Source organism: Delphinapterus leucas, chromosome 4 (assembly GCF_059928025.1).
Source record: "Delphinapterus leucas isolate spDelLeu-1000000601 "Yukka" chromosome 4, BTC_Dleu_Yukka2, whole genome shotgun sequence".
Taxonomy (NCBI): Eukaryota; Metazoa; Chordata; class Mammalia; order Artiodactyla; family Monodontidae; genus Delphinapterus; species Delphinapterus leucas.
In genome coordinates, this window is record NC_143132.1 from 97,520,095 (window position 1) to 97,808,452 (window position 288,358).

Consider the following 288,358-nt stretch of genomic DNA (forward strand, 5'->3'; position numbering starts at 1 on the left):
ATTTCAACCTGGTGGGGAGATTAGGAGACTGTTTCTAAATTTGTTCCTTTCTTGGGCACTCTTCTTCAGTCCTGGAAATAGTGGCTGTTCCCTACATCTGCTATTTCTATATTCTTTAACATTCTCTTAACCCTTCTTAGTACTGTATCTCTAGTTTCTAATTAATATTTTTTATAGTAATTTTTTTTCCTTATCACATCCTTGCTGTGGTTTCTGGTATACCCTCTCTGCAGTATCTTGATCCCTCAAATTTTGGCTTTCATGATAGTTCTGAATTCCAATTTACATCTTCCCCGTCCAGTGAGACTGATGACTGCCCTGTCTACCTTTTCTTCCTATTAGCAGAAATTTTCTTCTCATCTTTTGGCATTTCCCACTATGTCACGTATGAACCAATCCCTCAAGGGGAAAACTTATCTCACTGACATTCCTGGCTGCCATGACATTCTCCAATATCTTCAAATGAGTGATTTTTTTATATTACATGCAACTTTTCTAGTTGTTCTCAGACGAGAATAGGTTTGCTACCATGTAGACCATTTTAGCCAGTAAAAGAATGCCTATTCACACTTTTCTTGATCTTCCTTACTTTTCCTTACATTAGTCCACAGAAAACTCCATTAACTGAGGTGTTACATGCTTGTTTATTTTTCTTAAAACTTGACTCAGCCAATAAACCAGGAATTCATGAAATGATTAACAAAGAATACAAGACTCTATAAAGAGGTCCTGAGCTTTGTGTTGAAAAATATCATACAGAGAAAGATCAGTGAAGGCTGACTTCCTAAGGAATATTTGGGTACAAGTTCACATATTATTCTCTAAGCTTAGTTTGCTGAAAAAAAAGGAGATATGTTAGAATAGGTCATATATCAAGAGTCCTGTGATTCCACTTTTAAGAATTCATCCAAAAATATATTCCAATGGAATTCAACTGTGTTAGACACCTTTCTGTACTTAATATCATGCAAGCCTCACAATGAACTGATGAAATCATAAAAATTATGCTTATTCAAAAAAGCTATGGCCATTAAAAAGAAAACTGAAAGTCATATATATGTTAAGTAAAACATTTATTACAACTGAAATGTTCATCAATACGGAAATAACTAAGTAAATTAAATGTATCACTTCAATGCAGTCATTACAAGTTGTAATTGTGATGGCTATAAAGCAACATGGAGAACTGTTATGTTGAAATGGATAACAAATTGTTTCTGTGTTTTAGTTGCAACTATAAAAGCCATATATCCTTATGGAGAAAGCTTGGAAAGGTTAAAAAATTAAATAATTTGACATAACAATAGTAGAGTCTTTTAAAGTTTTAGTTTTGGTTGTAATATTACTTGTGCCATCATTACTTAAAAAAATTGGTCTGCGATGTCTGATGGGCAATAAAAAAGAATAAAACAATGGATTATACAATTTTTGGAGACTGTTCAAAGGGAAATAATTTGTTTTCTAGGAGGGATGGATTTTTACTCTTATTAAATTCTTATGGAAATCTGTTTGAACATTAAGGATTATTGGATAAAACAATGATGAATCTTCAACAGAGGTTTTTCCAAAAATGCCAACATTTTTTATATCAATTTTTGACTAATATTGACCTGTACTAAGAGGTAAGGCCTAATGGAATAGCATACTATGGCTAAATTAGTTCAACTGAAAGCTGAAACAATATGGCCCAAATTGCCTCTGCCTGGTTTTACCTGAAATAAATCTAGAATTTTAAAAAGGAAAGTAATGCTGGTTTGCATAGTCCTGAACAGGGCTTTGGAAAATAGTTTATACTTTTGGACCACACCCATACTTTCTATGTGTTTTCCAGTTTAACACAGTCTTTCCCACAACATATCCCTTCTCACTGAGCGGTCTCACTCATTTCTGTATTTGACTGGCTCTGAAAGCATATGATCTTACGCTTCCTGGTCTGAAAGACTTGGCTTCAAGTCCTTAGATTCACAGGTGTCTCTCAGGGAAGGCCTGGATAGGGATGGAGAGGAGGAAGGAGCACCCTAGCATAACTCCTCTAATTCAATAAGTGAAAAATTGCTTTTATTAATTTTACATTGGGTAGCTCTCAACTTAAAATCTGTTTGAACAAAGTGGTTGTTTTTGCTACTAAAAATATTTGAATCCTTTCCCTAGACTATTACATCTGATTACAGGAGAGTTGAAGACAAGGTCTTTTACTCCTAAAGAATGTGAATAAATATATCTCTGGGAGGTAATATGAGAGAAAACTGTCAATAAAGAGACCCAGTTTTGTTTCTGAAATATTAAAATAATAAATATTATTTGTAAGGATCCCTTTCCACATATGTCTATTTACTTTAAACCGTAACAATCATGAACAATATTAACAAGTGTCAAACTGAATTTGGCCCTTCAGAAAACTCACAATCAAATAGATAAGATGGGGCTAATGTAGCAGGAGTTTAAGAAATAAAAGACAATTAAAGGTTTTGTTGGTCAAAATGATTAGTATATAAAAATAACATTAAAAGGACTTAAAATCTCTTCTGCTCAGTAAGAATTTTAGTATCACAAAAAACTGTTAAAGATATTTTACAAACGTGTTTCATGTTTTGGGAAGTAGATTAACACCAGCAGTGAAAAACATAAATGAAAGAAGCTGATAGATTGCTCCACATAAACTTTAAAATCTACCATTCCAAGAGACCAAAATTAAAAGACAAATAAGAAATGAAGAAAACAACATTGACACATAGAAGGCAAAAAGGAAATTAAAAAAAAAAAGGGCAGAAATCATTAATATATAAAAGGTTAATATAAATCAATAGGAAAAGGTGAACTCTCCCTAACAGAAATTTGATCTAATGAAATGTGAAAAATTTAAAAAAATCAGATATACAAATGTCCAATAAATGTCAAATGTTTTTGAACCTAACTGATAATCAAAGAAATAAAAATAAAGTTATACTATTGCTTCTTTATCAGATTTACAAAGATTAAAATCAATACTAATGTGTAAGGGTGTGACGAAAGCAATGTACCATGCTTTGCTAGTAAGAGCACAAGCTGAGACATAGTTTCTGAGATTCAAGTGTCTACAAAAATCAGGATATGCATATACTTTTCCACCCAGCAATTCTACTTTCAAAGAAAAAGAATATATCATAAGGAGATAATCACAAGTGTCTATAATGATTTATGTATTTTTTAATACCAGAGGAAAAAAAAATAGAAACTAAATATCAAACTGTAGTAAATTATAATACATATGAATCAAGGATCACTATATGATAATTAACAATCACAGGCCAGGAGAATATTTATATACCTCTGCAAATATGACACACTAAGGGTGTGTATACTTACATATACACATATAATGATCACCCCATATATCTACTTAACCTGTTAATACATGTTTTTTTTTTAAATGCAAGTACATACTCAAATATGCTAAAAGTCCTTATCTTTTTTTTTTTTTGCGGTACGCGGGCCTCTCACTGTTGTGGCCTCTCCCGTTGCGGAGCACAGGCCCTGGATGTGCAGGCTCAGCGGCCATGGCTCACGGGCCCAGCCACTCCGCGGCATGTGGGATCTTCCCGGACCGGGGCACGAACCCGTGTCCCCTGCATCGGCAGGCGGACTCTCAACCACTGCGCCACCAGGAAAGCCCTCTTATCTTTGAATGATTTATTACAGTTGGCTTTGTTTTGTTGCTCTGCACTTGCCTGTTTCCTAAACTTCTCTGTAATGAGCATACTTTCAGGAAAAGAGCACAATAAATGTAAAAAATATATATTTTAAGTTAAGGCTAAAAGGTTCCTACCACCTTCCCTTTCTTTTTTTTATATACTCTTGCCATAGTGCACAATTATATGACTTCTAGTGTATTCACTTGAATTTCAGAATACTTGGCATGCTTTTATAAAAAGATGAATGATCTTTAAGATTTTGCTTGTTAAGCTGCTTTGTAAAGAGCTTAAAGCTGCTCAGTGATATAGAATGTTGGCATTCTCTTCAGTCCATTTCCTGTGGCCAAGGCTGTATCATTCAATGAGTTGGATGCTCCATACTTGAGAAAGCAGCAATGCATGTGAATGCTTCTGATCTCTGGAGGAATCTTCATATTCAAATGATAAGGATAGCATTCTAGAATACTCTCTGTGGAAGGTATGCAAGAGACCACCATTCTCCTGAAAACTAGACCCATGCTTATGCAATGAAGGTTTGATGAAAGGAGAGGATGGCACACTGTCTATACCAAGAACTTCCTGCCAGGGCTAAAGTAGAAACCCTTTAAGGACAACTAAATGTAACAAGCAGGTGAGGTCCTGGGCAAGGCAACAATTCCAGACGCAATGGCTCTTATTATCAAGCTTAAGTCTTGGTCTGCCAGGGCACAAATGAGCAGAAGAGTAAACTTCTTGATAAAATATTTGATGCTAACTTCACAGTTCTTAATTTTGTTATCTGTATAGTAAGGGGAAAAAAGTAATTATTTTATAAGACTATTGTGAGGATCAAATTATATAATACATTTAATATAACACAGTTTCTAGCTTAAAGTAAGCTCTTACTGTTATTATTAACTAAACATTATCTATTATTATTTATTTATACTTGAGAATTCAAGCCTGGTTCGTATAAAGCACACAATTGCTCTCTGGTTTAATTTGTATTGAACATGAATTCCATCTTATATGGATGGAATTATAAATTTATAGTAACATATGCCATATTGCTTGCTCTACACACAGAAAGCTCAAAAACAATTTTGCTTTTCCTCTTATAACACTATTTTATACAACCCTGTTGTATTTATGTACAATCTGAGATTTTTTTAAAAAATTGGCTGAATAATCCAACCAAAAGATAGACTTCATTGCTAGTGCTTGTTCACTGGTCTGCTACATATTGACATTAATATATAAAAAAATATAAGCATGCATTCCCAATTGTATTTTTTTTCTACTTTAAAAAGTAAATAAGAAAGCATGGTGCACATTTGGTGACCTCAAGTACTCAGAAAAGTATATATGAAAATATAATGTTATTTTTAGCAACTGAAAATCAGTGTTCATATGTAAAAAATTTGAAAGTCATTGGCTTTGAAGATGGTTCTGAAAGCCAAGTCAATATTTAGGATTTAAAATTGCAGTTTTATAAAATACTCACTGTATGATAGATTTCAGGCTGTTTCATGTGCCCAATGTCATTCAAGGTTGCAAATAAATTTGGCCTTTCAAAAGCAAGATGAATGACAAAAATTCTCTGACATATAGCAAGTCTTCCAGGTTAGGCATGACAAAAGTTCAATGACATCATTAAGGCTATCAATCCATCTGTAATGACATACTGCAGTCTCTTCAAGAATTAAATATGATGTTTGCAAGGGCAGTGTTGCATTTCTAGTTGTAGGACAAAACAATATAATAGAACTGCAAGCGCATAAAAGGTCTGGTAAATTAGCTACAAAAATAAGCTATTAATTTCTATCTTTAAACAAATTTGTGAATTTGGGCTCTGTATATCTGATCATTTTCCTAAAACATGCTTCACTTCTAAAGTCACATGATCCATTTAGTTTGTGGTTATTGGGTTTTAGTGATTGCTTATACTGCTTTCAGAAACTTAGCAAATACTGAACAGAGTTGGCCACAGGGCAGAGTAAAGAAGCAAAATCAGAAGTGTTTCAATTTTTACTCACAACTTTCTCTAAATCAAATATATTTGGCCCAATTTAGCATGCACATTTTTGTTTTTAAAGGATTGTGTGTTTGTTTTGTGAAAATTCAAAGTGCATACACATTTTACGTATCATAGTCATTTTCAAATCAATAGACTTGCTGGAGTGATGACCTAAGCTCCTTATTGCAATTAGCTTTTCCAGCAAATCAGTTGATTTCTCTTTAGGTCCCAAGCTTAATACAATTCTCTACAGGTTAAGATATGGCAGTAATCAACATCTCTGGAAAATTCATACATGCCTAAAATATAATTGGGAAACGTATTTAAACAATGTTCTGGGTCTTTACGATCTCATTTTGGGATTATAGAATTATAAATGAAGTATGTTAACCATATATGTATTCTGAAGAATTTTTATAATGCCAATAGCATACACTTGCATGTATGGTTTTAATTCTAGGATTTTCCTTAAAATAGTGCATCTGTGGTTCCACATCAAGACTTCAGCACCTTGTTCTACTCTTAGTCACTAAAGAACAAACAGACCCTCAAAACAAAAATCTTAACCTTTATGAGTCTCCTGAGGCCCAACCGAGTTCCCTCTTCTACTATTCATTATTGGTGGTAGAGGGAAAGAAAGGAGGAATGTGGAAATGTGTTAGATTACCAGAGAAGAGGAGAGGAGACCCATTCTTACGATCCAGTGACCTCATTCCTTACACCACCACTGTACAGGAAGGAAGAAACAATCACAGCTATAACGCAATATAATACTGAATTTCAGCCTCTGAGGATCAAAGTTCGAATCTGAGTTCTAACCCTTATGTGAGAAACTGTGCAATTCACTTCACATTTGTGAGCTGCATTTTATTCATTTGAAAAAGAATATGATGACAATTCATAAAAATGTTGAGAAGTATAACTATTATAACACCTATAAAAATGCTTTGCAAATTTTGAAACCCAATATAAATGCACTCTCACATACTACAAACAAATGCTTTATTTTTCTTTCATATTTCCACTAAAAGACTTCTTAAAAAGACTAATCATAGGGTTTCCCTGGTGGCGCAGTGGTTGAGAGTCTGCCTGCCGATGCAGGGGACACAGGTTCGTGCCCCGGTCTGGGAAGATCCCACATGCTGCAGAGAGGCTGGGCCCGTGAGCCATGGCCACTGAGCCTGCGTGTCCGGAGCCTGGGCTCCGCAACGAAAGAGAACACAACAGTGAGAGGCCCGCGTACCGAAAAAAAATATATATTAATCATAATTTCATCTAACAAGAGGAATTGTGGAAAAAACTTTTTTTTATTGAAGTATAATGGATTTACAATATTGGGTTGGTGTCAGGTGTACAATGTAGTGATTCTTAATTTTGCAAATTATATTTCATTATAGATTTTTATAAGATATTGGGTATAATTCCCTGTGCTATACAGTAAATCCTTGTTGCTTATCTGGTTAATGCATAGTAGTTTGTATCTGTTAATCCCATACTCCTAATTTGTCCCACCCTGCCCCTTTCCCCTTTGGTAACCATAAGTTTGTTTTCTATGTCTGTGAGTCTATTTCTCTTTTGTATATAAATTCATTTGTATTACTTTTTTAGATTCCACATATAAGTGATATCATATAGTATTTGTCTTTCTCTGCCTGACTTATCTCACTAAGCATAATATTCTCTAGGTCCATCCATGTTGCTGCAAATGGCCAATTAGATTTTGATAGGAAAAACTTACATTAAACAATGGCTACTTTAAATAAATGAAACCAGAGGCATTGAAAAAAACAAACACTATATTACAGCACATTCAGTCAATGCAGCTTACATTTCTAGAGATATATTTATTTTTTAAGAATTTTTCAAAAGGTGACAAAAATATTAAAACTAATGTTATGCTGACTTTAAGCTCACTAAAGTTGCAATAAATCAGCAACATTAAATAACAATTCTAAAATCATTACCTTCTTACTATAGTTCTTACCTGTTAATAATTAGATGTGTTTGAAATATTTGGGGATATTTATAAAGCAATTTTTAACTGAAATTTTCAACTGAAACTAATAATCACATACTAACTATAGTGATATGGTGAAGACTATGATGTTTGGACTGAATCTGAATATCAGATGCTTTGCTTACTTGGGGAATTCACTTATCCTCTCTATTCTTCAGTCTCCTCATCTGTACAATGAGGGTAATATTGATAGCAATAGTACCTGCCCCACTGGTTTACTGTGAAAATTAAATGAATTATTACTTGTAAAATGAATGGAACCATTTAGTCACACAGTAAGGGTAACCTATTATTATTATTATCATTATTTCTCATATGTTAGTTACAAATAAAATTTGTTCTCTTTTTTTTCTTTTTTCCAATTCATAGTAATGTAACCTTCCAAGTGCAGTTGCCTTTCATTCAAATTCTCTATGCAACTTATATATAACTCTTACCAAGTAACTGCAAAAAAATACCTCCACTGTGTGATATGTTGGAAGGCTGCAAGTTCGTAGAAAACACAGTCTTACTGAATTGTTAGCTCTTGTCCATGAAGTCAAAAAGTCATGACAAGTCTATAACACAGCTAACAAAGATTAGATAAGGAACTAAAACCGATTTGCTCTTTTGGTCTGTATTTCCCTTAAGCTATCAGCAACACAAATTAGTCATAGTTAATAATTATAATTACCAATTATATATTGCTTCACATAATTAACATTTGTATATTTGCATCATGTTCTCATATTCTGGGTTGCACTTAAACTTCACAAACCAGAGAAGTAGAGTAGGCCTTATTATTAACGACAGTACAATACAACTTTCTAAATTAAGGTAGCCATGGTTGAGAAACTTCTATCCCAGAAGAGTATTAAGAAATCACATGAGCCTCTGTCACCTAAAGTAAAATGAGAAATTCTCAATCTATCTTTTAGCTGGACTCTCAAGTCTTCTTTCATTCATGCATCATTACAGGACAATGGGAGGAACAGATGTCACATTAGTGCTAATAGTGTTTGTTTTACCCATAACGTTGATCTATCTTCTAACGTGTCAAGAAGACAAATTTTAAAAGTAGCTATTCATTTATTTATGAAGTACAGGTCTCCCTATGACCTAGAAAATTTCCCAGTCCAAGGTATGACAAGTGCTGATAATTTCTGCATTGCACACTCAGCTATTGATTTATATTTTAGGTATAAGGCAACGAATGGTCTAAGAGTTATAATTATTCTTTTTCCTAATAATTTTATTGAGATATCTTTGGCATATTCAAATTGTGTATATTTAATGTATACAATTTGATGTTTTGATGTATGCATACATTGTGTAAAGATCACCACAGTCAAGGTAAATAACTTATCCATCACTTCTATATAATTGCCATTGCGTGTGTGTGTGTGTGTGTGTGTGTGTGTGTGTGTGTGTGTGTCTGTGAAGAAGAGGTAATATATAAGGAACTCATACAACTCCATGGGAAAAAAAAATATATATATATATCAATTTAAAAATGGGCAAAGGAGCTAAATAGACATTTCTCAAAAGAAAACATAGAAATAACCAACAGGTATTGAATAGGTACCCAACATCAATAATCATCAGGGAAATGCAAACAAAAACCACAATGACATGTCACCTCACACTTATTAGAATAGCAAATATCAAAAACAAAACAAGTAACAAGTGTTGGTGAGGATGTGGAGAAAAGGCCACGCTTGAGCACTACTGGGAGGGATGTAAATTGGTGCAGCCATTATGGAAAACAGTACTGAGGTTCCTCAAAACATTAAAAATAGAACTATCAGGGCTTCCCTGGTGGCGCAGTGGTTGAGAGTCCGCCTGCCGACGTAGGGGACACAAGTTCGTGCCCCGGTCCAGGAAGATCCCACATGCCGCGGAGCGGCTGGGCCCGTGAGCCATGGCCGCTGACCCTGCGCGTCCGGAGCCTGTGCTCCAGGAGAGGCCACAGCAGTGAGAGGCCTGTGTACCGCAAAAAAAAAAAAAAAAAAAAAGCTATCAGAGGATCCAGCAATCCTACTTCTGGGTGTATATCTGAAGGAAATGAAATCTGAATCTTGAGATATCTGCACTTCTAAGTTCACTGCAGCATTATTCACAATAGGCAAGACAGGAAAGCCACCTAAATGTTCATCAATGGTCTAACAGATAAAGAAAATATGGCATATATACACAATGGAATACTATTCAGCCTTAAAAAAAATGAGGGAATCCTATCATTTGCAACACATGGATGAACCTGGAAGATATCATGCTAAATGAAATAAGCCAGGCACAAAAAGACAAACACTGCGTAATCTCACTTTTAGGCGGAATCTACAATAATGAAACCCATGGAAGCAGAGTAGAGTGGTGGTTGCCAGGGGAAGGGGGGGAGTGGGAAATGAGGCAATATTGGTCAAAGAGTACAAAGTCTCAGTTATATGAGATGAATGGTTTTTGGAGATCTAATGTATGGCATGGTGAGGATAGTCAACAATACTGTGTTGTATAGTCATTCCCTCACTTAGTAAGTATTTACTGGATGTCTTCTTTAGGCTGGGCCTGGAGGATCAAACCCAATATTTTTTTAAAAGATAAGCCTCATTCCCATACTAAGTAAGCTTACTGGCTAGTGTGGGAGATGCAATTCAACAAGTTGCTGTAAATAAACTAAATGCAAGATTGAAATTTAAGCTCACTATAATCCAAGCTTTCTGGCTCTAAAGCAGTTTCCGTCTTTTCTACTCCAAGCTGCCTATTCAGAAATCATTGCCTCACACACACAAAAAAATATTCACTGTTTCCCCCTCTATCTAAACTGGCATATCATTTTAATATAGCTAGAAATCATTACTCAGATGTGCAACATATATCTACCCAATCGCTGGATAGTCAGCTTTTACAGTTATGACAGTTGATATGTTTATGATCCCATTAAACGTTCTCTTATTCATCCCTCATTTAATTTTCAATCATAGAAGAAAAAGTTCACTAGCAAAAAACATTTTCTGTTCTCTCAGAATATTGATTTGAAGGAGAGGTTTTTGCAACACGTTTACATAACATGAAGGTTTTATTTAAACCTGAAGGAATGTGCATAAATCTTCTCAAACTTTACTTTCTGGCTAAGGAGTAAGAGTGGCTCTGGAGTCACAGTGGGTCCAGATTCTGGCTCTAATACTTATTCGCTGTATGACTGTTACCAACAGTGTTACTGTGTAACAAAAACTGCCAAAATTTTGTAGCTTAAAAACAGCAGTTATTTTGTTGTCTCGGTTTCAGTGGGTCACAAATTTGGGACAGGCTTGGCGAGGCAGTTCTGGCTCCACTCATGCAGCTATAGCCAGATAGTGGCTGGAACTAGAAGGGCAGAGGGGAACTGGAGCTTCTGGGACTAGCCAGGCCCACGTCTCTCTCTCTCCTTGTAATCTCAAGATTCCCCAGGTGGCCTCTCATTCGGGCTACTTTGGACTTCCTCAAAGCACGATGGCCTCGGACAACTGGACTGGCAGCCTGGCAGCTCAGGGCTCCATCACAAGTGTTCCAGTGATCAAGGTGGATGTTGTATCTTCTTTCCTGACCTAGCCTTGGAAGTCACTTAGTGTCACTTCTGCCACAATTCTACCGGTTTCATCAGAGTCCCAAACCCATCCAGATTCATGCAGAGGAATTAGACTGCCTCTCTTCATGTGGGAATGGCAAAGTTCGACAAGAACATGTGGAAAAGGGGACATTGCTGCGGCAGATTTTATTTTCCAAAGATGAGCTTGGTAAAGTTAACTAACTTTTCTGTGCCTCAGTTTCCTTATCTGTAAAATAGGTATAATATATGGCACTTCATAGCGTTCTTGAGGTTTAAAGGAGTTAATTCAGTTTAAGTGTTTAGAACAGTACCTAGCACAGAAAATGTCATTTCATAAATTTTATTTCTAATTTAAAATTGAAATTTTATTATTATTAATAACTTCATGTCTCAGCACAAGTATCACCTCTTCTGTGGAGCCTTTCTACTATTCACACTGATTTTTCATTCTCTCTTCAAGCTTCAAAGTTACCTCTTTTCTAATCTGCTTTTTCAGATTGTATTGTAATTCTGTGCTCATGGGCTGAGATCCTCTAGTGTACTGTGAACTTCGCAACAGCAGGAAACAAAATGGTTGCTCAGAAACACAGGGTTGTTTATCAGGGAATGACTCAGTCCAAATTACAGGCTCAAACAGCCGCAATGAAAATGTAGACTAAAAAGGATGGCGAAAACAAGGTAGGATAACACAAAATAAAGAAGGTGGGATATACATGGGTAATGAATGTCTGACTTCCACTTAGGTTTACCCTTCTATCAAAGCTTCAAAGATTACAATTGCCTTAATAAGGGGCTGCAGGAGATGGGGGATTTCCAGATGAGAAAACAGAGCAGTGAGCTGAAAGCTTTGGCCTCAAATTAACATCTAGAAAGTAGATTAAATTTGTTGTAATAGACTAGCTAAAATTTAACTAGCTTTCTTATCACTGTAATTTCACATTTAAAGTGTCCATAATTAAAAACATTTGCTGAAAGAAAACTGCATTTGAGAATGAACATAAGCTTTGAAGCTGTAAGTGATATAAATCTGCAGCATTCTATTACTTTTAGAAGAGAAATCAACATTAATGTCAAACTAATACAACAAAAATGTCTGTCCTTGGGAATCACATAGAAATCTACAAGATCTTGAGCAATGAGGAAGACTCCCAGCTCCTTTACCAACAAGAATGTACTTGTAAATCATAGAATAGTCATGCAAAATCATGCAGGACTTGGTCTCCTGCACCAAGAGTAATCATTTAAATTCAATAAAATAAGAAACTCATAGTACATTAAAATTTCAAAAAGCCATTTGTGAATAATACAGCCCTAGAATTTTCATTTGTTTTTTTTCCTCCAGAAATGTTCAAAAATGAATCTTGCGGTTGAACCCTAGGAATGTCAGACCTCAGAAACAACAGATGAAGAAAGTCTAATTAGCTGTGATGAACGTTGATTATAGAGCACGGATATAACAATGATTACAAAAGAAAAAAAAGAGGTGATACATCAGGCCCGCATATCAAGTGTGGTTGTGTAATTACAGAAATTTAATCACAGCAGGCAAATGTGATGCATTTGTATCTGTACCATTTTGTGGATTCATGAGCAGAACTGTCCTCGGAAAATACAAAAGGAATAAAAGCATTCCTATTTTATATGCTGTATCTTTAAACCATTTAATACATGGAGGTCTTTTTCTTCTTGTTCTTTTTCTACCTCCTCCCCAGTCCCCAGCGAAATCCTGTTTCTTTTTCAGCTAATACTCAGTACCATCACCTTATGTGGGTGTTCTTTTCAGAATGTCCCTAGCTCATTAGGGTTCATAGAGGATATACATATGCTCATAGGGAAAAATAGGCTCTGTTTTATCTGATATATTTGAATTTAAAGATATGGCACCTCATTTGAGTTTCTAAAGAAAACAGAATATAGCAGCTCTGCCTGAAGACGAAGCCAGGAACAGAACTAGCACTCTCAGGTTATGTGACATCAGCCACAGCTTTGCTGGCTCATGAATAAATCCCCAAACATAAGAAGTCACTTGGTCAGCTGAACTCCCACAGAAGATTCAGTAACCTGTTAGGAGGTCACAGGGTTTATCTGGAACAAGAGTCTGCCTTGCAGCTTGCTGTCTTTTGATTTCCTGATTAAGTGATGGATAAGAAGAAGTCACCCAGGCAGCACAGAACCAAAAAGAAAAACCTCACAGAAGCCTTAGCTGGTCCGCATTATTCCCAGCAAGAGATTCCTCCTGCCTTGCACTGATTACTCGTAAAGCCTTTTCCCCAAGCGAACCCTTTTTTTCCTTTTTCTTTCTTTCTTTTTTTTTTTTTTTTTGGCTAATGTTGTTCTATAATTAGGTGTTTCTGCTGGAATTAGGTGCAAACATGAAAAAGCTACTCTTGCAATACATTTGTAAAGGGTATCTGAGTTATCACTGGTGAAGTGGGATTAAACTATATAATTTATCATTATGACAGTGTATCTGTGTTTGCCCTGGATATTCCACTTAAGTATAATAAAATAGAGAAGTAGCATGAATCATTAGAAGGTTATACAGACACATACACACACACATCTTATACATTCGTATTTTGTGTAGTTTCTTTAACATCTATATATTATCACTTTTCTGGACTCAACCTGATACTATGCAAATTTATTCACCTATGTGATAATCTTGCTTAAGATATTCAGGAGTCCATTATCCTGCAGCTTTAACTGTGGAAAAGTTTCTCTTTGATGACAGAGCTGAACCAGGCAGAATAGAACCTACTCCCAACAGCCTCATGGGAAAACCTGGCTGGGGAGTGGGGCACTTGAAACTAAATGAGCCAAGTCAATAACTCAGAGATCACTGGATGGGCAAAAGGTAAAGAGAGATTGGGGTGAGAAGAAAGTTATCCAGAAGATGATGCCGAGGAAAGCTGGTGGTTATAGAAGACACTGGTCAGCTCAGGGGCCCAAAGAAAACTGGTTCACCAAAGACAACCAGATTATCAAGTATTATTCACAGGGGAGTAAACAATAAAGGTCCAGAAATAGCATTAAGAATGAATGAACTCTTTGTACATCAACTATACTTCAAAAAAAAAAAAAAAAAAAAGAGTGAACTCTGACAACAGTAAGCCAAAGTGAAAATCTTCAAGCCACCTGTTTTGGCTTCTTAAAATCACAGGTACCAGGATGGGCCCCAGAAAAAGGGCCTAATGGAACTAAAACCTCTGTGAATAATTTAACAGTCACAGCAAATGCGTATTTTGTTGGCTCATAAATTAACACAGGGACAAACAAGCTTTATACTTTAAGAGCTGACATAAATCGCTGTGCAGTAACATGGCAACTGAAATGTGTAGGAGTCTTCTCTAATAATCTACAATTACCCACTTTACTGGTATCCTCTGGATATTTGAATATGAGGATGAAAATGAAAACCTTCAGTTTTATCATAATGTCTTTCAGCATTCTTGAGCTATAGGAATATGGCATAGCTGAAAGAGAAATGGCATAAAACTTTCTAGGCCACCTTTAGAACCAGTCCATTAAATGTGAAGAACAGCCTTTCAATAACTTGAGAGGTTTTCTTGAACCACAGTTTCAGTGCCTTGACAGTCTGAGAGGGCTGAAGAGGACTGCTTGATGGGAAGGAATGCTCGCAGGCAGGCTGAACAAGAGGTCACCAGGAGGATGGATTGGGCAGAGTTCCTGTACTCTACTTAGAAGACAAGCAAGGGCAAAAATAACACCATGGCCATCGCCAAGGTAAGAGAAAGTGAGTCTCTGTTTTCTGAAAGAATCTGCTATTTAAAGAGTGAAGAAGTGAATGCTTGGATTGGGAAGCAAGGTCAAGCTAATAAAAGCCGTAAGTAGAAACTGTCACTCTGCTTAAAAAATAGCACCTAGATTTCAAGCCAAATTAAGGCTTTGGCCTTAATTCTAGTGTTACCACTGCCAAGCCTGAACTGTAAAGGAAGAAAGAAAAAATATCAGATTCCCCATGGCTCTCATCTAGCTAGCTTTAGTTCTCTTCCACATTTCCAGCATAATATGGTTTTAAGAATAAATGGTATTCAAAGCACTGTTTGCATAAGGATTCACACTTTTGTTATCGTAATCCTGGCAGGCTGTTATGATCCAGATATTCCACGAGGGAAAATGAAACTCAGTGAAGTTATGTGCCCACGGTCACCTAGCTGAAGAGAAGTTAGGATAAAAACTCAGTAGGTCTTCAGACGCTGAGTGTAATGACATTTTAAATGCACCCAGATTTTTGTGCTTTGTAAGTATATATCCTTTCAATGTTATCCCAACTGTTTGTTATGTTTTTTATCTTTATCAACATCTGTCTGATTTCTCTGACCCTGTGGTCCTTGGTTAATTGTCCCCCACTCAGTCTAAGGCACCAAACGCAACATCCTTCTCTGATTCTGTTACTTCAGGCCAAGGTTACAGTGAACTGTTAAGAGATTTTTCTCATTTGCCCAAAAGTACAGGGCAAAGGCAAAGACAATAGGGACCACAACAATGAAAACAAATTCTCAAAATGAGGAAGAGAAAATGTTAAACTGCCACAACAACAGGACTGCAGAAAAGTCAGGGTGGTGGAGTAGGGGGATAAGAGGTTAGAGCCTAGTGCTGAAGACCAGAAAAAAATCTGGAATGCTCAAATTGGAAAGAAAACAATGAATTTCAGAGAAAGGAAGAAACGCATGCATATAATAAGAATTAATTTCCATTTACCGTACTCATATGTCCCTAAAGGAGCACCAAAGAGAAGCAGCAATTTGGCAAATGTATCTTTTGTGTTTAAGCATCAATTTTGATTTGTGATAGATACTTAGCTTTCAAATATTACATTTTCCATAACTAGAAACGATCAGGAAAATAAACTCTCTGTTTATGAACTAAACTCTATTTTGACTTTTAAAATAGAGTAGAATTTCAATGACTAAAAATCTGAGATAAAAGGAAAAAATAGACACTTTGCTTAGTTCATTTTCTATAAGGACCAGAGTCTCTCAAAAGCAGAATCAACTAGAATTTGGCACATCATAGATCCAAATTTAAATTATTTTTATAAAAAGGAACAAACGACCTAGACTAAACACTTACATACACACACACAGGCACACATACCAATAGCGTAGCAGATTCAAGGATGGGAGAATAGACTTGCTTTTCTGAAGCTTGGGAAGTGAGAAGTACCTCTCACCTTTCCCCTGCAGCCTCATCTCCCAAATGACGGAGCTGTTATTGATTATGATCTACTGTCTGGTGCCCGAAAGCTAAAATCCAAGTAATTACTGCTGGTGGTTGAGGAGTTCTGTTTGGGTGAAGGGAGGGAGCTAGACTGAGATCATTATCCAGCAACTTACAATTCTTTCAACTGCTGGTCAACCTATACGTCTTTGAAACTAAGCATCTAAAACATTTTAATTGCAGAGAAACTCTTGGTATAAAAATCAGCTCCTGGTAGGCAGGTAAATTAGTTCACTTTCTCAGACACACTCTTAGTATCCTTCCCTTCAATCTCCTCCACCTGCCTCCTCCTGATTCTATGAATTCCCTTCCTGCTGGCGACAGTGATAGCCATAAAACTTGACTCATGAAAATATTAATGAACTTTCTATTTTCCCTTCCCCTTTCAGTTTGTTGATACAACAAAGAGCTGGCTCTCTCCTGCCTTTAGAAAGAGAAACCAAGGGATTTCCCAGTTCACCTTTTATGGGCCCTCCTGAAACATCTGCCACGTGGGAACGTTGACTCATTCACAAAATTTATCACCAGGAAATCGAAACATTTGCTGAATCCCCCAACGTAAGATATGCCTAAACATATAATCGTGAACTCCCCAGGCTTGGGGACTACTTGGTTGAGGAATTGATTTTTTAGGATCCCTACTCTGGAATTCCTCCCCAAAGTCACCAATTTCATTATTGACACACACTCCTGTTCACTGTGCATTATTCTTGTATTGTAACAAATTGCTCATGGCTTTAGAAAGTCAGAAATAATATTGCTTCTTCCTCTGGCTACTTTTTCATTTTTTTTCCACTTCCTCCTTCAGCCCTCATTCTCTATATGCATTAGATGTCTTTACATCTCCAGAAACTTCCTCGTCAAATTCTCTTTAAGCTGACTGCTGTTTCCATAATTTTCTAAAAAAAGTGCATGCTTAAGTCACCACGAGCCTTCTTGTTGTGAGCCCAATGGCCTTTTCTCCACTGTAATTTGCCTTGAGCCATACCAAGTAAAAAAGGAAGTTTCTGAGTTGATGCCAGGTTCTCCCTGTGATACAAATACTGTCTCTTTGTCTCCATCTTTTCAACCTGTCATTTCCATTTTATTCTTGGTTTCCAGACTAATTGCACTTAAAAGGCATTTGCATATTCTCATTCTCTTGCTCTGATACTATCAATAACTCACCCTCTATTACTGCATCAGACCTAAACTCCTTTGTTGCCTCACATGGTCCTCCATCAGTTTGTGGACAGAAGTTATTTGTTGAGAGCCAAATTTAAGCAAGATTAACCTGGCACCTTGTACGCTGCAGCCATTCCCTGTGAAGAATGAGAATATATAGGATGCAAGAAGGGAAGTAATATTCCTTATTTGATTTCAGTTGTATTTATATTTAATCTCAAATTTCAGGTTATAATATATTAGAACTTTAGTCCTTAGAAAATAAATTGCTTGAAGGGAAAAAAAGTCTTGTGATAGCTGAAGGGTTCATAATCTCATTCTGATAAAAATTATTTATTATAGTTTTCCTCAATCACCTTATTTTTAGAAATGCATTGATGGCTATGTGTGATCAGATGCAAAGCTCCAAACTACTCACACATAAGTCTACAGTTATCACATATAACATAGGGAAATCGTTATCATTATGAACTCAATTTATTTGTTAATACTTCATTAGTTTCATGTTAATATTTCTTTCTTGAAGTCTAACCCACAGAGAATTTCATTACCACTACCATGCAGGTGTCAAATCCCTTTCTAAAACAAAACAAAGGAAAATCTTTTATAAAAGCGGATCTTTAGTTTTACAAACAAAGGAAACTGTGAAAAAGAAGATTAAATCTTCATCATTTTAGCTCACAAAGAAAATGCATAGGGAAATAGCATTGCTCACCATTTAAACTGCCTAATTAGTCTTGGGAGTTTTTTAAGTCTGTCCAGGGTAAAGGAATTCTACATCCAGTTATAATAATGCTAAATTCCTAAATAATAGATTTAAGTAAATCCTTCATTGAAAGAAATAAATCACTTATGTGCCGAGGAAGCTCTATTAAGATACCATGTGAAAGGTCTATTCGAGCCCTGAAGTGAAATACATACATTTTTAAAAGGATAAACATAGGGGAAAGGTCTGTCATGCTCTACAATGAATATATCCACCCAAATGTTCAAGAGCTCCCTGATTTATTCTCAAGTAACAACCTTGACTCTTTAAACATTGTTTATGATGGTCAAATGAGAACATACACAGTTTCAATACAAGATATCTGCTAGTAGACTTTCTTTTGAGAGTCAAACATTCTTAAAGCATCATTTACTTTCACAAACAGCATATGCTCACCACGTGGCACCATTCTTGTTAACACTAAAGTAGCAATTTGAGCTGAACAGCTTGGGAGCTCTGTTTATAATAATAATAGTATGTGATGTCAAGTCCTCAGAGTCTCAGATGTCAAAGGTGATCATGAACATAAATGCAAATTCCCAAAATCTGCTCTGCTGGGAAAATGATTCTTAGCAAGCCCAAAGAATTCAGCAGAAATACAAATGCTTGGTCTCCAGCTTCTTATAAGCCCAGGAATTGTCTTTCCAACTTCACTGCATCACCTTCATCTGGTTCTAATGTACACACATGTCTAGTGAATTAGTTCCCCTTGGAGGAAAATTCTGTTGTCTCAAGAGCTTGAGATTTTCAATGAAGTGCCAATGATTTTATACAAATTGTTGAAAGATTTATATTACAACTGTTCTCTTCCTTTCATATGGGCCGACTGTCTACTTTTTGAGCACCTTCAAACCTTCTAGCATTTCAGAATAATGTTTAAAACATGGCATTATTAAGAAACTTTAAGATTGCAGCTGTGAAAACAGACCTATGTCATTATAATCAGTGAGAAAGTCCCTTAAGTGATATTTCAGAATATAAAAGGAGCCAGTGGAGAGAACTGGCAGCGTAACAGCTAAGGAGAGAAAAGGGGGAAAGAAAGAGGAGAAAAAATCCATCAAGCAAAGAGAGGGGGTGTTTCTATTCTTGACAGCCCATTTTAAAAAATATAACTAATTCAGTATTTGAGTAGAAGACTTCTTTTATGAAGGAGGAGGTACAGTTACCTACTGCATTGGCTTGCATAATCATTGGATATATTACATCTATTAAAAGACTTACTCCTTTCCATTCTAGATGGTTATTTACCTATCTGTTTTTCTTGTAGACTGTGAGCTCTTCAAGTACCATAGCTATATTGTATGTATCCTACAAGCTAGGACCTACTACATTGCAGATATTCAAAATTTGAGGTTAAATAAATGGTAGAGACTAGAAATAGTATAGCAAACACATTTTTGGTCAGACTAAGATACAGAAATAGGAAAATATTGGGGGAAGGAAAAATTATGCCATATTAGCATTGCATTAATGAAAAGAAATGCCCCAAATACATTAACATGCTATAGTAAGATGGCCACAAAGAATAAAAAAATTATTCAACACTCATCTGGGGAGTCCTCACCTCTTAGTACAGGCAGTAGTCCCACAGTGAGTGTTTTTCCTCCTGGCACTGAACTCCTAACTTTGCAGGAACAGAGATGGAAGACTATAGTATATTACTCGTGTGATACGGTTTTGTAGCATGGTGTCCTGATAAGTGAAGATGAAACACTCAGAGGTCCTCCTGAAAGAATAATTCAGATAAATCCAAACTAGATAAGAGGGAAGAAATTCCAAAAAGGGGCTCCAGTGGACTGATGGATTGGGGAAAGTGGTATCCTGTTTCAGCTTGGCCCTAGGCACTGCCTCTCAAGTCTCTTACACTGTCTTTTCTTGTAGAATTTGCCAGTCCTCTTAGTGTCTGTAAGGAATCTTCATCTCTCTACTCAAGGTCTATAAACAGTGTCTGCAACTCTTAACATTCTTCCATCCTAAAACAAAATGCCCTCCCTTTAGTCTGTTTCCATTAAAACACTGTCATTTTCTTTCCTATCCTCTTAATGCAAACTCCTTTATCTCTACTTCCACACCAACCTGTGGCTCCTCTATCCACTGGACTCTAGCTTCCAACTCCATCCCTCTACAGAAGCGGCTCTCGCTAAGACTGCCAGTGACTTCCCAATTGCCAAATCTATGGATGGCTTTAGCCCTCATTGTATTGAAGGTTTTGGTATTGTTGATCCCTCCTTCGATCGCTATCCAAAAGAGCTGGCAATAATAGGCTAGTTATGAGGACTACTTTTTTTTTTTTGCGGTACGCAGGCCTCTCACTGTTGTGGCCTCTCCCTTTGCGGAGCACAGGCTCTGGATGCACAGGCTCAGCGGCCATGGCTCATGGGCCAAGCCGCTCCGTGGCATGTGGGATCTTCCCAGACCGGGGCACAAACCCGTGTCCCTTGCATCGGCAGGCGGACTCTCAACCACTGCGCCACCAGGGAAGCCCGAGGACTACTTTTTGCACATAGTACGGGCTCTTTAAAAATGTTTGCTAATGTTATTATATTAATATTTTTCTCAGTTGCCTTTATGAGTCCTCCTTCTGTGTCTCCTTTAAAATGAAGGTGTCCCTTACTCAGTGCCCTGATCATCCACACACTGTTGCTGAGTAATCTTACCAGTCTTTTGTTTTCAACAACTATCGTGTTATGACTCTCACATCTAGATCTCCAGCCCAGTGCTCTACTAAATCTTTATATGTATACATCTAACTTTCTGAGGGAGATCTCCATCTCAATTGGCAATATGTCCTTGAGGGGTAAAATCACCCCTAGTTGAAAATCGGTGGTTAACTTCGATATGGTTATTTGTGTCTTTCCTCGGGTAACTGTAAACTTCTTGAGAGCCAGCCCAATGTCTCATGCATCTCTGGGTCCCTCAGACACAGCACAAGGCCTCAGACATACTGAAGCCACGAATCCAACTCTACAATTCTCAATTTAGAAGATCTTACTTTAATGGGAGATCCTATTTATATCTCTACCCCACAGAAGTCCCTGTATAGAATGTTACATTTAGTCCTAATTTCTTTTGAAAGAAAGCATCTGGAATATTTCAATAATGAGAAAAATACATGCTAAGTGGATGGTGACAAAAACTTTGAGATAAGAGCATACTGTTAAATTTAGAAATCAGATGAAACTTTACTTCAGAAAAGGTTTGAATAATAATATACTCTATTAAAAGAATGATTTGCTGGTTATTTTTAAAATAACCCAAGGAAACAGGAACTTCTAAAAATTTCACAGCAGCCTAAGACACGAAAAACAATAAAGTACTGGGGCTGCTACATCTGAAGCCATCACATCTATGGCTCCAAGTCAATTTGTAATGGTAAATGTGCCACAGAAACAAATTTGTCATGGGAATTTTCACAGCAATAAATATCACAGTCTGGTGGCAGTAGATGGAGTTATGGATCACACCCTCACAAGTCTTAGGCCTAGTTTGGGAAATGTGACGTGTGTAATGCACATTAGCTGAGACCTTCAAATCTTTTGATGCTTCAAAAACCACACCACGTTGGCTGAACTGCAGAATATATTTGCTGCCACACAATAATTTGTCGCCTCAAGTCACACCCCAGCTGATTGTGAGAGACAAATTAGCTGATATCAGATCTTTAAGCCAATGTGATACAGTGGGAATGGAGATCAATATTAAAATAATTTTGATCCACAAATCATAATGTTCTCCATTGCTTAAAGGCAGGAAACTACTTAAATGGAATATGATTTACTAAGAATATCATCAATTAAAAGATAAAGTATTAGAACCTCTATGTTCCAAAAAGTCTTATATTATTGGCCTCTAACTTAAAAGCTTTATAATTGTGGCTATTATCTGACAACTTTCTTGTGCTTCTTTCTCTTCTCTTCCCTCATCCTTCACCAACCATCTCCCCCTCGAGAAAAAAATATGACCACCTTGCCTCTTCTTTCTTTCACAAACTTTTTTCTTCTTCCTTTGAATTCTTAATTTAATAAATATCTATATTCTAGACAGCAGGTCACATATCTCAAGGGAGTCCTAAAACAGTCAATAATACCCTTGCCTTTAAAAAATTAATAATCTATCATTAGAAAACACAGGTACAAAATGATCATAAAACCAGGTAGAATTTGAAAGTACTATAAAAGGGAAAAATTAAGTGCCATGGAGATTTCAAAATAAAGAGATATGACATTTGATAGGAGGATACCAGGATTCTTACAGAGGGAGGAATTTTAGATGAGGTGATATATTACAACTAGAAATTGGGTTAGGATAGGTTCAGAAAAACACCAAGTCAACCATTTTTTAACTTATGTGAAAGCATAAAACACAGTGCTTGACTCATGGTAGGCATTCAACAAACATTTATTTTCTTCCCTCTTATAGGGGTGTCATTGGCTGAATTGTGTTCCTCCCAAATTCATGTGTTGAAGTCTTAACCCACAATGCCTCAGAATGTGACTGTGTTTGGAGATAGGGTATTTAAAGAGGTAATTAAGGTAAGATGAGTTCATATAGATGGGTCCTAATTCAATATGACAGGTGCCCTTATAAGAAGAGATTAGGACACAGACACACAGAAGGGAAAGACCATGTGAAGACACAGGGAGAAGATGGCCATTTACAAGCCAGGAGAGAGGCCCTCATAAGAAACCAGCTCTGCCGAGAGCTTGATCTTGGACTTCTACCCTTCAGAACTGTGAGGAATTAAATTTCTGTTATTTAAGCCATCCAATCTTTGTTGCTCTGTTATGGCAGCCTTAGAAAACTAATATAAGGTGTCAGTGAATATAGGACTAAGATGATACCTCAGATCTCTATCGTTAAGGAGGTGAAGTTTGAGGACTTGATTTTTTAGCCAACAGAAAGTCAGACAAGTTTTGTGAGCTGAGACGGTCCCAAAGACCTGAGGTTAGATGAAAAGGTTTGGCTTTTTTTGTGTTTGGTGTGTGACAGTGGGGGGGACAAATTAGGAAGATCAGTTTGGAGAGTGTTGGGTCATTGGATCAGCTCAAGTACAAAATAATTGGGACTTGAACTGGCTCACTGAAAGTGGGAATGGGAAGTGAAGTAAAGTGTATTTAACTCAGCAACTGATTTTCTAAAGGAGAGCCAGGGAATGAGAAAGCTCAATGGTACCAAGTGTTTAGCATGGTAGAGATATTAATAATAAGGATGTTAGTAGAATTTTAATAAGCTAAAAACATGACTCTCCTGTACATACAGAATAAATATGGTAAATATTTTATTCAACTTTTTCATTAATGAAAAAACCAGTGATATATACATACACAACATACCGCAAACATGGGCAATCATGAATGCTGATAATAATTTGTTAATAAATGACAAACTGGTTAATATATTATAAAGGGCAATAAAATTATTTGGGTCATCTTTTCAATAGTGCAATAATCAAATGTGTATTTATGGGACAAAATACCCTTGCTGTGGAGAAAAATCATTTGCATGACTAGCGGTTTTCTACAACCTCTACACTTTCAGAGTTGTAAAATAACCCAGTCAACAGAAAGACAATAAAACATGCACATTCCTATAGAATTAGATAATCCCCGGAGGGTCCCCTAGGTATGCCCAGTACTCCAATGAGAGTACAGATACCTGTACTCTCCTTTGCCCATTCCCAAGTCTTGTGGTATTTTTTCTGGCAATAAATACAGGAGAAGCTATTTTTCATTTTAGGTACACTAAATATGTAGTGCCAAAGAAACAGGGGAGAAAGTCCAATGCGCAAGTTGAAGGGCTGAGGCTGCCCATCAGTAGGGGAACAGCTTTGAATACCTTTGTCAACTCTGCTCGATCTTTACACATACCTCATCAGTGAGCTCATCAAATTGACGCTCAATCATAGGCTGGAATTAGAGTCAACTACCCAGGACTCTGCCCTTTCCCTCTTCCTTGCTTCTCAATAACCTACTTCACTGCCACCCCTGTGTCTAACAGTCTTAAAAATTTTGGTTCTGAGTTCTTGACCTGGCTTTACTTTTCTGGCCCTTTGATATCTGGTAATTATGTTTCCCTTCTGGTATCTGAATCTCAGCTTTTCTCTTCTGCAAGACTGGCCCCTTGGATTGAGATTTTAGCTGATACTTCCGGTTGGAAATGCTTGCTCCGGTCTAGATCTATACAAGGGAGAGCCCAAGTCTCAACTTAATCATTTGGTGGGTGCTCAGGTGAACTGCCCAAAAAGAGAGGGGCCAGAGAAGTAGATTTGAGTCACTGGCACAGAGATGAGACTTGCCATATAAAAGTCAAGATTTTCAATTTTCTCTTTGACCTTTAGCCTCTTCTGTGGCTCAATGACAGAAGCTCCTTTTCTTTACTGTATATGTGCTGGGTAATTGCCATGTGATTTGAAAATAGCTCTGGTAACCTCTAGGTAAAACAAAGTGTTCATTCATTCACTTGTTCATTCATTCATTCATTCGTTTGTCAAAAAGTACTAAATGCCTCATTTGTGCTAAGCACTGTACTAGGTACCAGAAGATACATAGATAAACAAAATATATCCTTGTCCTCTAAAAACTTAACCACTGAGGGCTACAAAGCAATGATTTTTTTTTTTTTTTTTTTTTTTTTTTACCTTTTCAAGTGCATTCCGGGGTAGAGTAATAGTAGAGCAGGCACACTGGTGTGCTCCTCTATCCCTCCACTGGCCCCTCCTCCGATGAAGAAACAACTACAAATAAGGTAAAAATAGGGAAATAAATATATAGATATTAATATAGATACAGATAGATGGACATCTCATATACAAGGGATATATGTATAGTGTGTTGCCTTGGGTTGTTGTACATTTTGGGATAAGCCGACAAAAGATTTTAGAAAAAAATTTCTCTTTCAACTCATCATAGTAAAAAAATGACAATAACAAAATAATATCAACACTGAAACAAACAAATAAAAATATGCTCTGTAACCATGTCTGATGTGGAAGGTTTTGGAGAATGGACTCTAAAGAGGAAGAAAACCCCAAAAGGGTCATATTTATTCTGAACAATGCTCTTCTGCCTCTTTTGCTTCTAGGTAACTTTTAACCCCTACACAATTACTTATTGTTATGGATGTACCAACATAAACTCCCATATTTTCGGATTTTTATTTTAAAATTATCTCCAAGTGATGGAGTTGCACTATGCCACTCTATCCTTTGGCATACACAAAGAACTAGCAGGTCATTTTGAAAAATATACATATACATATAGTAGGAGGAGGCATTTTCAAAATTTACCAAGGTCATTCATAAATGCACCAAATGTAAATGGTCTCCCATTTATCAAAAGCCCTGGGGAAATCAGGAGATAAGCGAAATGATAGATGAAGAGATGAAACTCTAGGCTAATGGGCTGTATATCAATACATCAGTGTCACATTTATGAAAGGTTTTGGAAAATGATTCCTATTCTTTGCTTATTTTAAAAATTTTAAATCTCAGGAAGGTAGCTGTAGGAGGACTAAAAACTGAATTTAAAAGAGACCCATCAGAAGCATTTCTCCTACGATTTTTCTCATGATAATTTGCATTTCCCTATACTAATTTCAGCAGAATTTATCATTATCTCCACTTTTGTATTTGTGTTGCCTCTCTCTTTCTTTTTGTGAAATAATCAGTTCATAAATTATCTCACCCAGGGATTTTTTTTCTTACTTCTTCCCCCTGAAAAATTATTGGGACTTTATATAAGAACAACAAAAAAAGATTAACATGCTAAAAAAAGATTTAAAAATGAAAGAATCTTTCAATTTAGTTAGTTATAAATAATTTTTATTGACCAAAAAAGTCATTAAAATGAATTCACGGTGACTTAAGAGTTAAACCTGGCAAAGAGAAAACTTATTTTCTAGAGCACGTTATTTAAGGTTAAATCAGACATAGGTCCATGGGAAACAAATGATGCTCAGAAACAAACTTTCTCTGCTCCCAAAAGTGACAAAGAATTGAGATGACAATCCAAATACTGGATAAAAGGAGACATGTTAAATTACAGATGTAAAGTAAAACCATTAACGAGTTTTAGGAATGACAAGTGTGTCTTCCCTGGGCAAGTGGGGTTTTCTGTCTCATGGACAAATGTGTATTTTGACACCTCCAATTGATAATTGAGAAAGGTGCCTGTGATGAGGCAGGTTTCCTCCAAGTCAGGCTAGATGTTGGGGATCAACGTGGCTCTCAGGGCTTCTGAGTGATTGAAAGAGAAGCACTGATAGGTGACCACAGATGCAGGGGATCAGTCTCAGAGGAGAGGTTCAGGGGAAGAGATCTCCTCCAGTCCTAGGACAGAGTCAGTGCCTTGATAGTTGTTTCCATCAGAAGCCACACAGGAAATGATCTTGCTGGTGCGTTCACCAGGCCAGTAATAATTGTCCCTCTTAGGGCTTGAGCTGGGAAGCATGACCAACCAAGGTCAGCCAAAAAACAAAAACAAAAAAAAGCACAGGACCCTGCGACTCAAAGGGAAAGGATAGCAGAAAATGCTTAGAATAAATCACTTAGAATTGAAAATGTTAGACTTTTAAGTTCAGAATAATACTTCAGAATCTGAAATCCTGGACAAACTCCTCAAATATATATTCTGTAAGAATTTAGTTGCTGATATGCATACTGGCTGTTAAAATATTGATGTATTGAATATTTTCAGGCTAGTTGGAAAGTAGTCTCTGTCCTGAGACCACTGAGTGTCCCTACCCTCTGGGTGGCCTCCCCAGTCCCCAGGACCTAGCAGACTTCTCCCAGCCCAGCTAGTAAATTATTAAAGCAGGGGCCCTTGAGGACCCTGGTGGCTCTGGCATCTGCTCTGAATCTGTAAATTTCCTGTGTCATACAGCTTACTAAATAAATTTTAATTTTACCTTTACATAAATCCAACACTTAAAATGAATTGTATCGGTTTTCCCATTCCCTCTTCACTGCAACCACCCTTCCTTTCATACTAGTTTTCCATACACTTCACAAAAAAGAAAGCTCCCCCAACCTATCACCTGTATCTATACTGTTAACAAAAGGGAATATTAATATCACTATTCGTTACTGAATTCAAAGCTTCAATTATTGTTTCCAATGCCAGCAGCCCTTTCTGAGAGTGACACAGCATGAAATAAAGGAAATACAAGATGTGACTATAAAGTGCTGAAACTGATTTTCCCATGTGGCTTGTGGGATTTCCCTGATTACTTCTCAGTCATGCCTTGTATTAGTCAATAGGTAAAACTAGCCTTCTGAGCACGAAGATTTCTTACACGGCACAAATAAAATATGCATTCTTCTCACGTTCACAGGGGTCTTTACATAGGAAAATTTAGTGCTTATAGAGAACTCCAGAGACTAATTAGTCTTTTTTGCACTGTTAATCTATTCTTTTAAAATATTTTGCTCTGAGAGCATTACACAGAATTTTACCTGGCATAATAGAATACTATCAACGTCCCTAATGGTCAGCAAACCAATTAAGGACCAAAATAGTAAAACCATACTCAGTACACAATTTTTATGGAAATAGAATTTTCAAAGGATGACAAACAAATTATGCTAAGTGGTTTGGTCTTGTCACCACCAGTCACTCATATAACTCCTCAGACAGTGGCCAGAAAGGTACGTAAGAAGGCAAAAGTGGCAACAAAAGAATTTTGCATGGATACTTCAATTTACCCTGGAGTTTTATTTATTGGGATGAACCTTTCCATATTCTTCTGCAGAGTTTAGAAATTAATTGCACGATGTTTTGGGGTGTGTTTGAAAGGAGGCTGAGTGCTTCCTGAAAATTTATTACTGAACTTTGATAATGGTACAGCCAAAGAAAGACAAGACAGTAGCATTTGTTTCCAGAGTTTCATTTTCCTATCTGAACAAAAACCCAGTATCCTAAGAAGGTGAAATGTACCATTTTTATTTTTATGCTGTGGAGCCAACCTCCTCAAAATAACTTCTTCTAAAATCAATTGTCTATTTATAGTCGAAATCAGAGAGAATCAAGGAAAGGACGTGCAGACAGCTGCTTAATCCTGGTGTGTTTATATAGATATATGATATCTCCACATGGAGATAACTAGGTAATCTTCACTAATATCATGTTGGATATCTTTCTACTATTTCTGCTCTATAGAGCAAAGAAAATAATATATGGCTATAATACTGCATGCATGTTGTTTTACCAATATGGGATTACATTGCACATTCTCTTTTATGAACTACTTAATTTTATTAACGTAATAATGTTCCCCATGAATACTTTCCAGGTTATGACCATTCTATAATGTTTTAATAATAAAGAAGTGCCATGATTTATACAGAAAGCTTCCTATTAATGGAGTTTAGTCTATTTCTATTTTTTCACTATTTATAATACTCCTATTAACATCCTTCTAGCTAAACATTTGTGCCTATTCATGCTTATGATAGGACTCCTTAATGCTGCTGAGAACAATCAGACACAACTGAGGCTAACTTGTCATTTGTATGCTGGTCTGAAAGTTCTGTCTGCAAAGGAAATACTGCGAGCATACTCTGCACTTAACACTATAATAATGACTTCAGTGTTCTCTCCTCAGAGATTTATTTCAAAGTGTCTGCCATGTGTACCTTGCATTAGAAATGAATATCACAATATTTTGCATTTCAAAAAAAGTGTTTTGTCTTTTAAAATTTAAATTTAAACTAATTCTTTAGACCAGAGACAGTTGTGTTCTTTGTAAAATTTGAATCATAGATAGAGCATCACAAATCACCAGGGAATGGTAAATTATTCAATAATGTTTGTTTGAATAAATGATAAGAAATCTTGGGGAAAATCCATTTAGAGCCTCATCTCACACCATTTACCAAAACAGATTTCGGTGGATTAGAATTAAATATGTTTTAAAACAAACTATTAAAAGACTGGAATTGGATATTCATCGAATCTCTGAAGAGAGGGAGAGTTTTTACAATCAGCAGTTAGAAAAATCACAAAGAAAATCATCAATGAATTTATACTCAGGAAATTGTTTTTTAAATTTTGCATGTTATAAAAACATAGGTCAAATAAAATATAGTGTTTGAAAATAGGATAAAATAACAGAATACCATCTTCACTAATAAGAACATAATTGTTTATAAGAAAATCACTAAATAGATTAAAAAAAGAAATTCTATAGAGGCAATTCACAAAAGTTGGCAATTCCCAACATTTTAGAAAACACCATCACCAGAAACCAAACAAAGCAAGTTAATACAATAATGATACATCGTGCTTTAACCTATAAAACATGACAATTTACAAAAGAAGATAAGATACAATAAAGGGGTGTTTGCTCTTCCAGATATTAGTACACACGGTTATCTAAACTTCTGTAAAGAAATATGTTAATATTAATCAGATGTTATAGGAAATGCATATGCCTTCATTTATTGAAAAAATAATAACATAAATAGCCAATAATATTGTGTACATTTGAATACATTCATGTTGAATGAAGTGTCAAAAATGATGAAGCCATATATATGCAAGTACACAAATATAAAATCACATTAAGTGAAAACAAATAACTGTTTCCATAGTTGGCTAACACAGTGTACCTGGCATGAGAATTCATGCAATAAATATTTGTTAAATGAGTGAAATACAAATATATTTTAGTAATGCTAAATATAATAATATTCCATGAATATTTTCCAGGTATGACTATTTTATAATGTTTTAATAATTGTTCTATGGTGCTTTAATTAAAAAAAAATGTCTGGAAAGAAATGTATCAAAATGCCAAAGCATTTGTATTAGTATGGTGGTATCATGGGTGATTATTTTTCATGTCCCTCTATTACTTTTTATTTTTAATTAAATTAATTTTAAAAGCAAAATTATAATTCAACAAACATATATTTTAGACTTTGTCCTATAACAGCTTAAACACTTCCAAGTTGTTTTATTTAACAATGTGGTTTGTTCTAATCCTGAGAATGCTCCTTGTAGAAGCACAGAAAAAGTTGCTGAAAAACATATTTTTTCTACTTCTTCAGTAAATGAATCTCATATCTTATTTGGGAGACAGAAAAAAAAAAGGATTTCTGGAAAGAACTCTTGGAAGAGGTAATGTTTGAGAGATGGCTAGCATTTCCAAATTTCCACAATATATATCATTTTTGCATTAGCTTTACTTATATATAATTACCTGGAATACTTAAGCATGTAGGCTTAAGAACAGCCACATCAAAGCCCAGAGAAGCAAACAGATCAATGTTCTGGGATTATTGACAGATTTTCCAGCATTTATAATTTGTGCAGGCTTTTTGGTGGAAATGCAGATTGAATTTAACAAGCATATGAGAACCCACTGGGAGCATTTGAGTGGGAGAACTGTATGACCTCAAATCGACACATTGGACAGTGCCCTCACCACCTCTCTGAGATTTTCTCCCACTGCCTTTAAAACACAATTGATTTGTGTCTGTACTCCCTTGGTACTCTTCTTTCTGCCATGTAACAGCTGGTTAATATGAACTGATGTGTCAGTGTCTCCCTTTTCACATAACCAGCATGTTTTAACAAAGGTCTTCTGGGATAATACCTAACTCAAGAAGGACAAAGGGATTTTATGTGTCAGCTCCAGTGGACTGATTGTGGCTTCCTACACATTGTGGTGAGACAGGATCTGATACCATTTCTAGTCTCAGCCGTAAAAATTACCATGAATAGTAAGTTTGCCATTGGCATAGGGTAGGGTCAGTGACGGCACATGTATAGTGTTCACCACTCCAGACTTATCCTAAAAGCAAGATAGTTACTTTACACAATGGATGGGAAACAATTTGCCATATACAATTCTCACCATGCATGTGACTGACAGTGGGCCAGTAACACACAACAGCCACCAAACAAATATGAATTGCATATATGCATGTAGAAGATGCAAAAACAACCAAGTCCCAAATATTTAGAATCCTTCACAATGGGTCAGTGGTCCCTAAACACCCATCCCTGGACTGGTGCTGATTGGTAACCAAGTTTTGTGCTCATTTGCACCAAAATGAAAAACAAAAAGGAAAAGTATGATTTTTTTTTAATAAAGTTTAACTTTCCCACAATTTAAAGAGGTTTTTAATTCTCAGATTGTGTCCTTTTTTAGGTACTATAATGATCTTCTATACGAAATGATGGTAATCATTTAAATAGATTTTTTCCCCTAGTACCTTCGCTATGTTAATTTCCTCATTTAAAAAAAAAAAAAAGTGGAGACTGCAAAATCTAAAAGGCCTTGTCTAGTTAACAAAGTATTTTACATGGTCTATCAGAGTTTGCTTCTTTACTGAATGTCAGATTTTCAACTATGAACACATGGAAGAAAAAATCTCTCTGCCATCTCCTCCTTACTAGAAAAAAGTACTCAATATAATTTCCCTCTTTTTGAGAACTCAGAGGCCATCACTATGCTCATTATTTATTGTTCTCTACTGTAACAAGAAGGAGCTTCTTAAGTGTATCTTAAATGAACCCAGGCCATCCCATGACTTGAATACATCTATAGAATTTTTCTTCTAATATTTCTTTACCCTTTACTTCTGGTTTCCTACCTATGAGTGCTCCCTCTCAGAGTTGGCAGCAGTTCATTTGCTCTGGCTGCCTGCTCAGACAGCAGCAATCCCGGTAAAAACTGGGCAACGTATCTGATGGATGGAAGCAGAGTTCATAACTTTTAGTGTCTGACCTTTGAAACATCTAATTTGGCTTGGAAAAAAACTGTGATAATTTTATGGTTCCAAGGTGTGTTCTGGAGAGGCATATGGCCAATTTAATTACTGGAGACAAGATGATTCAACACCTATTCCCCCCGTGTTGTTTTTGTCTTCTATAGATGCCCGAAAGCTTTCATGCAGCTGGTGGTGGCCAGGTGACAAAATGGCAGCTTATGGGATGTAAACAGAAGTCTGCATAGGATTTCTGGGGATACTTCCTAATATAAGCACTGACCCATCCTGCTTTATGCATCATCTTTGAGAATGGAAATGTAGATGTGATGCCTGGAGGTGCAGAAGCCATCTTGAAACCATGGATGAAAAGTATGAAAGAAAAGTGAACATTCTACAGATGCTGAAGTGGGAAAGTTAAAAAAGCCTGGGTACTTGGAGGCATTCTTGAGTCACTGTACCAGTCTTGTGTGCCTTTCCTTAGACGACTTGCAATGGGAGGCAAACTACTAATTGTGTAAGCAACTCTTAGATCTTTAAACTTGAACATATTTTACACCATACCTGAGTATGTTCTACATGATTTCTCTAGAGGTAGATTCCACTGAATTTGATTTATCCTTGAAATATTCCCCAAGCAGATTTTGGAATTATAAAATACAGTCAAGGTCACTGAAAAATTGATGAGAAGAGTTTCACATGAGCAGAGTGAAAATGTATATCCAACGTACATTAGTAAATCATACCTTAATTTTCATTTGAAGGACAAGAAGTGTCTCTATAAGCAACTATTTCCAGGACAATAGCCAAGAGAGCCTTTTATTACTACAAAATTATTCATTCCTGTGCTTGTACTGTTTCAAAACTCAAACTAATAAAGACAATTTTCAGATGCCAAATTGTGGAAAAATTTAGAATATTTCTGCTGCATCTTAAATAAGTCATATACTATGGGGAAAAAACGTTGTCAAAGAGTGTTAGAAAACTGGAAGCACTTGTTCAGAAGTCAAGAGCGTGAGGAATTTAAGCAAGTTGCAGAGAGCTTCACAATGGATTTAATAACTAGAATGTTTATCACTGATTTTCCCCCTTTCATTTCAATAATGTTAACACTTTTTGTGAAATGCTTTTAGACACTGAAGAGCTCATTTGGGGAATTAAAAAAACAAAGTTCATGTAAATGAAACAAAACATAAATGTTTGCATCAGCTTCTTGTCATTTTGCATTTTACTACCTGATCACTCACGGAGAGCATAAAAAGCAGAATGCTGAAGTCCATGTATTTAGACTGCACAAATATTTGAAACTTTATAATAAAACCTCCCCATTTTAGCAATGAAAGCCTGAGCAGGAGCATCCTTGTCTGGTTGGAGGAATTTCCTCACCCCTCAAAGGTAGGCTTCCTGCATTGGGAAAAAAGATTGGCTTTGTTTTTCATAAATAATATTAACAAATGGTACTCATTCAAAAGTCAGTGTCTGAATACAAAAAGAGGGTAATTGCCTCAATTTGTCTGTCATTTAACAAAAATATCTTTAAAGTACCATTATAAATATAAAATAACCATATTATCTGTAAAAATTAGAAAATAGAGGAAAGAAAATCATTGATAAACCTACCAGCCTCAAGAAACATAATTGCTATTAGCATTTTTTTGTATTTTCTTTGAGAAAATTTTCCTTTGATTCTTTTGTCATTTACAAAATCATTCTGTACATATAATTTTGTATCTCACATTTTATTGACTTCTTCTAAGGATTTCCATATTGTAGTTTTATAATTATTATTTTAATGACTGTAATTCACATTTAATTCAGTATAATTTTCTTATTTATTTGAGTATTTGAGTATTTGTTTCCAGTACCATAACATGTTTTTAAAAAATGGTTAACTAAAAAATAAAAGTCATATATCATGTTCTCTAATGTAGACTTTTAAATTTGGATATATTTTCCAAAGTGTTATTATGAGGTCAAGGATAGGAACACTTTAGTGGTTCTTTACGTGTACTGTCAAATTGTTTCTAAAATGCTTGTAACAATGATGCTCCAACAGAAATATGTGGAACATATTTATTAAGAACTTCTGCTGGCAAAGGAAATATGACATTTTGTACCCAAGCTGGTGGGAACCATTCAGATATCTCTCTACAATAGCATTTCTTTTGCATAGAGCATTCCTAGAAACACTCATCTCCATTGCTGCTTCCTATAAAAGGTTGGGGGGTCAAATATAGGAAAGTATATTTTCACTAACCTCTTAGAGATTTGCTTTACACAATAGTATATTCAAAGTTCTGTGATATCCGGTCAGAAAGAAAACGGTTTAACTTTGTTTCTCAAACACACCTCACACTGAAGGCCCCCACCTTTTTATAGCACCTGCTCTCATTCTGATTTACGAACATGCTCTACCAAACACACCTTAAGAAAAGATGATGCGAAACCTACACAAGCCTCTTAGATAGCCTCATCCACCAGAGGGCAGACAGGAGAAGCAAGAATAACTACCATCCTGCAGCCTGCAGATCAAAAACCACATTCACAGAAAGATAGACAAGATGAAAAGGCAGAGGGCTATGAACAAGATGAAGGAACAAGATAAAACCCCAGAAAAACAACTAAATGAAGTGGAGGTAGGCAACCTTCCAGAAAAAGAATTCAGAATAATGATAGGGAACATGATCCAGGACCTCGGAAAAAAAATGGAGGCAAAGATCGAGAAGATGCAAGAAATGTTTAACAAAGACCTAGAAGAATTCAAGAACAAACAAACAGAGATGAACAATACAATAACTGAAATGAAAACCACACTAGAAGGAATCAATAGCAGAATAACTGAGGCAGAAATATGGACAAGTGACCTGGAAGACAGAATGGTGGAATTCACTGCTGCGGAACAGAATAAAGAAAAAAGAATGAAAAGAAATGAAGACAGCCTAAGAGACTTCTGGGACAACATTAAATGCAACAACATGTGCATTGTAGGGGTCCCAGAAGAAGAAGAGAGAGAGAAAGGACCCAAGAAAATATTTGAAGAGATTATAGTCAAAAATTCCCTAACATGGAAAAGAAATAGCTACCCAAGTCCAGGAAGCTCAGCGAGTCCCATACAGAATAAACCCAAGGAGAAACGTGCCAAGACACATAGTAATCAAATTGGCAAAAATTAAAGACAAAGAAAAATTATTGAAAGCAGCAAGGGAAAAATGACAAATAACATACAAGGGAACTCCCATAAGGTTGACAGCTGATTTCTCAGCAGAAACTCTACAAGCCAGAAGGGAGTGGCATGATATACTTAAAGTGATGAAAAGGAAGAACCTACAAACAAGATTACTCTATCTGGCAAGGATCTCATTCAGATTCCATGGAGAAATCAAAAGCTTTACAGACAAGCAAAAGCTAAGAGAATTCAGCACCACGAAACCAGCTTTACAACAAATGCTAAAGGAACTTCTCTAAGTGGGAAACACAAGAGAAGAAAAGGAACTACAAAACAAACCCAAAACAATTATGAAAATGGTAACAGGAACATACATATCGATAATTACCTTCAATGTGAATGGATTAAATGCTCCAACCAAAAGACAAAGGCTTGCTGAATGGATACAAAAACAAGACCCATATATATGCTGTCTAGAGGAGACCCACTTCAAACCTAGGGACACATACAGACTGAAAGTGAGGAGATGGAAAAATATATTCCATGCAAATGGATATCAAAAGAAAGCTGGAGTAGAAATTCTCATATCTGATAAAATAGACTTTAAAATAAAGAATGTTACAAGAGACAAGGAAGGACACTACATAATGACCAAGGGATCAATCCAAGAAGAAGACATAACAATTATAGATATATATGCACCCAACATAGGAGCACCTCAACACATAAGGCAACTGCTAACAGCTATAAAAGAGGAAATCGACAGTAACACAAAAATAGTGGGGGACTTTAACACCTCACTTACACCAATGGACAGATCATCCAAAATGAAAATAAATAAGGAAACAGAAGTTTTAAATGACACAATAGACCAATATATTTAATTGATATTTATAGGATATTCCATCCAAAAACAGCAGATTACACTTTCTTCTCAAGTGCGCACGGAATATTCTCCAGGATAGATGACATTCTGGGTCACAAATCAAGCCTCAGTATACTTAAGATAACTGAAATCATATCAAGCATCTTTACTGACCACAACGCTATGAGATTAGAAATGAATTACAAGTAAAAAAATGTAAAAAACACAAACACATGGAGGCTAAACAATATGTTACTAAATAACCAAGAGATCACTGAGGAAATCAAAGAGGAAATCAAAAAATACCCAGAGACAAATGACAATGAAAACACAATGATCCAAAACCTATGGGATGCTGCAAAAGCAGTTCTAAGAGGGAAGTTTATAGCAATACAAGCCTACCTCAAGAACCAAGAAAAATCTCAAATAAACAATCTAACCTTACACCTAAAGGAACTAGAGAAAGAAGAACAAACAAAACCCAAAGTTAGCAGAAGGAAAGAAATCATAAAGATCAGAGCAGAAATAAATGAAATAGAAACAAAGAAAACAATAGCAAAGATAAATAAAACAAAAAGCTGGTTCTTTGAGAAGATAAACAAAATTGATAACCCATTACCCAGACTCATCAAAAAAAAAAAAGGGAGAGAACTCGAATCAATAAAATTAGAAATGAAAAAGGAGAAGTTACAAAAGACACCGCAGAAATACAAAGCATCCTAAGAGACTACTACAAGCAACTCTAGGCCAATAAAATGGACAACCTGGAAGAAATGGACAAATTTTAGAAAGGTATAACCTTCCAAGACTGAACCAGGACGAAATAGAAAATATGAACAGACCAATCACAAGTAACGAAATTGAAACTGTGATTAAAAGTCTTCCAACAAACAAAAGCCCAGGACCAGATGGCTTTACAGCTGAATTCTATCAAACATTTAGAGAAGAGCTAACATGCATCCTTCTAAAACTCTTCCAAAAAATTGCAGAGGAAGGAACACTCCCAAACTCATTCTACAAGGCCACCATCACCCTGATACCAAAACCAGACAAAGATATTACAAAAAAAGAAAATTACAGACCAATATCACTGAAGACTATAGATGAAAAATCTGCGTCAAAATACTAGCAAACAGAATCCAACAACACATTAAAAGGATCATACACCATGATCAAGTGGGATTTATCCCAGGGATGCAAGGGTTCTTCACTGTACAAAAATCAATCAATGTGATACACCATAGTAACAAACTGAAGAATAAAAACCATATGATCATCTCAGTAGATGCAGAAAAAGCTTTTGACAAAATTCAACACTGATTTATGATAAAAACTCTCCAGAAAGTGGGCATAGAGGGAACCTACCTCAACATCATAAAGGCCATATATGAGAAACCCACAGCAAACTTCATTCTCAATGGTGATAAACTGAAAGCATTTCCTCTAAGATCAGGAACAAGACAAGGATGTCCACTCTCATCACTATTATTCAACATAGTTTTGGAAGTCCTAGCCACAGCAATCAGAGAAGAAAAATAAAAGGAATACAAATTGGAAAAGAAGAAGTAAAAGTGACACTGTTTGCAGATGACATGATACTATACATAGAGAATCCTAAAAATGCCACCAGAAAACTACTAGAGCTAATTAATGAATTTGATAATATTGTAGGATACAAAATTAATGCACAGAAATCTCTTGCATTCCTATACACTAATGATGAAAAATCTGAAATAGAAATTAGGAAACACTGCCATTTACCATTGCAACAAAAAGAATAAAATACCTAAGAATAAACCTACCTAGGGAGACAAAAGACCTGTATGCAGAAAACTATAAGACACTGATGAAAGAAATTAAAGATGATAGCAACAGATGGAGAGATATACCATGTTCTTGGATTGGAAGAATCAACATTGTGAAAATGACTCTACTACCCAAAGCAATCTACAGATTCAATGCAACCCCTATCAAATTACCAATGGCATTATATATGGAATAGAACAAAAAATCTTAAAATTTGTATGGAGACACAAAAGACCCCAAATAGTCAAAGCAGTCTTGAGGGAAAAAAATGGAGTGGGAGGAATCAGACTCCCTGACTTCAGACTATACTACAAAGCTACAGTAATCAAGACAATATGGTACTGGCACAAAAACAGAAACATAGATCAATGGAACAAGATAGAAAGCCCAGAGATAAACCCACACACCTATGGTCAACTAATGTATGACAAAGGAGGCAAGGATATACAATGGAGAAAAGACAGTCTCTTCAATAAGTGGTGCTGGGAAAACTGGGCAGCTCCATGTAAAAGAATGAAATTAGAACACTCCCTAACACCATACACAAAAATAAACTCAAAATGGATTCGAGGCCTAAATGTAAGACCGGACGCTATAAAACTCTTAGAGGAAAACATAGGAAGAACACTCTTTGACATAAATCACAGCAAGATCTTTTTTGATCCACCTCCTAGAGAAATGGAAATAAAAACAAAAATAAACAAATGGGACCTAATGAAACTTCAAAGCTTTTGCACAGCAAAGGAAACCATAAACAAGGTGAAAAGACAACCCTCAGAATGGGAGAAAATATTTGCAAACAAATCAACAGACGAAGGATTAATCTCCAAAATATATAAACAGGTCATGCAGCTCAATATTAAAGAAACAAACAACCCAATCCAAAAATGGGCAGAAGACCTAAATAGACATTTCTCCAAAGAAGACATACAGATGGCCAAGAGGCTCATGAAAAGCTGCTCAATATCACTAATTATTAGAGAAATGCAAATCAAAACTACAATGAGGTATCACCTCACACCAGTTAGAATGAGCATCATCAGAAAATCTACAAGCAACAAATGCTGGAGAGGGTGTGGAGAAAAAGGAACCCTCTTGCACTGTTGGTGGGAATGTAAATTGATACAGCCACTATGGAGAACAGTTGGAGGTTCCTTAAAAAACCAAAAATAGAATTACCATACGACCCAGCAATCCCACTACTGGGTATATACCCAGAGAAAAACATAATTCAAAAAGATACATGCACCCCAATGTTCATTGCAGCACTATTTACAATAGCCAGGTCATGGAAGCAACCTAAATGCCCATTGACAGACGAATGGATAAAGAAGATGTGGTACATATATACAATGTAATATTACTCAGACAAAGAAAGGAACGAAATTGGGTTATTTGTTGAGACGTGGATGGATCTAGAGAGTGTCATACAGAGTGAAGTAAGTCAGAAGGAGAAAAACAAATATTGTATATTAATGCATGTATGAGGAACCTAGAAAAATGGTACAGATGAACCGGTTTGCAGGGCAGAAGTTGAGACACAGATGTAGAGAACAAATGTATGGACACCAAGGGGGGAAAGCCGCGGTGGGGTGGGGGGGCTGGTGTGATGAATTGGGTGATTGGGATTGACATGTATACACTGATGTGTACAAAATGGATGACTAATAAGAACCTGCTGTATAAAAAAGTAAATATATTAAATTAAATTAAAAAAAAAGTAAAGATGATGCACACATTGTATACAGCTGTCTAACAGACACACAAGAATCCCCCCCAAATCTGAATCTATTTTAGAAAATTCCTCCTGCTAAATGATGGCAGGACTAACTGAAAATAGCTTTAAGAAACCTAGACATTAGTAGATCTGGATATGCCCAAACTTAGTCTGTGTGACCTCAAGATTTCAGGTCCCTTTAGGTATTTGGGGAGGGCTAGAAAAAGAAGTTTTCTCTAGTCAGCAGAGTATGTGCTCTCAAAAGGAATTCTTTGTTTCCTGTTCTATCTTTTTCCTCTGGTTTATTGAAACTACTCCCGATTTATATGATTCTTCTACTTCAAGGAAGCTGCTGCTGTGTCAAGAATAAGAGCATAACTATAGGAAAAAGAGAAGCCCTAGGGTAACAGCAACTTTAATAGAATATTCCACGTGAGCCACTTGGCACATGGCAGGATCACTGTGAACGGTACCACTTGTCATTAACAATAGCATCTATACTTGTCCCTGGTTAATAAAAAGACTAAACAATTTCCCTAAAAACTAAATTGGCATTTTCTAAGAATTTTCTTTTCATTTGCTATTGCCCCATTAACAACAGATAAGTACCATTTTCAGGTAGTAATTTAAAATCGCTGTTAACAACGCTGCCTCAGATACTTAATAAAAGTTTGGCAACTGACTGAACCACAGGGACAGACATAAACAGATCAAGCCCTAGGACGTTAAGGGTAGAAAAGAGAAAATGTCAACAGAAACAGAGCTGAAGCAACAAAACTGAGCAAAAAACAGAACTGAATAAAACAATGTAAACTGAATAAACAAATTACATCATCCATGAGGTGGATAACTTGTTCTATGAGATAACCTGAATCTCTGATATGTGAAACAGCATTCAAATATAAAATGAAGACTTACTGGACTATCAGAGAGACACAGTCAAAAAATATTATTTTGCAATGTAGATCTGAAAACCTGTCAGTAAAATTTTCAGCCTTATCTTGTCCCATCCTAATAAATGATCTAATTGATAAAGAAATAAGGAACACAGTCCATATAATTTTAATAGTAATGTTTGTAATCTGTTTAAAAAATGTGGACTTTGAAGCCAAAAAGACCTGGATTCTCACTACTCATAAACTTTTAGGCTTTGAGGGAGACACTTATTTTCTCTAACATATTTTTCATATATAAAATATTCCTTACCTCAAAGGGTTGTGAGGATTAACTGGGATCATGCATTGGAAGTACTTAACACAGTGCCTGGCACATAGTAAATACTTAGTAAATATTAACTATTATTACAGCATTGTAAAAATTATTTGGGAATACAAATGACAAAATATAGGACTAATTTTGAGTTGAGAACCCAACTAAAGTAGTAGCAATGAAAAGAGCTACTGAACTCCATTTGGGGCTGAGGTCCAGAGAGACTGAGTGGTTTTCTAAACTGGTAGAAACCAAGAATTTTAATTTCTAATTTTGAGACTTCTAGCATGACTCTGCACTTCTGTGCCTCTGGGAGTTGCAACTGTGCTAGAGCTGACTTCTAATGACAGGAATAGTTTCTCAACGGTTTCTTAAGCCGTACTTAAGAGGGCAAGGCTGGATCACCAATGCGTAATAAGATCTTTAATGAAATCAGTCCTCCAGGATTAAAGGGTTATTTCCCAATTTTCTTACACCAGACTTAAATTGAGAAGGGACTACCACTCAATATCAAAGGAAAAGTTGGTATAATGAATTAATACAGGAAGTACCCAGAGAAACGGTAGTGTCTTGTTGAAAAGACTTCTTAAATTTTTCTATTTTATTACCGAAACTTGACAGTTAAAATACAAAATCTGAAGCAGATTTCAGTCTATATTAGAAACTTTTCCTTATGGGTATTTCCCATCTTGTTTACAAAAAATAAAGGAAGTCAGGAGCCAAGGCCATATTTTTAAAGATCTGAATCATTAAACATAATTTTTCAAATAAGATACAGTATCAGATCTCCTTTCCTCCACATGAATTTTGGGATAAAGAAAGTAAACTAAGGATAAAACAACCTTTTTCAAGGGTAATAGTAATAAGGGAGAGGGACCAATGAAAAGCTGGCTTTACCCAGAACCAACAAAGTTCTGGGATGAGCATTATAAAGAGTCTGTGTCCTTTCCAGAGAAGTTGCAGTTGATGATACATTTCTGCCAGTAATATAATGATGGGCCCCTAGCTACTGTTTGTTCTGGATGCAAAAAATGGATGAAAAGAGCCAAGCAGTGATATAAGAGGAGCCGTATGCATCATAATCAAGCACATTCATCCATCATACTCAGATATGTGAGAGGAGACATGGGGCCAGGAGTGCAGGAATAGGGAACCAATGAATGGAACCTTCTCAATCTTATCCTTTTTGCCCACAAATCCAATAAATAAACATCTTTTAAAAACACCTGCTATTCAAGTATATTTAATGGAGTTAAACCATATGTGTGGGCTGGGAAAACTGTAACAGACTGTAATCTTGAAATTACCCACATAAGTCATTCTGCATCACTTGTTCTTAATGGGAATTCCCAAGATGTCATTAAACATGAGTTTCATAAATGAGACTCAAAGGTGGAGAGTGATAAATCAGATAATGCAGTATCCAAAGAAGGAATGGTCTACTTGGGCAACAGCAGAGGGGAATGAAAAAAAGAGAATCTCTAAAGTTAAAAGACTACAATCAGTCAATTGGCCTCAAACTACTGAATCTGTATGTTTGTGACAAGTTGACAGGGGACTTTTCCTGTTGCCCTGGAATTGGTGACTAGCCCCCAAACTAAGACCAGTTGGAAAGAACTGCCAACAATTAGGTCTTCTTAAGAGGTTCTCACATTAGCTTTTCTACCCAGTGGCCCCCAACCTTGATAAGCAGAAGGCTTATGATTGCTGAGAAACCTCGAGAAAAATACATCCTGGCTGTATGACCAATGCCTTCCCAAGACTGTGGCCTGCCTGTTGAGGAAAACCCAGCTACAGGGTTCACCAGTTAAGAGGAAGTAGGACCAGCAAGTGTTACAGAGAGTCAAAGATGTCAAGCAGGAGCCAGAAACTCCATCAAGCAACCAGGCTTTGGGGAATTCCCACAGCAACCTGCCCCAAGAACACACATGTGCGCCCCCTGAGAAAGCCAGGCAAGGGCCTCTTGCATACAGTTCCTACTTTTCCCACCACTCCCTACCATGTCAATCCCCTCAATGTGGCAGGAACCCCAAGTCTGGCTTTCTCATGGGAATTCTTGCCTTCTCCCCCAAAACTCAAGTGCTTGTCTCAATGCCAGAAGAGTTAAAACCCAAAAGAAGATTGAGATCTTGTCTTCTTTTTTAAAGCAGCTCCCTGAAATCTAGGGTCAAACCTAGAAGAGAAGAGATGGGATTAGAATTTTTAAAAAATATTAGTTGAGGGCTTCCCTGGTGGCGCAGTGTTTGAGAGTCTGCCTGCCGATGCAGGGGACACGGGATCGTGCCCCGGTCCGGGAAGATCCCACATGCCGCAGAGCGGCTGGGCCTGTGAGCCATGGCCGCTGAGCCTGCGCTTACGGAGCCTGTGTTCTGCAACGAGAGAGGCTGCAACAGTGAGAGGCCCGTGTACAGCAAAAAAAAAAAAAAAAAAAATATTAGTTGAGTTTCCAATAACTGAACATGACTAGAAAATATAGAATTTCACTGAGATAATACTATAGCTAACATTTCTCCAACATTGAACGTATTAGGCACTGTGATTTAAACAGAGTAATCCAATGAATCCTCAAAACAATCTTTTAACTGACTATTGTAATTGTAAGAGAGCTAAATTTGCCACCCCAAAATGTGTCTCTGGCATGAGGATTATTTTAGGCTGGTTGCTTTTAAGAAACAAAAAGTTCAGGAAGAGCATTTACCTCCTCCTCCCCCTTAACAGCATTAAAGGATTTAGATAAGGAACCGATCCCAGGAAGGGAGCCATCACCAGAGCCAACCATAGGGAATCAGAGCATGGTGTCGTAGATGGAGCAGAACTCAGCAAGGCCTGTTTGACCAAGTCCCCTCTGTGTCCCATTGTCTCTGCATCATAGCAAACATGTGTTGACCAAACATGTGTTGTTCCCATCTTCCTGTAAATTGTTTTCTTCCCCTTTGAAGTCCCAAACCCCTATCCCTTCTCCTTTCAGGTAACATATAAGCCTCAACTGCCTAACTTCTCCTTGGGTCTCATTTTTCTTATGGACCCCCTGTATGTATGTAATTAAAATACTGATTTTCTCCTGTTAATCTGTCTCATGTCAATTTAATCCTTAGACCAGCCAGAAGAACACAGAAGGGTAGAGGAAAATATTTTCCTTCTCTAGCACTATTATCACTCCCACTTTACAGATGTGGAAACAGATGCATTAAAAGTCAAGTAACTTCCCTGTAGTAACACAACTAGCATATGTTGGAACCAGGCAGTTCAGGTTCTCTCTATTAATCACCACAGTCTTCTACCTCTCCAAATTAAGAGGTTACAAAAGGAGACACAAACATGTGCTTGAAGGAGAAGATTGGAAACAAAAAACATTCCATATTACTATCCTACTGAGCTCAGCTGTTCAATAAACTGGTTACATGTTTATAGGAGAGGCTTAATAAATATTTAATAAAATTTGTTAATTATGAAGGGGCTAGGGAGCATCTACTCATACCATTTTCAGATATTCTTGTATTTCCAAATATAAAACATTATCACTCGCTTTATCCTTTGTACTGTATTAATTGAAAATAATATAAAGTTAAACACAGACACATTGCCTATTTAAAGCTCAGTAATTTTCTTAAAAGATATTTAGTTCATTGACATATATATAAACTACCAAATGTAAAATGGATGGTTTGTGGGAAGCAGCTGCATAGCACAGGGAGATCAGCTTGGTGCTTTGTGTCCACCTAGGGGGTGGGATAGGGAGGGTGGGAGGAAGGCTTAAGAGGGAGGAGATATGGGGATATATGTGTACATATAGCTGATTCACTTTGTTATGCAGCAGAAACTAACACACCATTGTAAAGCAATTATACTCCAATAAAAATACTAAAAAAAAGATAGTTCATCTAATTTTCTAATGAGAACCTTATATTTATTACTAATTGACACCTGAATACTTGGGAAGAAATGGTCCAGTTTCTTTCTAAGAATGGGAAGAAATTTGGTTAAAAGGTACACATTCCCAGCATCTCTTACATTTAAAAGCAGTTACAATGATTTCATCTCTAGCTCTTTGATAATAATGGGCTACTTCTCCCAAAAGGTCTCTCAAACCTCTGATTTGCAGAATTTTGTCTGAGCTTAAACGACTCAGTAAAAATATACTCTTCAGAAAGAATAATCTCGTCCACCTCATTGATTATTATAGATAATCTACTGCATTTAGCTAAAATGAGGAAAGTTTTAATTGCTTGATCTTTCCTGTAATGTCTACCTGTGAGCCTCTATTTGTGGGCTGTAGTTAGTCTCTTAGTGTAGATGTTTATTTGTTTGCTCATAATCTAAAAATAAATAGATATAAAACCTAAGCCTTCTCTGTGTCATGTTGTTTCCTCTCCTTGTTAACTGGGGAGTCTGTACTTCCTTCGGTCTTGCTCTTGTTTCAAATGTGTTATGAAAGGCTGGTTCCCTGTCCTTGCTGACCTGCTCTAACTGGAACTCATTTTGTGTCCCGGCCCCTCTGACCGCCCTGCAGGCTTCTGCTGTTTCCTTCCTCTGTCCTTGCTGATCTGCCCTTGTTCTATTCAGCAGATAATTGCTTCTTGCATTTCAGATCTTAAAAACAGCCCGATGCTCTGGTTTTCTTATCTTTCTTTGCATCAGCATGGTTATCTCTATGCTTTGCCTTTAATACTGTCATATTTTTTACTTTTAAAGAAATTCCCAGAACTGTTGCACGCCACTTTTCCTCTGAGAGTCAGTGTCCCTGGGATAGTCTCCTCAAATACACTAAGCTCAGTTGTGTGTCTGTTTTACCCCTCTCTGAATTGTGATCCTTCCTTAGTTTCCCCTTCCTTAGTGCTCTGCCATTGCCCCCCTACAAGTGACTGAACAACTCACTCAGAACCGTAATTACTCGACTTGCCATGTATTGAATTACTGGTGTGCTTGTAGCCTCTTTCACTGAAAGTCATTGGTGTAACTTCAAACAAATATTATTCCCATTGCGATGAATCTAAGAAAATACAACTAGAGCTATATAATCCAGAACATTCTCTCCCAGTGGCTGTATTTTCTAAAATCTGGTTACTTTCAGAAACGTTCTTTTATACGAGTCTCTTTTCTTTATCTCAGTTCAGCTAATCATTTTATTTTATTTACATATTTATAAGCAGCTTTAGGTAAACACAGCACTTTCAGAGCAGTAAAGAGAACTGAAATCAAAACATGGTCTTTGTCCCAAGAGCTTACAATCTATTTTCGAATTTCTGGTATTTTTCAGAACTGCCCTAAATGAGTCTTTTAGGAGAAAGCTTGACTATACAATAGTAATTGCAATATCTGCAGAACCCAGACAACTCAGAAATAAGTGTATTTTATCCCAGACATAGCTATCAGGGTTGTGAATATGTAAATAGGTTCTGTCCTTTCACACCTGAATGAATGGATTATACCCTGCAGAAAACTGCTTGCTTTTGAGAGATTTAATTAAGACAGGAATGCAAGAGTTTTCTTGGGACAAACAGGATTACAGCATTTCAAAAATCTATGAATATGTTGCACCCATCCAACTTAACATTAGTTGGGTAGATTTTCTTGCTGTACTTCTGGGTGACTTTAGAATACAGCATTGAGCAAAAATCATAATAGTTATGGAAGTCTTTGGTGGAGGGGAATGGTGGTGTGCAAACCCAGGAATCTTGGAACAAACAAGCACGTGGAAAACCAGGATTACATATCCAGCGTTTATTGCGAGAAACTTCACTAAAACTACTCAGAGCTAAAAATATCTTCAAAGATGATTGCCAATAAACATATGCATTAAAATTAAGAGAGATAAGAACTGTAAGCTCCCCGACGGCAGGGAATATTTTCTATCTCGGTGGGGACTATGTTTTGGTCACCATTAGGCATGTGGTCATCCTGCCTACCACGTGGTTCTTGCATAATCTGTGACTTAACAGCCTGCACCACTGCCTGCCCTAGGTGCTGCCCAACCCCCCTGGTATTCCCTAGCAGAAAACTCCTGCTACCCTCAGGTACTGCAATTACATCTTCGACTTCACTGCAAGACTATTAATTCTTGGACGGAGTCTTTGATTCCTGGATCCCCAGGGCTTTACACAGAGCCTGACACAAAATAGGTTTTTCAATAAATGCTGGTTGATTGAATAAATGAATTAAGGGATGGATAGACAGATGGAATTAATTGAACCGAACTAATCATAAATGGTAATTTTATGTTCTAAGCTTAATCACTGTTCACTCTCTCTCAGGAAATCTATTCATGTTCCTCATTTCTTTTCTCCCTAAACACACAGGCATCAATTGAATGATTTTAAAGGGTGCCGCACTGATTAGATATCCTACTTTTGCTCCCAAAATAGAAATTTTAAAAGTCCTTCAGTGTCTGCGTCGCCAAATATTTTATTGCACAGTGTGAGCTACTGCCATGCCACTCAAGATTAAAAATAAATAAACGGGTAACTTTGCTATTTGATTCTATTGTAAGTATCCAGATAGCCTTAAAGTCTTTTTTCTCCCCTATGAACATTTCTTCTATCAAAAGAAAATCATCTTTCAAAAAAACACTCTGGAATAACTTACAGAACCTCAGAGATTAAAAGCAGACTCATTTAATTCCATTTTGCATATAGACAATGTTATTTCTGTTTGTATTAATAGTAAGTTTATTAATAACATATTTTTATGCCCCCATGCCGGGTATTGTGTCAGATGCATGAGCTATATGAGGACAAGAACAAAGGAAGGGGGCTTCCCTGGTGGCACAGTGGTTGAGAGTTCGCCTGCCGATGCAGGGAACGTGGGTTCGTGCCCCGGTCTGGGAAGATCCCACATGCCGCGGAGCGGCTGGGCCCGTGAGCCATGGCCGCTGAGCGTGCGCGTCCGGAGCCTGTGCTCCGCAACGGGAGAGGCCACAACAGTGAGAGGCCCGCGTACCGCAAAAAAAAAAAAAAAAAAAAGAACAAAGGAAGGGTTAGTCTCTAACTTCATGGATCACACAAATCCAGTGATCCTGGATGGCTAGATGATGTTCTTAAGGTTTCCAGGTCAGGGGCACCAATGCATCCATCCCTCTACTCCCTGTGCCTTGCTGTTCACTGGTGTTTGGTGTACTGTTTCATCAGCCCTACGTTGTCTGCGTAAGCTACCACCTTCAATCTCTTGCCGTCTGCCAAACACCAAAGTCTTACATAAAAGTGAAAATTAAGCTCTCACTTAACAAATAATTATTGAATAACTGAAGGTAAAATGCAGAGTGCTAGAGGCATAAGGCAGTTTTTCATCAGTCTTTTAATGTCTTCCTGTCAAGCTGCAGGATGGAAAGCGGGGGTGGCTGGGAGATCGGGAAACAGGTGCTTGTCAAGAAGAACACAGTTGAAGTCAGAAAACAGAATCAACTATTAAAAACAATTAAATCAGAATTTTTTATGTTACAAGGAAAATCATTCATGCTTTTCCTTCCCGTAAAAGAAACATCACAGTGAATATAAATTTATGGTAAGACAGAGATAGATGGTAAAAGACATGTTTTCCTTTTTTTTCCCTTGAGGCATACACATGAATTTAACTGTACAAAGTAAGTGGTGTCAAGAAAGTAGCAAGTGAGTTTTGTTTGCAAAATTTCAATTTGCAAATGGAATCAATTATCGGAATACAGAGGGATTTATTGGCTAATCCTCTAGATAACTGAATCATAGTTTAATTTCAAATATATATATTCATTTTCTCACCAAGAATAACTCTCTTCTCCTTGAATATAGGGCACATTGTCCTTTTTGGTCATTAAAGAAGTAAAATGTACAGATGTGTTCTTGGTGTTTTGAAAAAGGCAATTCACCAAAAGTCTTGAAGAAATAAAGCAGTGACCTGTAGTAAAGTGTCATATTTTAACACAAGACCCAGTTGCCATAATGGGGAAATGTATTTTGCTTTAAACCATAGATTATCATGGGTTCATTCTCATCGAATGACATAAAACGTGATCCACAACTCTCCTCGGCCCTCCTATGGGAAATTCAGCTGAAATGAAATCAGTTACTGACTTCCTCTTATTCAATTTCTAAAATTCAAGAAAAGGTTAGATTTGAGGGGTCTGCTTTAGCTTTAAACACAGTGTATGTGAAATGTGAGGGGATAAAAAGAGTTTCATTTGAAACTTCCAAACTGGAAGATGAAGGGCCTCACACATTTAGTGACGGTACAGCAGCTTTCACTGTAAGGTTCCTGATTTGAATTCTGGCTAAATCAGCAGTGATCAGAATTGCTACCAAGCAGTGAATCAATAACAACATCTAAGGAAAATAATCATCTCTCACACTGCTGAATTGTTGGCACAATGGGCAACCTATGTGGCAAGGAGAGAGCCAACATGGGACTGAGGAATGAATTAATCTTTCAGAGATTTTTTTGTTTCTTTCTATAACACTTAGTGATGGGAGGACAGTAATAGTATTAGGATGCTGCCCATCCATAAGGCTTAGTTAAATCTAATATTTCTATTTCTAGAACTGAATTCAACCACTCAAGTGCAATCGTTTATCTAATTCTCATGTTGTAAAACACTTGGAGAGAGGTCATTCTACAGGTCAGCTAAACAGGAAACTTAAGACATGCACCCGTACTAAAGTATGGAAAGTAATCAAGACAATAAAAATATATAACATCTAAAAAGAAACCTCTATTAAAGTTTGGAGTGGGAAAACTTACTTCCAACCGTGGTTCTTAAATACATTCAACAAAGAGAAAAAGTCTGGGTTGGGTCTTCAGAAACTTAGAGAAAGGCACTGTTTGTGGATGGAAGAAATGGATGATTAAAGGAGGTATTATAGGCAAGGTTAGTACGTGGCTTCTATGGGTTTATGGGGCAGGACAAAAACTGTAAATGTTGAAATTTCCTCATCCCCTAACACTTGTCTTTATCCCCCTTCAGCTTCTTCCAACCCCCCCCAACCTCTAAGTAGGATTGCCCAACTAGAAGATATTAAGTTAACTCAATAGGAAAAAAAAAAAGAGAGAGAGAGAGAGAGAGAAAAGATGAAGGAAAATGAAGAGTAAAAATCCAGGAAAATTAGAAGGAGGGAAACACTTTTCTCAGAAGCTTTGAAAAGGGAGCAGAGCCCTGCGAAGACAGTGGGTAAGAGGCATTTATTCCCACAACAATCACCTGATGTTTTACTTTCTTTTACAGAGTACGATGCGGAGACTCCAAGAAGTGAGTAACATTGTTAAGATTGAAGGGGGTCAGAATACACCACGTTAAAATGCATCACTTAGGCAGAGGGATTATTTTGCGCTGAAAGCAATTGAGAAACAGCAGACTCAAAACAAATCTCTCCGCTCTACCCTCCCCTTATTTGCCTACACTAGACTTTTATGCCCTTAGTATCCAGAGATGGCACTAACGGGTATCATAACAAACTTTACAGACAACTCTTCTCTCCCATTAGTTTCCCTGTATATTTACCTTCTCACAGTTTGCCATCCCTAAAAACCTAAACCTCTTTTCCTTGTCTTGTCACTTTTCTAAAAATGTATTGTTCTTTGTTAAAATGATATATAATCCCCAGATTCCAGCCACTCCTTTTGGGTTGTCACTGTTTTTCTATGAAGGCCTCCACACGTATATTATGTAATAAACCATTTATCCTGCTTGTCTGTCTTTTGACAGTTTAATTTGCAGTTCCCCAGATACTGAACATAAGAGGGTAGAAGAGAAAGTATTTTCCCTCCTGTACAAGGTCATGCAGCTGGTAAGTGCCCAGAATCAAGCACAGGTTGAACTGATTCTAAGCCCATGACCTACTCTACACCAAATGCCTTCCCTTTGCATGGGCAGGAAAGTATGTGGTATGTACTGTGGCTGAAGCATGGGGTAAAGAGGAGAGCACGAGTATGTCCAAGAAGGGTCAATAGCAGAGGGTCAGAATATCTTAGTAGGAATTAAAGAAAGAAGTGTTTCCAGTTGTAAATGAAGTAACTAATCTTCCCCCAGCATCCTTAGAAGGGAAGAAAATTAGATCCTAAAAGTTAGCAACAGGAAATAGTGTGCAAAGTGGTGATTTAAGTCACATGATGGAGAAACCAAAGGAAGATTCGTGGGATTATAATGGCATATAAACCTTCTGAGTTCAAGCTGCAAAGTTGTGAATAAATGGTCCCTGGTTTTCCATCCTAGGCTCCAGTGTTGCTGGTTCTCAGATGCAGACTCTTTCTCCACATGTCCTGGCACCACTCTGCTGTCTGCAGAGGTCCCAAGATGATCAGTCTGGGGCCTGCTTTTCTAGTTATAAAACAGGAGGATAGCACCTGCCCAGTGTTGAAGCAGCAAGTACGGTAGACACATTAGTGCCTAAATGAAGCCTTTTCTTTTCTCTCATGTAATCAGAAGAGCCAGCGAAGGAGATGGAGGGGGAAGAAAGCACTGAAAAAGAGACAACTCAAGAGACCCAATACTTCAGCTGTCTGAAGCACTTTGTAAAAGGCATAAATACACCTAGAATATTTTTTCTAATATTTATAGGGTATTTTAAAACATATCTCTTAGGAATCAAGAAAGTAGCCTTTGCAGTAAAGCTGTCTCATTTCCATCTCAACAATTATTGTCTAAGAAGGAGAAAGAGAGAAGAAAACATTCAGACATGTTTTAATTGTGTTTATTTCTTCTGTCTTTACGTGTCATCTTCAAGCTCACCTCTTGTGATTTAATGACTTAACTTTGCTTATGGCAAAGGCTTGATGTACCTTTTATTTAAGCTGAGAATTCAGTGCTTAAAAAGAGACCTAAGCAAAACATTTTACAGACTATTCCTGAGAGAGCTCAGAATTAAACTGTTAAATGTTCTACTATAATGAAATTTTGTATAATCAGCAGAGAAGTAACTGTTGGCCATTTATCAGTTTTTCTAGTTGCATTTTTTTATGCATGGGAAGCATAATTAGAAGCCTCCACAGGTGGAAAGTCTTATATAATAACAGTACATTTTATCAGAACGGTGCTCTTTAATTTGCAAATTTTAGAGCATTTTACAGTGATGATCTATTAGCAATAATAACTAGCATATCTTTAAATATTTAACATAGAACTGTGCGTAGAAGAGTGTACCCATGATCTCAACTATTGGTAAATATGTGCAAATAGGTCAACATTTAGATCTTATATGTTAGATGGTATCCAAGGATGGAAAAATGTACACTGGATAAAGTGATTCGAATTTACATTTTCAGAGTGCTTGTTTTACAAAGACATTTACATGTCATCCATCCTTTAATTCTCATTACAACTCTCTCTCTATTTTAGAGATAAGGCAGCTCAGACCAGGAAGACAAGAGCTTTACCTGAGGTCCTCTATCTGGTGACTGTCACCCACACCCTTCTGAGTCCAGTGTCCATCCTCCTTATGCCATGGCTACCTGTTGGGCTTCCCCATGGAACTGCTGGGTGATGGAGCCAGTCACCTCAGCTTTCTGAATCAGCTTCCTCCTCTGTGAAATGAGGCAGTGGTTCCAGATAACTAATTCACCTTCTCCCATAGCTGTAAAAACTCTACAAAGTTGTCTAAATTCTACTCTAATCAGGAGGAAAAAAGCCTAAGTTGCAACGTAAGCAAAATGTGTGCTCTGTGGGAGAAAAGAATTATGACTTTTATAAACAGTCATGTCGCTTTATAGAATGTTGAGGTCCCTGAAGACAGCTGGTGGAGGCTTTTTCTTCTCCTCTACCTTCTCCCTTTAGCTTTTTATTCATAAGACATAGAAAAAAACTTGCCTCCGTCTGGCAGTGTTTGGGGGTGTCCTATTTGTACATTGGTGTAGTAGTATTTAAACCAAGTCGTGAACTACTTATGTCATATGAAAACAATTTAGGAAGATATATCAGCTTTCAAAAATGAAACAACACAATAAAAAATATCAGAGTATATCTTATTAATAAAAATTAGCCAAATTTGGAAGAAATGAGTAAAACACTTGGGCACTGTGCTTTTCAACATCATATGAGGATATTATTTAAGAGGTCTGGCCAAGAATTAGAGGAATAAACTTTGTTTGACTCTACTACTGATGAAGGGTCCCAGATCCAGTGAAAGTACACATTAACTTGTAGATGTTTATATAATAGTTACATAAATGATTTCTGTCCAGTAGAAAAGATAACCCTAAAAGTTATGATTGATTGTACGCACATTAGCCAGTTTTGTATCTAACAGCCATCTTAACGTCTTTTATTAAATTGCTTATAAATACTCAGCTCCTCAAATAATCGTTTAGCTAATCTCAACATCGTATTGGTTTCCTCATTAATTAATAAGCTGAATGAAATCTTTTACATGTGTTCATTTTATTTTGGTATGAAAATCATATCTTTAAAAATATAATACTTTGACAAGCCTATCGTCAAATAAGGATAAATATTGTTTTATAAAATCTTTGGTTTCGGGCTTCCCTGGTGGCGCAGTGGTTGAGAGTCCGCCTGCCGATGCAGGGGACGCGGGTTCGTGCCCCGGTCCGGGAGGATCCCACATGCCGCAGAGTGGCTGGGCCCGTGAGCCATGGCCGCTGAGCCTGCGCGTCCGGAGCCTGTGCTCCGCAACGGGAGAGGCCGCAACAGTGAGGGGCCCGCGTATCACAAATAAATAAATAAATAAATAAATAAATAAAAACCTTTGGTTTCAACTGTAGTATATAGATGAATATAAGCAGTCACACTGTAAATTGTATTTCTTATTGTGAATCTTGGTCAAACGAGTTTGAAAGCCTCTGAATTAGTATTTTATTCCATGACCTCTTGAAATCACCTCTATTTCTCCAATTCAAATGATCCTGCTTTATTGTTTCTCCTTATTTTTAAATTTAAGCTTCAAACAACCAATATTTTTTCATGTTTCTCTAAGAATTACCTGCAAGAAGTCCAAATCCTGGGAGTAATTTTTTTAAAGTCACTAAAGTGTCAGACGACTGATAGCAAAATCTCTTCCTGGGGTGGACAGTGCCCTGTGGTGTGAATTGGTGGTGAGGCCTGCAGCAGTAGCCGACTGTCAATTGCTCAAATCAAGCACTGCTTCTTGGCCAGCTGATGTGCAGGGAGAGACTTGGAAAATGTCAGAAAAAGGGTAATAGCACAGAGATTACAAACCCAAAGTAAATAAAGTGGTGGCATGAGTCATTTACTGACTTAGCACAAAATATCATGTGGCATTTTACAATAACAGCAAGATTACTACATGGGAATTCAATTCATAAATAACTAGAATCCCAGTAATAAAAACAGGAAATCAGGGCACAACAGGGCTGTATTAAAGCCACAGCAAGTGGCCTGGCTCAGGATTTTCTCATTCAGACTTGGGTTCCATCTGCCTGTTGGCATCATGTTAACTTTGGCTTCTACAGAAAGACCTCCTTGTGGCTTTTCCACTGGGAACACAGTTTCTCTTCTTTGATTCTCAACCAAACCAAGGGGGATGCAAAAGTTTGGTGAAATTTTGATTGAAAACTCTGTAACTTTTTCAGTTATACTTCTCTTTGAGAATCTACAATGATAGAAATTACACTGTTCTCCTAGGGGAGAAAAAATATACTGCAGTGAATTGCAACTGGTAATATGGTGGATGCTTTAGAATTTGCTCTGATATGTCATAAAATATCATTGTTTTGTGTACAGTCATCTAACATTTCAGTTCAAATTTGTCATTGCTGCTGTGGTTCAAGAAAAAGTCCCTATTCACATTTTTTTCGTGCAGTAGCGCAGAATGCCTATACTTGCAACCGGACAGATTCTAAACCTGAAATTTTGGCAGTGGGTAAACTGGACAGATAGTATTTGTAAAATTCTTTAGCACCATGATTCATTCATGTTATCAGAAAGCAGTAAATAGCCACAATTATTGAGAAAGCAAGCTTGATATATTACATAAAATACCTCTCTGATAACAGGAACTATGTATTACTTTCAGTATTATAGCAGAGATGATATTTAAGTACATCTGTACTCTAGGTTTTTTTTTTTTTTTAACCAATAACTGTCATATGACCTTTCATTGATCAAGTCAACCTTCTCATTTCAATCTCCTCAATTCACAAATGAAACAAATAGTTCAATTTCCATACTGAGGCAAACAATAATAAAAAATAAGTGAAATAATATAACTGAATGTGTTTACAGGTTATAATATGCTGGAAAATATGAAACTTTTTTTTTTTTTTAGAAACGTTTTAACACGTATCTTAAGAAACATTTTATGTGCATATTCAATGTTTCAGTTAATGTGTTTATGACTTATAATGTTAAACTTCAAGATTGTAAGCGATGTCCATCAAAAAGTTATTAGCTTGGGGCTTCCCTGGTGGCGCAGTGGTTGAGAGTCCGCCTGCCAATGCAGGGGACACGGGTTCGTGCCCCGGTCCGGGAGGATCCCACATGCCGCGGAGTGGCTGGGCCCGTGAGCCATGGCCGCTGAGCCTGTGCATCCGGAGCCTGTGCTCCGCAATGGGAGAGGCCACAGCGGTGAGGGGCCCACGTACCGCAAAAAAAATTATTAGCTTGACGGTACAAAGTTTAAGCAAAATTCCTGATTTCAGCTATTTAGGAGTTACAGGTCAAGGGCAGATTTAATAAAATGTACATCTAATCAAGTCAAAAACCCTGCATGTGATTCCCCAAACTCAAACATTCTTAAAGGGAGAAAACAAATAAACCTAGTGACAAAATGGAGTCTCTCCTGAAAACTGGGAGTTTTTGCCATTTTCACAGGTCAGAAAAACGTGAGATTATATGAGATGGCTGAAGAACATTTGAGTGCACAGAATTTAACATAATATCTTTCATTATATAAAAAGAAAACCCTGAGAAATTACACATTATATCCAATTTATTACCTAATGGCTTGGAGAAGAGACAGGGACAGTTAGCACTCTGACAAGCCACTCCTTAACTATGGAAACAACCAATATAATGGGATTAATGCTCTCAGGTGGCAAGCAATGGCTTGGAACTTTATAACCCACGGAAACAACCAATTTTCTACTTCTCTGAAGACAGAGCTTCCATTAGGTCAACAAAGCATGACTTCTACAGCCGCCCTGCAACTACACTCTGACCAGATGGCATCTGCCACAGAAGGATGTACGTATGACAGGATGCTTTAATATAGAAACAAAGATATTCCACAGTGCCTAGAAAATATGGAATGTGGCAGAGTAGCTCAGTGCCTGCTCCCTAGGTTTGCCATAGATTTATCAGGGTTTCTAGAGCAGTGAATAAACACACTCCACCAAGCTTTGAAACAAGCAACACTGATCTGTTACTGCATTTCAAAAAACAAGAAGACATATACACTACCTCTGTAGATGATGGTTTGTTCTAGACTAGGTTGAAGTGTTAAGAAGAAAAAGGGATTTTTGACAAAATCTTTAAGAAATTATGTTGTAAATATTCCTTTGAAAGTGTTTGTGGTGCTTAAAAGAACAATTTTGACTTGGCTATGGCTCCTTGAAAAAAAATCAGATTTTATTTCTTAACGCAGGAGAGACCCTCTCTCAGAATATACATATATATATGAATAGATATATATTCATTCTTGCTCTTTGTACAGATAAGTGCCAAAACTACATTTCTTTAAAGGTACCTCATAATAATTAATAATATTTACACAAGTGCAGATAAACCTCACAACAAACAACTCTATGAAGTGAGTACTACCACCCATCTGTTTTAAATACCTCGAAAGTAAAAATTCCAAAAAGTGTAATGGTCTTCCTTATGATTACTTAGCTTATAACTACTGGAACCAACATTCCAGTTCAAATTTCATTCAAAAGCAAATAAGCTTTCATTTAGAAAAGACTTTTGAATAAATTAATCTGAATTACTGAAGATGCACTATATTTAGCTGGGATGATATTTCAGGGATACATAGTGATGTATAAACCTGCTAATTTTCAAATATCTTTACCCTACCTCAAAGACAGAATATGCATGTTTCCCTGGAAGAAATATTTGAAAACAGCAAACCAAGTCTAATTATTAACACCAGTGAGGCAAAGAGTTCCTACAGTTTTTCAAGGATGTGTCAGTGGCCAGAGTGCCCAAAAGAAAACCTTAATTTAATGACAATCAATTTCTTCCAGCTTCTTCATTTCGGAAGGTATGAGAAAGGTCTTTCTTGTTTCATTGTTCCCTTTCTACAATAACCAGAAAGGATATCCATTATTTTTGCCGGACAGGCTGTCACTGCCCCTGGTAAGTAAATATGTTTTTAGAAGGCTTCATCTGAAAGGAAGTAAAATATATGTCATTTTCCTAATCAGCTGTCAGGCATCTTTTATTCTAACATGTTTTCAGAGAGGAAAATAGAATTGCCATTTTTGAAAAGTGATGGAAACTTTGCATATTTTCTGAGAAAATTATTCAAGAAAAGATGGTCTTCAAACATGTGGCCATTGGGACAAAGTATTTTTCCTCTTCCAAAGAAGAATGAAGGGAAATGAAAAGACTTAAAGGGAGTGCCTAATTTTACTCTGAGGTGTGATAAAAATGGTAAGCGGTAAATCATCAAGTATCTGTGATTTGGTGAATAAATAAGAGAGGACCAAGGGGTCTTGTTAGTAACAACTGCACGGGTAATTATCATAAATGTATGGTTCTAGGTCTGAGCAAAGTTTCATTCACAAAAGGCAGCCTTGAGCCAGACTGTTGAGAGCTGTTTATGCCTGGGTAACTTGAAGAATAAACAGACACATAAAAACAAACAGTCCACTCTATGTCTCTTGACCAGACCCTAAATTTTGCTCTATATTTACATGTTCAAGAATGAAATGTGAATGTGTTCCTAAAAGAATACAGAAACTCAGAGACCACCCAAGCAAACAGAATAAACACAGAAACTCAATGAATTGTTTCTTTTGATCAATCTTATTAACAGTGAGCAAAATGAGAGCTGACAAGAAAAATATTGACAAATGGTATATCGTGTACCTAACACCCTTAGTGCTTTATCATATATTTAACAGGAAAATAAAAGAGAATTTTGGGCCCATTCTGATCAATCTAACACACATACACACACAAAAACAAAGGCAAAGACAAGAAGGAAAATGGTAAGTATGAATTTATAAGCAATTTTGCCATTATCTGGTTCCTATTCATATTTTGTTTGCCTGTAAAACAAAACTCAAAGTTTTATTGTGATCCTGGTTTCTTTTCATTCTTGCTGTAACTTAAACCACTTTAATAGGAGAGAGAATTTTTGTACTGATCAATGACATGATTATGCTGTGAAACTGCAGAATGTTTGCTCCCTCTCTGATCTGAATTCTTTCATGGCCTTAAAGTGGCTGACAACTTCTCAGGAAAGTGGCTGATAACTTCTCAGGAAAGTGGGCTAAGGACAAGTGCAATTATTTTAGTTTGACATATTTATTTCTAAAACCAGAAATATAATTTTTCTCCTTGCTATGTCAGGTTGGTTTTCCTGGACTTACCCAATTTAGTCGTTGATTCTGTTCTATTCCTGAGAGTCACAGCTGTCAAAACTACTCTTAAAATTGTCAATCTTTGGTCAAGATTAAAAAATCTCAAGATTAATGAAAAGAGCTAAACTATATTTTTAAATGGAAAGAGGAAATGATGAATGTTCTGGGTCGTGTTGTCAATATATTTAAAGGACATTATATTCTTAATGGAATCCAACAAGAAAAGGACAATGCCAAAATGCCTGACAACTAGACTAAAAACTTTCTTAGACAAACACTTTCTACACTCCAAAGAGCTCATACTACACATACACACTCAAACACATAAATCCTCTGATGCATTAACTCCTTAACAGAGATTAAAAGAAAAAGTAGGGTGATATACTTTGATGAATAAAACTTGCAGCAACATTAATGAGAATTCTTTTTAAAAATAAAGACTTTGGCTTTATTGACATTTTACACAGTTTGGTTTGTTAACTGGCTGTAAAAATCAAATAAAGACTAAAGGAAAAGGAACTGACAACCCTAGTGCAGATTTGAAAAACTATATTGCTATTTTCAGGATACCAGTGATCATTTTAATTGTCCAACTTAGCATACTGGTCCATGGTATAGCTCACAACTGGAACATAAATAACCAGTGGTTTATGATTTCATGTTTCCAATCATGTTAGCATGCTGACATTTCCGAAGACACTTCCAATTGCATGATTCTCCTGTGAAGACAACAATGAACTTCCTAGCTGAACACAAAGTATAACAAGCACTAAGGGAAAGCCACATCACAGTAGATTCTGCCCCTAGCCTTGTATGTTCAAAATGAACAAATAAGTACCTTTTTATTTTAATCAGTATGTTCAGAGGGAAGGCTAGTTTTGAGTTTCATTCCCATTTTCAAAGCTTATACCAAGTAGCACTAATGGCAAATTGATGAGTCTGTGTAATGTAGACTGCCTGTAATTATTTTTTAATCAGTAGATAACATGTAACAGCAGTTTCTAACCCAATAATAGAGCTTCAGTTGGTTGAGGAAGTCTTCACAGACAAGCTCACTAAAAGAGAGCACTTAGCAACAGCAAATCAAACGCAGCCCTTCAATGAAGCTGTTAGACACACAACATCAGCCTCTGTTGCCATACCGAGGGCTTGTTAAAAATCGATTCATTCCAGAGATCAAAGCTGAAAAATCGTTCCGCAGCCTGCTTCATATCAATAGACAATTTTGTGCAGTACATCACACACACAAAAATAAGGTCTAGTAGCAGTGGAGAGCATCAGAAATCTGGCTTCCAAAACAATATTTAAAATGGATTTCTGTCCTATGATAAAGGATGAGGTTAAATAGAACACAGTGTCAAACAGAAACGCTGAAGCTTTTAACATAATAAAAACAATCAATGAAGTTTCTTTTCTAGTTTCAATATGAAATAAAGGGGGGGGGGCGCGCTTATTTTTCAGACTAGGGATATAACCCAGACCTTGATATAGTACTTTTTAAGAAATTTTCTTACCAAGAAATATTTTGCTTCCAACCTGTGGACATGTTTATATATGGGACTGTGTGTATGTATATGTACACACACACACATACAATATCAATAAATTAAGCACTGACATTAAGAAACATATGGCTGGGCTTCCCTGGTGGCGCAGTGGTTGAGAGTCCACCTGCCGATGCAGGGGACACGGGTTCGTGTCCCGGTCCGGGAAGATCCCACATGCCACAGAGCAGCTGGGCCCGTGAGCCATGGCCGCTGAGCCTGCGCGTCCAGAGCCTGTGCTCCGCAACGGGAGAGGCCACAACGGTGAGAGGCCTGCGTACAGCAAAAAAAAAAAAAAAAAAAGAAACATATGGCTGATACGTTTCATTCCTTTTTTCCTTTTAATGGAACAAAGTTCAAATTGTTGGAGCTGCTTAGACATAGCCACAAAATAGACAAATTATTTTCCACAATGCAGTAAGGAGAAATAATATATCAGGTGTCCAAGACTGTTATCTTAATTCTGTATGGTAAAAATAGGTGTCTTATACAGTTATGTGGAAAAGATTCCCTGGTTATTATTGTAAAGGTCTCAACTAAAATTAAACTGCACCTTAGCTATTCCAATAAGAATTGAGCAATCAGTCATAATTACAGCCAAAATAAATGAATTGGAAAATAGCTGATTTACAGAGGTCATACATAGTCTGAGTTTTAATTTGAAATTAATAACAGCATGACTTGTGCTGGTAACAATTTCTTATTAAAAATTAATAAAGGCAGTGCCTGGGAGTAAATGTCTCCTATTTCATGGCTTTATTCTCCTGATCTTTGGAAGGGGTTTGAAGAGAATGGGAGACGTGGATTTGGCCCTCTGTGGCCCCTCCCCTGTTACAAGATAAGGGGAACTGTAGTAGATAATGGATTGGTAAACTGTAGAGAAATCCCAAGGTTAGGAGCATTGGTTTGCTTTATTTGGTTATCTTTTCCTCCCAGGAGATCCCATCTACATTCTACAGTCCTCATTATCTCAAAGCCTGGATAGAAATGGTTATGATCTTTGGGAATACTTCAGGAGAGTCTACCCACTTTGGAGAACCTATGTTCCCCTCTAAACTGAGGGACACCTGAGCTCATCCCCTGCACCCCTGCAAGGCATTATCTTTGCATTAAACTGCGTCTCCTTATAGAGCACTGTCCATGCCTTGAACTGTTATGGCTGGTGCATAACAATGCATCATTACCTTTTGTTTACTATATTTTCCAAAATAAGAAGGAATCCCAACCATAATTAACTCTTCCTTCTAAAGTTCCACATTTCGCATGCCTTATGGTTAGATACTCAAAACATGATTCTTGGAATTCTGTGCCACATTTTAATCATAGATTGGATGTATCACAGAAACCGATCTCTAATAAATATTTTTCAAACCCCTGATTAGTTTATATACATATCATAGGAACCACTCTTTGATGAATAGTGTTCAAACCCCTGATTAGTTTAAAAGTAATTAGCATCCATTCTATAAAATATTAACCGGGGGCTTCCCTGGTGGCGCAGTGGTTGAGAGTCCGCCTGCCAAAGCAGGGGACATGGGTTCGTGACCCGGTCCGGGAGGATCCCACATGCCGCGGAGCGGCTGTGCCCGTGAGCCACGGCCGCTGAGCCTGCGCGTCCGGAGCCTGTGCTCCGCAACGGGAGAGGCCACAACAGTGAGAGGCCCGTGTACAGAAAAAAAAAAAAAATTATAGTGGCTGCTGCTGGGTTACCATAGTAGATTATGAATATATGTTCCTTCTGCTTTTAGCTTTTCACTATATTAGAGGTATAAGAGAAGACTGCCCTTCCTTTCTGACTTTTTAGTATTAAAAAGACTAGGGTATGATGCCCCCAACTCTGTATTTCCTTATGGGAATATGTCAGCTTTCCTTAACTTCCCAAATGTAGAGGAAATTTAGTCAGAAGAAGTGTGGGAAATCTATGCTTTACTAATATCTCTTCTTTCCTATTATTGTGCATCAACCTCTATTTCTTTTTCAAGAATCGTGTCAATCAGAAAAAGATACAATCCGCTGAGAAAAATGCTGTCCTGTAGAAAATTGAATGAAGCCTTCATTAAAATGTTCACAGTGACAGATAATGCATGTTTTAACGTTTCTTCACCATTTATTTTTAGATTAAGAAAATTCAAATGTAAGAAAGCAACCATGGAATGAAAGAGAAGGACAAGAAATATAAAAACAAAGCAGAGCTGTAGCCTTGCTCACAATGTCTGCTTCCTCTAGGTATGTTCAGAAATTATAATTCAAGTGTCCATTAAAAACACTTGTATTGCATGGAAAGTCTCTTTGCATCATTGAGAAAAATTATCCAAAACTTGGAAATAAGGCAAGAGGATGACTGTGGGTTCTTTCAATGTCGTACTGGAGCACTAACAGGGCTAACAAAGGTTATTTAATTTTCCAGGGCAGAGTTTCTCAACTGGAAAACCACTGAGACTCTGGGCTGGGTGATCCTTCATTGGGGGTGTGAGCGGAGGCAGGGAAGGTTTCCCGTGCATTGTAGGATGTTTAGCAGCATCCCTGGAGTCTACCCACTCGATGCCAATAGCACCCTCCAGGTTGCCAAGACCAAAAATGTCTCCAGACTTTGCCAAATATGCCCAGGGGGGACAAAATCACCTGGATTCCTAATAAGTACTGCTCTTGGGAAATGTACCCTTGTTTGATTTACTATTTACTATCGTGTCCAGAGTCAGTCAAATTACTTTTAACTTGTAGTTTTGGGGCTGTTAGAGACACAAACGGTTTCTCTCTGGTGGAAAAGATATACTCAAAGGTTATGATTTTATTGTCTGTTGGTATTTTCTCTAATTTAGCAAACTTATTTCTTCACACCTTTCCCAACTAACTATATAATCTCAGTTCTTCAAAGGCTCTTTAAACCAACTCTACCATCTTAAGGGTTCTCTCATTGATGGGTTAAATAAACTATGATGTATCCTTACTTGATATTTGAATGAGAGTCATGTTTTTCAGGTTTTGAAAACCACTTTGACAGCCCTTTCTACCTTTTAAAGAAATAATGTATGTCATCTTTCCCCCTAATAAACCATTTCCAGAAATCACAGTTACCTGTGGACTCCTGAGTGCTCCACAATCAACCATAAAAGTTGTTTTCATTTAATTAATGATAGAATTGTATGTTTTTAGGTGGAGAGATAATCTAGCTAAATTCCATTTAATTAATATCCTGAAAAGATTATTTAATTACAGTTACTTTCCCTATTAAAAATAACAACACAAAAACATCATCCAGCGCTTCCCTGGTGGCGCAGTGGTTGGGAGTCCGCCTGCCGATGCAGGGGACACGGGTTCGTGCCCTGGTCTGGGAGGATCCCACATGCCGCGGAGCGACTGGGCCCGTGAGCCATGGCCGCTGAGCCTGCGCGTCTGGAGCCTGTGCTCCACAACGGGAGAGGCCACAACGGTGAGAGGCCCGCGTACCACAAAAAAAAAAAAAAAAAAATCATCCAGTAGATCAAACAATCTTTGTTTCAATTAGGAAAATAATCAGGAAACTTACACAATTATATAATTTGAACGCATAACCACCATTAACCCCATACCACCGACCAACACAGACACACAAATTCATGCAGACATGCATGTGTGTGGTACCGAACTAAGGGTCCTCGGCTAATTCCATCCTAAGATAGTCTTAAACAGCCAGGAGGGGGCCAACGAGAAGTTATTAGATTCAACAATGAGACTTTGTAAATCCCACAGTTTTAAAACTCGAAGTGAAGAAAAGGATTGCTCTTTATGGTAATGTGGGACTACTGTATCTAAGGCTTCCAACACTTACTAATATGCTTAATAAGAACAGTCCTCTGGCTAAGGTGAAGTGTCTGCCTAGGAATTTATAGCACAGTTTAGCTTTTATTTTTCCTGTATTTATTTCCCAGTTACCATTTATTTATGATAAATGATATTGTTTTTCCATTTTCCTTGTAATAAATTTTAAATCAAAAATAAAAGAAGTATTTATAAATAATAATATAAGTGGTAAAAGGATATGACAAAACTTATGAATGTGTTAACTAAACAATTACGTTTGGAAAACACTCTGCTAGAGGAAACTGATATTTGAAATGGAATTTGCTTTATAATTGCTTGACCTCAAGCTTTCTTTTTAATGAATGGTAAAAAAGCCAGTCGCCTCTAGGAGGCAAGTCTTAAAGGCAATGTGGAAAGACCAATAGATTGAGGGTCAGAAGAACCTTCATTCATGTTCTGGGCGTGTCTTTAGCTGGTTGTGAAATCTTGAATGGGTAAGCCCCCCGAAATACAATTTTATCATGTCTGAAGTTCAGAATACATGATTTCTAAGGCTCCTTTAGACTTTAAAGTCTTCTTCACTCCTATTTTGCATAATAAAGTTTAGCACTGATTGATTTTTAATTATTTCTTGCCTGCTAGTTTTGTCTTTCTAGCAATACTGTAATATTATTGAGAAGAGGGATCACATCAAATCTTTTTTTGTAACTTATGGAGTATTTTATGCAATACTGGCCAAAGATTAACACTCAGTGTGTGGTCATTGCTTGGTAATTGGCCAGCTGTTAGCTTTCAGCAGAAATCTAATGAGTGCTTTTATTAAAAATAAAGTGGCATACACAGAAATATTTTAAAACTTGGAAAACTGTTTTAGCTCACTCTTTTGTGGACAGTTTATTGTGTAAGGAGATGGTAATGAATTAAAACTGTTCTAAAATATATAAGCTTGGGAATTCCCTGGCGGTTCAGTGGTTAGGACTCGGCGCTTTCATTGCCGTGGGTGCATGTTCGATCCCTGGTCAGGGAACTAAGATCCTGCACTCGTGGTGCAACCAAAAAGAAGACAAAGGAAGTATATAAGCTTAAATTACTAATCAAAACCTATCAAATCCATAAGAGAACTGAAAAATGATGCATTTGGTGAGTTTTTAACCTAGAAGAAATTGTCTAAGTGACTGAAGTACTCTAGAGCTGTGCTGTCCAATACAGTATCCACTAACCACATGAAGCTCTATAAATTATTTAGTTCTTCAATTGTGCTAGCCATATATCCAGTGTCCTTTGGCTATTGGTTACCATATTAGACCTCTAATACGGTAGGTCACTTCCATCACTGCAGAAAAATCTACTGGACAGCACTTCTCTAGGCCATCCAAGAGAAGTTCTTTAACTGAGAAAACAGTTCAAAAGAAACTGAGTTTCTCCAACTCATTTGACAACAAATGAAAAGTCTAAGCACAGAATTTGCTTTAAGTATCAGAACTCAACAAAATGGGGACGTGTTCTTTATTAATTTTGCATATTTTAGATTAAACTATCTTAAGTGGAACAAAGTAATACCATTTATAAATAAAAAATGTACAAATATGAAATTCAATTAAGGAAATACAGAATAAGTCTTTATTGGAAACGACTTTCATATTTCTCTAAGGAAGCCTACCAAAATCCATGGCCAGGAGGTATGTAATATATACTTGGCAGAACTTGCCTTTCTAGCTTAAATTTTTATGCTAAGGATCCAGGTCTTCAGAATTCTGATTGAGAAAATAAAAAGCAATTTTGAACTGGTTCCTCTGGCCTAAGAGATAACAATACGTATCAACACCACCATGCCCACTATCCATCCCCCCAGTAAAATTAAAGAGTAGAAGACAAACAAACAAACAAAAATGAACAAATACAAGCTCAACAAATAAATTATCAGCAAAGATACAATGCACGCAACCAAGTATTTAACAATATATATTTTATCTACCTCAGTTTCTTTACTGCTCTTCATCCCACCAGATGGGTTATTTGAAATAACTCCAATCTCCTACATAGAAAAGTGGAATTCTGGCAGATCACTAACTAAAGATTTTTGGCCCTATAGGCAAGCAGCTGTGAGTGGGGCTGGGTGTGTGAAAAATATGTGGTTAGAGAAAGGGCGGGTAGATGCCAAAGCACAAATGAGGCCCCCACTAAATCCATACTCTGTCCTTGCATCTCCATCCCTCTCTCTTAGCCCTTAAGCAGCTATTCCAAAGCCATGGACAACTAACAACCATAGCTGGACAGGTCAGGGAAGAGGAGGTATGTCCTTAAGAAGGAAGAAGCTTCATATTTGCACAATGTTTTAAAAATCATCAGCAGAGGTGTCAAATCATTATCTGTCAACCTGGTTCCTGTCCTTTAGAAAGTTCTGAAAAATCCTATTGGACCAGAACAGTTATGAATTATATCTGTTTCTTAGTTGTTTCTGTCTGTAATAAAACAAGGTTGCCTTGAAGTTTTTGTTCTCTGAAAGGCCTGCATAAACATAAATGGTTTTCTCTCTAGACCGTAGGTATTCTCACAGCCTCTGAAACCAAGTATGGGTCGCCTTCCTGTTCTGCACCAGGTCTCACCCATGCTTGATTTCTTAGGCCAGGAGAGCATCTCTGGCAGATCTTACAGAGGTCTGATGTCAGAAGAATCAGCAGAAGGAGGAAGATGAATAACGCAAGAGAAGATACCGTAGAATCACTGTATAAATAACATTTTACAAAAGAGTCACTAAAAATGGCTCAGAAGAAGATATTTCTGGTGCAATTTTGCATTCAGATTATCTGTACTGTCTCCAAGATAATTTGTAGTGACAGATAAACATGCAACAACTCTTGAAATTTATTTTGTATATATTTCTTTACTGCCTATTTTCTATCATTTGGGAAATTCAACTGCATAGTCTCATCCATTGTACTTTACACCAATCATTGTAGACTTAAATGTCTAACTCTCTCAGTCATCAAATTGTGTTTACAAAGTACGCACTTCCATACAGTTCTTCTAATGTTGAGTATACTTGTATGAGGTACCCAAAGAAAAAGATATAAAAACACAATTTAAGATATATTGCCAATACATAAATCCACTGAATTTCTTCATAATACCTAAAGCTTCATCTAACAAATCTGATGTAGAAAATGTAGAACTGTCAGAAAAAGCATACTATATAATTTCAAGAAATTCTGTTAATTTAGGATGTTACAAATGTGTATCACAATCTTTCAATCTAAAAAGGAAAATAGAAACTAAGTGACAGAGAAAAACCAAGCTGACATGGCACTTACCTCTAAATTAGCAAAATGCAATTATGGTCCACATAAGATAATCAAATAAAAATAAATCATAGATTTATTTTATTATTCACAGTAGAGCTGAAAAATACTGGAGAAATAAATCTAGATTCCAATTCCAAGCCCAGTCATTTAGAAACCACAAAGCAGGAGTTATTGGCCTTCATTATAATATGAGTTTAGCAATGGGGCAGGAGAGGTTGCTGAAATCGGTAGCCTGTGTCTGTCCAAGGTATCCAAGCACCATGCTTCCATGTACCCTCCAAGAAGAATGACAGGCTAAGAACATTTCATGCCTGATCCTGACAGTGGCCCAGAAACCAACCTGCTCTATTCCCTCCCTGCTCCTATGCAGTTCCATTTTTACCTGACTCCCTGCTCAGCTTCATCTCATTGTGTCAACACTGGCACCAAGATTTAAACTTGCTGTTTGCATTTTGTATCTTTGCTTTGATCTTCAGTGCTCTCTGAAGACTCTGTCTTACACTAGCCTCTTTGACTTTTTACCTTTCTGGCTTCCTGAGACAGAAAGACCCATCCTGTCTGGCTCTCCCCTCTCTACCATAAACACCATGATCACCATCCAGCACCCCCCAACACGCACACATGAGCTCGGATCCTGGTATAGATACTATGCCTCTTGAGTATACCAGCCTTGAGAGACAGACAAAGAGAGAGAGCACCATTGTTAACAGTTTCTAGTTCTTTACAAGGTCATTGGACTTCTCAAAGTACTATGCTTTAATTCGCAAGTGGCATTTTACCAACATAAACTTCTTTGTAGAAAGTTTTAAGTCAAGGTAGCACTTGCAAAAAGGGCACATGTCACATAATAATTCCATGGGACCATCACTAATACATGATGTGGGGTGGAAGAGTGGTGCTACAAAAGACGAAAAGAGACTTACCAAGTGGACAATTAAAATAGAAAGGGTCTTCCAAGAGGAGGGAGAAAGGTGTATAAAGGTGAGATATGAAAGACTCAGGATCTCCTAGAAGTTTATTATCACCAGAGAACAAGTAAGAGAGAGAGGCCTCGGGTGAATTGCAGAAAACTGATGAAAGATTAGGCTTGCAAGGACCATGCTGTGAATGGCCCTGAACGCAATGCCAAAGAACCTGGATGTTTTACCAGTAAGTGGTGCGATACTAGAGACTACTTAGAAAGCTGTTGCAATGTTCAGGTGAAAAATGAGGAGGCCCTAAATTTAGACTTGTGGTAGAGAAGGGGAAAAGAACATCGAACATCAGTAGAGCTTGAAGACTGGGTATTGGGGTGGACAGATATGATGACACCTGGGATTCCAGTCTACCTGAATATGTAGATTGTGATGCCATTTATTGAGAGTAAACAAGAAAACATAAAGAGATTTAAAGAAGGTAGATAATGAGCTTTATTTTAAATATGATAAATTTGAAATAATAGATTTGACAACCCTGGATTTTAAAACCAAAAGAATAGTCAAAACAACCCAAGGACAGCATGTAGAAACAGAGTAATGACTAGAGGACAGAAAAACAAGTACTTCCAATTTAAGGAGAACTTAAAGGGAAAAAAAAATCAAGACAAAGAACATGCCAACTTTTGGTAGGCCATAGGAAGTCATATTATCATACTAGAAATATTTTAACACTTAAATATATAAAGTTTTTTATATTATTTTATCAAATCTGTTTTTAACTGTATTTGATATTGTCATAGAAGATATTTACTTTTTCGTTATTTTGAAAGCTTCGTTTATAGCAAGATTGCAATCATTCTCAACCATATACACATGGGTTCATAAGTAAAATAAATGATGTAATATCGTTTTATATTGATTTCCATGTTATATAATTACTTTGAGAACCTCTAGTAATCATTTACTTTACACTAGGGCTTGCTGTAAAAATTGCTTTTCCCATATTTACTCAATAAGATTCTTCTCCTCCATGAAATCAATTAGGGAAATAAAATAAATTTGTAAAGCTAATTTATGCATACACGTCACAGAAAAAGAAGGTTCTTCCTTGTTCTTGTTTACTCATTATCTTTATTTCAGGATACCACACTGTCCATAATCAGACTTGGGTTTCAGTATAATTCCTGATAAATATAACAACCAAGCAGACATCCTCCCTTGCCTGGGGCTCCATCCTCCCCAGTTGATCGCTATTCACTCTACTGCACAGTTTACATGCAGGCAAGTCTCACCAGTCTGCACTGTGCTTTGGAGCACAACATTATTTCCAAGAATGTCTGATACAACCTTTTTTAAGAACAGGTGGCCACTACACAGAAGAACAGAGCTTTAATATAACCCCCCAAGACGCACATAAAAGATACCACAGGGGGCTGTCAGTATGTGAAGAGTAGTCAGTCATATAATCTTTATTAAAAACAGCACACACCTCACCTCAAAGAACTGGGAATCCTTAAACAAAAAAGGCCTTTTGCTGCAGTTTACTTTACATTTAGCTTCAAGATCAAAGGGGTAATTTTATTTTACTTTACTTTTAATCCTCAGCCTTAACATGGAGTATTTTCCTGAGATGGAATTTTTCATCTCAATGCTGATTTTTCTATCCTCAAGACTTAGGTTGAAGCAAACAGTCTCTATATACAGAGATGGCTTCATTGAACTAGTTTTTCTGGATCCTCTGGTATAAATCAACTTTTATAACTCTACCTCCAAAGACTTCATGTCATCTTAAATCTCTGAATGCCTGAATGTATTCTTTACTCCACCCGTAATTACTTTTTAAGGGAAAAAAAAAAAAAAGAAATATTACCTACTTGATGGCTTCACCCAGTCTGAGACATTAATCTTTCACTTCAGGTACAGTATCATGTTACAATCCCCATTCACAATCAAGTCTTGATTTGGGATGACAGGGTTGAGCCATCAAGATACTGTTTCTAATCAGCCACTTTTGAAGGTCAACAAATGAACAGTCTGATTATCTCAGTCCTTTGTGAATAGGTCAGAAACAAACACTCCGTTCACTATGGAAAATATTAGTGAGAAAGGAGCTTTGCTAGTAGCAAGCAAAACTGCAGTGGCATCAATACACAAGCACATTTCTATCCATCCCAGATTACTCTACAGCCTTGTAAATTCCCCAGCTGGCTAACAGTTCTCTCCTATATAATACAGTCCAACTGGACAAATCGTTTGCATACTATTTGCAAATATGTTTTTTTTCCATTTCTGGGGGTAATATATTTCAGGATTATTAAAAGAAGTTAGCATAGTCCCTCACTCCTTTGAAAAGCCTCACCAACTTTTAAACGATATACTTTCAACTCTAGCTATAAGTGAGTGAAGAATAATCTTCACAGAGTACAAATTACAAAGCTCTAGTTATGAATTTTGTTCTTTTAAACAGAGGACATAAAAATGCATTTGGTATATGAAAATTCTTTGAAAATTATTTTAGCTCTAGCCATTCCACTATGAGTTTCAATTACTCTAGCTCAAAATAATGTACTCTCATTGATGCTATTTTGCCCTCTAGTAATATATTAAAAAATTAGGAGCCCCGTCAGAAAATCAGGACACTTTCTCTTCTATCCAATCTAACAGGAAGGTTAATAATTTTTCCACCTTGAGGCACTGTCAATTTATCAGCTCTGGCTGGAGGCTCCTGTCCAAGCCCAACATTTCTATCCTATATCCCCAAACCTCATTATTTTAAACCATTCCTCCAAATGTCTAACCCTTAAAGCAGTGAGTGGTCCTAAATCCTGGCTGCACATTAGACTCTCCTGGGAAACTTTTACAAAATATGGATACCTAGAAATTCTGATGTAATTAGGCTGGGATAGGACTTGAGCATCAACATTTTTATAAGCTCCCCAGATGATCTAAGGTGCAGCCGGGTTGAGAGCTACTGCCCTAAAGCAATTTCCTAGTAGTCCTATCATCCATTTTCACAGCCTACTTCTCAAAACTATAGATTTAACCACTTTCCCTTCACAAACACATAGAACCAGAGATCAAAGGACTCTGATTTTCAATACGTTTCTGTACAATCTCACAACATTTTCTGTATACAAATAGAAGAGTATTTCTATATTCAAAGAACATATTTGAAAGAAAATGGTAAAGAAAAAAAAAAAACCAATAGCAAGAAGAAACAAATGCCCATACATATGCCCTCAAGTATTCAAGTAATCTGCTTTTCCCAATTAAATTTCCACAATCCTTCCTCCCATGCCTACTATTTCTCACCATTAGTCATCACTGATTAAGAAAAAAAACAAAGGCCCACCCTGTCTGGGTAAAGATAAGAAGTGGAGATTGTGTGCTTTGGAGATGGGTGGTAAATGGTTATAGTAGTATTTCCTAACGAACCTTACTATCTTATATCCACATCCTTTGCAGACAGGCTTTACACTCTGTCCATTGAGAAGTGGACACTATTTTTCCACCCCTTGCGATTTGCTTTCACCAAGAGAATGTGATGGAAGTGCCACTGTGTGACTGCTCAGGCTAAGCCTTAAGAGAACAGCAGCTACTGTTTTTGCCCTCTTGGAATGTTTCCATTGAAGAAACCTAGTCTAGCTGATCAGATAATGAGACAACATAAAGGAGAGCCAGGGTGCCACAGCCAATAGCCAGCATCAACTTCCAGGCCCGTGAACGAAATCCTTTTGGACTCCTCGACCTCAGCTGAGTTGTCAAATTTCTCCAGCTGCAAGGGTGAGCCCAGGCAGGATCCTCGGCAGGACCAGCAAAAGAACCCACCAACTGAGTTGTGCCCAAACTGCAGAATCATGAGCAGATAAATGGTTACAGTTTTAAGCTAGTAAGTTGTGGGGTGATGTGTTATGTAACAAGCAATAACTAATAAGGAAATTTATTTAATATTCAAAAGAACTGACAATTACTGTGCTTGCTTTCATATATGTATACTGTATGCAATTTATAAGTAACACATTTTTGAAGTTGCATCTTCATAAAGTGTTTTGCAGTTCAATCTCTCTCCATTACATTTCATAAAAATCATACATTTGCTTCTTATTTTCTTCCATGATTACTTGTAGGAAAAAAAAAAAAACCTGCTATAGCCATCTCTAAAAAAGTCAGGAAACAAATTAGCCCAAAGTTCCTCTATAATTACTAAATTACATAATTCACTTCATTTCTCCCTAGAGAACAGGAATAAAAAGAAAATTTCCAGGAGAGATTAAAACAAAATTGTTCTGTTGCTGAACCTAAGGATATGTCCAAGCTTGGTTACCTCTGATAGCTTTTACAAACCATTTCACTAAATATTCCACGTAATGGACAGCTTTGAGAAACCTTTCTACAAAAATAGTGGTAGCTGGAACATTTTGCAAATATTCCATCGGGATCTTCCTTCAGTAGAGATCTAGGTTCTGGCTGAAGGGAAATGTGGCTTCGTGGCCTTTTTTTTTTTTTTTTTCTATTTTTGGTTTTCTATTGCTCTGTAGTAATTTGTGGAGTAACTAGCTGTATTAGTTTCCTACTACTGCTATAATAAATTACACTTAAACAATACAAATGTATTTTGCAGTTCTAGAGGGTAGAAATCTGAAATCTGTTTCTCTGAGCTAAGGTTAAGGTTTTGGATTCGAGGAGAGAATCCTTTCCTTTGCAGCTTGTAGAGCGGCACTCCTTGCTTTCCTTGGCTCACGGCCCCTTCCTCCACCTTCAAAGCCAGGAGCACAGCGTCTTCACATCTCTCTTTGCTTTCATCATCACGTCACTTCTCCTCTCTGTAGTCTCACATCTCCCTCTGCTTCCCTCTTGTATGGACACTTGTGATCACACCACTGAGCTCACCTAGATAATCCAGAATGCTTTTCCTATCTCCAGACCTCTAATTTAATCACATCTGCAAAGTCCCTTCTGCCATATAATGTAACATATTCACAGGGTCAGGGGATTAGGATGTGGATTTAGGGAGCATTATTTAGTTTATCACACTGCCTCTGGTTTTGTACTGTTTGGTCCTGAGGTCAGGATACTTCAAGTAACTTTTGTGTTGAACTAGCTCAGTTGAGGCAAAGTAAAGAAAACCCTTAGTTTACTCATCCTACAGAGTACAGAATAAACATCCGCTTAAAGCAAGCAACAATTAAATCATCAATTAAACTTAGCTAAAGCCAAAATCTGACTGGTTACAAAGAACAGCAGGGCTTCCCTGGTGGCGCAGTGGTTGAGAGTCCGCCTGCCGATGCGGGGAACACGGGTTCGTGCTCCGGTCTGGGAAGATCCCACATGCTGTGAAGTGGCTGGGACCGTGAGCCACTGAGCCTGCGCGTCCGGAGCCTGTGCTCCGCAACGGGAGAGGCCACAACAGGGAGAGGCCCGCGTACCGCAAAAAAAAAAAGAAAAAAAAAAGAGCAAAACTGGTCATTGAGATGGAGCTGTTCTTTTTTTCAGCAATTTATTCTACTTCAGAATATGATTGTCACCATTTGTTTGCCAAGTTCAATAAAAACTGCACCTGGAATGGTTGCTTCAGGGAATGCTGGGTAAATATCGCTTTTTGTTTCAATTTGAACACAAACGCAGTTCAGTGGCATCCCATTTAACTATCATTTTTAATGTATTATTACTTAACCTAACACACTTTCATTTTATCAGCAGCATAAAAACAACCTCGCACCATAATTTTTCCACTGACAATGTGGCCTACTTGAAGGCATCATAAACTTATAAGCACAGATTCATAATGCATACATTATTTAAAAAGAGACCCTTAATATATTTTATCTTCAAAATAAAGTAATATATTTCAGTTGAAAATTATGTTAGCAGAGAGAATGATTCAAGCATGTATGCTGAAGTGTTTCGACCATATAACTAGATTATATTTACATGTATGAAATCTCATTGACTCAGAAAATTAGTAATAATCTCCGCCAAAGGGAATATTTCATAAGGTAAATCAGATAAAGAAAACAAAGCATTGAATGCAAATTCTTTTGAGAATGATAGGGAATCAGATGTGCATTAAAACATCCTATTATAGAATACGATACGATAAATTTAAGAACATAATCTAAAGTAACCACATTCAAAAGCAACAGTGTGCAAATTAACTGTTTTCATTTTATGGTAGCTCTCAGACTGCTTATTTTTCAAGTTATAAAAATAAATGATTTTTATTTATTTTGGTGGCGCAGTGGTTGAGAGTCTGCAACCCCGATGCAGGGGACACGGGTTCGTGCCCTGGTCCAGGAAGATCCCACATGCCACGGAGCGGCTAGGCCCGTGAGCCATGGCCGCTGAGCCTGCGTGTCCGGAGCCTGTGCTCTGCAATGGAAGAGGCCACAACAGTGAGAGACCCGCGTACCGCAAAAAAAAATAATAATAAAAAAATAAATGATACATATTTCTAGTGGTTTTAGGAGTACATAATTTGGAAAAGTTAATATCCAAAGTCAAAATACTGTTAACCGAAGGTTGGAACTGATAAATGAATTAATAGCAGTTACTATATAATGCATTTAGCATTTTAAAAGCAAATATTGAACAGTTTCCTCTTACTAGTGAGAGAAGAAACTCTCGTAATCTTTATCCCATTCCTTCCCTAAATCTCACTAAAATGAAACAAAGGAATCAAGTATAAACACAGAAGTGCATAGACAACAGGATGTAGGATGTCAGCGGACAAGAGATGGCAGCAAATTTTGGAAGAAAGAAAGTGGGTGGAGGTGAGGTTATCCAGTTAGCTAAACAGACTTCACTCCCTGGGAAGAGGAAATGGATTTACCAGCAGGATGAAACCAAGCTCAGATGCACAATCCCTGCTAGGCTTAGGAATTAGTTATCAGGGACCTTGGAAGTTCAGGGTTCAGGGGAGGACCGAAAGAAGGAGGATTGTTTTATTAAGTTCATAAGAGCATATGCAGAGTCTCAGAGCCCAGGGTCCACTCAGACTGCTAATTAATTACTTTTTCCACACCCTCATAGAAGACAGGAAGTATACTTCCTGGAAAGATTCAGGGACTCCATCTGTGCCTGGGGGTGAAGTACTACACTGAAAACAAGGGTTAGATATACTTGTCCATACTGAATGAAAGTGAAGAATTCTGTTCTGGGGAAACTAAGTGGCCCAAGCAAAAAGACCTCTAGATTCTGACTGACATTTGGATGCCCTCAAAAAAAAAAAAAAAAAAATCCAGTCCTTTTCCATTTATTCAAAGATGGCTGCCTTCACAGACATACATACACATTTCTCATCAGCCTTTTCTGTACCGTTTGGTACTGAGGTCAGGATCCGAAACAACATAAAACCTTGTAGAAAACAAACAGTGCAAGAAGAAGAAACTAAATAAGTGTGTATGGGTGAGTGTGAATGTATCTGTGTATCTTTAGACATAAAAGAAGAAAAGATATTTCAGATACTGTACATATAAAATTTGATTAGGAAACTATAAACGAAGTATTTAGAAAACAAGAAAGAATGCTTAGAAATTAAAATGATTGACAAAAAATTCCAATATAAAGGTTGAAGAGAGTGTAAAAATAAAACAAACCGATGGAAAACAGGAGACCAAAAACTTATATACAGTAGAGATTCAATCCAGGAGACCAGCACCTGATTAATTAGGGTTTCAGAAAGAGAAAACAGAGGATCAGAAATGACTCCCCCAAAACAGAGTACAATTATCACATACTGAAGGCATGCATTTTTGGATTAAAGGAGTCAGACAAATGCAGAGCACAAATGAACGAAAAAGACTTACGTTGAGATACAGTACTGTGAAATTTCAGAACATCGGGTACAAAGAAAACATTGGAAAACCTTTTAAAAATAACCAGTCAGATACAACAGAGGCTATCATGCTTATCAAACTGGAAGGTAGACAAGAATAGAATGGGGCATTGCCTTTAAAATTCTGAGGGGCAATTTTTTTAACCTAGAATCCTATAACTAGCCATATGATCAATTGCATGTAGGGTTATAAGAAGACTTTTTGAGACACTGAAAGTTTGGAATTTACCCTTCAATCAGTCTTTCTCAAGAAGCTACTAGAAAGTATTATCCATAAGAAACAGGCAGCCAAGGAGATTCAGAAAACAGGGGACCCAATGCAAGGGAGAGGCAGAAGAAATTCCCAAAGCAATGACAGAGAAGTCCTAAGCAACAACTGTGCTACAACCATAAGGGAAACCAACCCCACTGAAGCAACTGGCTGGATGACACTAAAAGATCTGTCTCTAAAGAAAAAAATCAGGACTGTTAGATTCCTTTCTGTGCCTGATCTTATTGAAGGGAGCCTATAAGTTCTCTTAGAATGTTTGCATTGAATTAGTGTTAGTTACAGAGACAAATAAACAAATGAGAAAAATGAAGCAATTTCTGGCTCCACAGAAAACTCAGAAAAAAAAAATTGTAATCATAATGGTACACTAAATGGCTTATCTATGATCAATATTTATATAGTTATATAAATACAGAATATTGGTTGAATAAAACACATGAGGTAAGGTTGAGAGAATGAAGGAGAGAAAAAAATGGATATAGCAAGGGGTAGAGATAGACAAAAAGTAAGAAAGCTCAATCCTCATTTTCTATAGTAGGGAGACAAACGATTGGAATAGAAATGTCAGAAGATAGAAATATTGCCATATTATTTAGAAATATAGAATTACCTATGAGAAAAAATATCTACGAAAGTGTTGAAATTAGGTCCAGTCTAGGGAATAGAGACTGAGGAATGGGAATGGTGGGTCAGTAGGGAGCTTTGTTTTAAAAAATAAAGATAGGTCTTTTGGGCTTCCCTGGTGGCGCAGTGATTGAGAGTCCGCCTGCCGATTCAGGGGACACGGGTTCGTGCCCCGGTCCAGGAAGATCCCACATGCCGTGGAGCGGCTGGGCCCGTGAGCCATGGCTGCTGAGCCTGCGCGTCCGGAGCCTGTGCTCCACAACGGGAGAGGCCACAACAGTGAGAGGCCCGCGTACAGCAAAAAAATAAAAAATAAAAAAAATAAACATAGGTCTTTTATTACTCTTTGACTTTTAAAACGATGAATACGTACAACTTTCACAAAATACAAACACAATTTTATAGAAAGTTAACATCTAGTAAAATCCTATAATCCATTAGTGGCCAGCTCTTTAATGCTTGTGTTCAAGGAAGTAATCCAAACTTGTTTTGACATTGCACACCAAATGTCACTAGATTCATTTTGTTTTCTAGCATTTCTAAGACTGCAATTGCAATCTGCAGCGGCTTCAAGATGGCTCTAAGATAATTCCAAAGCTTTCAGCATAAATTGACCCTCTTAAACAATTGCGCATAATTTTCTCAGGCTCAAGCTGACCAAATGGCAATCAAAGTAAACCACAAACACTGCCTTATTGCTCAGTGAGCATGAGAGAAAACAAAGCAAAATACAACCATCACTCATACCCTTGAAGGGAATGGTTTCCCATTGGGATAATTATGTGTTGTCAAAATATATGAATGCAAATGAAGAAACAAATGTGTGTGTTTATTATGTGCCAGGCACTGTGTTGGATAAACAGGAAATAGAAAGATGCATAAGATGCAGACACTTCTTTGGGGGAGTCTGTAATCTAGGAAAATAAAACATTGGAAGCTCTCCTAACTGAGCTCCATGTATGTGCCTTAAACTAACTCTCACTAGCCATTTTCTCCTTGAAACGCGACTGATGTCCATGGCATGCTGTACACTCAAGCTAGCAACTACTCTTTCACCATTTGCTTCTTCACCCACCAGTTGAATTGTTTGCCTATGTAGGAAAGGAACAAACTTCCTCTACCCTCTTAGGTTTAGTAGTTGGGCCTTTAAAACAAACTGACAAAAGACTGATGAACAAGAGAAAAACAGAATTTATCAATGTGTACATTGCATATACATATGCGAGAATTCAGTAATGAGTTACTCAGGTGGTTAGAACTTGGGCTTATATAGCTTCTTAACAAAGAGCAAAACTTTTGTAGGGAAGTGACAAAAAAAAAGAAGAAAAAGGGATTTAGATTTTAAGGGTGGTCAATTGTAGGAAGGTAAATGTATGGGGAAACTAGTGGTAGATAAGGGCTAGTTAGTAAGGTTTGTTTGTGTAGACTTTCTTGGTGCCATCTTGTCTCCAGTGATAAGGCTGTTACCCCCTTCTTAGTATGGAATATGGGGAGGGGACACCTTCACAAGGCGAATTTATGTTCTTCTTTTAGAACATATTTGTAATTATATAAATTTGATTAAATATTGTAAAAATCAATAAAATTTGAGTGTTAAATTAGAGCTAGTTGAAAGTTTTGAGAAGACTTGCTAAAAGTGAATAGTTGAAAAAACACTGTTGAATTAGGTATGAAAAAAATCATAAAAACCTAGAATTATTTTTCACAGATAACTGAAAGTATCTACGTTTTCACGTTTTTTTTCAAGAAAATGAAACTGGATACAGAGAGGATATGAAATGGATGTGGTTTATACTAAAAATATAACACAAAAGAGGGCCCATATTCAAAGAAAAGTCTTAATTCTTCATTACTAGAAGTATATTTACATGTCTTATGTTAAAATAAATGCTATAGGTTATATATATCATTGACTTTGGATTCCATACTCTAAACAACATGTCCAGTACCCAGGCCCACTACTGGTCCTAATCTTATTGAATAAATGAGCTTCCTCTGTTTGCAGAAATCACTTGGACCCCTGGGGGATGTGTTTATAATGGATTCCCTTGGAGTGTACGCTGCTAGATAAGCGGTTCTCATCACATTCTTTCCCCTAACGTCCCCAGCTGTGTTCAGCAAAACTAATTGATAATGTGCATTTCCAAGGTGGCTGGCTATGCTTAGAAAAAACAAAAAACAAAAATCAAAAACAACTGGTCCAATGCTAAAGACTTTACATAAGATCTCACCCTTCTGACAGCTATTTTCTAAACCACTGAGCCAACTATTAACATAGAAAAAAGTAAATTCTAATACAGAAAAAAAATGGATGCAGATCCTCAAGAAAAGAAAAATAAATAGAATATTAACACATCAGTTTGGAAAGGGCTTTAGATGTCATATGACCTATAGAATTCATTAAGAACAGAGACACATCCAAAGCTGAAGAGGAAAGGGGGACAGTTCTAAGGGCCCATGGCAGTATGAACTATTTTTTGACGGCAGTGGAAAATGTGTCATCTCAAAACCTTATGAAAGGCTTTGATTTCAGCTATCATGAGGAGAGGTTTTCAAGCTAGAGTACATTCCACGTGACAACTCGGTTTTCCTTGAAATTATTTGAAAATGAAAATTAAAAGATATATTATGGTAGATAGCTTATATTTTACTTTCTTTGAGTTTTATTTAATTGTGTTTAATTAAATTAGAATATGTTGACTCAGGTAACTCATTAATTATAATTAAGGAATGTCACAATTTATTCCTGCAACAGAAAATAAAGATCCTCCGATTTTATAGAATATATCTCACAAAACTTGGTTATAATTCATATTTTCAATTAATTTTTATTATAAAATCAAAAGCATTGTCCCACATGCTTAAATGCATAATATTTACATTGGCTTAAAATACTGGATAAAATATGGGTTGAACTTGAAGGGTTATGACAATTGTCATATAAGAGTATATTTGGTCTCATGAGAGACCAAATATTCTCCCTATTCACAGACCACATGTGTCTTAAGCCCAGGCTTAAAAATTCAAAGCCAACCATTTATTTCCCAACTTGTCTTCTCTCCTCCTTTGTCCCTGCCCTCTACTAAAAGAAGCAATGAGAACTCAAGCCAGGCTCCCCAAATCAGTCTCCTGCCTACATCTTTAGAAAGAGCAAAGATGTTTTCTCAGAGTTTTCATATATTATTGTAAGTGCTAGTAGCCCCACTACCTAAATATGCATTCCAGCAAATTCTACCTCCTAATGTTACCTGATTTTGTCATGCATGTCATTATCATAAACCAGTTTTGTTCTATGTACAGTTGCATCTATGTCTCTCACTCAAAAGAGAATCTCCAATTACTACAACCTGTTACTAGCTTTGAGAAGAAGAAACAAGATGTCATAAGGACAAGTTTTTGAGTCCTGGAGCATGTCACTAAGAATTTAGCAGTCCTTTTTTTACCAAGAGACGTAAAAGCAAACAAAAAACAAATCTAGGGCTTCCCTGGTGGCACAGTGGTTGAGAGTCCGCCTGCCAATGCAGGAGACATGGGTTCGTGACCCGGTCCGGGAAGATCCCACATGCTGCGGAGGGGCTGGGCCCGTGAGCCATGGCTGCTGAGACTGTGCGTCCGGAGCCTGTGCTCCGCAACGGGAGAGGCCACAACAGTGAGAGGCCCGCGTACCGGTAAAAAAAAAACAAAAACAAAACAGAGTCATATATTACAATGTTCATCGCGCCTCTATTTACAATAGCCAGGACATGGAAGCAACCTAAGTGTATATCAACAGATGAATGGATAAAGAAGATGTGACACATATATACAATGGAATATTACTCAGCCATAATAAGAAACCAAATTGAGTTATTTGTAGTGAGGTGGATGGGCCTAGAGTCTGTCATACAGAGTGAAGTAAGTCAGAAAGAGAAAAACAAATACTATGCTAACACATATACATGGAATCTAAGAAAAAAAAAAGTTTCTGAACAACCTAGGGGCAGGACAGGAATAAAGACACTGACGTAGAGGATGGACTTGAGGACATGGGGGGTCTGAAGGGTAAGCGGGGATGAAGTGAGAGAGTGACATGGAGATATATACACTACCAAATGTAAAATAGTGAGTGGGAAGCAGCTGCATTGCACTGCTTTTCTCCACACCCTCTCCAGCATTTATTGTTTGTAGATTTTTTGATGATGGCCACTCTGACCAGTGCGAGGTGATATCTCATTGTAGTTTTGATTTGCATTTCTCTAATGATTAGTAATGTTGAGCATCCTTTCGTGTGTTTATTGGCAATCTGTATATCTTCTTTGGAGAAATGTCTATTTAGGTCTTCTGCCCATTTTTGGATTGGGTTGTTTGCTTTTTTGGTATTCAGCTGCATGAACTGCTTGTAAATTTTGGAGATTAATCCTGTGTCAATTGCTTTGCTTGCAAATATTTTCTCCCATTCTGAGTGTTGTCTTTACGTCTTCTTTACGTTTTCCTTTGCTGTGCAAAAGCTTTAAGTTTCATTAGGTCCCATTTGTTTATTTTTGTTTTTATTTCCATTTCTCTAGGAGGTGGGTAAAAAGGACCTTGTTGTGATTTATATCATGGAGTGTTCTGCCTATGTTTTCCTCTGAGAGTTTTATAGTGCTTGGCCTTACATTTAGGTCTTTAATCCACTTTGAGTTCATTTTTGTGAATGGTGTTAGGGACTGTTCTAATTTTACAAGTAGTCGTCCAGTTTTCCTACCACCACTTATTGAAGAGGCTGTCTTTTTTCCATTGTATATTTTTGCCTCCTTTGTCAAAGATAAGGTGACCATATGTGCCTAGGTTTATCTCTGGGCTTTCTATCCTGTTCCATTAGTCTATGTTTCTGTTTTTGTGCCAGTACCATACTGTCTTGATTACTGGAGCTTTGTAGTATAGTCTGAAGTCAGGGAGCCTGATTCCTCCAGCTCTGTTTTTCTTTCTCAAGATTGCTTTGGCTATTCGGGGTCTTTTGTGTTTCCATACAAATTGTGAAATTTTTTGTTCCAGTTCTGTGAAAAATGCCATTGGTAGTTTGATAGAGATTGCATTGAATCTGTAGATTGCTTTGAGTAGTATAGTCATTTTCACAATGTTGATTCTTCCAATCCAAGAACATGGTATATCTCTCCATCTGTGTGCATATCTTTAATTTCTTTCATCAGTGTCTTATACTTTTCTGCATACAGGTCTTTTGTGTCCTTACGTAGGTTTGCTCATAGGTATTTTATTCTTTTTGTTGCAATGGTAAATGGGAGTATATCCTTAATTTCTCCTTCAGATTTTTCATCATTAGTGTATAGGATTTCAAGAGATTTCTGTGCATTAATTTTGTATCCTGCTACTTTCCCAAATTCATTGATTAGCTCTACTTTACCAAATTCATTGATTAGGTAACATCTTTAGGATTCTCTATGAATAGTATCATGTCATCGGCAAACAGTAACAGCATTACTTCTTTTCCAATTTGGATTCCTTTTATTTCTTTTTCTTCTCTGATCGCTGTGGCTAAAACTTCTAAAACTATCTTGAATAATAGTGGTGATAGTGGACAACCTTGTCTTATTCCTAACCTTAGAGGAAATGGTGTCAGTTTTTCACCATTGAGAATGATGTTGGCTGTGGGTTTGTTATATATGGCCTTTATTATGTTGAGGTAAATTCCCTCTATGCCTACTTTCTGGAGGGTTTTTACCATAAATAGCTGATGAATTTTGTCAAAAGCTTTTTCTGCATCTATTGAGATGTTGATATAGTTTTTCTTCTTCAGTTTGTTAATACCGTGTACCACATTGATTGATTTGCATATATTGAAGAATCCTTGCATTCCGGGGGTAAACCCCACTTGATCATGGTGTATTATCCTTTTCATGTGCTGTTGGATTCTGTTTCCTAGTATTTTGTTGAGGATTTTTGCATCTATGTTCATCAGTGATATTGGCCTGTAGTTTTCTTTCTTTGTGACATCTCTGTCTGGTTTTGGAATCAGGGTTGTTGTGGCCTCGTAGAATGAGTTTGGGAGTGTTCCTCCCTCTGCTATATTTTGTAAGAGTTTGAGAAGGATAGGTTTAGCTCTTCTCTAAATGTTTGATAGAATTCACCTGTGAAGCCATCTGGTCCTGGGCTTTGGTCTGTTGGAAGGTTTTTAATCACAGTCTCAATTTCAGTGCTTGTGATTGGTCTGTTTATATTTTCTATTTCTTCCTGGTTCAGTCTCACAAGGTTGTTCTTTTCTAAGAATTTGTCCATTTCTTCCAGGTTGTCCATTTTATTGGCATACAGTTGCTTGTAGTAATCTCTCATGAACCTTTGTATTTCTGCAATGTCAGCTGTTATTTCTCCTTTTTAATTGCTAATTCTATTGATTTGAGTCTTCTCCCTTTTTTTCTTGATGAGTCTAATGGTTTGTCAGTTTTGTTTATCTTCTCAAAGAACCAGCTTTTAGTTTTATTGACCTTTGCTATTGTTTCCTTCATTTCTTTTTCATTTATTTCTGATCTGATCTTTATGACTTCTTTCCTTCTGCTAACTTCGGGGGTTTTTTGCTCTTCTTTCTCTAACTGCTTCAGGTGTACGGTTAGGTTGTTTATTTGAAATGTTTCCGGTTTCATGAGGTGGGATTGTATTGCTATAAACTTCCCTCTTAGAACTGCTTTTGCTGCATCCCATAGGTTTTGGGTCGTCATGTTTTCATCGTCATTTGTTCCTAGGAATTTTTTGATTTCCTCTTTGATTTCTTCAGTGATCTCTTGGTTATTTAGTAGTGTGTTGTTTAGCCTCCATGTGTTCATATTTTTTACAGACTTTTTCCTGTAATTGATATCTAGTCTCAGAGCATTGTGGTCGGAAAAGATACTTGATGCAATTTCAATTTTCTGAAATTTACCAAGGCTTGATTTGTGACCCAAGATATCATCTATCCTGGAGAATGTTCCAGGAGCACTTGAGAAGAAAGTGCATTCTGCTGTTTTTGGATGGAATGCCGTATAAACATCAATTAAGTCCATCTTGTTTAATGTATCATTTAAAGCTTGTGTTTCCTTACTTATTTTCATTTTCAATGATCTGTCCATTGGTGAAAGTGGGGTGTTAAAGTCCCCTACTATGATTGTGTTACTGTCGATTTCCCCTTTTATGGCTGCTAGCATTTGCCTTATGTATTGAGGTGCTCCTATGTTGGGTGCACAAATATTTACAGTTGTTATATCTTCTTCTTGGATTGATCCCTTGATCATTATGTAGTGTCCTTCTTTGTCTCTTGTAACAATCTTTATCTTAATGTGTATTTTGTCTGATATGAGAGTTGCTACTCCAGCTTTCTTTTGATTTCCAGTTGCATGGAATATCTTTTTCCATCCCCTCACTTTCAGTCTGAATGTGTCCCTAGACCTGAAGTCAGTGTCTTGTAGACAGTATATATATGGGTCTTATTTTTGTATCCATTCAGCCAGTCTGTCTTTTGGTTGGAGCATTTAATCCATTTACATTTAAGGTAATTATCGATATGTATGTTCCTATTACCAGTTTCTGAATTGTTTTCGGTTTGTTATTGTAGGTCTTTTCCTTCTCTTCAGTTTCCTGCCTAGAGAAGTTCCTTTAGCAGTTGTTGTAAAGCTGGTTTTGTGGTGCTGAATTCTCTTAGCTTTTGCTTGTCTGTAAAGGTTTTAATTTCTCCATCAAATCTGAATGAGATCCTTGCTGGGTAGAGTAATCTTGGTCGTAGGTTTTTCCCTTTCATCACTTTAAATATGTCCTGCCAGTCCCTTCTGGCTTGCAGAGTTTCTGCTGAAAGATCACCTGTTAACCTTATGGGGATTCTCTTGTATGTTATTTGTTGCTTTTCCCTTGCTGCTTTTAATATTTTTTCTTGGTATTTAATTTTTGGTAGCTTGATTAATATGTGTCTTGACGTGTTTCTCCTTAGATTTATTCTGTATGGGACTCTCTGCGCTTCCTGGATTTGATTGACTATTTCCTTTCCCATATTAGGGAGGTTTTCAAGTATAATCTCTTCAAATGTTTTCTCAGTCCCTTTCTTTTTCTCTTCTTCTGGGATCCCTAATTAGAATGTTGGTGCATTTAATGTTGTCCCAGAGGTCTCTAAGACTGTCCTCAATTCTTTTCATTCTATTTTCTTTATTCTGCTCTGCAGTCGTTATTTCCACTATTTTATCTTCCAGGTCACTTATCCATTCTTCTGCCTCAGTTATTCTGCTATTGATTCCTTCTGGAGAATTTTTAATTTCATTTATTGTGTCGTTCATCATTGTTTGTTGGCTCTTTAGTTCTTCTAGGTCCTTGTTAAACGTTTCTTGTATTTTCTCCATTCTATTTCTAAGATTTTGGATCATCTTTACTATCATTACTCTGGATTCTTTTTCAGGTAGACTGCCTATTTCCTCTTCATTTGTTTGGTCTGGTGGGTTTTTATCTTGTGCCTTCATCTGCTGTGTGTTCCTCTGTCTTCTCATTTTGCTTAACTTACTGTTTTTGGGGTCTCCTTTTCACAGGCTGCAGGTTAGTAGTTCCTGTTGTTTTTGGTGTCTGTCCCCAGTGGCTAAGGTTGGTTCAGTGGGTTGTGTAGGCTTCCTGTTGGAGGGGACTGGTGCCTGTTTTCTGGTGGATGAGGCTGGATCTTTTCTTTCTGGTGGGCAGGACCGCACCTGGTGCTGTGTTTTGGGGTGTGTGTAACCTTCTTATGATTTTATGCAGCCTCTCTGCTAATGGGTGGGGTGTGCTCCTGTCTTGCTCATTGTTTGGTATAGGGTGTGCAGCACTGTAGCTTGCTTGTTGTTGAGTGGAGCTGGGTCTTAGCATTGAGATGGAGATCTCTGGGAGAGGTTTTGCCATTTGCTATTACATGTAGCTGGGAGGTCTCTTGTGGACCAGTTTCCTGAACTTGGCTCTCCCACCTTAGAGGTACAGGGCGGACAGCCGGCCGGAGCACCAAGACCCTGTCAGCCACATGGCTCAGAAGAAAAGGGAGAAAAAGAGAAAGAAGGAAGGAAGGAAGGAAGGAAGGAAGGAAGGAAGGAAGGAAGGAAAGGAAGGAAGGAAGGAAGAAAGAATAAAATAGTTATTAAAATTTTAAAAAATTATTAAAAATAAAAGTCATAAAAATAAAAAAAAGGAAGAAAGAAGAGAGCAACCAAACCAAAAAAGAAATCCACCAATGATAACAAGCACTAAAACTATACGAAAAAAAAAAAAAACAAAGAAAAAAACAGACAGAACCCTAGGGCAAATGGTAAAATCAAAGCTCTACTGACAAAACCACACAAAGAAGCATACACATACACACTCACAAAAAGAGAAAAAGTAAAAAAGAAAAAAAATATATATATATACAAAAAAAAGGAAGAGAGCAACCAAATCAACAAACAAATCTACCAATGATAATAAACTCTAAATACTAAACTAAGATAAGCATAAAACCAGAAACAAATTAGATGCAGAAAGTAAACCCCAAGTCTACAGTTGCTCCCAAAGTTCACCACCTCAATTTTGGGATGATTAGTTTTCTATTCAGGTATTCCAATGATGCAGGGTACATCAAGTTGATTGTGGATTTTGAATCCTCTGCTCCTGAGGCTGCTGGGAGAAATTTCCCTTTCTCTCTTTGTTCACACATTTCCTGGGTTTCAGCCTTGGATTTGACCCCGCCTCTGCATGTAGGTTGCCTGAGGGTGTCTGTTCTTTGCTCTGACAGGATGGGGTTAAAGTAGCAGCTTTTTAGGGGGCTCTGGTTCACTCAGGCCGGCGGGAGGGAGGGGTACGGAATTCGGGGCGAGCCTGCGGTGGCAGGGGCCGGCGTGACATTGCAACATCCTAAGTCACGTCATGTGTTCTCCCGGGGAAGTTGTCCCTGGATCACAAGACCTTGGCAGTGGCAGGTTGCACAGGCTCCCAGGAGGGGAGGTATGGATAATGACCTGTGCTTGCACACAGGTTTCTTGCTTCTTGCAGCAGCAGCCTTAGCATTTCATGCCCATGTCTGGTGTCCGTGCTGATAGCCATGGCTCGTGCCCGTCTCTGGAGCTCGTTTAGGTGGTACTCTGAATTCCCTCTCCTTGCACACCCCGGAACAATGGTCTCTTGCCTCTTAGGCAGTTCCAGACCTTTTTCTGGACTCCCTCCTGTCTAGCTGTGGTGCACTAGCCCCCTTCATGCTGTGTTCATGCTGCCAACCCCAGTCCTCTACCTGGGACCTGACCTCCAAAGCCAGAGCCTCAGCTCCCAGCCCCCACCCGCCCCAGTGGGTGAGCAGACAAGCTTCTCAGGCTGGTGAGTGTTGGTCAGCACCCATCCTCTGTGCAAGAATCTCTCCGCTTTGCCCTCTGCACCCCTGTTGCTGCGCTCTCCTCCATGGCTCCAAAGCTTCCCCCCTGCCCAACCCCCATCTCAGCCAGTGAGGGGGTTTCCTAGTGTGTGGAAACTTTTCCTCCTTCACAGCTCCCTCCAAGAGGCGCAGGTCCTGTCCCTATTCTTTTGTCTCTGTTTTTTCTTTTTTCTTTTGCCCTACCCAGGTACATGGGGAATTTCTTGCATTTTGGGAAGTCCGAGGTCTTCTGCCAGTGTTCAGCAGGTGTTCTGTAGGAGTTGTTCCACATGTAGATGTATTTGTGGGGAGGAAGTTGATCTCCATCTCTTACTCCTCCACCATCTTGAAGGTTTCCCATTAGTTTGTTTTCAATAGATAAAATTTATCTTCTTCATCAACATAACAATTAAAAACTGTCAAAGTTTCTATGTCAAAAATTAAATTATTATTATATAATAATCCAAAATTATTAAATAATGGTCCAAAATATTATGATATTACCAAACATGAGCAATTCATTTTAGTGGAATCATATTCACTTAAATAAGGGACAAAAAAGTTGTTTTCTAAGAAAGAAAAAGAATCACTTTTCTGACATTTACAATAATGTTTTAGTAAATGTTTTCTTTAAACTATAAAATACTTAACAAAGTATTCAATTATTACTAGCAGTTTCTCTCAAAATGAATCTCTCCTTATATTTGAAAGACTTTGCTTTACATCTAGAATCAGTTTGCATTTGAATCTTCCATCCTAGTAAAATTCAAAATGAATTTGTTCATTGAAGGTTCAAGGTACAGCAATTTGTTTTCCAGATTTTATATAGGTTTTGTCATGATTAATTTGCTTCAGCCTTTCTGTTTTGCTTCGTTCTGCTGATTTGGCTTCATTTTCCAATCCCTAGCCCTCAGAATGCTCTCCATTCTGTCCTTTGTGGATTGATCTACAGAAATATGCTACCTAGCAACTGCTCGGGTTTTCTACCTGCCATTGCACAAGTCATTGAAGCAAAACATGTATACGTTGGAAATTTGATAGAAAAAAAAATCTTTTTATTTTTCCTTCTCTCATCCATAAAAGAAAAGAGGTATTCACCCAGAAGTACTCCAAAGTGCCTGTATCAAGTAGAGACACAGAAATAGCCTTCATTAAAGGAGAGTGATAAAAATCTTTTTGATGGAATTATCCATCATCTGTTGTGTCAGTGGCCTAGAGAGCAAGAAGCAGTGTGTACAGTCATGGTCACGAAGAGGACTTGGAGGTCTGTCCAAAGCCAAATAAACTCATGTTAATTTATCAGCAAAGTCTTTGGTTATTCCTTAGTAACTCCATATTCTTCAACCTTTGCTTTTCATTCAGTGAAATGAAATACTACCCTATGATAACATTTTCCAGTTGGAGTTGAGCATAAAAGCCAAATATCATAAGAAATTTCACATTTTTGAAAGTTGCTACTGCCTAAAAATGTTTCCATCTCTTTGAATTATTTACGAAAATTATTTCCTTACCTGGGAAGATATGACATTTTCAGCTTTTCTGTTAAGAGCACGATTCAACCACCTCTTTTATGAAGCTTTAAGAAAAATGAATATGCAGATACAGTTCTGCTCTCACAAAAAACGTAAGGAGAAAAATCTACTTCAAATTATATGCATAATATGCTTATTCTGGGTACACTTCTTTTTTAGAGAAAAAAGTAATTCATTAGTCTATTAGCATATGGACCAAGCTACTAGAAATAAGTGACAAAATTTGCACTATGGAAGCAGACAATATAGCTTAGTGTCCAAAGATGGGCTTTACATCCATATAGGCCTGAATTAGAATTCCATTTCTGCCTCACACTAGCATGGTAAATTCTAACATTCGTAAGCCTCAGTTTTCCCGTTGTGAACTAGGAATAACAATGTATACTTCATCAAGTTATTACAAAGACTAAATGATACCACTTTATCCATTCAACTTTCATTCATCTAATATGGATTATGACATATGCCAGACAATGTTCTAGACACTAGGGACACAGCAATGAACAAAAGATATAGACCACCGAGGAGGTGACATTTGTGCTGAGATTATGAAAGATAAAAAGGAACCATCCAGCAAAGAGCCTTCTAGGGTGAGAGACCAGTGTCTTAGAAGGAGTTTGACAAAATGGACTAATTGCAAGGAGGCCAGAGTGGCTGGCAGACTGTAGAGTGAAGAAGACAAGTCTTGGGAGACAGGCACGGCAAACCCTATAGGACCCGTTTCTCACTTGGTCATAATTTACTAGGACCTGTAAGTTTACTGGCACACGATGAGTCTAATACCATCTGTTTTATTTAGCTCAATCATATTTTCTCTCTCTAGAGCTAAGACTACTTGACTCTTAGCATCAATTCTACCTAAATCTGTAGGATCAATCTTGAAATCAAATAAGAAATGTGAAAAGGTTACAGAACACAGAACATCATGGTGAGTGACACTTTATTGGGCTACAGATTCCAACCATGGGTATCAGTATTCCACTCAAATGTCCAGATGGGACAAGTCATATCCCATAAGTGCATGTCTCATGAGCAAACCAGACTAGTCACACTGTTGCTAGATAGATATACCCTCACCACAAGCAACAAAGCTACACATGCCCAGTGGGAGAGAAGCAAGGTCAGGGAAGGGGGTATCTAAAAGTTTAAACATTTTCCTAAAAGGTACCCAGTCATCCAAAAGAGATTATTAAAATTGAGAGCATCAGTGATGCTCTAAGTGGGCAAATGTAAAGTTTGTTTCCTAGCCATGAAGGAGTTCAGAGTATACAACCCCAAAATAGACTGATCTGGCATAAGGATTATTTTGAGCAGAAGGCAGAAGGCAATTTAGAAAAAGCAGACACAAGATGAGGTCTCTGCCCACCTCTCCATCTGCCTGAAAGCAGAACATAAATATATAAATTCCCCGAGTGAAGGTGTTCCCCCAACCCCTACCTCCTATACCGCAGAAAACCACCTGATTACTGCAGACAAGATGGCATCAAGAAAGAGTCTACACAAATAAACCTTGTTTACTGGCCCTTATCTGCAATTAGTTTCCCTATATATTTTCCTTTACACAATTTGCCACCCCTAGAAACTCAAAGAGCTTTTCTATTGTCTTGCCACTTCTCTACAGATACGCTATTCTTTTATCAAGATGCTATATAAGCCCAAGTTCTAACTGCCCTTCTGAGTTACTCACCACCGAGATCTCTGTCTATGCATGATGCATATGTTTATAAACTCTGTGTTTCCTTTGTTAATCTGTCTTTTGTCAGTCTAATTTTCAGGGTCCCAGCCAATGAATCTAAAATGAATGGACGAAAAAAGTCAAGTTTTTCCTCCCCTGCACCCATCTACCTTATGTTTAGTAGGCTGAGAGCTCATTAGTTCTTGCAACGCAAGAGGGAGGAGATATGGGGGTATATGTATATGTATGGCTGACTCACTTTGTTATAAAGCAGAAACTAACACACCACTGTAAAGCAATTATACTCCAATAAAGATGTTAAAAAAATAAATTTAAAAAAATAAATAGATATAGGACACTTCAGTTTATCTATTTCTTCTTGAATAATTTTTCTCCTCACCATGGATGATATTTCTTTGCTCGCCTAGTATTTTATTACTATATGATCTTTTTTTAAAAAATAAATTTATTGATTGATTTTATTAAAAAAAAACAGAAACAATTCTAAGTCTGCTAATAATTTCTTTCTAATACATACATAAGACTTCAAGTCATTTCAATCTGTGTATATTATATAACAAAATGAAAATATCATGTGGTGTTTAAACAGAATTCTCTGCTGAGAATCCAAAAACAAAAAAGGCAGAGCATATTAACAAGGTATTGCAAGAGGATCATTTGCATTAAGAGTTTTCAATCAAATTTTAATTTCAGTTGCTTATTTGTAACAAAATGCCTCAAGATCACTTAGGTTTAAAAACAACAAAAAGAACTGATGATTTAATTGTAAATGTTTCAGACATGTAAACTTAATTTATAAAAATGGGGAAAAAGACTTCTTAAAGAATAAAATATTTATTTTAGTTGATTTCCCTAACCAATCAAATACATCCTTTCCTCTCTCATCTATAATGTTGATATTATAATGGTTTCAGTTATTATTTTTCATTTTCATAGCTTTTTTCGTCTGAAGTAATCCTTTCCTGGGAGAGAGAAGATAACCTAATAGATTTTTCTATCTTTAATTTCGTGCGTTCTGTGAATTTTTAATGCTAATGCTTTAAAGAATTCCCCTTATTTAAATAAGATATTTGATAAAAAAGTATTCCAGATAATCTTTCTACTAAACCTTTAACAGCAAAGCTTAAAAAAAAAAGTTATTACCATATGCTCTTTAATGCCTAAAGCAAAGATCTAGTATGGAATTGAGAATCATAATGAGGTCAATCTCAATTCCATCAATGTTATGTTCTATTAAAATCAAATCCAATCACATTCCTCATTTCAACCCAGCATGGCCTGGCTTTGAGGTATGTTCAGAAATGCACTTAAATTAGAAGAGAAACATTAACATTTTATCATATGAATACCACTAATGGCTCAGAAGATTAGCAGTCACACTTTCTAGAGACTTTCTCTACTAAAACTGTATTTTTCATAATATTCCTATATGTCTAACTACAACTGTGGGAGGTGTGGTTCCAACTAACAAAGTTCAGGAACTCTTGGTTAAAAAAAAAGAAAAGAAAGAAAAACTGCTGTCAATGAAAACCTCTTAACCAGAAATCCAGTTTCATTTGCCATTTTCACCAGAAAATGATTCTTCATTTACATCATCCCCAATTGAGTGAGATAAAGTGTTATAGTTCTCAGGTGAGCAACGGATCATCCTCCATAGATTATTTATGAGTTATAACTGAATTTGTTATTTTTAGGAGGGCTCTTTTGGGGGAGTATGGGAGTAGGGGTTTAAATTTTCTCTGCTGCCTAATAGGAAATGATAGCACAAATTCATTACGATTCCACTACTCTCTCTCTACTTTGTCTGTATAGACATACAGCCCACGAGCTCAAAACATCAAGTTACTACAACCTGTCAACTTGAGTCTGAAGAAGGCTGGTCTCACCAAAAACAGTTTCAGAGTTAACCCTATTCCATACACCAACAATGCATACATCACTGAGAACAAGGAAATATGATAGACAGTCCTTAAGTTATGGCAGGAATGTATTCCTTAATACTTTATTTCCATTGAATGAATTCAACTTTTTGAATGCCTAAATTATAAGCAACATGGTTCTAGATATGTCAGATATAGAACCATGGCCTAATGGAGATTTTAATATACACCTGAAGACCAGAAATGCAAGGAATCAAAGACACTTTAAACTGTAAATTTTCTTAAAGGTCATGAAGAAGGAGTCATTTTACGTTTGTAGGAACTGTAAAGCCAGGAGAGTTTAAGTGCCTTTGTACAAACCACAAAGCTAATTAATATTCTACTGGGTCTAGAGTCCAGAAGCCTGACTCTCAGTCATTGCTCATCTTGAATATGAACAAAGAGAAAATCTGCAGAGAGGGGATGCTGGGACACAAAGTATGCAGACATCAATGCTATGAAAAAAGGTGTGGAAAAGACTCAGGGAAGGGCCGTCTTTTCTCTCTGAATTTCAATGACTGCTGAAATCACCTGTTCCTGGAGTCTTAATCCCTAGTAATTTAAGACAGATCAGATGTGCATTATTCCAAAATTTATTGAAATAGGGATTCCACTCGTGCACATGAAGGAAACCAAAATATTTCATGCCAAAACATTCCTCTTTGACACAAAAATTATTTTGAGCTGAAGGCAATTAAGAGGCAGCATGTAGTAAAAGCTCTCTCTACCTCCCCTGTTCTGCCTAAAGGTAGGATATAAATTCTCCTTTTATTCAAAACAGACTCTTATCAACCTAGAGATGGCAGCAGAGGAATCTGTAAACAATCCAAACTCCATTAGTTCTCTCCCTTATATTTACCTTCCCACAGTTTATCACCGTGGGAGCCTAAAACCTCGTTCCTTTGTCCTGTCGTTTCTCCACAAATTTATTGTTCTTTGTTGAAGATGGTATATAAACCAGAATTCTAAGTCACCACTTTGAGCTACTCTTCATAAAGTTTTTTCTCTTGTGTGATGTGTGCTGCTTGCCTTAAACTGTTTTCCTTTGTTAACCTGTGTCTTTTTTTCAAGGGTCACAGCTGAAAACCTAAGAAAGATGGGGAGAGGTAAAGTTCGGCCTCCCCTACACATATAAATTCTTCAAAAGCTTGAAAAGACCTTTACCATCCTTGAGCTCTGTAGATCTGTGAGCTAAAAAGCTAAGCACTGAACCGGACCCCCCTGGAACGCATGATACTGCAGTTTTAGTTGAAGCTAGGGGTTCTCTGTGCATCAATTCTGGGACCCTTTTAGGAAGTCTTCTCAGAGGAGTCATAGCATCTGGTGGTCACACACTGGCCATGAAGCTCCATATCTGCTTTATGAAAACAAGTGAAAGTGTGGAAAGAGTAGGCAGTAGGAATAAGGGAAGCAAGAGAGTCAGAATTAGGGAACTCTAAAGAAGGGAGCAATTTCAGGTGGGTATCCCTACATTTTGACATCAGCAGCAAATTTTTAAAAACATATTTTAAACCTCTGGTTCCTTGCTATAAAGGTTATTCTGTAATGCTAAATATATATATAGCATATTGTGCCTAGCCCATTTAAATTTTTCTAAGACTATCATTTTTAAGAGCTCTAGAGAGTAAATTAGGTTTCTTTATTTTTATTAGTATACAAGTGCTATACTAAATCTGTTGCAGGAAGGGGGACGCCTTCCAGGGCCCAAGAGCGGGCTCTTGTCTACCTCTCAGAAATGAATTGTCCGAGGAGACACACGTACTGATAAAGAAAAGACTTCATTGGGAAGGGGCGCCCCGGCAGACAGAAGCAGGGTAAGGGAACCCAGGAGAACTGCTCTGCCACGTGGCTTGCAGTCTCAGGTTTTATGGTAATGGCGTTAGTTTCCAGGTCCTCTCTGGCTAATCATCTTGCGTGATCTATATTTGGTCTGACTCAGGGTCCTTCCTCATGGCGTGCACATCTCTCAGCCAAGATGGATTCCAGCGAGAAGGATTCTGGGAGGTTGGTTGTCTCCTCCCTCTTTAGGCCCCTCCCGAATTCTCCTGGTTAGTTTTCGGAGGCAACACCGTATTCCTCATCAGGGCTCTAACAACTCTGTTGTCAACCAGTTCTTTATTCTAAATCCAAGTACTGTATATGTGAATATACTCTTAAATATTTGGTCAGTAATTATGAAAAATAGTTCAAATATGCGTAAATTCTCTGCCTTTACAAGTGGGGATAATTAGGATGAGAGCTATGGACGCTCATTTTAAAAAACTAAGGAAAAGTAACGTAAGAGGTTTTCTTCCCTAACTTTCCACCCCCATGAAGTCTTGAAAATACATATATTTCCCAGAGAGAGACAGAGATGGAGAGACAGAGAGACAGAGAAAGAGGGAGAGAAGGAAGGAGAAGAGAGGAGGTGGGGGGAGACCCATAGAGCCTGGGACAAAGGGTCAGCAACTCTGAGTGATTCGATCAGAGCCCATTAAATGCTGGGAGGGTGACTGGAAGAGCTGTAACTTTATAACTGAAACAGAGCACAGCGCATTCAAGAGTAGTTTCTTAAGATAGAAGCTATTAAAATATTTACTATGGCAACTGAAAGATTAAAGAATATTTAATATCACACTCTTCATAATAATGAAAAATGGAAAATAACCCAAATATAAAAATAATAAAATAAAATATTTACTAAGGGAAAGGGATTGGTAGCTGGAAATTCTTATAGTAAAAAATCCTTACTAATTTTAAGACCTACAAATTGCATCAGTATTATGTATATTCAGTGTGCTGCCTTAATTGCTTTATTTGAATACTCATAAAATATTTATATAAAAGCATTCAGTGGATTACTCTTTACCTCTATCCCCCAATCCTCTTTTTTCCCATTAGATCTCAAATAGCTCCAACTCTAAGTTGGCTGCTTGAGAGGCTTTCAGAAACCTAATCATTATGATAAATATACCTCGCATATTTTCTGTTTTTTGTAATTTATCATTATGGCCTTTGTTAAATTGTTTCTGAAATCCAACTATTCTATTAAATGTTCCCTGATGTATTAAAAAACTTATTTTCCCACTCCAATTAAGAAACTTCCATTTCTCACCCCTCACTTGCCTTTACCTGAAAGACACTCAACTGTTTCACTCTTACCAAGCAGGACTTTTGTAACTTGTGTTGTTAATATTTCTGCAGTTTCATATATAGCCTGTATATATTTTTGAAAGTCATTGTATTTTTGTCTTATTCAGGGTAGTCTTTGTTAACCTAATCATATTGACAATGTTCAAGTTAACACCACCAAATTTATGGTACTTAAAAACACATTTTAACACCAATTACTAGTTTTCTATCCATTAATGTGACAAGGCTAAAAATTCAATGTTCTATATTATTTTCCTCCTCTTCTGGATGCTCACAAATTTCAATGCTTCCAAAATTTCATACCTTGCCATTATCCATGACCTCTAACCTAGATTTTTACAATCCAAGAAAAATGTTTATAGGGCAAGATGAAGAAAGCATATAACCTTTAATGCTAAATTTTTAATAAACTATGCATAAGATGGATCAGGTAAAATTAGTTTAGAAATAAATATGCTCATCTGCTGAAGGATGAAGATTTACTCAAAGACATGTAAGCAACTTATGGTAGTGAGAATATAAATGAAAGAAAAAGAAAGGAAAAGGAAGAAATGATAACAACCACCTATCTTCTAAATCTCCAAATGCATGTTCCACACCAAAAAAAAAGACATAGAAAGACACACACATACACACCTACTCCAGATCACACACTTCTATATCCTTTTCATATTAATGAAATTCCCCTTGAATTAATTTTATGACATAGTGTGTTAGGGATGGGAGATGGAATGGTACCCTTCAATACAGTAAACCGCTCTTTGCTGGAATTGTAAGTAACCCCTAAGTCTTCAGAGAGCCACAAAGCTTTGCAAATTTCATCGATTTCTTTGATTGATGTAAATTGCAAGTGACTCTGTATTGTGTCAGGCAGCTCTCAGATGGTTCCAGCTGACTCTGCAGTGAGCCACTACATGGTCCAAAACACTATAAGGAACATGTCACATCTTTAACCTCAAGCAATAGAGCTCAATCTGCATTGTTTTAAATTAAACACCCCCTAAGTAATTGTACTCAAGATTTGAAAAGTTTTTGCTTCCTTAACCAGCAAGAGCATGTACTAATAGCATTGCCTTTTATAATTTTGAGAATAAAAACCATTTGGGAGACCTGAGAAGAAAGGTAGCCTTCAAGGTGGAGGCCTCAAAGCAAGGAATGAAAACATGAAAGCTGTTATGGTCCGCTTTTGACATCTCAGAATACAGAATAACGGTCTCAGCTCCTGTCCTCATTCCTCCTGTGATCAGAGCTCCATTTGCAGTTAATGGCAACTCCTTCTACAGGAGGCCTTTCTGAACAGTGTGGATTCTGTGTGGATTCTGAACAGAATCATAGAACTGAAAAGCATCACTGAATGTAGTCTCTTGGTTGCTCACCACTTGCAGGTTCATGGACAAAGGAGAAAAGAGAAGCAATATAATCGGCAGGTATTCCAAGAAGCAAGCAGGCCCAAGAACGTACCCATATGACACAAGGCAATGAAGATACAACCTTCATGCCATGAGGTTCAATCCTGGCTACCTTGCTTTACTAGCTACTACAAGAATTTGAGAGGGTTTCTTAGTCTCTCTGAATCTGACTTCTGACATTTCTTTTCTTTTTTTTACCTGAGAAAGTACGAGGATAATTCCTACATTGCATGGCCATTGTGATTATCACATGAGATAAAGAAGTCTGTAAGACACCTAGGACAGGATCAGGCACCTAGAAAGTGTTTAGTAAAGGGTAACTGTACGATGACAGTAGCAGTGATGATGATGAAGAGGGTGCTGACGTGTGCTGGCCACTGTTATTCAGACTATTCACAGTCTGTTATGCTGTTACTGGCCCTGGAGCTTTCACAGACCCCGTTTGCTTCCTCTTATCAGCTTCACCAAAATCTTAGCATTTCATTTTGAGAAATTAGCCAAAACAGTAATGCCTCCAGGGAGACTGCACTAAACCCATCTGATTTGGACAACCTGCTTCTACTACCCACATCAAGTAGAGCAAAGGGTAGATAGCTTGGTGAAAGCCACCTGGAGAAGCTGAGTTCTAAAATGGGATTTAAAGATGCTTGGGTTTCCACATATTCCAGACACTGTGCTAAGGGATGAGGGTAGATTTATAAATAAGGCATAGTTACAGGCCATAGAAATGTTCCCAGTCTAGACTTAAAGCTACACCAAAATTGTGGTAAGAGCTGTAAAAGAAGTATGTATAAAATTCTGTGAGAACACAGGAGGGAGAAATTAATTTTTTTCACATCTTTATTGGAGTATAAATGCTTTACAATGTTGTGTTAGTTTCTGCTGTACAACAAAGTGAATCAGCTATATGTATACATATATCCCCATATCCCCTCCCTCTTGAGCCTCCCTCCCACCCACCCTATCCCACCCCTCTAGGTGGTCACAGAGCACTGAGCTGATCTCCCTGTGCTATGCAGCTGCTTCCCACTAGCTATCTATTTTACATTTGGGAATATGTATATGTCAGTGCTACTCTCTCACTTCAACCCAGCTTCCCCTTTCCCCCGGTGCCCTCAAGTCCATTCTCTACATCTGCATCTTTATTCCTGCCCTGCCACTAGGTTCATCAGTACTGTTTTTCTAGATTCCATATATATGCGTTAGCATACAGTATTTGATTTTCTCTTTCTGACTTACTTCATTCTGTATGACAGATTCTAGGTCCATCCACCTCACTACAGATAGCTCAAATTCGTTTCTTTTTATGGCTGAGTAATATTCCATTGTATATATGTACCACATCTTCTTTACCCATTCATCTGTTGATGGACATTTAGGTTGCTTCCATGTCCTGACTACTGTAAATAGAGCTGCAGTGAACATTGTGGTATATGACTCTTTTTGAATTATGTTTTTCTCTGGGTATATACCCAGTAGTGGGATTGCTGGGTCGTATGGTAGTTCTAGTTTTAATTTTTTAAGGAACTTCCATACTGTTCTTCATAGTGGCTGTATCAATTTGCATTCCCACCAACAGTGCAGGAGGGTTCCCTTGGGAGAAATTAATTAAATCATGGGAAGACAGAAGGAGAAGTGATATGGAACACTTCAGTTATAAAATAACATCTGAGTTGGACCTCAAAAGGTGAGTACAAAAAGTTCCCTAAAAGGATCTTACCACACCACTCTGTCATATTTACACAAGCACACTATCTCTAAGGAGTACTGGGGACACAGACAGCTCCCACTGAAATGGCAATACATTACTCCACTTATGAGCAAATAAAGGACAAAGAAGTAGATGGGAGCAGCTTACATGTAGCTTTTCATTTGTTCCAAGGGTGATTTTTAATCAAAGCAAGCCTGGACGATGTGAGCACGGAAGCAATTTGGGGTGCTAATACCAGCTCAGGTGGTGGTCAGACTATGTTTGTTTCTCAGTGCTGGGATTGCTTGGTGGTTAAATGAACTGACGATTGCAAATCGCTTTGAAAATACGCAATGCTGAACCAATGCCATGAATTACTGTTGTTCAATTTACTCAGGAGACAAACTTGTCTCCAAACAGGTTTCTGAAAGATGGACTATGTTTAAAGACATTTAGGAGCTTTCTTTTTCACAACAAAGATGAATATTTTAGCTAGATTTATTCTAAAACCATCATAATGCCTAAGGATAATCTTTTTAAAATGCCATTATAACGGAATAAATCTGAAATTGCTCATAAATGCCACTTACAGGGAACTTTAGGGAAAAAAATGCATTAAACTAAAACAGTTGTGCCATCTCATTTAAAAATAAATTATAAGAAAAAGAAATCCTCCCATGGGAATGGTAAGCTGTGATAGCTGAGAGAAAATAAGAAGAAACAAATTAAAGCTATCTAACCTATATAAACATATAGAGAGGGCTCTTTGTAAAAAATGATGGAGGAAACTGCTAGAAGAAACTCACATTTGATAATAATCAATTATTACTTTACTTCAAATGGTTTTCAGCAATGTTTGTAAGTGTCCACCAACTGTATCCAACATTTATAAAAGGCTAAATGGAAATGTGCTTAGTCCTATAACAATGGTAATAACACTGGTATGTCTTACATTGTTATGCTTTCTAGTTAATACAGTAAATTTAACTAATTCAATACAAAAATGTATTGTGAGATTGATAGGACAGGTGTAACCTCTTTTTTTAATTTTAATTTTTAAAATTTTTAAACAAGCAATTGAGGTGAAGAGAGATTATATATGACTAGAAAGGTTAGAATCCCAGAGCAGATAGGTGTCAGAATCTAGGCAACAAGTTATTCTAATTTCTAGGCTACTGACCTAATGGCACTATTTTCAAACACTAAGAAAATCTTGTAAAAATCTTTATCTAAATAGCAAAGTTTTATGACAAACTTTAAAAGAAGTAACAAAATAGATCATTTTTTTGATGTTATAATAGACTTAATATTTATAGTATTTAACTTTTTAATTAATAAAAACTTTTAAGAAAAATATTATTTATGTAATAAAATAGAGAGGTAACACTGAATTAGACAAGCCTTTCCCAAACTGTGTTCCTTGGAACATTCATTCCATAAGATGCCAGTGAGCACTGTGAAAAAGCTTTTATGATAAAATATATTTGAGAAATGCTGCTTAGTAAGTCTCTTCTTTCTGACTCTCAATCCATATTACTATGCAAAAAACTCTGAGAACATCTATAAACAGAAACCTACGGCCTCCAAAATTCACATATTCTATCTCTGTGCTTCTTAAACTGGAATACACACTCACCTGAGTTAAAGGTAGACTACCATGTGACATAAATATCCAAAACTACAAAATAAGTATGGTACACACCTCTGGTGTGACAATCTTAATTGTTATTTTGCTAAAGAATAAAGGATGTAGAACATAATTTTTAAATTAAAACAAATAAAAGGCTATTACTTCAAAGCACTTTTGCTCGTGAAAGGCTGCTCTACCTACAAGCAGAAGCCACTTCCTTCTGTCGTGAAGATGACTTCCATGGAAATTTTTGAGAAGGAATGGAATCTGAAATCTGGGGAGAACTGGCACGTCCAGCATTGAAAAGAAGTTATATGCCTTCTTAGGTTTGGATTTATCAGTTATAAGTAAAAAGGAAGAGAACATGTCTAAAGTAACACACTGTGTTAAAGAAAGCTTGTTTGCCCACTCTACCTTCTGCAGAAACCACATGTTTCACTGTCACTGTAAATGCAAACTGTAGTCCCAGTTACCCATATTTAAACAAGTTCAGGTATGAATCTTTCCCATCTGTTTTAGGGTAAGCATTCAATTCTGTCAACTAGTAACTTGCTTAGAGCGGGTTGGAGATGAATTAGCAACCACATTGGAAAGAAGTTTCCATAATTCCTAAGAAAGCTGCTCAGTAATCTAAATATTGAGAGACGTGGATCCCTTTGTTTCTCGAACACATAACTTTGTATTAGAAATTACAGAGGGAGCTGTAATTTGTGTGAATATGTCCCGTATGTCTCCAGTTTGAAAATTTTGAGTCTGGAATTTTTCTGAACCAATAACATGTAGAAAGGAAATGCAATTATAATGCTGTACACTGAAGTCCAGAGATCTATACTCTGATTCCTGCTTTGCCTTAAACTAGCTATCATTTAATTTGCTCAGTTTCTTTAGCTAGACTGTGACAGTATTTGTTGAGATGATCATACACTTCATTTCTGATGTCTGGCAACACACACACGCGCACACACACACACACTCACACACACGCATCAAATCTAACATCAAAATGGAAAGCACAGTAAAGACGCTTACCTAAGACTTGGATTTTTCCAAAATATGGCGCAAAATATTAAGTGGTGTCTCACATATAGTAGGCATTCAACAACCAACCAGGGAGCTTCACTGGTGGCACAGTGGATAAGACTCCATGCTCCCAATGCAGGGGGCCTGGGTTCGATCCCTGGTCAGGGAACTAGATCCCACATGCATGCTGCAACTAACAGTTCACATGCCACAACTAAAGAGCCTGCAATCTGCAACTAAGGAGCCCACCTGCCGCAATTAAGGAGCCCACCTGCTGTAACTAAGACCCGGTGCAACCAAATAAATAAATAAATATTTTTTAAAAAACAAAGAAACAAAAAATAACAACCAACCAGTAGTTGAACTGATATGGTCCTAATAAACTTGGAAAAATAATTAATTTAGGAGTGAAGTCTGGCATAAATATGCCAAATTGCATCCATAATTAGTTTCTTTTATAAAATAACTGACATGATAGGATAGAATAAAAAAATTAATAACTTCAGAATTTCAATATTATATTCATTCAAAATCCAATGGATCAGTACGTTATTGTGAGAGTTTAGGCCAGTTTCTTGGGAGTTCAGGCAACTGCAAAATTAGAGGGCACAGTCTCCAAATCTGCCCTCACTTCTGACACTAACTGGAAGTTCGGGGTATTCCAAAACCACCCTCAGTCTCATTATTTCTCTAGAAGGACCCTCAGAACTCCCTGAAAGCTACTATACTCACAGTTACAGTTTATTACAGGGAAGGATACAGATGAACACCAGCCAAGAGAGGAAGCAGATAGGGTGGAGTCCAGGGAAGTACCAAACATGGGGCTCTCACTGTCTTCTCTACATGTTACTCTCCGGGCAGTGATACATGACAATATACATAGAGTTGCCAACAAAGGAGGCTCACCCAAGTCTCAGTGTTCAGAGATTTTATTGGGGCTCCATTATGTAGTATGATTAATTGATTATTCACATGGCTGTTTTCCATCTCCATGTTGACTGGTACCATGACACTCAAACCCCCATCCTTAATCACCTGTCATTCTCATATCACAATTATGACCAAAATATTAAGTCACAGATATAAAAGTACTTCAAAATATCATAATTACACTACAAACAAAAGTTAGTGTTGGCTTTTTTCCTATAGGTTTCTTTTAAAAAAATCAGGCAAGTCTTACCAAAAAAAAAAAAAAGAGGCAGCATTCTATAATATAATTCAATCATTTTTTTTTTTTTTGCGGTACGCGGGCCTCTCACTGTTGTGGCCTCTCCCGTTGTGGAGCACAGGCTCCGGACACACAGGCCCAGCGGCCATGGCTCACGGGCCCAGCCGCTCCACGGCATGTGGGATCTTCCCGGACCGGGGCACGAACCCGTGTCCCCTGCATCGGCAGGCGGACTCTCAACCACTGCGCCACCAGGGAAGCCCAATCATGATTTAAAATACATAAATTATTTTAATTATTAATGATAAGTTGACAATTTTACAACGAAATATTAATTAATAACTAAAATATTAATGACACATAATATGATGGTGCAAATTAATAAAAGCAATTTTTATATCTAGCACAGTATCTTGATGGTGCGAAGAAAAAATAATGTTACTATATAGGACATAATAATTTCAGAGTCTATCACCCCATCTCTTTAATGTTCTCCAAGAGGCTACCTTTGACTGTATATACTCTATTTACTAGTATTCTGTAGAAACTGCTAACTTTTAGGAATGAGGAGGTTGATCTTATCTGAGAAGAGGTAATAGAGAAAACATAGTGAAAACAATTATTTTAACAACTTCACCCATTTCAAGAAATTTCAATTTAAAAATTTAGCTGGGAAGAATAATAGGATGGCACATTACTTTGAGCATATGACTAAAGGGAATATAAAATTGTTATAACTTAGAATTTTCAAATCATGCATAAATTTCCCTGCTTAATAGCATTCTATCAAACCTAGCAACTTTGCATTGTCATTCATTCCCTTAACCTGCATAGAAATCCAGTAGATGCCACAGAGATATAAAAGCTTACAATAAAACCTCTAAATGCTGGAAAGCCATAGGATGATCTATAAACACATGCATGGTAGAGTAGTAGAGCTACATGCATGTTTGCTTGGGTAAGAAATGTAAAAGAAAGAACAGTGGGATGGATCAGAGGACACTCAATGGGCTGGTAATGCTATCATTGTACCTTTAGATGTGTGGAGTCTGAAGTAGCATACAGAAAGAGGAGGGCTTTAGAGGTGGGGCTTTTTGAAGTCTTTATCTACTCATTGGTCCCAGTCATGAAGGTAACAGTGATCCAGATGCTCACCTTCCCTTGTTCAAAAAATGAATATAAGACCTTACTTCAGTTCTATAGCTTGAATCTTGAACCAAAAAACACGAAGACCAAAGAATTTTCTTCTTAATAACAATGATTTGGAACCTTAGGTCTCCTGTAAGTCCAACTGTTCCTAAGACTAGGTTTTCTGTCGCTCCTTCAATTTTCTGGGCAACCCCCATAACCTTTCAATAGATCCCAGCAACATTCTCACTTTTACTTAAGTAAGTTAGAAGTGGTTTCTGATGCTTTCAAAGAGCCCTGACTGAAACAGTTCCTATATCCAAGAATGGTACTGACATCTTTGGTCAAGGACCTGTCAAGGTGACCAACGCAAATTTTTCATTTACTTGATATTCACCTCAGTTCTGTAAGAGATCTGAAAAGTGCATGAAGACATGGTTTCTACTAGCCAGTATGCTTTAAATATAGCCAGAGAGACAGAAATCACACATGGGAAATGATTACAGAACTATGAATAACTAAATTACTAAAATTAAAAAAAAAACCAATTTTCTGCGTAATACCAGTTTTGGAAAGGAAGGAAATGAAATATAACTGAATCTTGGGCACCTTCTGGAAGATCAAGATTGAGTACTGTGAAAGGAAAATCAAAATGGAGTTGGTATTGCTAAGAGCTCTCTTCAACGGAGCCAAGAGGCCGATAAGGAAGTGTGACTTACGCACCATCTCAGCCTAAATGGAATCCAACCTATTGACCTGATGAAGTAATCCAGAACACCCACCAGAAATTCAAGATACTTATCAGGCCCTTACCCTAAAATAACTCATGATTCCTTAAGGGCAAATATTTTCTGACTAGCATCAAAGTTAATCACAATTCTCACCAGGCAACTTTTAACAGCCTAGTGGGTTTCTGTCTTTATAAGCCTGACTCTGTCCCTTCCTCAAAACACTCCTTCAGGTTACCGGAACGTGGGTCTCTCGAATTGCAATTCTTAAAACCCCAAATAAACCATTTTCTTACTTGCAGCCTCCTGCATTATTAGTTTGGTTGACGGTACAAGCTAGAACCTAAATAAATGGCCCTTATTATTAGGAGTATAAGTACACTAGTCTCTCAGTATTTACAGGGGATTGGTTCCAATTCCCCTACAGATGCCAAAATCTGTGGATGCTCAAGTCTTATATAAAATGGCATAGTATCTGCATATAATCTGTGTACATCCTCCAGTCTACTTTAAATCATCTTGATTACTTATAATACCTGATACAAATGTAAATGCTATGTAAATAGTTGCCAGTGTGCAGCAAATTCAAGTTTTGCTTTTTCAAAATGTCTGGAATTTTTTTTCCATATATTTTTGATTTGTGGTTGGTTGAACCCACGGATGCAGAAACTGGATACAGAAGGCTGACTGTAAATTAATTTCAATGAAGAAAAATATCTAGTGCACACACTTAAAGAAGACAGTAAAATCCATACTGTCAAGAAATGGCTTTGGAGGAGTATAATGAAGAGTCAAGTCTCCACTGATAAAATGCACATTAGGAATGCAGCTGGCAGTGTTTGGGTTCCCTCAAAAAGGTACACATAAACAATCTTACCTCTGCTCACCACCAGACACACCTTGTTCAAAAGCTCTGTCCAGTCTTCAGAAAAGAAATGAGCCAGATGCTAGCTGGAAAGGCAACAGGACAGACACCCAGGGGTGAGAAGGTAGAAAAGAACACCTACAAGAGAAGAGCAAAAGTAATGGTCCTGTTAAGTGTAAGGAAGAAAAGAGTTAGAGGAGATAATTCAACAGCTTAGAAAGGTAGTATTTCAAGATGTCAGAAGTGACAGATTTGCCACTGATGCAAAAAACAAAGTAAAAAAATAATGACAAATGACAACAACGAATGTTTATGAATACCATTGTCTTGGCTTTTGAAAGTAGTCAATCTCTTTAATTTGCAGTGAGGATTTTTACTTATTTGTTTTAAGGGTTCCACTGGACATAAATTTCCATGACTTGGGGTTTTATGAGTGGCTTGACTGAGGGATGGGTCACTCCCTGGGGTATCTGTCTACAAAGGTAAAGAACAGGACAGGCCAATCGAGGGAGACTGAGAAATTTTTACTTAACAGATTTTCTTTCAGGTTCAATACTGTTTGTGGTTCAAAAGACATACATTGATGAGCAGGGTGACTATATAATCTATTATCCTATTCCACACTCTTTTGAGAGTTATAGGGGGTGTTAATAATTGTGTTAGAACAAGGCACAGACCACAGAGATATATAGTCACCGTATTGCAAGCCTCTGAGGGAAGGAGCGGGGAGTAAGGTTCCCAAAAAGGATTCCCCAAAGAGTAATAGTAGTTTGAGCAGGTATTTGTTTAGCTGAGTATCATGTAGTCCTGGAGCCAGAGTACACTGCTCAGGACAGCTTCCAGAGAGGAAAGATTCCTTCTCTGCAGCCCCTGCCTTTCAGCTTGCCCTGTCAAAATATACTGAACACATATTTCAAGAGCATTAATTTAACAGGGCATTAAAAAAAATTTAGTTTGAATTTACAGTATCAAAGATATATATTGAAAAGTAAGAAGAGATTCTAGAAAGGCAAGACACTGTTTTTTCTAAATTTCCCATCTGCACAACAAAGCTTTCCTTCTCTTCACAAATATTTCTCCTTGAAACCCTTCCCCAACTTTTGTCCTCCTCGAGATATTTTCAGAGTTGCCATGCCTTCATTTCATTATGGCCTGTAAATCCTGAAACTTCTGAAGAAAGCCCCTTATATATTCACAGCTGCACCAAGCAAGGAAGAGACTCCTGGAGCCCAGAGTACATTAACCAAAAAAGCATCTGATCCGCATCTGGCTCAATCAGTGAGCCTGGTAGATGTGGGGAGTGAGCGCTGAATCGTCCAATTTGATTACAGTTAGCTGCTGGCACCAGGTCATTTCCACACGACAACTGGAGTTGTCCTTTCTATATTTAGACAGAGATAACGAGGTCATGTGTGCAGACACGTAATTTGCCCCATAGACAGAGACTTGAAAGGTCAATATGACAGCAAAATAAATCTCTGAGGAGGAGGTTGAAAACTTCACTTGGGGGCTTCCCTGGTGGCACAGTGGTTGAGAGTCCGCCTGCCTGCCGATGCAGGGGAAACGGGCTCGTGCCCCAGTCTGGGAAGATCCCACATGCCGCAGAGCGGCTGGGCGCGTGAGCCATGGCCGCTGAGCCTGCGCGTCCGGAGCCTGTGCTTCACAACGGGAGAGGCCACAACAGTGAGAGGCCCGCGTACCGCAAAAAAAAAAAACTTCACTTGGCTCTAAAGCAAGGAAGCGATCACCTTGCAGTAATGGATCAGGAAGTGATGGGTTTTAACTTTTCTCATCTCTCCCCTGTGAAGAGGGAGGCAAATGAGTAATAATGGGAGGGCTCCAGATTATGGGGTGGTGATCACCTGAGCGGTAAGCAAACAGACTTGCTCCTGAGCCAGAAGAAAGCACGTGGCAAGGAGATCTAATACCAGGAGCCTGCGATTTCACTAACCAACAGTTCTGTAGAAAATACAAGTCAGGAGTGGCAGAGGTCGGGTTGCTGGCTTGTGCCCTCCCTCGGTGACAGCTCCAGGCAGTTTTACCATCCAGCTGCTCTGTTTTTCAAAACTAAAGTAATCGGAATTGAACTACAGAGCTCTACTAAAACCCTAGCAATTAACAGTGCGATTTCCCAAATTGCACTGTAATGGGAAAGTGTCCATCAATCAACCCAGTGAAATAACATATTTTCTCACCAGATGTGAGATTTAATATCTTCATAACTCTCCGGATTTACCACTTATGAATTGTCAGCCTTGCCTGGAGCTCTGAGAATTAATGGACTACATCCCTGCTATGCAAGGATAGTTTACAGCTGTAAAATATCCCCACCTTCATTTTAGATATATTTACAAAAATGATCTTCTTTAAGATGTAATCAGAAAACATGCTAGATGGGAAATCTTTATTTCTATTTACTATGTTATATATTATCATTGTCTAGATAAATATAGTTTCCAGAGTCTCAGCACCACATGCTCTTGTAACAGGAATAACCACTTTATCACGGGCAGTGAACAATAAATTACAGTGCAAAGATGCAATGGCTTTAAGTTTTCAACTTTACGGTATCCTTTATGGATTTTTGGATAGAGACCCAAAATACTCTAAGTTTCTAATTCTGTATGTCTATACAGGTCCTGCTGTTCCTCCTGGACTAAGAAGGGAGATTAAAGCATCCACATATGTTCATCTTGTCACTGTGGTTATCAGGTACTTCAGTTCTCATTTTAGCTTTCACTCCCATCTCAAACATGTGAGCCACAGCCAGGATGAAGCTGCCTCCTGAAAGCAGCTCAGGCAGATTCTTGTGATGCCAGAACCTCCAACTTTCCAGGTTTGGAAAATTATTCTTGCTTCCACCCACAAGGGAAAATATTGAAACAGTGAAGGTCACTCCACAGGCCTTGCCTGGACTGAATTCATTTAAGAAATTATTTTTCTTCCACTGTGTTGTTCCAGGGTCTGTGCAGTAACATGTGCAGGGTGCCAAGGGGGTCCAGAGGAGGAGAGGCTGCAGGAGATCTGAGCATGGGGCTTGTAGTGGAAGTTAGGGACAGTTTCCCAGAGGAGACAATGTCTCAGCTCATCTTCCCATCACGAAGCCTATATGTTGTCAGACACTGGACTCGTCGAAATGATTATAGTTATTTTAGGGAAAAAAAGTCATGGGATTTCTGGCATTCTAAGGAAACTCAGAGACCATCGATTTCATTTACTAATTTCATAGATACATAAAATGATTCACTGAAAATTGTCAATCACACCATTGCATCAGCTGATAAAACTCACTTGGTATAATGTGTTACCCTAAATAATCTGTCATTCATTCTCAGCTCATAACATTTAACTCTCCTTGACCATATTAGTTGGCTTTAGAAGTTAACACACCTTTTTTGATTTTTTTGGAAGAAGGAAACATTATAGGACATGAAGAGATCATTTTGTCCAAAGAATAAAATTATTTGATATATCTCTGCATGATTTATTCTATCAGAGATTAAGATCACAAAGCAATAATTACATATTAAGAAACAGTTCAAAACCCCCAAAAAACAGACTGATGAACTACAACCGAGATTGATAAAATCAATTCAGATGATTATAAGAATCCCTAACAATAGAGAAATTACTATTTAATAAATAGTATTGGGCCATTGTGATACTGGTATAGAAAAAAAATTCTCTTAGAGTCATTTCTCATACCACACAGTGTATTAGTTTCAGGTGAGTCAGAGTTTAACATTTTTTTGATAACTAGGGAAAAAAAAACAACAGTTCCTCTCCAGCTATGGAAAAGAGATAAACCCCTGATACTGAAAAAATGGAATCTATTAGAATCTCGTCAGAGGCAAGATGGATGAGCACAGATATGTAAAACTAAAGCATCTGAACTATAAACCCATGCACATATGGTCACCTTATTTTTGATAAAGGAGGCAAGGACATACAATGGAGAAAAGATAGTCTCTTCAATAAGTGGTGCTGGGAAAACTGGACAGCTACATGTAAAAGAATGAAATTAGAACACTCCCTAACACCATACACAAAAATAAACTCAAAATGGATTAAAGACCTAAATGTAAAGCCGGAAACTATCAAACTCTTAGAGGAAAACGTAGGCAGAACACTCTATGGCATAAATCACAGCAAGATCCTTTTTGATCCACCTCCTAGAGAAATGGAAATAAAAACAAAAATAAACAAATGGGACCTAATGAAACTTCAAAGCTTTTGCACAGCAAAGGAAACCGTAAGCAAGAGGAGAAGACAACCCTCAGAATGGGAGAAAATATTTGCATATGAAGCAACTGACAAAGGATTAATCTTCAAAATTTACAAGCAGCTCATGCAGCTCAATATCAAAAAAAACAAACAACCCAATCCAAAAATGGGCAGAAGACCTAAATAGACATTTCTCCAAAGAACATATACAAATTGCCAACAAACACATGAAAGGATGCTCAACATCACTAATCATTAGAGAAATGCAAATCAAAACTACAATAAGATATCATCTCACACCAGTCAGAATGGCCATCATCAAAAAATCTACAAACAATGAATGCTGGAGAGGGTGTGGAGAAAAGGGAACCCTCTTGCACTGTTGGTGGGAATGTAAATTGATACAGCCACTATGGAGAACATTATGGAGGTTCCTTAAAAAGTTAAAAATAGAACTACCATACGACCCAGCAATCCCACTACTGGGCATATACCCTGAGAAAACCATAATTCAAAAAGAGTCATGTACCACAATGTTCATTGCAGCTCTATTTACAATAGCCAGGACATGGAAGCAACCTAAGTGTCCATCGACAGATGAATGGATAAAGAAGATGTGGCACATATATACAATGCAATATTACTCAGCCATAAAATGAAATGAAATTGAGTTATTTACACTGAGGTGGATGGACCTAGAGTCTGTCATAGAGAGTGAAGTCAGAAAGAGAAAAAAAAATACCGTATGCTAACACATATATATGGAACCTAAAAAAAAAAAAAAAAAAATGGTTCTGAAGAACCTAGGGGCAGGACAGGAATAAAGATACAGACGTAGAGAATGGACTTGAGGACATGGGGAGGGGGAAGGGTAAGCTGGGATGAAGTGAGAGAGTGGCATTGACATATATATACTACCAAATGTAAAACAGATAGCTAGTGGGAAGCACAGGGAGATGAGCTCAGTGCTTTGTGACCACCTAGAGGAGTGGGATAGGGAGGGTGGGAGGGAGATGCAAGAGGGGGGGATATGGGGATATATGTATATATATAGCTGATTCACTTTGTTATAAAGCAGAAACTAACACACCATTGTAAAGCAATTATACTCCAACAAAGATGTTAAAGAAAGCAACATAATGAGACCATGCAATAAATATATCTGATGAAAACATACTATCATACACACACACATCTGTGTGTGTATAAAGGACTGACCTGTTATACAAATCAGTACCCAGACAGCGCCTCACAAATAAAGGAGATACACAAAATTTCACATGAATAATGAGATAGAGGACCCTCATACGGGGGGAAAACACAGCCTTACAAACAATTAAAAATGATAACTAAAATAACACTAAGGTATCTTTGCATACCTACTGACATGGCAAATAAAATTAAAAAATGACAAAGCTTAATGTGGGACTTCAGGGAATTAGAATGTATACCTCAGGGTCACCAACTGGAGTCCGGTCAATGGGCTGCATCAGACCAGAAACATTTTTTTCCTCACAGTTTTCAAAAATACTTCCAATGTTTTGCCAATGCTTACAAGTTGTGAAATCTCCTCTAAAACCTGGATTTCTAGAATCTCCATATATTTTTGAAGTTCTATACCAACGTCAGAATTATCTTCTCACAAGGCAACATCCAGGCAATGTTGAGTAGAGGATGCTGCCCCTTCTAGATGGGGGCTGTGCCCTTCAGGTTGTTTCTGTCCTCAACACCCTCTGTGGTCAAATACCTGGCCAGCTGCACTCACTTATTTTACCAGTTTGGAAAACTGAGAAAAGCTCACGTATTCAGAATTTGAGTTTGGAATTTAGGATCTATAGGTGGCTGAAGTCATTAAAAATGTGTTTGTTCTCTCTAAACAGCTATTTGGAAATATTTAACAAGAGTGAAAAATCTATTAACATCTTTTGATATAATAATTGCACTTTGGGAATAATAATTGCACTTTCTTTCTTCAAAGAAACCTGCATGTATCTCTTAAACCCCCATCCTTCTTCCTACTCCAGCCAAAAGGAACAACACATGCTCACTCAAAAATAGCAAGAAGCAGGGGAAAAACATCTACATGTCCCACAGTTTATGAATAGCTAGATAAACTAAAGCACAGAAGAGACTTCCACGCAGTTATTACAAATGAAAGTAGACGGTGTTCCTAGATTGATGAGAATGTGAAAAAGTGATTAACGAGAAAAGTGTCAGGTCATGCCAACTACTTAAAGGTCTGGGGCTTTATACTGACAGAGGTGAGACAAATGAGGAATGATGGTGACCGAGTTCAATACGTATGAAATATATTTCACACAAAGGTGTTTACAATCATAATAAAAATCTCTAAAAGGAGGTACCTGTGCCTTTCCTTACATTCTTTAGAAGATTGACCCGTACGACTAGGAAAGTGGTTATGACCACTTGCTTCTTGAAGATCTTTCAGACCACACAGCCCCTTTCTTAGTTCATTCACTGTTTCAACACCCTGAGGATCAAGAACTTCCTCCATGCATCAAATCTAAAGCTGTCGAGTTCCTTGAAAGCGTACTTTCTCTTAAAATTTGAAAGGGTGGAACAACTGATCTACACTTATATAAAAATATTACTTATGTTTAAAGCCAGTAGTCAAATTCTAACATTCTACGCCCCTAAAAGTCAGTGAGTCAGGAATGTCTATTGATTAAAGTCATAGGCTTGGGAATAAGTCAGAACTGGATTTAAATCCTACCTCGAAACCCAAGCCATTTATCCTTTCTGGTTCTCAGCCATCCTGTCAATTAACAGGGTGGGTAGTGATTTTGGTCACATTAGGAACGCTGGGAGTGTGAATGTGCTAATAAATGGGAAGGGCTTAGTTTAGTGTCTAGCCTACACAACAAGTATAGCACTATCTACTATCTTTATTAAAATCATTCAAGCTTTAGCCTTGTTTTCCCTTAACATTCTGATATAAGTCTCAGTTTCCTCTCTGTAATATCTTTCTCTTCTTAGAACCCTCTCGGGATTTTTCTGCCTTCTTCTTTCAAAGTCTGACTTTCGCTATGTGGTGGCAAAGCATTCTGCAGTATCAGCTTCCAACAGGTTTGGCACCCTAAAAAGTGAGGCAAAGACTCCATAATAATAGTTGTTATGATCAAGGCAGGAAAGAATTTGCTCTAACCTTCAGCGATCTGTCCTATAGTCACCATAAACGACTCGAAAGTCTACCAAAAAAAAAAAAAATCTAGACACTGAAAACTATGTAAGAAAAAGAGCTTCTCAGTAGGGGCTCATTATCATCCCATTAACAAATCAAGTAAGCTATAATTTTGCCCACATACATTGCATACCTTCTAAACCTTTTGAAAGAAAATCTGATGCAAGTACTAAAAGATAGAAGCATGAAACTGTCCCACTAAATTCCCTTTTATTTATTTACCATTTATCATTCAAAGCCTATTTTTAAGGAAACTGACAGCATAACATTTTTTCTTTAATGTTTCAAGAAGTAACATGTATTACTTTGCATTTGATCTTTAAAAAAAATTAATGAATCCGTTTTTCTTCTGTTTTAAGAAAAACTGAATGATTGCACAGACTCCAGTGGAAGTTAAAGTGACAAGAATATACTTGTGACATTTCCCATCACTAAAAAGAGTGAGGAGACCCAAGGCTCTTTGGAGGTAAATATGCTTCTGACTCATGTTCAGTTGGAGGTATCAGAGATTTTCTTTCAAATGGAAAGGTACATCCACTTAAATTTTTAAATGATAAGAAGAAGAACAAAAAGAGAGGGGATTCTGATTATTTTTAGTCTTCAGTTGTATTTTATTTATTTTTTATTCCAGTTTTATTGAGATATAATTGACATACAGCACTGTATAAGTTTAAGGTGAACAGCATAATGATTTGATTTATATACATCATGAAATGATTATGATTAGTGATAGTTTAGTGAACATCCATCATCTCATATAGGTATAAAATTAAAGAAATAGAAAAGAAATAGAAAAAAAACTTTTCCTTGAGATGAAAACTCTTAGGATTTACCCTCAACAACTTTCATATATAACATTCAGCAGTGTTCATTATATTTAACACATACATTACATCCCTAGTACTTATTTATCTTATAACTGGAAGTTTGTGCCTTTGATTTTTTCAATTGTGCTTTTTTGTTTTTTTTGTTTTTTTTTGTTTTTTTGCGGTACGCGGGCCTCTCACTGTTGTGGCCTCTCCTGTTGCGGAGCACAGGTTCCGCGGCATGTGGGATCTCCCCGGACCAGGGCATGAACCCGTGTCCCCTGCATCGGCAGGCGGACTCTCAACCACTGCGCCACCAGGGAAGCCCCTCAATTGTGTTTTTAATAGTTTACACTCCATAGAGATTTTAGTAGAAAAATTTTTAGAAGGTTAATATGAGTTTTGTTACATTTGGGAGTGGGAGTAGGGGTAAGTATGCCCTCCTAAGTATTAGTAGTATTCACATCCAAATACAGCCTTAGAGGAAGTAAAATTATACTTATTCCTACTAAGAATAAGAAACATGATAGGATGATTTTAAACTACATGAAACCAGCTCCATTTGATTCATAAACCAACAATACATTTGTTCTATGACTGTGGAAAATAAGTGACAGATTTATTTTTGTCTATTGAAAAAAATAATAAAGGAGGGAGAATGAGTGCCATCTTGTGGAGAGACCTACAGCTACCACACCCAAGTTATCTGTGTCCTAAGCTTTTCCTTCTTTTGTTTTTTCCATACAAAGCTTCCATCCACCCTGCTCTTTTCTTAGTATAAAATAAACACTTTATTTTTCCAGCGGAAAGGGTACTGTGGGTTGGATCATGCTTGGAAAAAGCAACACTGCAGTCCAGACAATATTAAGAAAGAAGTCCCGGTTGGGATTCTGGGGCATTCAGAGGGATGTACAGACATTTTACAACCTTGTATACGATTGCCTAAGGAGCAATATTCATTTAAAAAAGGGCAGGTCCTAAAGGTGACTAAACAACTCATGTATGTGGTGATCTGGGTCCCTCTAGAATTTCATCTGTTCTGTTGAGGCAGCTTACTATATTCAGCATTTCCAAATTTCATAATTAATCGTTCATCATACCAATGAATTCAAAGTTCCATTTGTTTATTTTGTATTGGATATATTTAACTTGACACCTTCATTAGAAAAGAGTTTACTTTCAGTATATTTTAAAAGATCAACTGCTAAATAATACAGGAATAATAATAATCACTCCGTGAATTATACTGGTAGCAGTACTAGTGATAGTAATTATAGCAGCTATGATTTATTGAATACAGCATGACAAGAACTTTAGATATGATATAGAACTTCCTTAACAACCCTGCAAGGTATATGTCACATTATTAAGCAAACTGGTCAAGATCACAGGGCCAGTAGTAGCAAAGTTGGAATCTGAATCAAAACTCACAACTTCCCTCAACACCAAATTTACTCTCAGGTCTGAAAGTAACAGCACTCACAAACAACCATCTTGAAAAACAGAAGCCTTCCAAAATATGGCCTTAAATCCCATTTTAATTATTCTGGCTATATACCATTTTCCCAACATCTCAGCCAGGACTAGAATTATGAAAATCACTGTATGCTCCACTGAAAAACAGTTTCATTAGCATAGAATGCAATCCAGCTATTCATCGGTGGAGGGACAAAAGTTACCCTCGATTGTGAAAGCTTCTTAACTAGAGATTGCTTGTCAGTTGACTATCTCTATTCAACATTAGATAGCTCATTAACTATGAACCAGGAAGCGACTCAATATTAACATCTGCCTCAAAGCAGAATTTTCGCAGGTTTCAAGTTCTGTATCTGACCATAATACTTTTTTTTGGAATGGAAACATTTTCTCTTTAAATAAAAACAAACTAAAAACTCAATAACATAAATTGAAAATAATTCTAATTATTAAAAAATAATTCTAATTCTTTCACTTTTGCCAGAAGTGGATGTGAAGACTTGGTTTTGTTGATGTTGTTGTCATTGTGTCTTTTTTGTTTGTTTTGGTCCCAATTATCTACCTTAGCAATTTTTAATAATAAATCACATATGTAGGTAATTAGCATAGAAAATTATTAAAATTACAAATATTATTCATAGCAGCAGTATATCTTCTGATGTTTCTTTACGTCAAAGTAAGATAGCGAGATTTCATCTGAAAAAATAAAATCTGTATATTCCAGGGAAATGTTTGTCTAAAACCAAACATAATTTTCCATCCTTTTGGGCTTCCTCTATTTGTCTCAGGTATGGATTTCAATAAAGGCAAATTAGATAATACATTTTTGATTCATCCTCCTTTTATTTTTATTGTTTAGTGTCTGACCGTTTAAATAATTCAGGGATCCCTTTGGGCTGCATTTTCCTCACCTGATTGATAGCGATCTTTAAAATTTTAGAGCAATGGTTTTCAACTTGTGGGTTTCAGACCACTGTAGATATGCTGAGTGATTACAAAGAGTTTGGGAATTCTTATGGGTAAATTTTTGTGTAGCTTGAATTAGGTCATACACTCTCATATATATACATAGAAATACATTCTTTATCAAATGTATCTGTTGCTTTTGATGAATTCAGTGGACGTTCATTTATAGTTTATTGGTCTCATCACTGTCATTTTTCTGTATATTCTTAGTTACACGGATGAAGCATGCAACCATCATAGATGGGGTCAGGTTGGGAAACACTGTCCAGAGGTGACAGAGCTGCTTTTTCCCTGGTGGTCATCATCTCAATGTCACTCAGAACAAAGAGGTGCATGGAGCTGTCCAGGTGTAGCTTGATAAAGAGCACAGACAATGAAGAGGAATGTCATGTATCAAAAACTAGCGGTGGCCCTTGCCTGATTCATTACTTTTCTATTTCTCCTTCTAAGATGATCTGAAGGTCCACCCAGATCAAATGTCACAACTATAGCTAACTGAATGTGGTAGTCATTATGTATAAAAATGCCCAATATTTTTTCTATTGCTTTCACACAATGCCCAAAACTAACCTTTGGAAACTTTTCCTAAGGAAGAAAAGAAAAACTTCTCCATTACCCTCAGCCTCCTCCTCTTCACCCTTTTTTTTGAAACCATGGACTTTGGGTTGTTTTTTGCCCATTATTCAGGGAATGATCAGTGAGGAAGTGCAGGAGGGACCAGAGCAGCCGCTGCTCTTTGGTGTGGGTCAGGAAGGCAGAGCTGTGCAGCCCGGCATCCTTAGCACCGAGGTGCAGAGACCACTGAGCCGTCCTGCTACAATGTGCAAGTTCAAAAAGAATAATTTCAATGTAAAAGTTCAGTTGGTTGCTCTGTAGTGAAATAAATTATTTCAGCTGTTACATTTTTGAAGTTACTCTATCAGAATTTTAAATCCTTTTCCATACAACCCCTAAGGGCGTGTGAGCTGAACCAAGCTTCCTTTCTATTTTATGATTTCTAGGCTGACGGGAGTTCACAGCAAAAATAACTTCCGAACATCAGTCAGGCTCTGTCCATCTGCTCTTTTATTCAACATGCTTCCTTTTCATTGTGATAATATACTCTTTTTTACATTTAAAACATGACATTCAATACAAATCATTCGTTAAGAAGAACTTCATATGAAATGCAAGCCTTATCAAATGCAGGAAAATTAATAGAAACCATGAAGGCAAAAATGAAAGAGCATAATATAGATTCAGTAGAATCATCTTTTACTGTACTAAAAGGGAATGCAATACAATTCCATGATGCATTTGAGTGCTTCTGTACTCTTATTTCAAACAAAAGTAACTTCAACCAATGTGAAAGGAGGAGGGGTATATTACCAAAAAGAATGATCTGGCATGAAAATGGAAAATACTTTAAAAAGTTCATAAATCTTCATAAGATTTTTCTAGGTGTTTCAAACAATTCCTTGGTTTGATTCTGGAAGGAATTCAAAAGCAAAGTGGTTACTTCTTGAAATGAAGTGTTTTATCAAACTGCAGGTTGCAACATTTTAGTGGGTTGTAAAACCAATTTAGTGACATTAGTTAATGAAATAGAAGAGACCAGATCAAAAAATATAGAACATTGCACATGGCAAAGATGGACCTTTTTTGTTGCTGTTAAGAATGTATATGTGCAAGCTAGCAATATAAAATGTATTAACTTACTGTGTACCAGACCAGACCAAAATGTTTGAAAATTTCGCTAGTTCACTAGTACATTTTACATCAACCTAATAGCATACAGCAAGGCAGGTTCTGGTGACAAAACAATACTTACAGCTTCTCTCTATATGCTCAGAGGATCATGGTTTGCAAAGTGCTTTAGAATTCTTCTATAGAAATATAATTACAAATCCTGCATAGTGTATATTACTTAATATAAAGGCAATGTGTACAATCCATCAGGGTATTTTTGGAAACAGTCAAGAATCATGACTCTTCACTTTTATTTTAGCTTATATACCTCTGGTTATTAAAAATATAAGTAAGTGTTGCCAACAGACTTAGTTAATATCATGTTTGACAATAAAAGGACAAAACACCATCTTTTGAGAGCCATAAGCACACTTCCAATATCTATACATTCTGAATACTAGCCAGGTGTTTCAGCTACATCCAAGAGTCTCTAACTATCTGTAGAAGGAGCCACTTAACAATCAACAGAACACCAGTGTTTTTCATCATGTATGGATTTTTAAGCACTCTGATGTTTGCCATAATTTCTGGTTTAATAACATTAATGATAATGTAATACGCAAAATATTAATAATGGTCGCATTTGTTGGGTAACCTAGTATATGACTAGACACTATAAATATATCTCATTTAATTTGCAGAATAACCCTATGAGGTAGATTTATGGCTTCCATTTTATGAGGAAAAAAACTCAGAAAAATTTAATAATTAGTGGAGTGTCCCAGGATTTAAACTCAAAAGCCAGTGTATCTTCTCATTGTCTCTCAGGATAAGGAGAAATAACAGAGAAGTTGTTCTTCTTCTTTACATTAATATTCCAGATTTCTTAGTGCTTTAGATGGAAGGATGGAAGGAAGGAAAGAAGGAAGGAAGGAAAGGAAGGAGGAAGAAGGCAAGAAGAAAAGGAATAAATGGATTCAAGTTTAAGTTTACAAAACTAAAGTGAAGTGTCAGAACCTGAGATTATGTACTTTTTGTAATAACTCATGAACACAATGAAAATGTACTTTTTAATCACTGTAGCTCTATTTCAAACGTGAATCTTGGTAAACGAGAAGTAGCTACACACATGCACGAGATAATAAAATGTTCATTCTTAGTTATCGCTCAGAAGAGAAAACAGGAAAAGGAGAGAGAGAAGGGAGAGAATGATTAAAGAGGAAGGGAAGAGGCGGGTCAAACAGCTGTCTCAACAGTGTTTAGAGGTGACTGAGGACCCCACCTGCTATTCCTTTGCCTGACATCCAGCGCTCACATGGCCTGACTACCTCAAGAGTAGGGTCATCTGATGGAAGCCGTGAAAGGTAGCCTGGTATAGAGGAGACTGCAGAGGCTGAAAGGTAAGAGAGACCTAGATTCACAATCTTGCTTTGCTCCTTCCTTGCCATGTGACTTCAGGAGAGTTAATTGAGTACAAATTAAAAGCAGTAATAATGTATGAGGAAGTGCCTATCACTGTTTGTGAGCATTCATTGTGTGCCAAACTTGTGGGTCTTATCAATTGAAAAGATTTAACAGCTTACTCCCCTCCAACAATATATTAACTTCTAATATCTAAAGATTAGTCAATTCCAACTTATTAAACAGTATTTTCTATACTTTTCTTAACCCTACCTTACTGTCATTGTATTTGTCAATCTAAGTACCACCCATATTACGGTATTATTAATATTTTTCTTTAAATCAATATTACTTTTACTGAAAGAATTATGTTTTTACTATAAATGGGAAGTCTAAAATAAAGGTGTAACCATTGAAATTAAAACTTATTCATCCACATTACTGCCTTAAATAATGAAGAGCCACACTTGGAGAAATTATATTTTAACAGACACAGAGAGAAAAGCCTTGAAGGCATTAGAAAAGCACAGTTTCAGCAAATAGTAGTGGAACAACTGGATGTAGACAGGCAAAAGAATGAAGTTGGACCCCTACCTCATACCATATGCAAAAATTAATTCAAAATGGATTAAAGACCTAAATGTAAGAGCTAAAACTATAAAATTCTTGGAGGAAAACAGGTGTAAATCTTCATGACCTTGGACTAGGCAATGGTTCTTCAGACCTGACACCAAAAGCATAAGCTACCAAAGAAAACATAAACAAATTGGAACTCATCATGGGTAAAAACTTTTGTGCATCAAAGGACACTTAGAAAGAAAGTGAAAGAAAACCCTACAGAATGGGAGAAACTATTTGCAAATCATGTATCTAATGAGGGTCTAATATCTGGAATATATAAAGAGCATTTACAACTCAACAGTAAAAAGACAAATAACCCAATTTTAAAACGGGCAAAGAATTTGAATAGACATTTCTCCAAATAAGAAACACAAGTGGGGACTTGCCTGGTGGTCCAGTGGTTAAGAATCCGCCTTCCAATGCAGGGGATGCAGGTTCCATCCCTGGTCAGGGAACTAAGATCTCACATGCCATGGGGCAACTAAGCCTGAGTGCTGCAACTACTGAGCACGCGAGCCACAACTAGAGAGCCCGCATGCCACAACTACAGAGCCCATGCACTCTGGAGCCCATGCACCACAACTAGAGAGACCACACGGCACAACTACTGAGCCCATGCACCACAACTAGAGAGAAGCCCACGCACTGCAGCAGAGGATCCTGCATGCCACAATGAAGATCCCAACAAAGATCCTGTGTGCCACAACTAAGACCCGACAGCCAAAAATAAATAAATAAATAGATAAATATTGTTTAAAGAAGAAATGCAAATGGCCAATAAACACATGAAAAGATGGTCAACATCATTAGTCAGTCATTAAGAAAGGTAAATCAAAACTACAATGAGATATCACCTCATATCACCTCATATTATGATGGCTATAATATTTTTTTAAAAGTGGAGATAACTTTTGATATGAATGTGGAGATTCAAGCATTTCATACATTGCTGATGGGAATGAAAAATGATGCAACTACTATGGAAAATCAGTTCCTTAAAAAGTTAAACATAGTTATCATATGACCCAGCAATTCTACAACTAGGCATCTTCCCAAGAGAAATAAATAAATATGTTCTCAAGAAACCTTGTACACATATTTTCGTAGCAGCATTATTCACAATAACCAATAAGTGGAAAAACCCAAGTGACCATCACTGATGAATGGATAAAATGTCCATTAACTAATGAATGAATAAACAAAATGTGGTATAGTCTTACAGTGGAATTATTCAGCCATTAAAAAGGCATGAAGTACTGATAAAAGCTAAAATATCGAGAAAACTTGAAAACTTTACCCTAACTGAAAGAAGCCAGGGGGGAGAAAAGGTCACATATTGTATGATTCCATTTATATGAATGTCCATACTAGGCAAATCGATAGAGACAGAAAGTAGATTAATAGTTGCCAGGAGCTGGAGGGAGGGGAGAATGGGGAGTGGATATGAATGGGTAGGAGTTTCTTTTGGGGGGGAATAAAAATATTCTGGAATTAGATGGTGATGATGGTTACACAACTGTGTGAATTTACGAAAAGGCACTGAATTGCATACTTTAAAATGGTGAATTTTATGGTATGTCAATTATATCTAAGTAAAGAAAAACAGAGCATAGTTTGGAAGGTTGGGGTGGGGACAGGAAGAGAATCTTGGAAAAGAAAGTAGTTTGAACACTGGGCTATGGTTTCACTCAGTCACTCAATAAACATTTATGAGCACCTATTATGTGCCAGGCATTTTGATAGTCACTGAAGACACTGAGAGGAGCCAAACTGGCAATTATCATGCAACTTTAGTGTTGCTGTAAACAGTCTGAAATTTTAAAAAGTCACGTTCACTGGACAACACAGATAATTTAAGGAACATGGTAAGAAGGTTCCAAAGATGAACAGTATCTCTACACTAATTTTGCTAGTGAGGTCAATAGGTAAAAATCATGTAAAAAATTTGTAGAGTGGAATTATGTCTTGCATATTTCTTTTTAAAAATTCATTATCATATTCTTATATCATCTGCACAATTAACAAAGAAATAAAACAAACCTGCACAACGTCCCTTCCTGGCAGTGCATTCACCTCACTGTGACTTGACTTGTTCCTTCGTCCATGTTGAAAGCCAACGCTCAGAAAGGGAAAGAATCAAGGTCTGAGGCTCTTTGACCTTTCTGCTCCATTCCATACATTTTGTAGAATGGCTACTGCTCTTTGGGCACTAAAGAGGTAACCTGAAGAAGTCCAGGGTGTAATATAGTATGTGTGTGCATATGCTAACACTCGAGTCTTTTTCCTCAGTTGTCGATTATGAATATTTGTTCCTGGCTTCCTCACATTGACGTTTTTCCTTTCCTTTTTTTACTCTTTATTTATTTATTTATTTATTTTTGCGGTACGCGGGCCTCTCACTGCTGTGGCCTCTCCCGTTGCGGAGCACAGGCTCCAGACGCGCAGGCTCAGCGGCCATGGCTCACGGGCCCAGCCGCTCCGTGGCACGTGGGATCCTCTGGACCGGGGCACGAACCCATGTCCCCTGCATCGGCAGGCGGACTCTCAACCACTGTGCCACCAGGGAAGCCCTCCTTTCCTTCTTAAAGTATATTTCTTAGGGAGTGAAGAAATGGACCATTTTCTTTACTGTTGCACGATGACAAGAACACCCTATTATACTGTCAGCATTTAGTTATGCACAGTAATGCAAAGAATCTGTTTTAGCTGCTCAGCAATTGCTCCTGATGATGAAGCTGAACGCTATTGTCCTACAGATAAAAATGTGCTTTCCCCTCAATCCACAGATTCTCCACCATAATGCGTCTATAAAATAGTTCATAAAGGATTATCAGGCAGAAGAGAAAGGCTTTAATGTAGATTTTTTACCAGATGGTTCTGGTTTCCAAAGCCATGTCCAAAGATACTCTAAATTATTACCATCATTGTCACCTTCTTGAGGGATCATCTATCTACCTGTAGATACTCATTCAATGTTAACTAACAATGAAGGAGACCCTTGAGGCTACATATGAGGAATAGTCAAACGGCTACATCATGCTAAGAGTAAAGCTAACAAGCACAGAAAAATAAAAGCCAAGGTTGAAACTTAGCTTAAACTGCCTGTGTAGTTAACACAACATTCTTGTGGTCTCTGTACCACTAAAAAGCCAGAACAAAATTTAAAAATTAATCCATATCAGATGTAAGCTACTGCCAGATGTGTAAGGCTGTTTGATTAATACAACTAATTTTGTTTTATTCCTCTTCTAAGATTCTTAGATTTCCCTATATCCATCAATTGGGATGGATATAATTGCACTTTTTTGCACTTGCAGTGTGGCAAAGCAAGAATAAAATAGATCTCTATCATTCTTTCTTTCTGGCAATGGTATTTACTGTTAAATCACAGGAGAAGAAAGAATATTAAAATAAGGATTGTAGAAGCAGCAGAATGTGTGTCACTGTAAGTCACAGGATCTGAAATCCAATGGTCAACTCTTAACACTGGTTTTGTTATGAGAACTTAGGCTACCTCCAATCTGGCCTTTTCTCATATATAGAATAGATGAAGTACAAGCATGCCCTCACAAACTTACTAAGACTATTTAATTAGATAAATTATTAGGTGAAAGCATGTTATAAAACAAAAAGAACAAATACATGCTAACTGGTCATAGTAAGTATACAATATAAATAAGGGAAAAAAATCCATCTTCATGTTTTATCCTTTTAATTGTTTGTGGTATGTTAGATGAGAGCAGGGATTTCTGCCTGATTTGTTCATAGCTATATCTGTAGCACCTAGAACATTTCCTGGCACAGAGTAGGAAATCAGTAACAGTTTGCTGATCTAATGAATGAATGAATATGTAATATGTATATTACTTTCCCTTTTGTCTTTTCCTAAAATATATATATCTGATAAAAGTATCATATATTTTTAATTTCTGCTCCATATACATCATAAAAGATTGTGTCATTTAATCTAATCAATTACCTGAAAGCAATAAAAGCACATTTTCAGTACAAAAAAGAGAAATTCAGTACCATGCATAAATCAGTACTGACTGAACGCATGTTACACAGCTACACTAACAAGAAAGGAGAATTTGAAATATTTCTAATGATTTTTCTTGATTTACATATTATTTGGACCTCAAAGCAGCAGGCAAGAAGTGACAAAACTTAGTAATATCTGGAATCTCTAAATCTACACTTCATCCCTCAAAAAATGGGCACCGCTTTTTTTTTTTTTTGACAGCTTATTGGAATCACAAGAGAAGTATAACCAGGGTCAGTAAACTTTTTAAAAATGATATCCTAGGAAAGGGGACTTCTGTGAACAATTTATAACAGCAGACATCTTTCTTGATAAAGGGAAGCAACTTTATTTTAAAATAAGATTTGAAAATATATTAGACATCCCCATGTATCAATCATGATTCAAAGGAGTTTTTTACATTACCACATTTAAAAATTTCATCAGATAGGCATTCTATTTCCATTTTATATAGGAGTTGACAGAGCAACTAACTTGCCCAAGACCCCATAACTAGAAAGCAGTAGAGGCACATTTGAATCCAGGACTCTGACTCTACCTCCCATACCCCTTCCTCTGCATCTCTCCTGCCTATTTATTCTTGGAGAACCAGCGCAAGTCACCAAGTAACCTCCAGCATGGAAAATCTCCCATGGCCGGGCAAGTTAGGAAGCTTGGATGGATATCATGAATTTTATTGGTCAGTGGGGATCCTGGCTGATTTTGGAGCCATAAACAGCTAGATGGGGAAAATACAGTGCATACACTTGCTCTAGGGACACAGATTAATGGACAGTAGCTGCAGGTGATCTTAAATGCAGTTACAATGCTTCTCAAATTGCCCCTGGCCCGGTACGGACTCATCCAGCTCCTAGGATATGGAACTGTCCAGTTATCAGGGAAAAAAGAATTACCAAAACAGCAGCAAGTAATTCTAAAATTAAGTGCTCTCAGAAATTGAGAGCAGCTTCAGGCCCTTCATCTGAGTAGCTGAATAACAAAGCTCAAGACTTTAAGCCAGGAATTTTGGGAGGGAAGTTAGGTGTGTATCCATGTATGTACAAGATATATACAAACACACTTCATTAGCCTACAGTTGAAGCAGAGAGAGAAATGGAGGGTCACAGGAGGTAGTAATGTAGAAAATTTGTAAAACGTTATCTGTAGGGCTTCCCTGGTGGCACAGTGGTTGAGAGTCCACCTGCCGATGCAGGGGACACGGGTTCGTGCCCCGGTCCGGGAAGATCCCACATGCCGTGGAGCGGCTGGGCCCGTGAGCCATGGACACTGAGCCTGCGCGTCTGGAGCCTGTGCTCCGCAACAGGAGAGGCCACAGCAGTGAGAGGCCCGCGTACCACAAAAAAAAAAAAAAAAAAGTTATCTGTAGAGAGGAGCAGCGATATATAGCCAGGAAGCAAGGAACCCTCTGTGCGCAACAAAAGGGACCCAGTGAATGAGGAGAAAAGGGGTGAGAAAGGCTTGTTGTGCCATTGTTTCTGATGGTGAATTTAACCCTCATTGCTGGGGCTGGGAGGGTAAGAAGAAGGACCCAAAAAAAGGATAACTTCAGCCTCCATATAACACCTTTGAGATCCAGAAGTAGTTAATAGTCACCTCTGCTCCATGGGCCTGTGGGAATATTCCTGGGTTTCCAAGAACTTCTTTGGCAGGCAGGCAGGCAGTCTGTACAAAATCCCCTACTGGCAGTCAGTTACTCCTTGGCTCAATCTACGAGGTCTTGAGCTCTCTCTGGCCCCCTCAGAGATGCTATTGTCTAAGGAGGTAGAAATATAGAGCAATAAAAAGAGCCTGAAAACTGGCCAGACTAGAGTTTAGATCCTGGCTCCTGCATTTAGATCTCACTTTTGCTGTATGACCCAAGCCACTTCCTTGAGCCTCAGAATCCTCCATGTTAGAATGCTGATGACACATGTACCTCTGGGGTCATGAATACTAAGAAGATAATGCCTGTCAAGTGTTTGACACTATATCTTCTCACGCAAGTTAGATGTTCCATACGTGACAACAAGAAAATCGTCTTCACCACCATTATTATGAACTATCAGTAGATTTCAGCCTTGGCTGCATTTTACGACTACATGGAGGAGAGGGTCTAAATAATACCAATGACTTGGCACCAACCCAGATTGCTTGGGTGGAAATCTGGAGCCCAGGCATGTTTTATTTTAAAGTCCCCCAGGTGACTCTAACATTCAGCTTTGGCTGAGAACTACTGATCCAACATGAGTCAATTCCTTGACTCGTTTCTACAGTGGCTCTTACTCCCTCTGGAACGACCCGCCTTTAAAGCTGACAAGGGCATCTTTCGGTACTCAGATGGATTTAAGATGAGTTTCTGAAATTTGAGCTTCAAGCTTCCTCACTTCCATAAGCCCCTTCTAAGGCCCTGGGTCTAATTTTGTATTCATAATTTTGTATTATTTTTATTAAATATGGTTTCCTTCATTGGATTAGTTTTGAGCTCCATGAAAGCCAAATCCCTAAAACTTTGTTCAACTTTTCTTGACATGAACAACGAGCAGAGGACCACAAATGCTTAGCTTGTGCCTGGATTGAATCTGCTGTTCAAACTTGGCATTGATTGTACTATTTGTTGGCCCTCTCTGAATATCTGAAGAGTTGGTGTTACCTTGAATTCCTACTGACTATCATTAAGTCCTTTGTCCCTTAAAATTGACTCTTCTAGTCTTTCTATTTTTAGCCTGTCAAAGAGCTGGCCCAGCTGGACAAACTACCTCAACCACCAGCTGAGAGATGACCTGAGTAGTCCATATTTGTACATTATATACGTACGAATATGAGAAAATCTGGAAGATATTTGTAGCAAGCTGACTATTATTTCTGGTCTCTTTCCAGAACTCAGAGTAAAAATTAACATTTCCTAAAAGTAACGCTACTCATTGACCTCCAGTCCAGTCTCTTATTTTCTTATCTAATAAAAATAACCATGTTTTTAAATTTTTATGAGAAATTTTCTTTCACTATCTACCCAGAATCAAAACAGCCCTATTTCTCTCAATCTTCCATTCCTCAAAAGCTTAATTATCTTGTTGTCCATTAGTGTTCTTGAAAGAAACTTTTACCTCAAATGAATTACATCAACTATTCACTTGATTCATAAATGCGATTTTGAAAGAGGCACTGTTCTTACTATTCTATTAGAATTTGGGGTTTGTCTCTCTACATAAAGTGGTATGTTTTTCAGCATGATCCTCCTAGAAGAAAAAAATAAAACCTCACGACCTAAAATATTCTGTTATTTCAAAGGCTGACAGTTCAATTCTCTGTCGAGAGATGTAGGGTCAAGCTGCACAAGTTAAAGTAGCAGATTTCAGCCCAGTGTAATTTGGTAAGGATGGAGGGGAAAAGGAGCAGCAAATCATTCCCTCCCGTAGGGACACACATGTCTACTGATGCCTTGAACTGTGTTTTTTTTCAAGGAGATAAATATCCATTGGATGAGGGTATCATTTTACATTAGAAACAAAAATTAATAAGTAGAAAGTAGGGAATTTAAGGAATGGGACCCCAAGTTGGGAAGGTAGAAGGTTTGGAAAGGTCAGGAAAGGTTTAGAAGCTGGCCTCAGGTGCCCTGGAGAAGACAGCATTGGGAAAGCCAGGCAGCATATCACATTAGATAGTGGTTTAGCACAGTGTAACTGCAAATGTTTTCGTATTTCTTCTCTTTGGAACAGAAACGAATTTTGAGGGAATTGTTAAGAAATAGGCAGTAATTTCAAGAGTACAAAACTTTAAAAATAGATGTTTTTAGGTAATTTCCAAAATGTCACTTTAGGCAGATGGCTGTTTTTGTTTTTTCGTGTTTTTTTTGTTTGTTTTTTACTAAATCATCATCCTGGGTTTAAACTATTGACATCATACTAATCCAGACAGCAAATATTCCTGTTACTTCATTAGGAATCTTTATCATTTAGCAATAAGGAAATCAGAGCTAAACCTTGAAAAATAAAATGAAAACATTTACCAATTCCAATGAATCATCTCTCCCACCACTTTTTTTTCTCAGTATATATATTTTTTAATTATTTCATATTTTTAGTATTTTTGTTTCATTTGTTATCTTCTTTGACCATCCCTTAGTTAAGAGTGTTGTTTTTCCTTGACTTAAAAGGTTTTCAATACCTGGGGAGCCACTAAATGTCACAGAGAGTATCTGTTCATCTATACCCAATAGAAATGTGGCTGCATCTTACAGGAAATGGCATTCTGAGTTTTGCTGAGTCTTGATGAAATTTTCTAAGTTATTTAATTTGCAAATAAATGTTTTCATCTACCTTGAAAGGCCTAATTGATACAGCTTCAGCATTAGCTCAGTGAAAATAGGACTATTTTTGCAAATTTTCCTTTTGTAGCTCTTTGCTGTTTACCACCAGGTAACAAAATTATGCGCTTACATGGGGAAGTAGCTTAAATATGGTGCCAGCTGTGGCATATGACTGCCTCGGGCAGTTAGAAGTGTCTCCACGGATACCCCTGCGAGAGAAAATCATCGCTCAATCTAACCGTAAAAGCTACAGAGAGACAAAAATCAATCATCCTTAAAGAATAAAGAAAAATATCAGGTATCATAAATATACAGTGGAAGCTATACGTTAATGATAGGTACATATTTATTTCCTAGACTTATAGTTTAGCATATCTCCAAAGAATATGCATTTAACATTTGTATATACATATGACGTGTATATACATACGATGCATGTAACGTGTATATACATATGTGTATATACCTAAGTGTTAAGCAATAACAAACATCCTAATACCCAGGCACAAAATAATTATTAAATAAAAAATAGAATTTTATATTTTAAATCCTTTTGCAGATGAGAATAACAAACTTGGAGGCAAAGCAAAGTTTGTGCTTAAATGCATATCATTACAGCACACTGTGTGTGAGTCTGCATTTTAATAAGATCACTGAAGACTCAGAAATGTTTTGCAAGTTGGCTCCAGTCTACAGATCGTTAAAATTTTTGGTCATATTTGCTTTACTCTATGTACCCGGGTACCGTTTCAACTTTTTAGGTGTTTGCCTCTGTTTTTCTCCAAAGGTTACAGATTTCGGAGTTTTGAAAATTAGAAAGATTTAAAGGTAAACTTTCATTACTATCACCTTGTAAATCATAACTCAGCTCCCAAAAAGTAATTTAGAACCTAAGTAAAAAGCACTAACTTGTTCCAAATCTGTACTTCCACAATATCTAATTTCAATGATACCCCATTCCCCATTTTCTTCTTTGCATTGGATAAAGTGATACACTCCTCAAGATATTTTCTGTAATTTAAGAATGTTAAAAATGCAAAAAAACAGAACCACTACATGCTCTTAATCTTGAGAAAAGCAATCATATTACATAATAAAATGTCATCCTTAGAAGACCAATGTCAAGGAGGAAGGGAAATACATGCATGCAAACATACATACATATTTACATGCATACACAATACACATATTTAGGGGTGGTAGAAATTTGGGCAGGTAATTTCTTTCCCTCTATCACAAAACCCAGGTTTGGTTTCCTGCTTATCAGCTATTAAATAAACAAGAAACATCAATAAAAACAACAGATGATTATTTTCAGCTAGAATTAACCTTCTTTCCTACTTCTCAGAGTTATCCAGAAAGGTGTGACAACCATGCTCGAGATACCACATCAGAATGATCTGTTCTCATGATGATAGACTAGGTCCTAGAACAGGAATTATATCAAGCATGATAAAATCTGCTCTCAAAAGCACTTCTAAAGGCAGGTCGTGCCCCGCCTTGTGATCTTCATATGAAGCTGAAAGAGGAAAATGAGTGGAGGATGCAGAGGTACAAGATCAATATGTGAGTTTTATTGCCCTAAAATATATATTTTATAAGTGACCTTTCATGGGCTCTGAAAGGGGTGCTCATTCCTTATTTATGGAGAAGAAAAGGCACATTAAATTGAAAATTCTCTTCCCTAAAGAAATAGTTTCTTGGTTTCAATAAGGTCACAACAAAACTAATAGTGAAAATATTCCCACTAAATTTACAAACTTAAAGGAAACTCATATAAAACTTAAGTGAACGTGTCCATAATTTTCAGCAATTAGAAATAGTTACTTCTTATTAAGAGCAATGGAAATGTATCAATCATACTTGAGGGAACTTTACTACTGTGGTTAGTATTGCTTACTCTTTATGATCAGCATTAGGCACTCTTGCAGGTTTCTCTCATTCCATACTTCCATTTCTATTAAATTCAGTTAATTGGTGATAACCTTTCTTCCGAAAGGTACACCAGATTTATTGTTTGGGTATTCCTCTGATCTACACTTCCAACCGACCTGCCTCTGCAATCACCCCTGCCGTTCTCAGTGCCTCACAGTTCATGGGAGAAAAACGTGGATGCAACAGAGCAGAAACACTTTCACCTTCTCATCACTAAACCTGCCAGTCTCTCTGCATCTGTATGCACATTCTTTGCATTCCTGGTCTGGAAGACACATCCTGGCCCTGCTCAGATGGAAGTCTGCTCTCTTCACTTGAGCCCCGGTTCTCCACCCAATACACCTCTTGGGGACATCACTCCGTCAATTACCCCCTTCTCTCCTGCATCTTCATTTGTTCTCTTTCAGCTGGAGTATTTCCATGAGCATACAAACTTCGCTAAGGTCTTTTTCTTAGAAAATCCATTTCTGGTCTCCTCATTCCTTCCTTCTCGACCACTGCCCTTCTCTGCTCACTTTCTCAGTAAAACTTATCAAAAGAGTGGTTCACTGGAGTTTGCATTTTATTGTCTCCCATTCACTCTTCCATAATAAGTTTCAGTCCCCTCTCCTCCACTGAACTGCTTTTACCAAGCCTACCAGTGACATTCTTTTTTTTTTTTTTTTTTTTTTTTTTTTTGAGGTACGCGGGCCTCTCACTGTTGTGGCCTCTCCCATTGCGGAGCACAGGCTCCAGACGCGCAGGCTCAGCGGCCATGGCTCAGGAGCCGAGCCGCTCCGCGGCATGCGGGATCTTTCCAGACCGGGGCACGAACCCGTGTCCCCTGCATTGGCAGGCGGACTCTCAACCACTGCGCCACCAGGGAAATCCTACCAGTGACATTCTTATTGGCAGCCCTCATTGTTCAGTAGGAGCTTATACCAATACCTTTGACTGTCTTCTCTTGATTGAAACTTTTTTTTTCTTATAGGTTTCTGTGACAGTGCCCTCTTCTGGTTTTCCATTGAGTTCAGTACGTAATGAAAAGTCATTCTGTGACACACCTACACCAAAGGGTGTGCATAGGTCTTTTCTGGACTCTTTTCTTCCAGAGCTCTACAAGACAGGCTCCCCCTGAGCCCTGTTCTTTCTTTTTTCATTCTCTCTCTGGACGTGATGCCAGCCATAGTATTAATTAATAGCTATCCATCGAAGACCCCTGGACTTACAGTTTTGACTCAAACTTCTTTCCTTCATCTCCAGACAAAGCCCAATAGCATCCCTGACCTCTCTATATGAAAATATTTGGTCTCTTTGTGCAGAACTGTTCTTTCCACAGACTTCCATTTCTTGCTGTACTCTACCAGCTTCCCCCTGCTGCTCAAATGAAAAATCGACATTTCCCTCCCCTCCAGATCCCGCCTAGGAGTAATACCCATTCGATTTGCTTCCAAAAGGTGTTTAGAACCTTTCTTTTCTCCAGCTCCAATACTATCACCTTAGTCCAAGTCACACTCATGTTGTTTCTGCCAACTGCCAGGTCCTCCTAAAGAGCTTCTTCCCTCTCCACCCATGTCCCCTTTAAAATCCATTCTCCTTACCAGCCAAAGTGATCTTTTGAAAATAGCAATCAGATCAGGTCACTGAGCTACTTAAACTTTTCAGTGCCTTTCCAGTGCTCTTTGAATGACAACATCCTTTCCATGGCTTCCCAAACACTTCCCAAATTACTTCTCTCACTTCATGTCTTACTAGTCACCATGTCACTTACGCTTCAGCACAACTGGTCTTCCTTCTGCTTCTCGAATGCGCCCAGCTTGTTTCCACATCGGGTAACTGAATTTTCTCTTCCCTTTGCCATGAAGGATAGCCCACACCTTCACATAATGGCTCCTTCTTACTGTTCAGTTTTCAACTTGCCTGTCACCTCCTGGAAGAAGCTTTCCGCATCTGCCCGCTCGAATACTGCACTCCCCCATCATACTGAGAACTCACCACCACACTGCCTTTTTTACTTTTATCTATTAATCACTATCTGGAAAGACTTTATTTAGTTTGTTACTCACAAGTTTATTGTCTTTTTCCCTTGTTGAGACTGTAAGCTTCCTGAGAAGCTCAGACACCTTTTCTGCCATGTTCAGAACCGTCTTCCAGCACACTAGGATAGTCTCTGGGACACTGTAAGGACAAAGAAATATATATATATAACAGTTGAATAAGTGATCGAATGAATAGGGATGTTTTGCATGATGGATATCTAAAGTGCGAGGCTCTGTGCCAAGTCATCCATACACAGTATCCATAACCATCTGAAACTTTGTTGTTGTTATCATATAACAACAGAATACAGGTGCTACAGAATACAATGAAACTTCAAAGGATAGGCATTTCTGAATTGATACAAACTCTACACTGCAATGTTGCTTCTCTTGTAGTTCCCAGTAACGACTCTACTGTTTTTTAGGAAATGTTTCAGTGATGGGAAGGAGAGCCACAGGGTTGTACAGTGTTCCAAAGGAAGTGTGATTTACTTGTATTTTGATTTATATTAACTCAGTCAAATCACTCTTTTATAATAGGCTTCTGAAACCTGTTCCTTCCCCAATATCCTTCATCTTAGTAAACTGCACCACCTTTCACTTAGCTGCTCAAGCTGGGAGTGTGGAAAATATTCTTGACCCCTCCTCACTCACTCCACCACCACCCAATCTATCATCAAGTTCTATTGATTCTACTTTCAAGTATAATTTGAATATACATGCTTTCCTTCCTATTTATTGTTACCATCATATCTAAGCCACCATTTTATTGTCCTTGAACCATAGCAATGTCCTGACTTTCATTCATATTCCTACCAAACCCATTCTCCATAGAGTAATAGCAGTAGCCCCACTGACACTCTTAGTTACTTCAATAGCTGGAGGTTTTTGCCAATTCGGGACCTTTACCCAGGATGCTTTATCTGTCTAGAAAGCACTTCTCCTCCATTTTCATTGGGCCATGGCTTTCTTGTTCTTCAGGTATTAGTTATAGTTAGAATGGATGTCTGCTGTGCTGCCTTGATTCCTCTTTAGAACTGAAGTGCTTGCCCCGTGTTGCTGGGAGTGTTGGGGACTGAGTTTCTAACCAGGCGTTATCCTCATTTGAGAAGAGCAATCTTGCCCAAGATGATCTCTCTTGAGGGTCAGCCCATCCCAATGCCTGGGAAGGTGTATGGGGGCAGTGGATATTGTAGAAAGCCCAAGCCAGCCCCCCTTGATTCAAGGCAGGGACAGCTCGGAGGGACCACCTCAGCTCTCGAGCTCTCCATAGGAATGGCTAAGCCTCTGTCGAAACTGCACCACAGTGCAACCTCTGCCCAATTCTGCTTCTCTCATCCCTCATCATGTCATCCTCAAAAATACTCCACAATCAACCTCTTGACCTCAAATCTCAGAGTTTGTTTCCTAGGACCCCAATCTATGGTAACACCTGCTCCAAAAGTTCTTCTCTAACACCTGTAACCAACGTAAAATACCCCCAACCCCCACTAGCTCCACACATATCATTATTTTCCCTCATAGTATCCGATTCTTTTCCCTCATAAACCCTAATTCCCAAATTTGAAACTCTGCAGACTGAAAGTCCCATAGAGGCAAGAAACATCTCTATTACAGGGCTTGGTATATGTGGTTATTGAGTTTAAAAACCACACTTTTTTTTCATGGTAGACATCAATAAAACACTCTGTATTGTACTCATCCCTGATCTCCAGATTCCTCAAGGATGCCAGGGACCATTGCCACTACTGAGGAGAGGGTCATCACAGCTGTGATATTTCAAAGCCAAGTAGAACACAACAAAGTTGGACTTCACTGTTGCAAGGTAATCAGCTTAATAAAGATATTTTCATAAATTGAGCAAATATTTAAGATAATTAAAGACTTACAGTTACATATGACAGTGCCCCCTAAAGAAGGAACATAACGCATTTTTCAAACTCCAGTTTCTTCAATACTCAAAGACACAGGTCAATTTTGCCTCTTACATTTCTGAATTTAGACCATACAGTCCTAGGGAGAAGGGACTATATTTTCGTTTCATTTTCTTAAAAAGATGGGAGGAAATAAAAACAGAGAATCTCCCACTCACCAGAGAAATGAAGCAAAAATACTTAGTGTATGTTTTTTCCGATTTCAGTTACAAAGGTAATATTCTTGCTGAGCAAAGTGATTTTACTCCTGACCTTGATCCAAGCCTTAAATCTAGCCCACAGCTATTGATGAATCACATTTCAAAAGTTTTCCAAGGTAATTATTATAAAAAGTCCATTTTAGGAGTCATCTTAAAGAACAATATCATATAAGGATAATAACTTGATTTTTTTTCCTTCTTTAGAGAATTTTACAGAGTAAAGGTCATTGGGTCCACTTTTTATAATTATCATAATCATTGGAACTATGAATATCATTCTCTATTCAAGTGTCTCAAATGCCTTATCCTCATTAAGTTTAATCAATTGAAACTCTTAGGCCTTGACCCTGAACTTGAAATATGCTTCCAGTATCTGTAAGTGAATAAATGTATGTCTGTATGTGTGTGTGTGTGTGTGTGTAAATGGGTTTAGTAGATTTTCTGTAAGTCACACATACCTTGGAAAAGAAAATGGAAAGTGGGAATTTTCACTTGTGGTAACTTCTAAATAATGATGATAACTTAAACAAGTAAACTCAAACTCAAGAAATTAGAAAGCATTTGAATTGACATAAACCATTGTCAAATAAAAAGAGTGAAGTGCAAACTATGAGAATGAAAAAGGGCTAACAATTTCTTGCTTAAGAAAACTCGCTAGTAAACGACCACTAGTTTTTCCATTTTTCCTTTAGAAACAATATAGTTCAAAGAATCCTAGACAAATTAGTGCCTTCAATTTAGAAATGTTCCCCAGTTGGCAAGAAAAGGAATTATTTAACAATTAGTTTTCACAAAATCCTGCTAATCATTTGCTCATGAAAAAGAATGTGTTAAAACTTCACAACATTCCAGAAAAAGATAGAAACACAAAGTTAAATGAAACTCTGAAGTAATCATTTCATTTAACACTATATTAATTTGTAATTTTTTACTGCTGAAAGTATATGTTAATAAACCATAAATGTTTATATACATGCAAAACACAAAAAGGAAAAAGTACATCCCTTGCCCTCAATGAGTATGGCTCATTTTTGCATGGATCAAAAATGCTTCGCGATTGTGGGCCAGAAATACATAGGTTCCTTGCAGTGCACATTTTAGATCCAGTGGTTCATGCTCCTTTGGATTATAACATAAATATTGTAATATCTACAGAGAACTAAATCTGGAAGATTATATACTAAAATTTTGAAGTGATTATTACCACAGACTAGAACTTTCTGCTACATTTCCAAAGAATTTATATTTTTTATAATTAACAAACATTTTTGCAAGCACGAAAATATAAAAAGAAAAGTGTTTTTTATTGAAATGGATAATTGGAACTGAGCAAGCAATCTGGGGAAATGTATCTGTTAGTATTTGGTATAAAGTGAAAATTTCTATTCAGTTTTTTTATTTTTATATACATAGAATATGTGTGTGATTTTGCAGTGTCTGAATTAAGGTTTCATTAAGATCTCATTTTCATCAAGGATACATTCATTTGAAGAAAAATCTGCCAACCAAAACGAAAATCCTTAAATCACAGATATCATTGCCAAAGTCAAAGAGCGTATGTGTAGTGTGTATTCTCTAGCCAAGCTGAAACTGATCCAAGCTGTGTTCTTTGTCATAGTCATACATGGAAAGAAAAAAAATAGCAAAAAAACTTGAAATGTAAAAATGTTCTCTAGTTTTCCTATTTCGTCTGGAATAAAATCAGAGGTGCCCTGCCAACCCTCTCCCATATCAGCTAGAGTAGCAACAAACCTAGTTACAAAATTGGTAAAGTTAGGGGTGACTATTACCATCTTAAGAGTCAACACATAAAAAGAATATACTGGGAGACAGGAGAAGATGGCGGAAGAGTAGGACGCGGAGATCACCTTCCTCCCCACAGATACACCAGAAATACATCTACACGTGGAACAACTCCTACAGAACACCTACTGAATGCTGGCAGAAGACCTCAAACCCCCCAAAAGGCAAGAAACTCCCCACGTACCTGGGTAGGGCAAAAGCAAAAAGAATAAACAGAGACAAAAGAATAGGGACGGGACCCGCACCAGTGGGAGGGAGCTGTGAAGGAGGAAAGCTTTCCATACACTAGAAGCCCCTTCGCGGGCGGAGACTGTGGGTGGCGGAGTGGGGGAGCTTCAGAGCCGTGGAGGAGAGCGCAGCAACAGGGGTGCGGAGGGCAAAGCGGGGAGATTCCCGCACAGAGGATCAGGGCCGACAGGCACTCACCAGCTCGGGAGGCTTGCCTGCTCCCCCGCCGGGGCGGGCGGGGCTGGGGAATGAGGCTTGGGCTTCGGTCGGAGCGCCGGGAGAGGACTGGGGTTGGCGGCGTGAACAGAGCCTGCAGGGGGTTAGTGTGCCACGGCTAGCCGGGAGGCAGTCCGGGGAAAAGTCTGGAGCTGCCGAAGAGGCAAGAGACTTTTTCTTCCCTCTTTGATTCCTGGTGCGTGAGGAGAGGGGATTAAGAGCGCTGCTTAAAGGAGCTCCAGAGACGGGCGCGAGCCGCGGCTAAAAGCACGGACCCCAGAGTCGGGCATGAGACGCTAAGGCTGCTGCTGCCGCCACCAAAAAGCCTGTGTGCGAGCACAGGTCACTATCCACACCCCCCTTCCAGGGAGCCGGTGCAGCAAAACTGAGCCCCAGGAGCTGTGAGAACAAAGAAGAGAAAGGGAAATCTCTCCCAACAGCCTCAGGAGCAGCGGATTAAATCTCCACAATCAACTTGATGTACCCTGCATCTGTGGAATACATGAATAGACAACGAATCATCCCAAATTGAGGAGGTGGACTTTGGGAGCAAGAGAGATTATTTTTTCCCCTTTTCCTCTTTTGGTGAGTGTGTACGTGTATGCTTCTGTGTGAGATTTTGTCTGTATAGCTTTGCTTTCACCATCTGTCCTAGGGTTCTGTCTGTCTGGGTTTTTTTTTTTTTCGCTTTTTAAAACTTTTTTCTTAATAATTATTTTTATTTTAATAACTTTACTTTATTTTACCTTTATTTTATTTTATCCTCTTCCTTCCTTCCTCCCTCCCTCCCTCCTTCCCTCCCTCCCTCCCTCCCTCTCTCTTTCTTTCTTTCTTTCTTTCTATTTTTTCTCCCTTTTATTCTGAGCCGTGTGGAGGACAGGCTCTTACTGCTCCAGCCAGGCAACAGGGCTGTGCCGCTGAGGTTGGAGAGCCAACTTCAGGACGCTGGTCCACAAGAGACCTCCCAGATCCACGTAATATCAAACGGTGAAAATCTCCCAGATATCTCCATCTCAACACCAACACCCAGCTTCACTCAACGACCAGCAAGCTACAGTGCTGGACACCCTATGCCAAACAACTAGCAAGACAGGAACACAGCCCCATCCATTAGAAAAGAGGCTGCCTAAAATCATAATAAGGCCACAGACACCCCAAAACACACCACCAGATGTGGACCTGCCCACCAGAAAGGACAAGATCCAGCCTCATCCACCAGAACACAGGCACTAGTCCCCTCCACCAGGAAGCCTACACAACCCACTGAACCAACCTTAGCCACTGGGGACAGACACCAAAAACAACAGGAACTACGAACCTGTAGCATAAGAAAAGGAGACCCCAAACACAGTAAGATAAGCAAAATGAACAGACAGAAAAACACACAGCAGATGAAGGAGCAAGGTAAAAACCCACCAGACCTAACAAATGAAGAGAAAATAGGCAGTCTGACGGAATCAGAAATCATAATAATGATAGTAAAGATGATCCAAAATCTTGGAAATAGAATAGAGAAAACTCAAGAAACATTTAACAAGGACCTAGAAGAACTAAAGAGGAAACAAGCAACGATGAACAACACAATAAATGAAATTAAAAATACTCTAGAAGGGATCAATAGCAGAATAACTGGGGCAGAAGAACGGATAAGTGACATGGAAGATAAAATAGTGGAAATAACTACTGCAGAGCAGAATAAAGAAAAAAGAATGAAAAGAACTGAGGACAGTCTCAGAGACCTCTGGGACAACGTTAAACACACCAGCATTCGAATTATAGGGGTCCCAGAAGAGGAAGAGAAAAAGAAACGGACTGAGAAAATATTTGAAGAGATTATAGTTGAAAACGTCCCTAATATGGGAAAGGAAATAGTTAATCAAGTCCAGGAAGCACAGAGAGTCCCATACAGGATAAATCCAAGGAGAAACATGCCAAGACACATATTAATCAAACTATCAAAAACTAAATACAAAGAAAACATATTAAAAGCAGCAAGGGAAAAACAACAAATAACATACAAGGGAATCCCCATAAGGTTAACAGCTGATCTTTCAGCAGAAACTCTGCAAGCCAGAAGGGAGTGGCAGGACATATTTAAAGTGATGAAGGAGAAAAACGTACAACCAAGATTACTCTACCCAGCAAGGATCTCATTCAGATTTGATGGAGAAATTAAAACCTTTACAGACAAGCAAAAGCTGAGAGTTCAGCACCACCAAACCAGATTTACAACAAATGCTAAAGGAACATCTCTAGGCAAGAAACACAAGAGAAGGAAAAGACCTACAATAACGAACCCAAAAACAATGAAGAAAATGGGAATAGGAACATACATATCGATAATTACCTTAAATGTAAATGGATTATATGCTCCCACCAAAAGACACAGACTGGCTTAATGGATACAAAAACAAGACCTGTATATATGCTGTCTACAAGAGACCCACTTCAGACCTAGGGACACATACAGACTGAAAGTGAGGGGATGGAAAAAGATATTCCATGCAAATGGAAATCAGAAGAAAGCTGGAGTAGCAATTCTCATATCAGACAACATAGACTCTAAAGATTATTACAAGAGACAAAGAAGGACACTACATAATGATCAAGGGATCGATCCAAGAAGAAGATATAACAATTGTAAATATTTATACACCCAACATAGGAGCACTTCAATACATAAGGCAAATACTAACCGCCATAAATGGGGAAATCAACAGTAACACAACCATAGTAGGGGACTTTAACACCCCACTTTCACCAATGGACAGATCATCCAAAATGAAAATAAATAAGGAAACACAAGCTTTAAATGATACATTAAACAAGATGGACTTAATTGATATTTATAGGACATTCCATCCAAAAACAACAGAATACACATTTTTGTCAAGTGCTCATGGAACATTCTCCAGGATAGATCACACCTTGGGTCACAAATACAGCCTTGGTAAATTTAAGAAAATTGAAACCATATCAAGTATCTTTTCTGACCACAACACTATGAGACTAGATATCAATTACAGGAAAGATCTGTAAAAAACACAAACACGTGGAGGCTAAACAATACACTACTTAATAATGAAGTGATCACTGAAGAAATCAAAGAGAAAATCAAAAACTACCTAGAAACAAATGACAATGGAGACACGACGACCCAAAACCTATGGGATGCAGCAAAAGCAGCTCTAAGAGGGAAGTTTATAGCAATACAATCTTACCTTAAGAAAAAGGAAACATCTCAAATAAACAACCTAACCTTGCACCTAAAGCAATTAGACAAGGAAGAATAAAAAAACCCCAAAGTTAGCAGAAGGAAAGAAATCATAAATAAATGAAAAAGAAGTGAAGGAAATGATAGCAAAGATCAATAAAACTTAAAGCTAGTTCTTTGAGAAGATAAACAAAATTGATAAGCCATTAGCCAGACTCATCAAGAAGAAAAGGGAGAAGACTCAAATCAATAGAATTAGAAATGAAAAAGGAGAAGTAACAACTGACAATGCAGAAATACAAAAGATCATGAGAGATTACTACAAGCAACTAGATGCCAATACAATGGACAACCTGGAAGAAATGGACAAATTCTTAGAAATGCACAAACTTCCAAGACTGAACCAGGAAGAAATAGAAAATATGAACAGACCAATCACAAGCACTGAAATTGAAACTGTGATTAAAAATTGTCCAACAAACAAAAGCCCAGAACCAGATGGCTTCACAGGCGAATTCTATCAAACATTTAGAGAAGAGCTAACACCTATCCTTCTCAAACTCTTCCAAAATATAGCAGAGGGAAAAACACTCCCAAACTCATTCTACAAGGCCACCATCACCCTGATACCAAAAGCAGACAAAGATATCACAAAGAAAGAAAACTAAAGGCCAGTATCACTGATGAACATAGATGCAAAAATCCTCAACAAAATACTAGCAAACAGAATCCAACAGCACATTAAAAGGATCATACAGCATGATCAAGTGGGGTTTATCCCAGGAATGCAAGGATTCTTCAATATACGCAAATCAATCAACATGATACAGCATGTTAACAAATTGAAGGAGAAAAACCATATGATCATCTCAATAGATGCAGAGAAAGCTTTTGACAAAATTCAACACCCATTTATGATAAAAACCCTGCAGAAAGTAGGCATAGAGGGAACTTTCCTCAACAAAATAAAGGCCGTATATGACAAACCCACAGCCAACATCATCCTCAATGGTGAAAAACTGAAACCATTTCCACTAAGATCAGGAACAAGACAAGGTTGCCCACTCTCACCACTCTTATTCAACATAGTTTTGGAAGTTTTAGCCACAGAAATCAGAGAAGAAAAAGAAATACAAGGAATCGAAATCAGAAAAGAAGAAGTAAAGCTGTCACTGTTTCCAGATGACATGATACTATACATAGAGAATCCTACAGATGCTACCAGAAAACTATTAGAGCTAATCAATGAATTCGGTAAAATAGCAGGATACAAAATTAATGCACAGAAATCTCTGGCATTCTTATACACTAGTGATGAAAAATCTGAAAGTGAAATTAAGAAAACACTCCCATTTACCATTGCAACAAAAAGAATAAAATATCTAGGAATAAACCTACCTAAGGAGACAGAAGACCTGTATGCAGAAAATTATAAGACACTGACGAAAGAAATTAAAGATGATACAAATAGATGGAGAGATATACCATGCTCTTGGATTGGAAGAATCAACATTGTGAAAATTCCTACCCAAAGCAATCTACAGATTCAACACAATCCCTAACAAACTACCACTGGCAATTTTCACAGAACTAGAACAAAAAAGTTCACAATTTTTATGAAAACACAAAAGACCCCGAATAGCCAAAGCAGTCTTGAGAACGAAAAACAGAGCTGGAGGAATCAGGGTCCCTGACTTCAGACTATACTACAAAGCTACAGTAATCAAGACAGTATGGTACTGGCACTAAAACAGAAATATAGATCAATGGAACAGGATAGAAAGCCCAGAGATAAACCCACGCACATATAGTCACCTTATCTTTGATAAAGGAGGCAAGAATATACAATGGAGAAAAGACAGCCTCTTCAATAAGTGGTGCTGGGAAAACTTGACAGCTACATGTAAAAGTATGAAATTAGAATACTCCCTAACACCATACACAAAAATAAACTCAAAATGGATTAAAGACCTAAATGTAAGGCCAGACACTATCAAACTCTTAGAGGAAAACATAGGCAGAACACTCTATGACATAAATCACAGCAAGATCCTTTTTGACCCACCTCCTAGAGAAATGGAAATAAAAACAAAAATAAACAAATGGGACCTAATGAAACTTCAAAGCTTTTGCACAGTGAAGGAAACCATAAACAAGATGAAAAGACAACCCTCAGAATGGGAGAAAATATTTGCAAATGAAGCAACTGACAAAGGATTAATCTCCAAAATTTACAAGCAGCTCATGCAGCTCAATAACAAAACAACAAACAACACAATCCAAAATTGGGCGGAAGACCTAAATAGACTTTTCTCCAAAGAAGATATACAGATTGCCAACAAACACATGAAAGAATGCTCAGCATCATTAATCATTAGAGAAATGCAAATCAAAACTACAATGAGATATCATCTCACACCAGTCAGAATAGCCACCATCAAAAAATCTAGAAACAATAAATGCTGGAGAGTGTGTGGAGAAAACGCAACACTCTTGCACTGCTGGTGGGAATGTATATTGATACAGCCACTATGGAGAACAGTATGGAGGTTCCTTAAAAAACTACAAATAGAGCTACCATACGACCCAGCAATTCCACTACTGGTCATATACCCTGAGAAAACCATAATTCAAAAAGAGTCATGTACCAAAATGTTCATCGCAGCTCTATTTACAATAGCCAGGACATGGAAGCAACCTAAGTGTCCATCAACAGATGAATGGATAAAGAAGATGTGGCACATATATACAATGGAATATTACTCAGCCATGAAAAGAAACGAAATTGAGTTATTTGTAATGAGGTGGATGGACCTAGAGTCTGTCATACAGAGTGAAGTAAGTCAGAAAGAGAAAAACAAATACCGTATGCTAACACACATATATGTAATCTAAGAAAAAAAAAGAGGTCATGAAGAACCTAGGGGTAAGACGGGAATAAAGATACAGACCTACTAGAGTATGGACTTGAGGATATGGGGAGGGGGAAGGGTAAGCTGTGACAAAGTGAGAGTGTGGCATGGACATATATACACTACCGAACGTAAAATATATAGCTAGTGGGAAGTGGCTGCATAGCACAGGGAGATCAGCTAGGTGGTTTGTGACCACCTAGATGGGTGGGATAGGGAGGGTGGGAGAGAGGGAGACGCAAGAGGGAAGAGATATGGGAACACATGTATAACTGATTCACTTTGTTATAAAGAAGAAACTAACACACCATTGTAAAGCAATTATACTCCAATAATGATGTTAAAGAAAAAAAAACACAATGAGATACTACTTTATACCCATTAGGGTAGTTATAATAAAAAAGAAAAAAAGGAGAACTGAGGAGTTAGAGAGATGGAAACCTTTGTTTATTGCTGGTAGGAATGTAAAATGGTCCAAATGCTATGGAAAACAGCTTGGTGGTTTCTCAAAAGGTTCCACAAAAATAAATAAATAAATAAATAAGGAAGAATATACTGTCGGGTTCAAATCTTAGAAAGATGAGCATTTCCCTTACAGGTACAATTTGTTTGCCTAAGACTGTAATTAGTTTACAACTTTTTAGGGACAGATATTTTGCATGATGCAAGCACACTTATCTATCACTTATATTTAAAATTGGAAAATATATTTCTACTCTGTTTTCTTTTTTTTTTTTTTTTTTGCGGTATGCGGGCTTCTCACTGTTGTGGTCTCTCCCTTTGCGGAGTACAGGCTCCGGACGCGCAGGCTCGCGGCCATGGCTCACGGGCCTAGCTGCTCCGCGGCATGTGGGATCTTCCCGGACCGGGGTATGAACCCATGTCCCCTGCATCGGCAGGCAGACTCTCAACCACTGTGCCACCAGGGAAGCCCTACTCTGTTTTCTTTTGATATTAGCTGCTACAAAGGAAGTTATAATCCATCACCAGTAGTAAATCTGTGGTGTTGGAGAGGACAGTTTGAAAACATGTGAAATATTCATTCATTTATTCACTCACTCATTTAACAAATATTAATTGAACATCCTATATATTCTAGGCATTGCAATGGACAACAAGCAGGAAAGAGCCTGCAAGGACCTCAGATGTGCAGATGTAAGTCAGCTTTATAGAAGGATTGTCTTCAAGAATGAATGACGATTCACCAAGTGGGAAAAGGGATATTGCAGCAGAAGTTCACGATGTCCAAAGGCAAGAAATTCTGGAGCATAAACCCTTATACAAGGAACTGCAAGTACTTAGGTTGAACCTAAATATGCTATGAACAGAATTTGTTATTTTGTAGCTCAAAAATGATAGAATATCCCAATTTTTAAAGGCTTATCTTTCTAGTTGAGAATGACTCAAATGGAGTGTGTATGTGGGGTACAGGGCAGAAGAAGGAGCTGGAGACATAGGTAGCAACTATTATGTTGAGCCTTGTTTGACATGCTTAGGAATTTGGACTGAACTGTCAACATCCATGCTTTTCAGACTTTAAGTGCATATCAATTTTTGGGGCTTATTGCTAAAATGCAGATTCTGATTCAGGAGGTGTGGGGTAGGGCTTGGGATTCTGCATTCCTAACAAGCTCCCCAGGGATGCCCAGGCTGCTGGTACTAGGATTGTACTTTAAATAGCAAGGCTCTAGGGCAGTAAGTTTCAAATTTTCTTGTGAATAAGAGCCAACTGGGAAACCTGTTAAAATGCAGATTTGTGGGCATTTTACTGATTCCATGGATCTGGAGTAGGTCCAAGAACCTACACTTTTTTGTTGAGTACTCTGAGTGGTATTAAAGGAGGTCATCTTTCACTTAGGGACACTGAAAAGTGGAAAGTAGGAAGATGTGTTCATTCTTGCACTGTAAATAGCCCAAGAGATATCAAGATGAAGGAAGGGTGCAGAGGACAAATTATTTATTCAAAAAAATAAGGCAAGAGAAAGCCATGCGGAAGTGTACAGGGAGACCCTCAATCAGAAAAATATAATGCCCCAAAGGACAACAGCCTAACACCTTTGAAGAGTATCAGTAACTCTGACTGCCTGCAGTGCAATTTCATGATTCTCTCCTATGGCTGAATCTTGGCCCCGTGAAATGAATGTACCAATTTGTACTTTAAGACTGGCCTAGGGATGTATCCAAGGATCCTGCTACTAATTATAGTTCATCGTCCTTGGAAAGAAAATATGACACAGGCATAAATGTACCCAGGATAAAAACAAACGCACAGATGTTTCTGTAGCCTGCTTTTCGTGCTGCTGAGCGTGGTCTCTGCAGAGATGAATGCTCCTTAGAGCCACATAAAATAGCTCTACATTGTGTGTACTGTACACTCAGTTTAGGTTGCCTAAATGGGTTTAGGTTGCTCAACAGATATTATAAATATGCCAAATGAGGAAACTTTATGTTACTGTTTTCTAACTTTGGTTGAACATTCATAACATCAAAACAATACCATTGTGTTTCTGCAAACTGAACTTAATGTCGTCCTCTGTGAAGTTTCAGAATATTACCATGCCCAGGGAAGACCTGGAGCAAAGGCAGGTATGGGTGAACAGCTGTTACCGTATAAGCCTGGTGGCTGGGATGAATCAAATTGGACATGGGCTTCCCTGGTGGCGCAGTGGCTGAGAGTCCGCCTGCCGATGCAGGGGACACGGGTTTGTGCCCCGGTCCGGGAAGATCCCACATGCCGCGGAGTGGCTGGGCCCGTGAGCCATGGCCGCTGAGCCTGCGCGTCCGGAGCCTGTGCTCCACAATGGGAGAGGCCACAACAGTGAGAGGCCCACGTACCGCAAAAAAAAGAAAAAAATTGGACAAAGGATTAATGAACCTCTTAATCAAAGTGGTAGGTACCAAGAGGTAGTGCCAAGGTAAGATTTGATAAAATTTTGGCTTTTCAGTGTTCTGGAGTTTTGAATATAATGATATAAAATTAGAGATTTAGATTGGTTGTCCAAATACTAGATTTTATCCACTGCCTTTTTTGAAGTAGGGCTGGGAAAAAAAATGTAGTAGTATAAAGGGATTTTGCCATTTAATATCATTTTTTTCATTTTTTAAAATTCGACAATGTACTTTTACCATCACAAACATTCTAACAAATGAATAGAATTTCTACAAAGTCAGGAATCACTGGCTGATAAAGGCCTAGCTTGTGAATTGAAAAAGAAATGGAGAACAAAGCACACATTGGGCTATCTCCTTGATTTTGTTACTATTTCAGTCCTACCTAAAATAACTTTAAAGCGTCCATGACCTCTGCAGCAGATCATATGCCCAAAGATAACTGCAATGATAATTTGCATCCCGTGTGCTCTCCTCAAATGTGGTCCTGACACTCCACCAACAAGAGGCGGAGTCTAATTTCTCTCCTCTTCTCTCTGGGTTGGCCTTAGTGACTTGCTTAACAAGGAGAATGTGACAGAAGTGATGCTTTGGGATTTCTGACACTAGGTCAGAGAAAACCTTGAAGCTTCTACCTGGGCCTCCTAACATCTGCTCAGGGAAGATTCCCACTTGGAACCCAGATGCCAGGCTCTGAGAAGCCCAAGCCCTATTGAGGGGCTTGTGTAGAGGCTCTGGTTGATAGCCCCAGGCCACACCCAGCATTACCCCTCTCCACACTCTCCTTTCACTCTAGGAGCTTTTGAAAAGCTATAATGAACAGCTCTCACCTCCCAGTCAATTAAATAACAATCTTAGGGTGAAGGGCCCAAGTGGTCAGCGTTTATAAAATGATTTCCAGGTGACTGGAGTCTGCAGCCAGGGTTGAAAGCCCCTGACTAACAGCATGGTGCAACCCTCAGAGGAAAATAGGCAACCGCCTTATATTCTCTCTGGGACTTCAAACCTGCAAAGTGATGTAATACTCAAGCAGATATTAGGAAACTGTATACATAAGTACCCCATTCCTGAATTAAATAATCTAGAAGATAGGGTTTAAGTAGCATTCCTTGAGTCTTTGTATCTGTTTGTTTTGCTTGTCCAATTAATGAAGCTATTATGTGCAATACTGCAGCTATAAATATAATAGTAAGAACTCCAATAATGATACCACTTCTTCTACCAGACTGCTCATCAGTGGATGATCTGGGGAGAAATGCTTGTGAATAAATATTTGTAACGTTAAGCAGAAAAAACACAGTAATTGAAGTAAGTAGATCACAGCAGAAGAAGCGGTTATCTTTCAGGGAAGGTTTCAAGGGTATGCATCCAGTAGTTTTGCAAATGGCTTTAATGCTCTGCGTCACCATCTTGAAATTACTTAATCACTCTACCTTTGAGTCTGTGCTTTGTAAGTGAAGTTCAATGGACCAACGGAGCAGGTACCACAAGTTTGGAACTTTAATTCACACAGTGTCCTACATCCCCTGGAAGTGTTCTCACGCTGCTTCTCCCAGACCAGCCCCTGCCCCACTGTGGACAGCTGTTGCTCTCTGTCTGGGGTGGGGGAACTGGGTTGGCCCCTGGTAGGGAGCCTGAGCGTGGCTGCAGGGAGGCAGGTCAGGGGGACCCCAGCCCTCAGGTAGGCTGCCAGCTCCATGACCTACTCAGCAGCCCACCTGGCAGGAGCCTCTTTCCCACCCCCGGTCCACCTCTTGTCCACTGCCAGTCCAGGCATCTAGTGCTAGAGGATGCAGTTCTTCGGAAGTCACCTGTCCACTTGACTGTGGGAAAAGGAGACTGACCTCCTCACCTCCGGGTGAAGCCATGTGCTTTTTTTTGGCACTTAGCTCCACAGATTATGTAGCTGGTCCTAGTTATCTTTGTTTCTGAAGAAGGGGTGCTTACATCACCTCTTTGTGAGAAATTACTGAAGCACAGACCCAAGCAAGCCTATCTGTAGCATTTTGTTTCAATTACATATGTGTGATGTGTTAGCTAATAGCATAAAATTGGACTAATCACTCAGTCACATTTCTCAACAGAGGTGACAAAACAGAACTGACGTGCACTAATTGGATGGCAGACAAGGGATGAGAAAGTAAAAGGCAGGCGGGAGGAAGAGAAATTGAGAAACAACTTCTGTTTGGAAACTCCCCAACTATTTTCAGGTGGAAATTTGACCTTTAACTTTTTGCAGGCTGGATAAAAAGAAATAATCCCCAGCCTAAGAATAAGTGAAAAGGCTGGGGCAATGGTTTTAAAAGGTCTAAAATAACTCACAAGTCATAAAAAAAGAATCTTGTGATTTAAAAAGCTGTTATTAGACTATTGGAATTTGGCATCTAATTTCTGGTTTTAAGAATATCCATCTTGTGACAAGTGACCTGGTTACATAAAGATTCCCAAGATAGGCATTTACCATTATCAAAGATCAATAAGAAATTTGGTATGACAACTAAAGTGAGGTTGATCTTTGATGAGAGACGGTGTTAAATATTTGAAAGTCTTCACATGACATTGCAAAAGATAAAATTTTCTATTATAGAACTCTGATTATCTTTGGAAATGTTTCAAGACATTTTGTGACTTGAGGATACTCATTACAAGACAGTTTCACTTACCAGGCCAGTGTTAAATTAAGGTTTCAGCGTACCAAAATATTTCATCAACATCATATCACAGACGTCTGGGATTGGATGATTTTTTTCCCAATTCTCTTGACAAGTTCCCACTTTTAAAATGGTTGCCATTTGTGGTATTAATTTGGAAAGGAAAATACGGTAGGAAAAAAAGTTAAGAAACATAAGTTGCATGTTTCTCAGTATCACAGCCAATAAGCTGTCTCTAAAACAGACTGGCAGACATTCTGAAGTGCTATTAAAACAGGAAGCAGAACATGAGAAGCCATACAAAGAATGCTGAAACACTTAGAGGAGGAGAGACCATTTATTGCTCTTCTCACTCTCTCACTCTTCAATGTGAACAGCAAGTAAAGAAAGATAAATGCCTTCTGAGACACATTTCCTAATGTGTAACAGGAAACTATCAGTCCCTAAGCAAAGAGATGGTTGCCCTTGTCTTTGATTAATTGGGTTATGAATCCTGGCAGGATAACCTGTATATTCAAGGACTGCTCAGGACTGCAGAAGAGAGGATGGAAAAATTCAGAGAATATAAGATGCAAAAAACAAAAGGACTCAAAGGTCTTCTCCTTAATCCTCATAGCACATATCAGAATCGGAATTCAGAAAACTGCAAGGAGTTTCCAAGGTTATCTTCTCCATCAAGCGCCACTAAGATAGCTTCCTTTAACCTGTCTAATTGCTTTCCCTAAAAACTGGGGCCAGAATAATAAAAGTCTTCACAAATCCTTTATCGATGCCAACTCTTGCAGTGGGAAGAATGTCACAATTTCATGAAGAACATACTACTTCTGATCTACTTCTGCCTCCCCCTCATTCCCAGCCTTCCTTTCTTGGAAGTATTATGTTTGAGAACATAGCATGGGGTTTCCAGTCTGCTCTACCACATATTAACTGGATGGTTTTGGACAAGGTGCCATATTTCATGAAATTGAAACCACCAGTGAATGTAAGATACACAGGTAGTTTATGTGCCACTCAGAAAAAAAAACAGAAATGCACTTATCTTCATAAAATACACTAATAGTAAGACAGTCCAATTTGAGAGATGTGAAAAATGTATGCTATGGTCTGAATGTTTGTGTCCCCATCAAAAGTTATACTTGAAAACCTAATGCCCACAGTGATGATATTAGGAGGTGGGGCCTTTGGGAGGCTCTGCCCTCATAAATGGGATTAGTGCCCATATAAAAGGGGCCTGATGGATCCCCATAGCCCCTTCCAACATGTGAGGACACAGCGAGAAGTCGGCAGTCAGCAAGGGGGAAGAGGGCTTTCACCACAACCTGACCATGCTGGACCCTGACCTTGAACGTCCAGCCTCTAGAATTGTGAGAAATAAATCTCTGTTGCTTACAAACCATCTGGTCTGTGGTATTTTGTTATAGTGACCTGAATGGACTAAGACAATGTATATATTAAAATTGATGAAATATGATGCTCATGTTTCTAATTCACAGCTTCCTCACCTGTAGTATATGTGACTACAGATAAAGGTAATTTACATTATTGAGAATTTAATGAGATGAAGACGACAACTATTATTGCTGTTGTTATTATTTTTACTGAATCTGATTGGACCAAAATATTTAAAGGTAATGTAGGATCAGTACACCCTATCCAATAGGCAAGATAGAATCAATACACACTGACCACGAGAGACCAATAAAAATCCTATGAAATTTTCAACTAGAAATCCAGCAAGCATGAATAATCTTCTTGAGAAAGGCAGAGTTGCAGAGTTGCCAGGATACACTGTCACAAACAGGATCACCAGAAGTGCTTCTGACCACCTCTGGGCTCTTCCACAGGGCCCTCTATTTAAAAGATGCAGCCAGCTGGGCCCCTCTCAGATAAGAGATCTGAGATGATCATAGCCAAAGGTAGTATGACTGCAGGTCATGATTAGTATTGATCCTTTCTTTTTCATGTGGTACAATTGTTCTCTGTGCTCCTTACGTGAAACCCTTCTCTTTCCACTTGCGTATGGGGTGAAAAGGGAACGTGGGGAGGGGTTGAAAGCACGTGTACTTTTACAAAAGTTCTTACAATTTTTGATGAGTACTCAAATGAAATCGGCTAAGTGAATCTATACTACAGGTACAAAGGAGGGAGATTCAGTGTCCTTTTCCCGTGAGTGAAACACCAGAGGCTCAATGCCTTTGAAATACACTTGTAAGAAGCGTGATTGGCATCAGCTGTAAGGACAGAGTGACCAATATAGAAATAATGAGGAGAGGCCTGCAGGCAGAAACACCATGAAGGGTATGATGAGTCCGTGCATGACTGAAGATCAGTATGTTCAGAAGACAATGGAATGGGTTTCAATGAGGGAAAGAAATTGATTCAGATGGCTCGATTGTGTGCAGGAAGACCCAGGAGGACTGACAATCTGATACCTGCCAACCCTGACATGCGGGAGAGACTAGGAAGGTCTCTGCCTTATAAATCGGCTGCTTTCCAGTTCAGGGTAAAGTAGGGTGTGGGGACGAATGAAGAAATGTGTTCTTATTTTTAGAACCAAGGACTCTGCATTTTCAAAACTGATTTCAAACACATGAGTCAACTCTGCTAAAATTAGTTCTAAGGGGATGGTAAATTTGCCTAAGACCTATGGCATGAGTCTACAGTAATCAAGCCTTGGAAATAAAGGTTAAGCTTACCATCTCTTTCACAGCTTAAAAGTCCAAGATAATCTATGCTAGACCCAAACTATGTCCATAGTCATACCACTGTTATACTTTCTTCTTACTATCAAAGGTCTCTGGCCTTACTGTGAAGAAGAGCTACATGCCAATTTCTTTACTTTGAGATCATTCGAGGGATGAGCAATGGACTTGAAGACCTGGCTCAGAAGGAAGGGGTTCTTGATCCAAAGCTTGCAAGAGCTAGATATTACTAATATAGACTATTCAAATGGCCAAATCATTTTATGAGCTAGCTGTATTTCCTTCCTTGATTTTGTAATCACACTCCCCCTAACTGCACATTTCTTAACAAATTTTCTGCTAAAACAAATCACAAATCATCAGGAACTTTCTGTCTTTTTCCTTTCCCTCCGTATTTGTATTTAGAAGATCTAGACTCCTAAAAATCATCATGTAATAACACCTTGAGATTTCTTTATTACTATTAATTACTTTCAAAAGCAATCAACAACTTTCCAAAGCAAATCTCTAAGTAAATTATTTTAAATATAATGCTTCATAATTGTAACAACAAATTAACATATTTACCACCTTTGGGCATGTTCTCATGATGATGTATGGATCAACTCTAAATTTCTATTCTAAACATTTCAGGGAAGAGCTGTTTCAATAGTGCAAAATGGAAAAGTATTGGTCTCTACTGGGATGATATGAAATATTCTTTCAACAAAAGTACATGGTCCCTGACTCCAGGGAGATTAAAGTTTAGAGGCTGTTACAGACAAGTGCACCCACAACTTAAATACAGTATAACAAATTCTGTGATGGGCACACTCTTGTGGGGGAGAATACATGGAAGGGGCACCTTACTGAGAATAGTGGTTTAAGGAAGGCTTCTCAGAAGTATTTCTAAAGTGAGGCTTGAACTAATTGTAGGGTGAAGAATGTGAGCTTCCAAAGTACCTCTTGCGGTTTTCTGGTTCCTCAGATCATTCACTGTTCCAATTACCTATTGGTACAATTACCTCCACTTCCCTATTACCTGAGGAAGAACTGTTCTCAAAATGACAGCCAGTGTTCTAGATTTCACCTTTCCTGGTATCTTATTCATGGCTCTTTTGGTTGAAAGTATCAGAATCCCTTCAACCTAGAAAAATAATGGATTAATCACAGAAATCCAGGGGAAGAGGGAAAACTTCATAAGATGTTCAAAGAGGAGAAAAGAAAGCCAGCAGGAACCTAGTGCTCGCACCTTTCTGCCCCTGACTCTCTGCCCGCCCCCTCACCCCGCCACTTTCTGCCTCTCCTGCTTCCTCTCCCTCCCATCTCTTGACTGATTCTCACTGTTGTGATGTACATGGACATAGTTAAATAGCACATTCAGAACCTGAGTTTACATGTCTGCATTTCCTGTCACCCACAGAAATAAATGACACATTTCTCAGGCTCGTTGAGAAATTTCTAGAAAAAGAGATCCTGATTGGCCTAGGTTGAGTCAGGTGCCCAGTCCCTCTCTCTGAAAATATACTGTAGCCAATAGGGTGAGGTCACAAAATAGAAAGGGATTTCCTGGACTCACCCTAAAGGCAGGATGAGCATATCCCATGGAAGAAGCTGTCATCTGGCAGACACTTCAAAGGCGTCTACTACATCTCCCTCTTCAGGAACATTGTTCCCTGCTCTTCCTTGGCCTTTTTCTATCCTGTAACCACTTCAAGACGAACGAACAAACCTAGGAATTCATCTTCTCACCCTTAACGAGCATTCCATTTCTGCCTCAAATTCCATTGCAAACTCTTTTGAACAAGTTTTCTTTATCTTGCTCTCTGAACTTCTATATCAATCAAACAATTCTCATACTGCAAAAAAAAAAACCCTGTATATTATCATGGAATTCTTCTTTTTTTCCTTATCCTAAAATTACCCCCTCCTTGGGGTGTCCAGGCACTGTGTTATGATGGTTCTGCTTTCCCTCCTTCTACTCCCTCACCTTTTCCCCACTACTCTAATATAGCCATGTCTTAAAGCCTGGTCCTTGGTCCCATGCTCTTCTCCCTTAGGGAAAAAAAAAAAAAAAAAGCCATCCAATCCAATGATTTTAATTACCCAAATCAATATACCTCAGCCCATGATTCTATGATTCCATGATTCCACTGTCCTCCTGGTACCCAGGCTTGAAATCTTATTGTTACCTTCATCTCATTAGCTCTTCACAGCCAGTCATTCACTAGCCCCACTGATCCTTTCTTTGCAATGACTTTCAGATTTTTTTCAATCCACATCGAGCACCCTAGTATAGATTTCTCACTTTTGCATACCTGGATAACTCAAATAGTCACCTTTTTGGTCTTCATGCTTTCATTTCTGTTATGATAACTCTCAAAATAACTTTCTTAGCCAGTATTATATCTACCTGTTTCTTTGGCCCAAGAACCTAAAAGAACAATTTAATGCATGTCAAAATAAAGTCAAACTCTAAAGAAAGCCTTGAAGCTGTGTATTAACTGGGTCACTGCATCATTTCATCTATCCTGATCTGGTCCCTCCTACTCCAGCAAGACCAGCTTCTAGGTGTGTCAATCAATACACACCCTGTTCTTTCCTAACGCTGCTGCTCATAGCCTAATCCTACCTAATCATAACATCTTTCAAATTTCCTTTTGTCCATCCAGATCCTGAATTTTTTCAAGAATATCTTGCTTTACCCTATACTGATCATCCCCTAAGCACCTCCCTACATAGTGTTCCTTATACTGCGTTGTTCACGTGTTACTTTACAGACATTCGTAAATGTCTACTTCCTCAACTAGATTGAAGAAACATGAGTAAAAAAGGCATGATGCTTTACATAGAGTCAGACATGCAATAGACAAGTGGTTGTAAATAGACAGCCTGGAGGCCAAAATGGACCTACTAAGATGCTATGTATCTTATAGAGTTAAAAAAAATTACAATTAGTTTTAAACACTTAAATATCCAGATATTTCACCTGAAACATGACTTCACAGCTGCTTTTAAAAATGGAAATATATTCCACGCTGGGCAGAATAACTGCCACCCCACAAATATCCATGCCCTAATCCCCAGTACCTGTGAATATATTATATTATATGGAAAGCGGGAATGAAGGTTCCAGATGGAATTAAGGTTGCTAATAAACTGATGTGAAAATAGATTCTCTTGGATTATCCAGGTGTACCCAACATAATCATAAGCGTCCTTTAAATGTGGAAAAAGGAAGCAAAAGAATCCGAGTGGGTCAGGGTGAGAAAGTGTCAGAGTGGTGCAGGGTGAGAAAGGCTTGATTGGCCGTTGCTGACTTTGAGGATGGAAGGTGGCCAGGAGCCAAGTAATGCAGGCAGCCTCCATAAGATGGAAAAGGCCAGAAAAAAGACTCTCCCCTAGAGGCTCCAGAAGGAACATACCCCTGCCGACACCTTGATTTTAGCCCAGTGAGACCCATTTCAGACTTCTCATCTCTAGAACTATAATAAATTTGCATTCTTTTAAGTCACCAAGTTTGTAGCAATTTGTTACAGCAGCAATAGGAAACTAATACATATGCACACATTAGATCCCTGTTGCTGCACTGCAACAATGCCAGTTCCCCACAATTATCTCTTCTTCCTACTGTTGATATCATAAGCATTTGACTTCATGACACCTAAAACAGCCATTCAATGACGATGACAAAAAGAGATATTAATATTATTAGGTCTAATATTAAAGGCAAAAGGTTGTGATTTTTTTTAAATAAAAGGTAACAGGAAAACATGTTCACAATTGAATAAAATCTGTAGAATATTATGTCTTCAAAATATAGCCCATAAAATTGTAAGTTTAAGGTATGGCTGTAGTTTTATGTGATAATATTATTGCTGAGTAGAAATATTTTGATGGACTACAGCAGGATTTTAATATGGTTGATAATTTTATTAAAGCACAATGTGCAAACATTATATGCCATGGCAAATTTCAGAGAGAATTTCCAAGGCATCATAAACTTGAAACTGAAAGAAAAGTTGAGCATCACCATGGTTATCCACAGACAATTGAGCTAATTAAGCATGTGTTCTTCATCCTTATTTAAGAACATCTGATAGTAAGTGTTCTGCAAAATGAACAACTCCATATGTTGAATACTATCCATTTCTATGTGCTTTCTAAGTCTGAAAAGATATTACTACACAGTGCTCTTTTCCCAAACCAAATTCAGATGTTTAAAGCTTTTTATGATCATAGAATTGCTTTGTTTTATAGAGTAGCACAAAAGCCTTAGAGAACATTTCTTGTTGTGACTGGTGAAATGATTACTTTGGAATTATTGTGACTTGAAAACAGGTAAAAGAAATCTAGGCTGCAATGATCTTAAAACAAAATGGAATCGAAGTAAGATAGAAAGCCAATAAGACTCTGCTTTTACAAGCTGAATTTAACCTTCAGATCATTGTGACCCCAGAAAAAGCCCTCACCTCTGCGTCTTAGTTGAATAGATGTTCCACCAGAGACATCGCCAAGTCCATATGCTGCCCTATCACTGAACGTTTTAGATAAAGACTCAAGTAACAATCACCATTCAGACTCTTCTGAATTGTTTAAAGGCAAATTACATGTCAGAGAGAGTACTGTCTTATACAACACTTCAGAGGATGTAATTTCATAAAGCTGTTTTAGTATTTCCTTTTCCCTACAAAAATTATTCTTTTGAGAAGTGAGCCATGACTTTTTTTTCTCAACATAAAGATTATGGAAGTCAAATAAATATCATGATGATGAAATTCCAACCTAATTTCCTTATTCAGTAGTTTAATCTTTAATTGCCACCAACTTGTTATTCTGCTTCTGATCTCTCCCTTAGATTGGCTGCCAATCAAGTCAACCTACTGGATATGAAGTTTCTAGGATAAAAACTCAACTTGTTCTCTAGCTGAAAGAATCTCTACACTTGTGAACTTATCAAAGTCAAATTTGAACCCAAACAAATGATAGAAATTTGAAAACTCACTGTTCCATGGCCATTTGGTTCTAAATTGAATAAATTAGCCCAAGACCTGTTCTTGGAGCTCTGTGAAAGAATAACTGCTTGAGATTTTCCTCCCCGCTGTGAATTCACTCTCTAAAATGGCTACTTTTGAAGCCATTAGCCTTTTCAATAATTAAATTTGAATCACCAAGCGAGACTCCAAATTCAAGTACAGAGCTAATATTCATTGAATCACTGCTTTTTGGCAAGCATTTCCCTAGGAGACTTAAATATGCTTTTTATTTAACAATTTTAATAGTTATTTATTATTATTTTCTGCAATTTTCAGATTAGAAACTCAAGGTCCAAAGAGGTCACACAATCCAATGAGGTGAATTGAAAGCCACTCTGACTCCCTGTTCTTTCCTCACCACCAGCCCAACCTCCCAGACTACCCACTTTTATACCATAGAGACGGTGCTGTGAAGACTTCAGCCAGTTCCCCCCGACAAGCTGAAGTTGTCTTTGTTTGCATGATTTTCTGTTGGTTCATGAAATAGTTTCTATTATAAACATTTTGTATTACAAATATTTTAAAACATAGTTTCACACACAATAATCCACTCTCATTTATTACCTCTATAGAATTCCCATCTGATTTCATTTTCAGGATAAGAAGCAATTGTGGATTCAATTATTTTTTAAGCCTTTACACATTGATGAGGTTTCTACATTCTTTCTCAGTTAAATGTTCTTGGTCATTATACGTTTCTCCATTAAAACGGTTTTATTGGCAAAGAGGCTTCTGGAAGTCTCAATTCTTGGGAACAGTGTAATACAGTCGGGTAATTAATTAGAAATATACTGGAATCAGCCTTTCCTGCTTTCTAATTTTTTTGTTTACAAGCATGATTCCTTTGACAGGTACATACTCTTTTTAAGTTATTTATAATTTTCTCATAAATTTATTATAATTTCTTATAATTCATATTTATCAAGGGTAATAAGGAAAACAAAAATTTAAAGTAAGGAAATTTAAAACCCCATCACCAAAAAATTTACTGTTAATATTAACAGGAAATTAAGGAAGGAGATTTAAAGGAAAGTAAGGAAATTTAAAATCCCATCACCAAAAATTTACTGTTAATATTATATGCATATTCTTTTTATTTTTTTTAAACATCTTTATTGGAGTATAATTGCTTTACAATGGTATGTTCGTTTCTGCTGTATAACAAAGTGAATCAGCTAGACATATACATATATCCCCATACCTCCTCCCTCTTGCATCTCCCTCCCACCCTCCCTATCCCACCCCTCTAGGTGGACACAAAGCACCAAACAATACTGTTCTTTAATTTGAAAGTTGCTAAGAGTGTAGATCTTTTTTTTTTAAACATCTTTATTAGAGTATATATGCATATTCTTGTTGTCTCTTTTCTTTCACATAAATACTTTTCTTAAAAGAAACAAAAAATATTATATAGTCTTTTTTTAATAAATTTATTTATTTTTAAAATTATTTTACTTTTGGCTGCATTGGGTCTTCGTTGCTGCGTGCAGGCTTTCTCTAGTTGCAGCGAGCGGGGGCTACTCTTCGTTGCGGTGGCTTCTCTTTTGCAGAGCACGGGCTCTAGGTGCGCAGGCTTCAGAAGTTGTGGCACGCGGGCTCAGCAGTTGCAGCTCACGGGCTTAGTTGCTCCACGGCATGTGGGATCTTCCTGGACCAGGGCTCAAACCGTGTCCCCTGCGTTGGCCAGCAGATTCTTAACCACTGCGCCACCAGGGAAGTCCCTATTATATGATTTTTACTCTCCTTTTTCACTTAATTAATCAAGGATAGTTTTCAATGTAATTAAATATTATTTTAGATGATCATTTTAATGCTCACTTTGTTAACCCACTGTTTGAATAGAGCATAAGTAAATCAACCTGCTATTGTTGAAGATAAAAGTAGTTACCAACTTTTTGGTATTATAAAATGGAATTGCTGGGTAAAAGTGTAATGCTTCCTATAAAAGATTCACTCCCAGCAGCAGTCGTGAGAAAATATCCCACATGCCAACAAAGACTGGGAATTGTATTTATTTAAAATATTTTTCAATGTGATCCTCAGAACAGTAGCTTATTTATTTAATTCACTTGTCCTCACATATTCTCCTCCTCCTGACCCATCCTGCCAACTCCGACACACACCTCAGAGTGACAAAAGTGATTTGCAGTGAATCACCACTAAAACACATTTTATCAACCCTTCCTGGTCTTCAAAGTGGAGTGAGAATGGGTCTAGCAGGCCTGCTGACTCAATGAGGTGGATGGATTAAAAGAAAAACACCACTTAGAAAAACAGATACTTTGGGGGAAAAGGAGGCACGTATGGCTAAGTGTACACCATGCCGTCTGCTCACTCTTATTTCTTTTACTGAGCAGTGCTTTTACAGAATTGACAAAGAGGGCACAGGGTTCATAAAGAGACTCTCTAACAGCACTTTCCCAGCACTTCAATTCAATTATCATGAATTAACTTTAAAAACAGCATTAACTTTTCAGCATATACAATGTGCCCAAGGAAAACAGCACGCTTACAAGTCCATTCTCTATTATTAAACTCTTTCCCCTTTTGTTGAAACCAGCAAGTAGCCTTCAAGAAACGATTTCTCGTTCCACTGATGGGATGTCACTTATTTTAAAACTATGCTTAAGACTATCTCTTCTTTGAGATGGCTGGTTGATTGGACAGCGTGGATTTCTGAGGGAAAAGTATAGTCCATTTCCGGGCAGAAAAGTAGATTAAAATGTGTGAGAGAAAACTCCGTCCCCTGGCCACACCACCTTGATGCTCTGAGTCCTCAGGTCTACTGTTTGAATCTTAAGAGCTCACCTGAAGATGATGAGTGATTAATTTATAATCCACAATAATAATGTGACAATTACACTGTGTATATTTCTAGAGCCAGACAAATTTTGCATTTCATTCACAGGCCCTCTTCCTGTCATCAAGGTACTTCAGTTAAAAATGTGTAATTATAGGGCTTCCCTGGTGGCGCAGTGGTTGAGAGTCCGCCTGCCGATGCAGGGGACACGGGTTCGTGCCCCGGTCCGGGAAGATCCCACATGCCGCGGAGCGGCTGGGCCCGTGAGCCATGGCCGCTGAGCCTTGCGTCCGGAGTCTGTGCTCCGCAACGGGAGAGGCCACAGCAGTGAGGGGCCCGCATAACGCAAAAAAAAAAAAAAAAAAAAAAAAGTGTAATTATAATACGCCAATGCTCCAATTAGAGAGAATCATATGAGAATCAGTTGAGAGGCTTTTTTCAAATTATACATCTTTGTAGTTTTCACTATTTCACCCAGACATACTAGTGTCATCCAGGAACTGTAGGAACATGCCTCTGTTAATAATATGACACGAAGTGATATCTCTATGCTGTGGTGACACAGACAAGATGCCTATCACAGTATCAGAGCAAAGGAACTGAATTGTTTCATGGGTCATTCCAACCAAATTCTAGAAAGAGGGAATGCCAATAAATACTTACTGAACGCTTCTTACATGCCAGAAATGAAGTCAGGTAATTTTATTTAATTTATTCCTAACAATCCTATGGTGGTATCACTAACTTCACTTCAAAGATGAAGAAAGAGGATAGAATTTAACAATATTCCTGAGGATAGATGGTTAACAAGTAGCAAGATAGCACCCAACACATCTCCCTACTGCAGCTCAAGAATCAAAGCAGTTTTATACTACAGATACTTATATCCAAATACTTATATCCACTAGAGAGGAGTCTCTACTCCACTTAAAGGTAAATTATTCAGTTTTCTATATCCCTTATTACCAGCCAACCAGAACAATTATTTTAACATTACCTCAAGAGGGAAGAAGAATCTTACACTGGTGCTATTTTAGTTAATATCTGAAGATACCACTATCTTTTTTTCTTGAGATTTAGAAAATGCCTGTATTTCCTATAAGTCCTAAAAGTCCATTAGCAACACATGTGTAAACCTTTCTTTTTAGGTTGCAATACCTCTGCAGATGTAAATCTCATACATTTTTAATTGATTCTTATTAACTTTCTTTTTATCAGGTGATCAATTTTAACTGAGTCTATTAATTCTATAGCCATATCTGCAGTGCTCAAACATATTGAAATTTCCAAGAAATCTGTTTGCAAAAATGTTTCCCTTTAATCTTGTGCTCTACTCTTCTATACTGGAAAATACAATGTTTATTTTTTTTAAAAAATCACCTTTATTTAGAACTTGTCTCCTTTCCAGTCAAGAAGAAAGTTGCAAAGTTAGGAAATGACAGTATGAGAAATAAAAATCCAATCTCTATACTGGACCCAAATACCTCCATAATACTTAGCCAACAGCTGATGGACTATAACAGCAGAATTTTATAAAAAGCAAGAGTGTAAATTAATCAGCATGTACAATTCTTTATTTTAAAGTTTGTCACTAGTTTAGCAGAAGCCAAAATTGATTTCTTAACTGCCTTTATTTTATTCATTTTGGTAACTCATTGCATGCCAGTTAAGGAAAAGAGATCCCAAGCATTTGTATTTAGGACACTTTACCAGCATGTATTACATGATATAGATTCTGGTGAATAGGACATGTTAGAAGCTCTTTATCTTTTAAAATGAAAGACTTCCCCTCAGAAGCACATCTTAATAAAGCAGAGATTTTTTTATTGTAATTATTATTACTAAGAACATTTCTCAGTAGTCCTGGGGAAACATCTGTCCCTACTAATGAGTAGGACAGGACTCATTGATTTTATCTGTTACCTTGTTAAGTCCTTGAGCTCAGTGAAGTGCCTATAGGAAGCTTTCGAATCTTGTTACAAAAAAAGGTCATGGGTAAAGTTTCCTGTAATAAATTCTGATATCAATATGCCAGCCAAAAACTCTGTAAAACAAGACAAATATGCATATATCCTAATGAACCCAATGACTACAGTAGCATCCTGAAAACTAAGTAATTCTTGAACTTTACTAAACTCTCTCAGGATGCATTCAAAGTTTCCTCTTTTGTGAGTAGATACAAAGCTTACAGTCTTTAATTTCAAAGAATTTTTGCTCTTTCACATTCATCATGTTTACTGGCAGCCGTGTCCACTGGTTTTCAGACATGCCCACACTTGTCTGATCCCAGTTTGGGCATAGCATTCTTCAAACTGAGTTTCCCACTTTCCATCTCTGACCCTTCAATTTTTTTTTCATTCATGATTTTTTTTTTCTACATCTTCAGAGCATAGTATCTTGGATCTAGAAATTGTCCACTCAGAGTACTTCAATTTTGTGTTAAAATTTGTGTATATGTTTGATACACAGCACAGCACACTCTACTAGCTTGCCTTCACAAAGAAGACAGTCTCTCCTCAACTGCAGTAGTTACACATGAGGAAAATCAGATATGGATGATAAAAGATCCCTTCTGGGTGAAGTTAAGTCAAATGTGTAATATCATTAAAGGCCACCCTCTCTGATCCGCCCAAGTCAAAACTTCTGCAACATTCACCTTGCACTTTATAATTTACGCAGAGCGCATAACATGTCAGACCTTGCTGCTCTCAGTAAGTTAAATGGTCTCTGGTGGCAGGAAGCACACTCTATTCATTTTAAGAATAATAGTTCTTAATAGCTGCCCTAAAATTATTGGTTCGAATCTAATTGAACTATTTTTTGCCAGATATTTTCTCATAAAAATTAACAGAAAAAACTCGTGACTTTTGCCTAATGAGCAAGCTTGTGGGAAGATGACATGTAAACAGCTTTATTACTTTCAGGAAAAGTTGGGAAAGGCTTTAAAAGGGCAAAAAGACTGCTGAATGCCCTGTTTGATGCACCCTTCTTGGTTACCTATGCCTTTCGTTGTCTTTGAGCTAATTGATAACCCTGTAAATTATAGAAAACTGAAAATATTGCAAATCATTCCTCTCTATAGAAATGCAAATGAATTGAGTCCTGTGAAATGCAATTCATTATTTCCTCGTAAACAGAGCAGTTTTGCATCTACTTGTACATTCATTTCAACTTTCCTTATTGTTCAAATATATGTTTCTGTGAATTCTCCTTTGAACTAGTTGTAGCATCTTACTGGTTTTCTCTTTAATTAATGAGTCAAATAAAATCTCTGACATATGTTCATTTTATATTTGTATAAGAACTGCGATTTTATCTTTTTTAAAAAATTATACTTCAACAATACACTTCCAGTTTTTTCTAGCCAGATCATTCAAGTGTTTCCGTAAACTTACTAGGTTATCTTAGAGACTTATTCATTTTTTCAGAGAACAGTGAACATACTTTCTGACACAAAGCTCTTAATGGTACCAGAATGTAATAACTTAATATATACTAAGAAAACAAATTTCTAAATAATGAAATAAAGTATCCATTAAAATGTATCCTTTAAGCTACAAATGAGAGCCTAGAAATCAGTGTCTTAAAATCATAATCACAAATAAGAGCGGAAAAGATTATACTCCTAATCATGCTTGTTGGAAGAACATTTTCCAGCTTCATCCCCCCTATTTAAATACTAAACAGACTTTGTATATTATTTTCTTATATTCCCTTTCTCTAAATTAAGAAGTGTATTTCTAAGTTTTTCTTTTAGAAATTGATCTTAGTGAGGAAAATCAGAATTTTTCAGTATCCAACACCAATGCTCTGGCTGTAAAAATCTGTATTTTGAGAAAATCTGCAAAATAGGGGATGAATCTATGTTTTAGAAATCTTCTCCTGTATGACAAAATGTTAATCATCAGACTCACAACCCATTCCGCAAACAATTATGCTGACCGTGATATCCTGGCAAATTTCCAAAAGAGGAAATTAATACTCTGCTCATCGCTACTTGAAGGATTGTCTCTTTGGAGCAGTTAACACGGTCTAAGACAGGTGATGGAGCTGGTGTGTGTGTTTAAGACACTCATGTAAACTATTCCCTCGGGTCTGGTTTTGCCCAAGCTAGAAATAAACCCATCATTGGGAATCTGTTTAAAATTGGAACATACTCTGTGACTTTATAAAACACCCAGAGCACAGAAGAGGTACTGCACAAAACTTTTTCCAACTTGCTTCATTAAGCCAGTAAACCATAATGGTCCTTCAGGAGATATCAAACTTTATTGGACATAGCCAGTGAGACTGAAGACAAGAGGGGTTTATAAGTGTGCCTAAAGTGCTGGCATATTTTCACTCTGAAAATATCTATTAGAAGTTTTCAAATTTATGTAAAGACTTTAGTACAGACACACAAATACTGAACCACAGAACTGTTCCTATATTTTATTACTTATTTCATCAAAAGGAGTTTTTGAAGATCTCTTTATCTAATCCCTAGACAATGAAATTACCATGATTAATCTTTACAATAAGAAATGGTTTTAATGCATATTTGTGAATGGCCTTGGGAACCATAATTTTAAAATAAATTTGATGAATGATTACGCTTCTCGGAAGGCAGACATTAAAGCCAAATGCTAGTGTTTACCTGCTTCCTTGTTTAACAAGATACATTAGACTAAAAACATGAAAAACAGTAACCCTGAAGGAGAAATGCCTAGTCATAAAATATTAGATATATAATTTCATTTCCACATAGCAATTCTAAGCAGAAAAAGAGAATGTTCTCTTTCACCAGGAGGAGGGAAAGGAGTCCCATTACCTCATGCTATCTATTTTAGATGGACAGTCTCTCAGAACACTTAAGTTATGAAGCCTTTCAAAGAGGCAGTTGACCTCATTAGCCAAAACGTAGAGGAGGCAGTAATGACTCAAGAGATGAACGTGCCAGCCTTCATTTTCTGGGATTATCAACTTTAATTAACAGAAATTATCCAGCAGAACATATAGCTACCTAATGCGTAAGAATGTACCTAGGAAAAAAAACAAATCCAAGACGACAAACTCATTCCTTTTGCTAACTATCTATACGGAGATAATTGTAAAATGAAGACAGAGATTATATCTTTTGGCCTAATACATTTATTCTGTAAAAAACTGAGTTGTCCTTGGCTAATTTTTTTTTTTTTTTTTTTTGGCTGCATGGCATGTGGGATCTTAGTTCCCAGACCAGGGATCGAACCCATACCCCCCTGCAGTGGAAGCGCAGAGTCTTAAGCACTGAACCACCAGAGAAGTCCCTCCTTGGCTAATTAATATAGGCAGATTCAATATTGAACTGCAAAAATTATGTGAATTTTAATGGAAACAATTTCAATTTGACCTGTTTGCTATTTGTTTGATAGAAAAAAATGTAATTAACCTCTTTAAGTATAATTAAAGGAAAACTCTATTTTTATTTTAAAAGATGGTCTTTGCCTGTTCAGACACTGTGTTTACCTGTAACCCCGCATTTAAGGTAGGCTTTCTCTTCTGGCTGATAAGGAGTGACATCAAAGAGCACAGAAGATTTAGAGAAAGAAGACAACATAAAATTAGCTATTCCTTCTTTGATCTCATAGTTTCCTGATAATTATCAAGTTAGAGGGCACAGTTACTTTGTTCTTACAACAAAGAGAACCATTTATCAAGGTCAGTAAAAAAGGATGAATAAGTTACATACTGAAAAAGGAAAGTGAGAAAGTGAAATTAAGAAATGATTTAAAAGTTGACATTTCAACTGATGGAAGGAAATAAGAGTCCCAGGGCATGTAAGTTGTTTTAAAATACCTCAAATGAATCAGAAGATCACACTGTTTCTGGTGTGATTCTAACCATTGTTTTATAGAATTTATTAAAAAGCTGTTTCACTGTAGGTAAAGGGTACCCATTGGAATTGAATCTCAGTATCCAAAACTACATGATTTGTATACATTCCACAACATAAAGCAAAGAAACATCACATTAGTAAAAGAAATGAAAATTAAAATAAAGTATCTCCAAAGAGTTTTATTTGGGTCAAGAAAAAGGGATGATAAAGGCTTCCTCATCAAATCTATATTAAGAAATTGTGCTTTCAAAAATGTAGTCGTTTTTGCAAAATCTAATGAAATTATCTACTGCAGACTAATTTAAAAGAAAGACAATTAATTCAACAATGTTTTTCGTCCTATAAAGTGAATATTTATTACAATACTTGGAGATATGTTTTAATTCACAGAAATCCTATAAAACTACTTAACTGACCTCCTGGCATTTCCAATCACAAGATTCCATTCATAAGCTCAATTCATTTAAGTATTTAGCACTTAAAATTGAATTTAAGTTTCTTGCCTACTTCCACCACAGTCAAAAAGAATTGAGTTTGAAACAAACTCAACTTGAATTCTGCTGGCATGTAGATTAATTGGCTCAAAAATTAGAGCTAAGATGGTTACTTAAACTCAATACATGAAATGCTACCACAAATAATAACATGATATAATAATCTCATTAATGTTAGACACTTTTGATGACCTCAGAGCCCAAGCCATAGAATTATGCATGGGTTTGTACTTTAAAATAGCACATTTGGGCTTCCCTGGTGGCGCAGTGGTTGAGAGTCCGCCTGCTGATGCAGGGGACACGGGTTCGTGCCCCAGTCCAGGAAGATCCCACATGCTGCGGAGCGGCTAGGCCCGTGAGCCATGGCCGCTGAGCCTGCGCGTCTGGAGCCTGTGCTCCGCAACAGGAGAGGCCACGACAGTGAGAGGCCCGCGTACCGCAAAAAAAATAAATAAATTAAAAAAATAAATAGCACATTTGACAGTTCAATAATTAACTTCATTTGGATAAAGCTCTTCTCCATCACCAAAATAGAAATACACACGAAATAAAATGAACTTCCTTTCAAGTTTCAAACAACAGAGAGTTAATAATGCTCTAATTTAATTGGGGCAGGGTAAGATGAGATCTTGTTTGCTACTTTCTAGGAGTTTTCAGCTCTTTTCTTAACTGCTATAAATTCTGACTAAAATTCTTACAGATGTAATCATCACTATTAATAGAAGCATCTGGTTTTCTTCAGAATTAGAAATTCTCATTTAAATTAAAACTCTATCAAATCATTGGTGTTCAAGTCATTAATAAGCTAGCTAGGCAAGCAACTATTAATTATTTACAGCAAATGGAAGTACACTCCAACATAGACTTCTTAAAATTATTTTTTAATAATACATGTTCAACAGAGGAAATTTTAAAAACAGAATTGTTAAAAAGAACAATCTCATTACCCAGAGATAATCACTGTACACAAATGGCCACAGAAGACTGTAACTTAAATTATTTTATTTGGATAATATAATTTTAGAGATTGTAAGCAATTTATGAATTCTAGGGTAGAAAAGAGAATTTTCCTGTAAGGGAATTTTCTTTTTGAAAGGGATCACTTTTGCAAGCCTTTTAGTTAATCAGGCATTTGGTTGGTACCTTTCCATTGTCACTGGGAAACTTGCTTCAGATTGAGGCACTGGGGGTTCTTTTCAGTGTTAAAAGCTAGTTCTTTTGGCAGGATTGTACCTTTGCAGAGTTAGAAAGTATCTTGTCCCCTAAATACACATTTGGTTTACCCTATGACAAAGTTTATCTTTAGTGCATGGTGTACTCTCATACAAACGTCTGGTCACAAAGAAACTGGGAGATTCAATCATGGCAGGAAGGATGTGTCTTCCTGATCAGCCCCCATCACTTCATATTCTAGTGGTTTATGACCTGGATGGGACTGTTGTCCCACATCAATGCTATTTAAGACTTCAGGAAATGTGCTATGGTTACTGTGATTATCACAGAGGTCATGAGGATCCAGCATCCTCCTTGTAAGAAAAATTTCCTCTGCAGGAAGTAAACGTTTCCATCATCAACTATTCTGGATCAGAACATTCAGGGAGGAATTTGACTTTAGGCAGAAAAGTCTTTATTCCTCTTACTATGGCTCTCCACGGCTGCAGTGCATTAAGACGCAGATTCAAGCTATGACCCTGCCTGGAAATTCCCATTTCTGGAAGTTAAGCTAGTGCATGGAGATCTTCTGAGAAGGCTATATATGAGACTACATTCAGATTATACATGCTGTGAGTTGCCACTGATAGGAGCAAATCTGTGCTCTACTTCTATTACTCCTATGGCTTTGGCAAAGTCTGGAGGGATTGTGCTGTGGGGTATTAGGAAGAGAAGGGTCCCCACTCCCAAGATTGCAGCAGCAGTGTTGGCCACAATGGTCATTAGAGGGCAGCCAGTCCCTGTGAAGTGCAGATCTCCCAAGGTCCATCAGGCAGCAAGGTCAAGACACAACAACCCGAACAAAGGCCAGAGAAGGGCCTGTTACAAAGCATGAATAGACCTGCCCATGAGAAACCCTCAGTGATAACTTAAGGGCCTGCTTCCTGGCCAGTTGGCTGGTGTGTAGAAGTAACATATAGTCACATTTTAGGCGGTGAGGCTGATGGCATATGGGAATGCATGTGTAAATGTGTCATTATATCTACTTCCAGCTTAGTATTCTGCTTTTGCTTTTAATATAGTACTATAATATAAGCATCTGTATATATCCCCAAATTGTCATTAAATATATAGTTCTATTGGTTGCATAATATTCCTGTGTGAATACTACAAATTAATCATTTCCATTTATTGAGGATTTAAGTTACTTTTTTCCTATTAAATACTTTGGTTATATATATCTTTGTACATGGATATTTTTCTGCAACTGTGATAATTTTCTTACTTGCATCAGAATTCCTGACTCTGCCTAAGGTGATGCGGGCGGGGGGTATTCCAAGTCTACATCTAGGACAGGAAATACTGATACCCAAGGAAAGGAAACAAAAATGTGGCTGTCCATAACAGGATCTGAAAGGGAAACTCGGGCATGGAGGCAACTTCTTATTCTCTCATTGCATGGAGCATATCTTATTTTTGTTCCTCACTTCCAGGCTGCTGCATTGTCCTGAGTTTCTCCTGAGTCATTTATTTGGTTTCTTGTGATTCTCCTCCCCTCAAATTCAGTTTCCAGTGATTGCAGCCTTCTTGTATGAACCGAAGCCCCATATTAAGACCAACTTTCTTCTCCGTCCCTCTAACTGGAATAGTTTCTATATTACTTAGTAAAAATCGAATGCTAAAATATTCAGTTGGTATACTAAGCAGAGTATTGGTTTTATATGGGTTCATGACCGGTCTAATCATTTATGGGCAGAGAGGGGTAAGGTCTTATATTTTATAAAGCTGTTCCTACCAGTTCTGCCTCATTCCGGTTCTGTTAAAAGGCAAAATTGAGTATCAATTGAAACTAGAGTGTTTATAATATTCTGCCTTTGGATATAAAGACATGGTATTTCTCCATTTGTCTGAACCTATGAAAAAGGAATCTGCAAATATTTTACTGGAAGATATGTACTACATATTGCATATTAGGGCAATTCTTGGATGTTTTTCTGCAATTTAGAATAGATTAACATTTTTTATGGTTATTGATTATTACTAGCATACAGAAAAATATTATTTTTGTTTTGCCATTTTCTTAAATTCCTTTATGCCACTTCTAAGACGTTTCATGATGATTCTGTTAGATTTTCTGGGTAAAGAATTACATTATCTTCATATGATGATAATCATATAACTCCTTTCCAATAACTGTATCCCATTCTTGCCTCTTATCTGAGCAGAATTGGATAACCAACTGGCCACTTGAATGTCCACTTGAATATTTATTAAGCGTACTAATCTTCAAATGCTGTTCCCCATCCTTGCTCCTCACGCTGTTTTCTTTCTCATCAATGATATCACCATCCATCTAATTGTTTAGGCCCAAAACACAGGAGTTACCTTTGGTTTCTCTTTGATTCCTCATATCTTACTACCAAGCCATCACTCTGACCTGTTAGTTATCTTCCAAAATATACCCCAATTGAACCATTTTCAACATCTCTACTTTGACCATCCTATCCCAAGCCACCATTATTTCTCACCAGAACTACAGTAATAACTTCCTAACTAGCTTCCTTCTTTTCCCAGCCTCTTTCCTCCACGATCAAACAGAGTAGCCAAGGTGATTCTTCTCCGATGTACACAGATCAAGACACACTCCTGCTCAACATCACCAAAAATCACTCATTAAAATCAGAATTTTCTACACTGTAGCTAAGGAAAGAATTCCAAGACCCAACGAGTGGCAAAGCTATGAATTGTGAAGCACCAGAGCTGCCCTGTGTAGGAAACTTGTCTTGAGAAAAGAGATCCCTCAGTAAAAAAAGAAAGAGGGCAGACACAGAGAATTCTGGTGTCATTCGGTATCACCAGTCTTGATGTTCCTGATACTGTATGTGTGTTTTCCTTCCCATCACTTGATTACTTAGGCTAATACAACCTACATTTCTGCCTGAGCTATTCTGAATTGGGCTTCTCTCACTTGATGGAATCTCAAGCACTCCAATCAATGTGTAATAGTCTTGGATGAACTTTAAAATCAGAAAATAAAGCTTTTGCCTTCTTTTCTTGGGTAAATTCTAATAAGTATTATTTTTTCTTTAAAACATAATAGAATCTATTTTGGATAATACGTACAAGCAAAACATCTAGATAGTGTATTCATTTCTGGTTCTGCTTCCTGTCGCAGGATCAGGCCCAGCACTATTCATGCTTCTGGAACCTACTGACCAGGTGGCATAAGTGTAGCAGCAGCAATGAAAGTAGCCAAGGAATGAGATCACTAGCTACAGGTTCTCCAGGACTGGCAGCAGGGACAGACAACAGTATGACAACAATAATGGCAGAACTTGGGGGACCAAGGCCCATAACTGAGTATAGAGAGAAAGGAAAACTAATAGGCTTGAAGTTGCAGAACTAGGATGGAATTGAGGCAGACAAGAAGGATTAGAATCTGAGTCAAAGGGCTCAGGAAGCTGATCAGAGGAAACAGATCTGGACTGGGGACTCATAATTTCAACCACAGTAAACAGAAAGGGCACCAATATGTACATCATTAAGAAATAGCATTCTTAATAGGGCTTTAAACAAGTTAACAGATATTCGGAGGCACATCCAGCATATTTTGCTTTTATAAATATTAGGAGTATTAAATACTAAAATTTAATCACTATTAATAAGAGTCCCAGTTCTAGACTTTTAGAATTAGAATGGCTTGACTGAAAAAACAGCTTGGATTGTAATTATTGTGTCCTTTGATGTTGCATTCGTAGACTAATTCTATGAGGCTGTTCATCTGATTCTTGAGCTTACATGACAACAAAAAGAAGTTAGGCTAATGATGAAAAAATCTTTTGTGACAGTTCAAGTTATTAAACACTGAAATAAGTTATAAAAGAGATCATTGAATCATTTTCTCTCAAAGCTTAAAAGAAAGCACAGATTCCCATCTCACTTGGATGACTTAATAATAGCAGCTTTTATTGGAGGCAGATGTAGGACTGAATAACGGCCAAATTCCTTCAAATTTGATGATTCAAAGCCTGTACAATTCAAAAAAGACTGAATTATGTGACAAAGTTCTTCACAGGCACCAGAAGTCTACATCTGAAAGCCACTCTAGAGTGTTCAATCACTTCTGTATTTTCATTTATTTTTTATTTTTAAAATTTTAATTATTTTTTTTAATTTTAGTGGAGTATAGTTGATTTACAATGTTGTATTAGTTTCAGGTGCACAGTAAAGTGATACAGTTATACATATACTCATTCTTTTTCAGGTTCTTTTCTCATGTAGGTTATCACAGAATATTGAGTAGATTTCCCTGTGCTATACAGTAGGTCCTTGTTGGTTATCTACCTGGTATATAGTAGTGTGCGTATGTTAATCCCAAACCCCTGATTTATCCTTCCCCCAACGTCTCCCCTTTGGTAACCATAAGTTTGTTTTCTATATCTGTATGTATTTTTTCTAACTCAAGACTATATTTGTAATGGGAATAAAGAAGGAATAAACAAAGAAGAAGATGTAAAAGGATATTTATTACATTCTCTTTATTTACCTACCTGGGACTATCAGAATTAGAAGTCGTTTGTCATGAGCACAAATTACAAATGTTATATAGGCTTCTACAATTCTGCCTGTGGCACAAGTTATCATGCACTGTTTTGCTCTACATAAAGCACTATCATCATGGCACAATTTTACTTTGAATTAAACAATAAGCAATAGATTTCTCATTTGGGGAGAGAGAGAAGAAACTCTCTAAGTAAATGCAAAAAAAAAAAAAAAAAGCAAATAAACAAATATCACAACTTAACATTACAACATGGATACTTCCCAGGTTAATGCCAGGAACCTGGCTTGAGTAAAATCACCTAAGACTACTCAAAAAAAAAAGTATCACTTTAATAAGTGGCTGCTGTAATGTTTACCTAAAACATTTGTAAGAATTCCATGTGTTCTTTTAAAATGGAAATTAATTTTTTTTATTAGTTTGTTGAGAGTATTAGGTTTTTCTAGCAATATTCTTTTTTCAGACCCTAGCTTCATTTTTTTTGTGTGTGTATACTACGTATATAGAAAATTTATTCTTAAAGAAATCTCACATCTATAACTGAGCTTTTGATCTTATCAATTTAGTGACTGGATGGGGAAAGATAAAATCTAAGTTTAATAATACCAATAACGAAAATGCTTGAAAAATGTGAATTGCTTTGAGACAAATATTAAGTTGGGCCACAGAAACAATATAAATGCAAAGGCAAAAACTGGAAGGAAGGAGATTTCTAAGAAAAATGATTTCAGGTTCTCAGTGAAGTTGCCCAACAAATTACAAAAGATGTATTGCTTTTTGGAAAGAAAAATAAAAGCAAGAAAGAAATGAAGGAAAGAAGGAAGGGAGGAAGAAAGAAGAGAGGAAGGAAAAAAAAGGAAGATGCTGATACAGCTTGAATCACTGAAATTTTAGGCACAAAAAATATAAAATGTAATCTGTTTAGCAACTTTAATACACAGTGTCGTCACTGATGACTTCTTGGAAGCAGACAAATGACTAGTAAATCTTAAGTACACCAAGCTGCCTGTGAACATGCCAATGTAGTGACAATACATAAAGCACCACAGAGTAAATGGCGCATCACTCTGATTCAGTGCTTGCTGTCGTTTTCACAAAGATACGTATACAACCAAAGGCGATGTACAAGTGATTCTGGAAGGATATTGAAGAGACGCTGAGCAAATATACACAGCTATATAAATCCACTCTTGTCCGTAGAAAATTCAGAGGCAGAAATAAACCATGTTATTTTAACACAATGTAGCTACTCTCAGTACCATAAAGACAATAAACATCAAAAAGATACTTTCAATGGCTCTATGAAGTCATAATGGAAATAACTTTCATATGGAAAATGCTCAAGCACTGTTTTCAAAGATTAATTCACTTGCAATTGATTTATTTAAAACCATTTCCAACTCCTGCATCCTGACATGCTTGCTTCTTAGTCATTAAGCAATGAACCCTTTTGATGTTAGACCACATAATCACATTAGTAAAACTGAAATGTACAGCAAAGAATTTTATTTAAAAAGTATAACTGCCAAAAGAAGATGGAAATTAAAAGCATTTTTACCCAATCACTGAGAATTGTATTCTCAGTAATTCCCTGGGTTAAAGTGCCCACAACTACAATATCTCTGTACTAGTATTTTAAATGAAGCAAACAGCATTCTATTACCACTAGCTGCTAATACACAGAGAAGTTTATGGTTAAGTAAGAGAAATCAGTTATTATGAATAAGTTGATTCAGGTCTATGGAATATTATCTCAGAATTACAGCCAAGAGGTAGGCTCCAGGTCAGGCCAGTGTAGTTGTCTTTGTTTTGCCACTTCCTCATTGTATGACTTCTTGGAAAGGCTACGTAAAGTTTTGTAAGCCTCAGTTTTCTCACTGTAAAAATGGGAGATAACTGTGTCTACATTATAGGTTTTCTGTGGGAACTGAATACAGTAACAAGTATGGAGTACTGACTTCAGAGTCTAGCTTACAGATAGCCCTAAGTAAAAATCTTTACTATTACTATTATTATCATGAACCCAATTTTTCTATCATATAGGAAAAGTAACAGAATTTCATTGGTCTGTTTAAGTGTGAAATGGGTAATAACCAAAATGCAAAGTTCCCTAGTGAACTTAATAGTTTCTTTCTTAAGAGTTCTTAGTAACCGAGGGGCAAACTACCTTCCAGAATCTGGGGAGAGGAGAGGAGGGAGAATAGAAAAAACCTAAAGTGAGGAAAGAAATATTTACCAAGAATCTGTACAGCCCCTGTGTCAGACACTCATATATTATTTCATTTAATCCTTGGATCAATCTGGTGAGATACTCATTTCATGCATGAGAAGTCTTGAAGGATACCCAGGATTTTAACCCATGCCCCTTTTTGTATCCAATGATGCTTCCAGGAAATAAACTATAATTATAGAATACTAATAGTAGAAATAAGACTATATCAGAGGAATTTTTGAAGTTCACAAGTCTTACATTTAATACCAGGGATCAATTCATCCCCTAATATAGTCATAATTCTAATAACATTAAGGACCTCCTCTAAATAATTATCTTTAAGACTGTAAAGGGAAGTTCCATTTGTAAAAGCCCTGCATTCCAGCAAGAGATGATGTTTAACAAAAGAGAGGTGGAAGGAGTAATCTTAAACAGCATTCTACAAAGTGTGGTCCATAGATGACGTGCTAGATTTCGGGGGTACCTGCTGGGGCAGATTTACCGAAAAGCTACTTGTCAAGCTTAAGCTTCTGGGATATTTACTGTGACACTGTACCTAATTTTATACTTATAAGTTTGTGTTATTTTCTTTCAGAAGAGCCCTTACAAATCTGTATTAAGCCCTAGATTTTTTTTTTCCTGGCCCTACAAAACTTAAGATATTTTTCCCCCTCTCTGTCTATCCAAATGCAGATTACTGGGTCTCAGGCCGGATTTATTAAATCCAAATCTCTGGGAATGAAGCCTAAAATATCTAGGAGACCCCAGGTGATTTTCTATGAACAGAATCACTGTCCTGGAGACATAATATGCATTGCAAAATACTGAGCATTTTATGTTTATTCATTTCCATGACAACTCTCTGTTATTCACATTATGGCAATGTAAGTAAGCCCTCAGACCTACTCTCGTTTATATATCACCGTTTGTATTGGTACTTATACTTGAACATGAATTTGTATGTTGTAGTGAATTAATCCTTCCCCTAAGACATGTCCACCCAGAATCTGTGAATGTGACCTAATTTGGAAAAAGGATGAGATGCAGTCATCCTAGAGTGCCAAAGTGGGCCCTAAATCCAATGACAAGTGTCCTTAGAGACAGAGGAGAAGAAGACATGAACAGAGAAGAGGGAAAAGCCATGTGAAGACATCACAGGCAGAAGACTGGAGCGAGGCAGCCACAAAGAAAAGGAGAGCCACCAGAGCTGGAAGAGGCAAGGAGAGTTTCTCCCCAGAGACTCTAGAGGGAGTGTGGCTCTACTAACACCTTCATAAAAGACTTCAGACCTCCAGAACTATGAGAAAATAAATTTCTGTTTGTTTTAGGCCACCAAGTTTATGGTAATTTGTTATGATAGGCTCAGGAACTAATAACTCTGTGCATTCCAATATTTTACATAACATACATTCATATTACATTCTCCTGACTTCTGTGCATTCTCAAGTTCTATCTCAAATCCCCACTGGCATCACCACCACTTCCTTTTCTTTCTTCCTCAGAAAAAGGAAAAGATAGGACCTGGGGAGAATCCAAACACTTTCTTGGAAATTACTGTGGTGGAAAGATCCTGAAGGATAGGAATTATTCCAGTCACAAATACCAGAAATACACTCTGTGTTAAAATATGAAATTTCTTTTGATCCTTTTATGGCCATAACGTTTGCATTGTTACCATTTAAATATAATATTAAACTAAATAAAATAGGTAAAATAAACTTAAAATTTTACTTCATTATGACCATTACTAATTCTGTCAAACCAAATGAGTTTAATTGCATTAGATATGTACATCAGTCAAGCGTAACTGTGTAATTTTTTCAAAGGCGTCATCAAATACAAAATTAACTCCATCCAAATATTACCAGATACTTTGAAGATGCAGAATATTTTTAGTAAGAAATATTTTAGTAAGATGTGGAGAATACTGAATCATCATCTCCTTTTAGTTTGCTAATAATAAAGCAATTATCTTACGGCAGGTAATTAAACTAGTGTTATTAACATATCAGGCACTGGTATTCACTGACTACTTAATAATATCAAGAAAACAATAAAAGTCATGCCACAAAAGCAGAAAAGCCATTGGGCTGTATTAGGAAAACATTTTTAAATATATATTTTAATTTTTAAATCTAAATTAGCTTTGCAAGGATGAATAAATATAGGTTAATGCTACTGGGGATATCTTATTATGACTAGGATATTGCAGAATACGTCAGCTCTGTATTATTCTACGTGTTGAAGACAGTATTTCTGGCAGTTTCGTTCTACCTTATTTATTCATCCAGCCAATTTTTACTGACTGACTTTTGAAATGTGTTAAGAATTACACTAGACCAGTGGATTTCAAAGCCTTTTAGCAGTGAAACCACTACCACAGATCAAATTATACAACAAATAAAATTGGAACTACTCTAACTTTAAAGCCAGGACACCTAAATCCCAGAAGAATGTTGGTAGAAACCCTTAAGTGTGGTCAAGGAACAGTTTACAAACCAATGAACTTGGTGTATAAAGTCAAAAAGGATCTTATCTCTGCCATTCAGGAACCTTCAATAAATAGTAATAATATTCATATCATCCACTAATTTACTGATTTGTCCATTCAACCGATGTATTTAAGTACCTACTATAAGTCAAGCATTATTCTAAATCTGAAGATACAACAATAAACAAAAAGTCCTGACAAAGTCATGACACTTACATTGCAGTGAATGAGAGAGGCCAAAAACAAGCAAAAGAATGATTAATATGTCAAGCAATGATAAGTGTGATGAAGAAAATTTAAAAAGGTCAAAGGGAAATGAAGTGGGTTCTACTTTAAATTGTTTAAGTAACCTCTGAGCAACCATTTGTATGGGATTATTTGGACATTAGCAACTAAAAACCCAGGTAGAGGAAATAGCAAGGAACAAGGCTCTGAGGCAGGAGTTGAGATGCCACAGTCAACGAAGAGCAAGGATGCCAATGAGGGTGTGTTGCAGCAAAAATAGAAACGAGACTTTTCTGATAAACAAGGAAAATAAGGAAACAATGAACAGGCTGGGGAAACAACATAAACAGGCCTGAAAGAGTTAAGCAATCTTGGTTATTCTTTAGCTGTTACTACTAACAAACACTTGTAGCTAGACTTGTCCTTCACAAAGCTGATTACTCTCTGACTTCATATGAATTACCCTTTGTACCTGGCATTTCTTCTCCCCCTACACTCCCTTGTAGCACTCTTCATTTCAGAAAGAAGGTCATGGCCAGCCCGATAACTTCAGGGACACCAGACCCAGTTGCTGAGCCACCTGACGCCAGCTTTGGCCATGAATTCGCAGAATAAAAGAAATGCAAGACCTTAATTACTTTCAGCCTTATCACCTACCCCAGATCAGGAGCCCCGGGCTGTATAACCTTTCCCTATTCCCCAGGAAAGGGGGGACACAGTTCTTGAGGCGCTAACCTACTGTGTTCCCCTCTTGCCTGGCAAAAGTAATAAAGCGACTCTTCTATTTCCTCCAAACTCTGTCTCTGTAGTTCTATTCAGCATTCAGTGGACAGGGAGTCAAGATTTGGCAACAGGTAGAGTGAGAGAGCAAAGGAAGAGCTGTAAGAAATCTAGTTGAAAAGGGAGCCAATGGCTGAGTCCTGCAAGACTGTAAAGGCAACCGTAAGTACAGGTATCCCTCGCTTTCCAAACTCTCTCTCTCTCTCAAATCAGAACTGAATCTACTTAGATAGCAAAATATAACAATAGTTTACATTCTATGCTAAATATTACAGGAACCCATACGAAGGTTGAGAGTAGGAAAGGCACATGACCTAAGGTGCCAAAAACTTTCTGTGATTATCTCAGTTAATACTCTAAACAAGCCTAAGTGGCCCTATTTGATTTCCATTTTGTAGACGTAGAGAAAGGGAAGGGAAATTTGCCTAGCAACTATCAAGAGTTGGACTAAGGGTTCAAACCCAGAGTCCAACCTCTGAACCACACTGCTACCCACATTAGGACAACTTCACTGTTAAAAACACGAGGCTAAATGTACACGCACAGTTCATTGGGAGTAAATATGCTCAGGTGCCCTTGAGATTTCAGATAGAAATGCTTCCTAAAGTCCTTGACATTTTATGTCAGCCATAGGGGATGAGTAGGAGTTCTTCAGGAAGACAAAGAAGAAAAGGGCATTTTGAATAGAGGAAGCAGTGTGAATAACGTCTTGGAGATGTGAAACAGCATAATGCATTTGAGAATTACTTCATTATTCCGTGCGGTCTGGGCATGAGTTCTAAAGCAGGGGAATGGGGAGAGATGAAGCCAAGACAGGCTAGCTCAGGAGGGCCCAACATAATATGATATGATGTTTGGATTGAAGTGCAAGAAATAAAAGCCATCAAAGGGTTTTAAGGAAAGTAGTACCATGAACAGGTTAATTTTTTAAGAAAGATCACTCCCTCTGACCTCACCAGAGTGTAGATGGATTGATGAGAGTGGGACAGCACCACAGAGAGAAACATCCCTTGAAGGTTATTACCATAGGTCACTGAGAAATGAACCTGAATGCGGGCAGCAGGAGATGGGAAAATGCTGCAGAATGAAAAGAACTTGCTTACTAATTGGCTGTTGTTAGAGAAATGCAGAAAGCAAGAGTGACCTGCCCACTTTGTGCCTCAATTTCTCATATATAAAATGGCAATAATAATAGTACTTACAGCATTGTGTGAGGATTAAATTCATAATAACTACAATTTACTGAGTGGCTGCCCTGTGTTGGACTACACCTGGTACACGTGTTATCTCGGGTGACTGCCTCAATGGTGGTGTGGTGTCAATACCAAGATAAAAATTATCAGTAGAGAAGTAAACGTGCAGGGGGAGGGGAAGGAAAAGTCTAGTTTCAGAGAAGATGAATCTGGGGAGCCTGGGGACCCCCTGTGGAGACAGATATTCGGCACGTAACAGGATAATACTACATGGGTTGCAAACTCACCAGTGTTATCTGGCTGGAGATTCAGATTTATGAGACTGGACCACAAGCAGAGCAGTGAGAGAATAAGCAGTGAGGAGAGAAGACGGCCAAGGCAAAGCCCTGTGGACTACCTTCCCTTCTGTATGGGCATAAGAGGCTGACAAGTAATGGTCAGAAAAGTAGGAGAAATACCAAGAAAGGAGCATGTCTCAGGAACTAAGAGAGTACGGAGTTTCAAGTAAAAGAGAGGGTCCACAGTATAAACACCAGAAACAAGTCAAGTCCAATGAGATCTGGTGCTTAGGAGTGGAAGCAGTATTTGGGGATGTTGAAGAGCAAACAGAGGCTAAGAAAGTAAAGGCAGACATTGTACATGAGTCTTATAAAGAGGATGCCTGGAAAGGGAAAGAGTGGAATAAGGCGGTATCTTCAGTGAGTCATGGGTTTGAGGAAGGGTTTTGTAAGATTCAAAAGACTTGGGCAAGTTACAGGCAGTAGATATTGAGCCAGCAAAGTGACAGAGTGAAAAATGCAGGCAAAGGAGAGAGAAAAAAATGTTGGCAGTTGTTCTAGGTCCCAGAGGAGACAGAAATGCTGGCATCAAGAAGAGAGATGGAAGGTAAACCTTGAAAGGAAGAAAGGACATGTTTCCTGAGGCTGGGTGTAATTTTAAAAAGCCACAAGTGTTAACCATAATGTTTACTTCCCCAGAGAAAAATCCTACACATGTGCTTATTTTATTACTTGCAATGTTGCCATAACACCTGTTATAGAGTGAGAAAGAGACAAGGTTTTGAAGTCAGATACAAAATCACATGTTGTCCCTCTCTATTTGCTTGTTTTGGACCCTTAAGTATTCTACACAAGCCTCAGTTTCTTCATCTTGAAAAGGGAGATAGTGATACCTATCTTACAGGGTTGTTGTGTCAGTTACTCCCAATATAAGGAGGGTGTCTAGACTAAAACATGGCAGGTACTCAATAAATAAATGGCACTTAATATTACGTTAACCATCAAAATAACCCTATGAGCTAAAGTACACATGGGGAACTAAGGCACAAAGAGCTGAAATGACCTGTCCAGGGTCATCTGTTTGAGAAATGTTGCTCAACCTTTTTTTTCAATATCACCCTCTAAGGAGCCTATTTAGATATTTTTTTCTGACTATGCCATCCCCACCCCATGAAACTTTAACATCACAGATATATTTTATATATATATATATATATATATATATATATATATTTTTTTTATGTTGTTGAGTAGGATTGAGCTTCAGAGGGCCATAATCCACAGTAACATCTAAAATGTTTTTTGCCCACCAAGAACCAACGTTTGTTCCCTTAAAAACCATATTGTCTGCATTGAGAAAGAGTGGTTTAGACCCACAGATTTTTAATACTGTACCATTTACTTTAATCAATCTATAGATTAAAACAGGGGTTTTCAATCTCAGCACTATTGACCTTTTGAGCCAATATTTACTGTGGGGAGTTTGTCCTGTGCCTGGTAGGATGTTGAACAGCATCCCTGGCCTCTACCCGCTAGAGGCCAGTAGCATTCCCCTCCAGTCATGGCAACCAAAAATGTCTCCAGACATTGCCAAATGTCCCCTTTGGAAGTAAGGGGAGCAAATTTTTCCCTAGTTGAGAATTTCTGGGTTTAAAAAAAATGGACATAAGGGAATTAAATTATTTTTCCAAGGACACAAGAAAATAAGAAAACTCTCCACTATAAACTAGTGGTTTTCCACTTCTCAAAAAGGTCCTCAAAAAGAAGAACAGTATTCAGTTTATAGCAAATGCTATAAATGATTTATCCTAGTAAATTATCATTGTATTAAAAGCTAACAATCTTCCATTTTATAATTCAGTACAATGTTATCACCTTGCCTCTCTCATAAACTGTATTCTGAATATCTGACCAGCTTTTATTAAAAACTTTATGTAATAATATGTAATTTTGAATGTTTTTACCACAGTCCTCCAACTATATTTATCTCTTTAAAGTCATCTGTGTAAAATTTCCAGGACTTAATAGACTAAATATACTATATGTTTGACTCAGAGCAAATATGTGAAAATAATGAGAATGTATAGTAGCAATAATATGTAAGAAAACAAATCTAGGAAGAAAAATAATGATTACTATTTATTATGAATTATGTTATAGATATTTTTATCATGTTTTCTAATTATATACAGTTCTGCAGGTAGTTATTATCATGCCCATTTCACAGATGGGAAAATTAGTTCAGAAGTGCTAAAATAAGTTGTTTAGGGCCTGTCACACGGCCAAGTGGCAGGATCTTGATTAAATTCAGCCTTATCCAGCTCCAAAGTGTCTGCTCAGTCCATATCAGGCTTTTAGATTCAGTTTTCCTCTCAAATAAAAATCTTTTATTTTTCTTCACTCTAATAAATTCCTCAGGAGATGATGGAAAAGAATTTTATCTTATTGCAAAGGATGTTTTGAAAAGCCGAGGCTTCTTTTCAACATGAGAAATGCCATTTTATTGATGCTTTAGATGGATCAGTCTTACGCTAAAGCTACTAAAGCAAGAAAAAGGCAAAGACTAACCTTATATCCATCAACAATGAATCCAGGACAGTTTTTTTAATATAACTTTTGATGTTTTAATACTAAAGCAAAACCAGGACCATGTTCTTTATATAAGAGCTATAAGCCCCCCAAAACTTAAAAATTATCACTCTGATGCAGATTTTATGTAAGCAATAAACAAACAAGCATTGTGTGGCCACTATGTGCCCTGGCTTGTGACACGTTTAAGCCCATTTTCTGTTCTTCAACACTTAACAGTGTGATATTGACCAAGAACCTTCTCTTCTTGAATCTCAGGTGAAGTAAATAGATTTTCACAGACTGCCAAACACAAAGGTCTTCAGAGGCTACGTGGAAACTGAGAAAAAACTAGAAAATCAGATATTTTAAAAAGACATTCAGAGAGGAACCAAGATGGCAGAGTAGAAGGATGTACTCTCACTCCCTCTTGTGAGAACACCAGAATCACAACAGGCTGCTGGACAATCATCGACAGGAAGACACTGGAACTCACCAAAAAAGATACCCCACATCCAAAGGCAAAGGAGAAGCCACAATGAGATGGTAGGAGGGGCGCAATCACAGTAAAATCAAATCCCATAACTGGTGTGTGGGTGACTCACAGACTGGAGAACACTTATACCACAGAAGTCCACGCACTGGAGTGAAGGTTCTGAGCCCCACATCAGGCTTCCCAACCTGGGGGTCCAGCAATGGGAGGAGGAATTCCTAGAGAATCAGACTTCGAAGCCTAGTGGGAACTGACTGCAGGACTTCGACAGGACTGGGGGAAACAGAGACTCCACTCTTGGAGGGCACACACAAAGTAGTGCGTGCATCGGGACCCAGGGGAAGGAGCAGTGACCCCAGGGGAGACTGAACCACACTTACCTGCTAGTGTTGAAGGGTCCCCTGCAGAGGCAGGGGGTGGCTGTGGTTCACCAAGGGGACAAGGACGCTGGCAACAGAAGTTCTGGGAAGTACTCCTTGGTGTGAGCCCTCCCAGATTCTGCCTTTAGCCCCAGCAAAGAGCCCAGGTAGGCTCCAGTGCTGGGTTGCCTCAGGCCAAACAACCAACAGGGAGGGAACCCAGCTCCACCCATCAGCAGTCAAGTGGATTAAACTTTTACTGAGCTCTGCCCACCAGAGCAACAGTCAGCTCTACCCACCACCAGTCCCTCCCATCAACCCTCTTAGCCTCATCCACCAGAGGGCAGACAGCAGAAGCAAGAACTACAATCCTTCAGACTGTGGAACAAAAACCACATTCAAAGAAAGATAGACAAGATGAAAAGGCAGAGGGCTATGTACAAGATGAAGGAACAAGATAAAACCCCAGAAAAACAACTAACTGAAGTGGAGATAGGCAACCTTCCAGAAAAAGAATTCAGAATAATGATAGTGAAGATGATCCAGGACCTCAGAAAAACAATGGAGGCAAAGATTGAGAAGATGCAAGAAATGTTTAACAAAGATCTAGAAGAATTAAAGAACAACCAAACAGGGGCTTCCCTGGTGGCACAGTGGTTGAGAGTCTGCCTGCCAATGCAGGGGACACGGGTTCGTGCCCCGGTCTGGGAAGATCCCACATGCCGCGGAGCGGCTGGGCCCGTGAGCCATGGCTGCTGAGCCTGCGTGTCCAGAGCCTGTGCTCCGCAACGGGAGAGGTCACAACAGTGAGAGGCCCACATACCGCAAAAAAAAAAAAAAACTAAACAGAGATGAACAATACAATAACTGAAATGAAAACTACACTAGAAGGAATCAATATCAGAATAACTGAGGCAGAAGAACGGATAAGTGACCTGGAAGACAGAATGGTGGAATTCACTGCTGTGGAACAAAATAAAGAAAAAAGAAAGAAACGAAATGAAGACAGCCTAAGAGACCTCTAGGACAACATTAAATGCAACAACATTTGCATTGTAGGGGTCCCAGAAGGAGAAGAGAGAGAGAAAGACCTGAGAAAATATTTGAAGAGGTTATAGTCAAAAACTTCCTTAACATGGGAAAGGAAATAGCCACCCAAATCCAGGAAGCACAGCAAGTCCCATACAGGATAAACCCAAGGAGAAATGTGCTGAGACAAATAGTAATTAAACTGGCAAAAATTAAAGACAAAGAAAAATTATTGAAAGCAGCAAGGGAAAAACAACATACAAGGGAACTCCCATAAGGTTAACAGCTGATTTCTCAGCAGAAACTACAAGCCAGAAGGGAGTGGCATGAGAAATTTAAAGTAATGAAAGGGAAGAACCTACAACCAAGATTACTCTACCCGGCAAGGATCTCATTCAGGTTCGATGAAGAAATCAAAAGCTTTACAGACAAGCAAAAGCTAAGAGAATTCAGCAACACCAAACCAGCTCTACAACAAATGCTAAAGGAACTTCTCTAAGTGGGAAACATAACAGAAGAAAAGGACCTACAAAAACAAACTCAAAACAATTAAGAAAATGGTCACAGGAACAGACATATTGATAATTACCTTAAACGTGAATGGATTAAATGCTCCAACCAAAAGACAAAGGCTTCCTGAATGGATACAAAAACAAGGCCCATATATATGCTGTCTACAAGATAGCCACTTCAGACCTAGGGACACATCCATACTGAAAGGGAGGGAATGGAAAAAGATACCCCATGCAAATGGAAATCAAAAGAAAGCTGGAGTAGCTATACTCATATAAGATAAAATAGACTTTAAAATAAAGAATGTTACAAGAGACAAGGAAGGACACTACATAATGATCAAGGGATCAATCCAAGAAGAAGATATAACAATTATAAATGTGTATGCACCCAACACAGGAGCACCTCAATACATAAGACAACTGCTAACAGCTATAAAATGGGAAATCGACAGTAACACAATAATAGTGGGGGACTTTAACACCTCACTTACACCAATTGACAGATCATCCAAAATGAAAATAAATAAGGAAACAGAAGCTTTAAATGACACAACAGACCAGATAGATTTAATTGATATTTATAGGACATCCCATCCAAAACCAGCAGATTACACTTTCTTCTCAAGTGCGCACAGCACATTCTCCAGGATAGATCACATCTTGGGTCACAAATCAAGCCTCAGTAAATTTAAGAAAATTTAAATCATATCAAGCATCTTTTCTGACCACAATGCCATGAGATGAGAAATGAATTACAGGGAAAAAAAATGTAAAAAACACAAACACATGGAGGCTAAACAATACGTTACTAAATAACCAAGAGATCACTGAGGAAATCAAAGAGGAAATCAAAAAATACCTAGAGAGAAATGACAATGAAAACACGACAATCCAAAACCTATGGGATGCAGCAAAAGCAGTTCTAAGAGAGTTTATAGCTATACAAGCCTACCTCAAGAAACAAGAAAAATCTCAAGTAAACAATCTAAACTTACACCTAAAGGAACTAGAGAAAGAAGAACAAACAAAACCCAAAGTTAGCAGAAGGAAAGAAATCATAAAGATCAGAGCAGAAATCAATGAAATAGAAACAAAGAAAACAATAGCAAACGTAAATAAAACTAAAAGCTGGTTCTTTGAGAAGATAAACAAAATTGATAAACCATTGGCCAGACTCGTCAAGAAAAAGAGGGAGAGGACTCAAATCAATAAAATTAGAAATGAGAAAGAAGTTACAACAGACACTGCAGAACTACAAAGCATCCTAAGAGTCTACTGCAAGCAACTCTATGCCAATAAAATGGACAACCTGGAAGAAACGGACAAATTCTTAGAAAAGCACAAACTTCCAAGACTGAACCAGGGAGAAACAGAAAATATGAACAGACCAAACACAAGTAATGAAATTGAAACTGTGATTTAAAATCTTCCAACAAACAAAAGTCCAGGACCAGATGGCTTCACAGGTGAATTCTATCAAACATTTAGAGAAGAGCTAACACCCATCCTTCTCAAACGCTTCCAAAAAATTGCAGAGGAAGGTACACTCCCGAATTCATTCTATGAGGCCACCATCACCCTGATACCAAAACCAGAGAAAGATACTACAAAAAAAAGAAAATTACAGACCAATATCACTGATGAATATAGATGCAAAACACCTCAACAAAATACTAGCAAACAGAATCTAACAACACATTAAAAGGATCATACACCATGATCAACTGGGATTTATCCCAGGGATGCAAGGATTCTTCAATGTATGCAAATCAATCAATGTGATACACCATATTAACAAATTGAAGAATAAAAACCATATGATCATCTTGCAGATGCAGAAAAAGATTTTGACAAAATTCAACACCAATTTATGATAAAAACTCTCCAGAAAGTGGGCATAGAGGGAACCTACCTCAACATAATAAAGGCCATATACGACAAACCCACAGTAAACATCATTCTCAATGGTGAAAAACTGAAAGCACTTCCTCTAAGTTCAGGAACGAGACAAGGATGTCCACTCTCACCACTATTATTCAACATAGTTTTGGAAGTCCTAGCCATGGCAATCAGAGAAGAAAAAGAAATAAAAGGAATACAAATTGGAAAAGAAGAAGTAAAACTGTCACTGTTTGCAGATGACATGACACTATACATAGAGAATCCTAAAAATGCCACCAGAAAACTACTAGAGCTAATCAATGAATATCATACAGTTGCAGGATACAAAATTAATGCACAGAAATCTCTTGCATTCCTATACACTAATGATGAAAAATATGAAAGAGAAATTAAGGAAACACTTCCATTTACCACTGCAACAAAAAGAATAAAATACCTAGGAATAAACCTACCTAGGGAGACAAAAGACCTATATGCAGAAAACTATAAGACACTGATGAAAGAAATTAAATATGATACCAACAGATGGAGAGATATACCATGTTCTTGGACTGGAAGAATCAATATTGTGAAAATGACTATACTACCCAAAGCAATCTACAGTTTCAATGCAATCTCTATCAAATTACCAATGGCATTTTTTACAGAACTAGAACAAATCATCTTAAAATTTGTATGCAGACACAAAATAACGTGAATAGCCAAAGCAGTCTTGAAGGAAAATAATGGAGCTGGAGGAATCAGACTCCCTGACTTTGGGCTATACTACAAAGCTACAGTAATCAAGACAATATGGTACTGGCACAAAAACAGAAACATAGATCAATGGAACAAGATAGAAAGCCCAGAGATAAACCCACACACCTATGGTCAACTAATCTATGACAAAGGAGGCAAAGATATACAATGGAGAAAAGACAGTCTCTTCAATAAGTGGTGCTGGGAAAACTGGAGAGCTACATGTAAAAGAATGAAATTAGAACACTCCCTAACACCATACACAAAAATAAATTCAAAATGGATTTGAGACCTAAATGTAAGACCAGACACTATAAAACTCTTAGAGGAAAACATAGGCAGAACGCTCTTTGACATAAATCACAGCAAGATCTTTTTTGATCCACCTCCTAGAGTAATGGAAATAAAAACAAAATAAACAAATGGGACCTAATGAAACTTCAAAGCTTTTGCACAGCAATGGAAACTATAAACAAGACGAAAAGACAACCCTCAGAATGGGAAAAAATGTTTGCAAATGAATCAACAAAGGATTAATCTGCAAAATATATAAACAATTCATGCAGCTCAATATTAAAGAAACAAACAACCCAATCCAAAAATGGGTAGAAGACCTAAATAGACATTTCTCCAAAGAAGACATACAGAGGGCCAAGAAGCACATGAAAAGCTGCTTAACATCACTAGTTATTAGAGAAATGCAAAGCAAAACTACAATGAGGTATCATCTCACACCAGTTAGAATGGGCATCATCAGAAAATCTACAAACAACAAATGCTGGAGAGGGTGTGGAGAAAAGGGAACCCTCTTGCACTGTTGGTGGGAATGTAAATTGATACAGCCACTATGGAGAACAGTTGGAGGTTCCTTAAAAAACTAAAAATAGAATTACCATATGATCCAGCAATCCCACTGCTGGGCATATACCCAGAGAAAACCATAATTCAAAAAGACACATGCACCCCAATGTTCACTGCAGCACTATTTACAATAGCCAGGACATGGAAGCAACCTAAATGCCCATCAACAGATGAATGGATAAAGCAGTTGTGGTACATATATACAATGGAGTATTATTCAGCCATAAAAAGGAATGAAATTGAGTCATTTGCTGAGACTGGATGGATCTAAAGACTGTCATACAGAGTGAAGTAAGTTAGAAAGAGAAAAACAAATATCATATATTAACACATGTATTTGGAACCTAGAAAAACGGTACAGATCAACCAGTTTGCAGGGCAGAAGTTGAGACACAGATGTAGAGAACAAATGTATGGACACCAAGGGGGGAAAACCGCAGTGGGGTCGGATGGTGGTGTGCTGAATTGGGTGATTGGGATTGACATGTATACACTGATGTGTATAAAGTTGATGACTAATAAGAACCTGCAGTATAAAAACAAACAAACAAAACAAACACAACTAATACTAACCTTTCTTTGGGTTATTTGTATGGAAATATGTTAATATAAATGTTTCAGACATTACATGAAATTTCTAAAAATCTTATATGTTCTGGTATAATGTTATAAGTCATAATTCTAGTTATTACTTTAAAGTGTATATCTCAGAACTAAATTTCCTTGTCAATTGCATTATTATGAACTTTCATCAAATCTTTAACCGTGGTCATTTTTAAGTCTTTTGTCATTTGCAGTCAGTTCTGGGTGTATTCTGATGCTTTTGCAAAAATGTTCCTATAAAAGGGTTTCATCTTCAAGGAATTCATGGAAAAGACTCTGACAAGTACAGGTTTCTGGTAACTGACTATACTGCTGAACTGAATGAATAAGCATTTTCATAACTCTAATGGAAAACTGATGAATTCATAAAAGTGCTAACAAAAGACCAAGATGAAAAAAAATTAATTACATGGGACTGAGTGACTTGATGAGGATGACTGTAATTTTTGTGACTTTCTGTTTGAATAAAAAAGTAAATAAAGACAGACATTCAAATGTAATGTTTCCTTTAAACACAGCTGAAGGTTTGGATCCTTGGGTTGAAACTGGGCAAAATATCTCTGGATTAGTTATCTAGAAGGTCTCTTCTAAGTTTGGTATTCTATGATTTGAGATTTTTGCCCTTAAAAAGCTTATGTTTTAACCATACAGTTAAGATTTTAAACATACAGTACATTATATTAAAGGTAGTGTAAACTTATAAGTATGAATAGTATGATATGAAATATATGATCTGAAACATTACTCTTCAAGATATTGTGGCTTCTAGGGCCTAAGGTCTTGTTAGAAATATCCCACCCCCAAACTGCTAAACCAGAATCTGTTTTGTGTGGTAACAAAACCCCTAAGTAATTTGAATATACATTAAAGCTTAAGAAGCCGGGTCAAAAACAGTGTTTCTCGAAGGTTGGATCACCAACTAAAAGCCACCCTAGCGGCCAATTATTAAAGATGTAAATACCTGGGCCTACTTCAGATTTACCAAATTAGAATCTTTGAAAATGGAGCCAGGACTCATCGTTATTAAGTAGCCAGCCCAGGTTATACCGTTTACAGTAAAATTTGAGAACCACCATTCAACATAATTCAGAGATCTGAGCGTTGGATCTTGGAGGGTCAGGTGGAGCAAAAGAGGTAGAAAAGACTATGAGTTTTAAAACAGAATACTGAATACTGGAATACCGCTTTCTAAGTTCAAGACAGCTGGGGTAAATTAGCGCTAATTATCAACAATGAGCAATTAAGCAGAGGTTAGCTACAGGGGAAGAAAGTAGCCTGGATCACTTGGATGCAGTTTTTCCTAGAAGTTAACAAAAAGGAATCCCAGGGGAGTTATAAAAGGTAGTTTTTCAACACTAGACCTGGCAGACAGGGCCACTGAAGGAAACCTTCCAGTGACCAGAGTTATATTTATCTCCCGGCCTAAGGCACTCACCAATTATGTGCACTATAAATGCAAGTTGGCCTCCCTGCTAGAAAAGAAGGTACAAGGGTCGAGGAATGCCTCTCTATGCCCTGGTTTATTAGAAAGGAACAAGTTCTTAGAAAAACCTGTGAGCAGCAACCCACAAAGTAGGAAAGAAAAAGATTCTAGGAGAGCAGTATAGGGTTAAAACTGGCACCAAAATTCTGGAGAGTGGAAAAAATATGACAAAGAAGGAAAAGAGAGAGAAATTCTACATGCCTGTTACTCACAGTGTGGTCCTGAATCAGCAGCGTCAACTTCCTCTGGCAGCTTGTTAGGAATGCAGACTCGTTAAGTAATGCTCTCACTTAAAGACCTCCTGAGTAGGAATCTGCATCTTAACAAGATCTCCAGATGATTTGTAATCACGCTAAGGTTTGAGAAGCACTAAGTTACCTCGGTGTTTCTCAATGTTGGCTGTACATTAAAATCACCTGGGAAGCTTTTTAAACGTTGGATGCTCCCAAATTTTCACTCCAGAATATCTGGGAATAGATCCCAGGCACCAGCACTTTTTTAAAGCTCTCCATGTATGGCCAAGGTTGAAGGCCACTACTTTATATTCCTGGAGTTCTGAAGTTACATTACAGGTCTAAGACTTTGGCCTTTTTCAAAGAAGGTTGCCACTGACCTTTTTGATTAAGCCGCAGCATTCGATATGCCAACACAACTTTAAGGTGCCAGCAGATGAAGAGAATTGTGGGTGATGATTTAGTGAATGGCTGCTAAATACAGGGAAGGCACCACACATTATTATAGATTTGACAGCTAATAGAGAGGTTTGTTCTCTGCCTGACCAAGTGTATGAAACCCATCAGATGCTCATCAATTCAGGTAATCCTCTGAGGATAAGTGGAAAAGCCTAGAGAAATCTAAAATGCTCCTCTAATGGCTTAAGTATTTGTGAGAACAAGTGGTATTTGCATGTCTTCTTCCAGTTAAAGGTCATGACATTATAAGAGAACTGGGGATTTGAGATGTGAGGGTGTTTTAATAATCAGATAATCTGATTCTGAGGTGAAAGGTCTTTGCTCAAATCCACAACACACATGTTTTAACTACTTGTGCAATGAAAGTACACTGACACTTTTACATGCTGGAAAGCATCTTTTAAATATGTGAATTCCTATGGTAATTCTACTGTGTTCTGATTGCAAAAGCTACATAACATTCAGAGACATGAGATCATAAAGTGGACATTCAGTAAAATCTCTTAAACTGAATTGTGGAAGAGGAGTGATAAAACGCTCAAATAAACTATACAGTTGGATGTTATGAAGGGCAGCACACACATCCCTAAAAAGAACAACTTGGAGGAGGATCTCACCCATTCTCAGTTACAAATAACTGGAAAGATTGAGAATTTGGGAAAAAATGCTAACACCGTTGTACAGGATATTAAATAGCTGTGTATAACATGAAATTTATAAAAGTTTCAAAATTCAGGAAAATAAAGTTCAAAGGTCTCAGGGGAAAAGTAAGAAAAAACTGTAAAAAGAAAGATTCAACATTTTTCAGACCATGTTTCAGGTAATGATGGGTGTGTTCCTATCAAGAGATTATACGCACTTCACAAAACTAGTAAGACTATACATGACAAGAAATTCAACAAAGAGATTTAAATGCTGAAATTAAAATTCAGTGAAGAAAAAGACAAGTACCTAGCAAAAAAATAGTACATAGGGTATTATGGATGATAATAAATATGTGGGAAAAACAACAGGAAACAAATAGTTGCCTAGGGATTTCTCCATATTGTGATAAAACTATCCTTAATATGCAAAGATGGTAAGTAACTGTGATATTGTGATGTACTAAAAAATATGTATTCGGTCTTCATTCCCAGTTCCTGGCAGAGTTCATAAATCCCTTGTAATTTCCTGAACGATAGGGGTGAGAGATGTCTCTTTTTTTATTCATAATAACCACCTTTCTTTTTGCCTTTCTGCTATACTTCATTATTTTTTTAATTGAAGTATAGTTGATTTGCAATAGTATATTAGTTTCAGGTGTATAGCATGGTGACTCAGTATTTTTACAGATTGTACTCCGTTAAAAGTTATTACAAGATAATGGCTATAATTCCCTGTGCTATATAATACCTTGTTGCTTTTCTATTTTATACATAGTAGTTTGTATCTATTAATCCCACACCCCTATCTTGCCCTCCTCCCTTCCCTTTCCGCTCTGGTAACCACTAGTCTGTTTTCTCTATCTCTGAGTCTGTTTCAGTTTTGTTATATAAATTAGTTTGTTTTACTTCTTAGATTCCACATGTAAGCGATATCATACAGTATTTGTCTTCATCTGTCTGATTTATTTCACTAAGCATAATATTCTCTAGATCCATCCACCTTGCTGCAAATGGCAGAATTTCATTCTTTTAATGCACTGAGTAGTATGTACATAACCACATCTTCTTTATCCATTTGTCTGTTGATGGGCACTTGGGTTGCTTCCATGTCTTGGCTATTGTAAATTGTGCTGCTATGAACACTGAGGTGCATATATCTTCTCAAAGTAGTGTTTTCATTTTTTCCAGATATATAACCAGGATTGGAATTGCTGGATCATATGGTAGTTCTATTTTTAGCTTTTTGAGGAAGCTCCATACTGTTTTCCATAGTGGCTGCACTAATTTACATTATGACCAACAGTGTACAAGGATTCCCTTTTCTCTACATCCTTGTCAACATTTGTTATTTGTATAATTTCTGATAATAGCCATTCTGACAGGTATGATGTGATATCTCATGGTTGTTTTGATTTGCATTTCTCTAATAATTAGTGATGCTGGGCATCCTTTCATGTGCCTGTTAGCCATCGTATGTCTTTGTTAGAAAAAGGTCTATTCAGGTCTTCTGCCCATTTTTTGATTGGGTTGTGGGGTTTTTTTGATATTGAGTTGTATGAGCTGTTTATATATTGTGGATACTAGCCCCTTGTCAATCTTATCATTTGCAAATATTTGCTCCCATTCTGAAGGTTGTCTTTTCATTTTGTTGATGGTTTCCTTTGCTGTGCAAAAGGTTTTAAGTTTAATTAGGCCACATTTGTTTAGTTTTGCTTTTGTTTCTTTTGCCTTAGGACACAAATCCCAAAATTCCCTCCCCTCCAGAAACAATGGATAACTTATATTTCCCTGAATATGCTGTGACTTCAACTCTACTCTTTTAGAAAAAGAGAAATGGAGCCTATCACACTTCACTGTGAGATGTACTTTCATTCAAAATGTTAATAACCTTGTTTTAAGGAGAGTCTTTGTAACTATCCATACTTTGATTAACCTGCACAAGAGCCAATATACCATAAGGTTTCTTTTTTCCTATAGGCTTTTATATGCACTTCAGAAAATATTTTGGGAAATGGTTAGACTTGAGAGTTACCATAAGAGATGGATGAAACCTGGCATTTTAAATTCAGGTACAATTGAAACATGAAATGAGATTGAACTTATATTAACTTCTAAAAGTAGACTAGGCAGAGTGAGTTTTTACAGCTTTCATTTGAAAGGAATAAAACATTGAGTTGTCATTCCTCAAAATTATTCACTCAGCTATACGTGACCATTCATATGATTTGGCGATACATATTGAACCATCTAAATTTTAATATACTTTAAAGTGTGACACTTCATATTCAGAGTAAAATAGCATATTTCATCCCAATTTAATAGTAGAAAGTTAAAAAAAAATTTGTTCTCTGCAATATGTAGAGGTCTTCTCACCATAGTGGTAAATGAAATACCAGTTTTTAGACTCTTTGAACCAATTCCTGAAATGCGGGTCATTTAGAATTGATCATCTTCTGATATGAAATGGTAAACAAAGATTATGGTTTGACTTAATCTTTCTTTCAACTATGCATTCAAAAATCCTCAAAATGATAATCTTTCTTTCAACTATGCATTCAAAAATCCCAAAAATGATTCATCTAAACTTCAAAAACATTAGGTTGACCAATTTTTTTTAAACAAAATTCACATTCAGTCTATTTACATTAATAATTGTTTTACCTGGCAAGTAAATATCAACTAACTTCAACTCTTTCCCTATTGCTGTCAAGATGAAGATGTATATGAAGGTAAATTAATTTTCCTGGAGAATTTTTTTAAAGAAAATAAGATATTCTTAAACATCTAAAATAGCAGGAGGAAAAAAGCATGACATCATACACAGTTTATTTTAGATTCCACCTGGGCTATTGTTCTTTTCAAATCTGAACTACTGTCACCTCATGTTTGCAAAAAACATACGTATTGAATAATATTTTTAAACCTAAGTCCAAAGTGAAACTTTAAAAGATATTTTAAGAAAAAAATAAATTAATCCACATGTACCGCATCCTAGATTTATTTAGACCAATGGAGTCCTCAAGGGAAAAATCAAATAAATTTTGACCAACTTTTTTTTCAAAATAAATAATATCAAGCAACCAGCAACCAGAAACATCTTTTTTAGCTTCCAAAGGGGAAAAAACCAAAACAAAAACAACAAGAATGACGAAACAATTCCATTCATCTTGAAACCTGGATTCTTTTTTTCTCTTTTATTATTTTTACTTTTGATAGATGTGGCTACAAATACTTCTCTTATAAACCCTCTATAAGAAAATGAGCAGTGCAAAAACAGTAAATGTTGTTACAGGCACCTAATCAAGGGAAATTAGGGGATTTGGTAAATGGGAGACTTGCCACAAAACTTACATCAAGGGGACATCTGCTATTTTAGCTCTAACCAACTACTTCCTAGCAGGGATTAGGGAGCAATGTTGTCAAATTCTGATTTTTCTTAAAATGTCCAATCATTATGTGAACTCTCTGAATTTAAATGTCTACAACTATAGACAGAACTGGACTGCCTAGCCTCCTCCTGACTAAATGGGACCATGTGAGTAGCTCTGCTCAGTGACCTGTAAATCAGATTTTAATTGTGGATGTATGACCTTCCAAGGCTCTTTTCACTCTGCTCTGGCAACTATTAATATTCCAGATAGTGGCTGCTTCATCGAAGTAGGTCCAGAGTGAAGACAATTCAGTGCAATTGTCATGATGTATGTGCCACATGAGTGAGAGAGAAAATTGTGTTATTTTAAACTGCTGAGGTGGTGTGTGTATGCATGCGTGTGCGCGCGTGTGTTTGCTGTAAATTGCTTATCCCGGCTGATATAGCCACTAACTCAATCAAAAACACAAATACAGCACAATGTGAATGAACACAAATGCACATACCAAAGTGGGCCAGAATTTACCCATGGACCACGGATCACACTGAGCTGCTTCATATGAGAGCTTTGAGGTCAATGAACAAAAAATCTTAGATAGCTACATAGAATGTATGATCCTGGCATTAGTGCAGAAGGATGGCAAAGACCAGATGAGGAGAGGAAGGAGGGGTTGAGGGAGAGAGGGGAGGAGGGAGAGGAGAACAACAACAGTCATGAAGGAAACAAAGCGGACAGAACAACAGGTTGATGAGGATGGCCAGACCTGGTTGATGTTACAAAATGGTCAAGTCTGTTCAGAAGCCCATGTGGGCGCCCACCTTACTTCTCACAATTCCCTTTCCCAAATATACCTAGAACCTTTCTGAAGCCTTCTCGCTCCACTTACATCCTGGGTTTTAAACCTTTCTGCCCCTCCTTCCCTCTGGTAAATATCTAGGTCTCAGTTCCCCTCTGGGAAAACCAGTCAGCTCTTTACAAGACCTTTGTCCCTCTTCACTATGGCAGTTTCATCATTAAAAACTAACCTGTATGTATAAACTCTTAGCTTGGAGAAGTTGAAGTATATAGCTTAGTAGCTGAAGGAACAGATTCTGGAGTCGGGCTACATGAGTTTGGACACTTACAGTGTATGGTCTTGGAAGAATAATGGTTCCCTACTTTGTCTCCATTTACTCATCTGCAAATTAGGGATAATAAGAATATCTATCCCGTCGGGTTCTCTTAAGAACTTAGGACAGTGCCTGATATACAATCAGTGCCATATGAATGTTTGTTAAATAAAAGAGCAAACAAACAAGTAAGTATATACATGTAGGGGATATTAGACTTCAGATTGCTGTGAAATATTGGCTAGGAAAGAAGGGAGTTAGTTAGGTAACTTTTAACGCCTTCAAATTTCATCGTATACTACTTACATGTCTGATATGCAATCAATCATCATTTTCAACAATGAGTCAGAGTTGCTGTTGTTGTTTCATCTAAGTCAATATTCCTACATCAAACTTACACCATTGGTGCTAAGAACTGAGTTACTGACAGCCATTTCCATTTTGATACAACAGATAGGAAATACTACTTAACACTAACACGTAAAAAGAGAAAGAAAATCTACTCAAAAGCTAAACAAAACATTTCTCGCTATTGTCAATATACTTGAAAAGCACTAATCCAACTCTCCAAAAGCCCTGCCTCATTGTGTGAACTCCAGTGCAAAGAAAAAATGTGTCATTTCAATAAGACTTTGCTCTTAACTTAGAAAATGACTTGAACTTTCAGCTTATCTCTTTTTATACAGTGGACATAAAATTTAAGGGATGCCTTCTGTCAAAAGACTCCTTCCTCATAAAACATCCTTCCCAGTGTGTTCTGTATTCATATGTTATGCTATAAAAGTCACCTCTGTGTTGACCTTTCTACACCCCGAGTTGTATTTACAGACTTTCATTTGACAATCATTAACGAAAGTAACAGAAGAAGCTGCTTCTTTGCCCCTCACCCTATTCAACTCCGTTGGTTTTTGGAATGCTTGCTGCTGCTGTTTGCACACTGTGACAACCAGTAAAGGGTGGATCACAGGTCTATGCAATAAATCTGTGCTTCTGAACCCTAACTTCTCCTAGTTATCCCTTTTTCCACGATGGAGAGGTATACAAAAAGAACTTAATGAAGAGTGGCCCCCGCTTGCCACAACTGGAGAAAGCTCTCGCACAGAAACAAAGACCCAACACGGCCATAAATCAATCAATCAATAAACAAATTAATAATAATAATAATATCACCCCCCAAAAAAAAAGAACTTAGAGGAATGTTGGATTTTTTCCAAAAGAGTTAGAAAACTGATTCTGTTTGATTTTTCTAAGTTTAAGATGATCTGGGTGGTAATCTCAAGAAACATATTTACAAGTAATGAAGGAAACAATTCTGAAACAGCCTGTAGGAATTTTCAGAGTTGAGAATTACTCCAGATGTTCAGAAAAGAAACCTCTGAAGCAAATTACAAACTAGTCATTCAGCATATTACACTTAATGCAGATGTCTTTTGTATCCATTTGTGAATCTCATTTATCTCCTGGAATAAACAAAGTCTCGTTATGAAAGTTACTGCTTTATAACTTTCGCTTGCATTTCTTCCAGACTTGACCTTATTGGCAATGTCTGGGAGAAATGGTAGGCTTGAGAACCTATTCATCTTTCTTCAAAATACTGTATTTAAAACTGAAAACAATTCTGTGGAGTAACTACTTTCCAACCCTCACAATACCATAGTTATCTCTCTTTGCTTTATGAAATAGATTTTCCATTTGTTGTCTGAAATCTTTACAAATGTCTTTAAGCCACAAACTTCCCAGAGATAAAAAGCATGGAAATACAGCTTTTTGATGATAAACACTGAATTACACAATCACCAATGTAATTGTTTATTTTGTCCATTCCAAACACTGTATGAAATATAAAAAAAGCTAAAATTTTTCTTGTTTTATTCTGTACTTCATGCTAATCAATATTCAAATACAAGGAATTGTAAAGCTACCAATCAAAACTCAACTGACAAAAAAAAACAAACACTGAAATATTTTGTTAGATTGATTAAATCCTAGTAATACCTTTTTGAAACTAGATGTCAGCTCTATTTTTATACAATAGTTCACATTTTACATATATACAGCAAGAGCCTCTTCTGCCTTAACATTCAAAAGGATGGTCCTATTAATTCTTCCTCCAAACTGCAAATATATTCATTTTAATGAGAGGAATTGGAAGTCCAATGCGAGATACTATATAAAAAGCTATTTTTCTTACAATGAAGCAAACGTTTAAGAAGCGATTCTACAACTATGTGTGGGGAAAGAGGTACGCAGGGCTTGAATTCCTGTATCATTCCACTCCCCTTCCTTTTTAAAAGTCTAACTAATAAATTCAACTGTTTAAAGGGAGAATCAGAAGAAACTCATAGAAAGCTTATAAAACTACTTGCACTTTTCTTTGGCCATTAAGTAATAGCCATTACAGAGGCAAATGTTTGGTTTCCCATCATGTCCATTTGCAAAGAGAATCACCTGCAGGGCTACACAGAATAATAAGATCGCAGCATGAAGGCTAGGCACACACAGAGCCCTCACAAATCACAGAGTGAGTTCCAGTCTCATGGCCTTTGGAGGTCAGTCTAAGCAGCCATTCTTGCCAAACTGAGGCAAAACATGAAGAATAACCATGAGAACCAGAAAGAAAAGCAAGCTGAGCAGATGGCAGGAAAGCAGGTGTAAGAAAAGGTCATCTGAGGGTTCTTAGAATATTTGGAGCAGGTAGAATTCATGCATTCATTCAACATATTATCCAGTACCTACTATTGTACTGACTGTTGAGATGACAAAGACAAAACAGATGTGGCTTTATACCTCAAAGAACTGTGAAATAAGGAGGTCAGGCTAGTAAAGGGATTTATTTAAAATATAGCCCAGTAATACCTATGATGAAAGAAGGTACAAGATGCTTTGGGAACCAAACTAATGCAAACTGCGATTATGGAAAATTCTTGCTAAAGGCTCACAATGTCCTAAAGAGCAAAAAGATTTTTTTTATGATACATGTTTGTTTGCCCCACAAAGAATTGTAGTGGAATTTTGTCAGACCACAAAGAGGCTTAGGGCCAGGACAGTCTAGGTAGAGGAAACTGATGTGAGGACATGAAGGTGAAAATACCTGCAGCTCATGTGGGGTCCTTGACAGATTTTGGTGTGTCTGGACACAGGATGGCACTAATCAAAGAAGCTCAAGAGATTGTTAGGGTCAGGTTATGAACGGTTTGGTGCACCAAGCCCAGTAGTTTGCATTGCTGTAGACTATGGGGAAACACTGAGAGATTTTAGCAGAGGAGTGATATGATTTGTGTTTAGAGCAACTCTTCTGGCAGCCCCAGGAAGAACAGATAGAGGAGGAAGGGGATGAACTACAGAGTGATATGTTAAGAGGCTACTGCATGGAGAAGTCTTGAGAGCTTAAACCAAAGCAATGACAGTGAGGGTAAGAATGAGAGATAGAGTCGTGATGCGTAGGAGACTGAATCAATAGGGTTTGGTGATGGACTGTTTAAGGGAAAGAATGAGGCTAGTATGGCTATTGGATTTCTTATTAGGATGTGCCATTCCCCCACTTAGAATATACAGAAGAAGGAGCATGTTGGAAGGGAGGAGAATATAAGATTGATTTAGAAGTCTGTCCCTATAGAGCATTCAAAAAGATCTGGTATCAAACATTTGGATATAGAGATTCAGAGTCCAGAGAAGCAGTCTGGGTTAGAGACAAACATTTGGGTGGTATTCTAAGCACTGGATTTATGAGAAGACATAAAGAAGAATATAAATGCAAGAAGAACAGAGAGGCTACCATGGAGCCAAGCAAAACAAGAGCATGTGAGGGCCGATGCTGATGTCTGGCATGCCTGGATATAGGTTGTGTCGTCAGGTTACCTCGGCTCAAAAGGGCATGAAGGGGTTAATCACCTAGTTACCATACGATCCAGCCATTCCATTCCTAGAAATATACTCAAGAGAAATAAAAGCATAGGCTCACACACAAAAAAACCGCACATGAATGTTCGTAGCAGCATTATTCATAACAGCCAAGAAGTTGAACCAACCCAAATGTCTATGAACTGATGAAAGGATAAGGAAATTGTGGTGTTTCCAAACAATGAAATATTAAAGAAATGAAGTAATGATACAGGCTATAACATGGATGAACTTAAAACCATTATGCCAAGTGAAAGAAGCCAGCCACTTATTAACACAATTCCACTTACATGAAATGTCCAGAATATGCAAATCTATAGAAAGGAGTTTCTTTGTTGCCTAGGGCTGAGGGGGGATGATGGCTAAAAAGTGCAGGGTTTCTTTCTGAGATGATGAAAATGTTTTAAATTGATTGTGGTAATGGTTGCACAATTCTATGATGATACTAAATGTCATTAAATCGTATACTTTTAATGAATGAACTGAATGTTATAAGATAATATGAAAGGACAGCTGAAAGCATAGATAACACGAATGCAAGTACAACGGCTTAAAAGTTATTAAAATCTCTCCAGAAATTTATCTAAAGAGAAGTAATCTTCCATCCATTGCAATAGGCATTAGAAGACATGAGTGAAGACAGTATTGGAGTCAAGGAACAAAGGAGTCTAGTCAGTCTAATAAAGATCCACACCTGTTTGGTGAAAGCAAAGTTCAAAGGGTAGGTGCGCAGGGTACTTGGAAATGCATATAAATAATCGAGTAACATTTTCAAACAATTTAAGTTATTTCACATGTAAATATAAAATATTTCAGAGGACAGCACAGCCTTTGAATTTTTGTATATGCTAATTTATGTGAAGAAAATCCACACTAGGAGTCTATTAATTGTTTAGCCCCGCCACCCCCAAGACTCCCCATTTCTTTCACTGCTCTAAGGGTTGCTGCATGGAATGGAGAAAAACAGGCATTTCCAAATAGGCCTAGTTTACAAATTTAGTTCTCAAGATTTCTGTAAGGAAAATGATAGAACACTTAACAGAGTGGACACACACAAAAAAAGCCTTCTTTCCTTTCTTATTCCTATAAGGCAGTGTCATTGGCTCTGTGTTGTTACTTCTCCCCAAAGGGCCTTGCTCTTCACATCCCCCGAACTTTGTTCCCCCCTCCCTCCCTCCCTCCCTCTCCCCCTCCCTCCCTCCCTCCCTCTCCCCCTCCCTCCCTCCCTCTCCCCCTCCCTCCCTCCCTCCCTCTCCCTCCCTCCTCCCTCTCCCCCTCCCTCCCTCCCTCCCTCTCCCCCTCCCTCCCTCCCACCCTCCCTCTCCCCCTCCCTCCCTCTCCTCTCCCTCCCCTCCCCTCTCCCCTCTCCCTCCCCTCCCTCCCCTCCCCTCCCCTCCCCTCCCCTCCCCTCCCCCTCCCCTCCCCCTCCCCTCCCCTCCCCCTCCCCTCCCCTCCCCTCCCCTCCCCTCCCCTCCCCTCCCCTCCCCTCCCCTCCCCTCCCCTCCCCTCCCCTCCCCTCCCCCTCCCCTCCCCTCCCCCTCCCCTCCCCCTCCCTCCCCTCCCCCTCCCCTCCCTCCCCTCCCTCCCCTCCCCCTCCCCTCCCTCCCCTCCCTCCCTTCCCCCTCCCACCCTCCCTCCCCTCCCCTCCCCCTCCCCCTCCCCTCCCCCTCCCCCTCCCCTCCCCCTCCCCCTCCCCTCCCCCTCCCCCTCCCCTCCCCCTCCCTCTCCCCTCCCCCTCCCTCCCCTCCCCCTCCCCCTCCCTCCCCTCCCCCTCCCCCTCCCTCCCCTCCCCCTCCCCCTCTCCCCTCCCCCTCCCCTCCCCTCCCTCCCCTCCCCTCCCCTTCCCCTCCCCCTCCCGCTCCCTCCCCTCCCCCTCCCCCTCTCCCTCCATAGTCTACACTTCTTTTTTTTTTTCTTCTTGTGGTACGTGGGCCTCTCACTGTTGTGGCCTCTCACTTGTTGCGGAGCACAAGCTCTGGACGCGCAGGCTCAGTGGCCATGGCTCACGGGCCCAGCCACTCCACGGCATGTGGGACCTTCCCGGACCGGGGCACGAACCCGCGTCCCCTGCATCGGCAGGCGGACTCTCAACCACTGCGCCACCAGGGAAGCCCTAGACCACACTTCTTAAGGAGCCAGCTCACAACATCAACCCCATCTCTTTGGGGTCCATAATTGCTCCCTCCACCAAACTCCTGTTGCTCTTCCAGGTGCAGTCTCACAACTCAGTGTTCTCTAACTTATGTATATGTTTTATCTTCATAACCAGGACACAAGGGGTTCAACAGCAGACAAGATGCCTCTCTACAGTCTCCGTGATGTCTAGCGTATTGCTGCAAAAGTAACAGATTTTTGTTAAATACCTAACTATGACACAAAACCAAATAATTTTTAACGAATTATTAATTTCCCTAATTTATTTCTTATATATATTAAAAATAATTTACTGGTGTATCAAGTGCATTCCTGCTCTGCTCTTAATAAAAAGTTGCTGAACCCTCGCTGTGTGCAGAGACTTTGTTAAGTTCTGTAAATACACTATTTAATTTTAGTCTCTTAACAGTCCTATAAGGGTAGTTACTCTTACTGTCTTCACTTTGTAGATTAAAAACATTAAAAATATAGAGGCTTGGTGTGGTTAATTAATTTGTCCAAGAATTTTCAAAAGTATTTCCCCACATTAAATGCAATAAATATGTTACAGTATTTGTTCTTTTACCTCGTAATATTGACCAAAAGATTCCTAATGAAATACTGAAAGATGCAATGGCTCAGAGTCAAATCCTAAACTTTCAAGAGTCACGGTTCACTCAAACATACAATGAGGCTACTAACACCTGATTCACGGGTATTATAATTAATACAAGCAAAATGAACACAATCAAAAGCTCTCAGACAGAGCAGGAAAATAATATTATTTCACTCTCCATCTCCTTGAATCATAAATGTTTCCAGAAGTTTACCATTATTTTTGGAAGGAAACATATCCGTAATTCCAGAGGTGTTAAGGCATTTTTCTGGGTATTAGTACAGATATGTGTTTGCTATAATCTTAGCACGTTAAGTTTTTCTTCAAAGAGATGATAAGGGCATCCCAATTATGCCATCTAGTCCTTATTAAAGGCCAAGTTGAGGATTTTACCAGTCATATTACATATCATTCCTGATTTGTTCTTAAATGAAGAGCTCTTCTCAATTTCTTCAGCAAGTAACTCCAAAATAGGAACTTGAAAATGACGAGGTAAAGTATGTAAAAGTTTCTGAAAGTGTGTAGGTATGGGTGGGCCAGTACATGCTCAGTAGTGATGAAGGACAGAGTAAAGATGAGGGAACAAATTTGTTAATCTAGAACAATTCTTTTAGGCACATCTCTTTGGCCCTGTATTCTTGTATAAGAAATACCCTTCACAATCTAAGTTCTAGACACATTTATTTCCCTTAGGGAAAAATCACATGGACTGACCTGCCTAAAAGGAATAAAGTATGAATAGTGATTATCTTTTCAAAATATAATTAAGCTTGTACAGCAATGACAGAGAAATGCATTCAACTGTGTGTATAACCAGCCTACTCTCCTCACTGAATCTGGGCAAGGTGATCTAGCTGAAATGTAACCAGAAAACCCAAGTATCTCCTAGAAAGGACTTCTAAACTGCACCATGACAGAGGGAAACTCCCTGTATACATGCTTGCCTCATTTTCTTAGGGGCCAGGCCAATCCCACTGATGGATTACATAACATAACTGAGTTTTGTTTTTACTGTAGGTTTGACAAATATTTATTGATCGACCACTACATGACTGTATTAGGCAGGGTCTCCAGAGAAAAAGAAACAATAGGACATATGTACGAAAAGAGATGCTTTGTGCAGAACTGGTTCACACAATTATGGAGGCTGAGAAGTGCCCTGATCTGCCATTTGCAAGCCAGAGACCCAGGGAAGCTGGTGATCTAATTCCAGCCTGAGTCTGAAAGCCTGAGAACCAGAGGAGCCAATGGTGTAATCCCAGTCCAAAGGCAGGTGGGAGAAGATCAGTGTCCCAGCTCAGCAGGCAAGCAGCAAGCAAAAGAAGCAAATTCCTCCTGCTTTTTTGTTCTACTCAGGTCCTCAGTGGATTGGCTGATGCCCATCCACTTTGGGGAGATCAAGGTACTTTGAGTCCACAGATTCACATGCTAATCTCATCCAGAAACATCCTCACAGACACACCCCCAAATAATGTTTAATCTGGGCATCCCTTGACCCAGTCAAGTTGACACATAAAATTAGCCACAACGACAGTACCATAGGGATACATTAGCACACAAGAAAGAATTCATTTCCCTCCTGACCCTTTTAGTGTAGTTGAGAAAATAGTAGGTGACCATGTTATTTTCATCCAAAGTCGGACACTTTTGAGAATGAAAGGAAGTTCTATTAATAATTAAGCTGGGACAAAATTATCTGGGGCAAACTAGAATATATATTTACCCTTTAGATAAGGAAATAAGTGTAATAATTGTTTACAAAAGATGACAAGAGGAGGGGGCAATCCTTAAAAAAACCTAATTTTTTTGTATGGATCTTTTTTAACTTTGTTTCCCTATCACTGTGTGAAGTTTTGGCAGATCCCATAACTTTCCCTATCTTCTTTCACCACCAGAAAAGTTCATTTCAGTAATTTGAATATCTTGTCCAGTGCAGTAATTAAAACTCCAAACTTCATCCCCATCAATAGTGGTTCTCAACTAGAAAAGAGGTATGGAAGAGGAGGGGTACTCTGCCCTCAGGGAATATCTGGCAGTGTCAGAAGACATTTTTCGCTGCCACAGTTGGGGAGAGTGGATGCTACTGGTAGATATTGAGTAGATGCCACGGCTGATGCTATGGGATCAATGCACAGGACAGGCCCCATAACAAAGAATTCTCTGTCTTAAAATCTCAATAGTGCTGAAGTTGAGAAACCCTGCCTTAAGAAAACTGCTGCCTCCTAGTTGGAGCTCACTTTAGACCTGGAAATCTGCAAAGGCAATGGGGGGGTGCACGGTGCTAAGAGTCTTCCTTCTGTCTTAGCTTCATTTCCCTACCACTCCTACCAGTAGCTTCTGATCCTCATATTTGGGTGCAGGGGAATAAGGGATTGGGGAATCAAGAACATATTCTTAGAGCTGTTACAGCGATAATTTGGAATTTTTATCTTTTGGATGTGGTGGACACACAATTGCTGTGGGTGTTTGTATGGGTGCTGGTGTTCTAGACAACATGGGAAGATTTAGCAGTGCGCTATGGCTCTCAAGGTCTAAAGATTGGGACGTGTTGATTAAGTTTAAAGAAACGGATGTGCTCGATGACCTTAGCTGGAGCTGTGTAAAGGGTGAGAGTTGTAAGCAGAAGCCAGAGTAAAGAATGAGTAATAGAGAAAACATAGGGACAGGATCCTATAGACTCACTTTTCTAAACATTTTGCTCAAAAGCACAGAGAGGAGAGAAAGGTGTTGGGTCTTAAGCAGGAAGAGATTTGAACAAGTTTAAGTGGAAATAGGCAAAGGAAGGGGGCCAGGAGGACAGAGAGAGGGAAAGAGAGAGACACACACACACTGAATTTTGGTAAAGCATGATCCTTGAATAAACATGTAAAGGAAGGGACAGTATCTAGATGCGTGTGGATTGGGTCAGGGGATAGTGGGTCTCTTTCAGTACTTTTTATGACCTTGAATAGAACTAGTTTGGTTCTGTTTTATTTATAACTTGAGTTAGGTTGTTTCTGGACTTAAGTCAATGAGAGCTGCCTACAAAATAATCGGAGAGAGAAAGGGCCTGAAATTTTTGTCAGTAGAATAACTCCTTGGTGTTTTGAGGCCTTGTCTCCTGGAGGCTCTCTATTAAAATGTAAATAAGTTACCTGAAAAGTCACCACCTGCAAATCCATTCATGTATTTGCAAGGATTAGTTTATCAAATCCCTGGTTCAGGGCTGTGGCCGGACAAGTCTATTGTGATGGTGCTGAGAGCGCGAGTGTGTGCACACAGACACAAGCCCAGAGTTCTGTGGAAGAGGAGGATGTTACAGATAGAGAAGGAAACAAGGTCTGGAACACAAAACACTGTCTGAGAAGACTGAATCAGGGACAGTATAAAAATACCAAGAACCTGGATGGAGGGAACATAAAAGCAACTTCAGAGGCAGCTGCAGTATCAAATCCAATCTCTTACTCCTTAACAAGTTTACCCCAGACGGCTCTCACAGAATATCCAACCCTGCACAAGAGAAGGCTAAGCGATGTCCAAAGATCTGTCAGAGTCTGTGGCTGCAGTACCTGGGGTCTTATTCCCTAGCAAGCAAGGTTCGCTCAGGGTGTGGCTGGCTTCCCCCAGAGGCCATCAGGGTTTTCCATACACCATCTAAATATTTGATTGGCTGTCTATTGAGAGACCATAGCCAACCTTCAGATCCCTGGCCATGCCTGGGGTCTTAGACACTCAGACACTTAAAGCTTGAGACCAAATACTCCCACCATACCTCACTCCCCAACCCCTGCCATCCTGCTGCTGTAACACCATTTATCCTCTCCTATATGCTCACCATGTACTTGCTGCCTACAGGTGTGCAGGGTAGGGGCTTCTTTATAATACAGATTCCCGAGCCACCTCATTTCTGGTGTTTTGAATCCAGTAAAATGGGTAGAGCCAAGTGTCATAGTCAGCTCGGGCTGCTATAATGAAATACCATAGACTGGATGGCTTAAACAACAGAAATTTATTTCCTTATAGTTCTGGAGGTGGAAAGTGCAAAATCAAGTTGCCCACTGATTTGGTTCCTGGCTGAGAGCTCACTTTCTGGCTTCCAGATGGCCCCCTCCTAGCTGTGTCCTCACATGGCCTTTCCTTGGTGCACGTGGAACAAGAGATCTCTCTCTTTCTCTTCATATATGGCCACCCATTCTATCAGATTAGGAGCCCACCCTATGGCCTCACTTAACATTAATTATCTTCTAAAAGCCCTACTGCCAAATATAGTCACGTTGAGGATTAGGGCTTCAATATATGAATGGGGGAGGGGGGGCAGGAACACAATTTGGTCCATAGCACCATGGAAATCTGCATTTTCAGCCAGCATCCTAGGTGAGTCCGAGGCAGGTAGTCCAAGAACCTGGCTTTGAGAGGTCTTGATTTAGAATCTATTCCCACACATCCTTCCTAAAAGGAACACAAACTTAATTGTAACTGATTGCAATTCTAAAATATGTTCTATAATACCATATACATAACTGCAACTGTATGTCTGTGCTGGTAAGAATATTACACAACACCTAGTGCAAGCCCTCAGGTAGATGGGGAAACTGAAGCCTAAGACGCTGAGTAACTGAAAAATGTTTTCACTGAGTAGGACATTTAGATAACCTTTGAGAAGCACTGAGGTGTGGCAACATCTTTAAAAAGTTACTAAATAAGGCAAACACATTCCCAAACATTTACTTAAAAGAAACATTACAGTAGTAGAAACCGTTGCTAATTAAATGCAAATAGTTGGTTAATTTGCAGTGCAATTATCTCTTACTCAAAGAATTACATATGGAATATTGCATGCACCATTTCCTTCCTGAAGGAAAACAAATTCTCTTAAATCCACCGTAAAATTTTTACAAAAATAAAAAACACAAATGGTCCAAACCTTTCGCCAATGGGCTAAAAGCCAGCTGACATTCTTCCATCCACACCACACAACCATCCACCTTAGATACTCTGCACAATGTGCTCATTATCACAAATGTCTGTGTCACCCAATTAACAATGTCACTGTATGTTTTCTTCTTCTCTCTGAATGTATTACCAAGCAAATAATTTAACACATGAATGCATCTTCTGTTATTTTTTCAGAAAAGACTGAATGTGTCTTGGTAGCCTTCAAAGCTAAGGAGCCCTGCACGTTGGAATGATGTTTGCAATTGGTCAGCCCAGCAGTGCCTGGCTGCCGTGAGTAATGAAAAGTATTTCTAGGCACTTAGCTTGCCTCCACAATGTGAAATCTAAAAATTTCTAGGAAGAAGTATATTTCTATGCAAAGAAGATGTGTGTTAATACCTATTTTTTAAAAATTCCAACCTAGTTTAAATGCACACAAAAGCTTTACTCAAAGGCGGATGGGGGGAAAGAAAGGAATATACATTATCATCTTTTTCTCTCATATCATCCATGATTCTACAGCCCAAGAAAATCTGAGATAAATCTATGAAGTACATGAATTCCAACAAAAGCACAAATAATAATTCTTTTAACTTACGTCCTTCATCTACCACACCACTCAGATCCTATGTCTCTTTTCTCAATAGCCCCAGATGGCTGTTAGGCACCACAGTGGTCTTTTAAACCACCAAATGATTCTCAAAGTCAGATCCTTGACCACTGTTAGGCTCTACAAATGTTTGAAAATCAGCCCAGGAAGCTTGGCCTCAAAGGAGAAGATAGTCGGTCTTTATCACTGGTCTCTTTTTCTCTCCCCTCTCTCATTCACAGAGAAGAATGAGCAGTTCTATCAATTTTCATTTTTTTCTGTGGCCTAGTTGCCTTTCAACACTCAATACCTGGTGACATTACAAGGCTCCAAATTATTGCACCACACACACACATCCTATTTTCTCTATTCAAAAATGCAGTTTTCCCAACATTTTAATATCTCTGAAATCACGGTAGCCTTTTCGGGCAATTGAAAATTTACTACTTCCCTAATCCTTCCCCTATGAGATTAGAGCTGTTCCTTTTTTTCTCTCCTTCCCTTTCTGAACCCCTGGACTATAAACTTGGGAGTTGTATGCCAAACAAACACACTGCAAGACCAGGTAGATTTCTTTGCACCATTGCTGGGCTCTGATGTCTGCCAGCTGAGGTTGTGTAACCATTAGAGACTCTTCTTTGTTTTAAGTTGAGTAAAGCAGAATCAGAAAACTTACCTGGCACTCAGAGGCCTTCTAAAGAGCTCTTTCAGTACATAGAAAATAAAGTGATAACAAAACCTTAGTTTACTTGGTATATTTTTCTTTTTTGATGATACCTAAAATAATGGCATGTCCTACATTTAATGGCATATTATTTCTGATAAAATATAGGGGATAGTGGCAAACTTTATGCCTGGCAAGTTGAATCCTTGGAAAGAGAGGAGCAAAGGACGTTTTGGCCCTCTTAAATGGGCTATGGCACACATAAAACATTTTTAAGATCATGAAATGAAAAATTTTCCTTGTATCTCTGCTGGTATAGTACCCGAGGGCTCCCACAGAAGCTATCACCACTTCTTGCCACTTCACTGGCATTTGTGGGGTATTGTCTCCATAGCTATTAATCCAATCATGCCATTTCCGTATTCATTAATGCAGCCCTCACAGAAAAGGAAACCTGTTTCTACTAGTGTAGCAGCTCTTCCATTGCTGATACTGTCTTTTTTCAGTTCTCTCTCTCACTCTCTTGATAAAACTGAACTTATCTCTTCAGAGCTAGGTTGGAGGACATTTAGAAGGGCATCATCTAGAGTCACACCGAAATATCTGTCAATTCTAAAAATCAGCCTGCTTTTTAAGATAAAGGGCAGGCATCTATTTTAGCCCAGGATGAGCTCCTCGCCTTTTCTGAAAACTTCTATCAAGACGAATCCTAGAGCCAGAGGGTCAGACCCTAAGTCTTTTCATCTGTCTTCCCAAAAGATGCGTGAGGTCCACAGGCTGAGATGCCTCCTTAACTACCTATCTCAGAAGTAGACAAGCAGATGGGCCTTACCCAGTATCTGCCACACACTGCCTCTCTGTCTTCTCCTCTAGGCTATAAGCTTCTGAAAGGCAGAGTCTGTTGCTACTCATTTATAACCTTCTTCATCAGTACTAGTAGATGGCACTAGTAAAGTCCTGGTACCCGGGTGACTATAAATATTGTCTACTGAGCATAATAATGAATGACTACAGTTAATGATCACTAAAGCATAGAATATTAGAGCTAGAAGTGATATTAAAGTTTGTTTAACACAAAAATCTTATGGAACACATCTGGAGACTATATTCCAAAGTTAGACAACTCTCTCATGATCACATAGCCATTAAATGACAGGACCAGGAAGACTCAGACTGGGTCTACTGATGACAGTTATTCAGTTCTTTCCCTTTTAAAACACTATGAACTGCTATATTGAAATTCACAATTTTAATAAGCTATTCTTATAAATAAGCGTATTAAATCAATACATGTATTACTCCCTCATCCTACAGTAACGTGGACCAGGAGTTCAAAGACCCCCAAATTTTCTTTCTCCAACCATTAGAAGCAAATAATGAGTTTAAGTCTTTACAGACCTTTCATATTTACAACACTGCTATAACAAAGCAAGCACGTAATTTTTTATAAGTAGATTTTGGTCCAAGCAGGAAACGGACAGGACACACAAAACTAGAGTGAGATTGCAATTTATCTCATTTGTCCCACACTTCTTAATTAGAGGGTTACAGTTATTAGCTCCAACATGTCCAGCCAGAAGGAAACAAAGAATGAGATGACAATACCCAGGTACCATCCATTGCTAGAGACCCTTGACAGTTTGTCAATAGGATGTGGTGGCAGTAATTCTGGAATGAGGGTGCTAAGTACCAGCTTTTGCAATAAATGTTTATAGAGCCTCAGTATCAACTTCTAAGTAGCATTGCCATCACTTTATTATAAGTGCAAATACAGGTAATGATAGCCACAATTTTCAGTCATTGTACAATTTAGAAAAAAAGAACTCTTCACTACATACAAGCACATTTCCTCCCTGAGGTTCCATACAGCAAAGAATTAAAATAAAACTGCTGACGGTTACCTATTCTATAACTGACTGCTTATTCACATAGAAGGAAACCTTCGAAATGTACCTCTGCTGTCTCTGCCCCATATTCACCTGATTCCTCCTTAAGGCACCAGTTGAATTTATCTGACAGTAAGTCTTGATTTGGTGAGGCGAGAGTAGGAAGGCTGAACATTATGTTGTTAATATTAAGTCCTAGCTGTCTCTCAAGCTGCATAAGACACTGATTTCCTTGCAGAATAAAATGCGCAAAGGCATATCAGGATCATTCATTTCAGCTTCATTACTGGTAATTGATCATATTGCCCAAAGGAAATCAGTCCCTTTGTTTTTCATGAGCCAGACTGGACAGAGGTCACTATTCACATCTCTCCTCTGTAATGAACCAATTATCAAAACAATAGGCACTTAATGAAAAGCACGGTCAAGGAAACATGTTTGTCCTCATTCTTTTGAACTTTCCAACTGTACAGATATATGGGACTCAGATCGTTTTCTCTACTAAATCCTTGTTAAACAAAACTTGGTTTTTACCTTCACCCTGATTTTCCTCCCAAACTTGATCAGAAAATTCTTGATCTCACTCTCCGCAATACAACAGATGCCCACGCCAAACATCAAAAGAAGTAACCGCCTCCTCAGAAATGTTCTAAGAGAGCCCCACTCTAATTGGTTTGCATGCCTTGCAAAGAAAACACCAGCACACGCATAAACAGACTGACAGGCTGTCTGATTCCACTATGCCGCTTATGTCTCTGTGTTCAGTGAGCTTCCAGAACGTCCTCTGGCAATGCTCATTAGCAAAACACAGCTGATACCTCTCCAAAGGTAATTGGTTGGGGGTAGGCTGAGAGGAAAAGGGCATACCCTTTCTCTCCCTGAATTCAAAAGTCCAGAGACTATAAAATCCTATATATACCTCAACACTAAAATACCCAGAATCATTAAAAAACAAACAAACAAAAAAACCCAGAAACTTCTCTCCACTAAGAAGTTAGCAATCTGGATCATACCCCTTCAGCTAAAGTTTCAGATCTCATTTCCTGCCTTGAACCCTGAGAAAGATAAGGGCCAACACATATTGGCACTATTCAAGGTACTGACTACAGATATTAACCCATAGTCGATGACCTTTTCTGACAGAATTTAATATACAGGCTTCTTACAGACTATACATAGTCTTAACATACTCTCTATTACCCTATCCCCAAAAGGTTGTGATTTGTTTAGTTACAACCACTTTAAAAGAAATCCAGTGTATATTGCAATATGTTCAGAAGTGGCGTATGGCACCAGGGAGTGTATAATTATTCCCTCCCAGCTATTCAGTTTTGCTGACAGCAGATAATAATTGTGCAGACCTACACCCTACATAACCCTAGGGAGCCTTTCAAAGCAACCAATTTTGAAAAAAAAATTTAATGAAAACTTTTCTGAAAATGGTAGCAGCCACAACCAAGCACAAAACACTTAAAATACAATTTGAGTTTTGTCAGGAAGGATGTGGAGGTAGAGAAAAAGAAAAACATACATCTCTCCATATACATACATATATATGAGATTTAAAAGATAATGTACATACATCTCTCCATATACATACATATATATGAGATTTAAAAGATAATGTACATACATCTCTCCATATACATACATATATATGAGATTTAAAAGATAATGTTGCACGCTCCCTGGTGGCGCAGTGGTTGCGAGTCCGCCTGCCGATGCAGGGGACCCGGGTTTGTGCCCCGGTCTGGGAAGATCCCACATGCCGCGGAGCGGCTGGGCCCGTGAGCCATGGCCGCTGAGCCTGTGCGTCCGGAGCCTGTGCTCCGCAACGGGAGAGGCCACAACAGTGAGAGGCCCGCGTACCGCAAAAAAAAAAAAAAAAAAGAAAAGAAAATGTTGCACATGGTGATTCTCTGAATTTCTAAAACTTTTATTTCCTTTTGTAGGAATATATTAAAGATCATAAAATGTCCTCTAGGAAGAGAGAGATAGTATGCATATTAGACTGTCATTTACTTAGCTCGCCTCTTCCTCCTTCTCCCTCCCACACTGTGACTATCAAGGTTACAAACAAGTCCACAGAAATGTCAAGAAACAGGCTAGAAACCTGTACCACAAGTCCCCAGAGGTAAGCAGGAGACTCATCACTCAGAGCTGTGACTTCTCACTCTGCTCTCCTTGCTAGGAAGCTGTGATAAACACTTAACTCTTACGTGCCCTAGTTTTGTATTTTAAAAATAAATTTCCCCCATTTCACTTTATAAAAAATAACAATCAACTTTTTAAAAAATCATCTAAGCTGTGACATAAAGATAACGGGAACTAACGACCTAAGAGCCGTGGCCTCAGAGACAGTTCCTCGGCCCTATAAGAAGATGGCCGAAGAGGGAAAGAGAAAAAGAAGTAGTTTCTTATACAACTGAAAAGCAATCATAAGGGATCCATAAAGATGAATACAATACGGCAGCGAAAAAAACAAGCGCAGTGTATAAACTCCTTACGCAATAAGACAGTACTGACAAGATCCAAACCCCTCTACTAGTCATATACATCTTTTTTTGAGTTTTTTTTAGAAAGAGATTTAATTAAGGTATGCAAATATTCTCATACTGATGTAGGTGACTGTATATACATCTTTATTCACTTTAGTGCCATGGCAATCTGCATTAGGTTTGTGACTTGCATAGGACTGCTTAGCGCCACTTTCTTCCTTCTGCGACACTCCCTCTAATGACCAAGCAGGATAGTCCAGAAAGAGGAGACTTCAAGGAAAAGCCATCATCTGAGTGCACTTATCAGGAGTCCAGATGAGAGGACTGTAGTGCCACTGAGGGAGAAGTCAAGCTAGTGGAAATACTTCATGTGTCGCAGAAAAGATGATTTGGAGTTTTACTGGCCCAGATAAAATTAGCTTATTTTATTATCTCTAATTTCCTTTAATTTCTCTGAACCCTGCAAGGTCTCTATAACTATATCCTCTTTTTATTGCATGGCTCTTGTTCTGTTATCATTATTTTTATATTTCTGGGCTTAGGTGACTTTTGGAATGAAGCAAAGCATAAAACCATAAGAGTAATTTAAGTCATCAGCTTGAGTTAAGGAATCTCATAAACATAAAGTAAACAGGTGAGTATCAATAAACCTAGGCTAAATATACTTACAGAAAAATGATCCCAACATATAGGTCTATGCTTCCTAGTGGATGGTGCAAAACATGGTGCATGACAGACTAGTCACCATTAATTATGTAATAATCTACAAGTACCATTTCATTAGGGAAGACACAGCTTACCCAGCACAATATTTTAAGATATCATGTGGATGTTTACAGAAACATAACCTAAAAATAATAATAATTACAATGTGCAAGGTCTTCTCGTATGCTATTAATAAAAGCTGTATGAACCTTCTTCATATGAACATATCTTACTCTAACTCTCAGTGAAGTCAAAGGCATTATGTTAAAGCACAGAGTAAAATCATTTGCATGATGTCCAACTACATGATGACTTGGGAGTCTGACTTTACCCAGGCGTGAGAATTCAGACGAATGGAGATTTGGCACCTCCACGTTCACGTCCAGAAACAATCCTGGTAGCAGGCTGCCTACAAGGAGGAATCTATGAGGGAAAGAAACCAGACCTCCTGAGTGAGGATAAGGCTGCCAGTAGAAATCTCCACAGAAATTTGCCAGATGGAGAAATCAATTATCAGAAGGCCAGAAGGATAGAAGAAACTGTCAGGGTCAAGAAATAACCAACTGGGAAGGGTCTGGGCAAGCAAGGGTTGACACTGAGAAGCAAGCAAATGCATCAATGTGAAAATAGGATAGATTCCAGAGAGAGGACACAAATGATGATCAATCCCTGAGGACATTCATTTTATTTGAGCTCTGTAGCATCTCTCTGGACTGACAATTTTATATAGCAAAATGATATCTAGGCTTTTTTTTGTAAAAATCTAGAGAGCGGACAATTTGAGACTGAAGTCACAGGGAGTGAACACTTGAAATACACAGTTATTCTGTACTGAAGTAACACACATTTTTCTATAGAGACCAGATACACAAGTGGCGAAGCTGACATTTTCTTTTGAAAATTAAAGAGTATGGTTTGCATTCTTACCTAGAAAGTGGGAGACTACCCAGAAGGCATTTGAAACAGTGGTATTCAAAAATCAGTGTCACTAAACTTTTCCACCGATTTCCCAATATGACTTCTCAGAGGTTGTTCAGAGTCAAGGAGTGTGGTCTCTATCATGGCCTGGAAGAGGGCACAAGGGGTTCATGGGTCTCTGTTTCAGGATCACATGTGCCCTGAGGAAGGGGCACAATTTTCTAGTTTTAACAAATGCTCTAAAAAAGCTGGCAGAGCTCTGGGGGCCACAAAGGGAAAACTGAGCCAGAGTCCAGGCAGAGAGAGGGGTTTGGCAGGAAGAGAGCAAGTGATCCAACTGGGATGGATAGGCCACAGGCAACAGTTTCCCAGAAGAGCCAGCAGTAGCTGCAGAGCTGCATAATTCATGACTTGGGAAGGAAGCCATATTGGTGGGTACCATAATTTGGCATATTCTCATATGAAAACTGAAACTATGAGCAAGAGAGAGCTATTACAAACCACTGGAGACCGAACTGTCAAATGGGTGCTATATAGGAACACTGAAATTTCAATACTGATTGTTAATATTGCATGAGATATATTTTAATAGTGATTAGTAGCAAATTAGAGAAGCCACTTAACAATACCTGTTTTACTTGTAACCTACAACAGCAATCATTAACAACAATTGTGATAACAATATACTCACTAAGAATTAAGAGCATTCAAATCTGGAAGAGACAAAGAAATGAAAAGAATAGTTTATAGAGTGTCTGAAAGCCTGAATAGGCACAGGTGTGATGACTGAAAGTCAGCTCTGTCTGAAGAAAGAATGGTTGATAGCTGCTGAGATGTCAAGGATATTTCAGAAATGTATACAAGATTCCTCAAAAGTTCTACTCATAAACACACCCCGTCACTACTCAGAACCTGCTGGATGCTAGACGGATGAAAGTGACAATCAAGCAAGAAATTATTCAGGATGAGACATTGACAGAGATCTGAAAAAAACCATTAGCTTTCAAAGACTGAATGCAGAAATATTTAGGAAGAAGGACTTTGGAGCAATCAGATATTAGTTCAAGTCCTGCCTCAGCCCGTTAGTAGCATGTTGCTTTGGGCAAGTCACTTAATGTTGTACAATATTACAAGTTAAAAGAAACTGTGGAAATATCGAATACTTCTTTACATTTTAAAGATTATTAAAGAACCCAAAGAGTTTCAGCTGATGTGTGTATCTATCTATCAGTATTCACTGTATTAGAAATTTAAGCTGAGAATTAAAAAAATTATTTAGTCACTATTTGAATAAAATAACAATAAACCCATTATATGTTATAACACATTTTAATTAAAAATAAATATATTGGCCAAAAAATAGTGAGAATAATATCATGTTTTATATTTTGTAAATATCTTGAGTGTTCTGACTTAATAGAAGACAGCTGGATTCTTATATCTGCTTTTGCATTCAATAGGTTGCTTCTGAAAATGGAAGAAAGGGTGTCAACCTACTCCATAGATTTGAGAAATTCCTGAAACATAAAAATCAGATGTAATCTGATTATAGAATAATACAGAATAGAGAAAACCACAGCATCAAACACTACTGCTTAGCTGGATTCTCCCCAAGGGAGCTCTGTCAAGTTCAAAGCCAGTGAGTACAATGACAGAAAGGAGCTACGATACATCATATGAGTAGATTAATTAAAGCACCATGTGTATTTAGAGTAGCTGGACCAGATAGCCCCTTCTCCTCCTTTGCATATAGAGGCTAGTGACTTTTCCCTCAGGATCATGCCCAGAGAACTTTTCTCCGAAGAAATTGGGTCATCTCCCAGAGAACAGTTCCACATGTGGGTGTCGAAGTCTGAGAGAGAGAAGAACATGGCTTAAGGTCATGTCAAATCTCTATAAGATATGGCAAGAAAGAATACACTGTTCTCAGAAATAAGATTCATTAAGATTTCTACTCCCAAAGTAAAGCCGCCTCTTGGCAATGGAGAACGTCACGGGACAGTATATGCTGTCCAACCACTCTGCCGTGCAGTGCCTACTGTCAGCAAACTGTGCATTTATTTATTTATTATTTATTTATTTATTTTTGGCCATGCCACATGCAGGATCTTAGTTCCCCAGCCAGGGATCAAACGCGGGGCCCTGGCAGTGAAAGCACAGAGTTCTAATCCTGGACTGCCAGGGAATTCCCCACACTGTGCTTTTTAGAGTTTGAACTTAGAATCTCACATTCAAGGGCTGTTGGGAACACAGACCTATAAAATTGCATAATGCCAAGCAAGCTAGCTCTACTAATTGCACAAGTCCTTTATTCATAAATCTAAACAGTCAAACAAGGTTCATCAGATATTGGAGGAATATTAAAAGCATGAAAATAAGGAATCAAAATAAAGAAATAAATTAACAACCTGGGATAAAACTGAGTCAAATCAGGGGGGAAAATAGTTCTTCATAAATATAGTGTCCTCAGAGAGATCCAAGAGGATATTATATCTATAAATCAAGAAGAGTCTTCTTCTGACTAGGAAGCAATTCAAGGGCAAAAAAGGTAAGATTTAGAAATTCTTTAACACAACTAATTAATTACAGACTAAATCAGTAGTGTTAAAGCTTTCTTGACCAATAAATACATTTAACATTATGACACATAGTGTATATGTATGTATATGTTATATGCATAAAGCTTCACTAAATAATAATTCCTCATACAGTCATTATTCTATGATAATTCTATTTATTTTGTAAAAAGGACTCATGATTTATTGATGTGTTGTGATCCAGGGTTTGAAAACAGTTGATTTAATGATAGAATACAACAAATTAACTGAAGGGAGTAATCTGTAGAATAAAAGTAAGAACATGTCAAAGAATGAAAAGCAAAGAAATGGATAAAAAGAGTAATAAGTAAGAGCCACAGATGAAAAATCGAAGAGGCACAACATCCATCTTTTTCTTTAAAAAAAAAGAAAAAAAATATATATATACACACACACTTACATATGGTTAAAAAAATCCAAACAGTATAGAAGGAAAAAAATGAAAGATAATTTTTTTTCTCTATCCTTCATCCTTCCAGTCCCATTCACTACGGATAATCACTGTTACAGTTTTTACAGCTTTTTGGAGACTACTATTAAAATCTTAATGACCTCATACTTTGTTTATTAATTTTAGACAGTATTTATTAAATGAGAGGTTTAAAACACCTAAACTTCCTGCCAATTTTGTAAACTCATTATTTTCAATTCTTCTAGTTTTCTTATTTTATTATATATATATATATAATTTATCACAATCTAAAAAAATGATTTGTATTCATTACTTCCCCTCTCATCCTCCATTTTATAAAATTTGCTACATTATTATTGTTATTATATCATCAAGTTTTATAATATTTAAATTATCCTCTATAAGTTTATTTATTTTGTGTTTTGCCTGTAGATTGATTCTAAAAACTAAAAAGCAGCAAACATGATTGAAATAACATAATACTTTCAATCATGCTTGCTAGTTTTTAGTCTGAAGTTGATAAACAAAGATATGGACAATTTTCAGATACCCTACACGTTTATACATTATATGCTGATAACCTTAAAATACCTTTCCTATACCTGAACCTGCATTTTATACATTAGGTGATGAAGGCTGATTCTGAACCATTCCACAGATTAGGATAAAATTCTAGGTACCTGACAAGGTACCTAGAGTGCCAGAGTAGGACAGGGAAGACTTGGTTTTGTGACATTATATAAGGATAGGATTTCATCCAGACCCGTCTCTCAGGCAAAGCTTAGATGAGGGGGTAATGGTCTCCCACAAAGCCTCTGGATATTTGGGGTCTTCCAGCAGCTGGCTTACTCAAGCAGGACCACTGATTGTATCCAGGAGACTCAACCACCTTACCCTTCTCCTCATGTCATTCTTTTCTTCATTTTCCTTGTGGGGCGACACCAGGAGGACACATGCAATGGTGACAGTAAGGGCACAACAGGACAGGAGGCTTCAACTGCAGGGTACAGAAAAGTGCTGGGGGAAGAGTCAGGGAGAAACTCACAGAATACACCTCAGCCTAAGACACAGAAAATCCACCTTTCCCTCCCTCCCTGCTCCAGGCACCTAGCAGGTCCTGGAACAAAGGTTTAAAAACAGGTTTATCTGGTCTCTGACTGAGAAGAAATGAGAGGACAATCATGGACAGGAAGAGGAGATGTTTGTCTTGACTTCATCAGTCCTAGAGGAAAACAAGATTGGCAGCAGCCAAAGAATCCCATAGCTTGTAAAAGATCTTAAGAGTCCTCTAGGTTTCCCTGATCCAAGAGGGGCAGGGAGTGCAGAAACCTTATTGGGAATTTTATCATTCTTTTTTAGTTTTATAAGAGGAGACATTCCTCCCCAAATAAGTGGGCCTACTGGTCTACTTTGGGGCATTTAAATTTCAAATACATTTTTGGTGAATATTATCTACTAATCTAGGCAACATCTCATAACACTTGACATGATTTCCCAAATGGGAAATTCTTCCTAAACTTAGGATATAAGTTAAATATTCACGTATACTATGTTCTTTCTATATTTTTAAAAAATTCTTTTTATTTCTTTTAAATATTTCTGTTTAATCCACGTAAATTCATTTTGACAATATATAAATATATATATGTAAATATATATACATATGTCACTTGACTTTTCTCCATATAACCAAATTTTCATGATGTCATTTATTGAGCAATTTATATCTTTCTTGTCCTATTGTGGTAAACTAGAGTTCCAATTTTTTAACGTATTTATGGAATTAGACTTTTATTAGTAATGAAAATACTCAAAGACTTTATTCATAGGACACACATGTTCATACCTTCCCAGGACCAAGATATATGAGAAGCAAAATAATTCACCAGACTGTTGCTAGGTGGAAATGAAGTCAGAATGAAAGATGATAAATGTTCTCAAGGATATTTCATCTAAGTCTTGATGAAAGATGATAAAATAACCTTACAACATAGCTCAACAGACCTTCATAGTGACTGAAATTATTTTGTTTCAGAGCCAATGTCTGTCTCCCCTGGATAGAAATGGATGCCCATCACAGTTTTTGTCTCTTAATAAACTTCCTCAATTTTAGATGTGTCAGTGCTATCGTCACTATGTTCTATGGGGTCTGTGTGTACTCTGTTAATTCCCTTAGATCAGACAATATCTATTTCTCCTAGGGCCACTTCAATGAGCATTCTTATCAGTTCTAAGCATATAATCATATTCTTTTCAATTAACAATATTAACTTCCTTTTCAAAACTTATAATTGTATTTCTATTTCAGCACATATTTCATTGACTAGAAATTCCAGAACGGTATTTAAATTATAATAACGAGCACCCTCAACTTGCCCCAAATACATCTAATGGAAAAGTCACTAAAATTTTATTCTTGATAATTAATACATTTATTCCAAATTTACTTGCATTTAAAAAAATTAATAATGGGTGTTAATTTTTGTAGTATCATCAGACTTAGTGATATGCTATAACCTTAATAGGTTTCCTAATATTAGACCATTTTTGCTTCTTAAATTAACTTTTTAGTTTTGAATCATTTTATTAAAGTGTGGTGAATAATTCTTTGCATGAATTGTTGTTTTATTTCTCTTTGCCAGTATTTTATTTGGGATTTTGGCCTTTATTTCAGATGAGCACTTCCAGCCGTAAAAACAAAACAAAAAGAAAAAAAACCTGTGACAGTGGCATGTAGTATGTGTGTGTGCCTGTGTGTGTGTATATTATCTCAGTTAACAGGAAAAACATAGAGGAGACTTCAACCTGCTTCATTAGGTCAATTATGTCATCAATGACCTAAGCTCTTTTTATCTGTCTCTCCTCCACCATCTCTAACAGTCAAAGGTTTTTGTTTTTCACACTTGACACCTCATGTGTGCAAAATGTCTGCTGCAATCCAGACCATACTAACAAGTCTTCCTCTTCCATCTGATCCTAATATTAGGACTTCAATTTAGCTTTTCCCAGATGCTCTCTAGCAAAGCTCCTCTTAAGTTCCATTAGCTAGAACTGAGTCAGTCAGCCATACTCATGCTCTAAGGAGGGCTGGGAAAGTGAATTGCTGGCAAAGAAGAACATAATTGTCATCCTTAGTTTAGAGTTAAACCCATCATGATTAATCACCTTGGGCTGGGAAGATCTCAGCACACAGAAAATAAGGATTCTATTAGCAAGGAAAGAGATGGAATGAAGATGGTTCAAGGATAAAATTAATAACATGTCTGCCACCCTATCTATTCAATTTTTATTTGTAAGTCAGGTCCATAGTCTTTTTGTAATGAATTTATCATTTTCAGTAATCAAAATTAATGCTGGTTTCCTAAAATAGGATGCTCAGTATTCTAAATGTTCCATGTTCTGCAATGGTATGTACAAGGATGTCTTCAGAACTTGGGTTAAATCACCTGATTCCAGAAACTATTGTGGAGGGAATAATCTGACTTTTATTTTATACTATTCTGTTAAGATTATTGGTCTATCTAATCTTTGATTTCTGCTAGAGTAAACTTTGATAATTGGTATATTTTCAGAACTGTTTCATTTATGTTTTCAAATATTATAGCTTGGAGTTTAAAATGATATTACTGAAAAAAATTTAATATCTCATTTATAATATCTGTATGCTCCCTCTAATTTTCAACATTGGCTTTATCTTTTATTCTTATTGATTTTTAATAGAACAAGTTCCTGAATGTACTGTTATTTTCTAAAGAACAAGTTCTTGAACGTTTTGTATTTCTTTTTAATAATTTATGGATTTCTGCCTTGAGTTTCATTATTTTTACTAATTTCTTTAGGCTTATTTTATTTTACTCTTTCTAAATTTGTGATTTAAATCCTTAATTAATTTATATTACTAATTCCTATTTAACATTGAAAGGACATAAAACTAAGATTTTTCCCTTACATTTTATTTTGGCTACACAGCTTAAATTAAAATACTTCTAGTTCCCATTTTCCTTACTTAGGGAATAGCTTTTTAATTTTGAAGAATTGATTTTTTTCTCTAAAAAAAGTCATTATTTCTAATCTGTTTGTCATACTTAACATTCATTTGATAAATATTTGTTACCAAAGAATGTACCCTGTATAAATTTCAATGAAGTTTGAGAAATTAGTAAATCACTATTTCTTTATTCTTTAAAAAAGAGTACAGGCTTTGAAAGGTACAAAGTTCAATTTTATGTGCATTATGGTTTTTTTTAAGAGATACTAGTTTATTTTTTTATTTTCTGGCCACACCACACAGCTTGTGGGATCTTAGTTCCTGGACTAGGGATGGAACCCGTGCCCCCTGCAGCGGAAGCTCGGAGTCCTAACCACTGGACCGCCAGGGAATTCCCTATGTATATTATCTTAACCTGGTTAATTTATCCTAGTTGTGTTTATTTTACTTAATCTTTTATTGGTTAAATTGAATATTAAATTCTTCTAAAGCATTTATTTTTATCAAATTTTTTTGTATATCTAATAGTAATTACCTCATTTATTTTTCTGTTATTATAGTTTCACCAACTTGAAACCATAAAATATCTAGAAGAAAACATAGGTGAAACACTCTTTGTCCTAAATTGTAGCAATATTTTTTTTGCATCTGTCCCCTAAAGCAAAGAAAATAAAAGCAAAAATAAACAAACAGGACCCAATTAAACTTAAAAACTTTTGCACAGCAAAGGAAACCACTGACAAAACAAAAAGACAACCCACTGAATGGAAGAAAATATTTGCAAATGATACGACCAATAAGGGTTAATATCCAAAATATATAAACAGCTCATACAACTCAACATCAACAAACAAACAAACAACCCAATTAAAAAATGGGAAGAAGCTCTGAAGAGACATATTTTCCAAAGATGACATGCAGATGGCCAACAGGCACATGAAAGGATGCTCAACATTGCTAATCATCAGGGAAATGCAAATCAAAACCACAATGAGATATCACGTCACACCTACCAGAATGGCTATCATCAAAAAGAACACAAATAACAAATGTTGGCAAGGATGTAGAGAAAAGGGAATCCTTGTACACTGATGGTGGTAATGTAAATTAGTGCAGCCACTATGGAAAACTGTATGGAGGTTCCTCAGAAAGCTAAAAAGAGAACTACCATATGATCCAGCAATTCCAATCCTGGGTATTTACCTGGAAAAAATGAAAACACTAATTTAAGAAGATACTTACACCCCAATGTTCATAGTAGTACTATGTATGATAGCCATGACATGGAAGCAACCCAAGTGCCCATCAACAGACAAATGGATAAAGAAGGTGGAGCACTCCATCATATATATATATATATGTATATATATATATATATATATATATATATATTACACATACATACATACACACACACTATATATATATGGAGTACATATATATATATATATATATACACACACACATACTATATATATATGGAGTACATATATATGTGTGTGTGTGTGTGTGTATATATATGTATATATATATATATACATATATATATATGGATGGAATACTACTCAGCCATAAAAAAGAATGAAATTCTGCCATTTGCGGCAACATGGATGGACTTGAAGGGTATTATGCTAAGTGAAATAAGTCAGACAGAGGAAGACAAATACTGTGTCATAACACTTATATGTGGACTCTAAAAAATACAAACTAGTGAATATAGCTTCACTGAAATTGTAATTTTTCTTTAAATCAAAGAAAAATAAATTCTGCTTGGAAAATAAATTTGTCTGAAATTAATTTAGCCACCTCCGTTCTCTTTCTGTTTGTATGTGTTAAGATATTACCCTAACCATTGATTCTTTTTAAAATTCTCTGTCCTTGGACAAGTAGGAAAGAGTCACACTTTAGTTTTTAACCAAATGTATGTGTCTCATTCTAATTGAGGAGTTTAACTTATTTATTTTTATTGCCAGAACTATTCTATTTAGTCTTCCATTATATAGTTCTATGCTGTTTTTAAATGCTTACTTTGATTTATAACTTTTAAATTTTTTTTATATTCTCCAGTAATCTGTGAAGTGGACTAAATTAAATATTTTAACTCCACTAATGGTTATCTTTAAATATTCAAACTATAGATCCAAAATTTGCAATAATCAAAAGACACTGTGTAGGGCTTCCCTGGTGGCGCAGTGGTTGAGAGTCCGCCTGGCGATGCAGGGGACATGGGTTTGTGCCCCGGTCCGGGAAGATCCCACATGCCGCGGAGTGGCTGGGCCCGTGAGCCATGGCCACTGAGACTGCGCATCTGGAGCCTGTGCTCCGCAACGGGTGAGGCCTCAACAGTGAGAGGCCCACGTACCACAAAAAAGAAAAGAAAAAAAAAAGACACTGTGTAGCTTTTGACACTCCACCACGCAAGACAAGGAATTAAAGACCTCTCTTTATCCTCTACTCTCTCCATTGAGGTCTGAGTTAATTTAATATCTTGATTTAATCTATTTTCAATTAAATTATTACATTTACATTGTCCACAGCACTTTAAAAATGGTTTAACTTTTCCATTGAACTTTATTATCAAATTTTAAAAATTCATTATTTTTTAGATTTAAGTGTTTAATTGAACCTTAACTCAAATTTATGTCCTTTTTTTTAAAACAAAAAGATTTCCTCGTTTTTAACATCTCAATTTTAGGTCATCTCAATTGGCAGAAGTGTTCCTTAAAGTGATTACATTTTTCAAAACAGTTATTTCTATTTATCTTTCCAAAATTTTTACTAGTGAATAGCTAGATTAACATATCTCCTCAACAATTTTGTGAATTACAACGAGCCCTATCCAAGCTAATCTGTTTGTTTTTTCATTTCAGTAATTATCACAAGTTGTCCCCATATTCTGGCAATAGATTGACTATAAATCTTGGCTTTCACTGTTATGAATTGGCTTTTTTCCCCACTATTTCCTAATGGGAATTTTAATGGTAATTCAGGGACTGCTCACAGCATGTCACTTCACCTCAAAACTTGAATATTCGCTTCTTACTTGACAATTGATCCTGTTACTGAACATTCACTTTTTTCTTTTGAAAATAAGCCTCAGAAAAAGAAGTAATATAAAAAGCAAATAAGAAATACCAAGCAAAGGAAATCAAAACTCAGAATCTAGATGGCAGTTCAAATATTGAAAAATAAGAAGAGGAAGGAGTAGAGGGTGTGAATGTGATGAGCACAGGAGGGAAGGACACTGGTAAAATTACCAGTTTGTTGGCTTGAAAATGTTTAATTTGCACTAGAACAAATTAACATTTCTAAACAAAACTGCCCACTTCCAAATCTCACCCACTCAGTCCAAATTCCGACCCCCACTATTTCAAAGCTCTGATTAGTGAGTGTAATCATAAGAGCCTGTACAACTTTCTCTAACCTCATTTCAGAAGTTGACAAAAACCCACTTGGTCACTAGTAGAAATGTGATGTCCTTCTCTTACGGTCTAATAGAGCTTAAGCTTGCTGGTTGCCAGAGTCTATTTAATATATTTTCCTAAGCAGTGTGGATAATAAGATAAGATATTCAGGGAAATTAAAATGTTAATTATGTGTACAGCTTGGTAAATATGCTCAGTGATTTGAACTGATTCATTATATGAGCTTAAATTATTATTGCAAGGGTGAATGTCAACCATTCATGATACATACCTTCATCATCAAAATACTGACAACCAAATTCAACCATGTACTTTCCAAAAATCAACTACTATAAAATTCTTCTCACTTTGTTCCTAAATAATTTCATTAGAGTTCTGACACTGTAAGCATTCTCCAAAATATGTGTGCCCAACTTCTCTTTTATCTAAAAAACTCAAGAGAAACCTCAAGTAATGTAACGTTTGAGCTTAGTGACTAAGTATTTGCCCAAGGTCATACAGCTAATAAGTGGCAAAAATAAAACTTCCAAATGAATCTAACTGATACCAAAACCTATTTTCTTTCTGTTATTATTTTGACTACCTGTTATATAAATAATAGCTACCAAGCACTGAGTTTTCACTGTACTTTATCCATATGATCATGATTACTTTTCACCACAACCCTTCTAGATAGATTTAGTTTTCCCATTTTGCAGAAAGGAAACTGAGGCTCAGAAAATTTTAAATGTATTGTATTAGCAACTCACAAACAAACAAAAAATATATATTACTTCAAATCACTATATCCGTGACTTGGCCAGACATTGTGTGAAATCTGCCTTCAAATAACTTTGAAGGTATTTGTTTGGAGAATTATTGTTTCGAGAACTTGGTACATAAAAAATCAAGTCAGAATTCTTATTTCAGAAGGCAAAATAAAGCAAAGAGAGCTCACCTGGTCACAGGGATCAAGCCAGGATGGGCACAAGAAGACTCTTATGCAAAGTATTCTGGTGTTGTTCTCTAATGTGGCAGTCAGGGTAGGACCCAAAAGCACGCCAGCACTTCCCACTTATAAATACTGTAAATCACTCTTCTCTACATGGTTATCTTCTCAGCTGCCCTCAGCATTTTGGGAAATGAAAGGTCCCAATGAGCCAGTTACCTTTTTGCTCAGGGTTAAGTGTACACTCCTTACACCCTATATGCTTGTCCACTGCTATGTACCAACTTTCCTTGTGTGAAACATAAATAACTTCCATGATTCAATTAAAGAGCAGCCAGTAAAAGAGAATATAGGATTAAATGTATACCATTAGGGGGAAATGGTACCACTACACCTTTTACTGGGTATTAGGGAAAATAACAATGCTAGCCTAACTAAGGGGTGAAATATGTTTGGTTTTTCTAAAAGATATATGTTCTGAGTACATATACATACATGTTTTATGAGCACCACCTCTACTTTAAACCCTTTTAATAATGAAGACATTTTAAGAGAATAAGCAATTTATTAAACATCTGAGTTTACCAACTGGCACCTAGACTTCCTACTTTTTATTTTATTTTTTTATTTTTTTTATTTTTTGCAGTACGCGGGCCTCTCACTGTTGTGGCCTCTCCCGTTGCGGAGCACAGGCTCCAGACACGCAGGCTCAGCGGCCATGGCTTACGGGCCCAGCCGCTCCACGGCATGTGGGATCCTCCCAGACCGGGGCACGAACCCGTGTCCCCTGAATCAGCAGGCGGACTCTCAACCACTGCCCCACCAGGGAAGCCCTAGACGTCCTACTTTTGAGGCATTCATTGGGTCAGGATTTTGACCTCTCAGTTTCCTGGTAGCAATGGAAAAAAAAATTATAAACAAATTCATGCCTACCCCACAGAGCTGTTGTGGTAATCAAAAGAGACCACATGAAGCACACCTAAAGATGTGAGCACAACCTTATTTATGGTGCTTAAAACTTGAAACCAACCAAAATATTCAATAAAAGGTAAATGGTTTTCTAAATGTTAATACATTCATGTGATGGATGATGTTTATTAAGAGACTGTAATTACACTAAATAAATGTTATATAATATTATTTTAAAGGATAAAATATTATCTAATTAGCTAAAAAATATATATTTTTTAAAAATCCTGAATGAAAGCACACCATAATGTTAACAATATCTATCAGTGGGTAGTATTGATAATAGCTGAGTTAAGACATAATAATTTTTAAATAAAGTTGGGAAAATAAATAATAAATAAGTAAAAGTCACATGTAACAGAAAATAATAATTTTTTTACTTTTCCAAAATAAATACATATTTTTATAATTGTAAAAGTTTTAAAAATATGTGCAAAATAGTTTGTACACCATAATATGCTACCAAAATATATGCTAATTACTTGAATAAATATTAAGATAAATAAGAAAGTCTATTTTCTGCAGTTTGTTTCATTTCCAAATATAAATTCAAGTTTCTTAAGAATCTAGGATGAATCAAAGAATAATTATTCTAATATTATAATTTGAGATATGCTAGATAATTATCAAGCATAAGGTAAATATAATATGAGTCTAGTTCATTTAATGAACTCAGATACTAGCATACAATTCTGGTGATAAAATCAGAGAGTTCAAAATAAAGGCTACCTAAACATGAATTTGTTTATATAAGTGTGGTATTAAATATTATTTAGTTAGCTTTATTTTCTTAAAGAAAATCTGTTAGAGCTGTATTTTCTTAAAGAAAACACTATACACTTCAAAGAAATCTTCATTAGATAACATTAGTGTTGAAAATTTTGAAATAGGACTCAAAGTAACTAAAATATTAGTAAGAAATTGGGACCATATGATTATTTTAAATAATAAAATAAAGAGTTACAAAATATTATTTATCTAGAAGATGTATATCAAAAATTTTGGTTCATCAGATGAATAAATTTAAAACTAGCTAAAATTAAGAGAATACTCAAACTTTATTTACAATATTTATTCAATGAGCCATTACTTGTAATGGGAGTCAGAGGAGTCAAAACTCTGAGAGGTAATTCTTGACCTCATTTTTTAAAATTTGACCACATATTTATATAATTAGAGTTTAAGTTTTCTAGAATAAATATTTAAAATATCATAGCTACATAATGAAACTATTAATTTATAGACTAATAAGGCACCAAAATTATCTGTGTGTGTGCACATATTTGATTTTTTTAATTATAAATAAAAGGAAACATGTTTCAAGTACCTCTTCCATTAGTCAAGCTGAGATAAGAAAGTAATTTGAATAACCTTGAGATGTGTTTCTTATTCCTCTTCATCAGAAAGGAATGTGAGCCTTGTCCAAGGTCATAAACCCAGTAAATGTCAGTCTGTGTGCAGTCAAAAGCCAACTCACTTTCTACTACATCACATACTTAGTGAAATTACTGCAAAAAATATGGAATAATCACCGTTAGGATATACCCCCAAAAGGAAATTCCCTATGGAGAAATAAAGCAATAAAGTAATAATGGAAACTATCATATCAACAATCCTGAGATACCAGTTTCCTCACATTTAAGCATCTCTAAACTGGAGATGCATCTTAAAGTTGATAAAGCATTTATCAATCAAGGACATCTTGTAACTGTACATCCAAAATTTTCTGGAGTGCAAGATAAATATTTGTTTACCCTTGATTCTTATACAGTGCAATCTTGTTCACTGTGAGTCCACTAACATGCATGTGTTCGCACAAGAAAAACAAGATCAGACTCATCCACCAGAACGCAGGAACCAGTCCCCTACACCAGGAAGCCTACACAATCCACTGAAACAACCTTACCCACTGGAGGCAGACACTGAAAACAATGGGAATTATAAACCTGCAGCCTGTGAAAAGGAGACGCCAAACACAGTAAGTAAAACAAAATGAGAAGACAGAGAAATACACAGCAAATGAAGGAGCAAGGTAAACACCCACCAGACTAAACAAATGAAGAGGAAACAGGCAGTCTACCTGAAAAAGAATTCAGAGTAATGATAGTAAAGATGATCCAAAATCTTGGAAATAGAATGGAGAAAATACAAGAAACGTTTAATTAGGACCTAAAAAAACTAAAGAGCAAACAAACAATGATGAACAGCACAATAAATGAAATTAAAAATTCTCTAGAAGGAATCAATAGCAGAATAACTGGGCAGAAGAACGGAAAAGTGACCTGGAAGATAAAATAGTGGAAATAACTACTGCAGAGCAGAATAAAGAAAAAAGAATGAAAAGAATTGAGGACAGTCTCAGACCTCTGGGACAATATTAAATGCACCAACATTAGAATTATAGGGGTCTCAGAGGAAGAAGAGAAAAGGAAAGGGACTGAGAAAATATTTGAGGAGATTATAGTTGAAAACTTCCCTAATATAGGAAAGGAAAGAGTTAATCAAGTCCAGGAAGCACAGAGAGTACCATACAGGATAAATCCAAAGAGAAACAAGCAAAGATACATAATAATAAAACTATCAAAAATTAAATACAAGGAAAAAATATAAAAAGCAGCAAGTGAAAATAAACAAATAACACACAAGGGAATCCCCATAAGGTTAACAGCTGATCTTTCAGCAGAAACTCTGCAAGCCAGAAGGGAGTGGCAGGACATATTTAAAGTGATGAAAGGGAAAAACCTACAACCAAGATTACTCTACCCAGCAAGGATCTAATTTAGATTTGACGGAGAAATTAAAACCTTTACAGACAAGCAAAAGCTAAGAGAACTCAGCACCACCAAACCACCTTTACAACAAATGCTAAAGGAACTTCTCTAGGCAGGAAACACAAGAGAAGGAAAAGTCCTACAATAACAAACCCAAGACAACTAAGAAAATGGTAATAGGAACATACATATCAATAACTACCTTAAATGTAAATGGATTAAATGCTCCAACCAAAAGACATAGACTGGCTGAATGGATACAAAACCAAGACCCATATATATGCTGTCTACAAGAGACCCACTTCAGACCTACCGACACTTACAGACTGAAAGTGAGGGGATGGAAAAAGATATTCCATGCAAATGGAAATCAAAAGAAAGCTGAAATAGCAATTCTCATATCAGACAAAATAGACTTTAAAATAAAGACTATTGGGGCTTCCCTGGTGGCGCAGTGGTTGAGAGTCCACCTGCCGATGGAGGGGATGCGGGTTCGTGCCCCGGTCCGGGAGGATCCCACATGCCGCGGAGCGGCTAGGCCTATGAGCTATGGCCACTGAGCCTGCGCGTCCGGAGCCTGTGCTCCGCAATGGGAGAGGCCACAACAGTGAGAGGCCCACGTACCGCAAAAAAATAAAAATTAAAATTAAATTAAAAAATAAAATAAAATAAAGACTATTACAAGAGACCAAGGACACTACCTAATGATCAAGGGATCAATCGAGACAAAGATATAACAATTGTAAATACTTATGCACCCAACATAGGGGCACCTCAATACATAATGCAAATGCTAACAGCCATGAAAGGGGAAACTGACAGTAACACAATAATAGTAGGGGACTTTAACACCCCACTTTCACCAATAGAGAGATCATCCAAAATGAAAATAAATAAGGAAACACAAGCTTTAAATGACACAATAAACAAGATGGACTTAATTGATATTTATAGGACATTCCATCCAAAAAGAACAGAATACACTTTCTTCCCAAGTGCTCATGGAACATTCCCCAGGATAGACCATATCTTGGGTCACAAAACAAGCCTTGGTAAATTTAAGAAAATTGAAATCGTATCAAGTATCTTTCCAACCACAACGTTATGAGACTAGATATCAATTACAGGAAAAGATCTGTAAAAAATACAAACACATGGAGGCTAAACAATACACTACTAAATAACGAAGAGATCACTGAAGAAATCAAAGAGGAAATCAAAAAATACTTAGAAACAATTGACAATGAAAGCACAACGATCCAAAACCTATGGGATGCAGCAAAAGCAGTTCTAAGAGGGAAGTTTACAGCAATAAAATCCTACCTCAAGAAACAAGAAACATCTCAAATAAACAACCTAACCTTACACCTAAAGAAGTTAGAGAAATAAAAACAAAAAATCCCCAAAGTTAGCAGAAGGAAAGAAGTCATAAAGATCAGATCAGAAATAAATGAAAAGAAAAAGAAATGAAGGAAACAATAGGAAAGGTCAATAAAACTAAAAGCTAGTTCTTTGAGAAGATAAACAAAGTTGATAAACCATTAGCCAGACTCATAAAGAAAAAAAAGGGAGAAGACTCAAATCAATAGAATTAGAAATGAAAAAGGAGAAGTAACAACTGAAACTGTAGAAATACAAAGGATCACGAGAGATTACTACAAGCAATTATATGTCAATAAAATGGAAAAAATAGACAAATTCTTAGAAAAGCACAACCTTCCAAGACTGAACCAGGAAGAAACAGAAAATATAAACAGACCAGTCACAAGCACAGAAATTGAAACTGTGATTAAAAATCTTCCAACAAACAAAAGCCCAGGACCAGATGACTTCACAGGTGAATTCTATCAAACATTTAGAGAAGAGCTAACACCTATCTTTCTCCAACTCTTGCAAAATACAGCAGAGGGAGAACACACCCAAACTCATCCTACAAGTCTACCATCACCCTGATACAAAAGCCAGATAAAGAAGTCACAGAAAAAGAAAACTACAGGTCAATCTCACTGATCAACATAGATGCAAAAATCCTCGAGAAAATACTAGCAAACAGAATCCAACAGCACATGAAAAGGATCATGCACCATGATCAAGTGGGGTTTATTCCAGGAATGCAAGGATTCTTCAATATACTCAAATCAGTCAAAGTAATACATCATGTTAACAAATTGAAGGAGAAAAACCATAGATCATCTCAACAGATGCAGAAAAAGCTTTTGACAAAATTCAACACACATTTATGATAAAAACCCTCCAGAAAGTGGGCATAGACGGAACTTACCCCAACATAATAAAGGCCACATATGACAAACCCACAGCCAACATCACTCTCTGTGGTGAAAAATTGAAACTATTTCCACTAAGCTCAGGAACAAGACAAAGTTGCCCACTCTCACTGCTATTATTCAACATAGGTTTGGAAGTTTTAGCCACAGCAATCAGAGAAGAACAAGAAATAAAAGGAATCCAAATCAGTAAAGCATAAGTAAAACTGTCACTGTTTGCAGATGACATGATACTATACATAGAGAATCCTAAAGATGCTACCAGAAAACTACTAGAGCTAATCAATGAATTTGGTAAAGTAGCAGGATACAAAATTGATGCAGAGAAATCTCTTGCATTCCTAAAAAATCTGAGGGAGAAATTAAGGAAACACTCCCATTTACCATTGCAACAAAAAGAATAAAATACCGAGGAATAAACCTACCTAAAGAGACATCAGACCTGTATGCAGAAAACTATAAGACACTGATGAAAGAAATTAAAGATGATACAAACAGACGGAGAGGTATACTATGTTCTTGGATTGGAAGAATCAGCATGTGAAAATGACCCAAAGCAATCTACAGATTCACTGCAATCCCTATTAAACTATCAATCGCATTTTTCATAGAAGTAGAACAAAAAATTGCACAATTTGTATGGAAACACAAAAGATCCTGAATAGCCAAAGCAATCTTGAGAAAAAGAAATGGAGCTGGAGGAATCAGGCTCCTGGACTTCAGACTATACTAGAAAGCTACAGTAATCAAGACAGTATACTACTGGCAAAAAACAGAAATATAGATCAATGGAACAGGATAGAAAGCCCAGAGATAAACCCACACACATATGGTCACCTTATCTTTGACAAAGGAGGCAAGAATGTACAATGCAGAAAAGACATCCTCTTCAGTAAGTGGTGCTGGGAAAACTGGACAGCTACATGTTAAAGAATGAAATTAGAACACTCCCTAACACCATACACAAAAATAAACTCAAAATGGATTAAAAACCTAAATGTAAGGCCAGACACCATCAAACTCTTAGAGGAAAACATAGGCAGAACACTCTATGACATAAATCACAGCAAGATCTTTTTTGACCCACCTCCTAGAGAAATGGAAAAAAAACCAAAAATAAACAAATGGGACCTCATGAAACTTAAAAGCTTTTGCACAGCAAACAAACCATAAACAAGACAAAAAGACAACCCTCAGAACGGAAAAAAATATTTGCAAACGAAGCAACTGACAAGAGATTAATCTCCAAAATTTATAAGCAGCTCATGCATCTCAATATCAAAAAAGCAAACAACCCAATCCAAAAATGGGCAGAAGACCTAAATAGACACTTCTCCAGAGAAGATATACAGATTGCCAACAAACACATGAAAGGATGCTCAACATCACTAATCACTAGAGAAATGCAAATCAAAACTACAATGAGGTATCACCTCACACCAGTCAGAATGGCCATCAACAAAAAATCTACAAACAATACATGCTGGAGAGAGTGGGAGAAAAGGGGACCCTCTTGCACTGTTGGTGGGAATGTAAATTGATACAGCCTCTATGGAGTACAATATGGAGGTTCCTTAAAAAACTAAAATTAGAACTACCATACGACCCAGCAATCCCACTACTGCACATATACCCTGAAAGTACCATAATTCAAAAAGAGACATGTACCACAATGTTCACGGCATCACTATTTACAATAGCCAGGACGTGGAAGCAACCTAAGTGTCCATTAACAGATGAATGGATAAAGAAGATGTGGCACATATATACAATGGAACATTACTCAGCCATAAAAAGAAACGAAACTGAGTTATTTGTAGTGAGGTGGATGGATCTAGAGTCTGTCATAGAGAGTGAAGTAAGTCAGAAAGAGAAAAAAAATACCATATGCTAACACATATATATGGAATCTAACAACAACAACAACAAAAAATGGTTCTGATGAACCTAGGGGCAGGACAGGAATAAAGACACATAGGTAGAGGATGGACTTGAGGGCACAGGGAGTGGGAAGGGTAAGCTGGGACAAAGCGAGAGAGTGGCATGGACATATATACACTACCAAATGTAAAATAGATAGCTAGTGGGAAGCAGCTGCATAGCACAGGGAGATCAGCTAGGGCGGTGCTTTGTGACCACCTAGAGGAGTGGGATAGGGAGTGTGGGAGGGAGATACGAGAGGGAGGAGATATAGGGATAGATGTATATGTACAGCTGATTCACTTTGTTATAAAGCAGAAACTAACACACCATTGTAAAGCAATTATACTCCAATAAAGATGTTAAAAAAAATGCGTGTGTTTGAAAGGCAAATTACTGTTAACACTTCTAAATGCTTCTCTCAAATTCTTTTAATGCTTGTTTTAACCGTTTGTGAACCACATCTTAAGTATCACTGTTAGAGTCAATAATTTTGAATCCCTTTTAATCAATATTTTATTATGTATCATCTTGAATCACGATTATCAATATATTTTCTTATACTGGGACAAGTAGTAAAATTGGCTTATTTCACTTCCTTTGCCACAAATAAATTAAATGCCTGAGGGCAGGGATCAAGAAGAAGGAGAAAGAATATTGGATAATCCACCAGTTTGAAACATGGTTCATGAACTATCAAGAATTAGCCATGTCAGCCAAATTAAATATTTCTTGCTCCCAAGTGTAGGCATTTAGTACCTCCTGCTATTCGGGGTTACTTTGGTCCTTGAGTTATCTTGCCACTGGTGGATCACTTGCTCTTGTTCTGCAGTAAAACTTGTGTGTGAAAAATGATTTAGTCACTCATTAAAAATAAACTGTAAGTGATGTTTACTTCCTAATGGTAAAACTGAGTAACTTATGCCATAAAAAACAAAATATGCCTTATCTCACTCTGTGCTAAACAACCCCATATATAATGAAAGATCCTGAAAATAAAAAGTAAAATATCATAAATCAGTCAGGAAATGTATTTAGGAAATGAGGGGGAAAGTGGATTAATCCCATAAACATAGGCAAAACCCAAGCCTGTCATTAGTTGTAAGATCTTTCAGTTTAAATTATTATTCCTCTACTATGCATTTTTACTATGACAACTTCTTATAAATATTGTGTTTTGTAAAATTCCTTTGTATGCAGAGACCCTCAAAATACTGGACAGGTTTTCTCCATTGAAATGGTTCAGGATTTGGAACTGATGTAAATGGAGATTTAACTGCTTTCTCAAAGGGAACAGTCTTAGTCACTGCTGTATCCCCTGGGGTACAATTTAGATGCTCAATCCATATTTGTTGACTTCCAAATGAATTACAAAAAGAGGTGTCTTCAAAGAAGGAAAAGAGTGCACCACACCCTGATTGCTCTGTCTCTAGAAAAGTGTGGCTTGCGCCAATAGCAAGGAAAGAAATGTATTCACCCTTTCTAATTCAGGTGACCTCAACAGGAAAGAGCAAATGGAAATCCAATTCTGGCAACCTGATCAAAACAAAGGTGGGTTTCCCCATAACGTGTCTCTCACCATATCAGGCACCAAGGCTGAATAATAAATTCTTCTACTTGTTAGAAAAGACATACATTGAGTGACCTGACTGGCTAGTGGGAATCCCAGCTATATCCACAACATAGTATAACTCACAACTAGGAATGTGCTGTAGAGGCTCATTATTTAATTAAGAGTAGGAATTACAAGAGCACTAAATGCAATGAAGCAGCACAATTTGCAAGGGCTCTGAATTTATGGTTTTCATTAATTAACATAAAGTAGTGTAGGCAAGTGAAATCAAGTGATCTGCTCAGCTATTAGAATTTTGAGAGTTAATTAATATAACAGCACAGATCATTGAGCTTAGAAATTATGAGTAATATATAGAATTTTAAGGAGTATCATCATGTTTTATAATTACAAGATACTCCTCTGCTCCTTCAAATTGTATTCTTTTGAAGCTTGGTCCCTTAACTCAATTCAAGATCAGATATGGCTAAACCCATATGAAGGGAAAACAATTGGAAAATTTGTGAATTCAACTCTGCAAACTCTTCTCATAAATGATTTATTTACATAATCATCTGTGATGATTACAGACCATTAGTGACCATTAATAAATAAAACCATTTGCATTTCACAAATGTATTTGAATTTCAGACTTCTTAAATTTCTCACTAGGGAAAGAAACAAAAATAACTGTTCCTATGACCCCAGCTTAGCAAATTCTCATTTCTCCTCTGGAATGGAGGTAAACATGAGGGAAATTGGAGGCTGTGCAAAGTGCCACCACTGCCATCCTATACATTCTGCATACCTGTGCTCCTCATTGGCTTCGTAATCGAAGCACTCTAGAGCAGCGGTCCCCAACATTTTTGGCACCAAGGACCGGTTTCGTGGAAGACAATTTTTCCACGGATGGGGGTGGGGGGAGATGGTTCAGGCAGTAATGTGAGCGATGGGGAGCGATGGGAAGCGGCACACCTCCTGCTGTGCATCCAGCTTCCTAACAAGCCACGGACCGGTACCTGCTCTAGTGGCTGGGGACCCCTGCTCTAGAGCACCGAGAGCTATTGTTTCTCTTCAGCTGAGCAAAGATCTGTGTAAATAAAAGTTGAGTCTTGCCATTGCCATTGAATTCAACTTGTTAAAAATAACAATAGACATGCATTGTAACCAGAATAGCATTTTCTATGATGTCTTTATAGATTCCTATTATATCTTAGTACACTTTATAGTCAGGACATCAATGGTCTAAAAATCATTTTATCTGTATAAGCACAGATTTATGCATTTATTTCACAGTTACTGTGAATCATCATCTACTGAGTACCTAAAATGTGTCACATGCTTTACTCTTGCTTTATATAGATTATCTTATCATTGCTGAAAAGAATCTTGAAAAGTAGGTCCTTGGGCTTCCCTGGTGGCGCAGTGGTTGAGAATCTGCCTGCCAATGCAGGGGACACGGGTTCGAGCCCTGGTCTGGGAAGGTCCCACATGCCACGGAGCAACTAGGCCCCACACTACTGAGCCTGCGTGTCTGGAGCTTGTGCTCCGCAACAAGAGAGGCCGTGACAGTGAGAGGCCCATGCACCACGATGAAGAGTGGCCCCCGGTAGCCGCAGCTAGAGAAAGCCCTCGCACAGAAACAAAGACCCAGCACAGCCAAAAATAAATAAATTAAATTTTTAAAAAAAAGAAAAGAAACTTGTTTAAAAAAAAAAGTAGGTCCTCATTTTATAAAAAGAGAAACTGTTATGGGCTAAATTGTGTCCCCCACACACACCCAAATTCATATGATGAAGTCCTAATCCCCAGTGCCTTAAAATGTGACTGTATTTGAAGATAGGACCTTTAAAGGGGTGATTAAGGTAAAATGAGGCTATATGGTGGGCCCTAAGCCAATATGACCAGTGTCAATTTCAAGAAGAGGAAATTAGGGCACAGACAATATGCAAACCGTGGGGTAACCACATGAGGACACAGTGAAAGGCTGGCCATCTGCAAGTCAAGGAGAGAAACCTCAGAAGAAACCAAACCTATGGACACCTGATCTTGGACTTCCCACCTCTAGAACTGTGAGACAATAATTTTCTGCTGTTTAAGCCACCCAGTCTGTGGTGTTTTGTCATGGCAGCCCTAGTTAACTAATACAGAAACAATGTTGATGTAGTAACTCTCAATTCTAATAGCCAATTATTTCACTTAAACTCACTTACCAACATTACTAATGTGTAAAACATCTGGGAAATGGGTGAGAAAGATGTAAATTCATTCTTTTCTGCTCAAAGAACATGCTCTTTCCACCCCACCAGTGATTTAAAAAAAAAAAAAAAAAAACAGTTGTCAAAAGAAAACTTGCACAAAAGCAAGATATTAAAACAGATAAAAATAATTCTATTTCGAATGAATCATCACCCCACTGACTGGGTCATTCCCTTGACACTCCCCATACTGAACCTCTCTCCTGGTGTAACTTAAGGAGGGACGCCATTGGGCAATCACTGCAGCATATCATGTTGCCGATTTTAAGGTTTATCTCATTCTCAGATTTGTGCTTTCAAGTATTAAAGATTTTCTGTAACAATCTGTATTTTCTTCCCAATCAATAACAATATAAGTAGAAACTTATCAATATATCCAAGAACTTTCTAAGAATAAGAACAGTACATACTTCTGTTAAGGAGTGAGTTCCCTGTTGAAGCATAGCTGGAATGACAGAGCACCTGGCAAAGTGGTTGATGAGGGCATTAAGGTCTCATGTATGCTAGGGACTAAAAACTGAATTTGCAGAATTTTTTGGTATTACAGAGTCACTTCCAAAGATGAAAAAGGATTCAACAGAGAAGATAGCTGCTTGGTACTAAGCGACACTGATTATGCATCTTGATTCATTTTACTCAAAGCTAAAATTGTCTATTTGGGAAGATATTCCTTACAGCTAGCAAAAGGCAGCAGAAAGCCCTCACAATTAGCATTTTTAACAGCGTTATTGAGGTATAATTGATATGCAACAAACTGCATGTAAAGTATGCAATTTGATAAGTTTTGACAATGTACATACTCCTGAAATCGCTATCAAAATCTACATAATGAACACATTCATCACCCCCAAAAGTTTCCTAGTGGCTTCTTTGTAATTGCTCCTTTTAGGCTTTCTCCCCTACCCCACTAGGCCCACCGGGCAAAAACTGATCTGTTTTCTGCAACTAAATATCAATTTGCATTCTACATATTGAAATCTTGCAGTATGTCTCTTTTTTGTCTGGCTTCTTTCATTCAGCATAATTATTTGCGATTCATCCATGCTATGTGTATCAATAGTTCATTCCTTCGTACTGCTGAATCATATTGCATTGTATGAATTTATTGCACTTCCTCCACTCTTCTATTGCTAAACTTTAAGTTTTTTTTCCAGTTATGCCTAATATAAATAAAGCTGCTATGAACATTAATGTATAAATCTTTGTATGAACGTATGCTTTCATTTCTTTGGGTAAATGTCCAGGAGAATGGCTGGGTGATATGACAGGTGTGTGCTAAAATTTTTAAGAAACTGCCAAACTCTACATATTGGTTGCACGATTTTACAATTCCATTAACAACATATGAAAGTTCCAGTTCCTCCACATTCTTGCCAACATTGTCAGTCTTTTTCATTGTAGACATTCTAGTAGGTGGGTAGTGATATTTCCTTATAGTTTTAATTTTAATTTCTTGAATGACTTATAATGTTGAACCCTTTTTCATGTGCTTATTTGCCATCTGTATGTCTTCTTTCATGATGTATCTATTTAAATCTTTGCCAAATTTTAAAATTAGGTTTTCTTATTGTTGATGTTTGAGAGTCCTTTATGTATTCAAGATACATATCCTTTATTAGATGTATGCTTCATAAAAATAATCTCCCATTTTGTGGCTTATCTTTTCATTCTCTGAACAGTGTCTTTCCAATGACTAAAGTTTTTAGTTTTGGTGAAGTCTAACTTATCAATAATTTTGAAGAACTGTGCTTTTGGTGTCATGTCTGGAAATCTTGCCTAAGCCAAGATCACAAAGATTTTCTCCTATGCTTCCTTCAAGAAATGTTATTGTTCTCATTTAACATAGAAGTCTATAATCCATTTTGAATTAATTCTTTTTCTTTTCTGTTCTCTTTTGGTTGCATATGGATATCCAATAGTTCCAGCACCATTTTGGGGGGAAAAAATACTTATCCCTTATCCACTGAATTGGCTTTGCAGCTTTGTAGAAAATCAGCTGTCTGTCTCTGTGTAGGCCTATTTCTGAGCTCTCTCTTCTGTTCTATTGATATATTAGTCTATCTTTGTGCCAATACCATACTGTCTTGGTTATTATAGATTTATAGTAAGTCTTGATATCAGGTAATGTTAGTTCTTCAACTTGTCTTCCATCACAAAGCTACTTGGGCTATTCTAAGTCCTTCACATTTCCATATGACTTCAGAATAAGTTAGTCAATTTCTACCAAAAAAAAATCCTGCTGGGATTTCATTGAATCTATAGATCACTTTGGGGAGAACTGACTTCTTAACAGCTTTGCATCTTCTGACCCACAGACATGACATATCTCCCCCAATTGTTGAGGTCTTCTTTCTGTCAGTAGTGTTTTGCAAGTTTCAGTGTATACTTCTTTCACATTTTTGTTATATTTATCCCAAACTGTATCATATTTTTCAGTCTATTATAAATGGTTTTGCTTTGTTAGTTTGAATACCATATGGTTTATTGCTAGCATATAAAAGTATATTTAATTTTTTAATATTTTATATTCTGCAACCTTATGCATCTCATTTTTTAGTTCCACTATTGTTTTCATTGATTTTATCAAATGTTCTACTAAGACAATAAAGCCATCTGCAAATAAAGACAGTTTTATTTCTTTTCCAATCAAGACACCTTTTATTTCTTTTTCTTGCCTGATTTTACTGGCTAGAATCATTATACAGTGCTGAACAGAATTGATGAGGGTGAACATTCTTCTCTAGTTCCTCATCTTTCCAGGAAAACATTCAGTTTTGTGATTTTTTTACCATTAATTATGACATTAGCTGTAAGATGCTTTTTTGTAGATGCCATTTATCAAGCTAAAAGGTTTCTCCTCTATCCCTACTTTGCTCAGAGTTTTATTGAAAAGAATATTGGATTTGTCAAATGCTTTTTGTGTATCTACTTAAATGATGATTTTTTAAAAAATTTGTCAATATGGTGAGCTACATTATATTACAATCCTATTTGCCATTTTGGATTATCTTTTTAATTTACTGTTGGATTAGATTTTCTAAAATTTTTATTTAGAATTTTTGTATCAATGCTCATGAAGGATATTACTCTTTCACGTTTGTTTTTTCTTGGAATGTCTTTGTCTGGTTTTGATATCAGGGCGACGCTGGTCACAAAGAATGAGCTGGGAAGTACTCTTTCAAAATTTATGAAAGAGTTTGTGCAGAATTGGCATCATTTCCTCCTTAAATCTTTGGCAGAATTTACCAATGAAGTTTTATGGGCCTGGAGTTTTCTTTGTTGGAAGTTTTGAACTACAAATACAATTTCTTTATATATAAAGAGCTCTTCAGGTTATTGATTTCTTCTTGATTGAGCTTTGGTTTTTTCAATGAGGACCAAATGTAATATGCCCATTATATTTAAGTTGTTGAATATATTAGCATAAATTTATTCAGAATATTTCCTGACTGTCCTTTTAATACATGTAGCATTTGCAGTGCTGTTGCCTCCCTCATTTCTGATACTAGTCATTTCATCTTCACTCTTATTCCTTATCAATCTGGCTAGAAGTTTATCAGTTTTATTGATTTTCCCAAAGAACCAGTTTTTGGTTTCACTGATTTTTCTCCATTGTTTTTCTGTTTTCTATTTCACTGATTTCCTCTCTGATCTTCAGTATTTATTTTTTCCTACTTACTTGGGGTTTAATTTGTGATTTTTTTTTCTAGTTTCTTCAGTTGGAACCTAAGGTCACTGATTGGAGACCTTTGTTTCATTTCCAATACAGGCACTGAGTGCTAAAACTTTCCCCCTAAGCACTGCTTTAACAACATCCACAAATTCTAATTCTGTGTACTCATTTGCATTCAATTCAAACTACTTCTTATTTCCTTTTTTGATTTCTCCTTTGACCTCTGGATTATTTTTAAATGTGTTATAATTGTTTTTCAAATGTTTTGGGAGATTTCTCCAATATCTTTCTGTTACTGATTTTACATTAAATTTCACTGTTGTCAAAGAGCTCATTTGAATATTTTGTTTCTGCTACTCTATCTTGACCAGAAGTGGAAGTCTCTCCAATTAACATTTTTAAGTATTTTAAAATTCATTTACCCATTAGGAGAGTTATTTATAATACAGTTTTACTGTGTGGACAGCAATGATGGGTTTTTAATTTTGAATAAAGAGAATCAATTAAGAAGGTGTTATTTTGAGCCTGAGGTACTGCTGTATTAGAGAAAACTCTAAACTGAGATATAATCAACAGTAGGCTTTATTACTAAGTGGTAATACCTTAAGCAAATAACAACTTAAAGTCAGTCCTATCAACTTAAAATATAACTAGGTTAGAGATGATCTGTAATCTGTCTTCTATTAAATTCAATAATTTAATACTTCTGGGAAGGCTGGGAATGGGAGAATTGGGGTAGAAAGCATCAGACTTAGAAGAAAATAAGAGAAATGGGTAAGTGGAAGAAGGAAAGAAGAGGTGGGAAGTGGGAAAAGTGCCTAGAGAAGAAAGTAGAAGGTACTCAGGATGCACAGTTATATCTACTCCCTCTGTGCATTATTAAAAATAATCTCCATGCTGCTTCTGCCATTGTCACAGGTTGTCAAAACCAACATTAGGACATCAGTTATAGTTGGAAGTTTGCAACAGGGCTGTCTAATCTCCCTGACATGTCCAATCCATTCCTCATTACTGAACCCCTTCCTCTTCAGTACAGTGTCATGTCATTTGTTTAGACATAGAGGAAAAGTGAAAAGATTTAAGAAAAAAAGAAAGGAAAGAAAGATATAAACCTATAACTTTATATAGGGAGAAGACAGGGTCTAACAGATTGATCATTTGATCTTCCATACACTTATTCTAGCCTTCCTTGTAACTTTGTATAAGTATATGAAATATTTATGGATATTCTTGCAAAAAATAAGATTTGTTTCTTTTTTCTGATATGCTCTGGGATTATCAAGAGTTGATATATTTTTTAAAGGCACATACATGTACATCTACTGAAAAACCATTGTTTAGGACACCTTTCATTGTATTTTTCAATATCCCTTCCATCTAGAAAAACAAAATCATTTTAGAATTCAGAACAAGGAAGAAGTGCTCTCTCTTACAAATCCGAACATACCTTTTTCAGTAGATAATGAATATAACCCACTATGTAGAATGCTTTCCCTTTGCTGCTGGAAGCTCAGAACCAGTATAATAGTTAATGGAGGAAAATACATGGCATGCATGCCACCCCACCTGCTCCTCTTCCAGACATCATTAATCAAGCATGACAGTCTTTCCCAGCTGAACCCACTTGGACTCAAAATCTTTCTCAGTATTATATTCTAGCTATAGTAGACCAACTGAGCAGACTTTACACATGATGTGAAATGGCTACAACCAGCCTAGATAATAACTATATTTGCTACCCCTCCTGCACATGATTTCTTAAATTTTTCCTGTGTTTATTTGATAGATTTACTGACATATGTCTTTCATCATAAGTATAATCAAATTCTTTTTGGAAGTTAAGGGCTCCCTTAACTCTCCTGACTGACAAAGGTTCTGAGTACATTTGTAAATGTACATGAAGAGGTCCCTGAGGATAATTACAAATAAAATGAGGTTCTAAAACTTTATACTTCTTTACAGTAAAAACCATAAAAGTGAGTTTACATATATATATATATACATACATACACAAATATATATACAAATACATATATATATGTAATTGCAACTGTGTACCAGTTGCAATTAAAGCAAACATTGCATTAAAGCAAACATTGCATTAAAGCAAACATTGACTAAATTAAACGTGTCAGGGGTAAGAGAGTACTGTTACTTTTTCCAATAAAATTGATGGTTAAAACTACACAACCTAATTCAGGGCTACACAAATTGAGGACTGGTGCCAGTTCCTCACAGACTACTTTTCCTGGTCTACAATAGAATATATACAGAATTGAGAATAGACATTTAAAACTTTTATAGCAATCGCATGATATTTTTATTGCATTTTACAAAAGCATCAGTCTACATTATTTGAGAAAAAAGAAAAAGAAAAGGTGGTCTGTTGAGAAACACTGACATTTCTTTTGATGTTTAAAGCAAGATTGTAACATTTTCAAAAACACTTAAGGAATTCCCTGACTTTGAGAAACTGTCAAGCCTTTCCATGCCTAAGATATCTCATCTATAATACTGTGATGGTAATGGCACCTAGTTCATAGGATTATTATGGGGATGGAATAAAATAACCCCAGAGGGGCAGAGCCTTCCAGTGGTCATCTGAGCATTTGGCCAGCAAAAATAAGTACTACATTTTGCCTGCATCCTTGCATCCAGATGTGGCCAAGGGACTAAGTACTCAACAATGTATAAAAGCAAAGGTGGGGCTTCCCTGGTGGCACAGTGGTTGAGAGTCCACCTGCTGATGCAGGGGACGCGGGTTCGTGCCCTGGTCCGGGAAGATCCCACATGCCGCGGAACAGCTGGGCCTGTGAGCCATGGCCGCTGAGCCTGCGCGTCCGGAGCCTGTGGTCCGCAACGGGAGAGGCCACAGCAGTGAGAGGCCCGCGTACCGCAAAAAAAAAAAAAAAAAAAAGCAAATGTGATACATGAACTTCCAGTGTGGACTCTAAAAGGGAAGAAAACTGTGACTAGGAGAAATATACTCAGAGAGTGAGATTTCTTGGATTATGCCCATAAGGCAAACACTCTAGGGAAACAGAGCAACAGCATGAAAGGAACTGGGCCTCCAGAATTTTGCTGAGCAGAGCCACTATATCAGTTCAGTCTAAGAAAAATAAACTTCTAGCTTATCTACAAAAGGGTTATTGTGACCCTGTGACACACTTAGCCAAACTAACAGACCAACTAAGACTATATGTAAAGCACTTGGAATAGCACTTGCTGCACGGTATACATTAATAATCGATAACTATTGTTATTATTGATCTTTGACATTTCAAAGCTTTGACTTTAAGAGCACTATGTTCACCCATGGTGACATTTTTTCTCCTTCAAATGATAACTAGTATAACTCTGCCAGACCCTTGTTTCTTAATAATGTTGAGGGTGGTTGAAGGAGTTCTCTAGCACTGCTTTTGTGGACTTCATGAAATCCCATGTCTTTTTGAATGATTACTATTTTCACTTAGAAATGATTCACATTTTACTGCTCAGTACAGCCACATCTAACAATATGAGATATACTGACCAGAAAAGATGGTAACAGGGTGGGAAGGAAGAAGAACAGACATCTGCAGGAAGGGATATCTGAATGGGGGTACATTTTATGAGTGGTTGGTTCATCAATGGATGGTTCATATTATGACTCTTGTTCTTTATTAAGCCACATAGTTCTACATCAAGAACATTCTTCTCATTAACCATTTGGTTATCCTAAGGTATAATTTGTTTAAGAAAAACAGGACTGATTCTTGATTCTATTCCTTTACTAACCAGTTATCTTTTTTTATGTTCTATTCCTTTATTTTTTAATTTAATTTAATTTTCATTTTATTTTGGAGTATCATTGATTTACAAAGTTATGTTAGTTTCAGGTATACAGCAAAGTGATTCAGTTATACATATACACATATCCATTCTTTTTCAGACTCTTTTCCCATATAGGTTATTACAGAATACTGAGTAGAGTTCCTGGCGCTATACAGTAGGTCCTTGTTGATTGTCTATTTTATATATAGCAGTGTGTATATGTTAATCCAAAACTCCTAATTTATCCCTCTCCCACACCTTTACCCTTTGATAACCATAAGTTTGTTTTCTATGTCTGTGAGTCTGTTGTTGTTTTGTAAATAAGTTCATTTGTACCTTTTTTTTAGATTCCACATATAAGTGATAGCATATGAATGTAAACTGATACAACCACTATGGAGAACAGTATGGAGGTTCTTTAAAGAGCTAAATATAGAACTCTCATATGATCCAGCAATCCCACTCCTGGGCATATATCTGGAGGAAACCATAATTCAAAAAGATACATGCACCCCAGTGTTCGTTGCAGCACTATTTACAATAACCAAGACATGGAAGCAACCTAAATGTCCATCAACAGAGGAATGGATAAAGAAGGTGTGATACACATATACAATGGAATATTACTCAGCCATAAAAAAGAATGAAATAATGCCACTTGCAGCAACATGGATGGACCTAGAGATTATCATATGTAGTGCAGTAAGTCAGACAGAGAAAGACAAATATATGCTAACCAGCTTTCAAAATTCTAACGATGGCATGTTCAAACACACTGAAAGTAGAGAAGCTTATATCTTAGGCTTCTAACTTCCCCTAGGATCTCTATAACAGAAGACTTTTTATGACAGATTACTTGATTCTGGTGGCATTAAATGCCAGAGTGAATTCAGAACCGATAATAACACATATCAGCCTAAGCAGCCCTTCTTGCCAGAGAGCTAAAGAAAAGAACACAGACAAACCTTCAGCTCAGATTTTCTAAAAACATTTTCCCACTACTGTGACTCCTTTGATATCCCTAGATCATTCTTCTCTAAAAAGAAAATGAAAGATTTTAATTTATTCCCATGGTTCCTAGGACATCTGCCTCCATAGTATGAGTTCCCCTCCATGAGAAACTACCTCAGTCTATTTGAAAATACTTTTATGAGAGCTGATATATAAGCCTGGGTGCCAACAGCCCAACAGTCACCATGCTCCTAAAAGCATGATGTCAAATATAAGCTAGACTGGGGTGCGTGTATCTTTTCAAATTAGTGTTTTTGTTTCTTTGGGATATATACCCACGAGTAGAACTGCTAGGTTATATGTAAATTTGATTTTTAGTTTTTTGAGAAACCCCCATACTGTTTTCCACAGTGGCTGCCCGGTTTACATTCCCACCAACAGTGTAGGAGGGTTCCCTTTTCTGTACATCCTTGCCAACGTTCCTTATTTGTGTTTTTTAGATGATAGCTATTCTGACAGGTGTGCACCTCAATGTTTATAAAAGTATTATTTACAATTGCCAAGGTATGGAAGCAATCTAAGTGTCCATCAACATATTAATGCATAAAGAAGATGTGGTATACACACACACACACACACACACACACACACACACACACAAATGGAATATTACTCAGCCATAAAAAAGAACACAATTTTGCCATTTGCAGCAACATGGATGGACTTGGGAGGGTAATATGCTCAGTGAAATAAATCAGACAGAGAAAGACAAATACTGTATGATATCATTTATATGTAGAATCCAAAAATACAACAAACTAGTGAGTATAACAAAAAAAAGCAAACTCACAGATATAGAGAACAAACAAGTTGCTACCAGTGGGGGGGGGGGTGGAGAAGCAATATAGGGGTGGGTGAGCAGGAAGTCCAAACTACTGGGTTTAAGATAGGCTTAATAATGTATTGCACAACATGGGGAATATAGTCCATATTTTGCAATAACTGTAAATGGAGTATAACCTTTAAAATTGTATAAAAAATATTTTTAAAGTAAAATAAACTCTTATGTAATCCAAAAAAAATCTAAGCTAGATCATGTCATTTCTCAAATCTCTCCAGTGATTTCCCACCCCACTCAGCATAGAAGCTAAAATTTTTATAATGGCCTAAAAGACCTCCATGCCATGCCTACCATCACTTCTCTCTGATCTTATACCCCTCTATTCATGTCCTGTCCCTCTGTCCTGTACATACTAGCCTGTGCTGTTGCTGACATCAGACATCCCCTGGCTCTGGAACTTGCTTTGGTTGTTCCTTTTTCCTGGAATGGGAATGCTCTCCCAACCTTCTTGCGATATTTTTATCAAATTCCACCTTCTCTGTGTTAACTTTGCTGACCACCATCATCTAAATTACAAACTTTCACCTACCCTCACCCATATTCCTACCCACCCCCCCCCCCGGCCTATTTAATTTTTCTTCATCACACTTCTTGCCAACTAACATACTAGAAATATTACCAGTTTATCATTTATTGTTGGTCTCTCCACACTGAGTTGTGTGCTCCTTTAGGACCCTGTATCACTGGCTCCTAGAACAGCAACTGGCACATAGAAGATATTCCATCTGACTGATTTAATATGTAAATGGCTTGTTCTAATTCCTCATAAGGCTGGCAACAACACCGTTCAGTTTCTGAATTTAAATAATTAGATATAAGACAGGATGACACATAATTAAGCACTGGCACTAACTCAAAAGTAGTCTCAAAGTTAAAATAACATAGAAGGTGTGAGGGACTGGATATATAGGCAGGAAAAAAAAAAAAAAAACGAGTCCAACTACAACGTTGTTTGTTTGCCTGTCTTCAATTTCAACTTTATACAGCATTTTCCAAATAGAGATTTACTTAATCTTTCTTAGCACCGAGATTATGACAGGTAAATAAATGCCAAAAAAAACCCCAAACAAACAAAACACAAACTCTTATGTAAATAAATGGTACTTTAGGAAGATTAATTATTGCTGAGAACAAATTAGAACAATTCCTCTTGTCTCTGACCCTCTGGTTTTCAGGAACCTCAAATATTCAAAACGAAGTCACAGAGCTGAAGGCCCACAAAGAAAGCCTCAGCTCTAAGCTTAAAGGAAACTGTTTATTAGGGAACAGACATTTTCCTCTTTAAAACAGTCTTCCTCAAAGTGATTTCTGTAGAATCCTGAGATATTGATAGATAATACGAAAGAAGGGGTCTAGTATCAAGTACTAGCTTAAACAAGATTCTTTACTTTTGAACTTCTAGGAATCTTTAAAAAAAAATAAGTATAGACACACACACACACACATACACACACACACATATTATGTTATGTATAAAGAGACTATGACTTTGCCAAAGGGGGTATACAGTAGGCAGCATTCCCCAAACCGCTTTTGACCATAAACATCACAATTACCACCACCGTCATCCCCCACCATATTTTCCCAGATCATCTATGGCCAAATACACTTCGAGAAATTAGGAACTCTTAGAGCTGAGCCCATAAACTTAGAATTGTGTGTAAAAATCAAGAACTGATTTAACAAACTTAAGTAGGTTGGCCTTTTTTTCTCCTGAAAACCTTCAATCCTTCTTAGAGTATGATAGCTATTTAGACACAGAGAGGAAGAAAAAAGGAAAGACATATACAGAAATATAATAGCTGATGACCATAAGACACAAAGGCCAGCAAGAATATCAAAGTTGCCTTATTTACTTTCTTTGAGGGCCAAGGTAAGTCCAGAACACTTCAAAGGCCCCTCGGAACATCACAGCATTAGAACGAACTCAAATTGTTTATACCATAGATAAAAGTTGCATGATGTTCAGTAAAACATGCTATGTGAAAATATGTATTCGTGTCCTAGGGTTTCTATGACACAAGTGCCACAAATGGGTGGCTTAAAACAACAGAAATTTCTTCTCCCACATTTCTGAAGACAGAAGTCCAAAATCAAGGTATCAGCAGGGTTGATTCCTTCTGGAGGCTGTGAGGGAAAATCTATTCCATACCTCTCTCCTAGCTTCTGGTGACTGCTGGCAATTCTTGGCACTCCTAGGCTTGTAGATACATCACTCTAACTCTGTCTCTGTCTTCTCATGTCTTTCCCCTTTCTGTGAGTCTGTGTCCAGATTTCTCTCTTCATATAAAGGACAACACATTGGCCCATTATTGTGGCACATCATAATCCAGTATGAAATCACCTTAACTTAATTACATCTACAAAGATCCTATTTCCAAATAAAGTTACATTCACAGGTTCTGGCTGAACAGGAATTTTGGAGGAACAGTATTCAACCCAGTACAAAAGGTAACATTTATGTCATGCATTTTAGAACTAGTTTCACCAAAATGATTATTTTTTTGTAAAGTAACGTATTTTTTGTTTAAAGAAGAAATTATTTGAAAACAAGCAAATGCACTGGGGAAGCTTGTTTTTAAGTATTTTAATAAAGGAAAGGCTTCTATAATAACGTGGAAAATTATCCCTGAAATTGTTTTCAATGTTTTGATTTCCTATAAAAATATTCTCAAAAGAAACACATTTGTGATAGCAAACACTTAGCAAAAAAGGATGAAAGCAAACCTAATCTTAAAAGTAAAACATTGTTCCATCTACATGGGTGCCTCTTTGGAAAAATATTGCATTTTATATTCTATGTGACCTCAGAGATCTAGACAGGAACACAACCCCATCCATTAGCAGAGAGGCTGCCTAAAATCATAATAAGGTCATAGACACCACAAAACACACCACTGGACGTGGTCCTGTCCACCAGAAAGACAAGATCCAGCCTCATCCACCAGAACACAGCCACTACTCCCCTCCACCAGAAAGCCTACACAACACACTGACCAACCTTAGCCACTGGGGGCACACACCAAAAACAAAAGGAACTATGAACCTGCAGCCTGCGAAAAGGAGACCCCAAACACGCTAAGTTAAGGAAAATGAGAAGACAGAGAAACACACAGCAGATGAAGGAACAAGGAAAAAACCCACCAAACTGAACAAATGAAGAGGAAATAGGCAGTCTACCTGAAAAAGAATTCAGAGTAATGATAGTAAAAATGATCCAAAATTAGGAAATAGAATGGAGAAAATACAAGAAACATTTAACAAGGACCTAGAAGAACTAAAGGGCAAACAAACAATGATGAACAACACAATAAATGAAATTAAAAATTCTCTAAAAGGAATCAATAGCAGAATAACTGAGGCAAAAGAACGGATAAGTGACCAGAAGATAAAATAGTGGAAATAACTACCGCAGAGCAGAATAAAGAAAATAGAGTGAAAAGAATTGAGGACAGTCTCAGAGGACTCTGGGACAACATTAAACGTACCAACATTCGGATTAAAGGGGTCCCAGAAGAAGAAGAGAAAAAGAAAGGGACTGAGAAAATATTTGAGACGATTATAGTTGAAAATTTCCCTAATATGGGAAAGGAAACACTCAATCAAGTCCAGGAAGCATAGAGAGTCCCATACAGGATAAACCCAAGGAGAAACATGCCGAGACACATATTGATCAAACAATCAAAATTTACATACCAAGAAAACATATTAAAAGCAGCAAGGGAAAAGCAACAAATAACACACAAGGGAATCCTCACAAGCTTAACAGCTGATCTTTCAGCAGAAACTCTGCAAACTAGAAGGGAGTGGCAGGACATGTTTAAAGTGATGAAAGGGAAAAACCTACAACCAAGATTGCTCTACCCAGCAAGGATCTCATTCAGATTCGACGGAGAAATTAAAACCCTTACAGGCAAGCAAAAGCTAAGAGAACTCAGCACCACCAAACCACCTTTACAACACATGCTAAAGGACCTTCTCTAGGCAAGAAACAGAAGAGAAGGAAAAGTCCTACAATAACAAACCCAAGACAACTAAGAAAATGGTAATAAGAACATACATATCAATAACTACCTAAAATGTAAATGGATTAAATGCTCCAACCAAAAGACATAGACTGGCTGAATGGATACAAAACCAAGACCCATATATATGCTGCCTACAAGAGACCCACTTCAGACCTACCGACACTTACAGACTGAAAGTGAGGGGATGGAAAAAGATATTCCATGCAAATGGAAATCAAAAGAAAGCTGGAATAGCAATTCTCATATCAGACAAAATAGACTTTAAAATAAAGACTATTACAAGAGACCAAGAAGGACACTACCTAATGATCAAGGGATCAATCAAGACAAAGATATAACAATTGTAAATACTTATGCACCCAACATAGGCGCACCTCAACACATAATGCAAATGCTAACAGCCATGAAAGGGGAAACTGACAGTAACACAATAATAGTAGGGGACTTTAACACCCCACTTTCACCAATAGAGAGATCATCCAAAATGAAAATAAATAAGGAAACACAAGCTTTAAATGACACATTAAACAAGATGGACTTAATTGATATTTATAGGACATTCCATCCAAAAACAACAGAATACACTTTCTTCCCAAGTGCTCATGGAACATTCCCCAGGAGAGAATATATCGTGGGTCACAAATCAAGCCTTGGTAAATTTAAGAAAATTGAAATCACATCAAGTATCTTTTCCGACCACAATGCTATGAGACTAGATATCAGTTACAGGAAAAAATCTGTAAAAAATACAAACACATGGAGGCTGAACAATACACTACTAAATAACCAAGAGATCACTGAAGAAATTAAAGAGGAAATCAAAAAATACCTAGAAACAAACGATAATTAAAGCACGACGACCCAAAACCTATGGGATGCTGCAAAAGCAGTTCTAAGAGGGAAGTTTATAGCAATACAACCCTACCTCAAGAAACAAGAAAAATCTCAGATAAACAACCTAACCTGATACCTAAAACAATTAGAGAAAGGAGAACAAAAAAACCCCAAAGTTAAGAGAAGGAAAGAAATCATAAAGACCAGATCAGAAGTAAATGCAAAAGAAATGAAGGAAACAATAGCAAAGATCAATAAAAGTAAAAGCCAGTTCTTTAAGAAGATGAAGAAAATTGATAAACCATTAGCCAGACTCATCAAGAAAAAAAGGGAGAAGACTCAAATCAATAGAATTAGAAATGAAAACGGAGAAGTAACAATTGACACTGCAGAAATACAAAGGATCATCAGAGATTACCACAAGCAACTAGATGCCAATAAAATGGACAACCTGGAAGAAATGGACAAATTCTTAGAAAAGCACAAACTTCCAAGACCGATCCAGGAAGAAATAGAAAATATGAACAGACCAATCACAAGCACTGAAATTGAAACTATGATTAAAAATCTTCCAACCAACAAAAGCAAAGGACCAGATGGTTTCACAGGCGAATTCTATCAAATATTTAGAGAAGAGCTAACACCTATCCTTCTCAAACTCTTCCAAAATATAGCAGAGGGAGAAACACTCCCAAACTCATTCTACGAGGCCACGATCACCCTGATACAAAAACCAAACAAAGATGTCACTAAAAAAGAAAACTACAGGCCAATATCTCTGATGAAAATAGATGCAAAAACCCTCAACAAAATACTAGCAAACAGAATCCAACAGCACATTAAAAGGATCATACACCATGATCAAGTGGGATTTATCCCAGGAATGCAAGGATTCTTCAATATACGCAAATCAATCAATGTGATATACCATATTAACAAGTTGAAGGAGAAAAACCATATGGTCATCTCAATAGATGCAGAAAAAGCTTTTGACAAAATTCAACACCATTTATGATAAAAACCCTCCAGAAAGTGGGCATAGACGGAACTTACCTACTAACATAATAAAGGCCATATATGAGAAACCCACAGCCAACATCAATCTCAGTGGTGAAAACCTGAAACCATTGCCTCTAAGAGCAGGAACAAGACAAGGTTGTCCACTCTCACCACTATTTTTCAACATAGTTTTGGAAGTTTTAGCCACAGAAGTCAGAGAAGAAAAATAAATAAAAGGAATCCAAATCAGAAAAGAAGTAAAACTGTCACTGTTTGCAGATGACATGATACTCTACATAGAGAATCCTGAAGATGCTACCAGAAAACTACTAGCGCTAATCAATGGTTTTGGTAAAGTAGCAGGATACAAAATTAACGCACAGAAATCTCTTGCATTCCTATACACTAATGATGAAAAATCTGAAAGAGAAATTAAGGAAACACCTCCATTTACCATTGCAGCAAAAAGAATAAAATATCTAGGAATAAACCTACCTAAGGAGACAAAAGACCTGTATGCAGAAAACTATAAGACACTGATGAAAGAAATTAAAGATGATACAAACAGATTGAGAGATATACCATGTTCTCGGATTGGAAGAATCAGCATGTGAAAATGACCCAAAGCAATCTAGGGATAGGGAGGATGGGAGGGAGACACAAGAGGGAAGAGATATGGGGATATATTTATATGTATAGCTGATTCACTTTGTTATGAAGCAGAAACTAACACACCATTGTAAAGCAATTATACCCCAATAAAGATGTTAAAATATATATATATATTATTGAATGAAGGATAAAAATAACAAATATGGGAAGACTGAAAAGCTTAATTAACCCACACTCGTCACCTTTAACAAAGGAGAAAGTTGAGTGGTACGTGCATTTAATGATTCTGACTAGGCTGCTCTGATGTCCTTTTGGACTCAATAAATTGCCCCACCCCACACCAAAAAACCCTCTTCTTTCTCAGAAAATCTTTTTAAAAATCAAATGAAAACCACTGGGAGAGAACTGAATCAAAATGAAATCTCTGTAATTTGTAATAAGAGAAGGATCACCATATGATGAGTCAGAGGTTTAATCTCATTTAAATTAAAGACTTTGACTTTTTATTAAGACAAAATTGTGAGTTCAGGTATAAATACTCAATTCCTCTGCTTCAGGCCCATAGTAATTAAAGAAATGCACATACATATATTTACAATTTTATGTTATATATTTAATATTTAAAAACACAAAACTGGACTCAGGGACAAGATAGACATCTTGGAACAGAAATACAAACAGTAATAGTAAACTACTAGGTTCCTGGGTAGAAACAAGACATTTCAAAGTGAGGAGGGGGAATGACAGGAGCTCAAAACACTCCCCTTGTTTCAGGGGACCAGGGCCAGACTCAGGCTATGAAACCAGAGGTTGGGTTTAGTTTCCCTGAGTTACAAAAGGAGTCTCGACAAAATGGTGACCACTGCCCAGGGCTGAGACTCCGTCAAGCTGCAATCAGGAAAGTGAGTGGGAGCCAAGACTCCTTCCCACTCTGACCCTGAGTCCAGGCATTCTTGGACTCAGAAACAAGACTTGTAACACACCAATACCTCTGCAGGACTGGGGGCCCCACATGCCAATATGTGACCTGGTTCTGGATAGAGAGCTCCAGGGAGCTAGATAAAGGTAATGGCAAAAACTGGTAGGCAAGGTATATAAGCCCAGAGAAAAGGGCATTAAAAATAAAATAACAGCAGCAACAACAATAAAACCCCTACTCAAAATGAGTCAGCAAACAAAAATTTCATACCGTGTGAGGCAACCGCCACAAAAGGCAGCTGACATTCTAGACAACTTGAAAGAATTCATTTTGGAGGAATGCAAAACATGAAACTATTATCTGAATATTATTTATAAACAAGTATGTTCAAAATACTCATGGAAATAAAAAGAAATAATATATGTAATTCAAGTACAAAAATTATAAATAATCATTATAAACCAAGAATAGATGGCTATGATGAAGAAAGAGTTATAAATCTGCAAAGTAAATTACAGTTTCTAGAATAAGAGCTAACAAGGGACTAATCCTAAGCTGATCATAGTTAAAGAAATAATTATTCAAGTGAAAGGTTGTACCAGAAAACTATGAAAGATAATTTTATGAGACATGCAGCATAGATTGAGAAGCTCCCTATTTTAGTCAGGATAGGATAGGCTAACACTGCAGTAACAAACATCCCCAAATATCAGTGGCTTAATAAAAGTTCATTTATCAATCATTCAAGGCCCTCTTCCATAATTGCTGAAGTGGAAGAAAAAGAGAGTAAAGTTGCAAAGGCCTTTTCCCTACCTCAGCCTGGAAACAACACACATCACTTCCACTTCCACTTTATAGTTTTCAACTGCAAGGAGCAAAAAGGCATAGTCACCCATATGCCCTTGAGGGAATAAATATTCAGATACTCTTGAGTACTAGTAATCACTCTGCTCCACACATTGCTAATAGATGTTCCAGAAGTAGTAAGTCGGGAGAATGATAAAGAAGCAATATTTTTTTAACAGTTGTAATGAGATGACTGAGAATTTTCAAGAATTGAAGAAAACTATATCCTCGGAAAGAAAAAACGAGGAGAAAACAGGATACCTTAAAAATAAACTCACATTTAAATCCATAGTAATGAAACTAAAACACATTAACGATAAAAACTTTAAAAGCCTCCTAAGGCAAAGATAAACTATCTATTAAATGACAATTAGACTGACTGCATATATCTCAACAGCTACAACAGCAGCCAGAGTATTTCAAAATACGAAGAGTATGTAACTATCCACCTAAAATTACAAACCCAGCTAAACTAAACTTTAATAACAGTGATAGTGAAACAAAGACTGTTTCAAGCATGTAAAGACAAGGAGAGTTTTCCACCAAAAGGTACTCCCTGCAAGAATTAGTAATGCACATACTCCAGGAAGAAGAAAGGCCTAGAAGGAAGGAATGGAATGTATAAAAAAGTGTTGAATGTAATTATAAGATATATTGGAAATTCTGATTAAACACAGGGTAAAAGAGTTAATTTGGAGGGGGTTAAAAATATAAGTGGGAATAAAAGTTCAGACATTAGAAAGATAGTAGGAAAAGACTATGGGGCTAGATCAGGGGGCAGAGTTCCTTGTCTTATTCTGGAGGAAGATAGAAATATTAATAAATTTAGATTTTGGTAGAAAAAATATAAAGTTAAATATATATATGGCATTAAAGACTATTATGTATTAATAGTCCCCCAAATATTATTTTTAAGTTTCTATAACAACAATAAAACAAAATGTGGTCTGGTCACTCTAATAGTTTCCTTTGTATTTAATTGATATGATGTGTCTAAGGACGTTCTGACTAAATGAGAAACATGTTTAACGCTAGGTGCTAAAAAATAAAAGTGAAGTAAGACACTACTCTCAGGGACAATATTCACCAAGTTTATATTACAAGGTGGCCCACAGAATAATGATAATAGTACACTGTGAGATCAAAGGAAGGAAACATAGCATTCAGTCATGGGAATAAGTTAATGTAGGTGGTGTCTGACTGAGACTGGAAGGGCAATGAAGATATACGGTAGAAGGCAGGATGAGGGGAAAAGGAGTCATTTCAGAAGGAGAAAAAAATACCAGTCAAGGCAGCGGCATCAAGCGTGAGGGAGGGGAAGCAGTCTACCCTGGGCACAGGTAATTAGGGGGTCCACTACCTGTAGATACTGTAAAAATTTTAACAAGGTTAGTTTTTTTATTATCCCCTGCATCTACAATTTAAAAACTGTTAGTGACAAAATACCCTGAAAAAATATTTTGTCGGTCTGATTCCTAAACAATGCACAATTATGGTTGATTTTGAATAATATATGCAAGTTTCAAAATCACATACTTTTGTTATGTATCCTTTCATAAACTCTGGATTCCACATAGAAGTTTGGAGAACTTTCAAGCATACAACTAAATTCCACTAATACAACTAATCCCTAACAGATGAGGACCAAACTACACACATCCAAGCGTAATTTTATAATAGTTCAAAATCATTTGAGCCTCCTTCAGGTGCAACTCATTCCTCCAAGATACGTGGTACTATACATTTCTACATTTAATCCTTAGATTCCAAACAACCAATAGTAGCACAGTCTTTGCAAAGAAAGAAAAACAGAACTTGAATGACTTTAATTCTGTCCTTCTATGCAATGGCTCGGAATTTTTATTTGTGTTTAAAATAGGGAAACAGTATAAACTCTAAGGTTTAATATTTAATATTGTGAACTATTTTTTATTTGCATTAAAATTAAAACATATTATAATTTGTTTTAAAACTAAGTACAAACAAGAAAATAACTACATTGCTGATTAACCCATAAGTCTTACTGAAAATAATCTTGTTATATAAAAGAGGGTGTTAGAAAATACCAGTGTGCTCTGGTGTCAAATGTATTAGATACGCAAGTTTTGAAGACAGGAAGTCATAGTAGTATGGATTTACCTCAAATAGTTTTAAAGTCAAGACTTTGCAATTCAAAATTCTGTTTCATAATTTATCTATCTAAAATTAAAAGAAAATAATCTTAATAAAATGAAAAGTGCCACATTTACTTTTTCTGTAATCTTCATAAATTTATAAAGAACCATAGTTGCTCATGAGAGTTACAATGAAAATTCTCTCACAAGATCCCTGAAGATGCATTTGTAATGGTAGTCAGAGAAAAAGTTAGGCAAAGTAAGGAGCACCTGGGCCTGAATGGGAAACAGTCACAGTTAGAATCCTCTCCAATCTCCCCCACTCCTGATTCTATCTCATCCTCGTTCAAGACCCCTTTGCACTGTTGTAATAATTTGCTACCTGGCCTCTTTTCTTCCATCTCTTCACTTCCCTTACCCACCCACAATAACGGTGTTCTAACATAGGAGGGTCACTCCTTCCTACTGCCTACAGAGCCAGGACCTCATGACGTGATCACAAAAGAATTTTATAGGCAGCTGAACTACAGCGGCTCTAGGACCTATTCTCCACCCACAATGAACAGCTGACGGCAAGACCGAAAGAGCCATGCTTTCTCCTACATTTGAATTTTGGCTTCCACAGTTCACCCAACCAACAGTGCCCCTCCCCTTACTTTCTTGTGCTTAAATCTCACTTGCTCCTCGAGACCTAATTTATACATTTTCTACGTAAAAGCCTTCCCAATTTATCTAGTCATGATTACCTGCTCCTCCCCCTTCATTTTCACAGTCTGTTGCTTACTACTTAAATGTGCTTAAATTCTTTGAGACTCGGTAATCTATAAAATTGAGATACCAATCTCACAGAATCATGAGGGTAAGATGAGATGTGACAGTGCTTTTATAACTATACAACATTAATGTTTCACTTCTTCTACCTGTCTGCCAGAACCTAGATCTTAGACTTCTCAGCCTATAGGACTGATAAGTAAATGTTTGTTAGTTTAGTCGATATTTTTGTTACAGCAGCATAAAAGGATTAAGACATCCTCTTAATTCTAACTTGCAGGAAAGTTAATGCCTGTCTCCCTCAAGGCATGCATCAACTTCCCTTATATCCCTTTCCCCCCATCCCTTTCCCCTACACCAGCATGTACTATGTGTAGCCCAGGGGAAAAAATCAACTTTCTAATGAGAAATAAATGTGATTCCTTAGACTACCCGGTTTCTCAAAATCTAATCATCCAATATTGCCCTAATAAATTAAAAACTACAATTCTTAAATTCAAAGTTTTTATCTTAACATCTCTTTTCCTCTCTCTCAACCACAAGCTTTAGAAGCACAAAAGCCAAAACTAGGAAGCAGCTTCCTAAAATAAAAAAATAAATATGAGGCTGCCAATCAAAATATTCCTGAATTTACCTGTTTGACTTGTCTGTGAAACAGTACTAACTCTTTGGCTTTTCTGAACTTTAGGGTTAAAACAGTATTGCTGCTTTATATTTGATCCTGAGTTCTATACATTCTGAATACAGATTGAGAGCAAAATATGTTAGTAATAATGACCATTCATTATCATGGGAAAGGAAAGTTAAATCCAGAAAGAAAACTGCCTGCCCCCAAAATGAAAATTAACTCTAGAGTCTTGAAATCAACAATTTGTCTCAATGTGCAAGTGGGATGGTGAGTGGAACTGTGTGGCCTAGTACAAGACCTCCTCCTCCTCTGAAGTTAAACAGAGAAGCATTCAAATTCACACATGACCAACCTGCTATGTGAGCTTGAGCAAGCTGCTTAATTTCTCCAAGTCCCAATTCCTCCTTAGCACTCCAAACAATTGGGATAATAAGCACCTCAAAATTGGTGGAATCTTTAAATAAGTAATGTAATTCAAACACTTAGAGCTGTGCCCAACATAGGAGATGTGCTCAATAAATGATTATCATCATCATTGACAGTAATTTGGAATGATATTGAAAAATAATTCTCTTGCTTTATGGTTTTGCGAATTTTTTTAAACAACAACTTATTTTACTTTAAAAGGTAATTGTTTCTTCACTTTTCAAATTGAAGAATGATATTCAAACAGAAAAGTACACAAAATACTATCAATATACAGCCTGATAAATTTTAACACATCATGTAACTATTACCGGGATCAAGAAAAGAGAACATCGCTGACATCTCCTTAGTCCCCACTTTGTCCCACTCCCAAGTACTACCCCAAAGGTAACCACTAACCTAATTTCTTAGATCATATAATAATTTTGCCTGTATTTGAACTTTATATAAATGGAATCATACTGTACCTACTCTCCTGTGTGTGGTTCTTTCATCCAACATTGTTTCTGAGATTCATCCATATTGTCGTGTGTAAATGGATAAGTTTTAACGTGACATTTGCAATTATATACTCATGAAAGTTGAATGTTTCAAACCACAGTTTCTCTGGAAATATATTTATAGCCCTATGTTACTTACCCTTACCTACTTGGTTAATAAGCAACAAATAGAGTCCAATCAAATGTGAAGTACTAGCATTCTTTGGCTTTCACATAAAGTAATATCTTAGAAAGCATCTGTGGTACCATCTCTTGCTGGTTCTACTATTCAGTACCATGTACCCTGGGACCCATGTAAGGGGAGCTGGAAGCTCATGAAACAGGAGAACACCACAAGGAGGTCCACACAAATGGTAATTACTGTTCAAGTACATCTGAACTGTCATGAACAATAAGACCTCTGGGTTTTGTTCTGACAGGCGTAACAAGTACCTCCGATGTCACCAGTTCCAAAGCAGACTCTGACATGGGACAGAGGAGACTGGTGACAGATGGGGAAAATTTAGCATGCAGCCTGGACAATCTTTGGGATGGAAGTTTTGTTATCTCTAACCTGCTGCCAAGTCCTGCACATTGCTTTATAACAGTCACCACTGGGAAACGCTGGAGACTCAGCCAAAAACACAGACTTGAAAGAACCAGATTCCCTCACTGTTGGTATTTGTAACATCGCACCCACACCAGGTTCTGCTGAAATGATGAAATAGTCACCAGTATGTATCTGAACGTGAAAAACCATTTTGGCACACCAGACAATTTTTTTAGACTTTAGAGTGGTGGCTTATTAGATATAAAATTTGCCATTCGTAAACCAATTCTTTTATCGTCTACTGAGATATTTCAAATGCATTAGTCTTTATGCCAAGTATTCCTCCAAATATAGGATCAGCTTTAAAGGACAGCATAGACACTTGAAGTGCAATACCTAAAATATGTTCTCTAGTTGTTATGCATTTATCAACGTATCTGCTGTCCATTATGGTAGCCACTGTCTACCTTACTGCCACTTGGCCTCCACCACCTTGGACTCCAGTTACTCTCATTGCATTTTGCTTTCCAATTGAGTGGCTGTAGCTCTCACTGTAAGTTCTGGTCTACAGAGGAGAGCAGACACAGGGCTCTTCAAGGATGCTAGGGCACCCCTCACAAATTTGAACATTTTTTACTTGTTCGCAGTGGGCCATCTTTTGGTCCAACCAAACAGTTAAACCTTTCCTGGAGCTGCAACATTAAATGCAGAATCTTTGCTTAGAGAACCCATATCAATAAATTTGGACTGATCCAACCTGATGTGCCTTTCCTCCATTATCCCACACCCTTAGCAACCACTCTCACACTCATTCCCTGCATTTCTGACTGAAATAAATTAGAAAACTCAAGAAGTTCTTTTGGAGCGTAGCACACCTCCTCATAGGTCACACTCTGCACCTCACATTGAGTCTAATTATAGGTCTAGAAGCAAAGAGGAATGGTGTGGGCGGATCCTGAGGAGAATCAGCATTGTCTTGCATGGCAATTGCTTCAGGGGAGGCCGTTGCTGTTTCCTTAGACCAGGCAGGACTAATCCCTTCTGTCAGATCTCAGCAGAGAGGTCTCTACTCCTGGGAGTGGGGAAGCAGTTACCATAGTGGATGAGGAGGCAACTTCCATTAGCAAAAACAGACTGATCAGAATTTAGGGTCTCAATGACCCCAGCTTAATCAGGGTCTTCCCACACATCCTCATCTCAACTTATAGAATCCCAATCTTTCCAATCAATGCCCTCACTTTAATGGTGACACCGCTTGAGGCTTCAAGTTCAACTTCTGTTATAATTCAGCCAACCACAGGATGAGGTTCATCCCTACAGTAACAAGAGATAAGGTTCTCCTTCAAGGCACACACAGAAGCTCTTAGGTCATTTATGCAACTAGTGTTTGAGTTGGGAATTTAAATTCCTGAGCTCATCCTTTTCTTTCACCACTTTGTACAGAGACATTAGAAGCAACCAACCAGTGTCATGATATTTCTAAGTTTTCCAGTAATGTTCAAAAGTATCATATATAAAATCACATGGCTCCTTGCTTTTTGTAAATGGTTGATTAGGAGTATCCAATATAGACATTTTATCTATCCCCCTTCCTCAGCCTTCTTTGTCTATTTAGGCCCTCAATGCATTGGATGATGCTTACCTGTACAGGTGAGGGAGATATTCTTTATTCAGTCGATTGATTCAAATGTTAATCTCTTCCAAAACCAATCTCAAGGACGCACCTAGAAATAATGTTTTACCAACTATCTGGACATCCATTAGCCCAAACTGACACATGAAATTAACCATCATACATAGTATCAGCCATGTTTCAACACCAATATTTTATGTATAGTTTACTATATGGCAGCCCAGTATTTTATGAAGATTTTTATGAATAATATATACCAGTATTATATGAATAGCTTACTATATGTTATACCAGTACTTTATAGATAGTTCACATTTCTGAGGACTCTAGAATTACTTCCACTATCCCAGGTTCTCTCTGAATCCTTAAGGCCAACTCAGATGAAGAATGAATCTTTAAAATGTCCCTTGAGCTTGCTGCATTCCTAACCCTAACCCCCTGGAGGCAGTTCAAAGGTCCTTGAAGTTCCCTCAGTTCAGTGGCAACCAGTCAAAGCTGTCACGTGATGCTGGCAGCCCCCAGCACCCCCTGGAGATGGCTAGATTGACATAAATCCACTACCTGCTAGAATAATCTAATTATGCCTAAAGGGTTCCACTGAAAAGCCTCTATCTACTCCAGGTCCCTGTCACTTTCCCTGTGGGTGAAGTCAGCTATCCAGTGACTTTCAAACATTCTCCGCAGGTGGCTTTGTAACACATGAAGAAGCTCCTGAAATGTCAATCCTAAGGGACAAATGTTCCTGTCACTGAAGCGATACACTATAACCTCTGCACTTTCTGGATCTTTCAGACAAAAGGTAAAAGCTAGGAAGGGCACAATGAAATTATTCTTGCTACCCAAGGGCTGATATTTCCAAAGAGAAATATATGTATGTTAGGAGAGTTTGGGGGATGAATTTGCACTATAGTAGCTCCTGCAAAGCCTCTCCTATGAATAAAAAGCCTTCAGTTTCTAAAGCCTGAAAATCTGATAACATTCAGAGCATATGGATATTCATTTAAATAAGAAAAAAAAAAACTTGGTGTGACATTTATTTTAACCCACAATTTTGCAGCTGGAAGAAATCTTTTCCACTCTGAGCATAATGTGACAATCCAAGCAACGAAGCTTAAGGTCGGTAAATTCACCTCTTTTCTTCTACTACCAAATTCCAAGATTTATTAAACATCTCTCATACTACTCAGGGTTTTATGAGCAAACCAGATTTGATCTTTAAAAATGGTAGAAGCATCTGGATTATTTCAACTGATTTTCCTACTGGCAGTTTCTTTAGTTCCTTTTTATATTCTTACTTTCTATCTAACTTCACACACAAAATATTCAGGGAAAAGTCTGAAGGATGCATGCGTTTCAAATTTTTAATACTTTAAGATATGTTTGACTAAAAACACCTGGCCCATGAGTATTGGTGCATTGCCATACTAGATTTCAAAATGCTCCTTTACACCCAGCTGCTGAATTGACTTCACTAGTCTTGATTTCAATTCATATTTCTCAATCTCTATCCCTCTCAAAAATGCTCTTTCATACCCCAACAGCTGTTCTAAGAGCATAACTCCATTCTGGCCCAAACTCAGATCATTAAGATCAAAGACAGATAAAAGGAAGCACGACTTTGGCCCAGTGTTACACTCTTAATGATACACATTCAGGGTCTTTCATCTCAAGATCTCAAAGGGAATCTTCTTAATGGGGTTCCAGAATCACAAGAGGTCCAGGGGAATACCAAAGAGCCACAGGGCACTGTTGCAAAGTACAGCTCAAAGTCATCAGGCCATCAATGACTCTGAATAGATGAGATAACATTAAAACTTTGGGTGAGAAGCACCTCCTCTGGAACAGAGTCACATTTTCTGGATACTAAAAATTGGTCTGAAATCCCAGGTCATCTCTTTTCTCCTGGTCCCACATTTTCTGAAAATAAAACAGAAAAACTGATGCTAACTGCCCCACTTAGTACCCAGGATTCTTGCTATAGATAAGTCAAAAATGTGATTTTTATCACATGTTTTATGAAGTCACCATAATGAAACATGTCCATTAATTTGTGTCATTGTGAGAAACAGAAGCTTACAGAATTATGGAAAAATACCAACAGGTGGGCAAATGTGGATTATGGTCCCTACTCAACTGTTTACTGATGATGTCTCGAGTAAGACGTTTTTTCCCCTAGTGTATAAAGGACGGATGATCTTGTGGAATCCTTTTCATTCATTCCACCAGTCAATCATTTATTCCTTCATTCAGCAAACATGCAGTAGAGCTGTTGTGTTCAGTACTGTGCTTAGCAATGAGGAGGTGCTCATTGAGGTAGAAATATAAGATGTTTCTACCGTGCCATATTCCTCTGCCACCAAAGCATCTCGAAGCCTGACTACAACAGACTGAAAATACATTTAGTTTCTCATCATCACCAAGTTCTTGTAAAATGAAGACAAACACATTTTACCTAACTTGGGAATATTTACAAATACTTTTCTGGATAGGTAAATTACCTATATTTATACTACCTGAATAATAATGACTAATATTTATTCTGAGCTTATTATATTCTGAACACACCTGTTTCAGTGCCTTACATGCATTATCTCATTTTACCTTCATAACACTTCACAAAGTAAGTAGTATTTATAACCCTATTTTATGGATTACCCCACAGAGATAAATTCAAGGGGATCTAGTAGCTTACCCAAGTGGTAAAGATTTGTACCTAGGCCTGTCTGACTCCAAAGCCTAGTTTCTTTAGTTTGGATATAAAATAATTTCAAACTGTCTGCATTTCTCAACAAAGTCTGATTCAGTATTTGTGTAGATCCATGTTCGTATTCAGAGCGTAGATTTAGAAGGCATAGAATTAAAGAAATGGGAGAGATTTTAGAAACCATCTAGTCTGATGGTTGTAGGTCAAAATGTAGGTCTTGAAATTAGGGATAAAAGTACAGATTGAATGAAAAGCTAGAAGAACAAGGAAAAAAAGATGAATAGAGAAAAGGAAGTGAGGAATCTTGAATCACCCATCTTTGTATTCCTAGTACTTCATACAGACCTTGGCAACCAGTGAAAACTCAATATATATTTGGTCAATTGGAATACATTACATGTTATGGATTTTTTTAAACTAGAGTTTCCCAAAGGTCAAGAGAAGACGCATGGGGTATTTTCATTTGTTTAAAGCTTACAGTATATTAAAAATGAAAAAGTAACAAAACTGTGACATATTTTACATGTTCAGTCCTGTTAGTTCATCTTAGTAGTTATCCCTAAGTAACTTCATTTGGATATAAGGCCTAAATTATGGGTTCTAACCAGTGTATGACAATGAAATACTCTGAGATAATATCTCATGCAAGCCTTACAACCACCCTGTTTTCTTGATACATCATTACCTCCAACTACAGACCAACAAAGAGTTTAGGCAACTTCTATCATGTTCACACACTTGAAAGTGATGCAACACTTTAGATTCTATCCCCCTTCAACCTTCCAAAGTCAAAAAAAAAAAAAGTGTTCATGTAAGATTTTTTAATTAGCAAACACCAAAACACACTATTTTCAGAGGCATTAAATCATTAAATCGCCATCGTAGTAAACTGATGAAATTTGAAGAAAAACTTAAAAATCTTCTCCCCTGAAGAGTTGAGTTCACTGATTCTAATAAACACATTTAGAGGCATCGTAAAGATCATCCTTTTAGAATACACTTAATAGAAATAGTACTAAACAATGTGGATGCTTAGAGTTTCCTCACGTGTTGATATACGTTAGATTTTGCAGGAATTAGATTTGATATGATCTCCTTATTATGCAAAACCATGGAAAACATTTAATTAAAACTTAATTAAAATCTCCATGATGCTTCAACCCCATGGAGTCCATTTTTCAACAGCAAGCAACAAAGAAAGCCTTCAGGACAAATGATTTTTGAAAAATGGTGTATAGGTACTCACTTTTCTCAGTACCTATACCTTTCTAACAGATCTTGCATATTCTCAAACAATTTTTTTTTCATTTCCATCAACCTGTAAAGTGACAGATTTGTACTAAAACCGGTGATCATCAATTCTAAACAGGTATATACGTTTAGATCAGTTACTGATGCTTCATTTCTTCTAGAGGTTTTACATATAATTTCAAAACACATGAGAAAATTCATACAGTATTATGTTTGCCACATAGTGTGCTCCTGACAGGAATTCATTTAATGAAATTAATAAGTATTCGATAGGTATCAATTAAAAATACTAGGGCTCTGCTACAATTTTTTCTAAAATATTTATGGCAAAATATGTGAACTATTAGTTGTCACCATAATTGAATTTTATTTATTCATTATTCATTATTAAATTATTCATTCATTATTCAATTGTTTATATAGAAATACTTTGTGTAATAGATATGCTATAGTAAGAACTGGTCTACTGGAGAAGAAAATACTTAAATGTGACCTTGCTCTCTAACTTCTAAGAAGATAGTCCAGTCTTCCCATATAGTTTTAACCTACATCATAAAACAAGAGGTCATAACAAAAGCATTCTTACTCAGCAATAAAGAGGAACCAACTGTCAATATATGCAACATCATGGATGAACCTCAAAAATGAGGAAAAGAGCCAGGTACAACAGAGGGCATACTTTATGATGCCATTTATATGAAGTTCTGGGACAGGCAAAACGAGGTTGTGGTCAAAGATATCAGAACAACAGTTGCCTGGATTGTGGTGGAGGTTCGATTCAGAGAATGAAGGCAAGTAGCAGGAAAAACCCTATGGTGATGACACTGTTCTGTATTTTGATGGGGGTGTGGGTTACACAGGTATGTGCAATTTTTAAAACATTCAACTGCATACTTACTATCTGTGCATTTTACTGTTTGAAAATTATACTTCAAGTTTTAAAAAGTAAATATGTACCAGACATAATTCATCTTAAGAAGATTAGTCCTCCTACTCTGATGTTCCTGTAGCTCAGAGTTTTTGGAACTCCTCCTTTGGAATTGCATTCAGAGGCTACAATACATTTCTTTGACATCAATGGCAGTGAATCTCATAAAAATGGAATTAACTTTCAGAAACAGCCAGCATCATTCAGGGTCAAGTCTGTTCACTACAAGTGATTAAGCTGGAAAAGAACATTTTTGTTTGTCACACTGGAATACTGATTAATTTAATGAGGCTGATTTCTCTCACAGAAACACAAATATAGACATAAACAGTTACTCTTAACCAACTGGCACAGTAAATTCAATTTAAGCATTCCAAAAACTTTTGGGTTAAATGTGGAATCCTTGAAATAAGTGTCAAAGCCTCCCTAATTCACTACTTTTAAGAGAGCAACTTGAATCTCATGCAGAAGGGATGATAGAGTATAATTGCCCTGATAAGTTAATCACACATATTTTGTGATACCAAGAAAGAAATACCTCACATCTTTTTTTCATTATATAATATCTGAAAGACACAGATATTCTCAAATAAGGGTGAGCTGGGACGAAGTAAGACAGTGGCACTGACATATATACACTAACAAATGTAAAATAGATAGCTAGTGGGAAGCAGCCGCATAGCACAGGGAGATCATCTCGGTGCTTTGTGACCACCTAGAGGGGTGGGATAGGGAGAGTAGGAGTGAGATTCAAGAGGGAGGAGATATGGGGATATATGTATATGTATAGCTGATTCACTTTGTTATAGAGCAGAAACTAACACACCATTGTAAAGCAATTATACTCCAATAAAGCTGTTAAAAAAATTATGCTTAATTTAATCCCTACTAACAGGGAAGAGGTCTTCTCTCCCTATTAAATTTTATTTACTGTCTAATATAACACAGTATATAACACATTGATCATATCTGCCCCAGGTTACTCCTCCCCAATAAGACTGTAACAGGATAGAATGAATCTAACCCTCTACTATCATACCTTATTTTATTCTATTATTGGGATGGAGAGCACAGATTCTCATAATACAAAACACCCATTAAGAAAATAAAAAAGCAACTGCCCAAATGACCATAGCACAGTCCTGGAAGAGAATTAGGCATTTAAATTTGAACAGGTTATATACAATAATTTTTTTTGCTAAGTAGATCTGTGAAACTTGAATTTATTCTCTTATGATATAAAAAAAATTTTTTTGGCCCAAAAGAATGCCAAATTGAAAAAGTTAGTTTTGTGGAATAAGCAATATATTTGAAATTCTAGTTCTTTATCAGATGCAGAGAAACCCAAGACAGGCTTATCGTTTCTCTATTTTAAATATGAAAGGTTTGAACTAGACATCCTTCAAAGTCCCTGCCTACACTGTCAGAATATTTTCCTATGAATCTATTTGATGTGAGATAGTAACCCGAAACCAATTAAAATTGTTGCAATTACTGTCTTAAGTTAGTGACACACAATGTGACTAACTAAGTAAGTGAAATATAGGTGCATAATCTTGATTTCCCCCTTCACAAAAATCACAAGTTTCTGCACAGGTAACTCAATAGAGTAGGTAAATGTACTCTAGGGATTTCAAAAGAACTTAAGGATAAATCTGTTACATAGATACTATATCTGATATTTAAAACTTATGTAGCATTTCACAATCATTAAACACACTACTAATAGCTTTATTAGATGTTAATCAACAATGTTCCCTGGAACAGTAGGGTTTTTTTGTTTTAAACTCCTTGCCTAAGAATGCAAATGCATCAAGTACTGATATAAAGATCAGAATTCTGAATTGTTGGTCTTCTTCTGTCCAATCCTGTTCCAATTTTATTTTCAAAGAGAGTTCTACATTCCAAGCTGCTCATCTCCCAGTGACTACAGATTATCCTTGTTCATATTTCTATAGAAAGCCATCTCAGAAAGATGAAAATTTATACTATTTTTCCAACCTTTCAGGGAGAGTCCGCAAACTGCCTTAATAATTCATTCTAAAATGTAACCACTCTCATTGTCAGGAAATTATCTTTTATGTCAAACATAAATTATGTCATCCAACTGCCTCCTCTTGGTAGAGTTAAACAATCCCAGATCGCTTTTCCTATGGGTCTTCTTTTCTAATACCTCCTGGATTAGCATCCTATTTTAATCTTTGTGATTACTCTTCAAGATTTTTAAGCCCGTCTTAAGATCATACATCATATTCTAATGAGCTCCTAGCCCAGGGGTTGGCAAACTACAACCCTTAGGCCAACTTTGCCTGTTTTTGTAAATAAAGTTTTACTGGAGCACAGACATGATCATTCACTTATGTATTTATGTATTATCTAAGGTGGCTTATGTGCTTACAACAGAGACTGTATAGCCTACAAAGCCAAAAATGTTTACTCTCTGGCCCTTTACGGAAATATTTGTGGACCCCTGACATAGTCAGTGAAGTTATTTAAAATGCACAATTACTTCAGGTTTCATCTTATATATGAACAAACAGGGCCTGAAAAGTTTTATCACACCCTGTCCAACTTTTTCAGACCCTCTCTCTCTGTTTGAATTTGTGATCTATTAAGCCTGACCTAGCATAACATCCTAAAATATTGGTGGATGGCAAATGCTTAAGAGTGTCAGATAAGATGAGCAATACAAGTTAGTGAGCAGTTTCCAGCATCTACCCCAAGCAGGGGAACACTTTTCAGTAAAAAGTGTTAAATCTTCCCCCATAATCGGGGCACACATTGGAACACAGAGGACTTCAGAATTCTCTCAGTAAAGGCACACTGAGACATGTCTGCCTGACATTAGCCACCTCTCTATGACCCATTCTCCTTTTCCAGCTCAAGAGTGTATTGTGAGGACACCTGGAAGCAAATGCTTCCAGGGGCAGGACACCCATATAATTGAGTGGAGCAGGCTGGTGTTAGACTGTAGAGCATGGAGGATACTGTGGAGGACCGGAGTGCATGCATCTGTCCAGACATGTTAGCACTGACCTTCTCCAAACTACTGCTGGGCTGTAATATGGGCCCAGAGCAGACAGGTCTTTGAATTTTTCAAGGGAACCTGAAAATCAAGATCCAAATTTCTTAATACACCATGAGGGCCAACACTTTAATGGCTAAAAATCCTCACCTGTGTCCACCTAGATTGCAAAATTCTTTAAGACACCCTGGTTGATTGAGATACATCTATTGAGGAGCCTTGACCTTAATTAAAACTCTTATTTTAGAAAAGAAGGAACTGAAGATTAGAAAAGTTAAATTATTGGTCTACAACTGCATTGAGTATAACTAATCTAGGGCTGTAACTGTGGTCGAGTGCTACTTTCAACATACCAGTCCACAAATACCTCTTAATTTAGAGGAATTCAAGGAACCCACTAAGAATCTGATAAAAGCTATAGACCCTATGAGAGAAAAATATACATAAATGTAAATTCACAAAAAAATTGGCTTATAACTTAAAGGATTTCATACACTCATGAAGCTTATCCTTGTCCATCCTCAGGGAGCCATAGTCACCAGGCTCAGTATTTTTCAAATCTTCAATATGAAGAATTCATAATCTTCCAATTATGCCACATAAAAAATAATCAAAAGTCTTTATAACCTTCTAGATAGATTTCATTTACTACTTCTGCTCACTGACATGACCGTTATGTCACCTCATTATACAAGAACAAATATTTCAAATAGAACAAGTTCACAAACTCACAACATTGGTTATATAACATTCTTTGTTATGATTTTAAATGGTCAGAACTTTTGTTCAAATAAATATAGTCTCTTTTAGGATAAATTATCATTTGACTTCAACCATTCTAAAAGATATAGTGAAAAATCTTTCCTTTCTCGGACACATTGATTTGCACTTATTTTCAAAAGCATCTCTCTAACCAGCTCCCTCTGGGCAGGGTGAGCATCTTTCTCTTGATCTCAGAACATCTTGGACACTGCCCTTATTTCCTCATTTTCTAATTTTTCTTATGTACCTCTATCCTATGAGCCTTTTGAAGAGGGACAGTAACTTATTAAGGTCTGGGCACAATGCCTGCCACATAATAAGCACTCTATTAATGCTGGATGAGTTAACACTGGCCTCTCAAGAGATTTCACTAGGTCTGGGTTAAGTTGAAACCTCCCTTGAAAATATTACATCAAGACAAGAGTAGGGCTTCCCTGGTGGCGCAGTGGTTGAGAGTCCGCCTGCCGATGCAGGCGACGCGGCTTCGTGCCCCAGTCCCGGAGGATCCCACATGCCGCGGAGCGGCTGGGCCCGTGAGCCATGGCCGCTGAGCCTGCGCGTCCGGAGCCTGTGCTCCGCAACAGGAGAGGCCACAACAGTGAGAGGCCCGCGTACCGCAAAAAAAAAAAGAGTGGTATTTTGGTATTTTATCTCTTTTATGGCTTCTTATTTTTTATAAAGGAAGAAAATAAGAGGTGAATGATGATTAATTTTGAAAACATCAGTCTATGGAAGGAATAGGGGGAACTATGTTTTAAACCATTTCCAAAGGGGTGTCTGGCAGGACAGAAGTTAATCATGGAAAAAATTTCTGTTGTCATTATTCAGCCCCAAATTTCCCAATATCTCTTAGGATGGCAAATGGACAGGTAACACACAGATCGCTTTGTCTGAATGTTATATCAGACAAGGGACCCACTTGCATACTTACTCTAAATTTTGCAAATTATCTTACATTATGTAAAATAAGAATATATGTAAATAAATTATTAAAAAGAAGAAAATCAAATAAAATGTAGATAAAAGTAGAAAAATACAAACGTTATTCAAACCATGGTATTCTCAGTGTGAGAATAAAAACAACACAGTTTTGTATATTTTCCTGAATTGGTTTCTTAGGAAGTCTATTTTACAAGAGGGTAATTTTACAAAATGATAAGGCTGAGAATTGTAGAGGAAACAATGCATGAATTATTGGCAAATTCAATATAGTTATTATTAAGCATCCATGTTATACAAAGTGTCATGCTACGGGGAATACAAACACAGTGTCTTCCTACCTGAGGGAGGCAGAGAAGTATAGAGACCCACCGAGCCATTTAAAAAGAGCTAACATTGGGCAAATCCGAGAGATTTGGGAGACTGGGAGACTCCGAGCATCGAAACAAATAAGCAAGAGTAAAGGATTATAACACACTAAATAAGCATCAGTTAGTCCACCCTACTTATACAAATAAACAAACCAAAAAAAAGAAAGGAAGTTCCTCCTTACAATAGAAGTCCAACTAACAAATGTAGAAGGAATAATTAAATTAGGAAAATCAGTATTTGGCAAGAATTATCGATAGAAGCTAAAATCAGTAGGTGAAAGTTTGAGAAGCAGCAGATTATTTCCATTGCCTCAAAATACTTCCAAACCAAATACTTATTAATTACAAAAGAAAAACAGAGAAAATTTATAGTGGTGAAACTTGGCAGACACCACCTTAGCAAGTAGTCAAAGTTAACATTACCAGGAATGGGCACTGACCTCATGAACTTTCTGAGATGATGCACTGAGAATATATCATTTAGTAATCCTCCTGCCTAAAGCAAGTAACCTAAATCTATTCATAAGGAAATCTATCAGACAAACCCAAAATGAGGGATATTCTACAATATAATAGCCTATATTTTTCAAAAATATCAGTATCTTAAAATACAAAGAAACGCTTTCCAGATTAATGAAGGAGTATTCCATATTACAAAGACGAAAGAGACATGACAACAGAATAGAACACAGGATCAGAGACTTCCTTTTGCTATAATGGACATCTGACCAATTGGTGAAAAATGAATGAGATCTACAGATTATAATATATCCATGTTAATTTCCTGATTTTAATAATTATCCTTGGTTATGTAAAAGAATTTATTTGTTCTTAAGAAATACCTGCTGAAGTGTTTAAAGACATCAGGCATGCAGCTGAATCTAAATAGTTAAGGATATTAAATAAAATATATAAATACATACATATGTGTGTATATACATGCATACATCTGCCTATATTTTCATCAATAGTTCCCTAATATCCTAATCTGATTTGACTAAGAAAAACAAACATAGACTTTTTTGTGCACCTGCTTTCCTTTTTGTTAGTAATTTGGAGCAGTGGGCAAAGAAAAAGTAGAGCAGTTCAAGTGTAATTCGAAACAAGTTTGGGTCTAGTACTACAGATAATCCTGAGTTACTCTAGGCAGACAGTTAATTTGGTCTGTATCAAATCTTCATTTTCCATTCTAACCCACAACACCTTTTCCACAAGAAAAAAATCTATATACTATATGGATAGATATAGATATATGGATATTTTAAACCAACTTACAAAGGGAAGAACGCTTACCCCTCACCATATCAGTCACTTCAAAAAAAAAAACAAAAAAAAAACAAAGCAACAAACAATAAAAAAACCCAAACTAGCATATACAGGTCATTTTGATAGCAAGCGACCTCCTCACTCCAGCCCCTATGGACACTGTGGTCTTTCTTTAAGGGAAACTGTCCATTTGGCATAGTCTTGGCAGTAGGACCTCTTTTGTACTGTGGCCTGTCTCTAAAAAGAAGACAGACTTTTCTATTGCACATTCCCTGGAAGCTTATCAGGTACTTGCTTCTGGCAGCTTGAATCATGCACAGACCAGACTTCTACTTATTGACTGCACTTCCTGCTTCCCCCAGAGCTCCCTGGCTTCTGCAAATTTTCCCTCCCAGACTCTGCACCTCCCCCATCAATTTGTGTGCCCTTCTCCTCCCCCAGTAGCCTTCCAGTGAAATCCTTCTGGGCTTAAAATAACCAGCCAGTTTCTGTTGCTTGGAACCAAGAATCCTAACTGACAAAAATTTATTAGAATTTCTAAAAATCTCAAAATAAGTTACTGTTACCCTACTAATAGGAACCCAATAGGGGTCTGTTTACATGTGAGCAAATCTCTTTGGGGCACTTGCAAGTGTGGAGAGAAGATTGGCTTCACATTTGGGCATGGCCTTTCTGGCTATTTAGAGATAGGCTTCCATACAGATTAATTCCTATAAGAGGCAATTAAAGCTAAATTCTTTTGATGTGCTGGAAGTTGAGATAAAGATGCAAAACTACCGAACTCTCACTAAATTTGCTAAAACATTTTAATTGAACATGTGGCCGTTTCCAGAGACTGTCCACCTGCTAGAAGCTCTCTTTACCTGGAGAAATGCAATCCCTGCTGGCCACCCACATACTATCTCTAAAATACCATCCTCTAACACTTCCTCCAAAATAAAATTTCTTCCTCTAGGGGCTATTTTTCTGCCACTAAGAAAAGTCTTTGTTTTCACAAAGCAAGTGGATTTCATGCCGAAAACTTTTAGTCTGCTTTTCTTTACAAATGTAGAATGAAAAGTAATTGAAAATGCTGCTAATTAAAAGGAAAGTTATCGTTTGCCCTTTAGCTGCAAATAATATCAAAGCTCGTTCAATGATAATGAAGTGCAGTAGTAACTAGCCTGTTGTGATGGTAACCCAGGAACATCACATCAGTTCTTAAAATTCCTAAAACTGTGGTAGGGTCCAAAGGCATTTATTTTACATAGGTCACACAAGCCCTTGTTCATGCTCAGATGTGCAAATGTAGCCGTGTCTGTAACTTTGATCCAAATTTATTTAAGTTATAAACCTTTCCAGGGTACTGTTTCATGATAATTATGTTGTGAGAAAAACTGTTCTCTATTTTCATCTATACGTCTGAGGAGTTCACAATTTTTCTAAAGAATGTACATTGCAGTGATTTTTCTTTCCCAAAATGCTAATCTGAGCAAGTCAACTCCTGTGTAATCTTTTAATGATTCACTGCTGCCTACGTGATAAATCCGGCCACCTTGGCCTGATATACAAGTGCCTTGAGAAGCTGTTTGCTGTTAACCTTCAAATGTTGTTCTCCCATTTCCTGTCCTACATTCTTACAGCCCTTCATCCCCAAATCTTTACACTCTGCTCTCTCACTTCTCAGTGTCTTGCAAACTCTCTTTCTGCTGGCCTGAATGCCTCTCGTTTCTCACTAACTGTTCAAAGTCCACTCAGAGTCAAGACCGAACCCTTCTTATGTCAAACGGTCCTAAGTGCAGAGGAGAATCAAGTTAAAGAATGAAAGTGAAAATTTATCCACAGTAAGCAGTAAGTAAATGAGAGTGATTATTATTTTTATATGCTATGCATATTATTATTATATGCTGTGTGCCAAGCACTGTTCAGACTGGGAATATGACACTGAACAAAACCAGCAAAAATCCTCCCTGCTTTCATATAGCATTCTGGTAAGTGACAACAGAAAATATAAAATAAGTAAATTGTAGAGTCTGCTAGTCAGTGGCAAGTACCAGAGAGAAAAAGAAATTAAGCAGAGTAAGGAGGATGGAGAGGGCCGGGGAAACAGCTGTGATTTTTAAGATAGTCAAGGTACCCTGATGGGAAGGAGGCATTAGATGGGGGAGCCCATCATTCGAATATCTAAGAGAAGAGTGTAGGAGCAACAGAGGTAGATGCAAGTGCCACTGCTCAGCCTGAGGCAGGGACATGCCTGGCTTATGTGAAGAACAGCAATGAGGCCAGTGTGGTCCAAAAGGGGAGAGGAAAGAAAGTCAGCGGAGAGGAGAGTTCAGAGAGAGAAAAAGGGTGGTGGGGGCAGATCACATAGAGTCTCATATGCGGTGGGGCAGTGGGGAGCCACTACAGCGTTTGATCAAAGGAGTAGCAGGCTCTGGCTATGCTTTCACCAGGCTCCCTCCAGCTCCTTTGTAAGAAGAGAAAGGAGAGCAAAGGTGGAAGCAGGGAGCCAGTTAGGAGGCCACTACAATAATCAAAGCAAAAGATGACGGTAGTTTGGATGAGGGTAGTAGCAGTGGAGGTGGAGAAGAGTGATGGGTCTGGACATAATTTGAACATAGAATCAAAAGGATATTTTTCAAAGATTGGGCACGAGATGTAAAAGAAACAGTGAAGTCAAGGCTGCCATCCAGATGTTCGGCCTGAACAACTGAAAGTTGTCACCATCAAGGAGAAGGGGAAGCCCCCTGGGAGTAGTAAGTTCAGGAGGCAGATAGGGAGCTTAGTTTGGGTCATGTCCAGTCCTCTTTAAAAAACCAGGTGTAGGGGAAATGGGCCTTAAAGATTATTTCAGTTTGTAAAATTTTGGCGCCTAAGAAAATTCTGAATACCATACATTCCCTATCTTCAAAGAACTTATTACGGGTGTACCATCATTCCCACACTACTAAGAGGCAACAAACTTTAGTTAAAATGATGTAAGAATAAATTAAGAGCTAGTGCTCAATAAATAAAGCACTACGTTGGATATCAAAACATATTGCAGAAATAAGTTTTAGGGATGTCTGGGAAGGGAAAATACCACTAACTTTTATTTAATGACACAAACCTTTTTAGTTAGTTCCTCCACTTATAGACATGAAAAGTAACATTTCAGATTTTTAAAAAATCACTAAGATTCCAATAGAAAATGTGATTCAAATCTCAAAAAAACCTTTCTGGACAATTCTAACATAATATCATCGAGTAGTGTGATGCCCTGGGGCAACAAAGGGAGCATAGACACCTTTTGCCAGAATACACTGTAGCCTAGGTGAGGAATAAATGCTAGAATTCAGATATAAATACTTGTACCACAGTATCTATGCTTGTTTACTGCCCCACCAGGTGATTTATACCTGGATTCAAGATGGAACTCCTTGGACAAGCTCAGTCTACTGGGCTGTTGATCAACAAAGCAGTCCTCACCTAGAGCCAGGCCTTACAAATACTTATTTGAAAGGCCCACGGTCATTTCTCAAAGGGCAAGCTGTCATACATATATTTTCTGCTTTTCTCAAACTTCTAAGTTTTTAGAGGTTTTTTCAAAACTCTAGGTATATTTTATTCTTAAACATTTACATTTAAAAATAGTTACACATAAAATAAACAAAGAACTCATGCAATTCAACATCAAACAACCCAATTAAAAAATGGGTAGAAGATCTGAATAGACATTTTTCTAAAGAAACCATAAATATGGCCAGCAGGAACATAAAAGAGCTCAACACCATTAATCAACAGGGAAATGCAAATAAAAACCACAATGAGATATCAACTCACACCTGTTAGGATGGCTGTTGTCAAAAAGATAAGAAATAACAAGTGTTGACAAGGATGTGGAGAAAAGGGAATCTTTGTGCACTGTTGGTGGAAATGTAAATTGGTGCAGCCACTATGGAAAACAGTATAGAGGTTCCAAAAAAAAAATTAAAAATAGAACTATTGTATGATACACCTATTCCATTTCTGGGCACTTAATCAAAGAAAACAAAAACATTCAAAAAGATATAAGCAGCCTCATGTTCATTGCAGCATTATTTACAATAACTAAAATATAGAAAAAACCCTGTGTGCATAAAAAAAATGAAAATAAAAATAGTTACACATAAATATTTTAGGGAGTAAAAATTAAGACCACATGCCTATGCATGCACAGTGCCCTATCTACTAAATGCTGTCAGTCCAGGCAGTCATCTAAATGGTGGAAACCAGTTGACTATATAGGGAACCATTATTTTTTATTAAAGCTTGACCTTATAAAGTTTTGAGTTTTAGTGGATTTTATCATATAGATTAATTCATGGATAGACTGACTTCTCCTTTATTATTTTCAACTGCCTAATCCATTTTGCCATCAAATTTCAAAGGCCAAGGCCTAATAAGAGGAAAAAATATGGCTAAGTGTATAAAAATATTCTGATTTATATCCACTTTAAATAAGGACACAAATGTACTCCTTCAGTTGAAATCAACTGTTACCACTTCCTTCTTTCTCATCAAACACACACACACACACACACACACACACATACACACACATACACACACACACACACGGAAGCATTTACATCTTGCTGCAGGTTGAATGGATCAGTAAGCATATGGGAAGGCCTTCCTATGAATCTGCTGAAACTGTACCACAACCAATAAAAAATTAAAATATGTGTCCCCCAGGACTGAAAAGCAGAATTAAAGGCTGAAAAGACAACATTATTAATGCAAGGAGTAAAGCACAAAGCCAGGTATGAGGTAGGCCCCTTTTTAATATAAAGTGACATTTCCTATAACCTCTGGATCATGAGTCTACATGTCTGATATAGATAAGTTCTTCAGAAATTGAGAATACTTAATTTGTGTGGGATAGCAGTAAACTGGGGTCGAAAATGAGGGTTCCTATTCGACTCTGAATCATCTCTGCAACATATCGATTATATTTTCATGCATTGGCCTGTGGTTGGGTATTAATAGGATTTTTTGACAATTATGTGTAAAGGATGCAAAAGTAGCACCCACAGTCTGATGGATGAATATTGTCTCTTCAAACTCTGTCAGTTTTCCTAAACTTGGAAATAGCACAAGATTACTGTGAAGGAAACAGATTCAGGTCAGCAACCCTGAATATAAAAGCTCCACTTGCAATAGATTTGTAATAGTGAGAAAAGCAATTGCCCATGAATTCCTGGTGAACCAAAAGCAATTAGATTTACCAAAAAAAGGAAACTGTTAGAAATAAGTTTTCCACACAAAAAAAATAGCACAGATACTATTCCCATTACTGAAGTACATCAGAACTGATAGTATTTGTATCAGAATATTCCAAACTTGCTAAAAATAAATGGCATCATTTTTATTCGAGGTGACTAAGAAATAAAGTTGCTGTTTTCAACTTTGTTGATACTGTGACTGGGGCCTTTGGAATGCATTTAAGAGGTGAATTCAAAGTCTGTCAGACAAGGTAGGGTTTAAATCTCTCAGCAAAATGAAATCTAATACTGTTCCTTTGATGCAAGCTGGGAAAGAGAGTGTGAGTAACAGTTTCATCAACCCCCAACTGCTAAATGTATAGATGAGAGTAGACAGGGGAAGCAGAGCTGCCTGGCAGAGAGGAAGAGAAAGAGAAACCCTGAGTAATATCTGGTGTTACAGAGAGTGCTTTTCTTCTAGGCTTGCAAAACACTTCAAATGACTTCTCTAATTAATCCCTAGAACACTTTATGGATGGTTGGCTGGGGAGGGAGGGGTTATCTTCCTTTAGACCTAAGAAAACAGGAAGAATAAATTCCAGGCTGCTCAAGGTCAGACAGGTAAGAAAGCCAAGGACAGAACTCAGATTTCCGGGTTCTCTCTCCTTCATGCAAACTATCCCAGATCTGAGTTCTATGTTCTTTAGGTATGGGCTTTGAGATGAACCGGGATTACAAATATAACCAAAAACAAGTAAAATCATCCACATAGGGTTTAAGAGGGCCTTTCTTTTGAATCATGCTTTTAAAAAATGAGCCATCCTTTTATTTTAATTATTCTTTTGATTTATTCATCAACACAGTGCAGGACAAATTCCCTCAACATTTTTGAACCTCAATCTAGTAACTAAGCTACACGCAAAGGGAGCTGTGATTCAGTCAGCTAATGTTATCACACTTAAAAAAAAAAAAAGCAAAATGTATTTATTGAATCACACAAAGAAATTAAGAAAATGATTATCAATTATCTTGGCAAGGATTCCTTAATTAATTGGCAGCACTAATAACATGTTATCTTCCCTATTATTAAAACAATGCGACTTCTATTAAAAACTATTCATTAAAGATTCATTCGTTCCTTAGTGCCTCCCGCTGTTTCATATCTTATGTAGCTAAAGGGCTGCTTCCTAGAGTATGAAGTACTGCTGTGTGGAGAAGCAGCACCATATAGAATTTATGTTGAGAGACATTATGCTTCTGAAAGCTCTGCCTAGAGTATCATAAGGATATTACTTATAAAAGCAAACAGAGCTAATGTATAGTGGTCTGGTGTGTGTGTGTGTGTGTGTGTGTGTGTGTGTGTGTGTAAAAACCTGTAATACCTTCCAAAAGTAACTGACCTATATTCCTCTCATAGATGTATGGCAGTGGTTCTTAACAGGGGACGATCTTGCTCTCCAGGGCACTTTTGGCAATATTTGGAGACATTTTTGGTCTTCACAGCCAGGGGAGGGTGCTACTGGCACTCGGTGCATAGGAACCAGGGATGCTGCTAAACATCCTACAAGACACAGGAGAGCAGGACAGTCCCCCACAACAAAAAATCATCTGGCCCCAAAATGTCAATAGTGCTTCTCTTGAGAAACCCTGATTTAGAGGGAAAATATTGGATTTCTGCTGCCAGTAGCCACTGTTGCTCTTAGCCAGCTCTGTCATAGCTGTGACAGAATTTAAGTTGGGACTTACACATTGCTACTAAGATAATTAGAACCTAAGGATTCTTTTCTACATTTCTCCCATAAATGAGCCGAATAAGGCTCATGGAGTTATTAGCTAACTAAGGATTTCTGTAATTGTCACAATGCCTCCACCCTCAAACTCTCCCCCAACTCACCCCTCATGCTAAGAATGGCTAACGTTTTATTAAGTTAGAAAGAATAAGATCCTGTGTCTCTGACATATTTGAATTGAAGCCAAGGAGACAAAACCAAACCTTAGCCTGCAACCTCCCTTGGGAAATCTTTGTTCATTTTAATACTTGTTCAGTCAGCTGTCTGCCTGAATGACAAGGTTTTTATCTCTAATGTGAGTGGCTTTGAAGGCTACTTGCATTATCCGTTCCTCAGCAATTGCTGCCAAAACCACAACACTGCAAGCTGATAATTAAATCCAGCTGCCTCTACTATGAATTCAATCATATCAACATTAGCAGCAATCTTAGTGGTTGTTGGTGGGTTTCTTTTCCCAGTTCTAGACAACATAATTAACTTCACTAGCCTTCTTAGATTAAACAAAACTCAGAGCTAAAGAATACTATGAATTAAACTACTATAAATACTACTCACGCAAAGGAATGCAGTTGGATCATGAGGATACCGAATTGGTGCTAATGCATTGCTTACTTGTGTCGAGCCGTTTGATCTAATACACATTATGTTCAATCTGTAGGTGTAGTTTCAGATTTCACTTGCAAAATCTCATGTTATCTGACCATTTACCGCTCACGAAAAATTAACTCCAGAATATGTAAACAGGACATAGTTCACAATGCAAAATAGTCATCTTGTCAAACACTGAAATGTACATACTAAAACAATATCAAAGTGCTCTCACATCATCTGAACTAACAATTCAAAAGAAATATGTTCTAAGTGACTTTAAAATAATCTGTCACAGTTCAAGTATTTCAAAACCATCTGATTTTTAAATTGTGATGGTACAAGAGTACCCCAAAAGCACTTTAATATAATCCTTTTAATTAGTATTTGACATACTAATTATTAGTATTATTAGCGAGGAAGTGAAATTTTTCTGTACTAAGTAATATGTTTACTTGCACAAGTGCAACAAGAGTTGCTTTATTTCTATGACTAAAAGTTTTAAAATAAAAATAGAGACAAATAAATATGACTACAACCTTGTTATAAGTATGGTTTATTCAACAATCAGTGAATGCATTAATTTGCTACTGTTGCTATAATAAATCACCACAAACAGTGGCTTAAAACAGTTCAAATTTATGATCTTATAGATCTGTAGGTCAGAAATCCTACATGGGTCTCACTGGGCTAGAGTGATGTTGTCCGCAGGGTGGGGCCCCTTCTGGGGGCTCTAGAGGACAATTTGTTCCTTTGCTTTCTCCAGCTTCTAGAGATCACCTGGATTCCTTGGCTTGTGGCCCCTTCCCTCCATTTTCAAAGCCAGCAGCACAGCGGCTTCATATTGTTCCCTCTGACCACAGCTGGGAAAAGTTCTCCACTTGTAAAGATTCTTGTGATTAGATCACACCCACCCAGATAGTCCAGGATAATCTCCCCATCTCAAAGTCCTTAACCTTAATTACATTTGCACAGTCCCCTTTACCACTTAAGGTAACATATTCACAGGTTCTAGAGATTAGGAAGTAATCATTTTTGGGGAGCCATTACTCTGCCTACCACAGTGGCTGTTTACTGAATTTTTACATTAAAAAAATTCTCAAAATCAAAGGCATATGTCCCTTGATATAAAAATATTTACCTTTTTGCTCTTAACCACATATTAGGAAAGAAAGAAGTACCTTTCCTGGGAAATATCGGCAATGTTATTTAAAGTACTTTCAGCACAATTGAAAATAATTTAATGTCATATAAGAAAGTGACAGAGAGAAACTGTTCATGGTCATCAGTTTGATCTACATCAGTCCCACAGCACTGTCTGCTTCACATTCTTCTGCCATCATAGGTATTGTGAGTCCTAAGGATTTGGTGGCATAAACAGAATGTCACCAGCCTTAAAATACTCGATGACAAACTTTATATCTAATGATCATTCTCTTACCTATTTGGGGATATCCTATGACTTTACAAGTTGCTTTTCATACTTCACCCTCTGAAATGTATATGGTTTGTTACTGTGTATATATCATCAAGGTATGTAGATAGTGCTGCTTTCTTTAGATGCCATTCCATGGGAGGGGCCTTTGTCTGTTCTGCCTACTCTGGACTCAGGGCCCTTAACTATGAATATCAGGTTTTGATCCATCAGTTAACATATTTCTCCTTAGTAATTCCCAAAAGAGCTTTGTAAGAACAGACTGACTGAAAATAACCAAATCAATACTAGGTGATGGACAATCAACACTACTTAAGGGGAACATACACCCACAATCATTAAAAATTATTCAAATATAAACCATAATGAGGCTCAATCAACAAACATTCACTGAGTGCTTCCTAGGTGCAAGGTAGTATTCTAGGCACTAGGGTGTGAACAGTGAACACAACAGACAAAAATTCTATCCTTAAAGAAGTTTCCATCTAGTGGGTTAAACGGTCAATAAACAAGGTACAGGGGGCTTCCCTGGTGGCACAGTGGTTGAGAGTCCGCCTGCCGATGCAGGGGACACGGGTTCGTGCCCCGTGTCTGGGAGGATCCCACATGCCGCGGAGCGGCTGGGCCCGTGAGCCATGGCCGCTGAGCCTGTGCGTCCGGAGCCTGTGCTCCACAACGGGAGAGGCCACAACAGTGAGAGGCCCGCGTACCGCAAAAAAATAAATAAATAAATAAATAAACAAGGTATACAGAATGTTAGACAGTGTTAAATGCTAACGAGAAAAATGAAGTTGAGCAGGAGACAGGAAGTGAACACGAGTGGGAGGTGAAATTTTAGATAGGAAGGCCAGAGAAGGCCTCCCAGAGAAACTACCAGAGTTCATTGTGGAATGACAGCCTCACTTCATTAAGGAGGACAAGTGCAGGGAAAACACTTGAGCCCAGAATCTGCTCTGATCCTTATTCACCTATTGACATTTGGTCAGTTATTACCTGCTGGTGCTCTCCTGAATCCCCATATTGGAACAAGTCCTGTGTTCATATTGGTTCCTTCATGTCAGGGTGATTTGTATCACCAGTCCTGAAACTTCTCCCTCTATACTAACAGTGTTTCAAAGCTGAGGCTTTAAAGTCCATGCATCTCAGTAATTTTGGCTATTTCTATGCCTATTTACCAAAACTTAGATACCTACCAGTATAGGCATTTTAAGGAGACACACCTCTCTTCCACTGCACACGCTTCAAAATATGGACAGTCTTTTAAATTTCCTTTCTTGGCAACGGGAGGGCTGTGTTTTAACAACATGGTGCAGAGCACGTTCACTCTAAATCATAGGAATAGCCCCGTTTTTGAATGGCAGCACACGATATAGAGCTGGTGCTCTGGAAATACTTGTTGAGTATGCAACCTCTCATGTATCAGGTGTTTTGCACACAACATAATTCTCATTTTAATCGTACAAGGTGGAATTTACAGTCCCCGTTTTATACGAGACAAAACAGGCTGAGAAAGGTTAAGTCACCTCCCTAAGGTTACACAAGTGATAAGCACGAAGACAGGCACTCGGGGAAACTGAATCTCCCTCCCCAGCAGGGCGCATCTGGGGCTGACGGCTCCATCCCACCCCGCAACCCATCCCCCGCCGCCCCACCCCTACCAAAGGATTGTCACAGTACTTCTTACTCAGTCACAAGTAGCTGTGGGATGAAATCACGCCCCCCTGCCTTCCTGGGTATTTTTTTTGTGATCTAACTGATAATCTATACTAGATTTGAATGTAAAACGGTAGTACATTAAGATGGAAAGTAAAATGGGTGTTACTTGGAATTCTTTGAGAATGAACCATTCTAGGTTAAAAGATTTCTAAATAGGTAAGTCTAAACTTTCATACCTTAAATATAATTTTAATAGAAATACTTCTAAAATATACCATGAATTGTGCTTCTTACAGATAAGGCACAGAATGAACATCAGGTAATACCTTCTTCACTACTCAGGATCATCATTGGGTCATTAATAATTCACTCTATGCAATATGTACTTGTAGATATAGATGCACTTGCAGTTGGTTGTCCTATGAAGACAATCGGGTCTAGAAAAAGGCCACTCAATCAGGTGACTCTATGACAGACTTGTCCCTTTCACAAAAAGGCAAACAAAGAATGTGGCTGGCTGCCAGACATTGTAGCACAGCTACCCTTCTGCCAAATCAGTGATGATGGCAATGAGATGACAATGATGGTGGTGATGACGATGATGACGATGACGATGGCGGCATTTATTGGGCGCTTGCTACATGTCAGAAACAGTATCAAGTAATTTATATAGGTGCTTGCATCTACTCATTCAGTAATCCTGTCAGGTAAGAACTGTTTCTCTTTTTCCATGTTATGGATGAAGACACTAAGGTCAAGAGGATAAATAACTCTTCCCAAGTCACCGACTGGAAACCTGCAGAACTCACTAAAAACTCATACAGTCTAATTTCAGGACACTGTTTTAAACACGTCACTCTATTGCCCCAAATTAAAAGATGAAGCAGTCTTTATACGGATGCTCACCTTCCAGAAAGTAACTTGCTTATTCACTGCTGCCTTCTCTTCACCACATTGAGAGGAGCAGAGAATATTAGCTAATGTCGATCAGCTAATGAAGTCAATCAAAGACAAGTCCTCTGGGGCTTGAACTCCCCTGAAGAGACAGAGTGTATGAGTGAAGAGCTTGGACTCTGGGGCCAGGCTGCCTCTAATCCAGGCTTTCCTACTTACAAGGTTACTGTGTGACCTTGGGCAAGTTACATAACCACTCTGCACTTCAGGTTGAAGAAGCAATAATGAGTATTTATTGATACTTCACAGAGACGTGGCAAAGATCGAATATGCAGTTTACATGGAAAGTGTTTTAAACAATGCCTGGCAAATATTAAGAGTTCAATATATCAGTTATTAGTGTCTCATCTGCACTAATGAGGAAGATGACCCTCTGTCATTTAAAAAGCTCATGCCAGGGGCTTCCCTGGTGGCGCAGTGGTTGAGAATCTGCCTGCCAACGCAGGGGACACGGGTTCAAGCCCTGGTCTGGGAGGATCCCACATGCCGCGGAGCAACTAAGCCCGTGAGCCACCACTACTGAGCCTGCGCGTCTGGAGCCTGTGCTCCGCAACAAGAGAGGCCACGACAGTGAGAGGCCCGCGCACCGCGATGAAGAGTGGCCCCCGCTTGCCACAACTAGAGAAAGCCCTCGCATAGAAACGAAGACCCAACACAGCCAAAAAATAAAAAAATAAATAAATTTAAAAAGAAGGCTCAACATTTAAAGAAAAAAGCTCATGCCATAATATTGTGGGGATAGTTTTCTCCATCAAATTCAGCAACTGGAAAATTCCAGCAGCACAGAAGGAAATCAGAGTACACCTTTACTGGGATTCCAGCAAGCTGAGATCAAGTCTTCTCTGTCACTAACTGGAATCATAGCCGGCACTCAAATGTGCCTCTTCTGGAAACTTGTAGATGTCTTAACATTCAACAAATGAGCATGTGTCTCTGTTGGTTAGTCTGTTCTCAGCATTTTGTAATGACATGCCCATTGTTCAGAATAGTTAATGAAATACACATTCTAGATCATTTCAGTTTGGTGCTAAAACTTTTACTCCAACTGTTTATAAAAACTTTACTAAAATTGGGTACATCATTTTCTTCAGCGAAGGTACACTCACAAATAAACCATGAACTTTAAAGTGTCAAGTATATACTGTGAGGAGAGCAAAGACATGGAAGACATGATCTCAGGCTTAAAGAGTTTACATCCAGTTGGAAGGACAAGACTCAAACCACAAATAATCTACAGACTACAGAAGGGGGGAAGTGCCAAATAACTGACAGACAGGAAATGCTATAGGATTTGAGAGGGCAGAAAAATAATAGCGAGTTGATGAAATTGGAGTGAATTCCATAGAAAAATTGGGACTAAGACCTGAAACGCTTACAACTTATAAACTTGCACTCATTCCCTAATCCCAAAATGCAATTTCTTTTTAATGTGCTCATCCTGTTGATAGTAACTTTGTGGAATTCTGTGTTCAGAAGGATTCTGAAGCCAAATGTGGACTCAGTGGGAAACAATACTATAAGTGGTATTAAATCTGCTATTGGGAGAGGAAGCAGGAAGGAAAGAGCACCCAATTCTACCCTTTCCTGACCAGTTCTGCTTCCTTCCCACACTTCTGCTCCCTACCCCTTATTCCTCCTTTGGGGCCACTATCTACTGATTTCCTTCTTCCCCCTCTTCCTCCACCTTCCTTGGTTTCTGTCATTCTCAGTTCTTTCCAGCAAATCAACAAAGCAACCTTTTTTTTTTTCCCCTTAGTGAACCAAATAAATACTAAATCCTATTCAACCCCAAAGCTTCAGATGTTCTCAGCAGTGTTAGGCAGCTACTTTCTCACCCCTGGTTTTGCAATTTGAAAACACAAATGTTATCACTGTGATCACCAGTGCGTCAATGACTTAGGTTTACTTAGGGTGGGGTCTCAACAAGATGAGAGGAACATGAAGGTTGCTGATTTGGACACAGAAAATTGCCTGCACTATTGCCTGCCTCTCTCAGATCCATAGACTCCATAGAATGTGCGAACAGAAAGAAAACTTAGAAATCAAGCTTAATTTCTTCCTTGTATGAAGGAGGATGATCATGCCTGGGAAATCAAGTCACTTTCCCAAGGAAAATACAAAGACTTTATAGCAGAAACAGAGCTCGGGCTTAGAACTTCTAAACACATGCTCTTTCTTTTTTTTTTCTTTTTTTTTTTAACATCTTTATTGGAGTATAATTGCTTTACAGTGTTGTGTTAGTTTGTGCTGTATAACAAAATGAATCAGCTATATGTATACATATATCCCCATATCCCTTCCCTCTTGAACCTCCCTCCCACCCTCCCTATCCCACCCCTCTAGGTGGACACAAAGCACCGAGCTGATCTCCCTGTGCATTGCGGTTGCTTCCCACTAGCTAGCCATTTTATATTTGGTAGTGTATATATGTCAATGTTACTCTTTCACTTTGACCCAGCTTACCCTTCCCCCTCCCCATGTCCTCAAGTCCAACCTCTACCTTTTTGTCTTTATTCCTGTCCTGCCCCTAGGTTCATTGGAACCATTTTTATCTTTTTTAGATTTCATATATATGTGTTAGCATACAGTATTTCTTTTTCTCTTTCTGACTTACTTCACTCTGTATGACAGACTCTAGGTCCATCCACCTCACTACAAATAACTCAATTTCGTTTCTTTTTATGGCTGAGTAATATTCCATTATATATATGTACCACATCTTTTTTATCCATTCATCTACTGACGGACACATAGGTTGCATCCATATCCTGGCTATTATAAATAGTGCTGCCGTGAACATTGTACTACATGTCTCTTTTTCAATTATGGTTTTCTCAGGGTATATGCCCAGTGGTGGGATTGTAGGGTCATACACTAGTTCTACTTTAGATTTTAAGGAACCTCCATATTGTTCTCCATAGTGGCTGTTATCAATTTACATTCCCACCAACAGTGCAAGAGGGTTCCCTTTTCTCCACACACTCTCCAGCATTTATTGTATGTAGATTTTTTGATGATGGCCATTCTGATCGGTGTGAGGTGATACCTCATTGTGGTTTTCATTTGCATTTCTCTAATGATTAGTGATGTTGAGCATCCTTTCATGTGTTTGTTAGCAATCTGTATATCTTCTTTGAAGAAATGTCTATTTAGGTCTTCTGCCCAATTTTGGATTGGGCTGGGGGTTTTTTGATGTTGAGCTGCATGAGCTGCTTGTATATTTTGGAGATTAACCCTTTGTCAGTTGTTTCATTTGCAAATATTTTCTCCCATTTTTAGGGTTGTCTTTTCACCTTGTTTATGGTTTCCTTCGCTGTGTAAAAGCTTTTAAGTTTCACGAGGTCCCATTTGTTTATTTTTGTTTTTATTTCCTTTTCTCTAGGAGATGGGTCCAAAAGGATCTTGCTGTGATTTATGTCATGGAGTGTTTTGCCTGTTTTCCTCTAAGAGTTTTATAGTATCTGCCTTTACATTTAGGTCTTTAATCCATTTTGAGTTTATTTTTGTGAATGGTGTTAGGAAGTGTCCTAATTTCATTCTTCTACATGTAGCTGCCAGTTTTCCCAGCACCACTTATTGAAGACGCTGTCTTTTCTCCATTGTACATCCTTGCCTCCTTTGTCAAAGATAAGATGGACATATGTGCGTGGGTTTATCTTTGGGCTTTCTATCCTGTTCCATAGATCTATATTTCTGCTTGATCTATATTTCTGTTTTTGTGCCAGTACCATACTGTCTTGATTACTGGAGCTTCGTAGTATTGTCTGAAGTCCAGGAGCCTGATTCCTCCAGCTCCGTTTTTCTTTCTCAAGATTGCATTGGCTATTTGGGGTCTTTTGTGTTTCCATACAAATTGTGAAATTTTATGTTCTAGTTTTGTGAAAAATGCATTGGTAGTTTGACAGGGATTGCATTGAATCTGTAGATTGCTTTGGGTAATATAGTCATTTTCACAATGTTGATTCTTCCAATCCAAGAACATGGTATATCTCTCCATCTGTTTGTATCATCTTTAATTTCCTACATCAGTGTCTTATACTTTTCTGCATACAGGTCTTTTGTCTCCTTAGGAAAGTTTATTCCTAGGTATTTTATTCTTTTTGTTGCAATGGTAAATGGGATTGTTTCCTTAATTTCTCTTTCAGATTTTTTGTCGTTAGAGTATAGGAATGCAAGAGATTTCTGTGCATTAATTTTGTGCCCTACAACTTTATCAAATTCATTGATTAGCTCTAGTAGTTTTCTGGTGGCATTTTTAGGATTCTCTATGTATAGTATCATGTCATCTGCAAACAGTGACAGTTTTACTGCTTCTTTTCTGATTTGGATTCCTTTTATTTCTTTTTCTTCTCTGATTTCTGTGGCTAAAACTTCCAAAACTATGTTGAATAATAGTGGTGAGAGTGGACAACCTTGTCTTGTTCCTGCTCTTAGAGGAAATGGTTTCAGGTTTTCATCACTGAGAATGATGTTGGCTGTGGGTTTGTCATATATGGCCTTTATTATGTTGAGGTAGGTTCCCTCTATGCCCACTTTCTGGAGAGTTTTTATCATAAACGGGTGTTGAATTTTGTCAAAAGCTTTTTCTGCATCTCTTGAGATTATCATATGGTTTTTATCCTTCAGTTTGTTAAGATGGAGTTATCATATTGATTGATTTGCATATATTGAAGAATACTTGCATTCCTGGGATAAACCCCACTTGACCATGGTGTATGATCCTTTTAATGTGCTGTTGGATTCTGTTTGCTAGTATTTTGTTGAGGGTTTTTGCATCTATTTTCATCAGAGATATTGGTCTGTAGTTTTATTTTTTTGTGACACCTTTGTCTGCTTTTGGTATCAGGGTGATGGTGGCCTTGTAGAATGAGTTTGAGAGTATTCATCCCTCTGCTATATTTTGGAAAGGTTTGAGAAGAATAGGTGTTAGCTCTTCTCTAAATGTTTGATAGAATTCGCCTGTGAAGCCATCTGGTTCTGGGCTTTTGTTTGTTGGACAATTTTTAATCACAGTTTCAATTTCAGTGCTTGTGATTGGTCTGTTCATATTTTCTATTTCTTCCTGGTTCAGTCTTGGAAGTTTGTGCTTTTCTAAGAATTTGTCTATTTCTTCCAGGTTGTCCATTTTATTGGCATATAGTTGCTTGTAATAGTCTCTCATGATCCTTTGTATTTCTGTAGTGTCAATTGTTACTTCTCCTTTTCCATTTCTAATTCTGTTGATTTGAGTCCGCTCCTCTTTTTTCTTGATGAGTCTGGCTAATGCTTTATCAATTTTGTTTATCTTCTCAAAGAACCAGCTTTTAGTTTTATTGATCTTTGCTACTGTTTCCTTCATTTCTTTTTCATTTATTTCTGATCTGATATTTATGGTTTATCTCCTTCTGCTAACTTTGGGGTTTTTTTGTTTTTCTTTCTCTAATTGTTGTAGGTGTCAGGTTAGGTTGTTTATCTGAGATTTTTCTTGTTTCTTGAAGTAGGATTGTATTGCTATAAACTTCCCTCTTAGAACTGCTTTTGCCGCATCCCATAGGTTTTGGGTTGTCGTGTTTTTATTGTCATTTGTTTCTAGGTATTTCTTGATTTCCTCTTTGATTTCTTCAGTGATCTCTTGGTTATTTAGTAGTGTATTGTTTAGCCTCTATGTGTTCGTATTTTTTACCATTTTTTTTCCTGTAATTGAAATCTACTC